This window comes from Pleurodeles waltl, chromosome 9 (genome assembly GCF_031143425.1).
Source record: "Pleurodeles waltl isolate 20211129_DDA chromosome 9, aPleWal1.hap1.20221129, whole genome shotgun sequence".
Taxonomy (NCBI): domain Eukaryota; kingdom Metazoa; phylum Chordata; class Amphibia; order Caudata; family Salamandridae; genus Pleurodeles; species Pleurodeles waltl.
The window spans coordinates 755,676,688-755,965,045 of record NC_090448.1 but is presented as its reverse complement, the minus strand read 5'-3'; the positions used below and the strand labels follow the sequence as shown (position 1 = coordinate 755,965,045).

Here is a 288,358-nt window from a genome sequence, read left to right as displayed (position 1 = left end):
TATTTCAATCCTACTGTGTTGTATGGTTCTGGTTATTGCAGCTCACGCCTTAATATCTAAAATACAGTCGTTTTATTAAAACATTATATAAAACTTATACTGTCTTTGTCATTTGTATATGAGATCATATTGGAAATAAGAGAGTTGGTTTGGATCTGAGTAACCACGACTTCCCTGAGAAGTTCTAGAGATGTCATGCGCTCGGCTGCCGAATCATTCCTTCCACATGGGAGAAATGAGGCACTGCTAGTTAGCCGTAGCAAAAACCGGATTTAGGGTGACAGAGTTCTTTACACGTGGGTCAGACTCAGTCCCCCACACCGTTATAGATCCTGCTGCCTAGAAATCCAGTAGTCTCATTTAGAATAATGAGAGCCCACGCGACATGGCGCCCCCAACGTTTGGTCTGGCTCTAATGATTAGGTCCGACTGACTCTCTTGGTCTCATATATATTTTGACTCCTCGGTTCCGTATACGGAGACGTCCGTTGGGCTGAGGCTTTCCGCCGCCACGGCATAGGTGCTTCCTATTGCTTAGTGGTTGGTTGTTCAAGCTTGAACTTTGAAAGGAAAACCCCGATTTTGGTGTGCCTTCTCTGACCTGGAGCTATTTTTTGTAAATGGCGAATCCTAATGTAGTGAATATAGCAATTAATATGTGTCACCGGCTAACAGGACATCTGTTGGCACATGGACTGACGGTCCAGGGGGGTCCAGTCACTTTTGTGGTGGACGCCCATACAGCCTATAGAACGGAACTTTTTTATTCTTGGGTCGGATTTCCAGCAGTGGATGGGGGAACAAATACTTTTCACGAATACACTGTTGCGAATGTCCCTGGACAATACAGGGCTTACGCTTATTTAGAAATACCTCTATCTTATCAAGAACACCATAATTGGCTTGATGGCGCCCTCCCACACACAGTAGCACAAGTTAGGTTAGGTCCACTGAGTAATGATGGTCCTACCTGGCCTTTATTGGCTACATTTACACCTCATCCTGCGGTTGCTCAATTGGCAGTGGTTGAAGTTCGTCGTTTATATACAGACTGAACGGCTGCATATAGACGATTATTTCAGTTTGTCATGCAGACACTAAATACGAATGCAGCGCATGCTGCTCCAGCGCACCCACAGGCTGTGGTTCCGGGTATTAATCCGGCCACTGTGCACTCAGTTATGGGTAAAGTTCCGGCTAAACGAGAGGAGACTCCATTTTGGCTGGCGCAAAAAATTAACACGCTGGAAGCAGTATTTCCCCATACGGGACCTCAGGATAAACATAGAATTTTGATGATGTGTTTGCCGTATGGGATGGTTCCTCCGGTGGACCTTTGTAATACCTGGGGCACGGTGTTTGCCGCGCTCTACACTACGGCACACCGACATTAGCTAATTTACCGGACGTGCTTAAACAGATTCAAGATGAATATGGAGCTGCCCCTGCCTTAGATTTGGGCATGCAGTTGCTGGGCAATTTTGCCACGGTTTCTTCTATTATTTTGAGTAATCTCAAAGGAGATGCAGTAGCACTAGCAGTGCGAATGCGTCTTTGGGATGTTCCGCTGCTTAATCAGGAGCGGGAGCTTCCGAGAATAATAGCGGAAACATATTCTAGTATTGGTCGTGATAGCCTAGGGGCTAGACCACAAAAACCCCAGTTACAGGGTAAAAATAATAAAGATAATGCTAAACAGCAACAACCTGAGGGTTTGAAAAAGCACTGGGAAAATAAACAGCTAACACCTAAGAAGGATGGTGGGCAGTCTCCGCAACCGGAGACCCCACAGAATAAGTATAATCTCAGGAATAGGGATACTTTGAAGACGCCTGATAGATATCAATATACTGATACACGCCAATCTCGTTCCTTTCAGGACTCCTCGGAAAAGAGAAGTGAGAGAGGTGGGCGGTCAGAGCGGAGGACGGAGTACGTGAAACCGAGACAGGATTCACAACGCTCGGCGGAGGTTTCTATTAAACAAGAAGAGAAACCGCTGCAACAAAAACAGCAATTTAAAAAGAAGAAAGTGGCAGCGGTCTCAGTTAGACATGCCGCTCAAGAAGAGAGTTCTCTTGACGAACAAGACATGGGCGTTAGCACTGTTAGACAGCGCGGCAGAGGTCACATTAGTTCGCCGGAGTCTTCTAGAGCATCTGGAGGTGAAAGCAACTGATGACTTCATACAAGTCGAGACGGCGGATATGCGAGTCTCTGATCCTGATAGAGTATATAAAGTGACTCTGCGATTGGAAGGGGACATTGACCGTATTATAAACGCCATTTTTTGGGACCATGTGGTAAAATCATATGATGTTCTGCTGGCCGAACAGGATTGTCCACCTGACTTTGTTCGCGACTGTCCAGTTGGGGAGGAGGTTATTGCACCTTCCTTCTCACCACTTGTTCCGAGAGAACTAGCGGAGTCCTATAGTAAATCATGGGCTCTAGCACAGGCTCCCGCCTTGTATAGAAATAACGTGGGGTGGGACAGACAATCACCTTATCATGTAATTCCGATAAAGGGCGAACCTCAGCCACAACCGCAGTATCCTATCAAATTTGAAGCAAGGGCTTCGGTTAGGAAAATTCTTACACAATTGGAGTATCAGGGTGTAATTGAGCCCTGTGTCTCGCCGATGAATAATCCCTTGTTTCCGGTTGCTAAACCGGACCATTCATATAGGATAGTGGTGGATTACCGACATTTGAATAGTCATACACACACATATGCAATACAGAATTCACACAGCGCAGCGCTTATGAATAATATAGTGCGTAAAAAATACAAGACAACATTAGATATCTCGAATGGATTTTTCTGCCAGAATATAGCGCCCGAGAGTCGGGACTATACCAGTTTCAGTGCGTTTGGCTCTCAGAAAAAGTTTTGTCGTTTGCCTCAGGGGTATAAGAATAGCCCAGGACTATTTTCGGCTCGTGTAACTGAAATGCTGCATGAGTTCGACCCTGAAGCGTTATCATATGTTGATGACATATATCTGACTGACTATGAGATTCTGCAACATCTAAGGCGTGTATCGCGCATTGTTGTGGGGTTTGCTGATATTGGCTGTAAGTTTAATTTTAAGAAATCAAAGATTGCCTTCCTCAGCGTCATTTTCCTGGGATATGAGTTGTCGAGTGAGGGCAAGAGCTTAGCGCCACATTTTTTGGAGAAATGTGCTTTATTGCAGCCTCCTAATATGGTTCGGAAGCTCCAGTCATTGTTGGGGTTTCTGAATTTTGGCAGAACTTACATTCCTGATTATGCGACGCATATAAAACCCTTATACGAGTTGATTCGCCCGAATTTTTCGAGTAGATTTTGGACGATTGAACATACACACATACTACGAGAGTTACAGAGTGATCTCTTAGCAGTTAAACACTTACACACACGGGACAATAAGACACATTTAGTCATCAGGGTGATACCTGGGGCTGTTGGGTTTACTTATGTCACCTTTAATGAGGGGGAGACAGTCCCGATTGCATACAAATCTCATTTGTATTCTGCTGCAGAACAACGATTTGCACAGACTGAGAAAATTCTCACTGCAGTACAGATGGCTGTTATTAAAGAAAGACCGCTAGCCCAGGGCCAACGCATTATTGTCGTTTCCCCAATTCCGGCCTTTGAGGCAGTTACAAAAGCGAGTGTTCCAAATTTGAAAGCTTTGCACCCGCGATGGATACAATGGGCTACATCTTTGACAGCCACTGATGTAGATTACGTATTTGACCCTAAACTGCAGACTCAAGAATTTCTTCAATATGAAATGGAATATCATGTTCCTGCTGGTACGTTGCCTATTGACCAATATCAAGTGGTCATGTATACCGATGGCTCAGCGCAACCAGCGGTTGGGACTAAACAACAGTATTCTGCTGCATGTGCGGTGGTGAGCGGCACTATGGAGGGGGAAGTGTTCTGCCCCCGACATACTTATACTAAAACCTTGGGAGATTGCACAGCACAGCTGGCTGAGCTCAAAGCTCTATTGTTAGCATTGGAGCACGCGGATCCGGCGACTTTAACCTTGCTGGTCTGTGACTCCTACTACTGTGTTCAGTCTTTCAATGAATATCTACACTATTGGAAGATGAATGGGTTCAGAGATTCTAAAGGCAACACCATTAAACATAAAATGTTGTGGGGTAAGGTTGCGGATCTGAAGGAAACGCTTCCTAACGTCCATGTTGTGCATACACTTGGACACCAGCGCTTTGGAATACACGTTGCTGGGAATACTTTGGCTGATGAAGCCGCAAAATCGGCAGTGGCTTTCGCCACTGTGGCCGCAGTGACTCGTTCGAGTTCCAAACCAGACACAGACATTTCGGCTGCCATAAAGGCTACGGTTGATGGCACGCCCTTTCCTAAAGGATTTCCTTCAAAATATAGTTACTGCTTGAATGGTGCGCTGAATGCTACTGTTACAATTCCAGGCATTGGTGTACGTGAAATTCCCAATAAAATTGAGAGACCTTGATTAATTTCTGCAGCACATGAGGGGGTGGCTTCTGCACATGCTGGTGTGGCTGCTAAGATTTCACTTTTACAGACTCGTTACTGGTGGCCTGGTCTCTATAAAGAGACGAAGCAATATGTCCTTTGTTGTGATGTTTGTCAACAAATTAAAGCATCGTCGGCTAGACGCCCGCAGCAGACGCCCCTTCTGATTTCAAATAGACCATTACAGTGTGTGTACTTGGATCATTGTGGTCCGCTGACACCAGATAGTGCATACAAATATATATTGGTTGCTGTAGATTCGTGCTCCAGATTTGTGTGGGTATGGCCACAACGCTCGGCTGACGCTCGAACTGTTATTAAAGATTTGCGCATCTTTGTGGATATATTTGCAGTTGCGGCTTTTCATTCGGACCAGGGCCCTGCTTTTGCCTCTAAGGCATTCAGGGACACCATGGCTTAGTTGGGGGTCCATCTCCAACTCTCGTCTCCATTTCATCCCGAGGGAAATTCTGTCGTGGAGCGTTTAAATCGTGATTTAAAGCAGTCCTTAACGGCCAGAGTTATAGGTACGGGTCGTGGTTGGCTAGCCCACCTATATGGAGTACAGAGAGCACTTAATAACTTGCCTAGAAGGTCACTGGGGGGTCGTACTTCATATGAGTGCCTGTTTGGAACACGAATGTATGTTCCTGATCTAGATGGTCCTGGTGTGGAGGCGGCAGATACGCCCTTTGACATAAATGATCGTGTCACTGTTTTGCAGGATTTACAACAATTCCGTGAAGATAACTCTTCTGCCAGTGCTGCCTCCTCAGGAATTAAGGATGAGCCAGTAACACCTACTGGTTGGATACCCAGGATTGGGGATCTAGTGCGTGAAAAGGTCGCAGTTAGAAAATAATTTGGTCCTTCTTGTCGAGAACCTGTCCCTGTGTTGGGGGTGAGCGGCACGAGAACTGTGATTTTACCGCCGCTGCGAGGGGCCAAAGGAAATCGCTTTGTTTCCATTGATAATGTCAAGTTACAACATGTGGCCAATTCTGCACAGCAGACCAAGAGGGACACCCAGTAGTTCCGGAATCCCTCTCACTACTGGGGAAGAAGTCCCGCTGCAGGTGCTTTTCACCGACACTGTTTCCTCTCCGAGCTTGGGGAGGGTGGATGCTGATCTTGCGATTGTTCCACCGACGGCGATTGATATGGAATCTTTTGATCAAATTGCTGTACGTTCTACTGATGTTTCTGAACATGTGGTTTATAGCGTGCCACGGCGAGAGCCTCCATCTGCTTCTTTGTTCACAGTTGCACCTTTTGCTAGAACTGCTTCTGGCTGCTTCAACGACGCTGATAATGATGTGTCCGGCTCCTCGTCCTCGATGTCTTCTGTCCACGGTCCACGACGGCTGCTGGGTTGGCTTAAACGCACATATTTTGTTTTTCCTTGGAACTATTTTTGGCTGTTTTTGGCCGTGATGACTCTTTTATTATGGTTGGGATTTGTGGTTACTTTTTTTCTGATAATACATGGTCATTTTCTTCCTGATCGATCTGACATTGAGCAAGTGGAGACTGTGTTAAAACCGCATTTTTCGTCTCATATGGTTCGAAGAGACTTGTTCACTGCAAACATTTCTGCGATACCAATTCCGGATGGGATTGTGTGGGATAAAGTAATGTTTGATATATATGGTCCCACTGAATTGATTCAAATACCGTATGTCCTCAAGTTATCAATGAATTATATTGTTATACCTGGCATTGTTTCTGATGATTGGGATGTGAAGACAGTAGATTCTATGCTAACGGATTTGCAATATTATACTGTCTATTACGATGAAGATGCTTACCAGTTTAGAGATAATCATGGTGACATAAAGCTAGTAGCCCTAAGTCCATGTTTAATTATGTGCAATGGGAACATTGCTCGACTCCTCCACAAGGGAGTTCGAAAACGTATTATGATAAATTTGCATATTTTTCTGGGCATGATCACCGAAATGCTAAGTCCTACTATTTTAAAGTTGCACCGTATTCTAAGAAGCAAATGTTATTGACCGATACTAAATTACTGTATTCAAATTTGTTTATATCTAAACTTTCGGTCGAGAGGTATGAATACTGGTTTAAAACTGTTGACTTGAAAAGTGTTTGGGGTTCGAAAAAGTGGCAAATGCAAGGCAGGGACACGTTATTTAGAGCATGTATTATCCCTGTGCAGATGATTTTCCTCAATGACACAGTACAACAGACTAGCTGTTTGGGCTTAGCGACAATTAGGGAGTTGACTTTGCCTAGTATACCTGTCCCTTCTAAATTAAAAAATTGGCAGCACTATGTGAATGCTACTTTTAGTGACTTTACACATTGGGTCCAGAATGGTATGCTTAACACTTCATCGTTACATCCAGGCGGGTGGTTATTATGGCCTGTAGACACTAATGTGTGTCATCAACGTTTTGTCACCTCTTCAGGGGGGTTCAGGACTAGTAGGGCAGACCCTCGTTACGTATCACCAGAACATGCTGATATTATAACTACATACAGTGTGGGGAAGCTTTGTCAGCAACAGTTGAAGTCATCCACGCTGGATGCAGTTAAGTCACATCTCAAGTTACTGTCTAATGATACTGATTTGCAAGATTTTTTGTCAGGTCCCAAAGTACCACGGAAGAAAAGGTTCTTATACGAAGTTTATACTCCACTTTGCAATTTACTTCTTGTTTGAAGCACATTCCGGTGGGTAGATATGAACTATTGGGAGACAGTTACATACACGAGGTGTGGGAGCTTCCCTTTCAGTACAGATGTGTTAATGGTTTGAAGGAGGTTTTTCTTAGCGGCAGCGAATGCGAAGCTTCTGTCAGCCATTCAATGGTTTGTAAACAGCTGTCCTTGCACGGGGCGTGTAACGCTTCGATTGCTAACTTAGCTTGTTATCTGAAGGGAGTTCCAGTCCCGGTTATTAAAAACACTTTCCAGGTGCTTTCTAAGGGCAGTTACATTGTTCTTAACAGCGAACGCTGCTGTGGCATGCGTGCCGGAATAGTTTACATCGTCGTTGTCAACAAGGCCGTTACGTGCTGCGGGAATGTGTTGTTTCCCCCCACTCAATTTAGGGAGGTAGCGGACATCTGGCCTCATATTGCTACTTCCAAGGTTGATTTCGACAATTTGAGTCGGATAAAAGCTTTATTGTTTCAAAAGCATGTGGCCCTTACATCTGCTAGCGAGACCTACGCACTTCAGGTGGCAAGGTCATCGGCGGAGATACAGTCCCTTTTGAATACTAACTTTCCAACTCACTTCGGTGAACTTGTGGGACGTATATTTAATGCATCCAGCACTGCTGGTATTGCACATTTTTTCAAAGCCGTTGGTGTTGGTTTTGCTCATACCTTCTCTTCCATATTCGGTTTGATACCTTTGGCTATACATTCTATTTTCGGAAGCATTTTTGGGGGTTTCCCGATTACTTTGGCTTTATTGGCTGGAGTCTTGCTGTTGTTGCTATTTTTTCGCAATGGCTGTCCCGTCACGATGAGATCCTGTATTGCTGCTCCCGTCAGCGCATCTGTGTCGTGAACGCATGATGCAGCATTTTGGAGCAACACTCCTTGGACATTTGGAGTGTGACTGGTCTCTGTCATTCAGACCGGTTTTGGATTGTGTGCAACCCGTGTTTCGATGCCTTTGGTGCTCATTTGAACATGCACTGGCTCTCTGTCTCTCACTGCAGCGCCCTCCAATGGTCGATACTGATCTGTTGATGTTCCCGATTAGGGCTCATTCCCAGACTTGTGCACTACGGATGCGCTTGCTTCGTGAGGCGGTTTATGAGATTCCCTTCCTGGAGGAAGATGGTATTGTCTCTTTCATAGGCCCTGCACGGGATGCCGCCCTCAATGGCTTTGGGGCTTTGGATCACACCTGCTCCATGGTACTTTTTGGCGTGGATCTTCCGATATTGACGTATATCGAAGTGGAGGAACTCCTGCATTCTATTGCTTCTGTCTGACGATTGGAAATTTTACGAAATTGACACTATATTGAATTTGGCTTTATGATCACATGTTACCTAAATTTATGACTTTGTTGTCTTCTCACCTTGTCGAAATAATTGTTTTAGATATTGTTTATATTTGGGGCATCCTTTTATATTATTGGAACTACTTGCTACCGACAAGGGGAGGGTGTAGTGTGGTTAGTTTTACGTATTCATTGCGCTTTAGCTTCAGGCTTTAGGCCTTTGTGCACTTTGCCCTGAATATATTTTATTCATTTGCTGACAGCTTAGAGCCTCTGTGCACTTTGCTCTACATGCTTTTTATTAGGCTTCGTACTGTTATTTTTTAAATAGCCAGTTCTACGGTGTTGTTTTTTATTCATATCACACTGTTTTGCCTACTTCAGCACTGGAGTTCTCCATAACATATTTACTCTGTACTTCAGTCAAGGATACAGTCTGGTACATTGCCGATAGACTAGGTAGGAGTTTAGACTTGGCATTCCTGCGTAGGGACATTTTGTGATCACGATGACATGTTAGCTATAAAATCACTTCCTTGTCCCAATACACGCAAGAGGGAGATTCCGACCAGGGAACCACAACTAGACGCTGACTGCCTCGTTGCAGATGCTGAACCAAGATCACAGTTCTATGCTCAGGTATGAGGGCTGATGTCTCCACAGTGATTCTAATAGGCAAGCTAGACGCTTAACATGCTGTGCTCTAAATAGAACAAGCAGAGGGAGAGTAGAAACTGTTAGACAATATGATAGCTTTGTTCTTATGTTTTACTCTCCTGGTGACTATTTCAATCCTACTGTGTTGTATGGTTCTGGTTATTGCGGCTCACGCCTTAATATCTAAAATACAGTCGTTTTATTAAAACATTATATAAAACTTATACTGTCTTTGTCATTTGTATATGAGATCATATTGGAAATAAGAGAGTTGGTTTGGATCTGAGTAACCACGACTTCCCTGAGAAGTTCCAGAGATGTCATGCGCTCGGCTGCCGAATCATTCCTTCCACATGGGAGAAATGAGGCACTGCTAGTTAGCCGGAGCAAAAAACGGATTTAGGGTGACAGAGTTCTTTACACGTGGGTCAGACTCAGTCCCCCACACCATTATAGATCCTGCTGCCTAGAAATCCAGTAGTCTCATTTAGAATAATGAGAGCCCACGCGACAGGGTGTGTGGTTCTGAAGCCTGGCATGCCACTGAGGGCCAGGGCTGATGAAAGTTAAGCTCAGCAAATAATGCAAACTTAGGCACATGAGCAATATTGCCCGTGTCTGCAAAAATATTGCCTGTCTGCTGCTTCTGAGAATTATGAAAAACAAAATTAAAAAGCATTTGCAATGCAATAGGTCTTGCATTTGTGAGAGGTTGAGCTATTTGCATTGTAAAAGATAATGTTGTTTACTTATGTGTTTTGTTTTGTAGTGTAGCAGATGTATGTGGTGTGTAGTGGAATTATGTGTGCTGTAGTGGAATATTAGTGAGGCGGGATAGTGAATGAGACAGTGAGATAGATGGAACGAGAAAGAGATAAAGGGAGACGTGGAAGGGGCACATGGTGGGAGGGGGTTAGGGGAAAGGTGGACCAATGCACAGCGTGAGGAGGTACAGTTAGGTAGCATGTGTCAGAAGCAGTATGGAGAGGAGATAGGTAATGTAAGGGAGGGATGAGAGAGGGCAGTGGTATTGCGAGATGAGAGGTGGTAGTGGCAGTGTGAAAGAGAGAGAGATAAGAGGGACAGTTGGTGTGTGGAGGGAAGAGGGCAGGGATTAATAATAAGTGGGGAAGTGAGCAGTCCAGTAGCAATGTGAAGCTGCTGGGTTATTGTGCAAAGTATTAAAATAAAAAACAATGAATCAGGAGGAAAGAGGGAGCAAAGGATAAACAGCGCGGGTTGAATAATTTTATCACTTTATGCTGCAGTACCTGGACATTTCCTGGTTATTACAGCACTTGGAGCTCACTGAGACAGCTCAGGCAGCAGAGGTGCTTCAAAGAGAGAAACACTACAGTGAAAAATGAGAGAGAATGAAAGGGGGTGGAAAGATAAAGGGAATAAATGTGAGATACAGGGAAGCTGAGCAGAGATTCTAAAGACATGCAAGAAAGACTTGAGAACTGCATGGGGATCAAGTGAAATGGCCGGAAGATAGAGGGACTGAGGAAAAGGGGAGGATAGAAACATACAAAGACTGGAATGGTATAGTGAACGCAAGGAGGGGATAGAAAGTAAGGACGTTTAGTAAAAAAAATAAAGGAAATAATGGAGAGTAGTACGTGAAGAGGGACAATAGAAAGAGAGAGAAGAGAATGTAAGTGGAAAAAACAGAAATACAGGGGAGAGTAGAGAGGTGGAGGGATTAACGAAGTAAGAAGGATGAGAAATGTACATGGAGGGATGTAGAGGTGGCCAGAGACTGATAAAAGGGAAACACGAAGGTTCAGATTCATGGGACAGTGAAAGTGGAAAAGTTTGTGCATGGTAAGTAGTTAGAGGATGCAGAGATACAGGGTTGGATGTCTCAGAGTAGGAAAGCGTGAAGCAGGGGGCAAAAGGGCTACAGAGGAGAAGGACATAAAAGAGAGAATGTGAGGGCTAGTTCCACTGCAGAATGGAATCCTCAGTGGAGAAAGGAGAGAGGGAAGAGGTAGCGGGTAGATAAATGTGGGAAAAGGGGGTAATGAAAGGTAGAAGTAGTGAGGTACAGAGGAAGGGAGAAAAAGGAAGGATGGAGGGATACAGGAAGACTGGAAGAGTGAAGAGGTAGGGTGGAACAAGAGACATGTCCTTGTTGGGGGGGGGGGGGAGTCTGGAGATATTCCCTTTTATATGTTGAGAAGTGTTATCTGTGGGAATTGTTTGGAGGGATTTGTAGATCTGTTGAGGTCATGTTGCAATCAAACTTTGATTGCGCTGTGTGAAAGTAGTTATAGGTCAGATATGGGTACTGCTTCGGTGTGCTGTGGTTCATGTAATTTGGGCACTAGTGTAAGGACGCAGCATGGTCCTGAGAGATGTTAATTCATTTTATGTGGGAATTTACCATTATGAAGTGCTTTTCTGCTGTCTGTCCGTGGCTGTTGTCTCGTTCAATTGAAATGCTGCCGAGCACTGCCCACCACGTCCCAATGCCTTCAACACAGTTCATCCAACTAAGCTTTTAACAATCCCTGGTACGTGGTCCCTTCACAGGAGGCTTTAATTCTTGTCCAAACATGGAACAGATGCCAAACGTCTACTCCAGGGAACTAACAAGCAAATATTTATGTAGATCGTCATGATAGCTGCCAAGGTTTCAGATTATTTTGTGTGACATCTGCATTCTTTCAGAGTAATTACGAGTAACATTTGAACAACTATGAGTAACAGTACCTTGCAAGCAAAAATAAAGCAAGGAAGAGGACGGAAACATACAGCTATCAGGAAGTGACACCCCTTTGAGCAACGAGAAGGGCTAAGAAAAATGTAAAGGTGCGGCACAGCACCAGAGATGCAGGGACACTTCACTAACCTAGTGCCCCTGTTACCTGATCCCACCACCGCATCTTCAATCTCCCTCCCTGCCTGCGGCGACGATCATATAGCGGCTACCCTGAAAGAGATGTCATAAGGAAAGGAAACGAGATAAGGGGGATGGGGGAGAAGTATATTGGCAAAGGGGAAAAAAAGTTTTTTTTTAAAGGAAGGATGTGAACTGGAACGAGAGAAAGAGTGACTTGGTAGCTGCGATGGGCCTTTCTATTCAGTGTGGAAGCTGCAATTAATATCCGCTTGTGGCTCAACGCTGAAGTCTCGTGGCAATAAATCAAACACAAGTGTGTTTTTTTACAGCACACATTGTGAACTCGATGGAGAAGCAGCCAGTAGGAGGGGAAGACGGAAGAAATAGTACCTCAATCACGTGGGGAGCAGCGGACGGGCACCAATTAAGTTAAATCAATCAGTGCATGATCCTTCCTCCACGGACAGGACTGGAAATGATGCCAGTCTGAAGTAGACGAATAACGAGGCTGTAAAGAAGAATGCCACGAAAGCCAACAAATGGTGAGCGACAGACGGGCTCCAAGACTTTTTCTAACTACAGCAGCATCTTGCAAGCGATACACATGCACTAGTGCATGCTATCGCAAGCTTGACACTAAAAAGGGATCAGAAAATAAGGAGGGTGGGCCCCGTTGTCTATTGAAAGAAACCACTGTTGCAGTTAAGGCTGAAATCAACTCAGCGATCCACACATTCCAAGTCCTGAATGATGCCCCAGACATGCATAGGGCAGGGCTCTGGAGCACGTTGAAGGCAGTGATCAGGGTAACATTTGTAGCTATATCCACATAGCACAATAAGGACAGAAAGGATAAGATACTCCTGTTGGAGAGCCTAGTGAAGGCCCTTGAGGGGGAGCATAGGCAAACGGTCTCCCGTCAGGTGAGTCGCCGACTCATCGCCACGCGCAAGGAGCTTAAAGCACTAGATGTTGATAAACCAGAATATGCATCCCTATCCATTAAACACAAGTTTTAGACTGGGCGCAACAAAACTGGATGCATACTAGTCCATAGGCTGTGGGCCCAGGCCATTCTGCAATGGATAGCAGAGATAGCATGTCACAGGGTACCACCGTGAGTCACGACTCACAAATTGCTCAGGAATTCAAGCACTTTTACACCTCACTATAAACAGTTAAAACAGTGGAGGCAGAAATGCCCAGAAACTATCTTGAACTCATTGTGGTAGTGAGAGAGCGTAATCTACATAACCTATATTAAAATGAAATGTTTATATACTAATGTGTGATAATGCTGCATAGAAAACTATAATAATAGTGATTTGCTTAAACGTGCACTCAAACTATGACCACAGAGAAGTGGCCACCAATGTATACGCAAGCTAACAATGACAAATAAAATGTTTATGTTATGATCAGTTAAACCTATATTAATATCTATATTGTTGAATCTGTATGAAAACTCTTTATAGGCCTTAAGTTAGCGTGAGCTGCGGGATTTAGCTACCCAGCTCTCATATTAAATGCATTTTCTGCTTTTTCAGTGTGCTGACTCGTAAAGGGCCATGACCCTGCAAATGTTCTTTTTCTTCCGAACTTGGAAGATGAATGTAACCATACAAAACCCGTTCCCAAGCTCATATTCGGTGCCTTGGTCTAAAAGTTATGAATAAATTGAAACAAATGTAGATTAAAGAAATGTACAAGGTCACTTAGACCAATGGACAATGAATCTGCTGACCTAAAGGACGTGCCAAGGAATGAAGTAACGCCGGATGTGCCACCTCCGAAGACGTCAATTATGAAGACCAATCAAAACTTATGAATTAATGTGGGGTGACAATTGGGATTACCAAATGTTAAATTTGGTAGGTTAAAGATAGTAGGGTATAGTAAGTGTCCAATAGAATTCAGGGGGAATGTACCACGAAAAAGGGATAAAAACCCATGTAACAGAGGGGTCATTAGAATTAGGTAGGGAATGCTATTGATTTTAGCCAGAAACTCTGTCACTCTGTTTGGTGACTTGAGACTTATTAAGAAACTATCCCCATCCATAGACCGCCCTTTTCCACCTTCCTCCTATGAGGGAAGCGTTCCTTTTCGCCCATAGTTAGAGTCCTGACTAAGGAAGATTTGACTGATGTCCAGAAGACGAAGACTGAACCTGTGTGCTGACCTAATCTTTGGAGGGTAATTATGACAATGCAATTTGTAATTTGTCTGTTTGCTTTTCCTTTCTAGGTACCAACTGCTTTTTTTTTTACAGGGACTATAGCTAGATGTTTTCAAAATTTGTGTTCTAAATTGTTTTGCATGAAGCCCAACATGCCAATGCTAATAAGTGGTTAGGACAGGTGATCATCAAATTGACATAATCAGACAAACGACCAAGATAATGCTTTGTTGAACTGACGTGATATTGATACTCTGCTATATTCTGACCTATGTTTATGCCGTGCTATATTCTAATGTTTATGATTTTTGCTTTATTGAAATCGTATCAAAGTTGCCATATCGTAACTATGCTGTTGTGTTTCTTGGCTTTGAGATTGACGCACTTAATCCTAGATTGTAACTAATAGGGAATTAAACTCACAAAAATTCCATTAACTGGTGTGGTTATTCATGGCTGAAAGGTCATGGTTGCGTCGTCAATTTGATTAATGACTTTGACTAAAGTAAAATATATTGTTGTGGTGAATATTGATGACATTATTGATATATTGATCGGCATATTGATTAGCTATCTCGTCCTATGGTGTCTCTCAACTGGGTCAAAAGATTCATTGGCCTAAAACGAGTCCTAATGTGTAATAAATTAAAATAAAGGGATGCGTTAACAGTTCATCACATACCAAACAAAGAACCTCAGCTCATGGACAGAGATATCCAAATGGCAGAGGTCCTCACACCTATAGTACGACTTCAACCTGGCAATGGCTATCCCTCAGAATTTTACAAGTTCTTTACCCTAACACTGGCCCCTATTTTGGCCCAGTTATGTAACTCCTGTAGTGAAAGACAGACCCTTACAGACACCATGAGAGACGCCACAATACCTGTGATCCCCAAACCAGGGAACAACCAAAAGCACTATGCCTCATATCGCCCTGTCTCCCTACTGAATGCAGACACCAAACTCTTCACTAGTATGTTGGCAGCACGTCTAGCCCCCTATATGCATGATCTGGTTGACCCCGACCACTCTGGCTTTGTACTGGAGACGGCTGTAGTGATAACAAGCGCCTCTAATATCTCATCAATAATAATGAACGATCTGGAGTGCAGGTGCTCCTCCTATCAACCGATGCGGGAAATTAATTTTACCATGTTCACTGGCCGTACTTACGCTCGGACTAGCCAAAGTTGGCCTTGGATCCAAATTTCATAAATGGGTCTGGTGCAGCTATGCCAACTCAAGAGTGCAGGTTAGGGTAAATGGGAAATTGTCAAAACCTTTTCCAATTGGCCATGGAACCAGACAGGGCTGCCCTCTATCCCCCTTCCTTTTAGCCTTATATATGGAGTAGCTGGTGGGGAGGATACAGGACAATACTTTGATAAAGCGTGTCCCTGTAGGATGTAGGGAACATATGCGGACAATGTATGTAAATGATGTGATAATATCGCTCACTCAGCCGCTCAAGTCACTCCTGTCTACAATAGTGGTGCTGGAAGCCTTTGGCAGGGTTTCGGGATTTAATGTCAGTCTGCACACAACACAAGTACTAGGCCTTACAGCTTGACAAGTAGATTGTTTGCAGATCAACCGCAGTTTCCCATCCACATGGGCTACTCAGGCAGATCCCCTATCTCAGCCTGCAGATACACCCCACCCTTGAGAAGATGGTGTAGTGCATTTACAGAGTGCTTCTTTTGGCAACCCAAACCGATTTGAGATCCTGGCCAGGAGGTATGCTCTCCTGGCTAGGAAGACTGACAGAAATAAAATTGATTTTCCTCCCCAGAATACTGTACGGGATGCAGACCTTGCCTCTCCAGTCCTCCCTGTAAATACCAGGGAAACTACAGCAGTTAATTGAGCATTATGTCTGGGACAGGAAAAAGGCTTGCACGGCACAAACCAGACTTATTGGCCCCTAAAGGAGGGTGTTTTGGGAATCCCTAATTTGATACATTAGTACCAAGCAGAGCAACTCAGATATAGGGTAGAGTGGTCTAGACCCGTGACTGAGAAGCATTGGTGCTTTATCAACCAAGCAATAGTTGGGGTCCACATCTGGAAAATACCCTGGGTTCCCAAGACACACTGCTCAGCAAGAGTTTACATCTCTCCCATTCTCTGGGCTACAGTGGGTGTATGGGACAACAACCAGTTAACAAAGGGGCTGTCCTCACGCATCTCACCCCTAACACTGATTCTCGGGAATCCAGACTTCCCCTGTCTCCCCATGACAAATCTTTCACAAAATGTCAGGTTGCTGACTGCAAGAGGGTGGGAGACCTCTTTGACTCAGAAGGCCTCATGGCCTTCACCCAACTTCAGGCAGATTATGGCCTCCCCTTTGCCACACAATGCCAATATCTAGCTCTCAGACACTGGGTTACTCAACCACATATTAAGCCACATGCTGGTCACCTCCTCACACCTTTCGAACGTTGGCTTCTCACATGCACCGCAGACAAGAGACTCCTTTCAGACATATACACATTTCTCAACACTCTGACACATAAGACACTATATTCTGCACATATGCAATGGGAATTAGAATGCGAACGTACCATCACCTCCAAGGAGTGGGCAGACATCTTGCACAGAGTGTGCACCTCAACTTGCAGCGCCAATGGAAATTAGAAACACTAATGAAAATCGTATATGGTTGGAATTATACCTCAGCATGGTTGGCGAAGTGGATGAGGGGCATGGGAGATGGTTGTTGATGACACTGTGGTCAATCAGGTACCCTTACACACATTCTGTGGCAATGCTCCAAACTACAGACTTTCTGATCGGAGATCCTGACGGATATCAATGACATGTTCGGTACAGACATGCCACACTTCCCATGCTACATCCTACTGGGCCTCCCTAATGCACTAACTACCCCCTGAGATCGATAAAAAGTAGAGCCATTACCCTCACCTTCTATCCTAGAAAAATGGGAAACGTATGCGGTCCCGACGAGAGTGGACTAGCTCTTCAGGCTGTGGGGCCTTCTGGGTATGGAGAAACTGACGACAGTAATTGACCGCAGACTACCCCAATTTGATAAGACATGGTGGTCATGTATACACTTTCTATCCCAAGATTTCCAGGAGCTGCCCTGCCCACATATCTGGGAATGCTAGGCCTCACACAGGAGGATGGAGGTCCCCGTTAGAAAGACCATAGCTACTCCCTGTCTGCTGAGCCATACTTAATGACACAACACAATCTCCCAATAGCCTAAGGCACTAATATTCAGAGTACCACCCCCTTTTTCCACCATGTTTCCTCCTGCTACCCCCCTCCCCCACATATTCTCTCCTCCTTTCCACTGATGTAACAAAACCTGATACCCTACCCTCATCCCCCTGCAAAGTACATCTGGATTCACTCAGGAGCTCTCAGGCCAGGGTACAGTACAGAGGGAACCCTCTCGGGCGCGGGGGTCCCCCGCACCACATGGGCTGCAGGGACCTTTGTTATGCTACTGTCCCTTTCCCTGCCTCATCTCTCTGCACTATATTTGCTTCTGATTGCTTTGCCTCACTGGCCTGTGGATGGAGGTGAGAGATGTTGTATGTTTATATGCCCAAAATCTGCTAATAAAACAGACTTAAATCCACATTACAAAAACAATGACCTCTAAATAAATACAGTTCTAAGTTTTTTGCCAAATGTGACGTAATTCCATGCAGCTGTTTTTGCTATATTGGAGAGAAAAGTTTTCTATGGGAAATAGCACAAGGAATAACACTTTTAACCCCCATTTCTTCTCCCCCATTTGACGGATCAGTGCAAATCTTTCCATGATGTGTAGATTCGGCAAATGGTGCCAAAGCTATTAAAAATGCCTTTCCTATGGAAACTCTGACCTTTACTATGACCACACAGTTGCAACTGCAATATATATTTACTACCACTGTTGTGCCTTACTCGGGGCCATGACTCATGGGAAGTGAAAACTCTAATAGACCTGCTGCCTCTCCCTCAATAGTGTTAATAAATAGTATATCACGGTCTGTACATGTGCATATCTGTTTGATGCAGTCATGATTTTTGTTGTGCAAAAGGTATTTAACTTTAAACAGGATAAAATGGATTAATTTTGTGCAGAGAGGTAAAATCTTACTGAAGAGGCAAAAGATGCACTGTCCAACAGAGGGACTTGGCTGTCCCACTTCCTAAGGCAAAGCACATTTCACAAGATGAGGGACTACGCTTAAGCCCTCCTTTCCGGAGCTCAGCTTCACTGCAGTAGGATGAAACCAATCTATCAGTGTGAAATATGAGCCTAAGACAATCAATACTATACCACATGATGCCTTTCCTAGAAACTAATAGTTTGACAGTTCCAAACAATTGATCATCTTAGAAAGTCATCTTCCACTGCTCTAACTCAGAGAGGTTGGGTTGTGGACTAGAAGACATCAAACCTTGTAGTGCTATAACCAAACAGAAGGCTTAGGATGTGTAGCTAAAAGTTGCAGTGTTAGTAAAAAGCCATCCTGAAATGTCACTGCCCTGGGCCACATTGCAAAGAATGTGTAACCAAAATTTCATCAGACTGGCTCTGTCACTGACCAAGCAGTTTTGCATACCACCTTGGGCTGAGCTCCATCAAGCAAATGAAAAGCATAATGCTATAGCACTTGCAGAGGTCTTCTTCCTGCCTCGGGTTCAGAAACCAGAAGCGCTCTGGTGAGACCACATCACTATCCTCAACTTCAGAGGTCTTTGGACTTGGTGAAGGATGTAGTAGTCAGATTCATACAATCACAAATCATTAACATCAAACCATAAACAATTTTAAACAACATGAACAATTTAGACTCCTCCAATCTGAATAAGTTTCAAAGCTTTATGGCAATCCCAAAATCAATGTTACATAAATGGTGCACAAAATTAAGTTATAAACATACATAAAAACCATTAGTTAACCATACCGTCTAAAAAGATTTAGGCCCTCGTTATGACTTTGGCGGTCAGCCATGCCGGCGATGGCAGTAGTACCGCCGCCAGGCTGGCGGGTAAGACTGCCATATAATCACCACAGCCTTGATCCCTCCCATATACACCCAATGCACCACCTGAACCGCCAGTGCGGTCCGTCCACCGACCACGGCGCTCGCCATCTTCAGCCCGGAGCAACACCAATTACCGCCCACCATATTATGACATGGCAGACTGCCAAGATTTCCGGGACCGGACGACCGCCACAAAAAGCCTGGCAGAAACGACCCACATAAAAGGAGACACTCACCTCCAGGGATACAGAGGAGTCCGCGACCGCCATGGTACCCGAACTGGAAGTCCTGCCGATGCTGTACCATGCAATGGGTGTCCAGGAGTTGCAATGCGATGAATACGGCGATGGTGAGTACAGCTGCCTAGAACAGAAGGGAGGGAGGGGAGATGACACCCACATGCACACTACACACCATACACACATACCACACACAGAGAACAACCCACTGAAAAGTACAACAGTAGCATAAGCTAGGAGAAAAGAAAGCCAGGACAAATACTTGTGAGTCAACCACTGTATTCCGGTGGGAATAACGCCCACAACAAAACAGAAACTATATAGAAATGGCCATTGGCCAGTTGAATTGTCCATGGCAACCCACAGGGCAACGAAATAGGCCCAACTTGACTCCTGACAACTCAAGTGACTCCACTGGGCAGGGACATCAATGTGGAAAGCAGGCACCTCAGGGGCCGGAGGGAGGTAGGGCGGTGGTTTCCTCTCAGAAGGGGGCTCTTTGGACTTTGGTTTGGGAGGGGTGGGCTTTTGCTCCTCTGTTTAGGGGGAGTGGGCCTAGGGCGGGGTGGGAGTGGCTGCCCTGTGCCCCGTAGTGGGAGTTTTTTTAGTGGGGAGGGGCATTTGCAGCACTGGGGGGACTAGGGGGCCCTGGAAGGACTGGGAGTGGGAGAGACTGGGCTGGGGGAGCGGGACCTTATGTTTTGGGACAACCCGGGGTGGGTCAGGAGGAGGGAAGAGGTCAAGGTGGGAAAGGAAAAGTTTTTTAGGTACAGTGGGGCGGAGTGTGGGAGGAGGTTTGGGAGTTGGTGTAGAGGAAGTGGTTGTAGGAGGTGGAGGTGTGCTGGACTGTGTTGTAGGTGCATGTAAAGTGTGCATGTGTGAGGTGGATGTTTGTTGAGTGTGTGAGTGGTAGTGTTAATGTGTTTTGGGAGGGGGCTGAGAGGGAGGGAGAGGACAAACAGGTTGTGTGAATGTATGTTGGGGTAGTGTCTGCAAGTAAGGCGGGTTTGCTGCATGTGGATGTGATGGTGGTGGTGGAGTTGACTGCGCATGTGGTGAATGGGGTGCTAATCTGTGTGTCTACTATTGTGGTGACTGTGAGCAAGGCTGAACAGGTGGCAGGATCTGTCACTGAGGATGCAGTACTTGCAGGTGTGAGTGCTGAGGTGACTGTGAGGGAGGAGGTGGAGGGGGAGACAGTGGAGGCAGTGGCTGTTGTTGTGTGTGCTTCTGTGTGTTGGCTGTGTGTATGCTTGTGCTTGTCTTTGCGAGTCCTGTTTCTTGTCTTGGGTGCATGCTCGTCTGATTGTGTGCTTGGGATGGGTGGGGGGAGAGGGCTCTGGGACTGGGTACAGGTAGTTGGAGGAGGGACGGAAGAACTAGGGGCACTGTCTGCCGTCAAAGAGGAGGACAGAGCCTGAAATGATCTCTGCAGGCCAGCCAAGCCACCGTGAATGCCCTCCAGGTAGGCATTGCATTCCTGCATCTGGGATGCCAGCCCCTGGATGGCATTCACTATGGTTGACTGTCCTACAGAGATGGATCTCAGGAGTTCAATAGCCTCCTCAGTGAGGGCAGCATGGCTGACTGGGGCAGGGGCTGAGGTGCCTGTGGCGAAGGAGACGCCCACCCTCCTAAGTGAGCGAGCATGGGCAACTGGGTGGGGGGCTTTTGGGAGGGCAGTGCTGGAACAGGGGTGGCAGAAGATGACGATGCTGGGGTGGTCCCAGAGGGGTCCACCACCACCACCAGGGAGCTCCCATCGGAGGAGGAATTAGAGTCAGTTGTTGTAGCTCCTATCTCTCCGGTGGTGCTCTCCTCGCCCTCCGACCCACTGGTCCCCTCAGCGTCGGTGGACACTGCCTCCTGGGTCCTGTGGGCTGCAGCTTCTCCACTCACCGGTTCCTCTGCTCCTTTTCCAGATGATGCTAATGCACACAAGGAAAGGAGAAGAAAAGGAGGGAAGGTGGGAGAAAAAGTAAGGGAGCACAGTGTCAATAACAGCAATAACAGCAAATATGGCATAGACATCACAATGACTCACTGGTAATTACACCATACAGTAACAACCACAATACCACACCATTGCCTGGGACCAACAGCTGAAATGACCTCTGCAGACACAACCATCTGCATACCTACTGAGACTCACTAATCCATGTCTACCTGTTGACAAAGGCACAGCTACACTACTCTGACAAAGTGACTGCACAACGTACATTTGCCAGGTCACACCACCTAGGCAGTGGACATCAGAGCATCACTCCAACACTGGTGAGTCAGGATGTAGGTCCTTGCTGAAGCTGGGATACCAGCAAATGACTAATACCAACTGTACAAACCACTCACCATAGCTATGCAGAACTTGAGAACATAACCTACAGGGGCATACTGAGGCCATGCCAGGCATCAAGAAAGAAATATACACAATGCCCACTCCCCCCCTTGTGGCTGCTCTGCTGCCCTCAAGCACCCATCAAACTCTGAGTTGGTCACCACCAGTATGCTGACCATTAGGTGGGTCAAGGTCCAACGGGCACCCCACCCTCGTTGGGAGGACGTCCCCAGCTGGACCTCCCCGGTCTTCCAGGCCCAGCGTCACAGGTCCTCCCACCTCTTTCTGCAATGGGTGCTCCACCGGCTATGGACCCCCGGGGTCTGCATGTCCTTGGCGATGGCATGCCATAACCCTTTCTTCTGATGGACACTGACCTGCATAGGATACAAAGACAGAAGGACACCATTAACTATTCACGGCATTCTGTTACAGCAATGGACTGTATACTGCATTAATCCCACATTCATTTTACACATCACTTGTACCTCTGTGTACACATAGCATGCAACAAACAACACTCCCTAAAGGACACACTGCATGCACTCACATACATCTACATACAGCCATGTTGCATCCAAAATTCCTAAAAGGTGCTCACCTGTTGATTTGGAGGCCCATACAACTGTCCATAAAAGTGTAGGACCCCATCCACAAGCTTCTCAAGTTCTTCGGACGCGAAGGATGGGGCCATATCCCCTGTAGAACGGGCCACTGTGGATTCCAGACACAGCACACAGCAGCTCACGCAGTGGAGGTCTTCATAGGGTGAAGTCAGGAGACAAGTGACATGGGCATCTGAAATTGGTGGTCATGTCCGCGCCAGTAATCACCGTCACCGCCGGCGTTGATCAGCATTTGCCCCTGAGCTCCATAGACTGCAATGTTAATTAATGAGGAGTTGCATGTGGTTCAGACCGCCCTCCGCCATAATGACAATCGCCTGCGGAGTGAGGTCACTTCCAACTGTCCTCTGCATGCAGGGCAGACACGTGCCATTTGCCTGATGATAGTACTCATGGTAGTCAATTAAATGTGCGTGATAGGTACAGATGGTGCACACCAAGGCAATACCAAAACGTCTAGGTTTTAGGTTTGGTGGGACACTCTGGCTCTTCAATGAGAGCTCATACCAGTACACTGGTTGCAGAAGAGTAGTTGAAAAAACATGTAAAATGTGATGGTACAAATCACATCTCACGACTTCGACTACATCTGTGAGGCAGTATGACGAATGAGAATGTATGGTCTCAGAAGTCCGTTTGCATGTAGAGTACACCAGAGCAGATTCCAATCATTGGTTGCCTGAAATGTATGAGATAGCTCTGTTTACTGTGATGTTGTGTATCTATCCTTCCTGCAATCACACACTTGTGATGTTTGGTTTGTTTAGATACCAACCACTGCAGAGGAGGCAGAGGAATGCACCTGTGTACAGACCCCTAGTCGAGTTGGCTACACTGGAGGAACGCCATATAATTCTCACCTATCGTTTGGACAGGGCCACAATCATTGAACTGTGTGCACAATTGGAGCCAGATCTCATTCCTGCTCTTCGTAGTCCTACCGCAATACCTCCTACAATACAGGTGCTGTCAGTGCTCCACTTTCTGGCCAGTGGATCATTTCAGGTGACTGTGGGCTTGGCTGCAGATATGTCACAGCCAATGTTCTCTAATGTGCTGAGTAGAGTTTTGACTGCCTGGCTGAAACACAACATCTATATCTCATTCCCGCAAAGTGATGATTTGCCCACTGTTAAGGCTGCTTTCTACACAATGGGACACATTCCACATGTGTTTAGGGCCATTGATGAGACCCATATTGCTTTGGTCCCTTCCAGGATAAATTAGTAGGTGTACTGAAATAGGAAGAATTACCATTCTATAAATGTGCAGATGGTTTGCCTTGATGATCAGTATATTTCCCACGTTACTGCCAAGTTTCCAGGATCTGTGCATGATGCCCATGTAATGAGGAACAGCAGTGTCCCACAGATGATGGCACCACTACAGAGAGACAGAGTCTCGCTCATTGGTGAGCATGATGTTTCACACAATGTATGTCACTGTATGTCACCTGGAGTTGTCCTATGTGATATGGTACACAAGTAATGTGTGTTTTTCACTATTTCCAGGTGAATCCAGCTATCCAAACCTATCCTGACTTTTGGCTTAGTGAGGAATCCGAGGACAGGGGCAGAGAATCAATACAATCAGGCACATGGACGGACCAGAAGAATCATCGAAAGAAGTTTTAGGCTACTGAAAGCCAGGTTCAGGTGCCTCCATATTTCTGGTGGATCCTTACTTTACTCCCCTGGAAAGGTCTACCAGATAGTGGTGGCCTGCTGCAAGCTACACAATTCGGCCCTCAGATGGCATGTGCCATTCCTGCAGGAGGAGGGGGGAGACAATGCACCTGTTGCAGCAGAGGACACTCAAGACAGTGATGAAGATGGAGAGGAGGAGAATGATGAAAAAAGGACACATCTGATACACCAGTACTTCCAATGACACTCAGGTAAGACTGTAGTTCTGTTCACACCATAATTTAAATGAAGAGCTGTGTGGCAGCCATGATGTACCAAGCACAAATGTGTGCATTCTGTAACCTGACACTGTTCCATCTGTGGTCAGTTGTGCCAGTGGTATGATGATTGTGAAAAAGCTTATTCTGCCTATACATTGTATCAGCTGTTTTGCAGTTTCAAATTCATGCCCACGGCAAACTGTGTCCTCTTTCCATTCAGTACTTAGCATTTGTTGCTGGGAATGTTGTGTGAATTACAATGTGCTTACACAATTGCTCTGTGACTTCATTGTCCCTGACAGTTTGGCCTGAACTAGGTGTTCTACTGACAGTATGGCATAGCTAAAACTGTGGTATCTTGTTGAGGCCCTTACATAAGTTGTTTCTCTTCACTTCTGGTGTTTGGAGTTCATTGAAGTGCAAACTTTTTAGTTGATGTGACCAGATGTATGTAGGCTGTTATATTACAGGAGCTCATGTTGCTTTACTACCTTTAACTTCTCATTTGAATGTCACTAATGTTTTCCCTTTTTACAGATATTGGTGTGGCCACTTCTGTGAACTCATGTAATGCCTACAGACTGCTTTCACACAGTTTGGTGGATGGTGACTTGTGGCATGCTCTTACACTGGTAATGTGTACCCCAATCTGACTGTACATAGGATGGATTCACACTTTACATTACATTTGCACATGCTAATAAAGGTCTAGTCATTCCATATTGCTGAAATAAAAGCACAAATCCTTCTGTTGTGTTTAAGTGTGTTTATTGAAATGACAAAAAGGAAGGTATAGTGCAATAGAGTGGGGTGATGGTGGATAAAATCTTCAGTGTAGTGGCCCAGTTAGTTTGTAGCACAGGTCCAGTATCCATGGGGCCATAGGAAAAAGGAGCAACTGCAGTCCAAAGTAAACAAGCTGTCTCAGTGGCACACAAAGGAGACATGTAGGACAGGCTCACTTACTGGAAGTGGTTTCGGTTTTAGCTACAGTCTCTGGCGGATGCGGGCTCACAGGGAACGTTTGTGGGGTGGTTCTTCTGCTGCAGAGGGAGGGGTGTTGGTGGTCTGTGAGTCCTGTGACAGGTCCTCAAGTCCACTAGCTGCAGCAGATCTGGAGGGCTGTTCAGTACACTGGCTAGTGGAAGGGGCCCGCTGGTGTTTTGTGTACTCATGCATGATGGTAGCCATATCACTAAGCTCCCCTGCAATAGAGGCTATGGTGGCATTGAAGGCTTGCAACTGTTGCATGACCTCCTGGTGGTGTTCCCCCTCAGGCCTCTGGTTCTCCTGCAAGATAGTAAGTACCTGGCCCTTCCAGTCCTGGGATTTCTGGTATGCTTCCAGTACATGTGACAGTGCCTCCTGGGCAGTCAGTTCCCTGGTTTGGCCCACCTCTTGTCACACAGATATCCTCCCATTGGCCTTGGGCCCCTGTGCCTGTGTCCCCTGAACTGTGTGCCCACTCCCACTGATACCAGAACCTTCTTCGTCTTGCTGGTGAGATGTTGACTCAGGTCCTTGTACAGGTGGGCACACTATTGATTGTGTGTCCTGGGGCCCGAGGTTTGGGAACGTTGGGTGGCTGCTTTGTTAGTGGAGTCCAATGTGGGGTGCTCTTGGGTGGACTGGGTGTTGCCTGTGGTGTTTGACTGACCAGTGGTACCAGATGGGCCACGCTGATCTTCCAGATCCAGACATCCAGAGTTGCTGTCATCACTGGGGCCTTCTTGTGGTGGAGGTCTGGGTTGATGTGGCACATGCTGCCAGCTGACATTGGCTGGGGTACCCGTGGACATGTATGATATTTGTTAATTTCATTCTCAGATACATATTCAGCATTCATGGGTTTCCCTATGGGATGGGTGTGGTTTTTCCACCTTTGGTTTGTGTATGGTGATGCATTGTGGGATTGGTAGTGATTAATGCTGACTATGCATTACTCATGTGTGTGAATGATGACCTGGGAGAGGCGTGCTTGAAGTGGGTAGGGCATGCAGGGGAAACATGTTGAGGTTGGTTCTGGGAGTGGTTCTCAGTTTGTGATGGAGTAGTTTGCAGAGAGATAGAATGATGGGGAGACATGCCATGCACATGTACATAGTGGTGGAGAAGTATTGGTGACTTACCAGTGTCCAGCCCTCCAGTGATTCCAGTGAGGTCCTTGGGATGCAGGACAGCCAAGACTTTCGCCCCCCTTGTTGTCCACTGTGGGGTAGAAGGTGGGGGGTCCACTGCCAATCTTCATTATGGTAATGTGGTGCCTGGATGCCACTGCATGCACCTTCCCCCGTAGGTTGTTACACCATTTTCTAAAGTCATCCCTTGTGCGAAAATAGGTTCCCACGGAGTTCATCTTGTCCACGATTCTCAGCCATAGCTCCATCTTCCTGGCAATGGATATCTGCTGGACCTGTGCAATGAACAGCTGTGGCTCTACCCTTACGATTTCATCTACCATGACCCCCAATTCCTCGTCAGTGAAACAGGGGTTCTTTTGTTTGCGACATGCCAATTGTGTAATGGGTGTAGTGAGTGTGTTATGCAGATGGTGGAATGTTTAGTGGGGGTGCAGGTTGTGTGAGTATGTGGGATGCTGTGAAGTAGTGATTGAGTGCAGTGTTGTGTGAGTTTTGTGTAGAGGTAAGATGCGTGATGTGTGATGCATGGAGGGTGTATAGGTGATTTTGGTTTGTGTGTACAGTTCTGGAGATGTATGGGCTGGCAACGTGTAGCAGAATTTTCAAGTTTACAAAGAATTGTGGGTTGTGTGGTGGTGTGTTTTATCGTGGTGTTGTTGGGTGTGTATGGTGTGTGTATGTGTGTCAGGTGTGGGTTTTTCAATCTGGCCAATGTTGGCTTCTGTTGGGTTTGGGGTGGAAAATTCGACTGGGGTGGTCTGCACTGCCTATGGGTAACTGCCGTTTAGTGACTGCTGTGGTGATTCGTGGGTCATTATTTGGAGGGCGGGTTGTTGTAGGCGTGGCGGGGAGGGTGGTGGGACAAACTCTCTCCCACATTCGTTGGCTCTGGCGGGATTGTAATTTTGTCTGCTTCTGGAGGTTTTGTGTTTGTGACTCATGATATGGCAAATGGATTGGCGCCTTCATGGCGGTCTTTTGGCGCCCGTCAACACGGCGGTCTTCGGTAAAGACCGCCAAAGTAATAATGAGGGCCTTAGTCTATTAATCATCAATACTGTTAAACACTCCAGAGAAAGACATAAATCAGCAAAACCACAATATGCACATTAACTTCAGATTTCAAAGCAACAGATGGTGACATCAGCAAATCATCAAAATACAATTGTAACAATCAATTTTCAGGGCTGGACCATCCTTATCTCTAGCACGAATTGAGACTTGCATGTGTGGGAACAGGCTAACACATGCAGACCAAGACAAAAGAATGACAAAAATAATTTGGTAAAGTCATCAAAGTAGGGCAACTCACTATACAAATATGCTGGTGTAAGTGACTATACTGAAAAAGGAAACAAGAAATCACATTTAGTTATACCTCTCCTTATGGGACAGCATACAGAATAATTATTCAGCAGGAATGGTCACCTCTTCAGGCGTCAATTGACAGCAGCATCAGGGCATTGCAGAACGCAGGCTGCACATGGGGCATCTCAGCAGTTCAAAATTAGTTGGGCGTATTAGTACTAAACAGCATGAACACATGGGGCAATTAGGACTAAGAGAAAACTCATTAGAAAACTTGGAGAAACAAGGGTGACAGCAGCCACAAGATAGGAGTAAACAAAGTTCTGGACAGCTTCGAGGCTAGAGTGAATCTCTCTAAGTTTCCAAGTTCGTCACTAATTAAAACATGCTCAATCCTTGTGATTCATCCTTCAGGTGGGTACACTTTGTGTGTCAATTTCAGTGTCCAATGGCTGTCGATGGCACTACCATGTTTGCAACTATTCCAGATTTTCTCAGCCAAAGTGCATTGTCATGTTAATGATTTCATACAGTTCCACCAAAATATTACATTTTCTAATAATTTGTTACTTCAAAGCTCTTCTCACGACATACAATAAACTAAACTAATATTCTTTCACATTTCCTGTCTTGTTTGACAGCTCAAACAAATACTGCTTTCTTCCTCTTTGATATACAAATGTTATGTTCATTAGAAGTAAGGAAGCAGAAGGTTTTAAGGGAGTTGGTTACGGAGGATGAGACATCTATTCTGCCAACTTTCCTTCCTCTTCCACAGAAATATTCATCATGCAACTAATGCCTGGGGTGAAGAAAATTAATTAGGTGCTGCACATGGGCTAAGTGGGCACTGGGTTTGGGTTTTGGAGACATGGGCTTGGGTTTTGGAGAGCTTCCAAAATGATGTTTGATTTATCAAAGCAAAATGATGTTTGATTTATCAAAGCAAATCCATGATTATCTATTGCCTTTAAACTTTCTTGTGAGTGAACAACCACAAAGGCCCTCGTCATCAAAATTCAATTACATTTTTTGCTCACATAAAGAGGACTATCTCTAGAAGTATAAGGTGTGACATAACTGATTGAAAAAGGGGGCTTGTTCTCTCAAGCATACATCTACTCAGGTAGGGGTTCTACTCCCAGCAGGCACCAAAGGAGGAAATAACACTGAGAGATCAGCTAACACAAGACTGGATATCACCGACTTGTCAACTTCTGGAGCACAAGCATGTTGAACAGCGTCCTGACTTTGCTCCACCCTCTAGCTACGTAGACTTGGCAGTTGTACCAGCACATCCACCTGGAACATCCTTCATCCTTTCTTGTCAGTCTCATTTGTCCACTCATGGATGAGATGCTGAGTCAGGATACTTTTTCTGCTGTGGCCATAAGGCCATGGGACCTGCTCCTTTGAGACTGGGAATTTGATCACTTGTCCCACAGGGAGTAAAGGATTCATTTTCCTTTGAAAAACATTGACCATCAGAGATCTGGTATTATTATGGTTCTCATAGATGGGTTTTGTGGATAGAGGTCTGAGTCCCAGCCATACCTTAGTGGATTTTTCACTTGTGTCCAAGTCTGCAGATTCTGTGTCATGGCAGTAGCTGCTGTTCCCTGACTCACTGTTTGTAGCAAGTGTTGTTCCGTGTGGTGCTTTTGGTGGTGTTCACCTAAGTTGGTACTTTATGCATCAGCATGTCTTTGGGCCACTGTCAATACTAGTGACAGCAAAGTAAACGTCCACAGCTCGATTCACGTTGCCACTAAACAGCACCTTGTATGGAGCGAACCTAGTGGCATCATTCTAGGTACAGTTGTAACCATGCACAATGGTGCTTATGAGGATTGCGATAGCGGGAAACCGCTTACAACTTTTTCACCACTCCAATACAATATTCAGTCTTTTGTCACTTATCACACCAATGTTTTGAGCCTTTATGTTATAAAGTTCATTACAAAAACATCTTTATTTTATATATTCGTAAGAACAATAAGTTAATCAGCTTTCTACAATAAATCTCTTAGGGCGTTGCCAAAGCCGCACACCTTGTTTCAGAAGAAACTCTCCAGACGTCTAGGGTTAACTGGAGCATATTAGAGAAACAGAGCGTTTTGTTTTCCTTAGAGAAAGTTTGTTTCCTTACCAATCAATACTCTTTTTAAATACAATTTTTCATACGCACCTTCAGTCAGGGACTGTAGCTCAATGCCTGGATTTAACCACTTTTTCTTAGATTTGTTTCATTTTATGACCATTCAGGAGCATTACTTGAGGACCCAATATGCAGAGTATTGTTACCATAATTATGCTTCAGTTTACACGATCCATGAGTCAGCAGCCAAAGAAAAGCAATCTTTTACGTCGGAAATCCATAATCTCCTTACAATCATTATGAATAAACCCATTACTTACCAGTAATCTTCATTACTCTGAATCAGGAGCTCCACGTCCTTACCTGTGAGGCTCTGTCCCCCGCCCCTCCCCGCCAGTGCTCTCCCCAGGCACTTTCTAACTTCATAAGACAAATTTATCAGTGCATAATGTCAAAAAGGGCTGGGAATTGGACTGGGATCAGGAGCTCCCGATTTGCAGTAATGAAGATTACTGGTAAGCAATAGGTTCATTACCTCCTCATCGTCACGCCTTGTCCCAGTCCTCACCTGTGAGGATGTACTCAAGACTCTCAGGGACTGATATTATTTCATATATCTTTTATTCTGACATTTGCATTCAATGCATCTTTCAGAAATTGACAATGAAATCATTGTAGCTTTCAACACCCAGTAGCAAAGTTTAAAGAATACTCCTTATTCACTTCTAACCTATAATATGTTGTGAAATTAATAGGAATGGACCAAGAGGCTGCCCTATATATCTCCTGTAGCACCCCCCACTGCTGACTCAGCCCAAGATGTAGACAATGTCCTGGTAACGCCGTCTTGCAAATTCTCTGGACCAATGCAGGCGAAATATAAGCTTGAGTGATGGCCTGCTCTACCCATCTAGTCAAAGTCGCTGTTGCCACTTTGTGCCCTTTGCTTACCACCATAAAAGCCACCAATAAAACTCTCAAAGAATGAAATTAGTTTGTACTCTTCAAATAAAGCAATAAACCTCTCTTCACAAATGACTTAGAAATCCCTGAACCTCTGAAACATCTCTCACTACTGAGATTAATTTCCTGCAAACAGTGAAACTGTTTCTGGACTTTAGGCATGAACTTAGAATCAGGTCTCAGAATTGTTCTATTTGGAAATAACTTTACTAAGGGTAATTTATTACCGAAGCCACTTGCTACCCCAACCTCTTAGCTGACATTATTGTCAACAAAAAGGGCATGTTTTTCGGAAACCTGTTCTATGTCTGCTGTATCCAAAGAAACAAATTGTTTCTCTTGTAAACTTTTAAGAAGGAAGTTCCAGGTAGCTGCTGGTGTGTGCACTCTTAGGGCCTCATAGTGGCCAGTGGGGGCCATCTGCAAATCTCAAGGGGAGGGGCGGGGGAATAAATAAAAATATATAATTATTAAAAACACTTACCTTTTTTCCATCCTCCCTGCCGCCTGCCGCGTTGCTCCTCTGGTCTTCTTGTTGTGTCCCAGCATTCGCTTCGACACCAGCACAGGGTCCACAGCAATCCTGGTACTGCTGACATGCTAAACATAGCATGTAAGCAGCGTCAGGATTGGTCTGAGCGGCTCGGAGTGCAGCTCAGATACAATCCTGGAGTCTGTGCAGTTTCTCCAGCCTGACTGTAAACAACTGGACTGGAGAAACTTAAGTGTGCATGTGAGTTTAGCCAGCCATCTGAGACAGGCCAATCACACATGCGCTCTTAGGCCCATAGTTATACTTTTTTAGGGCCACATTTGCTGCATTTTTTTACGCAAAAGCAGCGCAAACATAAAAAATACACTTGTATTTTGTAAGTTTGCGCTGATTTTGCGTCAAAAAATGATGCAAATGCAGCGCTAAAAAGTTTCAATATGGGCCTTAGTGCACTCTCCCCTCTTCCCCCCTCCCACCTCCCGCAGCCCCGCCCCACCCTGAACACACTGCTGGCTGAGCCAGCAGATGAAAGATAAAATAATAATTAAATATCGTTTTATCTTTCATCTCCTGGATTAGCCAGGGGGGGCAGCACTCCTTCGCCATTGCGCAGAAGCCGCCCTTGCTAGCAGCACACAATGCCGCCAGAGCATCATTTTTTTTTTGCGCTCCGTTGGTGCAGTGTGCCAGCCCATATTTACAAGGCCATGTGTGGCTTTTCATGGCCTTGTAAATATGGACCCCATTCACGCATAGCGCTGCATGAAAAGGGCGTTCCATGGGTGTTGCTGGGGGTGTTCCCATGCACCACCCATGGAACCTGAAGGAGTCTGATGCATGTGTCAGATTCCTACCCCACCTCAGGGGTGGCGTAAGAGTGATGCAATGGGGAGAAATATCTTTATTTCTCCACTTTTTCTCTTTGTTCTATGTGTGCTGCAGAAGAAAGAGGAAAACACCTCTTGTCACCTCTTGTGATTGTTTATGTGCAGGAAGGTGTCCCTTCCAGCTCAAAAACAATCATCCCCACAACACAGGGAACCTTGTACCATGGTGCAAGGGCGCTTGAGTTTGGCGCTAGGCACCAATTCTATGCACCAGCGCAGGGAGAAAGGACAGAAATGCACTGCATGTTGAAGATACAGCACATTTCTGCCATTTTCCGGTGGCGCAGGGTCAGCACCAAGGAACTTGCTGTGCTGCCCTGCACCTCAGGCCTCATAAAGGAGGCCTTATGTCTCTTTAAGCTAAGACTCTTCAATAACGTGAAAGCCAAAAGAATAATCCTGGACACATTCCGAGCTGGATCTCTGAAACCTCTAATTACTGCCCACATGGCAGAAAGTGCCAAGGGAGATATCTATAAAAAAAAAAAACATTTAGGAAATGTAAAATACGGAACAGATCACAAGACCTTGCATCCATACCTTTACCTTAGCACCAACTCTCAAAATACTTCCAATGCCTTGATAGACTAAACGTTGAAAGCTTCATGCAAGCTTGTGTGTCTGCTACCATCTCCTTTGAAGAACCTAACCCTTGGCGGTCCAGCCATTCGATTTACCTGCCCTGAGGTGCAAGGCAGAGGGTGAAGAAGTAGCTGCAGATACTGACTGTTAGATAATAGGCTCAGCCATGGAACCCGCGCCTTCCAGGGCCAACATGAAGCCAGCAAGATCAATGGCACCTGCTTGCACCTGGGTGCTCTGAATCTTGTGCAAGGCACAGGGAAGAAGAGTATCAGAGGAATTGCAAACAGAATGACTGATGGCCATAAGAAGGACCTTGCATTCAATGCCCACACATCCTAATGTCTCTGAATTGTAGAAGAAGGGCATTGCTCAGAGAGGCAAACAAGTCCAGTCATGGATTGGCAAGCCTGTCCAAGATCAGTTGGATGGACTGCTATCTCGGATAATACAAGATTGAGGATATAAGAATGTGGCTCAATCTGTTCACATGAATGTTTTCCAATCAGTGAATATACTTTGCCTTTAACACCAACATTCTGGTCATGCAAAAATCCCCATGGCCACTTTTGCCAAGAACGTGTTCCTTTGATCACCTTGCCTGTTCAAGTAAGCTTTAGCTATTTGATTGTTGATCCTGACCAGAACCGAGGAATTCACTGGGTGGAGAGCAAATCTCTGAAGGGCATACCACAACTCCATTAACTCCATGCAATTCGAGGAGGGCACCTCCCCTGACAATCACAAATTTCGTTTTATGTCCAACCCCTCGAGAATAGCACCCCTTCCTCGTGTGCTTGCATCCGATGTTATCACATACGGGCCTGTGTGTTAAAAGAACATCCTTTTCCTCTGATTGTCCTCATTCAGCCACCACTACTTAGGGGCTTTCAACTCCTCTAAGATCACAATGAGCCTCTTACATTCCTCTACCAATGAGGACCGTTGTTCGTACAAATGCTGCACTACTGCTACAAATGATGCTGCACTTACGGGATCACTGCCGTGGTTGCTGACATCAAGTCCTGAATCTTCAACCAATGCCTAGCAGTTCACCCCTGCAGTGACACTATCTGAACCCCTGGTGCCTGCAAGGAATGAATGCTGCTTTCTGGGAGGATCCCCTGCCCAGTCTGTGTGTATGCAACTGCTCCAATTATTGTCTTTGTCTGTTCCGGTGTGAGAATGGTATGACCCCAGCAATTCAAAGCAGAACACCTTCGTCACGCTTGCCTCCATCTTCAAGGAAGAAAAGTCAAATATCAGCCGGCCACACAGAAATGAAAACAAATGAATACCTTTCCAAAACCTTTGTAAACACTCTTGGGGATTACGGTAGACCGAAGGGATATGCCTTTTATTGAAAACGTTGCTCCTGTATCGCAAAAATCACATACTGCTGGCTGTTCTCCCATATCTGGGCATAGAAATATGCTTCTTGCAAATCCAAGGGCGCTAGAAAGTCCTGTTTCAACAATACTGGGATCACCATTTGCAATGTTAGCATCCTGAAGGGTGTGTACCAAACAAACCTTTTGAGCCACTTCAAGTCTGTAACTTGCATCTGGCTTTGGCATCACAATATGACTGAATATGTACCACAGAATATGTGCAAATCTGATCCCTGAAATATGGCACCCTTCTGTCACAAGGCCTATATGCCCAATGACATTGCTTGTTAGTTGGCTGGGTCTTTCAGCACCGGAGTGCTTCCAAAGTAGCTTTGTGGTGGAAGACTTGAAAATCTACAGCATAACTCTCTCGCATTACTTCCATGACCCATTGATCAAATACTACTTAAACTCACACAAGATAAAAATCTTTCAGCCAGGCTCCTGGCACCCTGATGAGAAAGTCTGCATTTATTGGCTTACTGGACATCAGCCTGTGGCCGGACTTTTGAGAAGTGTGCAGGCCCCTCTGCCACCAAAGGGTTGTGTCTTCCAGGGCCAGACTGGAAACCAAAAGCAGCTCTGGCAAATGTTTGTCAGACCAGCCCCCATAGGGTGCATATGAGTGAGCCTGGCCACTACAATGTGGCTTGCAGTGCCCCCCCTGAAGAAAATTTGTGGAAAAATGATCTTACAATGCACCAGGAAATGGAAATCTTTATTGAGGCTCTTCAATGATTCCCTCACTATCTCCTTTTACCAGAGTCTCTCATCTCTCCAAAGCCCCTTTCTCACATGTATTTCACTTGTTTTATAGCGCCTCTCTTACCAGCTTGTTTGTTGGAGCACTTTACATCACACACACATACAGAGGCAATGAATCTTACAAGTGTAAATCTGTGTATAGAAAATGTTATATAAGACAAAAGGTATTACAAGGTATAGAATTCACGTCATCCATGCTGGCTGTCATTTTCTAAGAGTGCTTGGTCTGGGAAGCATAAACTCAGGATTCACAATATAAGACAGTGGTTAGGATTGACTTTACCAATAACAATGTATTTCTACCAAGAAAACCCGTTTTAGCAAAATTAGGATAATCAAAGACTACGAAAAAATATCACTTTTAAACCTGTTCCATGCAGTTTGCATGGGCTCTTTGATGGCAGTTCATTGCCTACTGTGCTAGATTATGATTGTAGCTTATGAACTGCACAGTAACAAAAGGATCTTTGTGACAAAAGCATATCCCACTAAGCATTGCACATAAAATACTGATCTGTGTCTGCATAGTACACGTTCTTTGCAGCAGGTTTATTAACCCTCTGCACTACCTTAGGTGAGTCAAAACTGCTACTAAACAGAACTCAGATCTCTCTCCAGCAGCTACATTAATCACCAGATTTAGCTCTGCACTTTTATTGCTGCCTGAAAACTGTTAGATATGCAAGGAAGTCTGCAGTGATTTTAAAACAGCTGCACTGCTGCAAACCCCGCACCCCCAGTACAAAAGTGGCCCCCACCCTTCAAGCCTCCTGGGAAACCACTCGACATCCACTCCGGCCTCGGTGTCTTCTCCAGAAACACATGACACTACTATTTGGTGATAAAAAGACTTCTTAGCATAAGAGCTCAACATGGAAAAAGTATCTTCCTCTCCTCAGTCGACTTTTCCACCATTTCCTCCAGTTGTATAACCAGGGGCGTAGCTTCAGCGGGGTGTTTGGGGTGTTACACCCCACTAATAAATGTATTTTCTGATAAATAGTTGGGTGCAGGTGCTTGCAGTCGGCTATGGTGAGATGACTGCCTGCTATCACCAGGGATGTTTGCACACACAGACAAAAACGCACACACGCTCGCTCCTTTTCTGTTTTGAAAGTCCTCAAAAATATGGGTTATTTTACAAGATATTGTTTTCTTGCATCTTATTCCTACCAATCTGAATTATTTGCCCACTGCCCCGTAAACCCCTCTCGTGATCTCAGTTTGTCGTTTAATGAATTTAGAAATGATATGCCAGATTGTCGGAAAATCTGAAGCTCCCAAACCCCATCTTACAGACCAAGCTACGCCCCTGTGTTTAACTTAGACTCCAGGAATGGAAATTGATGTATGAAAGACCTCTGTGCCTGCGAGGCGTATCCCGCATAGGTGATCGCTTTCAGTACAACATGCGATGCTGAATAGCTCCTTTAGAAGGCAATCTCCACCTTCCTGTCCACACTATCCAGAAGAGACGACTCTTCGGAGTTCAAAAATGAAGTGTGTGCCACAGTGGCAAAAATGGCATTTACCTTCAGAATCTGAGGAAAGTTCAAATCACGTTGATGCAAAGGATACCTTTTCGGTACGAGTACTGGTTAAGAGGATTGTCCAAATCCTTTGACTCTTTCAAGACCATAGACTTAGCTATTTCATGGGAAGGTAAAGCCTACTGTCCGTATACTGCACAAAAAAACCTTTATAGTATAAACAGTCACATCCGCCAATTGACGCCGCTTTCGACTGTGCTTTCCTTCAGGGAGGTCTTCGTCTATGTCCTTGTCAGAGTCCAGCATCTGACTTTTGCCACGGGGCTCCCACAAAGCAGTGTTTACCGTGGGCTTCATCAGAGACTAATCCTGATCTTGTAATGGACAACACCTCCTCTAGCTCCGCTTTGTTAACCGGTGCCGGTGGTTTCCTTTCTGCACACTTTTCTAAGGATCCATAGTGACCTTTGCACCATGCGCACTGCATTCCAGTGCTTAATTTGGAGGAAAAAAACATAAGTGCCAGTGCCCTTGTCAGAGGCCACTGCAGCTTGCACCACCCACTGTCCCCACTAGCACTGCCAATGACAGTACCATCACAACTAACCATCACACGCATACAAGTGTGACAATTCAGACTTTGAATGTACATTAAAAGTGACTAATACATGCCGTACAAGGTATTCATATACCTTTTGGAGGCAGGTATTAGTGATTTTAATGTATTTTTAAATATTAAACAACTGTTCTTGTGCTCCTCACAAAATTAGACAGACAGGGCCACCTCGTTGCAGGCTGTCATAAGAGCGTTGTTGTGACGAAGTGCTGGTGCTGAGCTCATGTTAAGCACTGCTGCCCTCCCATAACAAGGCCCAAGCAGAAAGTGCCTAGAGAGGGGAGGAGCATTGTGCAAGTACTTGAAATAAAGAAAGGACTATTTTTTCAACGCGAAAACAATATTTGAAGGTGCTGGTTGGGCAGTGCTTTACAGGTAAGGACAGGGACGAGGAGCGACGAAGAGGCAGTAATGAGAAATTTCTGCCCTAACTAACCAAAACATAGAGGGCGAAAAACAAAAATTATGAGGATTTTTAAAGAAACTACTGGTAAGTGTGCAAGTAGGTGGATTTAGATGCAACAGTTTTATCAAAACACAAATGAACGAAATTGCTATATATTGCAGTTCGCCCATAATTAGATTCTGAATCGTTGATGCAAGTTATCCTCCAAAAAAAAATAGGTGTATCCATTGCATGTATTACTACACCTGATCACAACTACAAATCGTTTTCAACTTATAGCTGAAATTGTCGGTTTTACTTTGCACACTGCGGTTTTTTGTCTACCCAAAGCCGAAGCCAAAATCCGACCATGTGATACAATATTGACTACTAGCTGTCGCCACCCAGTGGGATTTGGTAGAATTACAGGTCTTTATATTTTTTCCGCTGTCATTCTCAAACATTGTTCTTCATTTTACTTATGTATGCATTACTAAAGTATCACACTATTCGAAAAAAACGTGGGAAATGCTTTTTGTCACACAAAGGCAATGAGCATTTCTGCATCGTTCAGGATTTCGCTGAGTTTTTGTTCCTCGGTAGCCGAATCCGCGAGTCCAAAAGAAAAGTGGTATTACGCATGCGAATGACTTACCTACAGGCAGGGTCGATATAAGAGCAGTGCTGTGCTGTGCTGCCGCACTGGGCGCTGAACTGGAGCGGGTTGGGGGGAGGCGCTTTGGGGGGGTTAGTGACCTCAAAAGGGGACGGGGGACGTTGTGTTTAGCAATAACTTACTGTCCATCCTTCAGGCAGCAATAAAATATGTGAAAATAACTGTTGCGATTAATGTTCCTGTTAGAGGGATAGGAGTTTTGTCTAGTGGCAGTTGTGATCGCCATAAAGCAGCACAGAGGGTTAATATGCCTGCTGCGAGAACAGATCTGTACTCTTCGTGGATAGCTGAGTGAATTCACAAAGCCAGCCTTTACCAGCACTTTAAAACACATTAAATGGTTGTGTGAGAGGGGCTATGGAGAGATGATGATCGCCTTTGCTAGTTTGCAGCGAGGGAGTCTGAGGAGGAGGTCATGTGGGTGGTCCAATAAAGATTGTCACACTTGGTGCCACCAGCGCTTAAGCCGGCCTTGCTTGCAGCACACTCTATCTACTCTGCTGGCCTGCAGATAGGCCCCACTTATACCAGTTATTCTTAAACAGGTGGCATACTCCTTCGTTGCCAGGCTACCAGAAATTACTTAATTTTAGTGGAATTAGATTGTATTTTAAAGCAGAGCACAATTACTTTGGTGTGTGCAGATTGTGGGCATTGGAACTTATTTTTGGGGACTTGAACTTAGGGCCAGATGTAGGTACAAAAAAATTAGCGACTCGCAATTTGCGAGCATGTGCGACTCGCAAATTGCGTGTCGCTAATAGAAATGCAGGTACAATATCCGGGGACAAATTGCGACTCGCACCTGGAGTCGCAACGCAGATAGCGAGTCCGCTGTCTGCGAGGTCGCTTTTTGCGACTGCGCAAAAAACGGACATGCAATTTGCGAGTGGGTGTCGCAAATTGCGATTATCATGTAAATTGAAATTTTCTGAGAAGGAGCTGGAGGTGCTGACAGAGGAATGCTGTCAGCACTATGATGATCTTTTTGGGAAGGCAGCCCTCAATGTGCCAGACTCAACTAAAAAACAAATTTGGCTGGATATTAAGGAAAAGGAGAACTCCCTGGGGGTCAGCCACAGGAGTGTGGATGAAATAAAGAAGAGGTGGTATGACCTCCGCTCCCGGACCAAGGAGAGGGTGGCAGAAAGGCTCCGGGAGATGAGAGGCACAGGAGGGGGACCATCATCCATACCACCCACACCCCTGGAGGAAAGGGTGGAGGAGACCCTGGAGCAGGAGGCTGTTACAGGATTCGGAGATCTGGACACCTCTGAGCCCACAACATCAACCGGTGAGTACCATGTGATATGCCTGTATTCCCATCAATGCCATACCCCCACCCACCATGTACACAGGGGCATGCACAACCAAGATAGCTCCATTTCAGGGTAGCAAACACCAGAATGATGCATTATGGGCAATGTAGTCAAGTAGGCAGTCAATAGGCAAATGTTTATTAGGAAGTGTGCAACAGATAGTAGACACTGACAGTCTGTTCCCCATGTCCCACAGGTCTCCCACAAGACCCCACCACCAGCCACAGCAGCCAGGTGCCAACAGTCAGCCAGCTCCATGAGGAAAGCACAGGAGCTGCCACCACTCCCACCTGCACCACCAACACCATCCCCTTGATGACAACACCTGCTGCAACAGTGGTTCCGGAGGCTGCACCAGCAACAGCCAGGAGTGCCACGGTACATCTCACAGGGCATCCACTGCTGTGCAGGTGACGCAGGTTGAGGAGAGCAGGGCTGCAGGCAGAGTCCGGGCGTCCATCCACCACCATGACCGAGGCACAACTGCTACGTGGTCAGCGCCTGCAGAACCAAATGTTAGGGAGGATTAGTGGGGTTCTGCACCGCTTTGTAAGGAGCAATGAGAACAGCATGCAGCAGCTCCATGCACAATTGGACGTCATAGGCAACAACATTGGGGACCTAGCCCTGTCCATGGGGGAACTGGTGGCTGGACTGCTGTCACAGAGCGAGGGTGGGCGGCGCAGGGACCGCCAGCTGCTCCAGAGGCTGGACAGGATGGCCTCATCAATTAGCAGACTGGCAGTCAACACCACTGGGCTGTCAAGAAGGACAGTCGTCCTCCAAGTGGAAATGGGCCACTTTGCAGGGGATTTGGCAAGAGGCCTGGGCCGGATCACCCATGTGAACGATCTAATGGAGGCACGGCATGTGTCCAGGGGTACAGGGGACACCCCACAGGACAGCGAGGAGGGCTCCACTGTGAGCAGTGTCTCTGCTGGTGACACCAGGGTGCTCCGGAGTGGGAGTACGAGGCAGAGCACTGCTGAACAACCTGGGACCAGCCAGGCTGGCAGAGGCCGCCGTAGGTCATAAACTAAACACTGTCCCTGATGTTGGGGCACATGACGGCAATGTGCCCCATGCATGGTTGGCTTTCTGAACTCCCTTCACAGTTTGTCATTGTAAATAGTTCAATTTCTGCACATATTAAATAGTTTTTTTGTTCCATTTAACAAATGGAGTTTTTGGTCAATAGGTGAGTATGGTTGAAGTTGACACGTACCTTCCAAAGTATTGGGTTGCGATGTGTTGCCGTCTCAGTCTGCCTTGATTTGCGATGCTCCGATCCCCATGATGGCGATGTGGTTGCTCTTGCTCTTCATCCTCAGAATCTGGGTCTGCAGGGGTGAGAGGTAGCCCACGTCGGGTGGCAAAATTGTGCAGGATAGCGCATGCGACAACAATTTTGAATGCCGTAATGGGGGTATACTGGAGGGCACCTCAACTTCGGTGGAGGCATCTGAACCGTGCTTTCAGCAATCCGAAGGTGCGTTCAATCAGGTTCCTGGTCCTCTTATGTGCACTGTTGTATCGTCTCTCACATTCATTGCTGGGTGTTAAGTACGGAGTCATTATCCATGGCCGTAGTGCATATGCAATGTCAACTGTTGGGCACAAACAGTACACTGTTAGAAAGTCCTGGTTGGTGTGCACATTGATCTGTGTGTATGTCTACAAGGTGTATGCAGCTCTACCTAGGAGGTATCCGTCTCCAGACTCCCCACGTTCCAGGCTTTGGTGTATCCCACTGTGCCTAAAAATGTATGAGTAATGAGTACTGCCTAGAAATTTCGCTACAATGTCAGTGATGACATAATGGGCGTCACAAATAACCTGAATATTGAGTGAGTGGGTACACTTTCTGTTGCAGAACAGATATTCCAGGTTTGAAGGAGGGCATATTTGAATATGTGTCCCATCTACACACCCTAGGACATGGGGAAAGTTGGCAATCCGGTAAAAGTCCAACTTGGTGCTGTTAATTTCTGCCTCATTCCTGGGTAGGTATATGTAGTGAGACATGTGTGTGAGTATGGCATCTAGGAATGCCCTGAGGAACCTTGATAGTGCTCTTTGAGATACCCCACCTGCCACAGCAATGACCCCCTGATAGCTCCCCGAGGCCAAGAGGTGCAGTGAGCATAGCACTTGCACATGCGTAGGGATGGCGCAGCCGCGCAGACTCTGGCGTTCTAGCTGTGGTTTGAGTAATTCAATTAATTCTAGTATAGCTGCGCTGCTAAGTCTGTATTTGTTGTAGATCTCTTCCTTTGCTGAAAAAGAGTCTGCCTTGTTCTGTAAATCTTCTCCTGTCTCTGGCTCCTCCTCCTCCTCTGCTGGGCTGCGTGGACTCTCCTCCTCACTTCTATCAGGTATATCTCCGCCATCTTGAGTAACCCAGATGCCTTCTGGGTCTCCTTTTATACTTTGGTAATGATTACCACCTGCTCTGAGTTAGTGGTAAATGGGACATGCAAACTGGGCTTTTTGCGACTAGTCGCAATTTGCGAGTTGCAATTGCATATGGTTTGCGACTCGCAAACTGCGACTTCCTATTTGCGGGTCGCAAAATGGGGTCGCACATTTTGCGAGTCGGTAGCAGCTCGCATCGCTTTTTGCGAGTCGGAAATGGGATTTTTGCATCCCATTTCCGATTTTGCGCATTCGCAAATAGCGATTCGGGCCATTTGTGACTCGCAAACCTTTGCTACATCTGGCCCTAAGTCTTTCATCAGACTTTTACCTAAATCAAGAGAGAAAGGCAGAAAAGGAATAAAGGAGGAAGAGAAAGAAAAGAAAACAGCGACAAAGCATAACTACCAAGTTTCCAATGTTGTTATGTATGTCATTTCCATGGTTAGAATGTGCTTGTGTGACATTTCATTGCCTTATGTGTGACACTTTGAGTGACTCTGTATCATAAGTCTAACAAAGTAGATGTGGCCTTGTAATAAAGTTAATTTAGGAATAACCCTTTTATGTGCAAGGTAAGGCCTAGAAAGGGTCATAAACTCTTGCAATACAACAATGCACCTAGGTAGGTTTCTATTCTTCATCCTTCACTTCACTCACCCTCGGAACAACCTTGAGGTAACATAATAAAAATTACTTGTCATTTGTTTACATTACTTTAGTTCGATAATGTTGCACGCACTGAGCAATACTAATTATAAATAAATACACATTGACTGTTAGCTGTAAGCTTTGTCTATTTGTCATGTTAACGCTCCGGTCCTTGATAAGTAAACTTACAAGGGGACGCGTATAGGTCGATGAACCTTTTGAGTCGTTTAAGATGATCTTAGCATAGCTCCAGTATAGGAAACAATCATCAACACACAATAATCAATAATCATTAGTCAGATAAATATTCAGTGATCAATTGAGTCAGTAATTGTCACACACCATGACTTTTCAGCCACAAATAACTACACCTTTAGTAAAAGTTTAGTAATTTTATTTCCCTTATAATAACAATAATAAAGTCATGTGGATTAAACTCAAAATCAATTCAAAATGCATGTGAAAACAGTATTAATTAGCCAAAAGACACCAGAAACACAATCTAATCAAAGCTTGAATCACTACACATTCCAAAGCATTAGTGCAGATCATTAATAAAGTCAGCTTCAGTATTTCAACACAATCCATAAAGTTTAGCAAAATAGTCCATCAAACATTTGACTCTGTAATCTGTCAGTCATCAAGAAGAAAACCTCATCTAACCTAGATTAGCATCAGCATGTGGGGCTTCATGCAAAACAAATTAGAATGTGAATTTAGGAAAATCTAGCTAGGCAAAACTAAGACAGCGCAGTTGGTACCTAGAAAGAAAAGGCACAAAAATACATTTCGTCATATAGTCATATCTACCTATCCACAGTATGGGTCACAAACAGAATCAGTCTTCGGGTCATCAATCGATCAGCGTCACATCAAGCTCTCAGTCAGAGAGTACGAGCCCAATGACAGAATCTTCAATCTCTTCTTCTCAATATCACATCTCATAACGGGGTAAGATCTGCCTCCTAACATCTCTGAAGTCTTTTCCTTCTGTCATGTTGCTATATCAAAGTTACCCAAACTATCCCCTAATTTCCAATTGGTCAATTAATCGTATGTTAATACTCTATCCAATGATTTAACTGTCTCAAATCTATGAATTCTAATATTTCTTCTTTCTCATGTCGTTGATTGGTTCGCCTTACGATGTTCTCATCATCCGGCTCGTCAGGTATCAAGTTTGTTGCATCTTCCTCTCCAGTCAGTGGTGCCTTCATTGCTCGCTTCCAGGGAAAGTACATCTAGCAAACATTACATACAGTATGATACATTTTAAGAATACTGTCTCCTGTTAGTTGGTTCTCATGGAAAGCTTCTGCTAAGCATTTTATTAAACAATGAGCATTTCACAGCTAGTTCACTCTGTCAGCATTTTCTATTAAACGCTAAGAAATAGAGCTTCTGCATGAGGTCTGGCAAAACTAGGCCAAGACACTCGCTAAGTTAAGGCCTACAATTAATAAACAGGAACACATTTTATAACTCTCATTGTGACATATTACTACATTAATCTGATACACTTTCAATATTTCATACTTATAGTTAATTTATTTAGTACATTTTGTGAATACTGGTGGCCATTCTTCGAGGTCACAATTTCAAACATGCACATTATTTTTCTATGTTATTCATTTTCTATAAAATTCATTATTCAAAATACATAAAAACTCATTAGTAATTTCAAATCAAGCCATCTGCGTCAGCAGTCACATAGGATGAGAGCAACCAACAAGAATACTCCCTCTGTATCTGTATATACAATTGCATAGTACTGAATACACCATGCTTCAGTTACGCATTCATGGTTCAGCTAAATATGATCTTATTGTTGTGGTGAGGAGTCTATTTTTGCCATTGTGCTCTCAAGGCATGTACTGCATAAACATCTGTTGTCTTTCAGTGCTACAGATTATTAACAAACTTAGGTAAGAAAGCAGAGGTTAATACAACGGAAAGGGCATTAGAGTAGAAAAGCTGTTAATAGAGTTGCAGGGAGTGCCGATCACAAGATGTGTTTAGGTTTCACATTTTCTCCCTCAAAATTATTTCGAGGAAGAAAGGCCTAAGAAAGACCAGGCTTAAACTATGGTCTGGACAAAGTAGCCCTTTTCCGTAATTGTCTACAACATCTGTTTAGCGCAGCAGCCTGGCCATAAGCCTCTCTGTAATCATTTGTTTGCTGGAAACAGGCTGAAACAGCTGTGCTGCAGAAGGACTTCAGCCGAAGCAGCCTTCCCGGTGCACCCTCTGTCTTGGGATGGCCACTGTGACACATTAGCATTGCAAGAAAAATGTAAGTAGAGATAAATGCTGCATCTGACACAGAGACAATTAAAGGAGCAGCTGGTGCAGTGGTTCTCGACCCTATGTGTGTGGGGAGATCATTCCATACAACTATGGCCGCTTTGTATTGCCAAATCAGAGGGGCCCATTTAAGTTATCTGTTTGAATGTACATGGCACCCTTAAAATACGTCTAGCTAGGATCCAATAGTGTATAACAAGGGGAGACATGGTTTACGCTCATGCACATATAAAAAGAAAAATCCATCCTTCATGAGATCAACTTATAAAGTGTGCAGTGACCCTCAAAAGTAATGATTGCAGTGGTGCAACATTGGCTGAAGAAAACTGCCAAAGCCTTAATGTAACATAAGTACAGTGTTTCCAACTTTTGGCAGATTAATCATTTAAACATTAAGGCCCACATTTATGGGGATTTGGCACAAGCAATGCAGCAAGTCAGCTTGCTAAAGTGAAAGGGCAGGAATTCACTGTATCTATGGCATACAGCGCATCCCTGTCCTTCCCCCCGCACGGGCACTGATTTGGAAGCCTAGCACCAACACAGACATCCTTGCACTATGGTGCAAGGGTGTCTGCATTGTCGGCAGGATTGTTTTTGTGGGGGAAGGACCACCTTCCTGCACAAAAAGAATCCTGGGAGCCTTTTTCCTCTTTCCTTGTGTGCTAGGGAGGCATAGGGTTTTGCCGCATACCCAGGTTTACAGGCTCTCGTTAATATCTGATGATGCATCAAAATCCATAGGTCTTGCGTGGGAAAACCCACAGCAACACCCATGGGACACCTGGCACAGAGGAAGGCAACACAGTGATTTGCGCTGCTTTGCCTTACTCCACATCTATGATGCCTTTCAAAGTCAGATAAAGATGCTTTGTGTGGCCTCATGGATATAGTTGAGAGGTCTGTGCCACTGCTTTGTCCCTAAAAATGATGCAATAGCAGCGCAAGCCTCTCATACATATGTGCCTCAGTAATATAGGTTGTAAACAGGGACAAATATGGTGTAACAATAGTGATATGCACATTTTCACTTTTTTGCAGTTTTACATAGCACAAAGTCGACCTAAAGTCATTAGATAACTTTACATGAGCACTAGTTTACATTACAGAGGACCCATTCATATTTTAAGCACAGGGAGAGGGCTGTGTCCAGAATCGCAGGATTTTAAGCCGGCTATGAGTCTCGAACGTGGTTCTCCGGTTCCAAGGTCGGCAGCTCTGGCCCTAAAGCTCCTTGTCAAAACCTGTTCCACTAGCGTGTGGCTGCCTCTCCTGGCATGTTAATTCAAATTACCACGCCAAAGATTATGTCTGCACTAGAAACTGGATTCTCCTTCCTTTCATGCCCAATATTGAACCCTCTTCACCCATCTGGGTAAAGCAGCCTGAACAATAATTTCATTGTATTTTCTGTTGTGTTGTGATGCTGCTAACCGTAAACCTGACCTTTCCTATGCTGACTGTGCTTGCTTTACAGAGTGCTGCCGGTGCCAGTAAACCACCTCGATCCGACGACAGTGAAGTGCAGACAGGCTGCAGCAGATAGGCAGGCAGGCATATAAAGCTGAGTGGGCCTCTCGTAGCCTTTACAGTATCTCTCGACAAGGGCTTTTTCAAATCCAGAAGCCGAATGCAGTGACTGTCAACAACAGAGAGGCGGTCTACTGACTCCGCGCTGGCAAATAGCATGGACTGGCCCTTCGCCAATGACGGGATATGAGCTCGAAGGGCTCCGAATATGAGTGACATAATACTCCAGGGCGGGAATGCGTAGGTTAAACTAAAAATGCGTTAGTTTAACCCGTGATGTGTGGCACTTGGCAGGGCTGACAAATGGAGAACGCACAGATGAGAGAGTCCCCGCAGGAGAGATATGTAGCTACAGCAAGAATAGAGTGGATTAAAAAAGAGGCATAATACAGCATCATGTCAGCCTTGGTATTTGGCAAGTCGAGCATTCTGCAACATCAACTAAGCAAAACTTTGTACCACATGCACTGTTAGCATGATGATGTCTTAAAAAATTATAGTGCCTGTCTCTGGGAACCCCCTTCCCAATGCTGTCTCTAGTTACTGAACTGTGGAGTCCCTGTTGAAGGGGGAGGTCTTCCTCCAGCGGCCTCCCAGGCTTTCTTGGTGCAGCTCCCAGTGGCATCTGCCCAGCAATGGCCACTGGGAGCTGCACCAAGAAACTACTTAGAGGTGTCTTGCCTAGAATGCCCAGTACGCACACCACTAGACATTTGGTGCCAATTCACAAGACATTTTTGGCCATTGACCTACATTGATTAATGGAAATGGCTCTATTTATGCCTGCAAGCAACTGGGAAATGTAAATGAATCCTGCCAAGCTTTAATGGTTTTACTACTGTGGATTTCTCCATGATTGTAGAGAAATGCGCAGACGTCAATTCCGCTCAGTAGTGGGAAGTGGGCAGAACAAGATGTAGTTAACCTTGTAAATTTCTGAATACATGAGAACTTGCATGTTTGTTAGAATTCATAATCTTCTATCCGACTATTCCTGTGTTCAGTTCCCTCCTCCATGTGGTACCAGGAGTCAGAAGGCTCCAGTACCCTAGTTACCAACCTTTCTATTTCCTCAACAGAGCCACTTTGTCAACCAGAGGTGTTGCACTAGAATAGAGGTCAGTGGGAACAACAGCAAATATTAGATGCCTGGAAACGTGTTACAGTTCTTGTCCAGCCTTTCATTCAGTTGCAGACCATATTTCCCTCAGTGTGCCCTATTTTTTAAGGGCTGAGAGGATCCACATATCTGTGAGCCTTCACTTTTGCCATTCTGTTGCGTAATACACAAGATGTGGACTGAATAGTTTGTTTAATGCCAGCTTTCATAGATGTGATTGAACATGTTAAGTATAACATCTTGGGTATCTAAAAGTATAGGATCTTAGGGTTTGTTTTGTTCTTCATTAGTGGTAATCCTTTCATAAATGCACAGTGTTTTTTTATAGTGATTGTGTTGTACCGGGAAATTACACACACACACCTTAGACCATCACCTTGACCAGATTACACTGGAAGGTCAAAGTCCTGTGATTAATTGATTCATTAATTGTTGGCCTAAGTATAATGCACTCAAGACTGAGAAAAACGTCCAAATAGACCCAGCTAATGTCTCCGTTTCAGTCTTAGAAGCCACATTCTTTTGGCATTTATCTGGAGGCTAGCACCATAAACAGGCTGTTATCGATAATGTATAGAACAGCACCCATAAAGGTAGAAGTAGAAAACATGTTTAAGTCTGGTGCTATCCAAGGCATTTTTACTTTACTAAAAGTGCACGCATAACATGCTCATGTGGGCTTTCAGCGAAACCTCCTCATTCATTGGTCAGTGTTGGACCTGTCCCTTTTTGCAGGGTTATCCCCAAACGTTTTGCCTTCCTCCTCCTGTTTATCTGACCCTCTTTCGGACGGCTTTAGGACTCTGGGCACCTTATCACTGCTGATCAGTGCTAAAGTGCATGTTCCCTCTCCTTTAAACTTGGTATGATTGGCTTAGACCTGTTTAGCTTATTTAATTTACCTGTAAGTCCCTTGCACAGTGGTATCCCCTACACCCAGGGCCTGTAAATTAAATGCTACCACTGGGCCTGCAGCACAGCTAGCATCACCCACAGAAGTAGCATTTCAAACCTGTCACAGGCCTGCCACTGCAGGGTCTGCGTGCACGGTTTACTGCCACATTGATTTGGCAATTAAAGTTACTTGCCAACCCTGAATCTCCCCTTTTACTACATATAGGTCACCCCTAAGCTAAGCCTTAGGTAGTCCGATGGGCACATTAAATATAGCTCTGTTCTTTGCAGCAGGCATATTAACCCTCTATGCTTTTTTATGGAGAGTCAAAGCTGCTGCTAGACCAAACTCCTATTGCTCTCCCTAGCAGGAACATTAATCACAAGAGGTGTCTTGACATTTTAATTGACTCCTGAAGGATGGATGCACAAGGAACTTCTTAGCAGATGCTTTTAAATCGCAAGTTTTGTAAGTTATTGCTAAACACAGCACCCCCCTGAGGGCAGCACCCACTAATCCAGGTCAACACCCGGTGCAGCCGCACCGCTCGCACCACCCTAAAGCCGGCCCTGAAGTTAGAACATGTGCCTTCATCGTATGGCATGTCCTGGTAGTGACAAACAGCCGATTTGGTTTCTCACTGCTATGAGGCCTACTCCTCTCAAAGGCTAGTATTGAGAATTCCCTGATCTGTGAAGAGTAGCATGGGCATGTTATGTTTGGTATGTTTGGAACGGTAGTGAGAAATCCTGCTTATTGGTTCGGGTCAATTTTTCATTACTATTTTAGCAATGCCACTTTCAGAAAGTTATATCACAAAATAAAATGATTGACGGAGTGTTGAAACTTTTCAAACACTCACCCCCAGTCACAGATCTGGGTTTAATCCATCCTTATTTTGCTTGCCACATCACCCCAGTTCAGACCCAGCAATATGTCCCAATGGGAGCAGTCCAGCCCGAACTGTCATGTCAGGTCCTCCCTGGACAGGATTAAAGCATCCTGGGACTGGTTTCAGGGTATCACCCTTCATCAGCCAGGCTAGCTTGAATCCAGTGGCGCAGCCTGGCTAATGAAGGGTGATACCCTGAAACAAGGTCACAGGATGCTTGTTTCTGGTCCAGGGAGTGTAGGAGGCTGGCCTGGTTTGTAGTGAGTACCAAGGGATACTTACACTCTGCACCAGGTCCAGTTATCCCTTATTTGTGTAGAAGAGGTGTCTAGCAGCTTAGGCTGATAGAAAAGGTAGCTTAGCAGAGCAGCTTAGGCTGAACTAGGAGACATGCAAAGTTCCCACTATACCACTGGTGTCATATGCACAATATCATAAGAAAACACAATACACAGATATACTAAAAATAAAGGTACTTTATTTTTATGACAATTTGCCAAAAGTATCTCAGTGAGTACCCTCAGTATGAGGATAGCAAATATACACAAGATATATGTACACAATACCAAAAATATGCAGTAATAGCAATAGAAATCAATGCAAGCAATGTACAGTCACAATAGATTGCAATGAGAGCACATAGGTATAGGGGCAACACAAACCATATACTCCAAAAGTGGAATGCGAACCACGAATGGACCCCAAACCTATGTGAGCTTGTAGAGGGTCGCTGGGACTGTAAGAAAACAGCGAGGGTTAGAAAAATAGCCCACCCCAAGACCCTGAAAAGTAGGTATAAAGTGCACCTAAGTTCCCCAGAGAGCATAGAAGTCGTGATAGGGGAATTCTGCAAGGAAGACCAACACCAGCAATGCAACAACGGTGGATTTCCAGACGAGAGTACCTGTGGAACAAGGGGACCAAGTCCAAGAGTCACACTCAAGTCGTGAGTGGGCAGATGCCCAAGAAATGCCAGCTGAGAGTGCAAAGAAGCTGCCACTGTATGGCAGAAGCTGTGGATTCTGCAAGAACGAAGAGGACTAGGAACTTCCCCTTTGGAGGATGGATGTCCCACGTCGTGAAGAAGCTTGCAGAGGTGTTCCCACGCAGAAAGACCGCAAACAAGCCTTGCTAGCAGCAAGGGTCGCAGTTAGGGTTTTTGGATGCTGCTGTGGCCCAGGAGGGACCAGGATGTAGCCAATTGCGTGAGGAGACAGAGGGGGCACCCAGCAAGACAAGGAGCCCTCTTAGAAGCAGGCAGCTCCCGCAGAAGTGCCGGAACAGGCACTACTAAGAGGAGTGAACCGGAGCTCACCCGAAGTCACAAAAGAAGGTCCCACGACGCCGGAGGACAACTCAGGAGGTCGTGCACTGCAGGTTAGAGTGTCGGGGACCCAGGCTTGGCTGTGCACAAAGGAAATCCTGGAAGAGTGCACAGGAGCCGGAGCAGCTGCAAATCACGCAGTACCCAGCAATGCAGTCTAGCGTGGGGAGGCAAGGACTTACCTCCACCAAACTTGGACTGAAGAGTCACTGGACTGTGGGAGTCACTTGGAGAGAGTTGCTGAGTTCCAGGGACCACGCTTGTCATGCTGAGAGGGGACCCAGAGAACCGGTGATGCAGTCTTTTGTTGCCTGCGGTTGCAGGGGGAAGATTCCGTCGACCCACGGGAGATTTCTTCGGAGCTTCTAGTGCAGAGAGGAGGCAGACTACCCCCACAGCATGCACCACCAGGAAAACAGTCGAGAAGGCGGCAGGATCAGCGATACAAGGTTGCAGTAGTCGTCTTTGCTACTTTGTTGCAGTTTTGCAGGAGTCCTGAGCAGTCAGCGGTCGATTCCGTGGCAGAAGGTGAAGAGAGAGATGCAGAGGAACTCTGATGAGCTCTTGAATTCGTTATCTAAAGTATTCCCCAAAGCAGAGACCCTAAATAGCCAGAAAAGGAGGTTTGGCTACTTAGGCAGGAGGATAGGCTAGCAAGACAGGTAAGAGCCTATCAGAAGGAGTCTCTGACGTCACCTGCTGGCACTGGCCACTCAGAGCAGTCCAGTGTGCCAGCAGCACCTCTGTTTCCAAGATGGCAGAGGTCTGGAGCACACTGGAGGAGCTCTGGGCACCTCACAGGGGAGGTGCAGGTCAGGGGAGTGGTCACTCCCCTTTCCTTTGTCCAGTTTCGCGCCAGAGCAGGGCTGGGGGATCCCTGAACCGGTGTAGACTGGCTTATGCAGAGATGGGCTCCATCTGTGCCCATCAAAGCATTTCCAGAGGCTGGGGGAGGCTACTCCTCCCCAGCCCTGACACCTTTTTCCAAAGGGAGAGGGTGTAACACCCTCTCTCTGAGGAAGTCCTTTGTTCTGCCTTCCTGGGCCAAGCCTGGCTGGACCCCAGGAGGGCAGAAACCTGTCTGAGGGGTTGGCAGCAGCAGCAGCTGCAGTGAAACCCCGGGAAAGGTAGTTTGGCAGTACCCTGGTCTGTGCTAGAGACTCGGGGGATCATGGAATTGTCTCCCCAATGCCAGAATGGCATTGGGGTGACAATTCCATGATCTTAGACATGTTACATGGCCATGTTCGGAGTTACCATTGTGACGCTATACATAGGTAGTGACCCATGTATAGTGCACGCGTGTAATGGTGTCCCCGCACTCACAAAGTCCGGGGGAATTTGCCCTGAACAATGTGGGGGCATCTTGGCTAGTGCCAGGGTGCCCACACACTAAGTAACTTAGCACCCAACCTTTACCAGATAAAGGTTAGACATATAGGTGACTTATAATTTACTTAAGTGCAGTGGTAAATGGCTGTGAAATAACGTGGACGTTATTTCACTCAGGCTGCAGTGGCAGGCCTGTGTAAGAATTGTCAGAGCTCCCTATGGGTGGCAAAAGAAATGCTGCAGCCCATAGGGATCTCCTGGAACCCCAATACCCTGGGTACCTCAGTACCATATACTAGGGAATTATAAGGGTGTTCCAGTATGCCAATGTGAATTGGTAAAATTGGTCACTAGCCTGTTAGTGACAATTTGTAAAGAGAGATCATAACCACTGAGGTTCTGGTTAGCAGAGCCTCAGTGAGACAGTTAGGCATCACACAGGGAACACATACATATAGGCCACAAACTTATGAGCACTGGGGTCCTGGCTAGCAGGGTCCCAGTGACACATAACAAACATACTGAAAACATAGGGTTTTCACTATGAGCACTGGGCCCTGGCTAGCAGGATCCCAGTGAGACAGTGAAAACACCCTGACATATACTCACAAACAGGCCAAAAGTGGGGGTAACAAGGCTAGAAAGAGGCTACTTTCTCACAGGGAGGACCTGGCCTGGCAGTTCGGGCTGGACTGTTCCCATGGGGAACAGGGCCGAGACTGATTTGCATATGGCTGGGTCCAAACTGGAATGGCATGGCAGGCAAAAAACTGATGGATTAAACCCAGATCTGTGACTGGGGGTGAATGTTTTTTTTTTTTCTGCATTCCATCCATCATCTGTTGTTTTTGCAGTTTTAGAAAGTGGGCATTTCACTGTGCTTATGACTCTTGTGCTTTGCAGCCGGACTCCAATCCACGTCTAGGGTAGAGGGACAGCTGGGCTTTGTGTATACTTTCCAGACAGCCATCACGCAGGGAGTGTGGAGGTGTAACAGGATTACATCTACATACTGAATGGTCTTCCTGGGCTGGGAGAGAGAGAGGCGGGGCGCACTTACATTTGTATAGGCTGCGTCCTGTCTTCACACCAAGGGCTTCTTTACTCCCTCCTGATCTCTGGAGCCAGGGCTGGGGTTGAAAGAGGGTGTTGTGCACTTCTAAGGGCCTTTTTGACCTTTAGATCAAAGGACGTTTGAGTATAAGTACAGGGGCTGTGGCCCCATCTTTTTTAGACACTGTTTGGACTTGTAACCAGACGCTGCTGGCTCTACAGCCTCCACACTGCCAGAAGAAACAGTTATGCTGCCAGGACGAACTGCCATTGGACTGACATGCTTGTTGTCCTGACCTGTGGCCTGCTAGGCTAGAAGGATTGCCACTCTTCTTAAGGACCTTAATGTGCCGGCCTGCTGTCCCCTGCATCTTTGTGCTCCCCAGTTGTTCTCCTGGGACGGGTGGTGTGTTCCCTTCCCTGTTTTGCTGTGAGTTCTACACCCAGCGTGAGGTGAGCGCTGTGCCAAGGGAGAAATGTGTGGTGAGTATTTCAGTGTTCTGCTGCCTCGCCTGGGTCATGGAGAAGTACTGCAAGGTGATCTCTATTATCGATCTGCAGGGAGTGCGTGGTGAGCGCTCCTGTTGTTCCCGTGGCTGCGTGTCCCTTTTAACACAGATACAGAGTGCCGCGCTGTTCCCTCATTCAGGAGGGCTGGGGAGCAGGAGGAGTTCGGCGGTGACCGCCGGTAGTGCCCGGGGACGCATGGACGAAGCACGGACTACTTAGTGCCCAGGGGCATTAGCAGGCATTCACTTTGGAAGCTGAGGCAGCGAGGAATGCGGCGCTCCTCTCAGGTGTTATTCACAGCCGCGACCCGAGCCACAGTGTGAGCACGAGCTAAGGAGCCAGCTCCACTGCCGAGGAAGGCGTGAGGGCTGCCGACATAATTTAGTGGGTGTGCTGCCGAGAGGAGGCGTGCAGCTGCCCCCTTACCGTCTTGTACACGGGGGACCGAGTAAGGTCTCCCCCGCTACCCTTTACAGTGTGTGCTCGAGTTCTGAGACATAGTTGGGGTGTTGGATCCGAGAAAGTGTTGCCGGGCAGAACTTCTATGAAGGGCCTCAAATAAGAACCGATCTGAAGGAACTGGGATTACCATATTTTCTATAGCAGGTACACAGCTGTTTATGTTCCCTATGGGGTGGACAAGAATTACTGTAACCCTGCTAGTGGGGGGCAGATGTATCTGGAGTTATGGTCATACTGTTACTGATGTGCTTATGGTGTACAGTATTAGTGATCCAAGGGCTTTATTCATTACATGCTGCATTATATGCCCTCATGGTGATATGTCCCTGATGCCTTGCATTGTCAGGATAGCAGGGAAATATGAGGTGACTGTATATTGTGCACAGTAATGGGGTTTTAATGATGCACAACATAGAAATACTTATTTTATTGCACTCAGTGTGATGTTTGACAATTGCCTAGTTGGCAACGTAATCACTGTTTTTATGAGATTTGTTCAGTGGTTTATGAATAATATTTTTTATATTTGTACATAATATTGTATGGAGTCTCTTTAGTGGTGTATTAATTATGTCACTGGAAGGTTGTGTGTTGTGCAAAGGTTTTACACATTGCCTCTGACATCAGCCTCACTGCTCTTGATAAGCTACCAAGGGAGTGAGCATAAGTTATCTTGGGTGTGTAGCTCCCTTACCCTGATTAGAATGGTAGGGTCTGTCTGGCTTAGGTGCATATCCTAGCCAACCAGAAACCCCATTTCTAACAGTCAGGTATTGCATCATTCACACTTTTCCTCGATGCCATACAGCATGGGGCAATAGGAAAGCCCACTTCAGCCACTGGCTAGCTTTGCTGGTAGTATCAGTGTTCCGCTCTTTCACAAGGGGCACACCCACACACAAATTAGTTCCCTTTAGTGTCAGGGTATGTAATGCAATGTGTGCTTTTTTTGGATCAAATTATTTTTACTTTGAGTCAATGTTTTTTTTTAATTGACAAAGGCACAGCAGTTTTCCTAACAAAAAAAATTGCAAAAATCATGGCACAAGAAAACAGGCTTTGACAACCTTAAAAGTATGGCAGCTAGCACTAGACCTATGACCTCTGTTAATGCTTGTTAATATTACTGCAATGTTTTGGACTGATTTGTCACCTGATAGCCAGTAGGCAACTGAAATACAATCTGATAACATTTTAGGAGAAGAATTTTACACAGTGTACTGGAGAAAATGTTTATAACTTTAAGTATGGACACACAATAGATTTCCTTCCCACCAACTAACCCACGCAACCAGTAAAAAAAGGAAGGTGGCAAAATCTGGTCATACTTTAGTAAAAAACCCACGGGGGCACATTTACTAACCTTTCATGCAATACAGAGTAGCAAGCAAATTAACTTGAGCTCTATTGCGTGAAAGGAAGAGAGCAGAAATTATATATATTTACAAAGACATAGAGCATTTCTGCTCTCTACTTCTGCTGGTGCATTGTCTGCTGCCTAGTGTCACTACAGTCACCATTGCACCATAGCGGAAAGGTGCCTGCATTATGGGCAGGATTGTTTTTGTGCAGGAGGGTACACCCTACTGCACAAAACAATCCTTAGAGGTATTTTCCTCTTTCTATGTGTGATGTGAAAGGCATCACACAAAGTAGGAGGAAGTAACGAAGAGAACTAAAGATACTTACACCTCACTGCGGAAGGCATAGCAGTTTGATGCTTTCCCAGGTTTACTAGCTTTAGTACATTTGGGAATGTGCCACATTCAATGGATGTGTGGCACCACACAAGCCCCACCCATGGAATGTGGATCAGCTTGAAATGTAACGTAATGCTGCATCGTGTTATATTTCTTTCCAAAGCCGAGCAAGGCAGTGCAAGTGCAAATTACACCTTGTGTGACTCTGTAAATATTAATGAAACATTTGCGTTGTCCTTCAGGCTCTATGCGTGATGCAAGGACAACACAAAGGGTTGATAAATATTGGCCACAATGTGCATATAGAAGGTCAAAACTAGCACACTTTAGCAAACTAAAAAGTAGCATATTTACAGTACACCTTTAATTTAGACTATATTTGGAAAGTGCAGTTTAAGTCAGAAAAAGTTTTAATTCATCCATTTCATGTATAATAATTTCACTCACAATTAAAAATCAGACTAGCAGTTTATTACAGTCGATTCTACAGTGAGGGCCTCGGGCGTTCAGCTTGCAGAGGTGCATACAGGTCCTCTGATGCAAAAATCTATTTGGTCTCTATAACTGAAATCCTCGAAGTGTGAGAAGAGGGCTGATGCAGGGCTGGCTGGAATCTCCAACTAGGACTCTCCACTGCCCAGCAACAACTCTTTGCCAGGAAGCCCCTTATGCATTTGATAGATATTTGGCCAGTGATGGCTAATACACAGTGATTGTATTGTTGGGTGGTTTGGGGGGCCAAGACTTATCTTTTATCATCCAAGTTTGACCCGGAGCAAGACAATGAAAGGCAGAAAAGGGAGAAAGAAGGAAGAAGAGAAAGGAAAAAATGAACTGATAAAAAAGAGAAAGCTGGGATTAAAAAGAACCTGCAAGTGTTAGATAAAGAGACAGAAACAGTACAGAGGTATGAGATGGAATCAAGACCACACACTCAGAGCTGACAGCAGGGCACCAAGAGAAATTCTGGGGTTTTGTTACTACATACACACTCCTAGTAGACAGATTGAAAAAATAAGCTGACTCTAGTTCAATTGGCACCAAAAAGCAGGTAGTATGGGGTGGTGGTAGTGTGAAAGCTTTCATTAAAAACAAAATGAAGTGTTCTATTAACCCGAATGAGTGAAGCTAGGCCTAATCATAAGCTGCCTTTTTCAAATCATGCACTTGTTTTAAACTCCGCATGACCTATGTTGCCTGACTGCTAATGTTAACACATTTTTCCAAACTTAATAAATGTTTCTGTTCTAATCTTTGCATGGGATATGTGTGACAGAAAACGTCTTTCCTAACATAGGGGGCTCACTGACCTGCATTGGATATGACGACCAAAAGTTCATATAAGTTTTATTTTACAGAAGCAAACCATGCATAGGAACAACAGCCCATGTTACCACTCTAGTATTCAATTCGAGATGTTATGCTTTGAGAAAAAGTTACAACGTGTTGATTTCCTACTTTCCCAAAAGATTGTGCTACAATTTATGAAACATTGTGTAAAAAGTTTTATTTACTGGAAGGATTGCATTATAAAAGTGTCTCTAGAAAATGAGCGCGCAAGAGTTCCTAGACTTCGAAGCAATAGAGGGAAAGAAGGTGTGCTGGTGGGTCCGACCGGGCTGAACTTAGCAGCTGTGATAGTCAGAAGTTTATGAGCTGATAGTCTGTGAGGCAGAGTGAGAGGAAAATAGCATAACAAATTACTTTTGCGACTTGCTTGAGCAACAGTATTTTTCTCAGACTTTCTGCAGCCGGCTAGACAATTCTTACAAAAACTGTAACTGTATTCTTTAAGAGTATTGAAATCATTTGCTGACTAGACTGAAGCGATTAGAGTAGGGACAGATTTCAGCACCCACTTTATGCAATGTTATGAAAACTTATAAATTAATCAATAAAACCATTACAATTATTCTAAAAAAACATTTTAAACTACTTTAAAGTCTCATCATTGACTCCTATAGAAATAAAATGCATGACTATTAATGTCTTGTATGGCAGCCATATTTTTTCTATATGCCACTTCCAAGATTCATTCCCCTAAGGTGGCGAGGGCAGTGTAAAGTATTTCTGAAGTTCGTGTTGTTGGCGCTGCCCCAGTAGCAAGCAGCATGAGCTGGAATCAAGACTACCCCAAGCAAAACACAGCATTCAGCAGGGCCAGTGTTCAGCTCCTTGGAAAACTTTGGAATATTCCACTTGTTTATTTTTTTTACTACAAATTTAGCATTGCTGTCAGTAACCCACTGCCCACCTATTGTTCTCTTCTTTACCTCCCTTACTCCTTAAGGAAAGAAGCCTGCGCTAGAACCCACTTCATTTGTTGGTTAAATGCGCCAACTTTGGCTAAGCTTGACTCTCCACAGAGCACAGACTGACTTAAATCACTCCCATATTCGGACAGTGACCGCTCTATTGCTCTGGACTTTGGAAACATATTCACCCTCTGGGTCCAGTGTTCGGTAACATTCTGAACTTCGAAAATAGGTGTTCTTCAGTGAACAACTTAAAATCAATGCTAGTCTGGACCACAACTTCCACTGATCTTCCAAAGCCTGGGGCCACTCAGGAAGGACCAGAGGAACTGCTGAAGGTGATGGGTGCCTGAGGAAGAAGAAGAAATGGCCTGCTGCAAACACTGCTGCCCCTGACTGCACATCAAGTGCCAAGGCGAAGCTACCACTGTAGGGTACAGTTGGTACAGCCATTCGAGTAAAGCTGCTGTGCCTCCAGCTTCAAATGACATGATTTGAGGTGAGCTGTTCAACAAATCGCCATGAGTAGTAATGGAAAGCAACCGGGGGCACACCGAAACACTCAAAATGAGGTTCTGAGATAAGCAGTTTTATCTAGGTTGTATTTGTTTCTCTTGGTACATATGTGGCGATGCCATAGTCAACATGTTTTGTGGTTTCATATAGTTTACCAAGGCATATTAACACAACTCCAGATTCGTCCTGTCTCCCCTTGATCCATGGATACAACGATTCCAAATGTGATTTCAGTCACTTTAAGCGTTGATAAAGCACGCAGAAGCTTGAGATAAGAGAGAGAGTTTATCATAACTTCCAATATATAAAGACCAAATCGCATATATAAAAAAGTTGGAAAACTAGGTGGAAAATAATCTACGGCAAACAATGGTCTGCGAGGATTGCCAGCCATGCAGACCAACAGAGACATTCATGCCCCGTCTCCAGTCTGTCTCAGGTCCTTGGAGAAAGTACAAAAGACACCAAAACTTGCAACTTCATTATTCCAACGCTATTCTTTCTTTAATCTCTTCCGTACTTACAAATACTTTGAAAGTGTTAAATGTACTAACATCGCATTTCAAGTAATCCCAGAGACCTTTGTATCTGTCGTGCTTAGAGGCTGCATGTTAGTGAGCTGCCAACACCTTCTCACCCTTGACTCAACCGGTGTCGTGCTGGTTTGATCACAATATTCTATTATTTATGCAATCTTTTTATCCAAAGCACCTTACATAGAATATTGTATACAATTATTATTACTCAATCAAAAATACACTTAGTTTATAGATGTCGAGAGGATGAAAGTTTGATTTGACTGAAGCGGTTTAAGCCTGTGCCCTGCAGATCACACAAGGATCTCACTAGTGAAAACTTAACCCACAGAGAGATCTTACTGGCTTCTGCAGAGAGGTAGTGAGGCACTCAATAGGGCTACTTGGGTGGGAACTAGAGGTCTCGGCTAAATGCACCATGAAGTTTGCAGATCTTCCCATACATAGTAGGAGAGAGAAGCCTGCAGTGCTGCCCCTCCTCTCTGTGACATGTGTGAGTTCGGTGACAGCTTGCCCTTCTATCGCTGAGCGCGCAAAACGCCTTCTGCGCGAAAGCTTGCTAAGCTACTGTCCGTTTCTAACTGGTTCTTTCTGTTAGGGAGGCTTGCACTGCTGAGGTTCATGCTGTCGCTTGTAAGTGTGAGGAAGTCACGGTCACTGCTACGCATGCTCTGTGTGTGCTGTGAGTAAATCACGTGCATTACTGCACCATTTCTGGGTATGGAAGACGCTTGCACTGCTGTATCGTGAGGGAAGTTTGTATTGCTTCTGCCTGTGCAGCATCATTTTTATACAAGAGATGGTTGCACTTCTGATGCTGCTGCTTGCGTACACTTGCTCTGTGTGATCATGGTGAAGGCTTGCACACTTGATGCGAAAGCTGGATGTCACTAGTGTTCTTTTTTCGTTGGAGACATAGGTGCCTGTGATATAACGCACTAGTGCACAAGAGCTTGCACTGGTGGGTATGTTGTGTATCTGTGGTGGAAGCCTTCATTGCAGTGCCTGCCATGTACTATCTCTGTCTATGAAAGAAGCTTGCACTGCTGCTCCAGATGTGTTCCACGTGACTGTGGTGAAAGCTTGCCCAGCTCTTCTCCATGCTTTGTCTTTTCTGGGTGTAAGGAAAGTTTACACTGCTGAGGGTCATCTTCTGCCAGTTTGTCTGAGCTCTCTGAGGCCTGTGCTCTGCCTGGTGTGTGTGTCAGGAAAGTGTGCACTGTGTCTCCCGGTGCTGATCCATTTTTTATGTGAGAGAAGCTTGCACTGCTTTTGCCTGTGCTGTACCTGTTCCGGATAAAGAAAGGTAGCTCTGCTGTTGCCTGGTCTGTGCCTGTTGTGTGTATGTAGGGGAGCTTGCAGTGTTGCTTAGGCCGTACTGTTCAATGTAGTAAGTATGCAGACTTTACGTCTTTTCTCAATCTACACTATTGGAGTACGGACTCCTAATTCAAAGGCTTTCTAGTGCACATCCTTCATTGGAGCATTATTCCACATATAAAACGATATTAGTAAAAGCAGAAAATGAGGCAGCTTGATTTGGCATTTGGAACTATGTCCTCAGAGATGTCAGTCACATTGCTCATCACTTCAGGAATAAGGTGGTTGATGTCATCACGTCGGCGCTGGGAAATAAACATTAACTTGGCGGCCGCCATCATCAGATGCTTCTGTGGATCCACAGGCCCCCAACTGCAAGAGGCTGCCATTAATGTACAGGCTGTTGTCATCGCAGCCGCCCACGACACCCAATGGCAGGGAGGTTTCAAGATTTTGGAGGGCTCCATGAAGCGCAGAAAAGGGGGGGCGGTGCTCTGGACACTCCTGCCAGCAGCGGCACATGGCATCATACCTGGATCAGGCATAGGCCGGACACAACACAGAAAAAGAAGAAAAACTGACAGTAAGTTCTGGCACATAACACTTTTGCAAAATGCACCACACTATGCAAACATAGCAGTTAAGATTTTTTTAAAACATTTTAACAAGTGCAACTGAATAGCCTTACTGAATAACACCAGGGCAAGCATGAATACGTTCAACACATTTGAGGTGTTGATAGTGATTGCATAATGGTAAATCAGAATGCAGAAAGGGAATTGGACACCTCCTTTTGAATATGGAGAAACCGGAAAAACATTTTCTAGTGTTACATACACTTTGGTTTCTTTCAGTTCTGGTACAGCCTTGTCACCCTGATACTTACTTGCCTCTTCCCCAGCCCTCCCTACCTTTTCAGAGGTGATGGTCTCTCCCCACAGTCTGGTCGTCTTTGAATATAATATATGTTTATTTTGTACGCAACTTTCACTCCATGGAAAAAAAGATATTGCATTGAAACCATAATTACATTTCTCTCCCAACTAGTCGATTTAATTTTAGCTCTGGCTATAGGCCTGCCTTGACAACACATCTTACACCTCTTTAGTCATTCTCTCACTTGAAATGGAAAGTTAATTAAAAAAGCACACAGCCATAGCCTATAATTAGAAAAGTAGAAAAGCTAAGGTCCAATAAACGTTAACATGCACCCTTGTACTTTTATCAAAGATTTGAACTCCAAAAGAAGGCGGATGCTGTGAATATGCAAGTGTTAGAGTTAACAACTACTTTTTGGATTCCAAGCAAAACATCAGAAGCTTCATTCCCAAAAGACCCGGCTTTAGCAAATTAAGTACAACTGACTTTGTCAAAGACCTAATTTCGAACACTTTGCAAATGCCGTGACAAAGGGGTTTTGTGATTCGTAATCACCATTACAGCACGCTGGATCTGGATCCTTGTGTTGCTGTTGCGATTGTGGCTCACGAATGCAAACATAGCTCTCTTGTTTATCAAAAGCTTTCCTTTTGCGAGCTGTGGTACTGCTCGTCCCACTGGAAGAATTTGTTTTTCTTACTCTTGAGAATTGAAACTGCTGAAAAACTGGTTTGGGGTGGTTCTCCTTTCAAGTGTCCTATCCAGGCTGCTCTTCAGACACAGGCATTGTGTGGTGATACCCCTCACTGCCTGGAACCCTCACAACACTAACAAAGAGGTGTGAGGTTGCACTGGCTGACATCCGCCCAACTGAAAATGTGATCAGGTAGGAGAAAAGGTTGGACCTCATCTAAAAACCTGCTCTTCACCTTGCACAATAGACTCAGCAGTTCCACTGCTTGCCCAGGCCATCTACGAAAGGGCAGTACTTCAGGAATTCTAATCCCCTTGTTACTAACGTCTTCATTGAATTTCAGTGACTGGATCCTCACCCTCCAGCCACAGGAATGTAGGTACTCACTCTCCAGCTTGTGCCATATCAAACCACAGGCATCCAAAATGGATCTCACTTTGCTTTACAATTAATACTGTGAGCCAACATTTGAGAAGACATCTGATTCAGCATATGCTAAATCTCCTTTGGAGTTTGCACCCAGCTGTTATTTTGAGTTTCCAACCCATGAACCAGTCAGAATTCCTTGCTGAAACAGTAGGCTAAAGATAACCTAGTATTACAGAGACTGTTCACCTGAATCTAGAGGCTATCAAAAGTACCGGATTTAGCACAATCTTCACATGCAAATAATGTTGTTCTCATTGCTTCTGTCTAGTCTTGCACCCTCAAATTGCATGCTGTCTCAAAAAAAGCCCTCTTTATTCATTAAATCAAGATAAAAAAACTGATCTGTTTACAAAACAATTCTGACTGTCACCTCTTCTTTTTCCTTCAAATGGCCATCTTCTTTTTTTCAATCCTCTGCTCGCCTTTTCTCTCTAGGCACACACTCCTCTTAGCCACTTGCATTTTTGCCTTAATTTCTTTAAAAATATTTCAGCAATCTGCAAACAACTCATTTTAAAGATCATATCCTCTGCTATTATAAAAGTCATACGTTTGGAACTGAACACCGAACCTCCTCTAGCTCATCTCTTAACCCTATCAAACTTCTGCCCTCCCACCCACCAAAGAGAACACCTCTCCTTACTTTAATCTACCACAAAGAAACTGAAGAGAATGCATGGAATGGTTTGATTGAGTGTACAAGACTAATAAAAAAACAACAGTAACAAATAACACTAGACCAAACAATAATCTTGGCTTCCAGAACAGCATGTTGGCCAGAGTAACACATCTCAATGCCTCTTCAGGGGTAGTAAGCACTATATAAATTCAATCATAATTACAATGCATGCATTGTGATCCATTGAGAGCTGGGAATGGGCAATGTTTCAGCCCATGGCTGGACTGGCCATACCGGTCACCAGGCTTTCTCCTGACGGACTGGTATGATATGGGACACGTTTACTGCTGATGGGGCCAGTTCTGTTGTTGGGTCAGGCTCTCTATTTTCCAGTAAGCAGCTTTTCAGTGCTTTCCAAACAAAGCAAAACAAATGCTTTCAAAGTATGCCAGTCAGACATTGTTTACTTCAAAACTATTTGTTTTTGCATTTATTTGATTCCTGTATTCTGTAGAATTGCCACAAGTAGCACTGATATTCACATGATTAAGACACCTAAAAGTTCAAAACAGTGTATTTTTTATAATGTGTCCATTGCAAACCCATTTCACTTTAGTATAGTAAATAATACAATTTCATTGAGTGACTATTGTTAAAAGTGATTACAGTCATGAACTTAGGAACACGGATACCCCTCCGCCACTGCCCTGAAAAGGATGCTATTAGCGAACCTAGAGGGAAGCCAGTTATCTTTTGCCCCCAATCTGTGGCCTAAGGTGTTAATATAAATGTAGTAGAGTAACATTATATTATTTTATTTTTGTTCAGTGCACACCCTGAACTGATAATTATAAATGTGTGCTCGTGTGATGATGAAGGAAAAGGTAACACTGTGAAAAAAAGTAATTGCTGAGGATCACACAATATGGTCAAGTGGAAGCCGGGACTGATGCAACGTTTCAGGTATCACATTGTGTAATGCGTCTTCTATATGATAATTTCTTTAGTTCTTCCATTTTATACCAAAGCTTAATGCTTTGTCATTATTCTCTGATGCACTAAATTAGTGCACTGTGTTAAATACATCTGTGCTATGCATGTTTTATAACGGCGGGTGTTGTTAGTCTTTGGGGAGGCTGATATTTTAATGAGGAACCTGAAATAAAAACAAGAACACCCACCCTTGGACCCTTTGTTCCATGTAGCTAAATTTATTTATTGTAATCCATTCTTGAATTAACTCATTCACCCACACATCACCTATCCAACTACTAATGCATTCATCAAGCCTTGCACCCATGTCTCGAAACTCCATACATCAATTCAGTGACTGGACAAGTGTAGGAAGGTAGCCTCTTTTTAGCATGGTTACCCCCACTTTTTGCCTGTTTATCAGTGTGTTTGACTGTGTTCACTGGGATCCTGCTAACCAGGACCACAGTGATTATGCTCTCTCTCCCTTCTAACTTGATAACTTGGTTACTCACACCCCACACTTGGCGTGCTGCTGCCCCCAAATAAGTCCCTAGTGTATGGTACCAAGGTACCCAGGGCATTGGGGTGCCAGGGGATCCTCATGGGCTGCAGCATGCAGTATGCCACCCATGGGGAGCACATTCAAAGTGTATCTACAGGCCTGCCATTGCAGCCTGTGTGAAAGGGTTCATGTAACCTTTTTATTACAAGTCACTGCACCAGGTCACTGTAAGTCACCCCTATGCCACGCCCTCCAAGCCCAGAGGGCAGGGTGCAAGTATGTGTGTGTGAGGGCACCCCTGCACTAGCAGAGGTGCCCCCACGAACACCAGTTCAATTTTCCTGGACTTCATGAGTGTGGGGATGCCATTATATGCGTGTACTGGTCATAGGTCACTACCTATGTCCTGCTACATAATGGTAACTCCGAACTTAGGCATGTTTGGTATCAAACATATCGGAATCATACCTCTATACGGTTGCCAGTATTGGAAGTACAATTCCATGCACTCTGGGAGCTCCTTAGAGGGCCCCCAGCATTGTTCCTACCAGCCTTCTGGGGTTTTCTGGGCTGCCCAAGCTGCTGCCACCCCTCAGACAGGTTTCTGCCCTCCTGCTGCTTGAACAGCTCAAGCCCAGGAAGGCAGAACAAAGGTGTTACCCCTCCTCTCCCTTTGAAAATAGGTGTTACATGGCTTGGGAGTGGTAGCCTCCCCAAGCCACTGGTATGCTTTGAAGGACACATTTGGTGCCTCCGTGCATAAACTAGTCAACACCGGTTCAGGGACCTCCAGTCCCTGCTCAGGTGTGAAACTGGACAATGGAAAGGGGGAGTGACCACTCCCCTGTCCATCACCACCCCAGGGGTGGTGCCCAGAGCTGATCCAGAGGGTTCCCAGGTTCTGCCATCTTGAATCCAAGGTTGGCAGGGTCCTCTGGGAACAATTGAGTGCCAGGTCAGGCAGGTGATGTCAGGGCCCCCTCCTGATAGGTGGTCACCTGGCTAGGTGACCAATTCCCCTTTCAAGGCTATTTAGGGTCTCTGTTGTGGGTGGGTCTTCAGATTCTGCTTGCAAGTTTCCAGCAGGACTCCTCGGCAACCTCTACTTCGACTTCTAGCCATTGGAACTCTGACTGGACCTTCCAGGAACCGACAGTCTGCATCCACTATGAAGACTCTGCTTGCAGCATTGTTTCCACGGCTCCTTCTAGCTTCTGCAACATTTTCCCTTGCTGTGCATCCTCTGAGGGTGACAAGACTTCAGTCTGAACTAGAAGGAAGAAGGAAGAAGGAATCTCCCTTTGGGTGAAGGAAACACTCCCCTGCATCCGCAGGCACCAACTGCAACGACAACCAGCCTCGTGGATCTCCTCTCATTCTGAGCTGTGTGGATCCTGCATCACAGGTGGTGGTCTGTAGTAGCCCTCTTGGTCCTCACTGCCAGCTATCCAACTTTGGTGGAGGTAAGCCCTTGCCTTCCTATGCAGGATAGTACCTCCTTGCACAGCGTCTCTTGCAGGTACCAAGGCTTGTTTGCATCTCCTCCATGGAATCTTCAGGCTCTGTGTGTACCAGCCCCAAGCACTCCTCCCTGCTCCCTGCAACACACAGTCCTCTGCGTGCTTCTCCTGCGTCGTGGGACCCTTATTCAGTTGTGCTGCGTGGGCTCCTCTGCAACTCCTGGTTCCTCGTCCAGTGGGTCTCTTGTGGGGGCTGCCTCTTCTTCCTTGTACTCCCTGCCTTGCTGAGGGTCCCTTTAGGACTCCCCTGTGGGTTGAGTCCTTCTGTACCTTGCTGGTCCCTGGCAGCTCCACTTTTGCTTCACTGCGATTTCTGCCTTTATCAAGGCTTTTTGGTGGCTTTTCCATGCCACTGACTGACTGTAATCCTCCATCCGAGGTCGAACATCGACTGCATCCTCCAGGAACTCTTCACTTGCTCCAGGGCTGCATTCTTGACAGTCTTCGTCGACCAACTCCTGCATCCACAGCTGGGTGGGTAGTAGCTCCTGCTCCCCCAGGACTCTTCTGTGACTTCTGGACTTGGTCCCCTTCTTCCACAGGTCTTCCTCTCAAGGAATTCACCCCTGGTTTCTTGCAGTCTTGTCTGGGTGTTGCATTTTCTTATTTTTCTTACTTTTGGGATGACACAGTAAGTAGGTAAGTAAGTAAGGTCATTCAATAGTAAAATGAACAGGATGAAGGGTAAACCCTGCTGACCAAGACCGTGGTAAGTCTCGTTCCTGGTCTATTGTTAGAAATGGGGTTTTTGGTTGGCAGTCAGGTTACCTCCTGTCCAAGCAAAAGCCCTCACTCTAGTCAGGGTAAGTCACACACTATCCAAGATTATCCTGTGCCCACCCTCTGGTAGCTTGGCACGAGCAGTCAGGCTTAACTTAGAAGGCAATGTGTAAAGTATTTGTGCAATAAATCATACAATACCACCATATAGCACCACAAAACTACACCACACAGTGTTTAGAAAAATATATAATATTTATCAGGATAATTGTAGGTCAAAAAGAATAAAGTTGCAATGGAAAATTGTAGAAATATCACAGGGAAGTGATATAAAGTGTCTTAAGTCTTTAGAATGCAATACAGTGTCTTTCAAGCACAAAGTACCTGGTTTCTGGTGGAAAATCTCCTCAGAGGGCCACAGGAGAAGAGATGCGTGGAAAAAGGGGTGTGTGCGTCGATTTCTCCTCAGCACACACAGACTTGCGTCGGTCTTTTCCACGCGGGGAAGTCGGGCGTCGTTTTCCGGCGCGCAGACAGTCTCTTTTTGTGGATCGCGGGGATTACCAGATGTCCCGGGTCTGTGCGTGGATTCTCCTGCTTGTTTTCCGGCTGCGCGTCGTTCTGCGGGGCTGCGCGTCGAAGTTTCGATCTCACGGTAGGCGTCGCGTCGATTTCTCCTTGGAAGTCGGGCGGCGTTGTCCTTGCGAGGCCGTGCGTCGAAAGTTTGGTCTCACGGCAGGCGTCGCGTCGATTTCTCCTTGGAAGTCGGGCGGCGTTGTCCTTGCGAGGCCGTGCGTCAAAGTTTCGCACTCACGGTGGGCGTCGCGTCGATTTCTCCTGGAAAGTCGAGCGGCTTTGTCCTTGCGAGGTTGTGCGTCGAAGTCTCGATCGTCCCGAGGGCGTCGCGTCGATCAGCGTCGGTGTGCGGCGTTTTTCTCGCCGCGAAACAAGCTGTGCGTCGAAATTTTCGGCGCACGGAGCGTCCAAGTGAAAGGAAGAAGTCTTTTTGGTCCTGAGACTTCAAGGAACAGGAGGCAAGCTCTATCCAAGCCCTTGGAGAGCACTTTCACAGCCAGACAAGAGTTCAGCAAGGCAGCAGGGCAACAGCAAGACAGCAGTCCTTTGTAGAAAGCAGACAGGTGAGTCCTTTGAGCAGCCAGGCAGTTCTTCTTGGCAGGATGTAGTTTCTGGTTCCGGTTTCTTCTCCAGCAAGTGTCTGATGAGGTAGGGCAGAGGCCCTGTTTTATACCCAAATGTGCCTTTGAAGTGGGGGAGACTTCAAAGAGAGGCTAAGAAGTGCACCAGGTCCCCTTTCAGTTCAATCCTGTCTGCCAGGGTCCCAGTAGGGGGTGTGGCAGTCCTTTGTGTGAGGGCAGGCCCTCCACCCTCCCAGCCCAGGAAGACCCATTCAAAATGCAGATGTATGCAAGTGAGGCTGAGTACCCTGTGTTTGGGGTGTGTCTGAGTGAATGCACAAGGAGCTGTCAACTAAACCTAGCCAGACGTGGATTGTAAGGCACAGAAGGATTTAAGTGCAAAGAAATGCTCACTTTCTAAAAGTGGCATTTCTAGAATAGTAATATTAAATCCGACTTCACCAGTCAGTAGGATTTTGTATTACCATTCTGGCCATACTAAATATGACCTCCCTGCTCCTTTCAGATCAGCAGCTGCCACTTCAACAGTGTATGAGGGCAGCCCCAATGTTAGCCTATGAAGGGAGCAGGTCTCCCAGTAGTGCAAAAACGAATTTAGGAGTTTTACACTACCAGGACATATAACTACACAGGTACATGTCCTGCCTTTTACCTACACAGCACCCTGCTCTAGGGGATACCCAGGGCACACATTAAGGGTGACTTATATGCAGAAAAAGGGGAGTTCTAGGCTTGGCAAGTACTTTTAAATGCCAAGTCGAGGTGGCAGTGAAACTGCACACCCAGGCCTAGCAATGGTAGGCCTGAGACAAGGAAAAGGGGCTACTTAAGTGGGTGGCACAATCCGTGCTGCAGGTCCACTAGTAGCATTTAATCTATATGCCCTAGGCACCTGGAGTGCACATGACTGGGGACTTATAAGTAGATTAAACAGTTCAATCAGGTATGATCCAAAGTTACCATGTTTACAGAGAGAGAGCATATACACTTTATCACTGGTTAGCAGTGGTAAAGTGCGCAGAGTCTAAAAACCAGCAAAACAGTATCCAAAACGAGGAGGGAGGCAGGCAAAACGTTAGGGGTGACTACCCTAAGGCTGTCAGGTCTAACATGTGTCCCCCCCAGCTGAAAGTGGGGAGAGCTACCCGACCTCCTGGGAGCTCTCATCGCTAAGGCGGAAGTACCTGGAGAGACCATCAGCATTGGCGTGGTCAACCCCTGGGCGATGTTCCACCGTAAAGTCCATCCCCTGTAGGGAAATGGACCACCTCAGAAGTTTTGGATTCTCACCCCTCATTTGCATGAGCCATCTGAGGGGTCTGTGGTCTGTCTGAACTAGGAAGTGAGTCCCAAACAGGTAGGGCCTCAGCTTCTTCAGGGCCCAGACCACAGCAAAAGCTTCTCTCTCAATAGCACTCCACCTCTGTTCCCGTGGTAATAGCCTTCTGCTAATAAAGACTACCGGTTGATCTTGGCCCTCCTCATTTAGCTGTGCTAGGACTGCCCCTATGCCATGCTCTGAAGCGTCTGTCTGCACGATAAATTCCTGGGAGTAGTCAGGGGCCTTGAGCACGGGGGCCGTGCACATGGCTTCCTTTAGGGCGTCAAAGGCTTTCTGACAAGCCTCGGTCCAGTTCACCAACCTAGGTTGCTTCTTGGACGTGAGTTCTGTCAAGGGGGACACAATGGTACCATAGCCCTTGACAAACCTGCGGTAGTATCCGGTGAGGCCTAAAAAGGCTCTCACCTCAGTCTGGGTTCGAGGTGGTTGCCAGGCCTTGATAGTTTCGATCTTGGCCTGGAGTGGCTGCACCTTGCCACCACCTACTAGGTGTCCCAAGTACACCACGGAACCCTGCCCAATCTGGCACTTACTAGCCTTGATGGTCAGGCCTGCCTGTTGCAGGGCCTGAAGCACCTCCTTGAGGTGGAGCAGGTGTTCCTCCCAGCTGGAACTGTAGACAGCTATGTCATCCAGGTAGGCTGCACAGAAGGCATCCTTGCCAGCCAGGACCCCGTTAACCAACCGTTGGAAGGTAGCGGGGGCATTTTTTAATCCAAACGGCATCACTCGGAACTGGTAATGGCCGTCAGGGGTGGAAAAGGCGGACCTTTCCTTAGCCCCCTCAGTCAGGGCGATCTGCCAGTACCCTGAAGTAAGATCAAACGTACTCAGGAACTTGGCAGCGCCTAGCCTGTCCACGAGCTCATCAGCTCGGGGGATGGGGTGAGCATCAGTCCGGGTGACTGAGTTGAGACCCCGGTAGTCCACACAGAACCGGAGCTCTGGCTTCGCACCTGGGGCAGTAGCCTTAGGGACCAATACCACTGGGCTGGCCCAGGGACTACTGGATTTCTCAATGACCCCTAGAGTCAACATCTTGGAGACCTCCTCCTTGATGCTGGCCTTCACCTTATCCGACAACCTGTAAATTTTGTTTTTCACAGGGAGACTGTCACCGGTGTCAATATCATGAACACAGAGGTGGGTCAGCCCAGGAGTAAGGGAGAACAGGGGGGAGAACTGCTCCAACAGCTCATAACAGTCTCCTTTCTGATTTAGAGTCAGGGTGCCAGACAGAATGACCCCGCTTACTGACCCATCACCTTCTTGGGCAGAGAGGAGGTCGGGGAGAGGTTCACTCTCCTCTTCCGTTCCTTCATCTGTGACCAGAAGCATGTTGATCTCCGACCTCTCACAATGAGCTTATAGTCGGTTCACATGGAGCACCCTTAGGGGATTCCTAGGGGTTTTGAGGTCCACTAGGTAAGTGGCCTCCCCTTTCCGCTCCTTTATTTCAAATGGGCCAGACCAGCGGTCCTGGAGAGCTCTGGGCTCTACTGGCTCCATTACCCACACTTTGTCTCCAGGTTGAAACTCTACCAGGGTGGCCTTCTGGTCATACCATTGTTTCATCACCTCTTGACTGGCCTCAAGGTTATCTTGGGCTTCTTTCCAGAAGCGGGTCATCTGGTTGCGGAGGGCCAACATATAGCTGACCACATCCTGAGGGGGTGCCTTTGGAGCTTTCTCCAATCCCTCCTGGACAATGCTTAAGGGTCCCCTGACAGGGTACCCATAGAGAAGTTCAAAGGGACTGAACCCTACCCCTCTCTGGGGGACCTCTCTGTAAGCAAAGAGAAGGCATGGTAAGAGGACGTCCCACTTACGCCTCATGGCCTCAGGAAGGCCACCAATCATGCCTTTCAGGGTCTTGTTGAATCTCTCCACAAGACCGTTCGTCTGGGGGTGATAGGGTGTGGTGAACTTGTAAGTTACACCACACGCATCCCACAGCGACTTCATGTATGCGGACATGAAGTTAGTGCCTCTGTCAGACACTATTTCCTTGGGGAACCCCACCCGGGTAAATATCCCCATCAGGGTTCTGGCCACCACCGGTGCAGTTACTGTCCTTAGAGGGATTGCCTCTGGGTAACGGGTGGCATGGTCCACCAAAACCAGGATGAACCTGTTGCCTAAGGCAGTTTTGGGGTCCAAGGGGCCAACAATGTCGATGCCCACCCTTTCAAAGGGGGTGCCAACGACAGGAAGTGGAATCAGGGGGGTTTTAACCCTTTTTCCTGCTTTACCACTGGCCTGGCAGGTAGGACAGGATCTGCAGAACTTGTCTGAGTGTGTCCTCATTTTGGGCCAATAAAAGTGGGTGACAAGCCTGTTAAAGGTCTTGCCCTGCCCCAAATGTCCTGCCAGGGGAATGTCGTGAGCCAGACCCAGTAGGAAGGTTCGGTAACATTGGGGGACCACCAGCACACGTGCTGCCCCAAAGCCCGGAACCTTAGGCTCACTGTAAAGGAGATCATTCTCCCAATATAGGTGGTGATCGCCAGAGGCGTCGCCGGCTGCCTGGTTTGAGGCTTGTTTCCTCAAACCTTCTAGAGTGGGACATTCTTTCTGCGCCTTGCAGAAGTCCTCCCTGGTGGGTCCACCCTCAACTTGCCAACCAGCAAGCTCAGGTAAGTCACCTAGGGCGGCGATGTCTTCCCCAGTTGGCTCGGAAGCCTCCTCCTCAGGAGCCCCGTCAGCCACTGTGGGAACATCGGGGGCCGGTTTCCCGCACCCCTGGTCCCTCCTCCTGGCAGCTCTCTGGGCCATCGTTCCAGGCTCCAGATGCCCTTGACTTCCCTCTCGGTCAGCCATGGACCGTGTGGTCATGCAGACCCACTCAGGTAACCCTAACATCTCCAGGTGAGACCTGAGCTCCACTTCTTTCCAAGCAGTGTGCTCAAGGTCATTGCCTAACAGACAATCTACAGGCATGGCAGGACTCACAGCTACTTTCAGAGTACCAGAGACCCCCCCCCACTCAAAGGGAACCAGAGCCACCGGTAGGTGACTCTCGCGATTGTCAGCTACTCTGACCTGGTGGAATGTATTAGGCATTATCTGCTCTGCTGACACCAGCTGACTCTTGATAGTAGTCATACTGGCTCCTGTGTCACGCAGAGCCTCCACCCTCTGCCCATCAATGGTGACCCACTGCCGGTACTTGGAAGTATTTCTAGGCATGTGGGCCTTGGGCACCATTTCTCCTTCTCCCAGGGACACTAGGGAAATCTCTACCTGTTCCCCAAAGCTAGTTGGGTCCATCTCCCCCCCGAGTGCTACACTAGTCAACCCAGGTGCCTGTCCGGTAGTGGACGGTGCCCTCTTGGGGCACTGAGGATCGCCTTTGTAGTGACCATATTGGTAACATTCCATGCATTTGGGGCTAGATTTTCCTGACTTGTCAAATGTCCCTGGCTTTCTCCCAAATTTGGAAAAGGAAGGGTTGCCACCCCCTCCCTGGGAATTCTTTTGGGGGCCTTTAGAGAGTTCCTTATCTGTAAGTTTATCTCCCCCCTCTTTCTTCTGTTGGGAACCCTGACCACCTTTGTGGGAGTCCCCCCCAGGTACCTTTTTGGACACTCTGGTGCTAACCCAGAGGTCCGCCTCCTCAGCAAGCTTCCTGGGATCAGTCAGCTTACTATCCACTAGGTGCTGGCGCAAATCTGTATAAGTAACATTAAGCATATGCTCTCTCAGGATCAAATCATATAAACTTTTATAATCTGCTACTTTGTTGCCCCGCACCCATCCATTCAGTGCCTTACTAGAGAAATCAAAGAAATCTACCCATGTTTGTGTGGTTTGTTTGGTGCTGTCCCTGAACCTCTGACGGTATCCCTCAGGGGTCAGCCCAAACTTGGCAAGTAAAGTGGCTTTCTGGAGTGGGTATGTGTTTTGATCCGGTGGATCCAATGTGAGAAGTGTGTCCCTCCCCAATGGCGGCACATAACCCCACATAGCTACCCCCCATTGCCCTTCAGGAACCTCATGAGCCCTTAGTGCAACTTCATAAGCAGCTAACCATTTATCTATGTCATCTCCCACCACAAAACTGGGCACCACATTTTTGGGTATACGAACCTTCTTTTCTCCAGCAGGTCCTGTCTGTATGCTGCCACCATTATTGCTGGATTCAGACTGTCTTGCCTTGATCTCCAGCTCCTTGAGACTCAGTTCATGAGCCAACAATAGTTTCTTTTCAGCCAAAGCTCTTTCAGCTTCCACTTGTTTGGCTGCTCTTTCAGCTTCTGCTTGTTTGGCTGCCCTTTCAGCTTCTGCTTGAATCTGTTTGGCTGTCCTTTCAGCTTCAATCTGTTTGGCTGCTCTTTCAGCCTCAGCTTGTTTGGCTTCTCTTTCTGCCCTCCTCTCCTCCTGTTGCGCCTCAATTTTCAGTTTTGCCATTTGCAATTGGAACTCCCTTTCCTCTCTCCTTTCCTCTGCGGTCAGGCTTTGCATGGAGACACTGCTCCCTGGTCTGGAAGGGTGCACAATTGCAGTGGTAACACCATCCATAGATAGTGAAAATCCTTCTGAGGGGCCATTTTCTGGCTCCCCTTCCTCATCATCCTCTAAATGGGCTTCTGCCCAGGCCCTCAGCGCCACTTGAAAGTCCTCCTTTCTGGAGGCCCCTTGGGTGGGTACCCTCAATGCCCTGCAGAATCCTCTTAGTTGTTTGACCGTGTATGTATCCAACTGGACTAGGTCAAAGTCCCCTGTCTGAGACCCAGTCAGAGACATGTTGAGTGAGGATTTAGTTTTTGAAAATTGTCAGGAAAAAACGGATTTTCAAAAAGAGATAAGAACCAAGTTGACCTTCAACTGTGGGTAGGTAGTGAGATACTTAGCTACTGTATGTCACTGCACAAATACAAGTCCTATCCTCACCGCTGATCACCAATGTTAGAAATGGGGTTTTTGGTTGGCAGTCAGGTTACCTCCTGTCCAAGCAAAAGCCCTCACTCTAGTCAGGGTAAGTCACACACTATGCAAGATTATCCTGTGCCCACCCTCTGGTAGCTTGGCACGAGCAGTCAGGCTTAACTTAGAAGGCAATGTGTAAAGTATTTGTGCAATAAATCATACAATACCACCATATAGCACCACAAAACTACACCACACAGTGTTTAGAAAAATATATAATATTTATCAGGATAATTGTAGGTCAAAAAGAATAAAGTTGCAATGGAAAATTGTAGAAATATCACAGGGAAGTGATATAAAGTGTCTTAAGTCTTTAGAATGCAATACAGTGTCTTTCAAGCACAAAGTACCTGGTTTCTGGTGGAAAATCTCCTCAGAGGGCCACAGGAGAAGAGATGCGTGGAAAAAGGGGTGTGTGCGTCGATTTCTCCTCAGCACACACAGACTTGCGTCGGTCTTTTCCACGCGGGGAAGTCGGGCGTCGTTTTCCGGCGCGCAGACAGTCTCTTTTTGTGGATCGCGGGGATTACCAGATGTCCCGGGTCTGTGCGTGGATTCTCCTGCTTGTTTTCCGGCTGCGCGTCGTTCTGCGGGGCTGCGCGTCGAAGTTTCGATCTCACGGTAGGCGTCGCGTCGATTTCTCCTTGGAAGTCGGGCGGCGTTGTCCTTGCGAGGCCGTGCGTCGAAAGTTTGGTCTCACGGCAGGCGTCGCGTCGATTTCTCCTTGGAAGTCGGGCGGCGTTGTCCTTGCGAGGCCGTGCGTCAAAGTTTCGCACTCACGGTGGGCGTCGCGTCGATTTCTCCTGGAAAGTCGAGCGGCTTTGTCCTTGCGAGGTTGTGCGTCGAAGTCTCGATCGTCCCGAGGGCGTCGCGTCGATCAGCGTCGGTGTGCGGCGTTTTTCTCGCCGCGAAACAAGCTGTGCGTCGAAATTTTCGGCGCACGGAGCGTCCAAGTGAAAGGAAGAAGTCTTTTTGGTCCTGAGACTTCAAGGAACAGGAGGCAAGCTCTATCCAAGCCCTTGGAGAGCACTTTCACAGCCAGACAAGAGTTCAGCAAGGCAGCAGGGCAACAGCAAGACAGCAGTCCTTTGTAGAAAGCAGACAGGTGAGTCCTTTGAGCAGCCAGGCAGTTCTTCTTGGCAGGATGTAGTTTCTGGTTCCGGTTTCTTCTCCAGCAAGTGTCTGATGAGGTAGGGCAGAGGCCCTGTTTTATACCCAAATGTGCCTTTGAAGTGGGGGAGACTTCAAAGAGAGGCTAAGAAGTGCACCAGGTCCCCTTTCAGTTCAATCCTGTCTGCCAGGGTCCCAGTAGGGGGTGTAGCAGTCCTTTGTGTGAGGGCAGGCCCTCCACCCTCCCAGCCCAGGAAGACCCATTCAAAATGCAGATGTATGCAAGTGAGGCTGAGTACCCTGTGTTTGGGGTGTGTCTGAGTGAATGCACAAGGAGCTGTCAACTAAACCTAGCCAGACGTGGATTGTAAGTCACAGAAGGATTTAAGTGCAAAGAAATGCTCACTTTCTAAAAGTGGCATTTCTAGAATAGTAATATTAAATCCGACTTCACCAGTCAGTAGGATTTTGTATTACCATTCTGGCCATACTAAATATGACCTCCCTGCTCCTTTCAGATCAGCAGCTGCCACTTCAACAGTGTATGAGGGCAGCCCCAATGTTAGCCTATGAAGGGAGCAGGTCTCCCAGTAGTGCAAAAACGAATTTAGGAGTTTTACACTACCAGGACATATAACTACACAGGTACATGTCCTGCCTTTTACCTACACAGCACCCTGCTCTAGGGGATACCCAGGGCACACATTAAGGGTGACTTATATGCAGAAAAAGGGGAGTTCTAGGCTTGGCAAGTACTTTTAAATGCCAAGTCGAGGTGGCAGTGAAACTGCACACCCAGGCCTAGCAATGGTAGGCCTGAGACAAGGAAAAGGGGCTACTTAAGTGGGTGGCACAATCCGTGCTGCAGGTCCACTAGTAGCATTTAATCTATATGCCCTAGGCACCTGGAGTGCACATGACTGGGGACTTATAAGTAGATTAAACAGTGCAATCAGGTATGATCCAAAGTTACCATGTTTACAGAGAGAGAGCATATACACTTTATCACTGGTTAGCAGTGGTAAAGTGCGCAGAGTCTAAAAACCAGCAAAACAGTATCCAAAACGAGGAGGGAGGCAGGCAAAAAGTTAGGGGTGACTACCCTAAGGCTGTCAGGTCTAACATCTATGTCGACCACATCTATGCAGGAAATGTAGTCCGACCTTAGTTGAATGACCTTACTTACTTCCCTACTTACTGTGTTGTCTCATAGCCGTGAAAAAGTCACCTGTTGTGACGAAACACATGTTGGCTGTGTACGTGGAACTATGCTCAACTGACTACTTGGCTGTATTTATGGATCAATGCTCAACCGATCTCTTTTGATGCCCTGGCTACTAATTAAAGGAATACACTACAACCAACTCAACTGGAGGACATCTTTATTATGAACATTGTTTTGAGTGCTGCGGCTTCTGTGCTAAATTTCATGTTTAGTGTTTCTTTGAAGCACTACCGTATGCTCTTGGGTAGTGGAACATCTTACCGCATAGCACCATAACCCACCCCATGTTTGCACTATTGACTATGCTTGCTCAAAGTGTGGGAAGTGGACCCCTTTCTACCACCACTACCCACCCCTTCTCTAGTCTGAATTTTACAGCAAATAAAGGTAAATCATGCTGCATAATGTGGCACATTTTGTGATAGCATTACTTCATTATTTTGACATGTTTACAAATGTTAACACTAGATGAGATAAGATCCAGCCAAAAACAACTGAAAGGCAACCAGTCAACCCTTGCAAAGGGTCTTCCACTGCAAGGACAAACGTGACACTCCATTTTTAATAACGTTTGATCCATATGAGCTTGTACCAGCATCTTCTTCTTTTAAAATCTGCATTTTATGTAGCACATGATGGATTGGATACCAACTGTGACAAATCCATAGTTATTTAAAAATGATGAACATAACATAATTTCAGTGACCCTATGACGTAGAATACCTTTCCTGGCTAACCTTGTAACCTTGCCTCTCTGTGGTTGTTAAGGATGCCACAGCATATTATCACATATAAAGTCATGCGTAGGCTAGTGCAGAAATTTAATAGGTCATGAATATTCCATGGACATATTAAAGTAGCAAAATGTCCTGGAGCGTGTCTCTCAGGCTGTCTAGACACCACCAAAACCAGACCTCACTGAGCAACATGCACTTTGCCCAAAACCGGAAGCATTGATCTGTATGTGCGAGTGGGTGGTAAAGAAGGCCTAACACCCAGACCTGTGTGTCAGTCTGTCTTCTTCCTGATCCAATGGCATATTAGAAAGATGGGGTGTTGTAGGTCAGGGTGTCATTGAGCATGCAGGCCCTCATCAGAACAGAGATATAAGCTCTGATATGTTCTTGCAATAGGGAGAACATGCAAGTACATTAGATTGCTGTTGGCAGGCACATACGGAACACAAGGTAAAAGAGAGCGGCACAATGTGCAGCTTCATCTATTTTTACCCTTGGACTAAAACTGTGTGTGAGTGATTGCCATGCTCAGTGGCAGAGGACATCAGTGGGATGCAGATCTGTGAACTCACACGCCACCATGTGACACATGATATCAGTTTCCTTCACATGGTCTCCTCCAATTATACCCAATGGACCAAAAGATGAGCTGGAAAACTCCTTAAAGAGGGACAACTCATGCAGATTGCCATGCACTGCTGGTGTCCATTACAGAGTGTGAAACCTCCCCAAGACATCTTAAAAGCTTTTATGTTTTTTTTGTGATGGGATGATTGGGGGCGGGTAGAAGTGCTGCAGGTTGTGCTTGACACAAAGCCCCACCCTTTCAAGGCCCCACCTCCACCTGGCATACAGTCACATTATTTTAGAAGTTGGCTGGCCTATGGATGTGGACAGGCAGATCAAAAACAGCCCTAGACAATTAATGTGACAAGGAGTGAGAAATGGGGAATGGCTTATTTGTCTGCCTTCACCTCAGTCTCTACATTTGAACAGCACAAAGTCCAACAGGGCCTGGGCTTAAGTAACAGTTAATGAAAGTGAAAAGCCTAAAGTCATGAGACACACACACACAGTACTGGGTCCAATGATATGGTTCGCTGGTGTGCCACCCATACTAGAATCATGCTATGTGAATGTTTTTTCCACCTATTAATTGCACCATTCTTTCCCGCTATTCAGCACTTGTGTACAACTGCTTTAATATTTCTCATTTGTCCCTTAAGTTCCTGGCCCAGTATATGAGAACAACTGAAGAACTGGACCGGGATAGGATGTATCAAACAGCTACAGATCTACAGAATATGCAGTAATCCATTTATCAGTAGAGGATTTCCTTTCTGGGATACTTCAAATACTTACAACTCATCTGGACACATTGGGGGCTTCTCCATGCGATGCCCCCCTTGCAAGTGCAGGTACATTTCATGGTTCGCAACGCCTGGGTATGGGGTCTTCCCACAGGACAAGACTTCCCACATAGTGACTCCAAATGACCACTAAGGAAAACAAAAACAGATAGACTGAAAGTGTTGCAGCGATAAACATACAAAAAAGAAGGCAGCAGCATGAGGGTTTCAGAACTGTAAAAGGGCTTGAGTTTGTGCAGCTCACTCACGCCAAACTAGGAAGGCACAGGGATAGAGGGTGGAAGGAGATAGACATTAGAACTGAACATTTATTTTTAATGAAGATCACCACCTATGGAGAGACATTGACAATTAAGGAAATACATGCGAGCCCTGGGGAAGCCCAGGACCAGCATGAGTGCTGAACAGTCTGCACACTCGATGCAACAAGGAGAGATAGACAAAGGCCAAGAGCTTTGTGCTCTTACCAGAAGCAGCCCTAGTACAGCATTATCAGAACAAAGAAGGAGATCCAGGCACAGAGGCAGGAAGGATGAATAGGGCTAACAGTGTAACCAACCAGGCATTAGTGACACTCATTAATAAAAAGAGCAGTTTACCACATCCGTTTTGGTTGTGTAGATATACTCTGTGATGCTTTCAATTGCCATCCACTTCACTGGCATCCGCGACACCACACCCTGCCGGTAATAATCTTTGCTGTAAACTTTTCTGGAGAGTCCAAAGTCAGCCACACATACCCGCAGGTCTTCCTGCAACCTTTTAGGAGGAGAGTAGAAATTAACAAAAATGTAAACATATGCCTCTCATCCCCTACCTACATCTGTGGCACAGAGATCTAATTTCTCTGTCTTTGGCAGTTCCCATCCCAATTTCACCACTGAGGAAAGATGTTTATAAATACTAATTAGTGAAGGCTTCCACAACCAACCAACCCAACATGAAAATATAGACGCTTTTCAGAATGACCAACAAATTTCCAAGTATTTGCATAATGTTGTATAATAAATGTCCTGTGAGATGCAACTTGTACGTTCAACTCATACATATTCATAATGAATATCTTAAAAAGCTGACTGGATTTCCCACTTCTACTTTATAAAACCCATCCTAATACCAGAATAGAGCCCATTGCGAACCGTGCACTGCAATTGCTTCAAGTTGGCCCCACAGAAGAAGTAACTGAGCTACAAATTCTGGAGGATCACCCAAAGGCACAGGTAGGAGCTGTGGCTCATTTCAGAGTTTCACTTAGTAACACATTCAAGCTTTTGGTGTTTGCACCCAAAACATTAAACTGTATAGGTAATAATTCACACAGTAGAATTGCCTTTGGAGAAAGAGAAAGGGTTTAGTAGAGATAAAGAAGGTAGAAAATACGGGTGAGAAAGGAAAACGTATCCTTGGACAAGTTCCTGGAGCAGTATCTGAATATATTTAGAAAACTGCATCCAAATTTGTTTCCATCATAGTTCTGTCACCTCCCATTTAGACTCATTTGACAGTGGTTACTGTCTATTTTCAGTTGCTTTCTGAAGGTCCTGAATATGAGTTATCAGTCCTATTGGGCCTTTTTCGTTGCCGAGTAGGAACATTTCTGGTCTTAGGGATAAGATAATAAATCCGGCCTGGCTCGATTTTATTGCTAAATATGATTTAGCAGCATTACAGGAAACCTGGGCTACTACTCCTATTTTGTGCGCTGGTTTTGCATGTTATTCCTGTCCTGCAGCCCCTTCTACTTCTGGCAGGGCTAAGGGTGGTCTATCTATTTGGATCCAATTGAATATTAATGTTGAAGTTTTGGTCTTAGACCAAAGAGTCCTGTAATTCAAGCGCTGCTTATTAAACATACCCTGAGTTCTTTTTAGCTCTATTCGGTCAATTTTTATAATAATGATTTTACCAATTTTGTATGTGTTTATGTTAAGAATCGGCTTTCCTTTTTAGCCCTCTTGAAGTCAATTGAGGAGGTGGTTCGTTCGCAACTAAATTACCTTCTGTGTGAGGATTTTAATGCTAAACTAGCAGCCAATCCTGAGGAGCAAGAGATTGAGGATCAAGTTGTTTATTATGGTCAGCCTGACTTTAGAAGGAAAGAGTTATGCTCTTACCTTGCCACACATGATCTCCTTGATATAGTTTGTATGTTTATTAGAAATGGCCCACACTGGGCCCCTTTCAGAGGGTGGGGAGGCGCTTCAGTCATTGATTCTTTATTTGCAACTAAGGCTTTTTCATCATCGTTCTCACAGGGCTACATAAAGGAGACAGAGTGGGGAATCGTAATGCTTTAATAGTTTGATTGTCGTAGGTCATTTCCCACTGCCTAGGGCTAACATTCCAGCTGCCTGTATAGCGCTCACCCATCATTATAATGATGGCCTCAGACTAGTTTGGTTATTAAAGGAACCCATGACCACTCTTAATTTACTTTTAAGGAGACTTCAGTCGACATTCCAGGGCTGCCTGGGGGAAGAGAATGGTGATGTTCTGTTAGCCCAGTATGAATATCTATGTTCAAGTATTAGATTTAAGTAAAGTGTCGGGTGTGTAAAACATGTCAGACAAACCTAGTTCACAAAATGATTGTGAAACTTATCTCAAACAAGGTTACTTGAAGCCAGTTTTAAAGGACCTTGAAATTCTGAAGCTGATGGTTTATGGGCCTTTCCCACGCATTTAGTGCCGGTCTGTGCAGTTTTGGACCTTATATAGTTCATGGAATCTTCATGAGCTATTATTGTATAACTGCTTTTGTAGATGTTTTTGCTCAGTGTAACTAACAGCCAGATGTACGAAGCCTGTTTGCTTTTCCTGATGGTCCGAATCGCTGTTTTGGGCCGTTAAGAAAAATGAAAACTGGACTTTTCTTATGTACAAAGCCCTTTAAGGCAGCACAAATTGTGATTTCTACCCTGTAGAAATCGGAATTTGCGATTCCCAGAATAGGAAATCGCAACAAGGAATATCCTATTTGCAATTCCTATTCTGATGTACCATGTATTTCCTAAATGCGACTTGGGCATTTAGGAAATGCAATTACCATGATGTGAAGTCGATGGTAACCAGGTGTAATTTCAAAATAGTACCCCAAATTGTTTTCTTTTTTAATTGCAATAGAGCATGCACATGCCCCTTAGGCATATGTGTGTTCTACAGGTGCATCCCTATTTTTGGGGTGCACCAAGGGGGCCTTTTTTCTCATTGCCATGCTTGGTTTTGCATTTCCTTAATAGCGATGTCCTAATAAGAATTGCTATTTAGGAAATGCAAAACCGTCCCATTGACTCAAATGCAACAGGAAATCAGTGTCTACATTGCATTTTGCATTTCTTAAATAGCGATTTCTATGAAGTGCTATTTAGGAAATGCAAAATTGCATTTTCGTACATCTGGCTCACAATCCCTCGCTGTGTACCTAGGGCCTGAATCAATGATATTGTGGGTTCCCCCTTTTTGATTGTGAGAAATGAACACTTGTAACCTTTTATAATAATTAAATTGACTGGTTTTACTTTGGTATTGTAAGCATTTTTATTTGCCATCTATGTTCATGGATAGCATTTCTATGGAGTTTTTGGTGGTGTTAACATTTAAACTTTGTTCTTGATATTGTTTTACTATGAGTTTGAAGTGATCGAATTGTATTGTATTTTTTTTCTACAAATCGAATAAAGATGAATGGAAATTGAACTGAGGTATCAATTAAAGTCCAAATTCCTGCACAAAGAGGATTTTGATTTTCCAGACAAATTTCACCAGAAAAAAGTGGTAAAACTTGTAGGTGAAAAATGTGCAGAAACGATGTGATAGATTTGGTCTCTGGTGCAGTATACACCGATTTTGTATGCAAACCCTAATTTCCCAAAGAAGACTCAGAATACGAAGTATTTATTCTACCCGGTTAAATAACCCCCACAACAATATCCGTATTTACATGGTATGGTAAATATTTTTCTTTTTATTGAGAATCGGTGGCCTACGTTTTCACAACATTTTCCTTGAGGGGATTTATTCCCTCTCTAAGGCCCCTTTCTCAAAGACTGTAACCGCTGCCTTTATCTCTGCTGTGAACGTGCGAGAGCTGTAGTCATAGGTTATTTTTCGGAATCCTGCCATGTGAGGCCATCGTTAGCTACATGCAGTCATTTTCATAAGTGTCTTGTGGAACTGATATTTCAGATTCATAGTAATTCCAAACCTGCCCTCAATGCGTTAGTTTCTTGGGATGTCACCTTCTCAACGTTTCCACAGCACTATAACGGATCCCATTTCCATACAAGATGGCATTCCACAGGAACCTATGTTTTTACAGTAGGTTCTCCCTTCTGCTTCTCGTTTAGTGAGGTCACTATGGGTCTCAGTAAATGTATTCTGAGAAATAGGTTGTACTTTCCCCATCTCCATAGTTACCAATAATCGGGGTACTGATAACTCAATGTGGATCAATGTGATTGAAAATCTGGCACATTACGAGGTGCACCTTGAGAATCCACTAAAAATTAGAAATTACCAGGGGATTCATTGAATGTCCGATCCCACCGGTATCTCCTCATTCTGGCCTGGACTTTCACCTGGAGCTTATAACAGCTTTCAGCATCTGAATACTCCAGATTAAAAACAATGGGGCTGTTAACTACTGTTATTACCAGAATTTGGAGTTATGAGGCCCCGTGTAACAAGTTATTTAGTGCCTTTTAAGTGCCTTCTAAGGCTGTGGCTCCCATGGTCCTATGCTGATTGTGGCAATCACACCAAGCGACACTGTATATGAGGACATGAGTGCTTATTAAGTATCCATAAAATACTAAAAAATATATGGAGGCCAGTTTTGCTGGTTTCACTCATTACTTTGTGCTTTAGCGAGTGGTCACAGTCTTTGCCAGCATATTCTGCCCAGCAAATGTCTATTAAGTAGTGCTTCTTTTGAGGAAGTATATGGTCTATTGCTTGGTGACACCTAGGGGAACTTACATTTTTAAAATGTCTCGAGTTGCCCTTAATAAAGCCGGGTATCTAGCTTCCAAAGTGCAAAAGTTCCAAACAATTAAGCATGAAGCTGCTATCAAAATCAGATATTTGGTACAGATTGGTAGGCATTTGGGTGCTATATTTGAATGCAAATGTCAAGATTTCTCTTGATGTAACCAGTTCCGGTCGTCCGTGATCAGTGAGAGAACGGTTCCTGTCTGTTTAATAGTTTCACTCATCTCTCTTGATCAGGATGGGCAATTCCCCATTGGATTAAAGAAGATTCCTTCTGAAAAAACCTTAGATTTCCCACCTGTCCTTTGATGTGTGAGTTGCAGATTGACATTGACGACAACACGATGTCTAAGTAAATGACCTGTCCTTTTGGCATGATGAATAAAGCTTGTGCTGCTGTATCAACTTTATATGTGTATGAGTAGCATTTACAGTGCTGCCTGTGCTGTACCATTTGTAATGTAAAAGAGATGCATGCAGGTCTGCTGACGGTTCTGTGTGAGTATGGTGAAAGTCTGCACAACTGATGCAGAAGGTCGATCTGTTGTGTGTGTGGTGATTGCCACTTGCTACCCTAGTGGGACCTTTGTGAGTGGGGACGTGTGCATGGTTCGTGCCTGTATTATACCATTAAAGCACATGAGAACTTACTCAGGTGCATCTGTTTTGTATCTGTGAATGAAACCTTCATTACTGGTGTCTGGGATGCTCTTCTTTTGAGCACTTCACATTCTGGTTTTGATTGCGGTTTCTCATTTTGATTTGAACTTATTGCAGTATTTTATCACACACTCCAAGAGTGGCACTCGTATTTTCATTCCTGACTAAAAGAACTGAGTTGTCTACATAAAGTAGCTTTGTGATGGCTGCGCTTCACAGTTGCATGTTATTATGTTCACATCGTGTAATATGAACAGGATGCCATATATCTAAAGGTTGGCAGTGGGCGACACACCAGCTTCAGACTGATTTTTTTTTTTAATTCCCTATTAGTCAATATTCATAATGGTCAAGTAAGGGAATGTCATTTTTCTTGGACATATGGGCATGATTTAGAGCTTGCAGGCAAAGTAAAAACGTGAACAGGGGTCTGATTTAGAGTTTGGCACAGGGCTTACTCTACCACAACGGTGAAGGATATCCCGCCTGCCCAAAAATAAATCCTATTATATTCTATGGGATTTATATTTCGGAGGACAGTATACCCATCACCGTGGTAACAGAATAACCCTTCTGCCAAACTCTAAATCAGGCCCTGAATTCCCTGTCCCCCAAATCCCGGTCAGCCCACCCTACTGTAATTCAGGCCGACTGTTAGCTTTCCGCCAGTAGTGCCTCCTTTGGCTCCATCTATGACCTCATGAAGATCTGGCTGTCGGAGTAAGGGCATCACACACCCGCCCTATTTCAGACAGATAGTCTGAGAGCTTTTTTTCTGTCCAGCGTGACCAGAGCAAACCTAGCAGTGATATACAGAAACATTAAAATTATGGCAACCCCTTCCACATCAATAAAAAAAATCATTGGGTGTGGGTGTCATTATTTATTTGTTTTCCTAAAACAAACAACTTTTTTGAGACTTCGGTTTTTGAAAAACAAAAAGATTGATGGCGAGCCATCAAAATGGATGACAGCTGCCCACCAAACACTTGATACCTTCAGAGGAGCTGATGTGATGGCGTTCCTCTGAAGGTCGAGAGATCATCACTGGGTTGGTCACCAATCTGACGGACAGAGATAAAATTGTCACACCCTAAATCAAGTCCATAATTATAATACACAATAAGAGAGATGATGCTGAGGACAAAGAATGGTGCCTCAGGATAGGAGGTGTGGTGGGGCATGGAGAAGCATTTATTCTCCATCCTAGCAACAAGGTTCTCTTAGCTCTTACTTTGCGGTATAGTAGTAGCTGTCCATAGGCACATGGCAAAATAACTGTTCTAAAGGATGGCTGTGCATCAAGTAAGAAACTAGTTGACTTGCAATTGCTTCTTGAGTGTGCCTACAATAAGAGCTGCTAGTGTGAAGACTGCCAGATTTAACTGCATAACTTTCAAAGATGTAGCATGTTAGGGAGTCCTCCTACTAGATGAACTGTTTGAAGATTGTATATGAGCAGACTGTTGTGTACCTTGAGAAGTCTTACATCTAGCTTATGATCTATGTAAAGGACCAAGGTTGTTAACTCAACAGCAAAAATGTCTTGCCAGCCGCAGAAATGCTCCTGATGAAGTCCCCTGATGCTGTGCCATAGGTTGCAAAGCCATCAAGATACTGTTGTAATTCTAAGACGCTCACATCCCGTACAACCAGTTCCCCCTTGAATAAGTATTTGCCCAAGTGAACTTCTGGCTTTACTTTAGAGTGAGATCTTCAGATGCCATGACAGTGGGGAGTTCCTAAACTGCTTTGATAGTAATAACAAATGAGCCGATTTCACACAGTTGATCAAAAGGTGGTCTGGAAACTCTTTATAGAGTGGGTTTCCAGCTCGTTTTTGGACCCTTCACATAGCAGTTGTCCATTAAAGGGTGTGTATAAACTTCATGACATCAGCAACAAACTAAGAATATTTTGGATTTTTTTAAGTGGTTATGGGGAGGAAAAATGCCTCGCAAATGGAGTATGGCACAAAACCACGCTCCTCCAAGGCCAGGCCCCTTCCTCTCTGTGTTTACAAGTTGGCAGGTCTGAATTCAACATGTCACTATTTCACCTTTTTTGCTTTGTCATCTTTTCTGACTACTACATCTTTGTAGTTATTACATTGAGCTACAAATATATCGCTTTAACGTAGATATAACCTTCAATTTATATATTGTGCCTGTGTTGCTTTCTACATTAAGAGATATGCTCATAAATGCACTCTGTTTCTTATGCATCTAATGCTGTAATGTAGAATGTTTAATTTGGGAGCTTCTGCTGCACACATTCAAAAATGCTAATACAGGAAACCTGGGCGATTACCCTAGACTCTGGGTACAGAATGATATTTTTTACACTTTGAGGTCAGCTCCTGGGGTTTCAAGGCAGGCATTTCCAACATTCTTAGCAACCTCTGAGAGGATCCATACCTTTTGATCAGGGTCGGATTGGCAAACAGGGAAATCTGACAGTGGCAGAAGCGCTGGTCAGTGTGCGGGTTGGCTTTTTGGCTGCTTGTGGGCTCATTTTATGATGTGATGGGCCAGGCTTTACTGTTGACTTCCCTAACAGAACCATAAATGTTAAGTGGAGACTACACTAATTCTTTTCAGTCCCCCATACCTAGCAAAACACCTATATATTATGTCTTTCTACGTTTAGAAATACCCCTATGTGCTATGTGGGTCAATATTTGAGCTATCGATTTCACTAACAGGGGCACTTTTTTGGGTGCCTGTGCCTATTACCTGTCCCAGCCGACCCTGCTTTTGATTTGAGAGAGAGGGAGGGTTCTGGTGGCAGATTCCAATCCTGCTCTCCCTCAGGCGACCTTGCTCTTCTTTTGGTGGAGTTCATGGTCCCTCTTCACCCAGGAGGTTCTCGTGTATCTCCCTTCTAGAGGGTGTAGTGGAATTGCACCGTCCCCCTTTTTCTCGCTCCCAGGAGCAGACTCTGCCTTCCTTGCACTAGGTGAGTCTGTGTCTCACTCTTTTTAGGACTTAATGAGGAGGAGGGAGCGGGTGGCAGGGAGTGGATTGAGTTCCTATGGTCCCCTCTATGACAAATTTTCATCACTTGCCCACTGTGGGGAAAAAAACTTTTAAATTTGCTCTCTCTTTCTGGTACAATTTTTTATGCAGTCCCACTTCCTGCCACAGTTACCTACTCACATGCAGTTTCGCGCTGCCAGGTCCCGGTGGATAAGACCCCTGCTGCTGAGGTATTCCATTCCTGCGGCAATGTCCACAAGGAAGCCCACCAGGATGCGGAGTGGCACAGTCTTGGGGATAAAAGCAGAGGAATCAAGCATGAGACCATTATACACAATCAATGACCAAGGCATATCAAAATATCATGAAGACATTGCTACAGAACAGGAGGACCTTCAATGGAGAGGGTATCAGAAGGAGGATGTTCAGATCCAATCAGCGTGGACAACGAAAAGGTACAGGCAGCCATCGAATAAATGTGGGCCCTCCCAATCCAACATTTGATTTATCTTAGACTGTGATTCTATTTCAAAATTCTACCACTCTGAGCTTTTGAATTAAAAAAATAGTTTTATGAGCGCTCTACAAAAATGCTAATCAAACTGTGACATAGAAGGCATAATGCCGGAAGCATTGTATATGACTACCAGGCGTAGGATGTTCCCTCATCTTGTCGAAATGCATGTGTTCAAAATTTATCTGTTCTAAGTTTTCTAGGTGAAAACGTAAATGGTCCCAAATGTATGTGTATGAACTTCAGCAATAAATCACATATGCGATAATAAACCAAATCTACATCCAGTTATTCTCTTGCTGCTGGCATCTTATATGAAAAATACCTCACAAGTTTAAAGTCGCACAACATCCATATCTTCTTCCATGGTTTACAAAATGAGTACCACGAAAGATGGTAATGGTGATGCCTTCTAATTAGAGTGCTTAGAAACATCAAATATTGTAATACGAAGCACTATGTACAAATGAAGAAAACAAGGACCATTTTGAAATGTTCTGCAACTTGTATAGTAAATATTCGAAAATGTATATTTTCTATTGAAAACAAAACAAGGGTTTTTGTACAAAGGTATTTTGAAATAGGATACGGTAAATAAGAGGACACATATGCTGTCATTAAGAGGAACGGATTGAGACAGGGCTTATTCCCCCACTTTGGTATGCTAATTTCAGAAAGGTTCAATTTTTTAATAAACCAATATATTTCTACTAAAAGATACTACATAAACTTTGTTGTGTTTTCTATAATTCTAAATGAATATGTTTCGAATATTTAAATGAAAGTGACAAAAGCCATTAAAGGTAATTCTGGTCGGACCTTTGTCACTTTATTTTTCCTGCGGACCAATGGCAAGGCTCAAAACCATTCGAGATTGAGGAAGCCTGCTATATTACAGCTTGCAGAGGATTATGGAAATGTGCTCTGAAAAAGGGACTTCATGCTAAATATCTGAGACTTACATTTTCAATAACATAATTAAGCCAGAACACAAGAAGGATTGAATGAATAAAGGTTAGAACAAAACAGGTAAAATTTAAAGACCTGCATCAGCAAATGGTAAGCCTCCAGTGCTTAATTTGTGCTTGTTGTTTCCGGTGCTGAGCACCAGCACATATTTTAGAGGGCCGGGGTTTATTAGTCTGCCTCACTCATTTGCTGCGAGCAAAAGGCACATGTTGGAAAGACCGAGGAAGTAAAAAACGTAAAAAGGGTCACAAAGGGAGAAATTAGAAAGCTGTAAGAGTGAGCTGAAGGGGCAGGGAGTGGCTTTATATGGATTGAAGAGGCCTGAGATGACTTCAGAATTTCGTGTATCGACATTTAATTGCAGCAGCCGCGTGTTTAAGAGGAGAACTTTGAGCACCGGCACCTTTTTATTTACAAATTAAGCACTGTAAGGCTCCCTACAGGAAATAGAGGATGTTAGTGGCAAGTCCAGACTTTGGGCCCACGGATAAACTTTCCGTTATCAGGGACTCTGTTGTGTTATAGTGTTTTGTGAGTGAGCTATGTAAGGATTCAACTTCCATCAGCGTGGAATACATGGAATGGATGTTTGGTGAGGGTGCTATGGCCAGGAGAAGTCTAGCTGTTTGACTGTCTCAGAAGGAGGGATTAGCTGGTAGCTCCTGCTGCTTCCGGCGGATCTTGCTGCATGAAACCTATGTGCTGGGCAGGATTTGCCATTCAGTCACTCTGGCATTTCCGTGGGAGGCTCCAGGCCTTTTAGAGTACAATGGGGCACCATTAATCAAGCATGAACGCAATACTGCCCCATTAGCTCCAATCGAGTCAGAGACACCCACAGTGTGGGATTGTTGTCACATTTATGCCATTGATGACTTTGGTTTAAGCTCTAAGTACCTGACACCTGCAACCTGAAACACAAACAATAAAAAACTGTATTTGTACCTGTATGCAAGAATTTTCAGCATTTTGACATCTGTGATGATTGGAAATGGTAGAAAATATATGATGGGGAAATGAATCTGAAGCGAGTGAGAAGAAAAGTGTTCCACTAGAAGCTCCTTTGTAGAGTTGGTTTGAGTTCTAGAGCAATACAGAGTTGCCTGCAGTCCTGTGGCCAACAACCGCTTTGCGCGCAGCTCAACTGCTGTGTTTGGTGTAAGAGTGTTATCAGCCTGCCAGCCGGCTTGGACAGCAAAGTGTCTAGAAGCCAGAGAGCCACCCAGGAAAAATGTTCAGAGTCCAATCTTCTGTGGTGTATGTGGGGACATGGATGATGATGAGGTGTGCCCGAGAAGGAAAAATATAAAACCAAGCTGAAGCCATCGAGAGGTTTGCTATAGCAGTTCAAAAAGGAGCAGTAATCGTCCTTAGGGGACAGTGGCCCTTTTGAGTGGAGTCTGTGAATATTTCTTTCTGCACCAGTTCTACCTATACTTTTTGTGGTGCAGCTTGTTTTTTGACACGCTTGCACTACATCCCTTGCATTAAACAGACTGCGTGAGGTGGAATTTTGTTGTCAGTGGCATGACATGTTGTATGGACATTCTGGTGACTCCAGAAACTGTATGCATGTGCTTCATTTGTGCATGTATGTGGTGCTAGTGTGCTTACGGTATGCCCAGCGGTATCTTTGTGCTCTTTGGGTACCCATTTTAAGGAGCGCAGTCGCGTGTGTGTGTGTGTTTTTAGGGTTATTCTCTGTCTGGCTTATACAAGGATGTTTCCAATGACTGCATGACATTCAAGAATGAGACAACAGATTTACCAAGAGTCTTTTGGCGAGGCATAGCTTAGTCAGTGAGATTTGGGGGATGTGAATATCAAATTTCCCAACTAACATTGCACTGGTTGGTAAGGTGGAGGGGTGATATCACAAAGGGCATTCACCACCAATAAGAGATCGGAAAACTGTGAGTGCAGCTCTCTGACTGCTTTTCAATCAGACATAAGTTGTTTTTTAATTGTTACAGTCCACCTCTGTTTCAGATTTTGTTGGTGCAACAACCCAAATCTTAATGCTTAATTTGTAGAAGAATAAGTCCTGGTGCCCAAAGCTTGCTCATAAGTCCGCAGCCGGCACAGAGGCGCCAAATTCCAAGGCTGTGTAGCCTGGAACTCATTGCATGTCTTTTTAATTGACTACCAGACACCCCCCGCCCCTTTGTCTCACTCTTGCAGCTTCCTGCTTACCCTCTTTGTCAAGTAATTCTGTCTTTCTCTTTCTCCTTTGTGCGTTTTTTCTTTCTTTCTCTGGTACAATGTCAGATGAGGAAAAATAAGTGCCAGTCCCCAAAAAAGGGTGCCGGTGGTTCCCACCAGCACCCAAATGCCTAAATAGGCACTGCTTTAAGTCAGATGAGGATGATGAGACACACATACATAGACATGGCAAACTTGGCTTACGGCCCTCTGACCCAACTACCAAGTCAAGAATGCACTTATTTGTGGGGTGTCACAATTCAAACACCCACACCCCTGAAACTACGCCCCTAACTTTAGGTGGCCCTAACAATGCAAAAAGGACTTTGTATGCAAACACCACACCATGCCCCTATGTTGACCCTGACTTGCTGGGGAAGTTTAATCCCAAAAAGAATGTTTAGAGTGGAAGTTTGTGGTTAGTCACATCAGATTATACTAGTTCTGCAGTCTCTAAGAGGTGCATCTGCCCAGCTTATCCCAACGAGTTCTCTTTGCAAAACACATATTTGAGAGATTTTTGTTTGGCCAATTACAAGGATAATCAGTTGCCACATTTTGCTTGTTTGTATGGCACTAAGTTGGATACTTTAAGGAATTGGAGATTTCAGCTAACGTTTGGTTAAAGGTCTGTTACTGAAGCACCTTACATATTTTAGGAGTTCCCTTATTATGGGTGTAAAGACGTTTTTGTTAAGTGATTTCTTGCCTTGTGTTTTCGCTGACTGATCTGAAGTTGGTGGGTTCAACTGAGAAGATGCAATAATGCATGTTGTGGTGTACTGTTTAGCTCTGCATGTGGGTTGGCTTAGGGCTGGGGATCACTTTGCTAAAGGAGATTACATGATAAGTGGGTCGGTCTATTGCGGGATTAGTTATTCTGTGAATACATTGTGTTGTTTTTTATATGAGTACATTGAAGACATAGAGACAGAACATCGAGACCTTCTGTGCTGGACGAGGTTGAATTGCAACTGGGCCTTGACTCGTTGTGGAGCAACGGAATTCAGTGACTACATTGACATGGTCATTACTCACATTTATCAAAGAGTGATTTTGCCTGTTATGAGCAAAATATCTTTTATGATCGGAGTGTGGCGGTGCACTGCCATGCAATATTTTATGTGGTTCTGTGGATTTACTGGGATGTTTGGTAGTGTGTATCAGTGTACAGTATTTTAGCCTGCTTGTGATTTTTTGGGAAAGGGAGAAGTATTGCTTCACATTCTGCTGTGTGTGCAGGATGTCTAAGCTGTGGCATGATGTTTTATCCTTTGGAATGGAATATAGGGAAATGATGTGCTGCATATTTTTCAAGTCTTGGAGTTTGGTGGCTTAGCCAACTGGCTTGTGTCTGATGCATGGTAGAGGTGATAAGACCTGTAGTTCTTAGTGATATGAATTACTAAGAAGTAATAGATTTTATACTCATGCATGTGAATTTCATTTGTCATAGCAGACTCCTCTACCAACAAACGGCTGCAGACCACCAATATTCCTTACATAGCACAGATTCTGGGATGTGGTGTACATGTCCAATGCATGTGGATTTCCTTTATCGTAGCAGACTCCTAACCCGACAAAAGGCTGCAGACCACCAACATTCCTTATGTAAGATTCTGGGATGTGGTGTACAGGTCTAAATAGGACTTGTCTGCTTGGTCCACCTGTGGCAAACCACATCTTACTTGAGGATATCCACTTCGAGATATTGGCATAAATATGAACTAAGTTAAAGTAAGTGGTACTCTTGATAATATTTTAAAAATTTCTCCCACACAGACTCACATCTGACACACCTAGGCTAAAGGGGCAGTTATGTAGATGCTGTATTATGCAGGCTACAGTCAGAGTAAATATGAAGAACAAAAGTCTATATAATGAGAATTTTGGGGTTGGATAGGCTGGATCTTTGGGCAAAAACATTAAGAACTAAGTGAAAAATGGTGTGTAAAATAGTGGTTGATAGTATGCCTTACCATTGGCATCTCCTGGTGCTGTGTCACCAACAGGAAGGAGCGCAGATCTCCATGTCTCATGAAGGGGAGGACAAGCATTGGCATCGGAAACCTCTGCTCACAGGCGTCCCTGAAGGAAACCCCTAGACAAAAATAACACATGTACCTTAGTGTAAAGCATCACTCCGTCGCGCCCCATCATTTCGTCTTACTTAATCATGTTCTCCACAATTCTGCTGAGACTCTAGCTCACCTACTGCTCACCACATATCTCTTTCCTACTTTTCTTTTCAAGTCCATCCTTTTCATTTCATCCTTTCCACTATTTCACATTTCTTATCTCTCTTTAACTCCATCTCACATACTTTCCTTTCTCCTTCTAGTATCTTTTCTATGCATCAATCAATTGACTTCTGAATTCCTCACCTACTCTGTGTCTCTTTTCCACTTGGATTTTTCACAACATCACAATCTCCTTTTCAAAGCCAACCATGTTGCTGTTTTTGAACCTTAATCAAATAAAGTTGGGCTTACCCAAGAGTTGGAGAACATTTTGGTGATCAAAGCTCTTCATGAGTGCTGCTTCGCTCAAGAAGGACCCCATTTCTTCTGTTGTGCACATCCCATCTTGAAGCAAAACACAAGAAATTTTAAGTTGCAATGCCTAGATCTAGCATATAGTCATCATATGCTGCTATAGGCCCTTAAAGCAAACTACCTGTGGAAGTATGTGGGTGAAAACAGCAAATCTGAGCTAAAGTTACCCACAAAGTATTCTCAGTTGAGTTTGGTGGGATACAAACTGAAGGTCAGCATTAACTAAGGCCAACAATTTAACAGCTGGAAGGGTGGACAGGTGTAAGGAGGACACAAATATAAAAAATAGCTCTAGACTGATACATATGTAGACGTTTTTTGGCCATGGCTGTGAATTGTTCTAATATTAAACAATTCCAGCCACCCAGCTCAACAAGAGATACTCCAAGTAATGGACATACATAAGATGAACACCATAAGAAATGTATACCTGGATAAGAGGGAGACATTCAGAATGTCACATTGCCCCAGCCACTGACTATTGCATGAAGTTCTTTTAAGTGGCCTTAACTCTAACTGTGAGCTCTAAAGTTGGGGGTCTTTTTCCATTGTATTTTTACAGTTTTGCGACTTTCATCCTTGTATATCCATATCTAAATGTTCTCATTTGATTAGTGTTATCCCTATATTTGGATAGTAAAAAACAAAGTTGCACGCAGAATATTTCTACATTTATATAACTGCATAATGTACACTCACATTTCACTGCATGTAAGGTTTAAGGACCTGAGTTAGATCTCAGCAGAGGGGTTACTCCGTAACAACAGTGACTAATATCCTGTCTGCCGAAATCTAAATCCTATTGAAAATTTTGTGACAGAGTAACCCCACCAACGAGATGTAAATCAGGACACACTTGCAAACATCAGTAATGTTAATATCAGCACAGTAATCATCGGTTCCTAGCTTTTATGAGGAAATATTCTTTTGTTAAATTCCTAGGCAATCAATACACACAGTTTCTGGTCTGCCAGTCATGAGTGATAGCTTGTGCAGACAGCAAAATATGATAACATTTCTGTATTTTCCAGTTTTGAAAAATAAAGACTGCCACAGGAATCGATTGCTTCATTCTGTATATATGTGGCTATCAGCAAATACAGAAATCTGGGAGCCTTATGACACTGCCTTCTGAGTTTCTTCACCAACAGACTTGCTCAGCATGAAACATGTTATACCTGAGATATAACCATCCTGAACTTTAGATTGCTGCTGTTTTGAGTGCAAGTGAACCCGAAAAAAATGTTTGACTCTTATTTTTCCTTGAGACAAGAGTGAGTGCACTCATAAAACTCTGCCAGTCAAGATATGGAATGGGTATCTAGACAGCACTTACTACCTCTGATGAAGTGCTGAACAGCTTTGTGGATTGGTAGCATGCTACTCTGTTGGTACCAAATACTAATGCTAGGGTCATGAATAATGGTTAGTGTTTGTCATGTTTATCATGATGTTGTCAGGCAGTTTGATAGGCTTCTTACCCTTATCAGCCAACACTGCTCCTTATATAAGCTGTATATAAACCGTTCTCACTGGCTGGTACTGACAATATATAGATTTCCCATGAGTTGTTCTCTACAGAAAACCAGGGCCATAAATTGCAATATACCTTTGATATTTAAGTATGTTAACATGTTACTTCATGAGGAACTTTTAATACCTCCTCCTTTACCATAACGCTCAGCAGTAAGAAAGTTGATTGAAGTTGATAAAGGCTGCTTAATAATTCCCTTTATTGCTTGACACCCCCATAAGACAAAACTGCTAAGTGTCATATCCATCACCCAGAACTGTACTAGTCCATAGTAATACATTACCAACTGTATGAGGTGGAGAATAATTGAAGAGCTCTGCCAAAGGCCACTGGCCAATGGAGGACTCTAATTTAGTCCACCTCTGCCAGTCCTGACTAGCTACATACTACAGCCACTTCTTGACATCTCACAGTGACAATGAGATATTGGATGAGATTAACAAAGTCCATCCCAGCAGATCTCGCCAGCATTTCTCCCTTTAACCTGTGCCTGCTAAGGACCATAAATAAAATATCTCAGAATGGACAGCCCAGTGCAGTTACCAACTACGTGTACTAGGAACATAAGAAATACCAACAAGTATTGGCAAAACCAATAGGTCTTGCCTATGCAAAATCTGTTGGTTTTGGCAATGTTTTTTAGCCGTGTTGTAAATGGCTAAAAGTAAAGATACGCTTTATAACACAGCCAGTGCTGACTGCTTTAAAGCATTTTTTTTTTTACTTGCAGCCATACTACACTTAAGCCAGTTCTGTTGTATAATCTATACTATAACGTCTCTGTAGATCTATAGTCTGGCGGCCACAAGCTCACTCCTGAAATTTGCATGCAGTCTCCTGTTCAAAATGTGCAAGTATTTATCTACAAGTTAATCAACATGAAAGAAAGCAACTAGCTAGGTTGTCCTGCACAGTTATCTTTTGGGCCACCTTCATTTTTAAAGATATTCTGCAACAAATGTGTAAAATATGGAAAAGTCTCTTAAAAAATACCAAAAATGTATTTTATTTACATGCATAACTGTTGCATCTTATTAGTTATTTATGGAATAGTTTTCAAACTTGAATTTTGAAACGTTCATGTTTCCACTCAACCTGACAATGCCAATAGTGAACTAAGAGGCAAGTGAGTTATATGCACCCTTTGGTTGGCATGGGTCACTATTGTACAAGGACAACATTTTTGTAAAATCAGAGACGTTTTTGTGAAGCGCACATCCTGAAGGTATGTATTTCAAGTTTCTATTGTATGTAATTATAAAGAACAAGCATTGGCAAAGCCAATAGGTGTCGCCTATGCGAAAGCTATTGTCTTTAACAATGTTTTTTGTACATGTTGAAGATGACTATAATAAAGATGTGAAGTAACAGAAAGAGTGGCCCACTTGAAGAACCAGGTTTGAGTCTCTGCATCGGCTCCACTTCATGTGATCGTGGCCAAATTATGCAATCTCCCAAGTGCATAAAAAAGTGTCTTTGTGCAATGTAACCTCTGCTCTAATAAAGCACTGAAATACTTTATGAAACTTTTAAAAGCTTTTTATAAAAGCTGCCCGCAGAGTGAAAAAAGGTGATCCGTACACTTTTAAGGTCTGCCAGTGTCCTAGGTGAGAAGAAGAGAAAGCCTGAGGGGGAAAAGGCCTGTGAGGGGTGAAAGGAAAGATGAGGAAGCGTGGCAGCCGAGGAGGCTGAACTCGCACCGTGCCACAGGGAGTACTGGGACGGCAGACACTCGCTAGGGAGTGGGGAGATATCAGCCATAGCTGGTTTTGAGTTGGGGTAGTAGTAAAATATAGCAATAATTGGTGTCCATGGGCTTCCCAGAGCTTTTGGACTCTGTGCCACTGCACCTGGTGAATCATTCACATCATGAACTTAGTGCCTGCAAGGTAACTGCACTTGTGACTGCTTGTTTGTAGTAAACCACCTGCTTGTTTATAGTAAACCATAGCAATAATCGGTGTTCCGTGGGTTTCCTAGTGCTTTTGGCTTCTATGCCATTGCACCTGCTGCCCTATTGCCTGCAAGGTAACTGCGCTTGTGACTGCTTGTTTAGTAGTAATATATTTCAACAACTGGTGTTCAGAGATTTGTCTAGAGCTTTTGGCCCCTGTGCCACTGAACCTGCTGCACCATTCAAATCATGGCCCTAGTGCCTGCAAGGTAGCTGAACTTGTGACTGCTTGTTTAGTAGTAAAATATAGCAATGACCAGTGTTCAGTGGTTTTCCTAGAGCTTTTGGCCCCTGTACCACTGCACCTGCTGCTCAATTCAAATCATAGCCCTAGTGCCTGCAAGGTAACAGAAGGAAATTGTGGGTATCCAGTAATATATGTGTTCTGAGAAAGGCACAGTTGCAGATAAAATACATAATTAATGTGGAGCTAAACAAACAAAAGCTTTCATAAAAAGTGCCTTTAAACGTATCCAACTTTCCAAAACGAGATACCCCAGAAGTCATAAATAAAGCATATGCTTTACACATCAAAGTGAAAACCAAGCAATGTTAAATTGTGTTACAATGTCACTGGCTCTTTCCTGTGAAAAGATCTTATCTTGTGCTTGACAGTGAATGAGCCATAAAGAGTGTAAATTGCCCAAGATCACCATGTGTTAGGCTGAAGCTGAGACTGAAATGCTGTTTTGTACTTTGTTCCTAAAAGACAGTTTCAGAAATCAAATGGCATCACCAAAGAAGAGGAATTATGCAAAAAAATCTTAAACATGAAAAAATCTCTTCAACAATTTCATAAAGTATTTAATTTACATGTAGAACTATTTCATCTTAGTAGCTAGTATTGTATTGCACTGTATGTGTAGCTTTTATAAAGCACATAAGACCAAAACGTATCAAAGCGCTAAAAAGAAGGAAGAGAAATCAGGCAAAACAAAATCCGGCTAGTCAATCCTGACCCCAAGTGGAACCCCTACCCACTCCTAAAGAGTAAACAGTCATGTTTTCAAATGTTTATGAAACACTAAATAAGCGTCAATACTACAGATAGATTTATGGATGGAATTCCACAGCCTTACGGCAGGTACTGAGAAAGCCCGTTCCCCCACCTGGCTTTCTTGGCCCATGGTACCACCCTGTATCGTCCAGCTGATCTCAAATGTCTCCGGGGCACATACCAGTTCAGAGAAGCATTCAGGTAGCCCGAGCCCCGAGAATGTAGGGCTTTATATATCAAACACAGGGCCTTAAAGGACACACATTTCTTAATGGGCAGCAAGGGTAGATGAAGCAGCCCTCCTGAGATCGAGGAATGTTTGGGTAGTCCCAGGACTAAGCATGCGGCCGCATTCTGGATGATTTGCAATTTATCCAGAGAGAGCTGATTGATATTCAAATACAGGGTGTTGGACCTGGCCAAACGTTTTGCCTCCTTCCTCCTATTTTGTCTGACCTGTTGTTGTTGGCTTTTGAACTCTGGGCACTTTACCACTGCTAACCAGTGCTAAAGTGCATATGCTGTCTGTGTAAATTGTACTGTTGATTGGTTTATCCATGATTGGCTATTTGATCTACTTGTAAGACCCTAGTAGAGTGCACTATGTGTGCCTAGGGCCTGTAGATTAAATGCTACTAGTGGGCCTGCAGCACTGGTTGTGCCACCCACTTAAGTAGCCCCTTTACCTTGTCTCAGGCCTGCCATTGCAAGGCCTGTGTGTGCAGTTTCACTGCCACTTCGACTTGGCATTTAAAAGTACTTGCCAAGCCTAAAACTCCCCTTTTTCTACATATAAGTCAAATATAACCCCTAATGTGTGCCCAAGGTAACCCCTAGAGCAGGGTGCTGTGTGGGTAAAAGGCAGGACATGTACCTGTGTAGTTTATATGTCCTTTGAAGGAGACGGTCCGCGTGCTGGAAAACGACGCACGTCTTCCTCGAGTGAAAAATAACGACGCAAGTCCGTGTGTGAAGGGGCGAAACCGCCGCACACACCATTTTACCTCCCATAGAATGACGCATGTTCCCCGCATGAAAAATAACTATGCAAGTCCGTGTGTGAAGGGGCGAAACCGACGCACACACCATTTTTCCACGCATCTCCTCCTCTGCGGCCCTCTGCGGAGATTTTCCACTCCAAACCAGGTACTTTGTGCTTGAAAGAGACTTTGTTTGCTTTTTAAAGACTTAAGACACTTCAAATCTCTTTTTAGTGATATCTCTACAAATTCATATTGCATCTCTGATCGTTTTGACCTGCAAATATCCAGATAAATATTATTTATTTTTCTAAACACTGTGTGGTGTATTTTTGTGGTGCTATATTGTGTTATTGTATGATTTATTGCACAAACGCTTTACACATTGCCTTCTAAGTTAAACCTGACTGCTCGTGCCAAGCTACCAGAGGGTGGGCATAGGGTAATTTGGATTGTGTGTGACTTACCCTGACTAGAGTGAGGGTTCTTGCTTGGACAGAGGGTAACCTGACTGCCAACCAAAAAACCCATTTCTAACACATGGCATTACAGTAATCCACTGAAACCCTTAGTTCTTTAAGCAACTGAGGTAGGATTGTCTTCAAAAGTCGAATCATCCAGAAACATGAGCTAACCATTCTGTTCACCTGGGTGTCAAATGTCAAATGTCAAGGCAATATCAAACATCATACCCAGGTTTTTGGCCAACGCTAATGGCACGGGAGATGTGGCGAAATTGTCTGCCCACCACTGTTCAGTCCAAATGGAGCTATCCCTTCAAAACACAACAATCTCAGTTTATTTCCCCATTTAATTTCAATCAGTTCATTTTTATCCATCCACTGACTTCCTGCACACAGACCGAAATTTGTCCTGTCCGAGCCTCATCCCTGCCATCCGACCTGGAAATGATGATCTGGGTATAGTTCACATAGGACGACACCAGGAAACTGAAAGAACATACTTGTTTCGCTAAGGATGCACACATATAGGTTGATTAAGTCTGGGTTCAGAGATGGCCCTAGGGGAACTCCACAGGGAAGCTGAAAAATGAGCAGCCCTGAAATCGCTGCAACACACTGCAAGCAATCTTTTGAGGAAAGATTCCAGCAGCTTTAATGCCCATCTCTCATCTCTGCCGTTGGTGCATCCTTTGCGCTATCAGAGCTGGAGAAATAGTGTCAAAGGCTGCAGATACATCTAGCAGTAACAGGATAGCCGCTCCTTCCTGATCCACTTGCATGTGCATAAAGTCGGCCACGGTGATGAGTGCCGATTCTGTGCTGTGATTCTTCCTGAACCCAGGAGATCATAATCAAGGAGAAATTTTGCTAAATCCTGGTTTACATGCTTCTCCAAGACCTTAGCAAGAGCAAGTAACAGAGAGATTGGACGAAGATTTTTCACGTCGCCGGGGCCCCTCTCTGGTTTCTTTTCCAGCTGAATCACCACCACTTCCTTCTAGACGTGGAGATAGACCCTTGCCTCCAGTACCGCTACAAAGATCCTTTCTAAGGCCTCCGCTTTGAGGTCTGGAGTTTCCTGCAGAACACTAGGTAGATAAGGGTTGTCCAGAGAGCCAGATGTAATACCTGAGAGCAGGGTCTTGCTCTTAGAAGCAGGCAGCGGAGAGAATCTGGTCAAACCTGTGGGAACAAATGTTCCATGGCTGCCCTACCTTCCCTCTGACATTGCTGAGGGGCAGAGTCAGGTGGGTCCTCCAAAGGAGCAGGGAACTCCACATGAATCTTCAAATTTTCCTCTTAAAAGTACTGAGCAATTTTGTTTCTGAATCCTTGAGAATTCTCCCCATCTTGCTGCCACCAGGGAGACATAAGGGAGCGGACCGTATTAAAAAGCTCCCTAGAAACATTCAGAGATGCTCTAACCTTCTGGGCAAAAAAGCCTGGTTTGACCTCCTTAATTGCAGTTTTATATTTAGTGGTCAGCTCTTTGAGTTCAAGTTTCCCTACCAGTTCTGAGGTCAGCTTCCATTTCCTCTCCTGCCTCCTGCACTGCCTTTGCAGCTCCTTCAGCTCCTCTGACCACCACGGAGCAAAGAGTTTCCTCTTACCTTTTGCATTGACTATTGTCATGGGGACTGCTTCCTCCACCACCAACCTAACCCAGTTATTGAAGTTCTTCCCCAGTAAGCCTCGTTCTAACATGCCCATCATCCTAAATTTCTCTATTTTAATTTTACCCCAATTGCCTCTACTCTTTAGAGGACTTTGAAGATGTTTCGTTGACTGGGTCCTCAGGACATTAAAGGATACTAGCCTATGATCTGTCCATCCTAACTGGGAGCACTTCAAAGTAACAGAGAACTCTTGACTGTCAAAAATCCCGTTGAGTATATGACCAGCTTCATGAATGGCTGAGCTAACTCGTTGGGTCAAACCAAAGCTGGTCGTCAGATCTAATGATGCTCTGGTGTCTCGGTCCTGCTCTTCCTCTAGGTGCAGATTAGAATCCCCCAGAAAAATTAGGCTATGGCCTGCAATGAATGGCTCCAGTTCCTGGTGCCACTTAGGGATAAATTGTTTTTAGAACCTGGTGCGCAATAATTCAAGGCAACCAACCTGATAACATTCTTACTTTTAATTATAATATTTCCAGCTTCACGTCCTTTATTACCAGTACTGATAGAATCAAGTGTGCAGCTCCACCGCTCCCTAAGAATCATTGTTAGGCCACCACCCCAAACCCCTACTCCTGGTCCTGTCCAGTCTTACCACACAATCACCTGGTGGAGTAGCAATGACAAAGTTGGGCCCTGAGTACTCCTTAGCCCAAGTTTCAGTGACAAACAAACAATCCAGGTATGCTGAGGCAATCAACACATCTAATTAAATCAGTGCAATCAGTGCAAGTTTTTTTGTAAGTAATAGTTTTCAAACATGATTTTTGAAACATTTATGGTTTCACCCACCCTGACAGTCCCAATAGTCAGCTTCATGCCCCTCGAATGAAAGGCAAATGTTTTGTGCAGCTGAAGAACAAGATACCGTTTGAGATGGCGATATCTAAAATAAGATTTAAAAAAAGGAAACAAGCAGGCTCCATTTAGAAAGTATATTGCATCCCTCTTTCCTGTAAACGCTATCACTTTGAAGTCAGCTGAAAGCAAAATGACAAAGCTTGACATTAGATCTCAGTGTCTGAATGCCCTCCAAATGTGATGTGATAACAAGATTTATAGGCCTGTTTATTACAGAAAACAAGTTCGTAGAAGAATACTGTAAAAACAACTTTGGCACAGGGCGTACAAAATCGAGCTGGGGAGACTAAAGCAAAAAAGCCAGCAAATGGAAACCCAGAAAATGTAAATTACAAACCACAAGGCCAATGGCAAGCATTGGGCAGAATGCATTCCCATGTCAACTTTCTGAAACTCCACAAGATGTCTTTCACATCTGCACATTTGGGTCGGCTGTAATGTCTTTTGCATACCACACAGCTGCGCTGTCTGGTAGGCTGCGACCTAAAAAGGACCCTGTAGAGTTGCTCATAGCTTACTAAAAAACATACTATGTTCCTGTCTCTAACACTTCTTCATCCATCACAGTGCTGAGTGCTTCATCCCATAACAACATAACTGCACCTTGGTGGTCCTCACTCACGACGTGGAAACATTTCCCACACAGGATTAAAACAAGACACTTACAACAAACACCCTACACAGTGTAGCGTGCTACCCAGCTAGACAAGCACTTCAACACAATGTCCCACCTAGAGGTAGTAAGTGCTGTATAAATGTTACAATACAATACAATGTATTATAATACTACTTGTCCAATTTGCCCCAAAGCTGCAGAGACCACCTCTCACACGCAGTTTACACAGGACCTGAGAAGGCTATATCGATTTAAATAACTCTAAGAAATTAATCAGTGGTGTACCTCAACAGGGGTTTCAAGGTGCATACCTGCTACCTGTGAGGTGCCACATAATGCCCTGAGCCGCAGCCCACTCACTGCTAATTATTTAACTTAGCAGTGTTCATGAAAATATGATTTTTGTGTTTTCACAAATGCAGCCAATCCAGCAGGTCAGCCCTCTCATCCTATATCCGGGCTCCTAATGAGCCTACCTAAATCTGTTTATTAAAGCAGGGCAAGTTTACCGTAGGCGTTCCAATCAGAGATCCTCTTTACCAGTAGTTGTGAGTGAGGTTGCGTAAGTGTGTTTGTGAGTGAGAATCAGTGAGTGTAAGTGTGTGGATACCTTTGTGTGCAAGTGAGCGGGAGTGAGTATGAGTCAAAATTAGTATGTGAGCTAGTGAGTTAGTGAGTATGTGTGACAGTGAGTGAATGTAAGTGATTAACTGTGGCTTCTTAGCGTGATTTAAGTTTGCGTGTTTGCTGCTGGCCACACAGTACTGAGATAATTCTTGGTTTATGAAGCCAACCACATGCTGTTGGCAAACTGGAGGTCATTCTTGGCATAAGGGAGGGCATCAGTTGAAAAAATGCAGGCTCTGACATACCGGATATAATTCTTGCATACCTGGTACTCCTATGGAAAAATGTTGGTGCCGGATGCTGGAAATAATACTTGACAATCATGGCATATTGGGATGGAAGGTCTGGTTTGGGGAAGCAAACAATTAGAAAATGCTGGTGCCGACATACTGCAGGTAATTTTTGAGATATGGGATATCCATGGTATTTGGTCAGTATCAAAGATAAAATCTTGGTCCCAAGAAATTGTATGTAATTCTTGGTATAAGGGTGATAAGCAGACACAATTCTAGCAATGGCACATTAGAGATAATTCTTAACATCTAGAAGGTGCCCAAAGCAACAAAAAAAACAGAGATGAACCTGTGTCAAGTATTACACCCACCCCTTTCAGAGATCACCAGCCACCGCCCTCTGGGAACTGTTAACAAGTATCATCATTCTGTCTTCACTGGCACTCACAATGTAGCAGGCCAGACATACTGCTAACACATCAGCAGCATTATGAATTTTGCCTCGTTCTTGAGTAGAACAAATATGCAAACAACTCCAATGGTATCAGGCTATGAACAGGTGCCCATATCAATGGAAACAGCAGCAATTTTAAATAAACTTCATTTTCCCCCAAACGTAATTGTGAATTAAACATAAAAATGCCTTGCAGAGTCATTTTGACAGATAGTACTGGGGCTTGGGCGCGGGCATATTACACCGAGCTAGACACTCGAACTAATCTAGCCAACCCTTTCTGCCCTTCAGAGGAACCAGCCTGTTGAGAAACCTCTAAACTTCCCTTTAAAACGTATCTATAAAACAAGACAGGTTCTGTAACTTTGTTTCATACTCCACTAAAATGTTCGCCTGTGCATGTATTTCAGGGATACCCTATATAGTGTTTTAAAGCAATGAACCTGGCAGTACAAAGCACTAGTACATTTAATAAAATGTAAATAAGCAATCGTAAGTAGAAAGGACAATTGCTCTCGCAAATGAGGAAAGCGAAGAAATCCCCATCTGAGATGTCATTAATAACCACAAAAACTTTTGTCCCCAGAGGTTAACAATGGTGGCAGGATAATTGTTGGCACACGTGTAGCTTTTGTGGTTATATACGCTGATAAGTCAGTTCAGATGTTAATTGCATTGATTTTTAAACCTTTTTTTGTTTAGTTTACAGAAAAACAATGAATCCGGATTTGCTTTTTGATTTTACAAATAGCTAGAGTTAGCAGGAGGTTGTGGAGTGGAAAACTGGATCAGTGGATTATGTGTGAGAGATTATGTGAAGTGGAGAGCGGGCGTGAGGTCAGAGAAGATGTGGTTAAAAATATGTGGGGGTGGATTAGGTGACTATGGATGGCGAGAGAGTCGGCTGGATGAGCAAGGTGAAAAAAGAACACAGGTTGCGAATGGATGGGGTTTTGAGAGCGTGGATGAAGAAGGTCAGATTGTGGTTATGTTTGAGTGTTCATAAAGGGTGTAAGAGCAACAGATGAGTGGATGGGGGCACAGTTTGGATGAAAGAGAACGTGGGTAAAAGAGCAAGTGTATATGGAGGGGTGACACTTGATCTGCACTGAGAGAGGACAGAATCGAGAAGAAGTGATGAAAGAAATGTGGCTAGAACTGAAAGTTACAGTTTCTGTCCTCTGCTGTCAGGCTTCCACTCATCTGAAACTAGTGACACCTAAAAATGTATATTGGACATGCAACATATGGCTTGAAAAACATTAGCTCCTTTGACAACAACTTAATTTGGAGCCATAACCATTAAATCCAAGGACCAGTCCAGGACCATTAGAAAGATACACTATCCCAGGAACGAAGTAGCAGCAACGTGAAAAGTAACAAGACTACACTGAATAAGTGGGACAAATCATTACTGAGTGGAAAATTGTGCTTTTAACATTTTATTTCAGCTTCGCGCTAGTAGTAAATATTTTCCATTCACATATACCCCAGATGTCTGGGTATCACCATGTACCCACCTTTCATGGTCTTAACTGCCACCATGACCTCTTGTGAACCTGGCTGCGTCAGAACACCCTCGTAGACTGAGCCAAACTCTCCTGCAACATAAACGCGTATTGGTCAGTTGAGTGTGATGCACAAACATACACTCCTTTCTGGGTTGCCTCCCTAGGTCTGAATTAAAAAATATGGTACATCTACGATTATACTACTGAATATCTACAACAGAGATCTTGTGATACAAGAACATTGAGGACAAAATATCGAAGACCAGAATATCAAAAGGTAAGTGCATATACAGGAAGTGTAAATTTATTATTCCGAACTCCACATATACATGCATTTAAGATTTTAAGATATAAATAGTCATGGTACATGTAAGGTAGAGATAAAAGAATAATTTTCAAGGTATGTTCCCTGACTCACAAGTCCTTGCATGGAAAAGGGCCAAGTTACCTTTGTGCAAAGCTTGTCCATTATTGCCCAAGCAGATCTTTAAGATCCAGCGATAAAGCCTGGCTCGCAGTAACACGGCTCAGCAAGTCTCGTTCAAGAGGTAGATCCTTTTCCTTCTTGCCCCACTGCTTTAAAATAAGCTCCCATTTCATTTACGTCAATGCTTGGACTACTACAAATTCAGAAAACTTCTAAAAACGTAATCATTTTTGGCTTAACTCAGTCTGATTATCGGTTTATGAGCTGTGCTGTGCAGACGTACCACTTCCGGGGTGATTTGTGTGCATTACAAATTAAATTAACATAACATAACAACATATGTAGAGTTAGGTATTGAAAATCTACTCTCATTTACATTTCGATATTTCAGTTTCACTGTTTTGTCCTCGATATTTCCATACAAAATATTCTGGGGCTGATTCATAAAGGGCCTCTGGTCTCGTGGTAGAGCCTCAGCAGTTGTGACAGGAGCCCCACACTTGTTGTAGGACACACACAATGGGCAAATGCAGTATGGATATCCCAGCACAAGTGCGGGACCCCCACCATGGCTGAGAGCCTCCACCACGAGTGTGGAAGCCCTTTTGTGCACCGGCACTTCTACATCTGCACAAAGCAGTTTCACAAGCATGTCCAATTAGCAAGTCAAAATGTCTGTGCTGTTCACCATGACTAAAACAATGTGTTAAGCCGGATTCAAGGATAAAGGTTTCTATCACTCTGGTCTATGAGAAGCAGGACTGTTGGCAAGTGGGGAGACCTTGCTTAACAGGTGGATTATGGAAATATCCAGTTACATCACACATCACACTTAAAGTGAGCATACACTTTTTGTATGTTGTGTGTCAGAACATCGAGGTCACATATATCAACCTACAAAAATATCAGCTGCCTTATCCCAACTACTGCTGTATTTATATACACACACACATATATACACAGATAGATAGATGTTTAGATGTACTGTTCTTAACTCCACTTTAATGTAAAGTGGTGACTATCATCAATGTATGTAGATGTGAAGTAAAGCTAATTTGCAATATAATAGGATATAACTTATTTTACTTTCTACAGTTCTGACGTCATACCATGACAGACCGCAGATAGCACCTGCACACTGAACTCAAAGGACCTTTTTAACCAATCGGGTTGTTACCATTACAAGCATTTTGTAATTTTAACAAAACATCATTCTTAAAGAGACCTTCTGCCCACAGTAGAGGTTGCACGTATTTTACAACACAGATATGTAGGAAGGTAGAGTCGTATTTGCCGCATAAGTGTTACCTGGTAGAACTACAAGCACCTAAAAGTCTATAGTGTTTGCTAATTTAAAACGATATAGATTAAATAAAAGAGAATATTGTGATTGTTTAAAATATACAGCTTATTTACAAACTGCATTTTCTAGTGCATTTAGTAGTACTACAACAGTGCTACTAATATAGTTAAAATGCATTTCACAAACCTGTGTCCGGAGGGCTCCACCAAGTGCGTGAGAAGTCAAATACGGTCATAAAGCAATTACTGTTAATAACGTTGCGATCATATTTGATGTTTTTACTGACTCAACACCCTATTTCTGGGGTTTTGGACATGTAAGTAGTTTGGTCATGTAAGTATACATATTTCCATAACTTTACACTCGTAAATTGTAGCTAGCCAAAAGTAGTAAGAAGTGTAAGAGAAAACTTGCTTGTATACATCTACTCACATATAAGTTTACCAGTAATTAGGCCTCACAGTATTAAACCAGATGCTGTTTTAACCTTCCCACAACTTGACTACTCTAACATATTTCTCCACCTTTGAGAATATTCTATAGTCTCATTACAATCGACATGTTTGCAGTGAAAAGTACCCACCAAATGTACACAATAAAAATATACTATTTAGTATATTGCAAATTATTCCAATTTTATTGAGAATCCAACTAAATGAACACAGTTCTCCCCAGCATTCACAAATTTCCAGACATCATGTTTTTTCATGAGGAGAAACACATGTTCATCCAAGCTCAAAAAAAGTAAACAATAATGTGAAACACATAACCCCTTCGCAAGTTAGAAATCATTGTTAATACATATCTGTAACATGCCTTATGGTCATTTTTCAATAATTGAACAGCAAGACACAAGTGACAGCTGGTCCTGTAACTTTGTGTGCCTTTCTGCTACCGTTCACTGTACCAGTTTCAGAAAGACTGGATTCAGAAGTCAGTCCAAGCTCAGCAGAGCCAAAAGGTGTCTTGATCCGATCCTATCAAAGCAGAATGATTATCAGGAGTGGTGCATCAACTCCTTTATGTCCTTCTGTAATACAGAGCCTCATAGACAAACAGGAAGTCTGAAAATGGGGAAACGGATGAAAGGTGTGCTAATAGTGAAAGGTTTAGGAGTCTGCATCTCGTGTACTGAACTGATACAAAAGGTACATTTTCAACACTTCCCCATCACATTCTACATTACAATGACCCTTGTCCCACCTCAGTTACTTACCTGTTCCAAGTTTTCTGCCCAGAGTCAGTTGGCTTCGGTCCAGTACCAGATCCTTAAGGGACTGCTTCAGACAGCTGGCAATCGGCAGAAGCTGGACTGTGGGAAGAGTGGAGAAATGTTTGCGTTTCATTTTTTTATTCTGTTGTCATACTCTAGGGTATCATGCTGATGAGATAGAAAAGGCCCTGTGAGTGACAGAGGTTGATTGGTCCAGTGGGGAACTGGAGTGGGACACTTTCTTTTCAGGCTTTCTTTAAAGACTGAAAGAGCTGTGGAATTATCAGTTACTTGGGAGGCAGTGCTTAGTGGTGTCTTGGTCTGCGAAATATTTTATTCAAATGTCTATTTGCATGCCCACAACAATGCAATTATAGGAATAATGTGCTCTAAAACTGGTAGTAAGAATGTTGCCTCACGTTATCGTCCATTACCCGTTGGGCAAAGCAGAATCCTGACCAGATCCTGTAATAGTATTTCCCCACTTCATTTTTTGTGCCTGATTTTCCCACCATCCTTGTAATGATGATGAGTTTATTTACTAAGTCCTTGTTATATCATCAACGTACGTGTTTCTTCCACAGTTCTTCTGCGGTACGTCACTGCATGCTCAACCTGTAGTTCGGCGCTGTAGGGCTTGTTTTTTTTCATGCGCCACAGTATGACAACTCCCATGATCCCCAATGCCAAGAGACATCCGGCCACCACAGGCTCCAGCACCCCCGAGAACCTTTCTTGTGGACGATCCGGGTGACCCACGAGTTGCACTGTAGTATGTTCTGGAAAAAGTTAAAAGAGAAAGGGGCATTAGGAGGAGTGGCAGAACTGCCCATTCTTAAAGAGCAAAGTAATATCCACCATTGAGGGAACATGTCCATACAAGTAAGCACTAATATTTAAAAAGAATGCGAGTGAACAACGTTGCATGGACAATATGCAATTGCATGAAAGGAAATGACGTCATAAACCTGACATGTATCTTACTTCAAGGGTATTGGTCTCTTTGAAATCTAAAGATCTGTGAACTGACTTTGTGAGTACTCTATATACTTACATAGACAGAAAAAGAGGCTAAAGTAAAGTAAATATGTAGTTTATCGATTTTTTTTCAAATCGTTTTTATTGAGTTAAAAAAAAAATCTTTTTGTAGGTGAGAGTAACAGAAAAGGTGTAACGGTACAAATGAGTGTAATTGATCCAATTTTAATATCACTTTAACATATTTTTTAACCAGAACTGAACACTTAAGTAAACATTTTGACTTTTGAGAGGGCACAGTCAGTCTGACCAGTTTAGGATTTTCTATTTTCTTTGAAAAAATGCATATTTTAGAAGTGATGCCCTGTGCTATCAACTGGATCATTTACAAGCAGGCCTGTGATGTTGTAATATTCAAATGAATCAAATTTTCCCATGTGAGGCATTAGTACCTAATCGAGCCTGCTTTTTTTCTTTGCGTCTGGGATTTGAAGTCCTTTAGTTGTAAAGCAAGTACCAGACTACAACAAATAAAATATTTTTTTGAAAAGCTACTTTTATAGGTGTGATCCCCTCAGCCAGTGCTGACCTTTTTGCCAAGAACACTTTCCAAGCCGGTCATTCCAAGACCATATTTCGAATAGGCGCAACATAACCGACAGCCCCAGAATGCAAACTACTATGTGGCCTACATTTTGGGGTACGTTATTAGAACTCACGTTGAATCATTTGCATTAGAAATATCAAACTCTATTTTTTTTAAACTTTTGTTTGATTCAGACAGCAGTCATATTTATTCAAGTGTATGCTTTTTAATCTTAAGTTTTTATGTGGCACCAAGAGACATACCTGCCTATGAGTCCGCTTTTTATTAGCCCTTTGTATGCTTGGTTTTTAAGATCGCACTTATAATGTGAAATACAAAGTCGAATCCTCAGGCCGGACACAAAACATTTTTGACTGCAGCAATTAAGTTAATACTTGCTTTAAACACCCTTTAGCTCTGTGTACGTAGCAATTTGCGACCAGAACGTTTGTGCATATTTGTAGCATGGCAATTTGTTTTGAGGGTGATGTGTTCTGTTGTTTTTGTGCTGCTTTCTTTATAAGCGCCATTACTGCGATGTGAGCTTGTTTTGTTCTACTGCAGATTAGTATTGTGTTCAGTTCTGACTACTTGGTTGGGACGTACCTTGTAATCTTTCAACTATAGTGTTATGTTGCTTTGTGTACGTCATTGTGTTATGTTCAGTTTTTTCCCTCTAGCTGTATAAACAAAGGTTGCTGTATTTACTGCCAAAAGCAGCCCATGTCTTGAAAGTTTCAGTGACAAGCAACCACTGACCACTCTCTCAGGTGGTAAAATAGCACTGCTCCAACTCTTCAACCACTCAAGACACAAGTCAGCTCAAAACTGTGGCTGCTGCCCGTGCCCACATAATGTGATACAGCCCCTGTGTGCAAAGTGCTGTTAGGCAAGAAAACATCAGGACATGCTGATAAAGTCACAGAACACTGGGTAACTGTAGTACAGTGCCCAGTGGGGGTATTTAGACACGCATGGAGGCAATACCTTGGCTCGAGTCTAAGCAGTGGCCTCAGTGTATTCACCGAATCTGTAGTACTGTGAACGTAGAGACCGTTTAAAAATATCTCTGTAAGCTTTTTTTCTTGTCATGGAACATGCTTTGCTATGAAGAGGCATTCCATCCATCAATCAACTGTAACAAACAGAGAACACTGGATTCCCATTGCTACTGCTCTATAACCCTCTCGTATCTCCTTAGAGTGTCCAGAGATATTACAGGCTCAAGAATATATACGGAATTGCCGATATCCCTGAGAGATCCGTGGGACCCTTTAAATCACTCAGATTTCATCTGGAGATTTGATGGTTCCCATGACCAGCAAACTAAATATTTGGCCATAGACTGTTCTCTGCACAACATATGTTGGCATCCGAGTCGAAGTGAAATAACAATAGTCAATACAAACTTCATGGAAATTTTGGAGCTTTGCATTCTCAACTAAGCTATTCTCCCAGTCAAGCTCAATGAAATTAGTACTAGATAAAATAAATAAGAAATATGCGTAACAATGCTCTTTTCTCTAGCAAACATCAGATAAACAGGACATCTAAAGAATGTGTATTGAGTGTAAAAGAATGGACCGTCCCTCCGTCGACTAAGAAAGTTTCTTGTGGGCATTTTTTAACCAGGTTCAAAAATTCAAAGCACACTTTTCTCGTTCCTTTCAACACCCTTGCATTTGGTGGGTGTCACCTGCTTTTTGCTTCTATTTAACTGCCAAACAAAATGTCCCTATAGACTTTAGTGGAGCCACCCCTTTTTCAAACCTGTATCACACTCCATAAAAGGGTTCATTCCCGTTGACCTTAATTGGACCGCCCTCTTAAACATGTGACTTCGACTGCTTTTTTGAGGCAAAAGGTTGACTGGCATGCCTGCCACCCATTGGACACATCCCCAACTCTTTGAGGATGAATGAGGGAATCAAAGCATAAATTGTGGCCAACTTTAAAAAGTCCAACGGTTCTAAGTCCTGTGCTCCAGTATCCTATAAGAAACCTGCCATCTGTTGACTTGACAACCAAAGTGTACATTGCTGCCAAGTTTCTCAGATCCATGCGCAACTAAGTAGTCCAGTCCCTTTTTTCTTTGAATTCTAGAACTTGTAGCCCTGACTCTATTTTGGGTTAAATAAGACTACAAGTCCCAGAATTCTAAGAACTAAACAGGACTGGTCTAATTAGTCATACATGGACCTGGGAAACTTGGCAGCTATGCGGGTACATCGTAATATTATACAATAGCTGCCACTGCCTTTGGATGCAAGATCAGAGCTTGGCTGACAGTAGAGCTTCTCTCCCAGCCTCTCATGGTAAATAGGACTGCACCCCTCTCTAAAGTAGAGGAAGGACATCTCATCCTTAACTCAGGTCCTCCATATATTGTTTGCCAACTATGGACTCCTCAATTGTCTGCCATGTGCAGCAGTGGCAGAAGGTTTGCAGCACTGGCTGTCCCAGCTTTAGTTTCAGAAGTTTAGGAAGCAGTTTATAGACGAGTTGCCAAATGGTGGTTTATTCCCTCCCAAGGAATAGGAAAGTACGGCCAAATATGAATTTTTAATACAGACCTAAAAATAGAGTTTGTTTCCAAATGACTATTAGGTCTGACAAATACTCAGCAGCCTAAAGAACAGATGACATTTTTACTGCACTAGGGGCCAAATGTAGCAAAGTGTTTGCGCCTCGCAAACGGCGAAAATCGCCGTTTGCGAGGCGCAAAAGCCACTTTGCCATTCAGAAATGCATTTTGCGAGTCGGCTCCGACTCGCAAAATGCATTTCCGACTCGCAAATAGGAAGGGGTGTTCCCTTCCTATTTGCGACTCGCAGTGGGATGCAATTCCATTTGCGACCACTGCAAGGGACCACTCCCTGCCCTGAAAAAAAACCGAAACTAAAGGTTTCGTTTTTTTTGAAGTGCAGCTCGTTTTCCTGTTAGGAAAACGGGCTACACTTAAAAAAAAAAAAAAAACTGCTTTATTGAAAAGCAGGTCGCGAACATGGAGGTCTGCTGACGACAGCAGGCCTCCATGTTAGCGAGTGCCTATACTCGCAATGGGGCCGCAATTTGCGACCCACCTCATGAATATTCATGAGGTGGGTCATTGCGACCCCATTGCGAGTCGCAATCGGTGTCTGAGACACCGTACTGCAAAGCAATTTGCGACTTGCAAATTGCGAGTCGCACGGACTCGCAATTTGCAAGTCGCAAATTGCCGACTTGCTACACCTTGCTTTTTAAACCCAACATTAGATACATTACCCGCTGACAGAACTCATGATAGCAATTTTTCAAAAAAATCTAATTAAAAGTACAGAGAGAGATGTGGTTTTCAGTCATCCATCTTCAACTATTCGCTTTCTTTCACCATTGCTTGGATGGGTTGCCATTTGAGAACAAGGAACTTTGGGAAAAGTTACTGGAGTATGCCAATGTAAAGAAGAGGAGGGTCATAGTTCAAGAGAATTAGTAAATATATTTCCTTCGGAGCTATGTCTCCCATTAGGAACCATCTCACAAAGACAATCTGAGGTGCTTTCTAAATGTCCACTACAGCAGAATGTTTACCGAGATACCCCACATCTCTTTCCAACAGAAGCAAACAAAACTACAGGGTGAACAATAACGTTCTGTAATAGAAAGGTTACCAACACACAGACAAATTAGAAGGGAAAAACAAGAACTTTAAAACCACTATGCATCAGGGAAGCACATAGACTTTCAGGTAGTTAGGACTTATGCATGTTCTCTCAAAAACGTTTTCCCTTCTTCATGGTCATTTTATTTGTACACGAATCCTGAATCTCCAACATCAATTTCCGATCTTTCAGTACTGTCAGAAAGCAAACTAATTAAACGAATCCACTCTGACAATAGCATGGGACACCAGTTTATGAGTGTCAACACGGATTTCTCTGCCTGCTTGCTTTTTAACTCTCTACCTCTCTGTTCAAGCTGCCACAAAAAACACATTTTTAACAATACTACTTGTTTCGGTACCCCAATCAGGGCACACATCTGTACAGGTCTTTGTCCTACCAAATATTTCAAAGAATATTTCTTCAGTGGAGACATTAAGAGAAAACCTCTATGCACCTACTTTACATTTAATTTCCTCCTTCAATTTCCTCTCAGAGTTCCTAGCTATCTGTTTTTTTCAACATCCTGTAGAACTGTTCTATCACGCCATTGGTTTTGGGTAATCAAGTGAACCATTTTTGTGCGTTTTACCTTTCCTGGTTAAAAATAAAACCCTCAATTTCTTTGTATGTAAGTTGAACCTCATTGCTAGCCAAGGTAGCTTTTAGTTTCCCTTCTTTTTGAAACACTTGATCGAAAAACGTAATGACAGAATGGGTGCTAATTTCATTGATAATTTATATTTTTGGCACCTGGGAGAGGATGTCCGTTTAAACCAAGACTAGCTAAGGAATTTTTCTTCCCTCAATGTGACCCACAGAATATCAACTGAAATTTACTCCTGAGGCCAAGCGTGAATTTCTCTGTGTGCAATGTGAGGTCTCTCATTTTGCTTATTTCATCATTGAGGCCACTGTCTACACAATCTGTTACAGATATGTCCATGTGTAAGTCCAAGGTGGGCCACCAACAGTCACTGTATTGCCATTCTTTCTTTTCTAAGATTCCAAGATGACCAGAATGTCCCAGCCCACTCAACCTTTTCCTGACACTGGTGGGTGAACTAGACACAAATAATAAGAAACCATAATGCAAAACAGTTCCTCCTTGATGGCCCAAAATAATGTGCTCTCTCTCTCCTCCAGATCTTTCCTCATCTCCCACACACTCCTAACACGTTCACATATATCCAATAATTTCTACTCCTTGATGATCTTCTCATGCCACTCTTCTTCGATTATACAACCCTCAGCGACATCACAAGCTTTGACACGATCATATGACCACAAATCATCGTACTCCTGTTCCACGTCTCTACTGATACCTATGAAACCACTTGAAAGAAAACAGCAAAATGCAAACAGGAAAATAAACTTAAAAACTTAAAATGAAGAGACAAATCTGTGAACTATTTCAGCAGATACAGATAGAATGGCAAAACTAATCCAAGTAATGAACCATTAGGAATGAGCATCACAGACAAAAAACCTAAAATGTACAAAAATGAGCCAAAAAAAGACCTAATGTTCAAGTCCAGAGATGTTGTCTTCCAGTGAAACAGTATTTCATGGTTTATGTAGAATCCAATGGAAAAAGTATCCAGAATTAAGTTTTACATGAAAGGTAAATTATATCTACCACCAGGATCACAGTAAATGTTAATTAATGACACTTGGAAAAAGCTTTGTAGAGTTTTTCTCAGTTACAATACAGCTGAATCACCACCATTTCAGCTGTACAGAACCAGATGAAAACTCAGTGGTGTGCTGTTCTACGCACTGTGTAGGCGATGTATGGACTGACAAGAGACATCTTGCGTCATGAGGGGCACAGTACTTTAAGTTGAGAAAAGTTTATGCAAAATATGGATTTTGTTAACAGCCAATACAGATCCAAGATGCATGATGAAGGTACGGTGTTGAAGCTGAGTAAACGCAGAAAATGTGACAGGCCTGCTCATCACCGCATGTAGCATATTAATATAATGATGAGAAGTATCCATAATTACAATTATTAATATTTTTATTTCCTAGATAGCTCCATCCACACATCTCCCACTACTAATTGTTCTCTGTCTCTGGAACCCTAAGTAGCGCACACAATAATTACACTGGAACTGGGCACTGGGACTGTGGATTCTTAACTCCCACTACAATAGACCTCTAACCAAGATACCACAGTTACATTGTTCCTTATGCGAAGTAGTCCTAAATGACATGTAGCCTGAGACTGAGTGTGTGTTTTTTTTGCATACTTTGTTGTCAGGACAACATTATATTTTATTATTCGTGGCTTTTTTTGCTCAGGAAGTGCTTGCTGTTTGGAAGCATTAGCTTCTCTTTAAGGTACAGTGCTTTTCGCTAATTACCCTTATGCATTCATGTGCTTTGAACTGCTGAGATGATAACATGTTGTATTTATGGCTTTTTTGATCACAAAGTAAAGATGTGCAGTTATATACACAATATGTAAAGATGCAGCATACGTACTGGCCTTTGTCAAAAGTATTCATGGTGAAACATTTTGCTGTGTATGCCGTTTAAGTTCACAATTTATCTAGTAAACACCATTTTCTGATTCCAGTTCCTTACATTCTTCTGTGAAGATACAGTTTAACTTGACTGAGGAAGTCCGTTTAGCAGTGTCGCCCAACCATTACCAACACTTACCCTAAGAAAAGCCTTTGAAGATGTATTTTAGTATTTATTTTATTCTGGATTCAGTCTAGTTTGTAGATTTATTTCATGTTTGTCTGACGTCAGTCCGTGACACAAGTCCAGGGCTTGATATAAGACTGTGACATCAATACAGGAACTTGGTCCTGAACTTTGGTATCAACTCCAGAAATTCATGGTCACACTGTAACATGACTCCAAGAACCTGACTGACAGCTGACGCTCAGAGAACCCATCTCTACTTGTAAAGTAGAAAATTATTTTCTATGCTTAAACAGTTTTATATTAAGCAAAACGCAGTACAGGAATCGCTTTAGCCTCTTCTGCTACAGAAGAGCTCCAGGTAGACATCTTGCTGATTCTTGGTATGAGTTCCACCCTCGGGGCAGCAGTAGGTTTGGCGGACACTGGGAGGTCAAGTTTACTAACTCCAGTCCCTGAGGCGTAATTAGTACTCTAATTCCAATCATTGAATAGTTATAGAAAAGGTTTGGGAAAATGTAAAATGTATTTAATGAAATGATTGAAAAAGTGAAATTTTGCTTTGCAGAAAGGCTGCCCTGAGTGTGCGGTTCAATGGAAAAATCGAGGAATACCCTAGGAGATGCAGCCATCAGTATATGGGAGCTAGGATGCCATCGTGTTGCTTTGATAAATTATTAACAAAGATGTGGTCTGGAGACTTTTCTTGATGCTTTATGTATACAGTACAAGTTTTTAATGAATCAATTGCAATAACAACATTGCTCTATTGAGGTACAATAGGGACTAAAAATCGAGCGCAACACTGCCCTTTAAACTCATAAGCAGCCCAGGCCGCCCTTTTATGACATCATAACCCCACTCCAGAAAGTGAACCTATATGCCTTTCTGCTACTCACCGTTTTCAGGGAGCAGCACTGTCAGGTCAGCCGACGACTTGTCTGTGGGGTATTTGTGATGAGACACCCTGTTCACGGCTTCTATGCTGAAGCGATACTCTATGCCAGGCTTCAGGCTCCCCACTGACACTGGGGCCCCTGACAGCCCGCTCCAGCCAGGACGGTAGGTGAGGTTGGCACAGGGATGCCAGGTTGTGGTGTTGCCCCTCTCGTGGCAGGAACAGTCAATCTGGAAGGTCCCGCCCTGCCACTGATCCCAACACCGGGGTGGATCCCAGGCAAGGATTGCCCACGTACCATTGATCGTGAAAGCAGCATTTTCGGGTGCCGAAGGAGGTTCTAAAAGAAAGAGAACATACCAGTAATGTAAATTTAGAAATGCCTGTTGCACTTTGATGGCATCACAGCTGAGCAAGAGTACTGTTCCATAATGGTGACATTACAGATAGAGCAAAGCACAATAATACATCTTAGCAGACTGTCGCACAAAGATAACATCACTGATAAACCACAGCAAACTGACCCACATTGATTACGTCACTGCTAACCCTGAACAGACAATCCCAAACAGATGAAATAACTGTTAAGCCAGAGCATACTATTCCACAGTGGTGACGTGGTTGTTAAACCACAGCAGACGGTCCCACAGTAATGCCTCCACTGTTAAACCAGAGCAGACTGTTCCACAGTGGAATCATTACTGTTATACCAGAGCTGACTGACCCTCAATGGTCACATCATTGTTAAACCAAGGGAGGACTGTCCCACGGTGATGATATCAACGTCAAATTAGAGTGGACTGCCACAAAGATAAAATCACTTAAACCAGAGTAGATAGTACCTCAGCTATTTAATCAGTGATAAACTGGAGCACACTGAGAAAGCGAGGCTCAGCGATGACATTGCTGCTGGACAAGAACACACACTCTCACAATAATGGAACCATCAAGACACTAGAGAACACCATCTCATAGTGATAAAATCAATGCTGGACCAGAGCCCGGATCAACCAGCGATACTGACAGTGTTAAATGAGATCACTGCGAACCCGAGTGCAGCATCTCATCATGACGCGGCACAACATAGCCAGTGTACATTAGGCTACAGCGAAGTCATCCATGTTGAATGAAGCACTATGCCCCAGCGCAATGGAGTCCCACATAAATTAAAGCAACAGTTCCACTACGTAGCAAAACCAGAACACATCATCCTATAGTGATGACATCACTGCTAAGCCAGAGCGTGATGTGCTCCAAAGAGAATATCACAAACAAAAACAGAGCCCACAATAGAGCACACCTCAGTAGAAAATATACACAGAACCACGAAGATAATATGTCACCCGACCAAACATAGGGCCTCATTATGACCCTGGCGGGCGGCGGAGGCCGCCCGCCAGGATGCCGCCCTCCATAATACCGCTCCGCGGTCAGAAGACCGCGGAGGGTATTATGAGTTTTTCCCTGGGCTGGCGGGCGGTCTCCAAAAGACCGCCCGCCAGCCCAGGGAAAAACTCCCTTCCCACGAGGATGCCGGCTCGTAATCGAGCCGGCGGAGTGGGAAGGTGCGACGGGTGCTACTGCACCCGTCGCGTATTTCACTGTCTGCTATGCAGACAGTGAAATACTAGCGGGGCCCTCTTACGGGGGCCCCTGCAGTGCCCATGCCATTGGCATGGGCACTGCAGGGGCCCCCAGGGGCCCCACGACAATCCTTACCGCCATCCTGTTCCTGGCGGGCGAGCTGCCAGGAACAGGATGGCGGTAAGGATTGTCAGAATCCCCTCGGCGGCGCAGCGAGCTGCGCCGCCTTGGAGGATTCTTAGGGGCAGTGGAAAACCGGCGGGAGACCGCCGGTTTTCCCGTTCTGACCGCGGCCAAAGCGCTGCGGTCAGAATGCCCAAGGGAGCACCGCCGGCCTGTCGGCGGTGCTCCCGCCCCCGTTGGCCCTGGCGGTTCTCTACCGCCAGGGTCATAATGAGGCCCATAGTGTACTACATAGATTAAATTACAACTAATGCAATGATGACATCTCTGCTGAACCTTTGACCTTGGAGTGGTGACATTCTTGTCTCACAACATCACACCGTCCAACAACGATGGCATCACAGCAGAATCAGAGGTCTGTTTCTCAGAGATTATACCTCCAGAGATAAACCTGAAGTCAGTTATTACAATGAAGTACTGCTGAACTGGACCACAATGTCTCATACCACTGACATTACCTGTGAGCCATGTAAGTGTATTTTCACATAATATCTCTTTTTATTTACATGACCTGACTCATGGGAAATGTTTCTATGACACTTCATTTTCCTTCTTTATCGTCTGTCATACACCTTTGGTGCCATACCACAAAATTAAAAGTACATTCACCAGCATCCCATGATTTCATTATTATCCAGGTTTAAAGGCAACTGGACTGATATCTAAAAAAGCTGGAGGGAGAGTAGCTCTGATAACAATGACAATCTTGCCCATGCTTAGTTTTTATTTTTCTGCCCCCCACTATGTTTACTATGCCTCTCAGTTTCAACAAGATTTGAGCCCAAAGTTAGCACTTAGCACTTCAGAATGGCCTATAGGGGAAGAATGGTTAGCCCCGCCTAATTTTATCATGTATTATTTTGCCTTTTTTGACCAGTTCTTGTCAAGATTTTTAAAAGGACATCAACTTACTTCTTACTTTGATAACAAATTAATGGAACGTATGCTGCAGGATAACGATATCATCAATATGCTGCACATAACTAAATCTCAAAAAAAGGTCCTGTATAAGGTGCTAAACTGGTTCTTAGCTAGGGAAACAACATTTTTCAAACATTTTGGGATACCACAGTCAAATGTCTTAACTACTCTTGCAGATTTGGTTTTGCTAACCTTATGAGAACTAGACAACACAACATTAACTAGAAGGAAAATCTGGGTGTTGTAAGATTCAGATTTCTTATTCAATAATGTATGGAGAACATGGGATGATATAGCTGGGGCAACAAAAATTGATAAAAAAATAGATGCAGTGGTTGTACAATGAGATCTATTTGTTTCTTAAAAAGATCCTCCTTCACTGATATACGTGCAGGAAAAACTGATGTATACATTTTTAGAGCATCCTATTTATGTAAAAGCAGGGAGCTAGAAGCACCTGCTGACAAGTGTAAAACCATGTAATACATTTGTTAATTTTTCGAACAGATGGTTGAAGGAAGAAAATATAAATTCCAAAGAAATGAACTTGGAAAAAAGTTAATAAGTTTAACTGCTTCACACTTAGAGGTGAGAACTTCCTCAAAAAGCAATTTTATGATACATGGTTAATATATTACACTTCTGGTCATTTTAATAAGATATTTCCAAGTAACTCAGCTTCCTACTTCAGATGTAAAAACTTGGTCAAAGCTAATTGGTCACATTTTATATGGTCCTGTGAAAGACTAAATAACTTTTGGAATTTAGTCTATGAATATCTCTAGAAATGATTTGCTGTACAAATTCTGAGTAATCCACTCATACTTCTGATTCTTTCCTATGCAAGGGGCAGTGCATAGATTCCAAAACATATACTGCAATACTGCAATGCTGGTAGCTAATTCATTAATATTGTTTTTACAGAAAGACTTGATAAAATGATCAGAATGTGACAGTGCAAAAAACTCTACGCGAAACCAGCTGGACCAAGGCATTTCAGAAAATTTGGAGCTTATTGTTTATCTCATAGCCAATTATTGCATTTTGTACTGTGATATTATATGCACTATGTTTATCTTATTGTAGCCAATTATTGCACTTTGCACTGTGGTATTTTATGCACTGTGTGCACTATTTATTTACATACTTTAGTAAGCTCAGCACTTTCAGAGTTCTCAGCTTCATTGCATCAATTAGGCTTTTCAGCTTGAAATTATGGGGCAGATTTAAGAGCTCCTTGCGCCATCTAACAACACATTAGTGTAATTTTTTAATGGTAATGTGGCTAAAAACTCTGTGCCAGATTTATAAAATGGCACAAAGCATGCATTGTGCCACTTGTAATCCTTTGCGTTACATCACGCATGCGCCATGCATAATGTATGCAAAGAGGGCGTTCCCCCATAGGGGGGGCTGAAAAAATGGCTCAAAGGAATTTATGAGATTTCTTTGCATCATGTTTTTCAGCACCTCTAATGCCTGCTTGGAGCAGGCATTAAAAGGCAGCACAATATTATTCGTAACAGGCCTCAATGGGCTTTGCAGGATTAGCGCAACTTTTTTATACTAATCCTGAAAAGCTCAAAACTAGCATCAAAAAAGTTTGACGCTAGTTCCCTAACTATTGCCATGGTGCACTGTATCTTAGATACGGCCCACACAAGGTGGAGTTAGGGAGGCACTAAGGGGTGCAAACCTGGCTCTATGTGTTCCGATATATTGTCAAGGTGTAGCTTTTGGGGGGTGTGGCCAACTGCCACGGCCGTGTGGACGTAATCCAAAGCAGCGCCTCCCCGCACAGCGAAACACCCAATCAAAGGCATTTTTTTTTATCTACCAACCTGTCCAGACGAATGGATCCTTTGATCAGAGGGCCAGGGGTGGGCCGGACCGGTCACGAGAAGGAATCACCTGTGACCCTGAGGATGATGCAGTAGTATGGTGGTCGTGGGGCCGACTCAGGTACACCAGGCCAGGCGGAGATGCAGAGATTAGCGCTAATAAAGGAGAACATACCTCAATGGCGCCGGTAAGCACTCTGGGCCAGATCTATGGCTGCTGGGACCGGGACGCTGCGGCAGAGATCGGCCCGAGCACGACTGCCTGAACTCAACATGGCACCAGACAAGAGGTGCTCATAGAGACTTGCAGAGGCGGCAGAGCTCAGCAGGGGCTGCCACTCTGATCAGCAGCAAGGTGAACGCAGACTGAGTGCCCCTTTAACAGGATTCCATGCTGGGGGCCACGTCGCTGCCTGTACTGAGAGTCGGTCGCGGGTAGGATTAGGCCCAGCCCGGGCCACTGAAGACCTGGCACCCAGCCCCTTGATTATGATGACTGCTCCTGCTGGGCCTGCTTGTCCGTGAAGACGGGCGCCACTGGCACCACTGACCTTCACTGCCTTTAGCATGGTGCCTTCTCTCAGTGGCCCCTCTGACAGCTCTCTCCATCGTTAAACACCGCACATGAGACCTCAGCTCTTGCTCCACACTCTAGGTGTTAACTCTGAACCTAGCAACATAATGGCCTGCTGTGACCTTCACTGATGCACTCCTCTGCACCCTGGGGTTTTGGGAGCCATAAGTGATGTAGTGGAGTGTGAGTGGATTCCCGACTGGGCTGGTTTCTCTGGCTGACAGTGTCCATGGGGACCAGGGTGCCTGTACCCACTCAACTGTCTGTCTGTTATGAACCCCACATGAGGAGTACCACACTAGCCCACGAGCCCCTCTTTCCTTACAGTGAGCCTGTAGGGAGCTGTACCCACCATTGGTCCTAAGGGAACCAGGCTGGACATTTGTGGACCACTCACGGTCAATAGTCTCTGTGCCACCAAAGAAGGCCTAGTCTAATACAGTCACCAGCTACTTTACTCAGGCTGCAGGGCCTAGCTGGGAAAACGCAGGGGGGGAGATGGCATTGACAAAGGACGATCTCCTGACCTTGCTAAGAGACTTACAAAAGAGCTCGGGGAGGAACTCCGAACAGACTTGACCTCATCACTGGGCACCCTGATCAGAGTCATTAACACCTAGCTGAACTCCCTTCAAGCTGGTGTAGACTCTTTGGGGGCTAGAGCTCTGGAAGCTAAATGCCTCGACCTCAATCAGCTGGTGGCCCCACTAGAAACGGACACAGAACATATGCACTCCCAACTACAGATGGCACTGCACAAGTGCAAAGATTAGGAAAATCTCTCCAGGCACGATAACATTTGCATAAGTGGGCTGGAGGAGGGGGGCACAGGGCCTTGATTTAGAAGCCTTTGTGTTGGGCATGTTTTTGAGCCTCCTGGGCAACAACCACCCTGAGTTGTGACTAGAGAGGGTCCACTGAGTGGGGCCTTAGACGACGGGAGATGGTAATCATGCTAGAGACATTTTAGCCACGCTACACTCCTTCAAGACAAAGGAGAAGATGCTCCTGAAGGCCCAATGACGAGATCCAATCTCATTTCAGGAACCTGCCTGTTGGCCACCACTACCCTCGGGAGAAGAATGAACTTAAACAGGTCACAGATCATCTACAAAAGGAACATGTGAACTACAGATGGGCATATCCATTTGACATAACCTTTGAATTTAAAAACAAATCGCATCACTTCACCGAGTTGGAGGGAGCGGCGGTGCTGCTGCTGCTGGGTCTGAAAGACTCTATCCTACAGGAGGAGAATGGAGCACGGAGTGAGTCCTCCTCGGACCAGCCCTGTGCCAAGGCAGTGGACATTGGCAACAGCAGCACAGATGATGGCGCTCAGGCAAATGTGGAGACAATGACAACCACCCTTGGAGTCTCCTGGTGAGGGTTTGGAGGCGTGATTCTCACTGGCCTTGATATGGATGGGGGATCTTGTATTGCCCAGATGCACAATCTAGGTTGGGTGGCCACCTCAGTCTGGAGGACTGATTGAGTCGTTTTCTCCCTGGGGTGGACATCCATTGTTGATGCTGGACGCTCACAGTTTTCTCTGGAGCCTGCGATCTTCAGGTAACTACCTGGTTATGGCAGGGCATATGTGGAAATGGACCAAAGTCCCCAGTTATATGTATCAACAGATAACTTTTTCCAATAGTGAGGAGCTTTGGCTCCTGAGTTCTATAGTATTAAGGAGTTATGTTTTGTTTTTGAATGCATGTCCAGAGCCATTCGGTGCGGTTGGGGGCGTAGGGGTTAGGGGGCTAAAACTCACATATTAGGGGAACCTGCCAGCATAGAGCTGTGCCTAGCAGTGTAAACGCATGGCGGTCAACCCAGGAACCTCGAATCTTAGAGGACTTAATTCTGCACACAATTGGTGAACATTCTAGAAATATATCATAGGCCAAAGCTTTGAGATAGTGGCCCTGTACGAAAATTGTAAATGTACAATAGCCATGATCTATGCCCCAAACAATGAATCAGACAGATTTCCTCCTGTCCTTTTGCAGCCAGACATATAATGGTACTGGAATTTTTTATCCCATTTGGGACCAGGACTTGGACAGTACTCACCCTCAGAGATTACACACAGGCACCTTCTCCCAAACCACAAAGCATGGCTTTCATTCCACCCCACCTCGACAATGTCTTTGTGAGCCAAACATTACAGCAGGCCATTAGGGCTGCTAATAACCAATACATAACAATCCCCGACCATGCTATGGTGGACGGTTCTTTAGACAGGCCAGGCCCAAACTCCTCCTTCCGCAAATATTTTTTTCTGAACTCCCTGACATGGGACCGTCTCCTCCGGGATGAGCTTAGGACAACCATTAGGGAGTACTTCCAGACAAACAACCCCCAAGACACTAATTATGCCACGATCTGGGATGGTTTCAAAGAGTTTTTAAGGGGGAAGTGCATATCGCTTATAACTACTCTCAAGAGACCAAGGAGCACTTGGCACTAGAGGAAGAACTTCTCCAAGTGGAAAGAGCTCACAAGGGATAAAATTGTAGCCATATATGCCAACAAAGCAGAACTCAACCTTTTGCGCCTCAGACTACGTATGAGAGGGGGCACAAGGTGGGTACCCATCTGGCCAGTAGTTAAGGACAAAATAGGAAAAAGACTATAGAGGCCCAATTTAGGAATCAAATGGGGATTTGACTTATATGGAGGAGTGGAAGGCAGGGACCTTTCGAAATTTTTATAAGACCTTATTGCAAGAGATCCAGTGAACACCCACTCGCAACTCGAATATTTGGCTGACAACACGCTTCTTAAAATATCACCAGCCCAACAGGAATTCCTAGACAAGGCCATTCAAGCAGATGAGGTCCAGGAAGTGACTGACTCCCTAAAACTACACAAATCCCCAGGAACGGATTGGTTTATGGCCCAGTTCTATAAATCCTGTGCTTCTGATCTTACTCCTCACCTTACCACTCTCTTTCACTCCTTTGCAGAGATGCGAGCTGTAATCCCTTTCATGAGGGAAGCCCTCATGATGGTAATTCCAAAGCCGGGGAAAGACCCTAGTAAATGTCCGTCATATTGGCCAATCGCACTGTTAAATCTCGATGCAAAGCTGTACACTAAAATAGCTAGTTAATAGACTGGAAGATGGCATGCTAGATCTGATCCACTCAGACCAGTCTGGTTTCATTGAAGGGCGACAGACACATGATAAGTAGTTGAGTTGTCCATTTAATAAAAAAACGCCACCAAGAAAAAGATACCTGTAGTCCGATTGACATTTGACACTGAGGAGGCATTTGATCGGGTGGAATGGCCCTTCCTTTTTCACACACTGCAACAATTTGGTTTAGGGGATACATCCATTACACAGATTCATGCCAATTATGCCACCCTCTCTTGGGAGTCCTCATTAATGGTACAGTCTCTAACTACTTCTTGCTGGAATGGGGCACACAACAGGGGTGCCTCCTTCCTCCCTTTTATTTGCCCTAAGGATCGATCCCTTGGCAGACAGAATACAGGCTTCTCCTCGCTTCCAGGGAATTCCCCTAGGGTTGGTCAATCACAAAATGTCATTACTTGCAGACATCGTCCTCCGAACCTTAACCTCCCCTCAAACATTGCTAACGGCCCTGCCGACAGAGCTCCGGGAATAATAACTGGTGGCAACATTTACGGTTAATCGTAATAAATCTTTCCCACTCAATCCGATTCCGATTGGTGAGATGGAGGGATTTCAGATAGTTTGTGCTTAGGCCCCATACTTTTTTGTCCACGTAAGCTATCCAAGCAAAATTTGCATCCTTTTTTTCCAACATCCTGGGGATTCTAAAGGTATGCAGGGTTTGTAAATTCCCCTGGAGGGGACCGAGAAATGAGCCAAAATAAAGCTACATTTGATGTTTTTTGACAAAAAGGGGAAAAAGTGCTGCAGAAGAAAGCATCTGGATTTTTCTCTGCAAATACCACCAACAAAGGGTTTGAGGTGCTAAAATCACCATCATCCCAGCTTTCAGGAACATGAGGACTAGGATCAGAAAACAATTTTATTTTAACACAGTTTTGGCATTTTACTGGGACATATCCTATTTTCCCTACCTTTTGTGCTTTCAACTTCCTTCTCCTTAGTGACAAAAATGGGTGTGAAACTGATAAAGGTTCCTGGAAAGCTATACATTTCTGAAAGTAGACTTAATTTTGAATTCAGTTCAGCAAGGGGACATTTGTGTAGATTCTTCAAGGTTTTCCAATAGAAAATAACACTGTAAATAAAAAAAAACAGCCATTTGTGTGTAAGCTTTCACCTGTAACTTTTTCTAAGTTTAGCACATTTTTTAAAGCAATAATGGACCCTTCAGGTTGCAGAGATATTAGGGCTTTTAGGTTCTCCAAGAACCCATGATACCCAGAACCAATAATTGATCTGCACCTTCCAATGGTTTTTCATTGTGTATTGGGTATACATCAATTTATTTGGTAAAATATCAAGAGTGAAATATAGGTATCAAGGAACCCTATGTATTTCCAAAATGGGCACAGGATTTGGAGTTTAGGAGCAGTGGTTATTTGCACATCTCTGAATTTGGGGGTACCCATGCGAGCATGTGAATTAGAGGGCATTTCTCAAAATGACGTTTTTCTTACACACTGTCTTACATTTGGAAGTCGTAAATTCTGAGGACAATTGGTAATAACACTTGTTCTACTATTCTGTATCCCCCAAGTCCCCAGATAAAAATGGTACCTCACTTGTGTGGGTATGCCGAGTGCCCACAACAGGAAATGGCCCAAAACGCAACATGGACCCAGCACATTATTCCACTTTTAACTGACCCTTTTTTTGCAATGTGCCTAGCTGTGGATTTTGGCCCCTAGCTCAACTAGCACCTAGAAAAACCTAGCTGACCCATACAGTTTTGAACACCAGACACCCAGATTCTCCCCTTTCCAATGATACCCCTCCCATCTGGATTGGTGATCGGGTGGCTGAGATAGCCCCACAAACACCAATGTAGAGAAAGTGAAATAAGCCCATCAGCTCAATTCACTTTTGTTTTCAGAAAAATGATGCCAGTGGCCCGCACGCACTGATTGGCATTTCACTGAAAACCAAAAAAAGCATTGGGAGGTGGGAAAGCTGTTCCCCACCTCCTGAGGGTGTTTTTTGCAGTAGGAAATACCTCCGGTGCCTGCACCAGAGGGATTTCTTGGCTCGTTAATGAGTATGGCTGGGAGCTGTCCGACGCACACGAGCACTGCAGAGCTGGACGGCTCCCAGTTGTCCAACGCATGCAAGAGGCTAAGAAACTGGCCCCACTTAACCCTCTAAAAGTTATGGTTCTGCCATAAATGTTATATCTCTTTCAGGAACTTCCTGTAGAAGTCGAAGGGCAGTTCTTTATTTCCCTGGGTTCCATGTTCACTACCTTCATATGGCAAAAGCACAGAGCCCGCCTCTCTAATGAAATCCTGACCCTCCCCTAAACGGAAGGAGGTTTGGCAAGTCCTAATGTCCCCCTCTATTTTGAAGCGGCTCAACTCTGAGTAATCACATGATGGTTGACATGTACTCCTGTAATGGTTTCTCGCCGCAGCGCCCAGGCTAGGTGAGATTGTTGTTCACATTTTGTTATAGTGGTAATAAGCTGTTCAATGAAAAACATTTCAACAAATACAGAAGCAACAAAGGTTAGATTGAAGTTATGTTTAGCTTTGGTTACACCTCAACGTGTGTTTAAAAGCATCAGCAATTCATCTAAAAACCACAGATGAAGTGCATTTATTGTGATGAATTAAAATCAAAAAGATACTGAGATGCACACGTTAAATTTAGAACCACAATCCATAACCCGCACAAAAACCATGCAATCAATAGGTCATACACTTAATGCAATATTTATACTTATAAATAACAACATCTATAAGTAAAACATAGTTAAACAAGTAGGCAATATGTTAAGGAGCAAAACATGTGTTTTCTATTTCTTACCTATGATTTTTACTTACTGATGCAGTTTACATAAGAGTCATTGGAATCAGGCCGATAAAAGCCTTCGAGACAGGGACAATGCAGTGAGCCCTCACTTTCGCTGTGACTGTTAGATGGGCACTTCTTGCAGGGTGCATTTCCTGGCTCAGGCTTAAAGAAGCCAATTTTGCAGGCTGCAAAAGAGCATTAAACACATAGGATGCAGGTTTGTTCAGTCAGAGGCCTGCATAACATTTCCCCTCAGTGGATCTTTAGCAATCAGCTCTCCTAAAACATTCTGTACAGAGACTTTTACTGGGACGGCTAGGACTGCGTGCGCAGTGGTCACTTGAAAGACTAGTGCAGCAGTTGTCTTGTGTGGACCTCACTAAATAACAACTGCGAGCCGGGGACCCCATCTAAGCAATTTCTATTTTTTGAACCTCAAAATGCTACACAGAAAACAGAAACAATGATGTGTCAAGCAAGTACACAAATTATTACATGTTTTTATTTAACAAAAATAAAACATATGCAAAAATCGTCCTTTTAGTTTTACTTGTAAGTTAAGAGCGTTTCAAAAGTTGGTTTGATTTCTAGAAAATGAAGCGATATGCTGGATGCGAGCTAGTTATTTTGTCTTTTTTGCTCCAAACACATGCTCTCTTTTTGTTGGTGTATACCAGTGCTTCAAATGAGGCCACCAGTCCTCCACAGTAGATTCCTTTTGCTGTACTTGTGATGCCCCCATGCAGGGCCGGCTTTAGGGCAGTGTGAGCAGTGCGGCTGGGGATCGTTGTTTTTAGCAATAACTTAGAAACTTGCGATTTAAAAGCACTTGATGAAAAATTCCTTGTGCATTCAAATTTCAGGAACCACTTAAAATGACAAGATAATCCTTGTGATTAATGTTCCTGCTGGGGACAGAGATGGGTGTTTTGTTTAGGGGCAGCTTTGTCTCGCCATAAAGTAGCGTTGAGGGTTATTATGCCTGCTGCAAAGAACAGAACTTTATTTTATGTGGATAGCTGAATGGATTAGAAAAGCCAGCCTTTACAAGCCCTTTAAAACAAATGAATGTGTGTGAAAGGGAGGCTATGGAGAGATGAGGGGCACATTCTTCAGGTGGTAGTGAGTGAATCCGAGGAGGTGGTCATGGGGTGGGGAGGGCGCCAAAATAGACTGTCGCAGAGGGCGCCATCAGCGCTAAAGCCGGCCCTGCTCCCATGAATCAAGATAAGGATACCAACTACATTTTTGCCTCCATTTTCAAATTCCAAAACATTTAACAGCATGATATTAAAACGTGTTTATTTTAAGATTTGCTTTTTCATGCTTGTAGGACTTACTAATTTTCTAATATTATTTAATTTTCTAAACACCCCCCGAGTAGGTGTCGTGGACCACAGGTTAAGATTCACTGGACTAGTGCTTCTACAACATTTCAAGCAGCCCCTTCTGCAGTGAAATTCACAAACAATGATCAGTTCCCACATACACTATTAGTGGCAGCACCTCCTGAAGCGAGTAGTTTTCTATCAGATAAATATCAAACTTTTAATATGGACCTGCCATAATATAAATTACCACAGTATCATGAAGGTAAGTGTAGGTTGGAGTATAGATAGTTAAGTATAGATTTACCATTCCTAACTCCACATCTATGTGCCTTGGTGATACACACATATACAGAATTGAGTTTTGTAAGTCTATATTTAACCTTTATATCCTTACCTATACCATTTAGTGTTAGCAGATAGTTTGGCTACAATATTTTGGCAGGTCAGTATCTTTGTCCCTGATATTCTGCATACAACTGGGTACAGACTGTTAAAAGGATGAATAAGTAGGGTTAAAAAAGTAAATCAACATTGACTGTAATGCTTACCTGCACAGGTCTCCTCCCGATGTTCGAATCCCTCCAGGCACATGCACATCTTTTGTGGGGCCTCCCACTGTCCATCTTCTCTGCACAGGCGCCCTAGCTTCCCCGCAGTTGCTGAATTCTCCACGCAACTCCCGATCACTTCCTCAGAGCCACCAGGTGCCAGTGGGTAGTATGCCAGTCCAGCCACCTCAGGTCGGCACTGGCGGTAATATATGCGAGCAGAAGCCAGAAAAAAACAAGGCCCAGTATATGTGAAACCCAGGTAAAAGTGTGGTTTTGTCACCAGTCCCAGAGGCAGCTGGGTCACAGAATTTAGCCAGTCCCGTATCTTAGGCCAATCAATGTTCTTACACAAATATTCCCCAGGGAAGCGTCTTGTGAGTGTAATGGATACTGTTTGGTCTGGGGCTTTCCGCTTAATTCTCAGTAGCTTAGGCTGTGTTTCGGTAAGGTGGATGCTAAGGCTCGGCTCTGATGCCTGACCATGAACACCGACTTCACACCCTCCTTCCTTTTCCACAGCAAAAGAGAGATCCAGGAAGAGATGCTGTGCGGCCTTCCGGTCAACAGGATGGCTCCACAGTTCGATGGTGGTGTTACGGTACTTTGAGGTGCAGGCCTGGTACGTTTGATGCGTGGACTCAATTGCCAGGGGAATGCGGGTCTCCTGCCACTGAAATAGAAAGTAAGAGAACAGCCAACATGCATGAAAATCTTTTGTCAGAGTGCTGCAAACATATAGACAACCAATGTAAAAAAGAAGAAAATAGAACAGGTTAGGAGATGCACAAACAACAAATAAAGGGATTTGTCCATGGATGACCCAGAAATGCATTCCGCTTGAGGAGTACTTTATGCTTTGTGGTTTGTAACTCACACTTTCTAGTTTTCCATTTGCTGGCTTTATTTGGTTTAGGCTCTCCAGGTTCAATTTTTCCCTCCTATTGCCCAAATCTTGTTTCTGTATTTTTCCACTAACTCACTTTCTGTTAACAGTATTTAAATCCTGTTATTATCTCATCACATTTGCTGTGCATTCAAATGTAAGACGCTGTCTTCCAAGGGCGCTTATTTACTTTTCTTTCTCGACTTCAAAGTGAGAGGTTTTATGTGACAATCTTGCTGGATAATGGGGTTAGGAAAGAGTTTTTTCTAGCAGCTGACAACATTTAAATGGTCTGTGTAACTATCCAGGATATATAATAATTAGGATTGCACAAATGAAGCACATTTTTGTTATTTCTGAAGTGTGTTGGAAACACATACCATAATATGATAAAAACGTATCAGTAAACTAGGTGCACTGTATAGTTGTATTAGTAAGGCTGTATGTCTCTGCAAATGTAATAGTCATTTTAATTTAAAATATGTTGTCTGTAATGGCAGTGTGCTACCACACCATGAATACTCCACTCTACGCCACTGCACTCTAGTCTGCATACTCCCCAACACTGTACTCTACTCTGCACCACTTCACATTACACCACTCCACACCACTGCAGTCTGCACCACTCCACTATATGCCACAACACTCCACGCCTCTCTACTCTACCCTGTACCACCCTATTCTATGCCAATGCACCCTTTGCCACTCTACTGTGCACCACTGCACTCTTCACAACTACACTCTATACCACTTCAGTATAGGGCATACCAATATGCGCTACACAACTTCACTCTATGCTACTGTACTCTATGCCACTCCGCAACACTGCACTCTATGCCAATATACTCTATGCCAATGCACTTTACTCTGTAACACCCAACTGTATGCCCCTGCACTGTACGCCAATACATTGTACGCCACTCTAATCTACCCTGTACCAATGTACTCTATGCCACTGCACTACACACCACTATATTCTACACCATTACGCTCTATGCCACTATATGCTACTGCACTACCCTGCACCACTCCACTCTATGCCACTTCACTCTAGTCTACAACAATCTTCTCTATGCCACTGCACTCTACACCACTCTCATCCCCCCTGCGCCAGTCCACCCTATGCCACTGCACTCTACACCACTCTACTCTTTATCACTGCACTCTACACCAATGCACTCTACACAACTGCACTCTGACAATGCATTCTATTCCACTGAACTCTACTCTGCATCACTGTACTCTTTGTCAATCCTCTTTATGCCACTCTACTCCACTCTACACCACTGCCCTTTGACACTTCACTCTGCAACACTGCACTCTCTGCCACTGAACTCTGCACTACTCCACTCTAAACCACTGCACTCTATACCACTGCACTCCACAGCACTACACACTACTCTGCACCACTCTGTGCTACTCTACTCTGCACCACTCTAGGCCACTGCACTCTGTCACTCGACTCTTCTCTGCACTATATACCACTGCACTCTATGTTACTCGACTCTACTCTGCACCATTGCCCTCTGCATCACTCAACTCTATGCCACTTCACTCTGCCACTTCACTCTACACCACTCTATGCCACTTTACTCTACTCTATGCCACTGCACTCTACACCACTCTAATCTACTCTGCGGCACTCTACTCTATGCCACTCCACTGTGCCACCCCACTCTTCACTGCTCCACTCTTTACCACTCCACTCTGCACCAATGTGCATTACATGCACCACTCTAATCTATGTCACTGTATTCTACGATCCTGCATTGTAAGCCTCTGAATACAATGCCACTGCACTCTATGCCACTATACTGTGCAACATTCTACGCCAATAACTTTTATCCATGCTGGTCAACAGCCAAGCTGGTGAACAACATGGCTAAAACACATTGGCGAGGCCAACAGCTCTTGGATAAGCGAGACCTATTGGTTTTGCCAATGCTTTTTATGTTTCTGTCAGTGTTCCAGCACTTTTGGAGGGGGTAAGTGTCCAGTTCACATGTGTCTAATATATGCATACTATTATAAATGTTCACAAAAGTAGTAACTGTAATTTCCGGTGATCATGAACATTTATAGCACAGCTGCAGATGCACTGGATACATTTCTTTTGCTTAATAAATCAAAAAATAGCTAAACCGAAATCAGAAAACCGAGAAAAGACATAGAATACAACCACTCACTAAATTCCGTCAAAATCTAGTAAAATTTCACTTGACCTTTTTTAGTTCATCATGCAGGAAGTTGCCTATTTTAGCCCTTTTTAATTTACGACCCTTTTGACTAAGGTGCACGTAACCTGGTGTGCTGAAAATGTAAAATTTGGGGGCCGTAATGGCCAAGTGATTTCCTAAGTGAACCTTAACTACAAAGGCATTATTTACATAAATATAAGCAGCACCATCGATGTAGCAATACAGTAGGTATGGTTAAGTCAAACTGCATTGAAAAGGCATTTATTGATTTATTGATAACTTGGGCGCCGTTTAAAGTATCTGCATAAAACTTTACAAGAAGTAGTACATCTACTTTTGATTCAGCATAACAGGTTTCATGCTGACCTGTCAAGTGGGGGCAAATAAAATGAGGGGGGAAGAGGGGTCGTCTCAGAAGTGCTGTTTCTTGTTTTAATTCCAATAGGATTCTTTGCTGCTTGGCACAAAACAAATGCTGAACGACATGACATCAGATTTGGCATGATGATGGAGCATTACTCAAGGAAGTTTCTTTGCTTAGTTTGATGTAAATTCATTCAGTAGTTTGAGGAATTCGTATTTAAAAGATTAGGCTTTAGAGATATCTGAACAGTTAGTAGACTGAGTTCCTTGAAGTCAGTTCCGCGGATATCTGTGAACACATATTCGCAGAATTCCACAAATCCAAAAATGTTTCAAATACTTAAATCTGACTGGCCAAGGGAGTTTTTCTCCTGCTGGCAATTTCAGGTTCACATATCCAGAGTGGGAGCGGTCAAACAAACAATACAATTGGCTTCTGCCACATAAGAAAACAAATATCACAGGGTAATGATAGGATGAGTGGATTTGGTAGCTGCATCCTGAAGAAAATGTGGAAGAGAACATTAGGGAGTGGAGTGAGTACACGCTGATCCACAGGCTCATGTGCTGCAGTGTGGCCAAATGGACCCCCCTTTTTAAAAATTATGATTTGGCTGTTGAGTTCATGGACCCATTTGCAGTTTGGTGGTTCCTAGCGAGGCCCCTGTTTAGAGATTCCCAGGAGGAAATCACCAATCTAGTGCAAGCTTCATGGGGATATGACCATCATATGGTATATGATGCAAAATAAAACAGCATTTACTGAAAAGAACAAAGGCAGAGTCACCTTGTGGCTAGCTTTAGTTATAAAACCTCAACATTTGTTGAAAAAATATCAGGAAAAAACATTGGAAATACATCTAAAAAACACACATAACTTACAGTTATTGTTACGAATTAAAAAAAAAAAACACTAAAGTTTGCAGTTAGAGCCACAATCCATCTCTACCACAATAACTATGCAAAGAATAGCTCACACACCAAATGCAATGCTCATGACCTCAAACTATTAATATTTGTAAATGGCAACATCTAAAAGCAAATGATAATAAACAACACATAAACCAATAAATGCTATTAAATTTACATTTTTTTCACTCTGGTAAGGGTAATCGGTTATGTAATCTCATCTGTAAGATGATTTACAACATTTATAACTCGACCTGTGTGTTAGTGTCAGATCATCAGCATTGTTTTTGGTATGCTACTACCACTGCACGTGTGATTTATTCCTGTGAAGTAGGTGAGACTCATCAGTAAGCTTATTACTGTGCACACATTATATTCTCCAATCCCCTGTTAGTGTTCGCAATTGTTTACTTGTGTGACGCCACTTAATAACTTGAGTTCAGGTTTTCAGTAATTGACAGAATGTTTTCCTCGCCTGCTGTTGCACGTCCTGCCCATAATAGAACCCTGACATGCAGCTCACAATTTAGTTTCTTTCCTTCTGTGTGATATTCTTGATGTCGTCCTTTGATGACCTGAGGTCCGGCTCAGTCTCTTATACAATGTATTTTCAGTGCAAGGAGGTGGGCCCACCCTTTCATAAAGAGTGGACTGGAATCACACACTCTGTAATGCTTTTCTGCATTCAGATTGCAATGTGGTAAAGTAGAATGTACAAAAATAACTTCACGAAATGTATGTGACCATGTTTTCACTTTTAGAGGATTCAATGCTTTAAGTATGTTTGAATTACAGCAGTTAATTAATATTTTAAGTGACAAGGATTATACATAACCTTCAACAAATTTTGACTTCTCATCACTTGCTTCCTCCGCAGAAATACCATTACTGCCTCTTTCTTTTTTGTTTCAGAGTGGGGGACCAATGTCTCTCTTGAAAGTGGGAAAAGCTGTTTGAAACGTATCTAACTGCCACAGGAGCCTTCAAGGAAGCAATGTGTTATTTCTTAATAAATGCTTCTCACAGAGTAAGGTTTATGATAGTTTACCTGATTTTTTTGTCTGGAAGGTGGAAGTGAACAAGGAGATGTTTTTGAAGGCACATTTAAAAAACGTGAGGACCACTTTTGAGAACAAAGGGCCAGATGTATCAAAGAGTTTTACCCATTCTGTGTCAATGGGAAAATGCTTTGGTACATATGGCCCAAAATGTATTAGAGAGAGGCCGGCAAATTTCTTGGTCAGCCTTAAGGGAAAAATGAGGACATTACAAATTAGGCAGCTGGTCTTGGAGGTCTTTACTGCACAGTTTGGTGATCTCTGTCCTACAAATACCTGTGACCACACAGTTAGATGAAGGAACAATGTATGAATTCAGGAAAAAATGCTTCCATTTAATCCTGGTCTCAAATAAGCAATCATCATAGCTAAAGGCACTGAGAGCACAGCCACTGTCTTAACGAAAATTAAAGCAAGAAGGTGGCAGCCTACCTGTGAAGAGAAAGACCATGATAAAACAGATTAATCTGGTAAATCCAAAGACTTAAATGCAGAACATTAGAAAAATTCAAGTGGAAACTCAAAAGTGAATTACATCAGATGTGGACATTTTAGCCTCTTAGCAGAACGAATTCAGACTATGCTAAAGTCTCCATTTGTAGAAAATGTAGGAGGAGAGGTCATTGTGAATGGGTCTGCAGAGAGCATACTAATAAGCAAATAAATATATTACATGAATTAGATGCTGGTGTTTTTTGTCACAAGTTGTAATGAACAGCTGCAAGTATCTGAATGTGAGATAACTGGATGGCCATGCTGTGAATGTTTAGGAACACTCGCGTTCACTATGTATACTGTTATCAACAACATTTTAAAGAAGGTTTTACATAAAAGAATGAGTGCACTCTATAAGCACCTGTTATTACCCAGCAGGGAGGCGTTTCAAGAAAGGCCCCATACTATTCATAGGGATATTGGTGATGTGTACCACCTAGGAGCTGGAACAACTGTTGGGAACGTTTCTATGACTGAACATGGGTTAAACCTGCTTGGATGGAGAAACCAAAAATAGCTTGGCATTATAGTTGAGCCCACTGCCAAAGATAGTGTACTACTAGCAAAGAAAAGTTTAGGGAATGATGATGTGTGCAAGAAATTTGCAGGTGCTTTTTCTGATTACCCATATTAGCTCAAAAAAATTTCAGCATGTCATCAAATTAAAGAGGAATGTCATTCTCAGTATACATATAATACACTATGGGGGTCATTCTAACCCTGGCGGTCCAAGACCGCCAGGGCTAAAATGACGGGGGCACCGCCAACAGGCTGGCGGTGCCCCGCTGGGCATTCTGACCGCGGCGGTTCGGCCGCGGTCAGAAGTGGAAAACCGGCGGTCTCCCGCCAGTTTTCCACTGCCCAAATGAATCCTCCATGGCGGCGCAGCAAGCTGCGCCGCCATGGAGGATTCTGACACCCTATACCGCCATCCTGTTCCTGGCGGTTCTCCCGCCAGGAACAGGATGGCGGTATGGGGTGTCGCGGGGCCCCTGGGGGCCCCTGCAGTGCCCATGCCAATGGCATGGGCACTGCAGGGGCCCCCGTAAGAGGGCCCAAATAAGAATTTCAGTGTCTGCTTTGCAGACACTGAAATTTGCGACGGGTGCAACTGCACCCGTCGCACCTTCCCACTCCGCCGGCTCAATTCTGAGCCGGCGTCCTCGTGGGAAGGGTGTTTTGCACTGGGCTGGCGGGCGGCCTTTTGGCGGTCGCCCGCCAGCCCAGTGCAAAACCCAAAATACCCTCAGCGGTCTTTCGACCGCGGAGCGGTATTTTGGAGGGGGGAACTCTGGCGGGCGGCCTCCGCCGCCCGCCAGGGTGAGAATCACCCCCTATATATTTTTAGTCATGATGAAACCATAGAGGAGGGGTTGAACAAACAGGATTGCGAAGGTGTCATCAAGCCAATTGAATCCTCTCAATGGCTTGCCCCAAATGTCTTTACTAATAAAGGTGGAAAGTGCAGAATACATGTATGTGTAGACCTTTGTGGTTTCAAATCTAACATATGGGTGAATTGGCACCCTCTCTCTAAATTACTAAATTCTCAATTTGGTAAGCACCACAATCTGTTTCATTGTAACTGACCTGTCCTCAGCTTAATTCTAGGGTGCACATAATTGAGATTCCAGGCCTGTCACCTCATTCATTACACCCCTGTTCAATTGTATGCTGTTGGGCTTGAAATTGTCACCTTCTACCTACCAGCAGGAGTAGCTCCTTCGCCCCACTCGCTGTGCCAGAAGCAAACAAATAAAACAATAGAAAGTTTTATTTGTCTGTTTCTGGCTCAGCCAGCAGGTGCAGGGAGAGTTGGGGATGGGCCAGGGGAGGTTGGAGGGTGGAGGAGGTGAGAGTGCACCTAAGTGTGCATGTGTGTTGGGCCAGCCGTCTGAGGCCGGACAAACACATATGTACACTTAGGGTTCTCTAGCCTGGCTGTCTACACAGCCAGGCTGGAGAAACTGCACAGACCTCAGGGCTGTGTCTGAGTGACAGTCACTCCCTCTAAGACCAATCGTGGTGCTGCTTTCATGCAAAGTTTTGCATAAAAGCAGCTCCTGGATTGCTGGGGAGCCTGTGCTGGTGTCCCAGCAGTGCATGCTGGGATACCAGAAAAAGAGGAGTGCGAGGTGGCAGGAGGCAGCAGGGACAGAGGTGAGGTAAATTATTTTTCTTTATTTTTTTCATTTTTACCTCGCCTCCGTTCTCCCCGCCCCTCCACTTGCGTTATGCGGTGGCCGCCACTGGCTACCAGTGCATCATCGCACACATTTTAAAGGGTGTGGTTAATGTACCATGTGTCCAAGAGGATATCCTAATATATGAGGAGGATTTAATCAGACACAATGTGGTATTTAGGCAGTTTCCGCAAAGGCTGAGTGAGGTAGGGATGACAGTTAAAAGCAATAAGTGTCAAGCTGGGGTTAAACTGGTTACCTATTTGAGTAATAACATTTCAAAAGAGGTTGTCAATTTTAAGTATTACCTCGTAAAGTAAGTATGAAAAGTTTCAAACCAAAGGGCTAAAAATTAGCTCAAGGCCATTTTTAGGAAGAGCAGAATTCTATTGTAACATCTTTCCAGTGTTCGTCCCTTTATCTCACTTCATAATAAAAATGTCAAGTTTTTTTAAACAATCAGTGTCAAAATATTGTGCAGAGATAAAAAAAACAAATGTACTACTGTTTCTCCCCTATTTGGCTGTTTTAAAGTAGGCAGTAAAAACATTCTGTATGCTGGCATGAGGGGTTTTGAGGCCAAACGTACTTGAAAAAAGAATAGGACGGAACATGCAGTCACATTTGCCTCCCAATTATTGAATGGCTCAGAATCTAATTACTCTCAGAGGCCTTAGCATGTTTCTGAGAAATCAGTCATTTAGATTCTTCTTATGAGGCAGTCCTTTAATTTTATATTCTAACCATAAGCCTCTGATCAGGGCCTTTACCTACCAACAGCAAACTGAGTGTTCTTCAACCAGAATTTACACGTGGTGGTTGGGCTAAAAAAAAAATAGGCCCGATTTATGGAAAGTGGCACTGCACCTAGTGCAGCGCCAATTTTCTTGCTCCCCTTAGCACCCCCTAACGCCACCATGTGTGCGCCGTATTTAAAATACAAGCATTGCGCCACTTTGTAAATATGGCACAGCGTTTTTGCCCTTCCAACACCACATTAGCATAAAAAAATGATGCTAATGTGGCACTGGAACGGCGCTCGGCCACCATAAATCTGGGCCATTATTTTTTCTGTTGACTACCTTTTGAGTGTGTGGCTCTTAACCTGTGGTTCAGGATCACCTTATGGACTCCGAATCCTATGCAGGTGGTCTGCGACTGCTTAGAAAAGTTAATAATATTAATAGATTAATAAAGTGTGTATAAATTAAGAAGCAAGATTTAATGTTGAAAATATTAAACCGTTCAGTTAATGTAAAGGAATCTGAAAGTGGAAGTTAAAAATTAAGCTAATATTCTTAGATAGAGTAGTGGGAGCAGCGCAAGCGCATCAAACAGAATATAGTATATATGATGAGTGGGCCTGAATTGAATGTAGGAATGCCCTATCCTTCTTAATAAAATTAAAAAAATTATGTATTTAAAATTCGTTTGTGAACCAAATAAAATATTTTACCATATATGTGTTTGATGAATGCTTGTTTCAAATATGAAAAAAGCTTATGCTCTAGCCCCTGGCCACCAATAATGGCAGTGGGAGCCCTCGGATTCCAATAATGATTCAGTGGAGGGGCCAGAGTTGCAGCATTGAGTAAGTGGGGGTCCACAGAATTCAAAAGATTAAGAATCAATGTTCTAGGTTAAGCAACGTATTTGCTGACTGTTTATCTCGACTACCTCTCAGTAAAGTACAGCAATCAGTTAAGCCAAGAACTTCTGCGTGACTTGATCGTAAACGTATCTAACTGTATTATCAACAGGGAAATGATAAAACTCATTAAAACTTGAAGGAGTATTTGACGAAAGGGTGGCCTAAACCGTGTACACTTGATGAAGAGGTGATTAGTGAGTTGAGAGTTCTGAATGACGATTGTTGAAAGAAGATAAAAATTATACCTCTATAATCTCTAAGGGACAGTTTAGTGGAATTGACCATGGAGGACCCTTGAGTAGGAGCATTACCAATAATTGGATTTGGGCCACCTACTGATGACCTGGGTGAGACATGATGGTTGAAAAGTAAGTTTTGGATTCTCTTAATTGCGCCAACGTTAACAAAGTTGGAGATATATATATTGTAATCTGTCTATGTGTTCTGCTGAAGTGCAAAATAAAGCTTGGTAAACATTGACTCTGGATATTGTGGACCAGCCAGTGGGTTGGGTTCTGAATGGAAATGTATTCTTGTGTTGGCAGACTATCACTCCAAGTCAGTGAAGGTTAAAATAGTAAGTCATATTTGCACACATGCTCGTAGAGTTTTTGGGAGCTACTTTTATGGAAGGAGATACTCCAGAGATCTTTGCACCTGATAATGGGCCTAATTTATATCTGATAATATGAAAGAGTTTTTATGTAAGTTGAATCGTTAACATCCAAATATTATGCTTTACTGTCCTGGGACTAACAAGTTGTTTGAGTTAACATAACGATAAAGGAAAGTTTATAAATGTCTCATTCGCATGGAATGCCCTGTAAAGAAGCTCCATAGAAGATGATTACAGTATACTGTATCACCCCCAATGCTGTTACTGGAGTGGCACAGTGTGTTTCTTTAAAGAAAACCAGACTATCTCGTTACAAAATGGCACAGCCCTTATTGTGTGTTGAAAATCATGTTCAGGTACACAGGGATCTGATTCAAAGCAGTGCATGTGAGCATCAACAAAAATGCAAGCAGCACTTTGAACAAAGGCATGGAGTAAAAAAACAACTGATGCAGGGGAGACCTGGTTCAAGAACAAATGCCTGAATTTTGCAGAGAAATGAAGTCCATGCTCACCCAGTGAAAAAAGATAAAGGACGTTTCTCGTAGTTAGCTGAGCTAGAAAACGAACAGCAGTGCAACATGCACAAAGAGTAGAACTATTTGTTCTCCCAAATGCAGTATGAAGTCAAAGAAGAGCAATGTTGAGCTTCACCAATCCAAGGCTAACAACAAATCCTACCTTGTTTCAGGAGCATCTTCCTGGTACAAAAACGTTGTCAGGTGATGTTCCTGGTATATACAATGTATGTATATCACTAACCTGGTCATGCAATTTGCAATATGGGAAGTTAAAAATGTTATATTCTGAATTGTGTACTTTTCATTCCCCATAAACATCACCCTTCCTTCCCCTCTGTGTCCATTTACCGCCCCCCATCTCCCTGGACTCACCTTTGGTGGTTCCATCATTTACTCTTTATTCTAACTTAAACTGTTGAGCGCAGGTGTGAAGTGGTGACAGTGATGATCCCAGGCTGACTGGTGTTTCTCTGACAATCAAATGAACTTCTTGATCCAATCCAAGGTGTCTTTATTTGTTAAAAAGACCACAATTCTTAGCCATTGAGACCAGCAACGAATCCAAATTCAAGTATAAATTTGCCCATGCTAACATTTATCTCGTTTTCCTCCAAGGTTAAATATGTTTCCCAATGGGTGATCTTTTACCCCAGAACTCCAACTAATTGTGGCAGTGTTCCCACTCCACTCCCATCTAAGATAAAGATTTTTCCCAGGTGGGAATATGATTTGGAAAGGTTTGTGAATATGTGCAAGTTAACAAGTTTTACGATTTGCAAGTCTACCCACTCTGAAATGCCCACTGTCTGTCCCATTCCCCTGTAAAATTCCCCCCTGCAAGAGTTCTGTGAACATGCAAACAGAATGTACATGCACAGCAGGACCATTTGGGCACCTAAGTTAAATATATGTGTTCCAACCTCTTTGTAAATACGGCTCTTAGATATTTTGGGCTTGATTTGGAGTTTAGTGGATGGATACCCCTTCGGAAACATGGAGGGTATCCTTTCTACCTTATTGCAAGTGCATTATAAGTGCATTGTGCCGGTATCCTTTCCACTTGTAATAAGGTGGATGGGATTTCCGCCACGTTTGTAATGAAGGACGCATTCGTCGAACTCCAAAGCAGGCCCTTTGTTTCTCTTAATTTGTTGCTCTTAGAACTTTCACAACGTTCAAAGCTTATCATACTTGCTGCGTTTTGCCAGCTATGTTATTGTAGGCTATACTTTATCTGCTATATATATTTATTTTAGCTGGTACGCTATTCTGGCATTCTATATTATGTAATGCTTTTCTGTATTATCTCATGTTCTATTATTTTATTGTATAGCAGAAGGCTGTGGGGTTTTCGTTTAACGCTGAGCTATTGTCAAGTTTTGCGCTGCAGGCACTTGTACAAACAAAATAGCCATGCCACAAATTAAGACTAAACTCTTAGGTAGGAGCGCTTGCTGATTGTCTGGGTCACTGAATGGCTGCATTTGTATAGTGAGTGCTATCATAATTGATTTCTTAACTTGGTCTAGACGATCTGAGTTGGGAATATAGGGCCATATGTACGAACACTGTTTCCCATAGACAAAGAATGGGTAAAAACCTTTGCTACATCTGGCCCATAGTGCTCACGAAGCTCAAAAATAGCATGCGTAAGCGCTACAAAATATAAAACATATCAGTACCTCTGCTTTAATATTAATTTGGAGATTCAGTAGATTTAATATTTCCCTTTTTCTGTAGCATAGGAGTCTGCTTCTGGTACCTCCATCCTGACTGGTCGACAAGTGACTCTCAACAGTTTAAACTGGTGCAACACGAAGAACTGCGTGAGTGAGCGACTAAAGGAAAGATATTTCATGAAGGGTCTCAGACGCATGTATTTTGAAAATATAGCCAAATGGAATATATTAAAGAACCTGATAGTGAAGAATGGGGGTTAGATTTAATGCAGTGTTTGGGAGTCAGGGGGTGCTAGACTGCTTAAGTCTTTAGGGCCCAGGTGAGAACGGCCATTGGGTCTGTCTGTGCCAAAGAGAGGGCTAATAGTGGCTAGTGGCAACTACCAACAATATCTGTGGTACTGGAGGCCTATGGCCATCAGCAGTAAACCCCAAAGGAATTGTAGCTACTATTATAGGCTCTAAGCCTGTTTAATGCATAAAGTTTCACACAAACTTTTTGTATGTAATGAAAACAATTCACATAGAACAATCTTGGAGAAAATAGGTACACACACACAAGAGCAGTTCACACATACAAACCATATTTTGTCGAAATATTTTACATATGACCTTATGCTGTAAACGTGGCTACTCATAGAAAGAGCTAAATTCCCAAAGGAGAGCAGTAAATATGCACACCTACTAGTAGTCCTAGGAACAGGTGCAGATTGTTTTCAAAATATACCAAGTAGTATGCAGGGAAAGCTGCACATCTCTCCACACAATCTGTTGGGAATGTCATGTGATATTCCCTGAGCTCCGATTTCCCCATGCCTAACTGTACAGAGTGAACAGCTGCACACTGTGGACATGTGGCCCCTGCCAAGCAGCCCACAGCTTTAATCTTTGCCCTCTGGGATTCTTGGCAGATGTGATCAAGCTGTAAACTGTTCACTTTGGACCACAGAGACTAGATTCCCTAAATCCACATGTCCATCACATATTTCAATCAGAGCCACAAACACCCTATTCAAGATGCCTTGGTACGATAAAATAGTTATTTCTCTGAAGTTTGCAGTTTATACTTGGAATTGGGATGTACGTATGCCATATACCTTGAAAAAGGCAAAGTCTTTACTGACAGGAGCTGAGAGACTGGTGTAAACAAAAGCAGATCTCTGTGTGAAACTGCTATTATCAAGAGCTCATCACCAAGTTATATAAAGTGTTAGCATGGCATAGCTCTGGGTGATATGACTCTGGCCATTAACAAGCACATGCCTCTTAAGGTTTATAAAAATGGTTACAAACATGCCTCTTATTGAGTGTATTATGAAGATCCCAGCTCAGAATCAATCTTAGCTGAGCTCTGAGTAAATGAGTATTAATACTCGTTCGTATAATTGGGAGCCAACTCTGTGTGAGTCTGTTTTGCTGCTAAAGCTCGTGGATCACCGGCAGCACAGTCTGAGAAAGCCTGTGTACAGTCATGTGTACAGAGTGAGCATAACCACTAGCTGGCACGGAGCCCTGAAGCCTGTATATAGTCATGTGTACAGAGTGAGCGTAACCACTCGCTGGCACAGAGCCCCGAAGCCTGTGTGTAGTCATGTGTACAGAGTGAGCGTAACCACTTGCTGGCACGGAGCCCCGAAGCCTGTGTACAGTCATGTGTACAGAGTGAGCGTAACCACTAGCTGGCACGGAGCCCTGAAGCCTGTGTTTATAGTCATGAGTACAGAGTGAGCGTAACCACTCGCTGGCACGGAGCCCCGAAGCCTGTGTGTATAGTCATGTGTACAGAGTGAGCGTAACCACTAGCTAGCACGGAGCCCTGAAGCCTGTGTATAGTCATGTGTACAGAGTGAGCGTAACCACTCGCTGGCACGGATCCCCGAAGCCTGTGTGTAGTCATGTGTACAGAGTGAGCGTAACCACTCGCTGGCACGGAGCCCCGAAGCCTGTGTACAGTCATGTGTACAGAGTGAGCGTAACCACTCGCTGGCACGGAGCCCCGAAGCCTGTGTACAGTCATGTGTACAGAGTGAGCGTAACCACTCGCTGGCACGGAGCCCCGAAGCCTGTGTGTATAGTCGTGTGTACAGAGTGAGCGTAACCACTCGCTGGCACGGAGCCCCGAAGCCTGTGTGTATAGTCGTGTGTACAGAGTGAGCGTAACCACTCGCTGGCACAGAGCCCTGAAGCCTGTGTATAGTCATGTGTACAGAGTGAGCGTAACCACTCGCTGGCACGGAGCCCCGAAGCCTGTGTGTAGTCATGTGTACAGAGTGAGCGTAACCACTCGCTGGCACGGAGCCCCGAAGCCTGTGTGTATAGTCATGTGTACAGAGTGAGCGTAACCACTAGCTGGCACGGAGCCCTGAAGCCTGTGTATAGTCATGTGTACAGAGTGAGCGTAACCACTCGCTGGCACGGAGCCCTGAAGCCTTTGTACAGTCATGTGTACAGAGTGAGCGTAACCACTAGCTGGCACGGAGCCCTGAAGCCTGTGTGTATAGTCATGTGTACAGAGTGAGCGTAACCACTCGCTGGCACGGAGCCCTGAAGCCTGTGTATAGTCATGTGTACAGAGTGAGCGTAACCACTCGCTGGCACGGAGCCCTGAAGCCTGTGTATAGTCATGTGTACAGAGTGAGCGTAACCACTCGCTGGCACAGAGCCCTGAAGCCTGTGTACAGTCATGTGTACAGAGTGAGCGTAACCACTAGCTGGCACGGAGCCCTGAAGCCTGTGTGTATAGTCATGTGCACAGAGTGAGCGTAACCACTCGCTGGCACGGAGCCCTGAAGCCTGTGTATAGTCATGTGTACAGAGTGAGCGTAACCACTCGCTGGCACGGAGCCCCGAAGCCTGTGTGTATAGTCATGTGTACAGAGTGAGCGTAACCACTAGCTAGCACGGAGCCCTGAAGCCTGTGTATAGTCATGTGTACAGAGTGAGCGTAACCACTCGCTGGCACGGATCCCCGAAGCCTGTGTGTAGTCATGTGTACAGAGTGAGCGTAACCACTCGCTGGCACGGAGCCCAGAAGCCTGTGTACAGTCATGTGTACAGAGTGAGCGTAACCACTCGCTGGCACGGAGCCCCGAAGCCTGTGTACAGTCATGTGTACAGAGTGAGCGTAACCACTCGCTGGCACGGAGCCCCGAAGCCTGTGTGTATAGTCGTGTGTACAGAGTGAGCGTAACCACTCGCTGGCACGGAGCCCCGAAGCCTGTGTGTATAGTCGTGTGTACAGAGTGAGCGTAACCACTCGCTGGCACAGAGCCCTGAAGCCTGTGTATAGTCATGTGTACAGAGTGAGCGTAACCACTCGCTGGCACGGAGCCCCGAAGCCTGTGTGTAGTCATGTGTACAGAGTGAGCGTAACCACTCGCTGGCACGGAGCCCCGAAGCCTGTGTGTATAGTCATGTGTACAGAGTGAGCGTAACCACTAGCTGGCACGGAGCCCTGAAGCCTGTGTATAGTCATGTTTACAGAGTGAGCGTAACCACTCGCTGGCACGGAGCCCTGAAGCCTTTGTACAGTCATGTGTACAGAGTGAGCGTAACCACTAGCTGGCACGGAGCCCTGAAGCCTGTGTGTATAGTCATGTGTACAGAGTGAGCGTAACCACTCGCTGGCACGGAGCCCTGAAGCCTGTGTATAGTCATGTGTACAGAGTGAGCGTAACCACTCGCTGGCACGGAGCCCTGAAGCCTGTGTATAGTCATGTGTACAGAGTGAGCGTAACCACTCGCTGGCACAGAGCCCTGAAGCCTGTGTACAGTCATGTGTACAGAGTGAGCGTAACCACTAGCTGGCACGGAGCCCTGAAGCCTGTGTGTATAGTCATGTGCACAGAGTGAGCGTAACCACTCGCTGGCACGGAGCCCTGAAGCCTGTGTATAGTCATGTGTACAGAGTGAGCGTAACCACTCGCTGGCACGGAGCCCCGAAGCCTGTGTGTAGTCATGTGTACAGAGTGAGCGTAACCACTCGCTGGCACGGAGCCCCGAAGCCTGTGTGTATAGTCATGTGTACAGAGTGAGCGTAACCACTAGCTGGCACGGAGCCCTGAAGCCTGTGTATAGTCATGTGTACAGAGTGAGCGTAACCACTCGCTGGCACGGAGTCCTGAAGCCTGTGTATAGTCATGTGTACAGAGTGAGCCTAACCAGTCGCTGGCAAGGAGCCCCGAAGCCTGTGTGTAGTCATGTGTAAAGAGTGTGCGTAACCACTCGCTGGCACGGAGCCCTGAAGCCTGTGTACAGTCATGTGTGCAGAGTGAGTGTAACCACTCGCTGGCACGGAGCCCTGAAGCCTGTGTGTATAGTCATGTGTACAGCGTGAGCGTAACCACTAGCTGGCACAGAGCCCTGAAGCCTGTGTATAGTCATGTGTACAGAGTGAGCGTAACCACTCGCTGGCACGGAGCCCCGAAGCCTGTGTGTAGTCATGTGTACAGAGTGAGCGTAACCACTCGCTGGCACGGAGCCCCAAAGCCTGTGTGTAGTCATGTGTACAGAGTGAGCGTAACCACTCGCTGGCACGGGGCCCTGAAGCCTGTGTACAGTCATGTGTACAGAGTGAGCGTAACCACTAGCTGGCACGGAGCCCTGAAGCCTGTGTATAGTCATGTGTACAGAGTGAGCGTAACCACTCGCTGGCACGGAGCCCTGAAGCCTGTGTGTATAGTCATGTGTACAGAGTGAGCGTAACCACTAGCTGGCACGGAGCCCTGAAGGCTGTGTATAGTCATGTGTACAGAGTGAGCGTAACCACTAGCTGGCACGGAGCCCTGAAGCCTGTGTATAGTTATGTGTACAGAGTGAGCGTAACCACTAGCTGGCACGGAGCCCTGAAGCCCTGAAGCCTGTGTATATAGTCATGTGCACAGAGTGAGCGTAACCACTAGCTGGCACGGAGCCCTGAAGCCTGTGTGTAGTCATGTGTACAGAGTGAGCGTAACCACTCGCTGGCACGGAGCCCTGAAGCCTGTGTACAGTCATGTGTACAGAGTGAGCGTAACCACTCGCTGGCACGGAGCCCTGAAGCCTGTGTATAGTCATGTGTACAGAGTGAGCGTAACCACTCGCTGGCACGGAGCCCTGAAGCCTGTGTATAGTCATGTGTACAGAGTGAGCGTAACCACTCGCTGGCACGGAGCCCTGAAGCCTGTGTGTATAGTCATGTGTACAGAGTGAGCGTAACCACTAGCTGGCACGGAGCCCTGAAGCCTGTGTATAGTCATGTGTACAGAGTGAGCGTAACCACTAGCTGGCACGGAGCCCTGAAGCCTGTGTATAGTTATGTGTACAGAGTGAGCGTAACCACTAGTTGGCACGGAGCCCTGAAGCCTGAATCCTGTGTGTATAGTCATGTGTACAGAGTGAGCATAACCACTTGCTGGCACGGACCCCTGAAGCCTGTGTATAGTCATGTGTACAGAGTGAGCGTAACCACTCGCTGGCACGGAGCCCTGAAGCCTGTGTATAGTCATGTGTACAGAGTGAGCGTAACCACTCGCTGGCACGGAGCCCTGAAGCCTGTGTATAGTCATGTGTACAGAGTGAGCGTAACCACTAGCTGGCACGGAGCCCTGAAGGCTGTGTATAGTCATGTGTACAGAGTGAGCGTAACCACTAGCTGGCACGGAGCCCTGAAGCCTGTGTATAGTTATGTGTACAGAGTGAGCGTAACCACTAGCTGGCACGGAGCCCTGAAGCCCTGAAGCCTGTGTGTATAGTCATGTGCACAGAGTGAGCTTAACCACTAGCTGGCACGGAGCCCTGAAGCCTGTGTGTAGTCATGTGTACAGAGTGAGCGTAACCACTCGCTGGCACGGAGCCCTGAAGCCTGTGTACAGTCATGTGTACAGAGTGAGCGTAACCACTCGCTGGCACGGAGCCCTGAAGCCTGTGTATAGTCATGTGTACAGAGTGAGCGTAACCACTCGCTGGCACGGAGCCCTGAAGCCTGTGTATAGTCATGTGTACAGAGTGAGCGTAACCACTCGCTGGCACGGAGCCCTGAAGCCTGTGTGTATAGTCATGTGTACAGAGTGAGCGTAACCACTAGCTGGCACGGAGCCCTGAAGCCTGTGTATAGTCATGTGTACAGAGTGAGCGTAACCACTAGCTGGCACGGAGCCCTGAAGCCTGTGTATAGTTATGTGTACAGAGTGAGCGTAACCACTAGTTGGCACGGAGCCCTGAAGCCTGAAGCCTGTGTGTATAGTCATGTGTACAGAGTGAGCATAACCACTCGCTGGCACGGAGCCCTGAAGCCTGTGTATAGTCATGTGTACAGAGTGAGCGTAACCACTCGCTGGCACGGAGCCCTGAAGCCTGTGTATAGTCATGTGTACAGAGTGAGCGTAACCACTCGCTGGCACGGAGCCCTGAAGCCTGTGTACAGTCATGTGTACAGAGTGAGCGTAACCACTCGCTGGCACGGAGCCCTGAAGCCTGTGTGTATAGTCATGTGCACAGAGTGAGCGTAACCACTAGCTGGCACGGAGCCCTGAAGCCTGTGTGTAGTCATGTGTACAGAGTGAGCGTAACCACTCGCTGGCACGGAGCCCTGAAGCCTGTGTACAGTCATGTGTACAGAGTGAGCGTAACCACTCGCTGGCACGGAGCCCTGAAGCCTGTGTACAGTCATGTGTACAGAGTGAGCGTAACCACTCGCTGGCACGGAGCCCTGAAGCCTGTGTATAGTCATGTGTACAGAGTGAGCGTAACCACTCGCTGGCACGGAGCCCTGAAGCCTGTGTGTATAGTCATGTGTACAGAGTGAGCGTAACCACTAGCTGGCACGGAGCCCTGAAGCCTGTGTATAGTTATGTGTACAGAGTGAGCGTAACCACTAGCTGGCACGGAGCCCTGAAGCCTGTGTGTACAGTCATGTGTACAGAGTGAGCGTAACCACTAGCTGGCACGGAGCCCTGAAGCCTCTGTGTATAGTCATGTGTACAGAGTGAGCGTAACCACTCGCTGGCACGGAGCCCTGAAGCCTGTGTATAGTCATGTGTACAGAGTGAGCGTAACCACTCGCTGGCACGGAGCCCCGAAGCCTGTGTGTATAGTCATGTGTACAGAGTGAGCGTAACCACTCGCTGGCACGGAGCCCTGAAGCCTGTGTACAGTCATGTGTACAGAGTGAGCGTAACCACTCGCTGGCACGGAGCCCTGAAGCCTGTGTGTATAGTCATGTGCACAGAGTGAGCGTAACCACTCGCTGGCACGGAGCCCTGAAGCCTGTGTATAGTCATGTGTACAGAGTGAGCGTAACCACTCGCTGGCACGGAGCCCTGAAGCCTGTGTGTATAGTCATGTGTACAGAGTGAGCGTAACCACTTGCTGGCACGGAGCCCTGAAGCCTGTATGTATAATCATGTGTACAGAGTGAGCGTAACCACTCGCTGGCACGGAGCCCCGAAGCCTGTGTGTAGTCATGTGTACAGAGTGAGCGTAACCACTCGCTGGCACGGAGCCCCGAAGCCTGTGTGTATAGTCATGTGTACAGAGTGAGCGTAACCACTAGCTGGCACGGAGCCCTGGGTGGGCAGCAGCGGTGTGAGGAGCTTCGACTGAGCCACCGTGCTATCAAGAGCAGTGCTCTGGGTCTTGCTCTGAGCATGAACAGTGTTCTTATGCCTTCTAGCGTGTAAGGTGCAGACATCTCAGTACCTGTGGGTATTCAAACAGAGGTCCGAGTGCGCCTGGATATTATCAAGCGGCGAGTGACATTGGCTATCAGCAAACTGAAAGTAACTTTACTGAGCTGTGGTAACAACACATTTCAGTTTCGCAGTGAAGAACCTTTCAGAATAACTATTTTATTTGAGGATCAGTAGAGCAAAGGGGAACAAGAGCAAAAATGTTTACTGAACGTCTTGACCGAGTATGCCCCTCTTCACTATTACTATTGGCATTCATGACAAAGAAGGGCCATCGAGCTGCAGAAAACTTCACTGCTCCCGAGTATTCGGTGCCCGTGTTATGTACCCACGTAATCTGCGGATGTGCCCGCGTGCTCTGTGGGTGTGGTTCGGCCTCGGTATTCTGTGGCCATTGTTCCACAGCACACAGTGATTATGGAGTTGGAACCGACTAAGCACACAGCAATTCTTATGGCAGAACATTCCCTAGTAAAGTAATACTTGTTGTGTTTGTTAATCATAAATATTTCTGAAGGGTTTTATGTGTCCTGGCATGGTACTTGTAATGGGCACTGCCTAATCTGCCGAAGAGTGTTTCTGGCGGAGAACACTCCACGGTATACATCTTTTTCAGAACATCGAGGATGCCGGCTGGGTGCTGTGGTTTCTTTGGAATGCACAGGTGTTTGGTGCTTCGAGACACTGTTGAAGACGCGATTATTCGTCCACAACACTTTTCTGGAAACCGCAGTGATTTTAGTTAAATGCTTTATGTTTCCATTTGTAAATTATGGGCTAATATGTTTTCAAACATATTGCTCTGACTTCTCTGTGATCACTGTGGGATGCAGTGTCTTAGTTTCAAAGCAATCATGCCCTGGAGTAAAATGCAGGAGTTAGCTACTACTAAAGACTGAAGTGTGCAAAGGCAGTAACGTGAATAGCAACAGAAGGTGACCCAATGGTAAACAACAATGCCCACCACGGAGGTTGCCTATTTACGCAGGGGTTTACGCAAGCAAGTGACTGATTGCTAGAAAAGTGTTTGTGTATCCCGTGCTTGCCCAGTAGAGGGTGAGTGATATGTTTTTGCGATATTGTGTGTGTGTGTGCTTTGCTGATGGTATGTGGGTGGCCTTGTGTTTGCATATCCATGTGCTGGTTGTGGTTGGTGGGTGTCTTTGCGAGTGTATTTGTGTGTGTTGTAAGTTTGTCTTTCGTTGCTGTGTGCGGTGTCTCACACGAGCATGTTGGTTTGAATTAGGACGTGCTTGGCTTGTGGTGTTTCTCACACGTTTACCACCCCCCAACATCAAACTGAAAACTCTGGTAGATTCAGTGTGTATATCACTGAGCCACTGACATTTAGGAAGGTGAATGACTTGTGTGTGTGTCACGTTGGCTACTTTAGTTGGCAGTGCCACGCACCACCTAAGGGAAAGTGATAACTGCGGGGCTCCCCTAGCAACAAGAAGGTGGCATGATAGGCCTGCGAGGGCACAGGCTGACCCCAGTACGCAGAGGGTTTGTGTGACTACCCTGATGACTGATGGACTTACTTGAAGGCTACCTTCCATAGAATGTTCTGGTGATAGCAAGTCAAAGTATAAGTGTGTCTGACAGCCAGGATCTGTGCTGAGATTCTGTTGCTTATCACTTTGCAGGGTGTTTTTCCAAAAGGAACTGCTTAGGAAACATCCTCCTGCAGATGGCACTAGAGTTGGACAGGTTAAGACTAGGTCTACCCTAAACCACTATTGGCTGTTCCCTTGAGGCAGCCACGTTTCACACACTTCTCAAAAAAGCATTGGCAAAGCCAGTAGGTTTCGTCTCTGCAAAATCTATTGGTTTTGGGAATGTTTTTACACATGTTTCACAGCAGCGTGGCTGAAAATAAAAAATGTTAAAACGTGGTCAAAGCTGTCTGCATCATAGCATTTGTTTAACTTTAAGCCACGTTGTACAACAGCTTGTGCCGCTGTACAACGTGTCTTAAAAAAAAGCAGAGGTGAAACCTATTAGTTTTTCCATTGCTTGTTGTCTGGTGTTATCGCCTTACTGAGCCTCTCACGCTGCAGGGATCTTTGCCAATCATAGGTCCATGTTAGACACAAAGCTCTTACAGGTGTTCGGACTGCGCTTATGATGTGTGTGATCATCTTACACTGCTGTAACTTGTGGAGGGGAGGGGGTAACGCGCCATTGACACATAAAAAATAATAAAAACAGTACAGATATATCTGCCGTTGCACACTCAGGAGTGGTCTAGCAGAGTCACATGAAGTGTCTCACCTGAGAAATCCCCTACATGAATACAGTTAAAAACGAATTAAAGAATGGTTGCCTTGGACATCTTTCACACAGCCCGTTCTAGGAAAACCGTGAGGCAGTGCCTTCCCTGCAAACACTGTGCTAAACACTTTAAAGGAGTTTCTTTTTGAGGGTGTGCGTGGTGAGTTGTGCCAAACTCCTGGGCACCCTGCAAGGCCGGGCGGCAGGAGGAGGGGGAGTAGGGGTCGTGAGAAACGGACGACGGGAGCAGGAGGCGGGGGTGCCCAGAAACAGAATATGGACCGAAGCATAGGGAAATAGTAAGGCACAGCGCAAAAGCAAATGTTGGAAAAAGGGGGTGTGCGCCAGCAGAGTCGCCGAGGACAGCCTATTCCACCTCCACAGTGACTCCTGGGCACGGACAAAAACAGACGGTGGAGGGGGCAGGGGTATTGTGAAACAAATGGTGGGAGGGAAGGTGCGGGTGCTGGGAAACAGGCTATGGACCCAAGAGGACACAAACCATGTCATAGGAAGAGGGCGGTCAAACAACTGTCATGGGAGGCGAGTGGGGAGACAACGGATAGCGAAGGGGAGGGGATGAGGTAAACAAGAAGGAAAAATACTTTTAAAAATAATCAAAAAATAGTACCTGCAGATGTCTGTGCCAGTGTAGGGACACTTGCCACTCGAAGCAGTGCTTGATCTAGTCTCCTCAGCATGGCAACGGAGGCAGGGAGGAGACACACTGACCGGCAAGGAGCCAGGTGAGAGCCAGCCAATGGTAAGTAAGGGAACGTAGTAGCCATGTGAGAGCCAGCCAATGGTAAGTAGGGCAATGTGGAGCCATGTGGGAGCCAGCTAATGGTAAATAAGGTGACATAGGAGCCATGTGGGAGGAACCTAATAGTAAATCAAGGTTAGTAATGGGTGGGCTCTAAGCCCCTTTTACATTTTTTGTTTGTTTGTTTAAATACAAGAATTTTCACAAGCACAGCGCAAGTACTGTGCAGGCAAAACTTAAAATTGGAATGGCCTGGCTCCAGGTGGTGGCATGTTCACCATGAAGGCCAGATGCACAATATTAAGTAAGCAGGCATGCCTGGTAAACACAATAGGACCATCAACCCTGTAGGTGAGTGTTGGACATGGCCGTTCTTAGGGGATTTCCATGAAACTTTTTTCCCTCCCAGTTTTTGCTGACTCTTTGTGCATGGCTTTTAGATTTGTACCACAGGGGGAAAGTGGGTGCGCCCTTCGTACGCATGCCTGGAAGAGGCCCACAGAGGAGTGGTTTAGTTTGGGGGACCAATCCCATGCATTCTGGGGGCTCCACCATGGACCCCCAGTACTGCCAAACGAGCTCTCTGAGGCTTGCACTACAGCTACAGCTGCTGCCACCTCACATACAGGGTTCTGTCCTCCTGGGGCTTGAGCAGCTCAGTCCCAGGAAGGCAGAACAAAGCATTTCCTTTGGGAGGAGGGTGTTACACCCTCTCCCTTTGGAAATCGGTGTTACAGGCTTGGGAGGGGTAGACTCCCAGAGCCTCTGGAAATGATTTGAAGGGCACAGAGGGTGCCCTCCTTTCATAAGCCAGTCTACACTGGTTCAGGGACCCCCAGTCCCTGCTCTGGCACGAAACTGGACAAAGGATAGGGGAGTGACCACTCCCCTGTCCATCACCACCCCAGGGGTGGTGCCCAGAGCTCCTCCAGAGTGTCCCTGGCGTTAGCCATCTTGTTTTCCAAAGTGTGGGGAGACTCTGGAGATCTCTGCGTGGCCAGTGCCAGCAGGTGGCGTCAGAGACCCCGCCTGATAGGTGCACACCTGGGTAGGTAGCCAATCCCCCTCCCAGAGCTATTTAGGGTGTCTCCTGTGGGTTTCTCTTCAGATTCAGCTTGCAAGACTCCTCCAGGAATCCTCTGCTTCAGCTTCTGACCGTCAGATCAACTGCAGACTGCTCCAGGAACCGATGTAACTGCAACAAAGTATGCAGGTCGACTCCTGTGACCTGCAACCTCAACTCCAGCCAGGATTTGCAACAGTTTTCAAGGTGTGCATGCTCTGAGGACTCCTTGTCTTCACCCTGCACCAGAAGAACCAAAGGAATCTCCTGTGGAGTGACAGAGTCAATTCCCTGCTCCTGCAGGCACCTTCAAAGACGATGTCCAGTTCTCTGGGACTCCTCTCCTGATGACGAGCACGCTCCCTAGAACACAGGTGGTGGACCCATCCGACCCAGACCGTCCTAAGGTCCAACTGTCCAAATTCGGAGGAGGTAAGAGCTTGCCTTCCCGGTTTGCGACAGTACCCCTGTGCACCGCATATCTCCAGCTCTTTGGGCTTCTGTGCACTTCTTCAAAGAATCCTTCATGCACAGTGTAGCCCAGGTACCCAGCACTCCATCCTGTGACGCAAAACTCGCTTAGTTGTTTTCCGGCGGCGTGAGACTTTCTTTTGTGTGCTGCACCAACCGCAATTTGCACCTTCTTTGTCCCCGTGTCCTGGGACTCCCGTGGGCACTGCCTGGTTATCTGTGGGCTTTCTCCGGTGTTGGGAGCCCCTTCTGCCCCCTCTGCCTCCTCAGTCTGAGTTGAGGCCCCCAGGTCCCTCCTGGGTCCAGGCAGCGCCATTTTGATGCAAATTGTGACCTTGCTTGAACCAAGGCTTGTTGGACGAATCCAGTGACGCAAACAGCCTGCATCCAACATCTCGACGTGGGACATCTCCTCCATCATGCAGGAATCCGTTGCCATCTTCTTTGGTGCTCTTTTGCAGACTACTTCTAACCAGAGAATCCTCTTTTGCACCATCTTCTAGGTTGGCAGGGGCTCCTGTCCTTCCTGGAATCTTCTCTGACTTCTGGACTTGGTCTTCTCTCTTCACAGGTCTTCAGGTCTAGGAATCCACCATTTGTTGCTTGCAGTCTTGCTTGGTTCCTGCAATAACTCTAATCACGACTTGTAGTGTGTCCTGAGGAAACTTGCAGTACTTCACTCCTGCTTTTCTGGGCTCTCATGTGGGGTATTTTACTTACCTTTGGTGTTTTCTTACAATCCCAGCGCCCCTCTACACACTACCCTTGCCTAGGGGGGTATTCGAGATTCACATTCCACTTTCTTAGTGCATGGTTTGTGTTGCCCCTAGGCCTATTGCATTCTATTGTATTTTCTACTGTTTGCACTATTCTATGACTATTTACTTACCTGATTTTGGTCTCTAGTGTATATATTGTATATATTACTCACCTCCAGAAGGAGTATTGCATCTAAGATATTTTTGGCCCTGTGTCACTAAAATAAAGTACCTTTATTTTTGGTAACACTGAGTATTGACTTTTTTTGTGTATAAGTACTGTGTAACTATAGTGGCATTGCAGGAGCTTTGCATGTCTCCTAGTTCAACCTAGGCTGCTCTGCTACAGCTACCTCTTGACAGCCTAAGATGCTAGGACACTGTCTACATTTCACTAATAAGGGATAACTGGACCTGATATAAGGTATAAGTACCTAGGGTACCCACTACAAACCAGGCCAGCCTCCTACATTAATGGTGCAGCGGTAGGATAAGTAATTACAATTGCTTTACCACTTTGTTACTAGTGCTTTTCACAAGAAAAGCTTACTCCAATATTTAGAGCTATACATAATTGTACCTAGAAGTCACTTATAACTTTCTAAAAAGTTCTTTAAAACTTTCTAAAAGTTTCAAAAGTTTCTGAAAACTTTTTCTTTTCTCTAAAAAGTTAGGCCTAATAGTTTACTAACTTTTTACTCTTTTCCCTAACCTCTTTCTGTCACTATGGGGGTGATTCCAACTCTAGCGGGCGGCTACTGCCGCCCGCCAGGCGGAAACCGCCACGCGGCCAAAATTCTGCGGCCCCCATTCTGACATTCCCGCTGGGCCGGTGGGCGCTAACCAAGTTAGCGCCCGCCGGCCCAGCGGGAATGAGGCCGCAACACAGGAGCCGGCTCCGAATGGAGCCGGCAGTGTTGCGGCGGTGCGACGGGTGCAGTTGCGGTGAAAACCGCCAGAAACAGGCTGGCAGTACGGCGGTCAGAATCCCCAGGGCAGCGCTGCTTGCAGCGCTGCCCTGGCGGATTCTCCCAGCCGGGGCAAAAACGGCGGATGACCGCCGGCCCCGGCAATCCGACCGCGGCTTTACCGCCACGGTCGGAATGGGGATTGAAGCACCGCCAGCATGTTGGCGGTGCTTCCGTCATTCATGGCCCTGGCGGTCCAAGACCGCCAGGGTCAGAATGACCCCCTATGTCTGGTGTAGAGGCTACCCCCAGAGTTGTAAAGACAACTTATAAAATTTTGAATTTTAAACGTTTGAGGGTCTCTGCATTGAAAGAAGATTAGGGATTGGGAAGAACCCCAATAAGGAATTCCTCTTAAATCGCCCCCTGCAGCATGACCAGGGACTTAGCACTGGTGAAGTACAGTCAGAGGGGGAAGTAGAGGAAGATTCCAACCAAGCAGACTGAGGAATGCATTCTGAAGATCCTAGGGAGGGTCCTTCCACAAATCTTTCCATCAACAAACCCCTTAGTGTAGCTGGGAGTGGGAAGGGGTTACACACAAGTAGGGCTCCCTTCACACCAAGAGGCCAGGCAACTAGGGTTACTCAATTTAGGGAAAGATCTGCCTATGCCAATTCCCATGTTACTTCTGTCTCAGAGGTGTCACACACATCCAACCCTGAGGACCAGGCCCTAGAGAGGGAACTCAGAAATCTGCAGTTGGAGAAGGCCAGACTGAGGCTAAAGCAGCAACAGTTGGCCTTAGACAGGGAATCCCTGGCTGTGGAAAGGCAAAGGCAGGTGTGGGGTTAGGTCCCCATGGTGGCAGCAGAAGTAATTTCAGGAATTCCAGTGTTAGGGAACCTACATTTGATTCCAGGAATCTGCACAAGGTTATTCCCCCTTACAAGGATGGGGATGACATCTATAAGTGGTTTGCTGCACTTGAGAGGGCCTGTAAAGTTCAGAGGGTCTCTCAAGCACAGTGGGCTGCTATCCTGTGGTTGTCTTTCACTGGCAAGGGGAGAAACAATACTACCACATTCTGAAAAATGCACTCTTGGATGGTCTAGGCTTAACCACTGAACAATATAGAATCAGGTTCAGAGAGACCAGAAAGGAGTCTTGACAGGATTGGATAGACTTTATAGACTGTTCAGTGAAGGCCCTAGAAGGTTGGTTAAATTTCAGTAAGGTGACTGACTATGAAAGCCTGTAGAAGGTAATTCTAAGAGAGCATATATTGAACAATTTTATGTCTGATTTGTTGCACCAGTATCTTGTGGACTCAGATCTGACCTCTCCCCAAGAATTGGGATAGAAGGCAGACAAATGGGTTAGAACAAGGATGAGCAGAAAAGCTCATACATGGGGTGACAAGGACAGCAAAAAGAAAGATGGTGAAAAGTCTCAGGACAAACATAGGGATAAAAGTAAGCATAAAGATCCTTCTTCAGGTCCAAAACACTCCTCTGGGGCTGGGGATAGATCATCTTCTTCTCACTCTAGACACAATAAAAAGCCTTGGTGCTATGTGTGCAGAGATAAGGGCCATTGGCCAGGGGATAAGTCCTGCCCAGGTAAAGCCCCTTAGGCTACCACCATTAATACATCAAACTCTAGTGCCCCTAGCAATAGTGGTAATAGTGGTGGGACTACTGGCAATAGTCAAACCAAGGTTGTAGTTGGGTTCACTTTTGGGTCCATCACAGAAACTGGGGTAGACAGTCTGTCACACCTGGTGCCACCTTGGCTGCTTGTCTCCCTAACATGGATAAGTACAGGCAGTCAATTTTAATAAATGGTGTTGAGGCCCAGGCCTACAGGGACACAGGTACCAGTATCACTTTGGTGACTGAAAACTTGGTGTCACCTGCACAACACCTTCTTGGACAGAAGTGCCAAGTTACTGATGTCAACAACTCCACTCAGTCTCTCCCCTTAGCTGTAGTTCACCTTAGTTTGGGTGGAGTTACTGGGCCAAAGCAGGTGGTGGTATCACTTAGCTTACCTGTAGATTGTCTCTTAGGGAATGACCTAGAGGCCTCAGGATGGGATGAGGTAGAGTTTAGGACCCATGCATCCATGCTGGGTATCCCTGAGGAATTGCTTCCTCTCATTTCTGGTGAAATGAAAAAAAAGCAAAAGAGAGTAAAAGGCCTGAAATCTCAGGATCTCTCTCCACCAACAGGTAAAAAGGATATCAAAGTATCCCTTCCCTACCCTGCCACTAAGGATACCATTCCTGTGGTGGGAGAAACCTCTCATGGGGTGGAACCTGTACCAAAGGAGCCCTTAGCTACCACAGCTGGACTTCCAGAGGTAAAAGTACCTCTCTGTGGAACCACTAAAGCAGATGTGCAAAATTGCACCATTTTAGCAAATAAATATGGAGAAACCCTCCAGCCCTCCCAGAGAAACTTTAGAGCAGCAGCCCTGCACTACCTCTGAACACTTAGGACAGCAGCCCTGTCCTAGTGTGGAGCTTATAGGACAGCAGCCCTGCCCTGCTCCAACTCAAGAGAAACCGCAATCCTGTTCTCTCTTACAGCCATATGAACAACACTTTTGCCCAGCTATGGCTTTATTGAGACAGCATCCCTGTCTAGCATTCTCTTAATTTAACACAGGCCCAGTGGACCGATTCCACTGCCCAACTTCAAAACATACTAATACTAATAGAAACTCTGAGAATATTACAATCATGATGTTGGTTAGGTAAAGATCTCCAAACAGGGTGGTTTACATCCCCACAGAGAACTAACCATACAGTGGATGATAAAGGGAGTAACCACTCTATTGCAGATCTACTCTCCACTTATCACCATAACCACTCTATTGCAGATCTACTCTCCACTTATCACCACTTAGACAATAAAGTCTCAACTGGCCAAGGTTAGCATTATTGTCGTTAGTGTGGCGGGGGGGGTTATGTGAGAAAGTAGCCTCTTTCTAGCATGGTTACCCCCTATTTTGGCCTGTTTTGCCTGTCTCGCTGGGATCCTGCTAGCCAGGACCCCAGTGCTCATAGTTTGTGGCCTAATGTGTGTGTTGTCAGTAGTGCTTAACTGTGTCACTGAACTTCTACTAACCAGAACTTCAGTGCTTATGCTCTCTCTGCTTCCAAATTAGTCACTATAGTTTAGTGACTTCATATTCCAATTCCAATTGGCACACTGGACCCCACTTATAAGTCCCTAGTATATGGTACCTAGGTACCCAGGTCATTGGGGTTACAGGAGATCCGTATGGGCTGCAGCATTTTCTTTCACCACCCATAAAGAGCTCAGACAAACCCTTCTTCAGGACTGCCACTGCAGCCTGCGTGAAATAGTGCACACACTATTTCACAGCCATTTTCACTGCACTTAAGTAACTTATAAGTCACCTATATGTATTACTTCCATTTATTGAAGGCTAGGTGCAAAGTTACTAAGTGTGAGGGGACCTTTGCACCAGCAAAGGTGCCCCAAAGCTGTCCAGGGCCAATTCCCCGGACCTTGTGAGTGCGGGGATACCATTACACATGTCTAAGATCATGGAATTGACCCCCATTCCAAATCTGGTATTGGGGGGCAAATCCCTGCATTCTGGGGGCTCCACCATGGACCCCCAGTACTGCCAAACCAGCTCTCTGAGGCTTGTCCTGCAGCTACAGCTGCTGCCACCTCACAGACAGCATTCTGCCCTCCTGTGGTCTAAGCAGCTCAGTACCAGGAAGGCAGAACAAAGCATTTCCTTTGGGAGGAGGGTGTTACACCCTCTACCTTTGGGAATAGGTGTTACAGGCTTCGGGGGGTAACCTCCCAGAGCCTCTGGAAATTCTTTCATTGCATAAGCCAGTCTATACCAGTTTAGGGACCCCCAGTACCTGCTCTGGTGCGAAACTGGACAAAGAAAAGGGGAGTGACCACTCCCCTGTCCATCACCACCTCCAGTGTGTCTCTGGTGTTAGCAATCTTGTTTTCCAAAGTGTGGAGACACTCTGGAGATCTCTAAATGGTCAGTACCAGCAGGTGACGCCAGAGACCCCTCCTGATAGGGGCATACTTGGGTAGGTAGCCAATCCCCCTCTCAGGGATATTTAGGGTCTCTCCTGTGGGTTCCTCTTCAGATTCAGCTTGCAAGACAACTCCTGGAATCCTCTGCATCCTCTGCTTCAGCTTCTGACCGTCGGATCAACCGCAGACTACTCCAGGAACCGCTGTAACTCCAACAAAGTATCCAGGACGTCTCCTGTGACCTGCACCTTCAGCTCCAGCCAGTATTTGCAACAGTTTCCAAGGTGTGCACACTCTGAGGACTCCCTGTCTTCACCCTGCACCAGTAGAACCGAAGGAATCTCCCATGGAGTGAAGGAGTCACTTCCCTGCTCCTGCAGGCACCTTCCAAGACAACGACCAGTTCTCTGGGATTCCTCTCCTGACAACGAGCGTGCTCCCTGGAACCTACATGAATACATTTAAAAACAATTTAAAAGCATGGTTGCCTTGCACATCTTTAACCCAGCCAGTTCTTGTAAAACTATGAGGTAGTGCCTTCCCTACAAACACTGTGCTAAACACTTTAAAGGAGTTTCTTTTTACGGGTGTGGGAGATGAGTTGTGCCAAACTCCTGGGCCCCCTGCAAGAGCAGACAGCAGGACAAGGGGGAGCTGGGGTTTGATTTCAGCTGGCAGCAGCGTTGCCATACACATTGTTTTTCAATAGCAGTTGACATTTACTGGTGCAGCCTAGGTAGCGGAGCAATTTCAAAAGTGCTAAGGTTTTCTGTATATATTCATTGCTGCTATCAGTGGGAACAGGGATGCATCCTACAATTACTTTAAATTGAATTGGGGTGATCGCTAGGGTGGGTCTTGGGAGGGAGATTATTGTTTTTCTCATGTGTACGTACTGCTGATGTCGTATTAACACTGCTGTCCTCGTGCAACTCGTGATCTTTCTGAATGTGATTTATGCCCAGATTTACATGATGCTCATGTGGTGTTAATTCATGTGTATGTTGAATACAAATGTTATTTGCATACACCACACCTCATGTGAAGACTTGTTTGTGATGCTAAGTGTACTTATTGTGTGGATGTGCTATGCCAATGCTTTACACACTGCCTCTTTGATGAGCCCGACTGCTCTGTGTCAAGCTACACAAGGGTGAGCCCAGGTTATACAGTGAGTGTAATCACCTACCCCGACAGGAATGTTAGGTTCTGCCTGGCTAGGGCATTGCCTCAGTCGACCAGAACGTGCAGCCTCCAACAATTAGTCTGTACACTGGGCAGCACCCTACTCTATCTTGGGGAGGCTGAAAGTTTAGCGCAAATAGGATCTCAGTCAAGAAGTCAGAACAGACTATTTCAGAATTGCTGTCCTCATTTCTGTGAATGGAAGGACAGCTCACACCATAATAAATACTCAGTTCATCTAATGATATTGCTTTCATTTCCCCATAGGTCAGGCATGGTCCTCCTAAGAGAAATTGGTAGGATTTAGGCCCCAATTGCGTGAGCACTCTGGGGTGTGAAGAGTACAGGGACCCAGAGGGTACTGTCTACTCCAACTATCTATATCATTGAGTGTGTATACGTCTTGTGTCTATAAGGGGTGCATGTCATCATTACTATAGAGACTTGTCAAGCATGAGGATGTTGTAAAAAGCAATCTATGCATGAGTCAACCATGACGACCATAGGCACATTGCTTTTACAGCCTTTCCTTACTTAAAGGACAGTTTTTCATCAAGGATTTAATACAGGAAGATTTTGTTTGTTCTAGTTGTTGTAACCTTTCTGGTTAGAATGGTAAATTAACTCTTATTGGAAGGAAGTGGCAGGACCCCCAGTGATGTGTACCCAAGGGTAGGTTGGGGGTCTCTTCTGCCATAAAGTGATTCCAGATTTTCCACTACTGGAGTCATTAATGTGTGTATATATTATCCCTGCTAAACTGCTGGGTCTGTTAAACACTGCTGATATTTGTTGTGATATGCAGGTCACATTTTTGAAAACCCAAACTGAGCCTTCCACCCACCTAAGGTCAGTAAACTGAGTACCATTAACCTGGGTGTTATTAGTATCTTTTTATCGTAAAAATGTAAGTCCTTACTATTATTAGGAAAGGAGACTGGAATGCAGAATTGTAACTTCTACAGGGATGGTACATGATTCCGCAGTTCCTGGAATGCAAAATGTGCACTAAGGCCGATATTTACTTAGATTTTGCGCTGGTGAGGTTTGAGCTAAAGTGTTGTTTTGGGGTTTACTTTCCAATGCAAACTTGATTTTCACTCATCAAGTAGTCATAAAGTAATGCAAAGTTGCATTTTGCTGTACTTTGCATCAAGGGGGCGTGGTGTCTTAGAGGTGGTACATGAGCATTCCTATGCAACCACACATGGATTTTGAGGTAAATCCCTATTTTATAACGTTGTTTGGTGAGGATCTGTGCCAACAAAATGCCTCCTTGAGAAAGGAGTAAAGTTATGACATTGTCTCAAACTTTGGATGAGTTCTTCTTTGTACACCACAAGTAGAAAGTGGAAAAAGGTGTTACGATTGTCAAACCCTATTATTTTGTTCTGGATTGGCATTCTCCCAGTACAAAACCTATTCCAGACATCACACATACCTCCTGCACTACAGGGCAGGGCCTTGTGCATGCTACAAAGCAGCCTAAAGTGTGCCGGTGCTAGGGGAAACAGCAATAGTGACATATGTTAGCACTATCCTGCTTTCTTCCTTTCACTCAGCACAGCAACTTTGGTTTCTGTGCTGTGTGACGTCTTAGCAAATTTGCCTAGAAGCGTATTTAGTATGGGATCGGGGACATGCACACACTGCTCATCAATGATCATCCACACTACAGCCCAAATTTAACCTTTCCTGATTAGTAGCAAGTATCACCTTGTGTCCAATTATTGGAAGAGAAAGAAACAGTCTATCCTTTATATCTGGTTACACCTGGGTGAAAAATAGGGTTCTACTTGGGCACCTACCCATGCACACTTAAATATGGCACAAACATGCACACAACAATGTAAGCGCTTACTTATACAGGTATTCGCTTAGTCACCACTAGGCAGTGAGTAGGTGTGCACGTGTAAGTATGTGCTTATTTTGTGATGTGGGTGCAGTATGTACTTACTTACACACCTACTTAAACACCATGTGGTGGTGAGTAAGTGTGTCCCATTGAGGTACTCGCTTAGCTAGTAGTGGTTTCTGCCATACTGAAGTGTGTTTGCTTGAGTGTGCTTGCTTATGTTTGTGTTTTCCTATGGTGTATAAAAGTGCCACGTTCAATCTTGTCTGTAAGCATGTACCAGGGAAGTGGTGCGTTGGCCCGTGAGCCATGTGTGTGCATGCGCAGGGCTGTGACTCACGGGTCGTATGTGCTCCCTCTTCTGTGTCTGTGGAAGCCTGTGCTTGGCGAGCTCACTGTAGACACTGATTCCACTTCCCCTCTGCCCCAGAAGAGGCCTGCAGGGCTTGTACGGATGTCAGTAAACACCAGTACAGGCAGCGGAGAAGTAGGCTTTGAGGAATGCTGTCCTTGCACATGTGGTTAGAGATTTCTCTCCATCTCGAGGCCCATTCAGGGGAAGTAAACTAAACTGGTATTTTCGGGGAAAAAACAGAAGTTTACTCAGAGAGCACAGACCACTCACCCTCTGCAGCTGGCCAAATCACGCACATCTTATTTTTGCTGATGAGGGCGTGGGGTTATTTAGCATGCTCCAAAAAACAAATCTGCGTTGTCTGTTCCTTCTTTTAAATTTTTTTCAATTATGGAATATGCAGTGTCTAGAAGGAGCGCTGCCTACATAGGTTACATCACTTCTGACGGAGGGTGAAGGAGATTGAAAAAAGTGGCGAGACATGCTGTGCCTAGACATCTAAGCTGTCTGTGTAGTCACGAGTTCAAACTCCAGATTGGCCAACACAGTCTTACATCCTCCGGATGCATTTAACTTGTTTACCATTAAATGGGGAAATTAGGACGTCTTGTATTGACCTTGATAGAAGCGAGAGTAACAGTTCAGATTTACTGACACTTCACAGAAATGTAAAGTGCCAGAAGAGTATCTACCATCCAGTACAAACGGTGTTTAGCGCCGGAAAGGTTCTGCATCGAGGCATGACGGGGATGGATCAGAGCAACTGCCCATTGGTTGTGATGCAAAACCCAACGTACTAAGAAAGGCAAGCTGGGCTTTGCATCAAAAACTAACACCTCCTTTAAGCACGCATTGCCAAGGGCAAATGTGTTTATTTCTCACAAAAACTCAACAATTGTACCTGTTGTGCAGTGCACAGCATAAATTGACTCATTAGAACCCTTCTGAGTTCGTCGAAACACAGCAATGTGTATGGAAAGGGTATGTTCACAGTACAAAACCCACACTGGCTAACGGGCACCCTCCTTTGCATCACGGAGTGCAGCTGTTTTAAGTGTAAGCACAGCGGATGGCAGCAGGCGAATATTAGATAAGGCTCTGCCCTGTGTTTTCTCCCTTATGCACTGCAGAGAGCAAAATTGGTTGCTTTACTGCAGTGCACGAAAAACTGTAAATCTTGCCCACGGCGTTGTTTCAAAATAAGTAATTTCCCAGCTTTGCACAAAGCTAATTGTTTTTGTAGTTGCTGCTTCACAAGCTAAAAGGGCACTGTGGTTGGTTTTTCGGCCAGGTCTCTAATATGCTGATTTTGGTCTGGGTGAGCTTTCGTCAGGCCCAGCCTCAAGCACTTTGCAAACAGTAGAGCAAGTCCAGGAAAATCCTTTTTTTACCAGAAGCAATCTCAGTTTACATTTAAGTACACTATCCAGTTCTTTATTTTCTAGTCAGTAATCGTTTTCATTAAAATGACAGTTTATTGGGTGAGTTTTAAAATTAAATCTATTTTAAGTTAATTCACATTCACTTCATTATTTAAGATATGTTCTGAAGCCATGGCGGATATTGATCGTCCCTGTGAAGCTTTCCGGCAATGTATATAGGGAGAAACAGAAACCCTGATTTAGACCTTCTCCGTGAAACTGAGGTTCCGCCGATCTCATTTAGTGTTGCTCTGAACTTCTGTATGTCAGCAGTACAGACCAGACCACTATGTTTCTGCCGCTGACATACATCTCCGAGAGTCAGACCGGGTAAAGGATGTCAGAGGTTTGGCCATTTTATAGCCCTCCTTATTTCGAGTGGCGGTCAAATGGCCAGTTTTTACTGTGCGTCACTGCCAGGTAACATCTGGTGGGAAGGAGCGGTCAAAACGTTTATTAACCACCACACCATGGCAGACAACTTCCATGGAATGGGGTGTCATTCATTTTTTTTTTTTTTTTCAAAAACAAAATCCTGCTTTGTGATTTTTTATTTCAAAGTTTAAAAAAATGACCACTGCCTGCTCTGAAAAAATTATTCCATGCCATTCACAAAGGGAAAGGGGTCCCAAGGGGACCCTTTCCCTTTTGCGAATGGGTTACCACCAGTGTGACACTGGTGGTAACTGCAATAGCTTTGCGACCGCGTTCGCGGTCACAAAGCAATACAGCATTGCGCTGCGACTCACAATTAGGAAGAGGAACACCCCTTCCTAATTACGACTCGCAGTCCCATTTTGCGAGTCGGTAACCAGGTTACCGATTAGCAAAACGGGGATTGGGCATTGCAATGTGCTTTTTGCACATCGCAAACAGCGAAATTCGCTTTTGCGACGTGCAAAAAAGTTTGGTACATCTGGCCCCATATCACGAAGCCATTTAAGGCCACAAACCAACATTTACATGAGGCTTCATTTACACCTGACAACTACTCACTAAAGGATATCTGCAACACAAAAATGGTTTTGCTACTCTGTTATTCTCCACCACAAAAACATAGAATTATGCAATAAATCCAACAAATGGTGGGGAGGGAAGGTTCAACGTGTGGATTGGCTACAAAGTTTGTGAACCCCCCCTTCAAATTGAGTTCATTGATATTCATGAACACCTCCCCTCCCACTGCCCAATGGTCAGAGATCTACTACAGAAAAGGACTGGATCGACTTCTCTTATTTAAGGGAATGGATTTCTCAATAGGGAGAAAAAAAAAAATCCGTAGGCGAAATACAGAAGAGAAAAATGTGCATTTGCACATTGGCCTACCTTTCTACAATGTGTAATTGTGCAATATGTTCAGTTCCACATCAAGGAAAGAGCAGCCTTTAGAACAAATCAGTGCTCACTCAGTAGTACATCTGGAAAGCTGCAACTGGCTCAGTTTTTCAGGCATAGATCTGCACCAGTGAGGAATAGTTATATGTTTTTATTATGATTTATTATGAATATGGCGTCTGGAGACAAATAGGCTTGTACTGACTTATGAATAAGTGTGCAAAATAAATAAGTAGATGTTGATATAGCTTTGAAAGTGGTTTTGCATGCAAAGCAGGGATGCAGACTGGCAATATGGCAATGCAAGATAATTTTGTTGCAGATGTTTTATGTAATTCTCAGTCATTAGTGAATACGGGCAATCAACACTAGGAGCCTAACATGTCACCACTGCCTAGTAGATATACTTGGTTGGCTGGTAAACCGGTGCATCCAAGTTTTAATCCTGGCTTCCATGGTTTTCAAATTATGTGTTTGTTATGATTTGCAATTCGTATAGTACACATTTAGCCTTTGTAGTGAATTTGGTAGCCCAGGAACCACTTTTGGAACATTACTGAGATTTCCATCACAGACCAGGGTCTAAAAGCCTGATTCTGACATGCATGGTACAGGGGGTCTCAGGAACATAGCTGAAGGAATTACTATTTTTCATCTCCCATCTATGTACAGTGCAATTGCAAGTTTCCGAGAACAAATGGGAAATAACAGGGGGCGTCTGAAAATACCAGCTGCATTGCCATATGCCAATTTACAATTCTGGACCAATTTTTCAGCATACATTTTCCACCTGCTTTCAGAAGCTGGAAATGTGCATGGATAAATATTTGGTTTTACAGGGTGTTTACTCGTATTCAGTAAATCTCAGTCATTCAGTGAGTACCTCCTGTGGTGGTACCAATCTGCACAACTTGCTATCAACTCTTCAGTACATTGGGGCGATGTGCTGTCACAAGGGATAGTAATGTCAAACTTACTTGCGTGTGGTTTTACATGGAGAGGCCCGAGGGCTGTAGCAAGGTAATTTACCTATCTTCATGTTCTGGACGTACGCCAGTTGCACCACAGATGTATACGCATGGCAGGTCGCTAACTGATAAACCTTGTTGTTGGGTGCCCCACTAGCAGGTTAGTTGCATATTTGTGCTGTCTTGCACGTGTGATCGGAGTTCTGACTTTATCTGTTTTGTTGCAGGACAGGTGTGTGCATAGCGTTGTATGATGGGGTGTGCTTGATTATTTGATAACTATCAGCTGTGTTGGAGATGCATTTAGTATTCTATTTAATGGATTCTGTGGCAGGTTCTGCTAATATTCATTTAATTACGAATACGTGCTGTTGTGAGCATTTTGGTACCGATCTAAGCAGGAAATCTGTCATGTGTTGGATGTGCGTGCGATGTTCGGTCTAATCCATATTCAAGAAAACATAATTTTGTTCACAAATTTTCCTTTCTTGTCCAAACATTCGTATGTGTGGTTTATGCCATGCTGCTACTGAATGCAAAAGTTATCAACAGAGGTATTTAACTATCCCCATAAGATAAGGGGATAAATCCGTGCAGCGAGATACAATCACAATAAGTAGGCCTACTGTCTGTGGGCCCAGTTGCTTTTGTACGTAAAGTGACACAAGTGGATTCTGTGCGTCCTTATGCAGTGTTTCCCATACATTTCTTCTAGGATACTGTGTTTAATGAATGAAGGATCAATTGTTGCAAAATTAGACGTTTCTATGTTCAGTGAACCCTGTTTATCCATCTGTCTGGTAAAATAGGAGACATGGTAAGCATTAGGTCAAAACCTTAATTTGTTTTAAAAAAACAAGTCCGCGGCCCTAATTTTTTGGGGCTGCTCACTCGAATTGCTGATCAATGCTGGTGCTGCCAAAACCCAAAGCTGCTAATCTTGAATTCACATCATGTCTCTTTCTTCCATCACCTGAAACTTCCAGTTAGTTCAATCTTGTTGGTTCATACTCATCTCTGCTTTTTCTTTTTATAACTGTTTTGCTACGTTTCTCTTCCTTCTTCTTTCTCCCTTTTCTGCCTCCCTGTCTTCCTCTGCCCCAAATCTGATGATGAAAGGTAAGTGCCAGTCGGCACAAAGGAGTGCAGTTGCCCACAACCTTTAACCAGCGGTTCAAATAAATCACTGGTTGCACCCTCAGAATGCTGGAGAATGGAGAGCAGCTGCCCCGTCACTTCCAACCTTCCAATCCTGTATCTGGGCTTTTCCAACATCTCTTTTACTAGCATTCATCTTGCGGTGGAGCTGGAACGTCACTGGTTTGTTCCCTCCCATGTCAGAACAAGCACTACTTTTCCTATCACAAACAACCCGGATATTCTTTTCTTTTGTCATAAAATGGCTCTCAATTGTGTTGAAAATCCGATTTTCTGGCTGCTAAGCACCACCATATGTGAAGGAGGGACTTGCTTTTAAATAATGTGTAAGTACACAAGTATTTCAGGTCAAGTGTACCTAAGACGACCACAGGGGGTCCCTGCTATCACCGCACATAATTAGCCAGTTTACCTCTACAGTTTCCATTTTGTCCTTTCTTAGGAATCGCCAGGAGGCTCGAGCCACATGCAGACAGGTACGTCGATTCACATACAGAGGTAGTTTTGAAGCACAGACACCTCTTCACAGGTGGAGGAATACTACTTATAAATACGGAGAATTTGACACATGGAATTGCCTGCGAAACATTCCAAGGGGTGGGAATGACTCCCACACAACCCCATCATCCTTCCAAATGCGCGGCTACTCACGTCATGTTATGTCATGGTATTTACCTGCATGAGAAACCGGTACAGACTTGCATACTTACAGCAGATGGAGGATTCGAGTGCCAGCCCAGCTTGTTTGACATCATGGTGTTCATCAAATCTTCTGAAAAAGAAATAAAAAGGGGAAAAACTTAGTATGACATATTGTCTTGTACATCTCAGAGAGAGAAGGCGTCTAGCTCTAACCTTCCTAACGACAATTCCTTGCTGGTGTACAGGATAGAGGTTATTTGAAGTTTGACAACATCTTGACTATTTTTGTTTTGCAGCTTGAGTTTTAGGAGGCTGAGGGCCAGATGTAGCAAAATACCAAATTGCGATTTGCAATTTGCGAGTCCCTGCGACTCGCAAATTGCAAGTTGCAATTTGGTATGCAGAAAGGTGTCTCAGACACCTTCTGCAACTCGCATTGTGAGCATGGGCACTCACGGGGATGGTGGCCTGCTGGAAACAGCAGACCACCATGTCCGTGACTGCTTTTTAATAAAGCAGTTTTTTTTTTCTAAGTGCAGCCCGTTTTCCTTAAAGGAAAACTAGCTGCACTTTGAAAAAAAACAAAAAACCTTTTGTTTCGGATTTTTTCAGGGCAGGTAGTGGACCACTGTCTGCTCTGAAAAAATATTTTTTATTCCAGTCACAAAGGGCGACTGGGTTACCATCCACTTCAAGTGGATGGTAACTGCGATTCCATTTGCGAATGGAATTGAATCACCCCTTCCTATTTGCGAGTCGGAAATGCATTTTGCGAGTCGGATCCGACTCGCAAAATGCATTTCTGCATACCGGTGAGGCTTTGCTACATCTGGCCCTGAATTCCTAAACCTACCTTTCAAGCTTTGCACATAACAAACATAAATTACATTTTTGTTGCATACTCCATCAAAAAGGAAGACTTATGGATCAGCCCACCTCAAATGTATTTTTACACTGTGGAAATTATTAGTGAAGTTGGAAGCAAGTATCTTGCTATTGATCGCTGATACTCTTATAATAGATCCTTTCCCAGTGGCCAAAGACAGAAGTGTGACAGATCAGTGCCCTAGCATTCCTCCTGTTTAATATATTTATCCTCTAGCGTTCTTGAGAATATCTGAGAAGGCACCTGGGTGTGCAGGAGTTAATGTTGTTCTCCAAATGATTGTTGGAAAAAAGCCACCCTACACACTATATAAAGCAGACCTGCCTACTTTTAAGGTGCTATCGTGTGTTGCACGATATCGGATTCCTTCACATAGTTACAAGTGAGAAGCTGATATCAGACGGGCAGGCAAGGCGAACTGGAACCCACTACAAAGAAATAGAGTGAGTTTCCAGCTCATCTTTTGAGACTAAAAGCAGAAGATGTCCATTAAGGGGTGTGAAAACATCCCAGAATATTGGCAGCAGCCTCTACAACATTTTGTTTTTGCCTTTTCTTGGCAGGGGGTGATGTCAGTGGGTGCTAGGAACAGAGGCAGGTGGGCTTCTCAGATAGTTCTCGGCATAAAGCTAAACCATGCCCCCTTTTTGGAAAGTGGATTATTGGTAGTGGTAAGCATGAACCTACCACTGGCACTACGGCCACTAACCAAATATAGGTTCAGTAAAGGTCTCAGTAAATTAGCCCCTTGCTCGACCCTTGGTAGCGGTAACCGAGCAGGCAGGCCTAACTAAAGAGACAAGGGTGTAAAGCATTCAAAAACACCAATACAGTAAATACATGAGACACAACATACAATAAAAATCCCACACCAATTTATAAAAATAGGTTATAATTTTATAAGTAAATAGACACCAAAATGTCAAAAATCCAATGTAGGGAACCAGAGATATGAATCTTAAAATAATAAACACTTTCTAGTGGTTAGACACATAAAGTGCCAACTTTACCAAGATTCTCCAAACTTCAGGAGGTGTTTCCTGAAGTCCTCCTTGCAAGTACAAAAGGTCCAAAACACAAATCCCAGGGTCTGGAATCTCCTGGTTGGTCTTTGGAACCAGAGATATTAATTTTCTAAAGAATAAACACTTCCTAGTGCTTAGAAACACAAAACGCCAACTTTACCAAAATTCTCCAAACTTCTCCAATCTTCAGGAGGCATTTCCTGAAGTCCTCCTCACAGGTGCAGAGGTTCCAAAACACAAATCCAAGGGTCTGGAATCTCCTGGATGTTCCTTGCAAAGTAGGACCACAATACCCACAATGCACCTGGCCAAATCCTTAAAAATCCACTGGATGCACTCCAGGCTGGGGACTTTTGCTGGGGATGATGCAAGTGAAGCTCTGTTAACCTGTAGCTGCGGGGAGTACACTACTGAGTCCTTCTTGAAGCAAGGCACCGTTCCCAGGGCTGTAGTACCAAATTATGCAGCAGGCAGAGTTCACTCAGAAGTGTAGCCAGGGGTGCAGATACAGATTCCAGCAGGGCAGTCCTTCTTTCTCTTGTAGTTTCAGGCAGCAGATCTGAGAGGCTATGCACCTCTTACATATTTATTCCCAGCTCCTGGGCATCGGGAAGGGGGACACCCAACCAATAGAAAGCAGAGTGATGCCCAGATGCATGACCACTTCCTCCAAAGTGTGGCATATTCCTGTCCCAGAAAGCACCATTCTTCCAAAATCCATGATGTCCGAAATTAAGAGTTGACTATACCATCCTCCAGTGTGTGTCATTTCCATAGCTCTCCTCCTCCTAACATCTGCAAATTCCTTCCTTGAGCGTGGTAACCGGCTGAGGGGTCCAGAAGGTGAGGTTAGATGATCTGACATTCCCTCCTGTCTTGCTCTCCTTTGAGGCTGTATGTTTTATTACCCCTCCCTCTGCTCTGGCATTCCTGTGTAGCCCCTGAGCTGCCCTTCACCAGATAGGATCTCCCCTGGACAGCCACTTATCACTTAATCAAGCAGCTCTGCTAATCCTGTTTGCACTGACCAATCAGAGGGGACCTTCAGAAGGCTGGAGTTTGACTTACAAAAGAAAAGCCTTAAAACTTATTTTCTGTACAAGTTGTGATAAATTCAGCGATGCCAAATTGCTGGATTTATCAAAACAAACCTTTTAAGTCCATGAATGACTTATCTGCTCTTTTCCTTGCTATTATTACCATGAAATACAATATAGCAATGATAGCCTATGAAGGCCTGTATCTATAATGGGGGAAACATGAAATGACTAGTTTTTCCCTAACTAGGGTTTATAAAACATATTTTATAAGGCCCCTGCTTACAGTTACATGACCCCTGCCCCTGGGGCACCTAGGGGAGACCCTGGGGGTACAGAATATGTGAAAATAAGGTAGATCATCACATTTAAAGTGCTCACAGCACAAAACCCGAATTGGGACACTATTTCCATTAAAATGCAGTAAGGCTGTGTTAGAAATGGGGTTTTTGGTTGGCAGTTAGGTTGCCCTCTGTCCAAGCAAGAACCCTCACTCTAGTCAGGGTAAGTCACACACAATCCAAAATCAGCCTGTGCTCACCCTCCGGTAGCTTGGCACGAGCAGTCAGGCTTAACTTAGAAGGCAATGTGTAAAACATTTGTGCAATAAATCATACAACACCATAGTATAACACCACAAAAATACACCACACAGTGTTTAGAAAAATATAGAATATTTATCTGGGTACTTGTAGGTCAAAACGATCAAAGTTGCAATACGAATTTGTAAAGATATCACTGAAAAGTGATACTAAGTGTCTTTAAGTCTTTTAAAAAGCAATAAAGTGTCTTTCAAGCACAGAGTACCTGGTTTCTGGTGGGAAATCTCCTCAGAGGGCCACAGGAGAAGAGATGCGTGGAAAAAGGGGTGTGTGCGTCGATTTCTCCTCAGCACACACAGACTTGCGTCGTTCTTTTCCACGCGGGGAAGTCGGGCGTCATTTTCCGGCGCGCAGACAGTCTCTTTTTGTGGATCGCGGGGATTACCAGATGTCCCGGGTCTGTGCGTGGATTCTCCTGCTTATTTTCCGGCTGCGCGTCGTTCTGCGGGGCTGCGCGTCGAAGTTTCGATCTCACGGTAGGCGTCGCGTCGATTTCTCCTTGGAAGTCGGGCGGCGTTGTCCTTGCGAGGCCGTGCGTCGAAATTTTGGTCTCACGGCAGGCGTCGCGTCGATTTCTCCTTGGAAGTCGGGCGGCGTTGTCCTTGCGAGGCCGTGCGTCAAAGTTTCGCACTCACGGTAGGCGTCGCGTCGATTTCTCCTTGGAAGTCGGGCGGCTTTGTCCTTGCGAGGTTGTGCGTCGAAGTCTCGATCGTCCCGAGGGCGTCGCGTTGATCAGTGTCGGTGTGCGGCGTTTTTCTCGCCGCGAAACAAGCTGTGCGTCGAAATTTTCAGCGCACGGAGCGTCCACGTGAAAGGCAGAAGTCTTTTTGGTCCTGAGACTTCAAGAAACAGGAGGCAAGCTCTATCCAAGCCCTTGGAGAGCACTTTCACAGCCAGACAAGAGTTCAGCAAGGCAGCAGGGCAACAGCAAGACAGCAGTCCTTTGGAGAAAGCAGACAGGTGAGTCCTTTGAGCAGCCAGGCAGTTCTTCTTGGCAGGATGTAGTTTCTGGTTCCGGTTTCTTCTCCAGCAAGTGTCTGATGAGGTAGGGCAGAGGCCCTGTTTTATACTAAGTTGTGCCTTTGAAGTGGGGGTGATTTCAAAGAGTCTCTAAGAAATGCACCAAGTTCCCTTTCAGCTCAATCCTGTCTGCCAGAGTCCCAGTAGGGGGTGTGGCAGTCCTTTGTGTGAGGGCAGGCCCTCCACCCTCCCAGCCCAGGAAGACCCATTCAAAATGCAGATGTATGCAAGTGAGGCTGAGTACCCTGTGTTTGGGGTGTGTCTGAGTGAATGCACAAGGAGCTGTCAACTAAACCTAGCCAGACGTGGATTGAAGGGCACAACAAGATTTTAGTGCAAAGAAATGCTCACTTTCTAAAAGTGGCATTTCTAGAATAGTAATATTAAATCCGACTTCACCAGTCAGCAGGATTTTGTATTACCATTCTGGCCATACTAAATATGACCTTCCTGCTCCTTTCAGATCAGCAGCTGCCACTTCAACAGTGTATGAGGGCAGCCCCAATGTTAGCCTATGAAGGGAGCAGGCCTCACAGTAGTGTAAAAACGAATTTAGGAGTTTTACACTACCAGGACATATAACTACACAGGTACATGTCCTGCCTTTTACCTACACAGCACCCTGCTCTAGGGGTTACCTAGGGCACACATTAGGGATGACTTATATGTAGAAAAAAAGGGGAGTTCTAGGCTTGGCAAGTACTTTTAAATGCCAAGTCGAAGTGGCAGTGAAACTGCACACACAGGCCTTGCAATGGCAGGCCTGAGACAAGGTTAAGGGGCTACTGAGGTGGGTGGCACAACCAGTGCTGCAGGCCCACTAGTAGCATTTAATCTACATGCCCCAGGCACATGTAGTGCACTCTACTAGGGACTTACAGGTAAATTAAATAGTCAATCATGGATAAACCAATCAATAGTACAATTTACACAGAGAGCATATGCACTTTAGCACTGGTTAGCAGTGGTAAAGTGCTCAGAGGTCAAAAGCCAACAACAACAGGTCAGAAAAAATAGGAGGAAGGAGGCAAAAAAAAGTTTGGGGATGTCCCTGTCAAAAAGCCAGGTCCAACATGACCCCCCACCAGCCTAAAGCCAGGGGAGAACAATCACTATCCTGATGTACTTCCCTGTTTGAGGCGACAGAACAAGGACCCAGGCCCACAACAGCAGGGGCATGCTCCAGTTCTTCGCCTTCCTGACTCCCATTGGATCCCTCTGTCCATACTCTCAGGGCCCACTAAGCCCATCCATGGGGAACCTTTCTCCTTTCCTGCGGATCCCATCTGTGTAGCACCTAACCTTACTTTGCTCACAGATGTATCCCAGGAGCAGGATAGTACCACCATGACCAACATAGTGGTGTTGCCCACTCTACCCCTGGGGTGTGACACTTGTCCCCTCCCCAGGGATAACTCTGTCCACCCGGACAGCAAGCCACAGTGATTACTGACAGCTGCCAGGGATGAGAGCCAGGCCCCAGGCCTCTCAAAGCTCTCCAACCACTGTGGCTGTGGAGAGTGGGGGGCGGTAGCCCCAGGTGCTGGGCATCCTTTAACCACTCTCCCTTCCACCAGGTCAGGGATGACAGCCTGAACCTGGTCCTCCCCTCTGGGGCTTTGTACCCTCCCTCCTGGAGCGGTACCCCCAGGGTCCAACATGGTCAGGGTGCTTACAGAAGTCACCCTGTACCATTCCTCCACCAGTGCAGGGCTGTTAACCTGCCACTGGCCCTCCAACCTGGGGCCTGTACCTTCAGGTTGGACTAGGGCCCGGGGTGAGGCTTCCCTCCCCCTGCCCTCCCTTCTGGGGTCCAGCACCCTCCAACTAGGAGTGGCCTCCTCAGAAGACAACATGGTAGGGGCACTGTTATCAGTAGCCCCTCCCTCCAGGTCCGGGGGGACACCCTGAACCTGGTCTTCCAGCCCAGGGTCTGTACCCTCAGACTGGATCACAGCCTGGCAAACCAGGACTTCCTGGGAGGCACACCTACCCCCCACCAGGTCAGAGTTTAACCTCTGCACCTGCCCATTCAACTCAGAGTCACCACCCTGAAGTTGAACAAGTGCCTGGCACGCCAGGACTTCCTGGAGGGCACCCTGACCCTCCACCAGGTCAGAGTTTAACCTCTGCACCTGACCATTCAACTCAGAGTCACCACCCTGAAGTTGAACAATTGCCTGGCACACCAGGACTTCCTGGAGGGCACACTGACCCTCCACCAGGTCAGAGTTTAACCTCTGCACCTGACCATTCAACTCAGAGTCACCACCCTGAAGTTGAACAATTGCCTGGCGCACCAGGACTTTCTGGGAGGCACACCTACCTCCCACCAGGTCAGAGTTTAACCTCTGAGCCTGGTTCCCCAACCCAGGGTCACCACCCTGAGGTTGGGCAATTGCCTGGCACGCCAGGACTTTCTGGGGGGCACACCTACCCCCTACCAGGTCAGAGTTTAACCTCTGAACCTGGTCATCCAACCCAGAATCAACACCCTGAGGTTGGACAATTGCCTGGCACAGCAGGGCTTCTTGGGAGGCACACCTACCTCCCACCAGGTCAGAGTTTAACCTCTGAACCTGGGTATCCAACCCAGAGTCACCGCCCTGAGGTTGAACAATTGCCTGGCACGCCAGGACTTTCTGGGGGGCACACCTACCCCCCACCAGGTCAGAGTTTAACCTCTGAACCCGGTTATCCAACCCAGAGTCAGCACTCTGAGGTTGAACAATTGCCTGGCACGCCAGGACTTTCTGGAGGGCACACTGACCCTCCACCAGGTCAGAGTTTAACCTCTGAACTGGGCCATTCAACTCAGAGTCACCACCCTGAAGTTGAACAATCGCCTGGCATGCCAGGACTTCCTGGAGGGCACACTGACCCTCCACCAGGTCAGAGTTTAACCTCTGAACCTGGTTCTCCAACCTAGGGTCACCATCCTGAGGTTGGACAACTGCCTGGTACACCAGGGCTTTCTGGGGGGCACACCTACCCCCCACCAGGTCAGAGGTTAACCTCTGAACCGGGATATCCAACCCAGAGTCACCACCCTGAGGTTGAACCATTGCCTGGCAGGCCAGGACTTTCAGGGAGGCACACCTACCTCCCACCAGGTCAGAGTTTAACCTCTGAGCCTGGTTCTCCAACCCAGGGTCACCACCCTGAGGTTGAACCATTGCCTGGTATACCAGGACTTTCTGGGGGGCACACCTACCCCCCACCAGGTCAGAGTTTGACCTCTGAACCTGGTTAGCCAACCCACAGTCACCACCCTGAGGTTGGGCAATTGCCTGGCACCCCAGGACTTTCTGGGAGGCACACCTACCTCCCACCAGGTCAGAGTTTAACCTCTGAACCTGGCCATCCAACCCAGAGTCGACACCCTGAGGTTGGACAACTGCCTGGCACGCCAGGACTTTCTGGGGGGCACACCTACCCCCCACCAGGTCAGAGTTTAACCTCTGAACCTGACCATCCAACCCAGAGTCAACACCCTGAGGTTGGACAATTGCCTGGCACAGCAGGACTTCTTGGGAGGCACACCTACCTCCCACCCGGTCAGAGTTTGACCTCTTCACCTGGTAAGCCAACCCAGAGTCACCACCCTGAGGTTGAACCATTGCCTGGCATTCCAGGACTTTCTGGGGGGCACATCTACCCCCCACCAGGTCAAAGTTTAACCTCTGAACCCGGTTATCCAACCCAGAGTCACCACCCTGAGGTTGAATCTTTGCCTGGCATGCCAGGACTTCCTGGGGGGCACTCTCACCCCCGACAAGGGACACGCCGTCCCCAAGGGCCACACAAGAGTCTGGTTGGCGCAGGTCTCCCGACCTCTGCCCATCCGGCAGAGTCTGGGTTTCCCCAAAACCAGAAACGGTTTCACCTGGGTCATTCCTGGGGGGCTCTGCTCTCAGAGCTGACCCCTGACTTTCAAGATCCTCCACTGGGGTCGGCCACCCCCTCTCAACCCTATGTCTGGACTTCTGCACCCCCTCACTAGGAGTGGTACTGCCAGACACCAGAACTGTTGGGATGCTGTCTACAGTCATCCCCCCAAGTTCTTCTGACACTGCGGGGCTTCCCTCAAAAGGTAGCCCTACGGTACAGGTTAGGCTCTGAGACCTACCTGGGACACTACAATCCTCTCCCACCTCACTTGGTCGGGAACCACCTAGACCACTCCCTTCAGGAGCACCCCCAAATGCCTCTTCAGACTCTCTGGTACTCACCCAAAAGTCTGCCTCCACTGTAAGTTCCCTGGGGTCAGAGAACTCACACTCCACCTGGTGTTGGCGTAGCTCTGGAAAATAAGGACCAGACATATGCTCTCCAGCAATTACATCACTCTGCCCTTCACATGTATTAACCACAGTACCCTTCACCCAACCACCCAGTAACTCAACCTTGGAAAAGCACTCTACTTCACCCTCCTGAGACTGGTGAGACAGTATCTGTCTGTCCCTGACACTCAACCCAAACTCTTCTGGGATGTCTCTACACTCTATATCCAGGACGTCCACCAGGGGGGAACCCTTTTCTCTGTCACTCTCTGCTAGAGTCAGTAAAGTGTCCCTCCCCCCAGTAGGAATATGACTCCCTGTGCCAGTTCCCCAATCCTTCTCAGGGACCCTGTGCATAACGGGAACTACCTCATACCCTTGAACCGCCTGGGGTGTGTCAACTCTCTTCTTCAAGTTGGGTACCACATCTCTGGGCTTGTGCCCTTCTTCAGCAGTACTAGATGCAAGATTTTTGCTGCCACCATCTGAACTGGACTCAGCCCTTCCGGCCTCCAGTTTCAGCTCTTTACAGCTCAGCTCTTGAGCTGCAATCTTTTCTTCTTCCAGGGCTAAGAGACTTGCTGCCTCAGCCCTTTCAATAAACTCATCTAGCTCTTCCATCCACCGTGCTTGAGCCATGAGCCATTCTTTTTTCACTGGGTCTCTTTCCTCATCTGAGTCGTCCTCCTCCTCCTCTGAGGGGTACTTTGTCATTTGGTTTCTTGCTGCCTCTCTCTCTGCCCATCTGTCTTCCTCCCAGACTATGTAGGCATGTAGCATCTCTGCTTTAGTAGATCTCTTTGCTACAGGAAGGCCACATTCTCTGCAAAGCTTCCTTAGGTCAGCCTTAGTGAGGTGGTCAGTAGGCAAAAAGAATAAGTAGGTAAGCGATCCCATTCTGATAGGATCTTACCAGCAAAAACCAAAATCCAAAGTCCAAAATATCAATAGTATATCCAGGAGGACATCAGAGACCAAAAGTCAAAAAAGAGATAAAAAATCAAGTTGACCTTCAACTGTGGGTAGGTAGTGAAATACTTAGCTACTGTATGTCACTGCACAAACACAAGTCCTATCCTCACCGCTGATCACCAATGTTAGAAATGGGGTTTTTGGTTGGCAGTTAGGTTGCCCTCTGTCCAAGCAAGAACCCTCACTCTAGTCAGGGTAAGTCACACACAATCCAAAATCAGCCTGTGCTCACCCTCCGGTAGCTTGGCACGAGCAGTCAGGCTTAACTTAGAAGGCAATGTGTAAAACATTTGTGCAATAAATCATACAACACCATAGTATAACACCACAAAAATACACCACACAGTGTTTAGAAAAATATAGAATATTTATCTGGGTACTTGTAGGTCAAAACGATCAAAGTTGCAATACGAATTTGTAAAGATATCACTGAAAAGTGATACTAAGTGTCTTTAAGTCTTTTAAAAAGCAATAAAGTGTCTTTCAAGCACAGAGTACCTGGTTTCTGGTGGGAAATCTCCTCAGAGGGCCACAGGAGAAGAGATGCGTGGAAAAAGGGGTGTGTGCGTCGATTTCTCCTCAGCACACACAGACTTGCGTCGTTCTTTTCCACGCGGGGAAGTCGGGCGTCATTTTTCGGCGCGCAGACAGTCTCTTTTTGTGGATCGCGGGGATTACCAGATGTCCCGGGTCTGTGCGTGGATTCTCCTGCTTATTTTCCGGCTGCGCGTCGTTCTGCGGGGCTGCGCGTCGAAGTTTCGATCTCACGGTAGGCGTCGCGTCGATTTCTCCTTGGAAGTCGGGCGGCGTTGTCCTTGCGAGGCCGTGCGTCGAAATTTTGGTCTCACGGCAGGCGTCGCGTCGATTTCTCCTTGGAAGTCGGGCGGCGTTGTCCTTGCGAGGCCGTGCGTCAAAGTTTCGCACTCACGGTAGGCGTCGCGTCGATTTCTCCTTGGAAGTCGGGCGGCTTTGTCCTTGCGAGGTTGTGCGTCGAAGTCTCGATCGTCCCGAGGGCGTCGCGTTGATCAGCGTCGGTGTGCAGCGTTTTTCTCGCCGCGAAACAAGCTGTGCGTCGAAATTTTCAGCGCACGGAGCGTCCACGTGAAAGGCAGAAGTCTTTTTGGTCCTGAGACTTCAAGGAACAGGAGGCAAGCTCTATCCAAGCCCTTGGAGAGCACTTTCACAGCCAGACAAGAGTTCAGCAAGGCAGCAGGGCAACAGCAAGACAGCAGTCCTTTGGAGAAAGCAGACAGGTGAGTCCTTTGAGCAGCCAGGCAGTTCTTCTTGGCAGGATGTAGTTTCTGGTTCCGGTTTCTTCTCCAGCAAGTGTCTGATGAGGTAGGGCAGAGGCCCTGTTTTATACTAAGTTGTGCCTTTGAAGTGGGGGTGATTTCAAAGAGTCTCTAAGAAATGCACCAAGTTCCCTTTCAGCTCAATCCTGTCTGCCAGAGTCCCAGTAGGGGGTGTGGCAGTCCTTTGTGTGAGGGCAGGCCCTCCACCCTCCCAGCCCAGGAAGACCCATTCAAAATGCAGATGTATGCAAGTGAGGCTGAGTACCCTGTGTTTGGGGTGTGTCTGAGTGAATGCACAAGGAGCTGTCAACTAAACCTAGCCAGACGTGGATTGAAGGGCACAACAAGATTTTAGTGCAAAGAAATGCTCACTTTCTAAAAGTGGCATTTCTAGAATAGTAATATTAAATCCGACTTCACCAGTCAGCAGGATTTTGTATTACCATTCTGGCCATACTAAATATGACCTTCCTGCTCCTTTCAGATCAGCAGCTGCCACTTCAACAGTGTATGAGGGCAGCCCCAATGTTAGCCTATGAAGGGAGCAGGCCTCACAGTAGTGTAAAAACGAATTTAGGAGTTTTACACTACCAGGACATATAACTACACAGGTACATGTCCTGCCTTTTACCTACACAGCACCCTGCTCTAGGGGTTACCTAGGGCACACATTAGGGATGACTTATATGTAGAAAAAAAGGGGAGTTCTAGGCTTGGCAAGTACTTTTAAATGCCAAGTCGAAGTGGCAGTGAAACTGCACACACAGGCCTTGCAATGGCAGGCCTGAGACAAGGTTAAGGGGCTACTGAGGTGGGTGGCACAACCAGTGCTGCAGGCCCACTAGTAGCATTTAATCTACATGCCCCAGGCACATGTAGTGCACTCTACTAGGGACTTACAGGTAAATTAAATAGTCAATCATGGATAAACCAATCAATAGTACAATTTACACAGAGAGCATATGCACTTTAGCACTGGTTAGCAGTGGTAAAGTGCTCAGAGGTCAAACGCCAACAACAACAGGTCAGAAAAAATAGGAGGAAGGAGGCAAAAAAAAGTTTGGGGATGTCCCTGTCAAAAAGCCAGGTCCAACATGACCCCCCACCAGCCTAAAGCCAGGGGAGAACAATCACTATCCTGATGTACTTCCCTGTTTGAGGCGACAGAACAAGGACCCAGGCCCACAACAGCAGGGGCATGCTCCAGTTCTTCGCCTTCCTGACTCCCATTGGATCCCTCTGTCCATACTCTCAGGGCCCACTAAGCCCATCCATGGGGAACCTTTCTCCTTTCCTGCGGATCCCATCTGTGTAGCACCTAACCTTACTTTGCTCACAGATGTATCCCAGGAGCAGGATAGTACCACCATGACCAACATAGTGGTGTTGCCCACTCTACCCCTGGGGTGTGACACTTGTCCCCTCCCCAGGGATAACTCTGTCCACCCGGACAGCAAGCCACAGTGATTACTGACAGCTGCCAGGGATGAGAGCCAGGCCCCAGGCCTCTCAAAGCTCTCCAACCACTGTGGCTGTGGAGAGTGGGGGGCGGTAGCCCCAGGTGCTGGGCATCCTTTAACCACTCTCCCTTCCACCAGGTCAGGGATGACAGCCTGAACCTGGTCCTCCCCTCTGGGGCTTTGTACCCTCCCTCCTGGAGCGGTACCCCCAGGGTCCAACATGGTCAGGGTGCTTACAGAAGTCACCCTGTACCATTCCTCCACCAGTGCAGGGCTGTTAACCTGCCACTGGCCCTCCAACCTGGGGCCTGTACCTTCAGGTTGGACTAGGGCCCGGGGTGAGGCTTCCCTCCCCCTGCCCTCCCTTCTGGGGTCCAGCACCCTCCAACTAGGAGTGGCCTCCTCAGAAGACAACATGGTAGGGGCACTGTTATCAGTAGCCCCTCCCTCCAGGTCCGGGGGGACACCCTGAACCTGGTCTTCCAGCCCAGGGTCTGTACCCTCAGACTGGATCACAGCCTGGCAAACCAGGACTTCCTGGGAGGCACACCTACCCCCCACCAGGTCAGAGTTTAACCTCTGCACCTGCCCATTCAACTCAGAGTCACCACCCTGAAGTTGAACAAGTGCCTGGCACGCCAGGACTTCCTGGAGGGCACCCTGACCCTCCACCAGGTCAGAGTTTAACCTCTGCACCTGACCATTCAACTCAGAGTCACCACCCTGAAGTTGAACAATTGCCTGGCACACCAGGACTTCCTGGAGGGCACACTGACCCTCCACCAGGTCAGAGTTTAACCTCTGCACCTGACCATTCAACTCAGAGTCACCACCCTGAAGTTGAACAATTGCCTGGCGCACCAGGACTTTCTGGGAGGCACACCTACCTCCCACCAGGTCAGAGTTTAACCTCTGAGCCTGGTTCCCCAACCCAGGGTCACCACCCTGAGGTTGGGCAATTGCCTGGCACGCCAGGACTTTCTGGGGGGCACACCTACCCCCTACCAGGTCAGAGTTTAACCTCTGAACCTGGTCATCCAACCCAGAATCAACACCCTGAGGTTGGACAATTGCCTGGCACAGCAGGGCTTCTTGGGAGGCACACCTACCTCCCACCAGGTCAGAGTTTAACCTCTGAACCTGGGTATCCAACCCAGAGTCACCGCCCTGAGGTTGAACAATTGCCTGGCACGCCAGGACTTTCTGGGGGGCACACCTACCCCCCACCAGGTCAGAGTTTAACCTCTGAACCCGGTTATCCAACCCAGAGTCAGCACTCTGAGGTTGAACAATTGCCTGGCACGCCAGGACTTTCTGGAGGGCACACTGACCCTCCACCAGGTCAGAGTTTAACCTCTGAACTGGGCCATTCAACTCAGAGTCACCACCCTGAAGTTGAACAATCGCCTGGCATGCCAGGACTTCCTGGAGGGCACACTGACCCTCCACCAGGTCAGAGTTTAACCTCTGAACCTGGTTCTCCAACCTAGGGTCACCATCCTGAGGTTGGACAACTGCCTGGTACACCAGGGCTTTCTGGGGGGCACACCTACCCCCCACCAGGTCAGAGGTTAACCTCTGAACCGGGATATCCAACCCAGAGTCACCACCCTGAGGTTGAACCATTGCCTGGCAGGCCAGGACTTTCAGGGAGGCACACCTACCTCCCACCAGGTCAGAGTTTAACCTCTGAGCCTGGTTCTCCAACCCAGGGTCACCACCCTGAGGTTGAACCATTGCCTGGTATACCAGGACTTTCTGGGGGGCACACCTACCCCCCACCAGGTCAGAGTTTGACCTCTGAACCTGGTTAGCCAACCCACAGTCACCACCCTGAGGTTGGGCAATTGCCTGGCACCCCAGGACTTTCTGGGAGGCACACCTACCTCCCACCAGGTCAGAGTTTAACCTCTGAACCTGGCCATCCAACCCAGAGTCGACACCCTGAGGTTGGACAACTGCCTGGCACGCCAGGACTTTCTGGGGGGCACACCTACCCCCCACCAGGTCAGAGTTTAACCTCTGAACCTGACCATCCAACCCAGAGTCAACACCCTGAGGTTGGACAATTGCCTGGCACAGCAGGACTTCTTGGGAGGCACACCTACCTCCCACCCGGTCAGAGTTTGACCTCTTCACCTGGTAAGCCAACCCAGAGTCACCACCCTGAGGTTGAACCATTGCCTGGCATTCCAGGACTTTCTGGGGGGCACATCTACCCCCCACCAGGTCAAAGTTTAACCTCTGAACCCGGTTATTCAACCCAGAGTCACCACCCTGAGGTTGAATCTTTGCCTGGCATGCCAGGACTTCCTGGGGGGCACTCTCACCCCCGACAAGGGACACGCCGACCCCAAGGGCCACACAAGAGTCTGGTTGGCGCAGGTCTCCCGACCTCTGCCCATCCGGCAGAGTCTGGGTTTCCCCAAAACCAGAAACGGTTTCACCTGGGTCATTCCTGGGGGGCTCTGCTCTCAGAGCTGACCCCTGACTTTCAAGATCCTCCACTGGGGTCGGCCACCCCCTCTCAACCCTATGTCTGGACTTCTGCACCCCCTCACTAGGAGTGGTACTGCCAGACACCAGAACTGTTGGGATGCTGTCTACAGTCATCCCCCCAAGTTCTTCTGACACTGCGGGGCTTCCCTCAAAAGGTAGCCCTACGGTACAGGTTAGGCTCTGAGACCTACCTGGGACACTACAATCCTCTCCCACCTCACTTGGTCGGGAACCACCTAGACCACTCCCTTCAGGAGCACCCCCAAATGCCTCTTCAGACTCTCTGGTACTCACCCAAAAGTCTGCCTCCACTGTAAGTTCCCTGGGGTCAGAGAACTCACACTCCACCTGGTGTTGGCGTAGCTCTGGAAAATAAGGACCAGACATATGCTCTCCAGCAATTACATCACTCTGCCCTTCACATGTATTAACCACAGTACCCTTCACCCAACCACCCAGTAACTCAACCTTGGAAAAGCACTCTACTTCACCCTCCTGAGACTGGTGAGACAGTATCTGTCTGTCCCTGACACTCAACCCAAACTCTTCTGGGATGTCTCTACACTCTATATCCAGGACGTCCACCAGGGGGGAACCCTTTTCTCTGTCACTCTCTGCTAGAGTCAGTAAAGTGTCCCTCCCCCCAGTAGGAATATGACTCCCTGTGCCAGTTCCCCAATCCTTCTCAGGGACCCTGTGCATAACGGGAACTACCTCATACCCTTGAACCGCCTGGGGTGTGTCAACTCTCTTCTTCAAGTTGGGTACCACATCTCTGGGCTTGTGCCCTTCTTCAGCAGTACTAGATGCAAGATTTTTGCTGCCACCATCTGAACTGGACTCAGCCCTTCCGGCCTCCAGTTTCAGCTCTTTACAGCTCAGCTCTTGAGCTGCAATCTTTTCTTCTTCCAGGGCTAAGAGACTTGCTGCCTCAGCCCTTTCAATAAACTCATCTAGCTCTTCCATCCACCGTGCTTGAGCCATGAGCCATTCTTTTTTCACTGGGTCTCTTTCCTCATCTGAGTCGTCCTCCTCCTCCTCTGAGGGGTACTTAGTCATTTGGTTTCTTGCTGCCTCTCTCTCTGCCCATCTGTCTTCCTCCCAGACTATGTAGGCATGTAGCATCTCTGCTTTAGTAGATCTCTTTGCTACAGGAAGGCCACATTCTCTGCAAAGCTTCCTTAGGTCAGCCTTAGTGAGGTGGTCAGTAGGCAAAAAGAATAAGTAGGTAAGCGATCCCATTCTGATAGGATCTTACCAGCAAAAACCAAAATCCAAAGTCCAAAATATCAATAGTATATCCAGGAGGACATCAGAGACCAAAAGTCAAAAAAGAGATAAAAAATCAAGTTGACCTTCAACTGTGGGTAGGTAGTGAAATACTTAGCTACTGTATGTCACTGCACAAACACAAGTCCTATCCTCACCGCTGATCACCAATGTTAGAAATGGGGTTTTTGGTTGGCAGTTAGGTTGCCCTCTGTCCAAGCAAGAACCCTCACTCTAGTCAGGGTAAGTCACACACAATCCAAAATCAGCCTGTGCTCACCCTCCGGTAGCTTGGCACGAGCAGTCAGGCTTAACTTAGAAGGCAATGTGTAAAACATTTGTGCAATAAATCATACAACACCATAGTATAACACCACAAAAATACACCACACAGTGTTTAGAAAAATATAGAATATTTATCTGGGTACTTGTAGGTCAAAACGATCAAAGTTGCAATACGAATTTGTAAAGATATCACTGAAAAGTGATACTAAGTGTCTTTAAGTCTTTTAAAAAGCAATAAAGTGTCTTTCAAGCACAGAGTACCTGGTTTCTGGTGGGAAATCTCCTCAGAGGGCCACAGGAGAAGAGATGCGTGGAAAAAGGGGTGTGTGCGTCGATTTCTCCTCAGCACACACAGACTTGCGTCGTTCTTTTCCACGCGGGGAAGTCGGGCGTCATTTTTCGGCGCGCAGACAGTCTCTTTTTGTGGATCGCGGGGATTACCAGATGTCCCGGGTCTGTGCGTGGATTCTCCTGCTTATTTTCCGGCTGCGCGTCGTTCTGCGGGGCTGCGCGTCGAAGTTTCGATCTCACGGTAGGCGTTGCGTCGATTTCTCCTTGGAAGTCGGGCGGCGTTGTCCTTGCGAGGCCGTGCGTCGAAATTTTGGTCTCACGGCAGGCGTCGCGTCGATTTCTCCTTGGAAGTCGGGCGGCGTTGTCCTTGCGAGGCCGTGCGTCAAAGTTTCGCACTCACGGTAGGCGTCGCGTCGATTTCTCCTTGGAAGTCGGGCGGCTTTGTCCTTGCGAGGTTGTGCGTCGAAGTCTCGATCGTCCCGAGGGCGTCGCGTTGATCAGCGTCGGTGTGCAGCGTTTTTCTCGCCGCGAAACAAGCTGTGCGTCGAAATTTTCAGCGCACGGAGCGTCCACGTGAAAGGCAGAAGTCTTTTTGGTCCTGAGACTTCAAGGAACAGGAGGCAAGCTCTATCCAAGCCCTTGGAGAGCACTTTCACAGCCAGACAAGAGTTCAGCAAGGCAGCAGGGCAACAGCAAGACAGCAGTCCTTTGGAGAAAGCAGACAGGTGAGTCCTTTGAGCAGCCAGGCAGTTCTTCTTGGCAGGATGTAGTTTCTGGTTCCGGTTTCTTCTCCAGCAAGTGTCTGATGAGGTAGGGCAGAGGCCCTGTTTTATACTAAGTTGTGCCTTTGAAGTGGGGGTGATTTCAAAGAGTCTCTAAGAAATGCACCAAGTTCCCTTTCAGCTCAATCCTGTCTGCCAGAGTCCCAGTAGGGGGTGTGGCAGTCCTTTGTGTGAGGGCATGCCCTCCACCCTCCCAGCCCAGGAAGACCCATTCAAAATGCAGATGTATGCAAGTGAGGCTGAGTACCCTGTGTTTGGGGTGTGTCTGAGTGAATGCACAAGGAGCTGTCAACTAAACCTAGCCAGACGTGGATTGAAGGGCACAACAAGATTTTAGTGCAAAGAAATGCTCACTTTCTAAAAGTGGCATTTCTAGAATAGTAATATTAAATCCGACTTCACCAGTCAGCAGGATTTTGTATTACCATTCTGGCCATACTAAATATGACCTTCCTGCTCCTTTCAGATCAGCAGCTGCCACTTCAACAGTGTATGAGGGCAGCCCCAATGTTAGCCTATGAAGGGAGCAGGCCTCACAGTAGTGTAAAAACGAATTTAGGAGTTTTACACTACCAGGACATATAACTACACAGGTACATGTCCTGCCTTTTACCTACACAGCACCCTGCTCTAGGGGTTACCTAGGGCACACATTAGGGATGACTTATATGTAGAAAAAAAGGGGAGTTCTAGGCTTGGCAAGTACTTTTAAATGCCAAGTCGAAGTGGCAGTGAAACTGCACACACAGGCCTTGCAATGGCAGGCCTGAGACAAGGTTAAGGGGCTACTGAGGTGGGTGGCACAACCAGTGCTGCAGGCCCACTAGTAGCATTTAATCTACATGCCCCAGGCACATGTAGTGCACTCTACTAGGGACTTACAGGTAAATTAAATAGTCAATCATGGATAAACCAATCAATAGTACAATTTACACAGAGAGCATATGCACTTTAGCACTGGTTAGCAGTGGTAAAGTGCTCAGAGGTCAAAAGCCAACAACAACAGGTCAGAAAAAATAGGAGGAAGGAGGCAAAAAAAAGTTTGGGGATGTCCCTGTCAAAAAGCCAGGTCCAACATGACCCCCCACCAGCCTAAAGCCAGGGGAGAACAATCACTATCCTGATGTACTTCCCTGTTTGAGGCGACAGAACAAGGACCCAGGCCCACAACAGCAGGGGCATGCTCCAGTTCTTCGCCTTCCTGACTCCCATTGGATCCCTCTGTCCATACTCTCAGGGCCCACTAAGCCCATCCATGGGGAACCTTTCTCCTTTCCTGCGGATCCCATCTGTGTAGCACCTAACCTTACTTTGCTCACAGATGTATCCCAGGAGCAGGATAGTACCACCATGACCAACATAGTGGTGTTGCCCACTCTACCCCTGGGGTGTGACACTTGTCCCCTCCCCAGGGATAACTCTGTCCACCCGGACAGCAAGCCACAGTGATTACTGACAGCTGCCAGGGATGAGAGCCAGGCCCCAGGCCTCTCAAAGCTCTCCAACCACTGTGGCTGTGGAGAGTGGGGGGCGGTAGCCCCAGGTGCTGGGCATCCTTTAACCACTCTCCCTTCCACCAGGTCAGGGATGACAGCCTGAACCTGGTCCTCCCCTCTGGGGCTTTGTACCCTCCCTCCTGGAGCGGTACCCCCAGGGTCCAACATGGTCAGGGTGCTTACAGAAGTCACCCTGTACCATTCCTCCACCAGTGCAGGGCTGTTAACCTGCCACTGGCCCTCCAACCTGGGGCCTGTACCTTCAGGTTGGACTAGGGCCCGGGGTGAGGCTTCCCTCCCCCTGCCCTCCCTTCTGGGGTCCAGCACCCTCCAACTAGGAGTGGCCTCCTCAGAAGACAACATGGTAGGGGCACTGTTATCAGTAGCCCCTCCCTCCAGGTCCGGGGGGACACCCTGAACCTGGTCTTCCAGCCCAGGGTCTGTACCCTCAGACTGGATCACAGCCTGGCAAACCAGGACTTCCTGGGAGGCACACCTACCCCCCACCAGGTCAGAGTTTAACCTCTGCACCTGCCCATTCAACTCAGAGTCACCACCCTGAAGTTGAACAAGTGCCTGGCACGCCAGGACTTCCTGGAGGGCACCCTGACCCTCCACCAGGTCAGAGTTTAACCTCTGCACCTGACCATTCAACTCAGAGTCACCACCCTGAAGTTGAACAATTGCCTGGCACACCAGGACTTCCTGGAGGGCACACTGACCCTCCACCAGGTCAGAGTTTAACCTCTGCACCTGACCATTCAACTCAGAGTCACCACCCTGAAGTTGAACAATTGCCTGGCGCACCAGGACTTTCTGGGAGGCACACCTACCTCCCACCAGGTCAGAGTTTAACCTCTGAGCCTGGTTCCCCAACCCAGGGTCACCACCCTGAGGTTGGGCAATTGCCTGGCACGCCAGGACTTTCTGGGGGGCACACCTACCCCCTACCAGGTCAGAGTTTAACCTCTGAACCTGGTCATCCAACCCAGAATCAACACCCTGAGGTTGGACAATTGCCTGGCACAGCAGGGCTTCTTGGGAGGCACACCTACCTCCCACCAGGTCAGAGTTTAACCTCTGAACCTGGGTATCCAACCCAGAGTCACCGCCCTGAGGTTGAACAATTGCCTGGCACGCCAGGACTTTCTGGGGGGCACACCTACCCCCCACCAGGTCAGAGTTTAACCTCTGAACCCGGTTATCCAACCCAGAGTCAGCACTCTGAGGTTGAACAATTGCCTGGCACGCCAGGACTTTCTGGAGGGCACACTGACCCTCCACCAGGTCAGAGTTTAACCTCTGAACTGGGCCATTCAACTCAGAGTCACCACCCTGAAGTTGAACAATCGCCTGGCATGCCAGGACTTCCTGGAGGGCACACTGACCCTCCACCAGGTCAGAGTTTAACCTCTGAACCTGGTTCTCCAACCTAGGGTCACCATCCTGAGGTTGGACAACTGCCTGGTACACCAGGGCTTTCTGGGGGGCACACCTACCCCCCACCAGGTCAGAGGTTAACCTCTGAACCGGGATATCCAACCCAGAGTCACCACCCTGAGGTTGAACCATTGCCTGGCAGGCCAGGACTTTCAGGGAGGCACACCTACCTCCCACCAGGTCAGAGTTTAACCTCTGAGCCTGGTTCTCCAACCCAGGGTCACCACCCTGAGGTTGAACCATTGCCTGGTATACCAGGACTTTCTGGGGGGCACACCTACCCCCCACCAGGTCAGAGTTTGACCTCTGAACCTGGTTAGCCAACCCACAGTCACCACCCTGAGGTTGGGCAATTGCCTGGCACCCCAGGACTTTCTGGGAGGCACACCTACCTCCCACCAGGTCAGAGTTTAACCTCTGAACCTGGCCATCCAACCCAGAGTCGACACCCTGAGGTTGGACAACTGCCTGGCACGCCAGGACTTTCTGGGGGGCACACCTACCCCCCACCAGGTCAGAGTTTAACCTCTGAACCTGACCATCCAACCCAGAGTCAACACCCTGAGGTTGGACAATTGCCTGGCACAGCAGGACTTCTTGGGAGGCACACCTACCTCCCACCCGGTCAGAGTTTGACCTCTTCACCTGGTAAGCCAACCCAGAGTCACCACCCTGAGGTTGAACCATTGCCTGGCATTCCAGGACTTTCTGGGGGGCACATCTACCCCCCACCAGGTCAAAGTTTAACCTCTGAACCCGGTTATCCAACCCAGAGTCACCACCCTGAGGTTGAATCTTTGCCTGGCATGCCAGGACTTCCTGGGGGGCACTCTCACCCCCGACAAGGGACACGCCGTCCCCAAGGGCCACACAAGAGTCTGGTTGGCGCAGGTCTCCCGACCTCTGCCCATCCGGCAGAGTCTGGGTTTCCCCAAAACCAGAAACGGTTTCACCTGGGTCATTCCTGGGGGGCTCTGCTCTCAGAGCTGACCCCTGACTTTCAAGATCCTCCACTGGGGTCGGCCACCCCCTCTCAACCCTATGTCTGGACTTCTGCACCCCCTCACTAGGAGTGGTACTGCCAGACACCAGAACTGTTGGGATGCTGTCTACAGTCATCCCCCCAAGTTCTTCTGACACTGCGGGGCTTCCCTCAAAAGGTAGCCCTACGGTACAGGTTAGGCTCTGAGACCTACCTGGGACACTACAATCCTCTCCCACCTCACTTGGTCGGGAACCACCTAGACCACTCCCTTCAGGAGCACCCCCAAATGCCTCTTCAGACTCTCTGGTACTCACCCAAAAGTCTGCCTCCACTGTAAGTTCCCTGGGGTCAGAGAACTCACACTCCACCTGGTGTTGGCGTAGCTCTGGAAAATAAGGACCAGACATATGCTCTCCAGCAATTACATCACTCTGCCCTTCACATGTATTAACCACAGTACCCTTCACCCAACCACCCAGTAACTCAACCTTGGAAAAGCACTCTACTTCACCCTCCTGAGACTGGTGAGACAGTATCTGTCTGTCCCTGACACTCAACCCAAACTCTTCTGGGATGTCTCTACACTCTATATCCAGGACGTCCACCAGGGGGGAACCCTTTTCTCTGTCACTCTCTGCTAGAGTCAGTAAAGTGTCCCTCCCCCCAGTAGGAATATGACTCCCTGTGCCAGTTCCCCAATCCTTCTCAGGGACCCTGTGCATAACGGGAACTACCTCATACCCTTGAACCGCCTGGGGTGTGTCAACTCTCTTCTTCAAGTTGGGTACCACATCTCTGGGCTTGTGCCCTTCTTCAGCAGTACTAGATGCAAGATTTTTGCTGCCACCATCTGAACTGGACTCAGCCCTTCCGGCCTCCAGTTTCAGCTCTTTACAGCTCAGCTCTTGAGCTGCAATCTTTTCTTCTTCCAGGGCTAAGAGACTTGCTGCCTCAGCCCTTTCAATAAACTCATCTAGCTCTTCCATCCACCGTGCTTGAGCCATGAGCCATTCTTTTTTCACTGGGTCTCTTTCCTCATCTGAGTCGTCCTCCTCCTCCTCTGAGGGGTACTTAGTCATTTGGTTTCTTGCTGCCTCTCTCTCTGCCCATCTGTCTTCCTCCCAGACTATGTAGGCATGTAGCATCTCTGCTTTAGTAGATCTCTTTGCTACAGGAAGGCCACATTCTCTGCAAAGCTTCCTTAGGTCAGCCTTAGTGAGGTGGTCAGTAGGCAAAAAGAATAAGTAGGTAAGCGATCCCATTCTGATAGGATCTTACCAGCAAAAACCAAAATCCAAAGTCCAAAATATCAATAGTATATCCAGGAGGACATCAGAGACCAAAAGTCAAAAAAGAGATAAAAAATCAAGTTGACCTTCAACTGTGGGTAGGTAGTGAAATACTTAGCTACTGTATGTCACTGCACAAACACAAGTCCTATCCTCACCGCTGATCACCAATGTTAGAAATGGGGTTTTTGGTTGGCAGTTAGGTTGCCCTCTGTCCAAGCAAGAACCCTCACTCTAGTCAGGGTAAGTCACACACAATCCAAAATCAGCCTGTGCTCACCCTCCGGTAGCTTGGCACGAGCAGTCAGGCTTAACTTAGAAGGCAATGTGTAAAACATTTGTGCAATAAATCATACAACACCATAGTATAACACCACAAAAATACACCACACAGTGTTTAGAAAAATATAGAATATTTATCTGGGTACTTGTAGGTCAAAACGATCAAAGTTGCAATACGAATTTGTAAAGATATCACTGAAAAGTGATACTAAGTGTCTTTAAGTCTTTTAAAAAGCAATAAAGTGTCTTTCAAGCACAGAGTACCTGGTTTCTGGTGGGAAATCTCCTCAGAGGGCCACAGGAGAAGAGATGCGTGGAAAAAGGGGTGTGTGCGTCGATTTCTCCTCAGCACACACAGACTTGCGTCGTTCTTTTCCACGCGGGGAAGTCGGGCGTCATTTTTCGGCGCGCAGACAGTCTCTTTTTGTGGATCGCGGGGATTACCAGATGTCCCGGGTCTGTGCGTGGATTCTCCTGCTTATTTTCCGGCTGCGCGTCGTTCTGCGGGGCTGCGCGTCGAAGTTTCGATCTCACGGTAGGCGTCGCGTCGATTTCTCCTTGGAAGTCGGGCGGCGTTGTCCTTGCGAGGCCGTGCGTCGAAATTTTGGTCTCACGGCAGGCGTCGCGTCGATTTCTCCTTGGAAGTCGGGCGGCGTTGTCCTTGCGAGGCCGTGCGTCAAAGTTTCGCACTCACGGTAGGCGTCGCGTCGATTTCTCCTTGGAAGTCGGGCGGCTTTGTCCTTGCGAGGTTGTGCGTCGAAGTCTCGATCGTCCCGAGGGCGTCGCGTTGATCAGCGTCGGTGTGCAGCGTTTTTCTCGCCGCGAAACAAGCTGTGCGTCGAAATTTTCAGCGCACGGAGCGTCCACGTGAAAGGCAGAAGTCTTTTTGGTCCTGAGACTTCAAGGAACAGGAGGCAAGCTCTATCCAAGCCCTTGGAGAGCACTTTCACAGCCAGACAAGAGTTCAGCAAGGCAGCAGGGCAACAGCAAGACAGCAGTCCTTTGGAGAAAGCAGACAGGTGAGTCCTTTGAGCAGCCAGGCAGTTCTTCTTGGCAGGATGTAGTTTCTGGTTCCGGTTTCTTCTCCAGCAAGTGTCTGATGAGGTAGGGCAGAGGCCCTGTTTTATACTAAGTTGTGCCTTTGAAGTGGGGGTGATTTCAAAGAGTCTCTAAGAAATGCACCAAGTTCCCTTTCAGCTCAATCCTGTCTGCCAGAGTCCCAGTAGGGGGTGTGGCAGTCCTTTGTGTGAGGGCAGGCCCTCCACCCTCCCAGCCCAGGAAGACCCATTCAAAATGCAGATGTATGCAAGTGAGGCTGAGTACCCTGTGTTTGGGGTGTGTCTGAGTGAATGCACAAGGAGCTGTCAACTAAACCTAGCCAGACGTGGATTGAAGGGCACAACAAGATTTTAGTGCAAAGAAATGCTCACTTTCTAAAAGTGGCATTTCTAGAATAGTAATATTAAATCCGACTTCACCAGTCAGCAGGATTTTGTATTACCATTCTGGCCATACTAAATATGACCTTCCTGCTCCTTTCAGATCAGCAGCTGCCACTTCAACAGTGTATGAGGGCAGCCCCAATGTTAGCCTATGAAGGGAGCAGGCCTCACAGTAGTGTAAAAACGAATTTAGGAGTTTTACACTACCAGGACATATAACTACACAGGTACATGTCCTGCCTTTTACCTACACAGCACCCTGCTCTAGGGGTTACCTAGGGCACACATTAGGGATGACTTATATGTAGAAAAAAAGGGGAGTTCTAGGCTTGGCAAGTACTTTTAAATGCCAAGTCGAAGTGGCAGTGAAACTGCACACACAGGCCTTGCAATGGCAGGCCTGAGACAAGGTTAAGGGGCTACTGAGGTGGGTGGCACAACCAGTGCTGCAGGCCCACTAGTAGCATTTAATCTACATGCCCCAGGCACATGTAGTGCACTCTACTAGGGACTTACAGGTAAATTAAATAGTCAATCATGGATAAACCAATCAATAGTACAATTTACACAGAGAGCATATGCACTTTAGCACTGGTTAGCAGTGGTAAAGTGCTCAGAGGTCAAAAGCCAACAACAACAGGTCAGAAAAAATAGGAGGAAGGAGGCAAAAAAAAGTTTGGGGATGTCCCTGTCAAAAAGCCAGGTCCAACAGGCTGCATTTAAAAATGACAGAAAACCTTCAGCAGTGACCACGTGCAAAGGGCAGCAGTCCTGCTGGGCCTCTATTTCCATGTCCTATTATGTACTAGGGTCTTATAGGTAGTTGGCACCCCCTTGCCACATTTTTTACTAGGGACCTATACGGGCTGTCAGGCAAATGGTAGAAATTTAACTTTTAAAGACAGGCTGCACAGCAGGTCTGCATTAAAAGGACAGTGCACACATACAAGTGCAGAAATTCTGCTGGGCCTCTAATCTCCATGCCCTTTAATATACTAGGGGCTTATAGGCAGATTGTACACCCTTGCCCTATTATATACTAGGGACTTACAGGGTCTGTCAGGACAATTTGAAAGGTACCCTAATACCTAGTATACTCTACTACGTATGTGTGTTTTAACTTAGCACTGACCTGGGTCAGGCTAACAGAGCCCAGGGCACAGTCAGAGTCAGTTATCATTAGCACCAGAAACAAAAAAATGGGGATGAACAGAGCAAAAAGATGACTTTGCAACACCCTTATCATATGAAACACTTTCTTTTCAAGTTGGAAGGTCTGAAATAGCCTTCATTACCAAGGTAAGACGTTTCATGTATTTTTGTTAAAATGTTGACATCATTGTTAATTTTGCTAGTTTCAAACGAAAGGTGGCTAGAGGCCTGTAGGTCATAATGAGGCAATTTAAAATACTACTGGAAGTTCCAGGTTGCAAGGCCAATTTTAGCATTTGGCCACAGGCAGCTTTAGATGTAAGTTACAAGCATTATTGAGAGGCTGTATGACAGAACCACGCATAGCAGAACAATCCCCACCACCCTGATCCCTAAAAAAAACGATCCCAACACCCCACCCTCGCCCCAAAAAACTAAACTAACCCCCACCCGCCCTGAGCCCTAAAAAAAAAAAAACTTCAAACCCCCACCCCTGCCCCATAAAACTAAACTATCCAACACCCCCACCCACCCTGAGACCTAAAACCTTCTCCCAATAAGTAAACTACCACGGACGGCTCCTCCATAAGGGCGGAGGAGCATCAGGACTGGCGCAGGGCAGGCTGGGCAGGCCTGTGCCTGCAGGAAGAGGTGAGGAGTAGCGCGGTTCTTGTAGCGGCCCAGGAAATATTTTTAATATTTTTATTTTTTATTGAATTCCTCCCTCCCTCCCCTTGCACTGCCCTGCCCCTTCACCATCGCGCGAGCCTCGACTGTAAACTACCCTGACCCCCACCAACCCTAAGCCCTAAAAAAAAAAACTATCACAACCCACCACCCCGCCCATAAAAACTAAACTACCCCAACTCCCCCAATGACCCTGAGCCCTAAAAATCAAACTACCTCGGCCCCCTCATCCATGCCCCTAAAACGAATCTACCTGACACCCCCACCTACCTGAGCCCTAAAACCTCCCCCTAATAAGTAAACTACCACAACCCCTCCACCCACCCTAACCCCTAAAAACAAAACCCCCCACCGGCCTGGGGCTCTAAAAAAAAAAGTATCCCAACTCCCCACCCCTGCCCTTAAAAACTAAACTACCCTGATGAGCCCTGAAAAAACTACCCTGTCTCACCCACCCCCGCCCCTAAAAACTAAACTAACCCCACCCACCCTAAGCTCCAAATCCACCCCACCACTAAAAACTACCCACCAACCTTGCCCTTACCTCACTGCGTCCTCTCCTTCCTCCTCCCCACCCCAAAAAATAAACTACCCACCCCAGCCTAAGCCCTAAATTAAAAAAAAATCCCCAAATCCCCCAACCCTGCCCCCAAAATATATAAACAGCCCGACCCCCCAAGTCCTAAAAAAATAACCCCCTAACCCCCCACCTCTTAAAACAAATATAGCCCGACCCACCACCCACCCCAAGCCCTTAATCCACCCGCACCCCTAAAAACTATCCCCCAATCCTCTCCCGATCCACTCTGCCTTTTCTGTGCCTTAACCACGCATATGCGTAGTTTGGCACATGTGTGGTTAAGGCACAAAAAAAAGACAGTAATTGTTCTGGCATGTGTAGTTATGCTTGCATGGTAAACATTCACCTTATTCACAACGTGTTGTTTAGGACGTTTCCCCTAATGAGAACAACCAAAGACCATGACATATCAAGGTTATACCATGCCAATGACTTTGCATAAAGCGACTGGTAAAGTGGCAACAGTTATTCTGTAATATACAATTTTATATATATGACTTACTGTATCAGCCAGTGTCTTCAGTGTATTACAGGCATATATTCCCATTGATCTAACATGACATCTTTATAATGCAATGCAGGAGAGACACATTAGCTATACCAATGCTTGTTTTTATTTAGGTCTTTCTTTTACGGAATCCCCTAGTTGGACCAGCCAGAAAGGGATGGTGGTGTCGAGGCTACTGCAACCAGCACAAGGTGCCAAGAGATGGTACAATAATTTTGATCTGAAAGCCTCTCAGCCAGATTTGGCGGCGTGCCTGGCCAAGAGTTCTGCCAACTATGCCACCGTGATATATTGCTATCAGGTGGCTAAAAAGCTGCAAGATAAGAAAAAATATATATGCCCCAATGCAGTAATGATATGATCTGCTTGAAGCTGGATTGGATCCCTGATATAGTTATAGTGAAGCTTGTCCAAGTCTTTTATTGGTCAAGGGACTGATCAATCCACATGGGGACTTTCACTTGATCCACCCCAAGGACTGTACTTCAGTAGGCCACTGACCTTCCTTCCAATGAAGAATTTAAAATTGGTTAACTCAATGGTTTGCCCTGCACACAGAACACACCTTGAACATGGGATTCTAAGGGGTAAAGAGATAGCCAAATGCCACTCCCTTTGACTAGTACTTACAAGGGGTATATAACATCCCCGTACATCAAGCTCGTGAGTTGCGGGGCACCACTAAGGGGTGCTGAAGAGCCATTCCAGTGGTGGTGAAGGGCCATTCCAGTAGTGTTGAAGGGCCATTCCATTGCGCTTACTGCAATCTATCAAAGATGTCATACAACATGTCATGAATGATGTAATGTGTGAGGTCATATACTGTGCATGGTGGTAGAGCAAGCTATAGTTAGCTCTGGTATCTATAACGCATGAATTTCTATTTATGTTGGCAGATTGGAATTAAAAAGGAAGTCTGCTACATGAGCTCACAATCAAGTTATCGGGAACACTTATATGACCAGAATTATTTATTTTGTTCTCTCTCGCAGAGATTGAAACCCCCATGTTGGTATTATCTTAATATGGAAGCGCAGACCAGCCAGCGATGAAGCATGACACAATAATTTGGATGAGACATTTCAGTACAAGTCCCAGGGGAGAAATTATCTTATTCCATGGAGGATAAGGAACAGACTAGCCGACAAACTATCTTGCGGATTTCCTCAAAGCTTTTAGCCCCGCACACTACCGCAAGTTACTAGCAACACTAACCGTTACCTGGTCTGGCAACTTGAAGGATCTCTATTTGTGGTCTGGGTTCCTATTTCATGGTTCTGTGACTGTATTTTGATGTTATTGTTGCAGCAATGGCCTAACTCCAAAGAAGTACACTCCCTGAACTCCACGCTACAGGGAAATGTAGGACAAAAGGCAGACGTTTCAATTGCATCTTACATATGGTTGCAACCCACTGGCTGGATAAGTCTGGAGCAGTCCCCAGAGTTATTGAGGAAAGAACAGTGACTACCAAACCTCTCCATTGATCATAATCACTGTGCAAAGCCACATTTTATTTACTGATTTGTGTTTTTTATAGAGTGGGCAAGGATAAAGTGAAACAGAGCACTTCAAATAGCAAAAAAGAGAGAATTGAGGATTAGGAGAGACGTTAAGGGAAAGAAGTAACAAATTGTCAGACAGCATCACACGGTTGCAGAAAATTCAACATATAATACAATTAGGAGGATTAATTAAAACAACTGTAACGACATTGTATGTGTATAAAGTGTTTACAAACAATTCTTCAAGAAGAAGCCTTGGTATTTGGGGAATAGAAACATAAAAGAAAGCAATGAAAGGTTGAAATAACAGCTTGAGGTAGTGTAAACTGTTTTAAGACTAGGGCAGAGCAGTTAGGATAGAGAGAATGGCCCAGTAAAGAGGGAAAAGGATGATAGGTGGCGAGGGAGTGGGCTTGTGACTAGTAGAAAGAATAACGTAAACACACTGAGCATAGTTGTAGGACCCAAAGTTTCACACTTAATATGTAACTGATCCACAGTCAACAGGCTCATCTGCCAAGACAAACCAATTAGTTGCCAGCAATATAGACAACTGTGGCATTTGCCCGACGTCTAGCACTAAAATGGTGTTAAAAGACATTTTGAACATATAACGATAAAGCAATTTTTTTTTGTGTTTGGAGCTAGATGTTATTTTTTTCTTGCAACAACAAAATTTTATATGGCATTCTACTCCCATTGTACGTGCAACCTAGTAAGGGTGAATACTTCATAATATTAAAAGAAGAATTATGCATGTAGCACTTGAAATCGTAGTATGAATTGCAGTGCTTAATTTGAGCTGGTGGTTTCCGGTGCGGACACCAGCACTTATTTTTGAGGGCCGACTCTTAGTTTTCTGCTACAGGCATTTAGTGCGAGCTAAAGTCACACATGGGAAAGACGAGGAAAGAAAAAGGCGTCAGAAAGAAAGAAAGGATTAGAGAGGCCCGAAATGGCTTTCAGATTACCTGTCCTCAGTATTCTGTGCTCGCACATTCAAATTCAGCAGCCGCGTGGTTCAAAGGAGAGATTTGGGCACCGGTACCTTTTTATTTACAAATTAAGCACTGATTAGCTGAGGTATATTTGTAATAAATAACGCCACCTTCACAGCAGCATTCTAATTGCAATAGTGAAACCTAGACCAGTGGTTCCCAACCTGTGGTCCGGGGACCCCTGGGGGTCCGCAAAGCCTTCTCAAGGGGTCCGCGACTGCTTAGAAAATAAAAAAAAATTAACAAATATAGACAAATTAGGTCCCCAGCTTCCAGTAATGACTCAGGCGGGGGTCCCCGGATTCCAATGATGATTCAGTGGGGGTCCCTGGGATCCAGTAATGTTAAAGTGGGGGTCCACATAAATCAAAAGGTTGGGAACCACTGACCTAGACCACTTCTCCAACAAATGTAACCATTCTTTGCTCTAATCCTCTTCCTCTGCCTTGTCCCTCCTCTTCTCTTCCTATGTGTATGCTTCACTGGCTGAACAGTGACGTCTGACTCTGACAAATAAGAGAAATGGGAGGGGTGTGGTGAGTTAGAGTTTAGGGCAGAGAGAGCAAGCAGTAGCCATATAGGGGAGTGAAGCAGTGCAAAAGTACAGAAATATGCAAGCCAGAGGGATAAATTGGTGAGGAAGAGAAATTGAAACAAAATGTGATGAGGTGTTCAAAGCAGTCCACACGCCATTGGCCGAGGCCTCAAATTTGTAACTACAAGATATCCTTCACAAGATCACACAAATGTGAATACAACATACCCCAAAGATCATCTTATACTTGGAAGATTCACCTTCATTGACCAATTTCTACACCACAAAGGCCACTAAGCTGGGCCTAGCCATATCAAAATCAATTTCATCAATACCAGGCACCCTCAATGTGCAGTGCTCACACCACTGCTAAACTTTTACCAACAATGTGTACCACAGAAAATCATACTAACACCATCTAGGTGGGCAACCTGCCAAATGATTTACAGCCTGGAGTTTCCCCTCACCACAGAGACTGCCCTTCAGAATATAAAGGACATTCCTTTTCCCAAGTCAAAGTTCAAATTTCCATTTTTTGATTCTATTTGGGCCTATCTGGACATTTGATATCATCAAACTGTCAACCCTTGTGACAGTAAATATGGCAGGGCCTCATTTACTTGTTGAATATTCTTGTGAGCACATATGTTAAAAACAATACATATAATTCCGCATTTTCTCACAAAGGACTGCATTTTCCTGTCACAGGGGCGGCAATAATTGAGTTTTGCACATGCAAGGTAATCCTTGTTCCTCAATTATTTCAGTCTGCAATGTGACCTGTCCATTTAGGTGTATACAATGTAACTGGGCACCCCCGCAAAATTAATAGAGTAGGAATTAAATCATCAAACGTTTGCACTTTATGAATTATGTTTAAAAGATTAAAACATGTAGTCCAAAACCCTGCTTTCAAATGTTCGGAATACAACATCTGATTTCATAATGAAAATCAGCAGTTTTCTTTTCAAAAAGCCTAGTCTTGGTTTCATTCCCCTGAGAACGAATGCCTAATTGATATTTTAAAAAATTAATGCCAGGTCACAGAGCATTTCTGGGGAGTCCACTGCAGCTGGCACTGCACACATCTTCTTCCATTGCTGCCAAATGTCTACGTGCTAGCTTTAAGAGTTTTTAAAAAGTACCTCAAATTGTTAAACACTCCACTGATGAATTCTAGTAGAAACATGGACGTACAGCGCAATCGCGTGGTGCATAAAGGGTGTTCAAAAAACCCGACACACATTAAGCACTGAATTGCAAGTCACTCATTTCCAGTTACAAGGAATAAATCCAAATGGGAGAGTCCAGCTATGCAAGGAACATCATTCTAATTAGGCATTATCTAGCCTGTGCACGGGTGTCAATAGTGCCTCGCGTTCATTATTAGGCAGCCACACAGGATGCAGGCATGATACTTATTTTTATATATCAAACATGATGAGAATGGCATGGGTATTATAAGGAGGTCACTTAATGTAATTCCCAGACACAGAAACGGTGTGGGAGTTTATAGTGTCCTTAGATGAAACTCCATATGTAGGGCTTGTTCTGAGTCAAGGTAAGTTTCAATTAAGGTGACATGTAACAATATCAGTAGAACAGTGTAACGGGGTGGAGGGAAGGATATTCAGGCCAATTATTATTGGATTTCAATATCTGCATAACCCTGTCATAAAGTGAAATGTATAAAAAAGGGGGGAGCTCAAGCACCCATCATCATCATCAGAAGAGACTCAAACATCAGACATCTTAAGATAGAAATCATTCAGAGCACAACATTAAGCAGAAATCAGCTGAAGGAAACGCATTACACAGTGCAGTGCACAGTGGCATGAACGCAAAATGATTCCCCCTCCCGCCCCACCGGCAGAATTAGTGAGGAGCCAGTGAGACTCCCATATCCCACAGACGTTAATAGACCTTATGCTGAATGGGCACCCCCCCTACCCCACCCCGAATGGATGGGCCCGCCTCTGCCCATATGAACATATGCAACTGTCCCTTTCTGCGCTCTGCAGAGTGGGCGAGGACTGGATGTGCGGGTACCTGCACTCCTTAAAGACCCGCAGATAGTCATTATGTGGAACTCGCAATGACTTCACCTTCAACATCCGAGCTCTCAGTCTTCTGCCGTCATAAATACCCAGCTGCAATTTGAACTCACTCAGGAACCTGGAGGACACTCAGTTCAAAGTGTGCGCTTCACAAGCGTCATATAGTGCATCAATAAAACTACAGAAACACAGCATTCTAAAAAAAAGTAAATACACTTAGGAAAAGCAAGAATAAGCAAAACGTGAAATCAAAACAGGGATTACATCGCTGACGTAGACACCGTGTTTACAATCACTATTGAGGAACAGCTCCTCCGCTATGGCAGCATGGCAGCAGCAGCTACAAAACTTTTACAGTAAATCCATAATAAACTACTTTTATTATGGCTTTACTGTAAAAGGGGCCGAGCCACGGGCGTTGACAGGGACGGAGGGTAGGTGCACAGCACTCCCCCTCGGTGCGCAGCTATTTTTAGCTAGCCGTCTCGGGCCGGCCAAACACACCTGTGCACTAGGCACTCTCCAGCCCGGCACTGCGTGGCCGGGTTGGAGACAACAGGCAGAGACTTTCATTCTGCTTCAGAGCGCCCTGGCTGGGCGCTCCGTCCAATCCTAATGCAGCTTTCATGCTGCCAGCAGCATGAAAGTAGCGTTAGGATTGGATGTAGGGCAGGCTGGGAGCCTTTGGCTGCAGTGGAGGACCGAGGATCGGAGAGGCGCGGCGAGAAAGGTAAATTTTTTTTATTATTATTTTGTTGTTGTTCCCCCACACGCTATGCCGCCCCGCCCCTTTTCCTCCCACGAGCCACGACTTAAGGAATTGATCGCTGTTTTTGCCAGTAAAGTTAAAAACAAGACAATAGAGCCCAATAGGTACCCGCTATAAGGTAAATTTTTAATTTGTGTCTGGTCTGAGACCCTGCAGGACCCACCCCAGCAAAAGCCCAGTCACCAGGCTCATATTTTGACATCTGGAATACGTCATGCCAGCTGTGATCTCCTTCTACTCGCTCCCCATTTCAAGATGATATGTTGAAATGATAAATCATTAAATTACTATTGCCTTCCTGACTCATCCTGGTGTTCCTGCCCTCCTAAACTCTCGGGTAGCTCGAGGTTACCTACCGAGAACCATCTTTCCATCTGTCAAGCCAAATACAAAAACTTGATTTAAGAAACATGCCAGTCCACAAATTAAAACATTGGGCTGCTCGACTCTCACACCTCGGTCTCAAGACTTACTAAACATCTACTTCCAAGTAGGAAACTCATATGTCCTCCCTAAGCTTCTTCCTCATCCCCCCAAAGCTGCTCTGTTCACTTTTGTATATCGAGGGCCACTCCAATTATGTAATTGTATGGCTACTGCGTATTCCGCATTAACTATCAACGCCAGGGCAGTGCGCACTCTATTGGCGACTAGAATGCAAAAACCCAGCACTCTCAAAACAACGTAATTTATGCATTGTGCTGATATGTTGTTGTTTAACCTTTTGCATTGCAGAGTTCAATCCTGAAGACTTAATTTTAATGTGCTTACAAATGCTGTTCATTTTTAATGTATTGCTGCAGGCTTTCAGAGTGAGTTAGGGTGTGGTCCCTTTCCAGGGCCTTCTAGAGACTTTCCCTGCAACATGCCTGGGTGTGGTTGTGGGCTGGGCCAAGACTCTATAAAAAGGAGCCAGACCAGCTCCAAGTGCTCACTATTCAGAGGTCCCGGTGCAGAGCAGCAGCTACTTCCTGAGCTCCTGTCCCGGTGGCCTATTTGATCTTCCAGACATTTGACTTTCATTCTTCATTTGGAGATCCTTGTTCTGGGCCGTAAGACAGTGGTTGGGCTGGCCTCCCGATGCCGTTATCGAGAACTCTCATGTTCTTAAGCCTAATTCTTTTATGATTTGACAGAGTACTTTGCGCGTGTGAAATATGCGCTTGAGTGTTTGTGACATTTGCAGGGTGACTTGCAAATCGGCAAGACGCGCGATTCGTTTCATGATACTTTAATCTTGTTATTCATTGCACGCTACCATTTCTTGACATTTGCATGATGGCTTAAGAATCGGCAAGACGAGCAATTCGTTTTATGGTGTTTTAACTTTGTTGTTCATTGCGCGCTACCATTTCTTGACATTTACATGGTGGCTTAAGAATCGGCAAAAGACGCGCGATTCGTTTCATTGTACTTTGATCTTGTTATTCATTGTGAGCTGTGATTTCTTGGCATTTACATCGTGGTTTACGAATCAGCAAGACGCGTGATTCGTTTAATGATGATTTGACTTTGATATTCATTGCGTGCTACCATTTCTTGGCATTTTACATGGTGACACTCGAATCGGCAAGACGCACGATTCTCTCCTCGAGTTTAATTCATGCTGTTTATTGTATGCTACTATTCTAAGATATTTATCATGTAATATTCGAGTTGACAAGTTATGTGATTTGTTTTCCTGAATCCATATTGTGTTATTCATAGTGCACAATCCTTTTATGGTGTTTACTATATATATATATATATATAAAGCTACAATATGCGCAATATGTGTTGAAACATTATAGGAGTACACAAAAGATCAGAGTTTCTAGGTTTAAAATTTAGTCAGAATGATTTTCTGATTCTCATGTAAAGGAAAGTACTTGAATAAGAAAGTTTTCATTTAATCTATCTTGATTCCCTTACAGGTATCCGGCCATCTTGAAACTTAGTCATTTTAAAACTTAATTCTTAGATTGTTCATGTTTTCAGAATGACTATGCTTAGCATCATAGTCTAGTGTTGATTTCAGGAGATATAATTTTCATATTGTGTGTTCTAACCTTTTTCTTACTACAGGTCTCCTTCCCAGCTGTTTCCCTTCCTAATCCCCTCTTCGTCTCTTGAACTCTCTTAGCCTCTGTGATTTACCTATCAGAGTCTTGGAGCTGTTCAGCGGTGGACGTGTTGGGAACGTGCGCAGACCCCGAGGATCTGGTGACTCTGACATTAACTAAGAATTTGCTGAGTTTGGCATATAATCCATCATCTACTGTATAATTTACATGTTTTAGTAAAAAACGTTTTCTAGCTTAAATGGATCAAATGTTACTAAGAATGCAGGGGTAGGTGTTGCTGTGCAGTGAAGGCCCTTCGCACAGGTTGACTGGTCACCTTTCTGTGGCAATTTCTGTATTCGGATGATAAACTGGTATTAATAAGGTGATCAGACAGTTAATGAGTAACAATAAATCCAGGATTTGGAAAGCGCTGCAAATCTCCCATGAGGGTCTCAAGGTGCTGAACTGTAGGCAAGGGGAGATTATGGGCCTGATTCAGATTTTGGCGGACCAGTTAATGGGGTTTAGATTTCGGCGGATGGGATATCTGTCACCGTTGTGATGAAGTAAGACTTCCACCAATATCTATATCCGGCCCTATGTGATTTGCTCTGAATCACAGGATGTTGAGCTGACACCAAGACACAAACCTGGCTCCCCCCGCTCTGAAGTCTTCAGCTCAGGTCACATCCTCTCCTTCTCCCAATGACAAAAAAGCAAAATAAAGCTATCACAAAATGTTCCGCATAATGCTATCTAATTTACTTTTGTTGCTGCATCATTTAGTCTACCTTGCTGCATATTTTAGTCTTTCCTATTGCACAATTCTAGTGGCCGTGCCCATGCACTTTCTCTCCTAGCAGAATGCTTAATGTTAGCATTGCTACTTGTGAGCTCCAGAGTCCCACTAATTGTCATCAAGTATTTCCATCTGTCTAATTCAGCCATGTCCATTTAGAAAGTATAGTATTTTGTATTCCATTTGATTTGAATGCAAACCTTCGATCTAAAAATACTATTATTTTCTAAATCATTGGGATCCACTTTGTATCAATGCGTACATTTGTTTAAGATATCAAAATACCTACATTAAATGGTGTCATCCAAATTGAACTAAATATTCCACATAATTCCAGTAGTCTTGCTTGTCAATAATATGTGTTCAATGGTAATCTAAGCTGCAAAGCCAAATCTAGTGATAACACGTAATACAATGGTTACGTAAGTCTAAACCAAGACAGGTAGTAAACATTGCATAATTTATTTATATAATGTACATGGTTCAAACAGATTTACTGGATGTTTATACACATGCATTTTTAGGTCTTTGCCTTACCCAAGACCTTTTGATGGTAATACTATTATATATATGATGTACTTACTTATGTGTTTTTTAGCCAGCCCTTTTCATCATTGGTCTGTAAGTATGACATTCACATTTTTGTTTCGCTCTTCCACAGCATACAGCAAGTGGCACAAAGTCAGCCCACCCCAGTGATTGGCTAACCTCTCTGTGAGTGACAGCATTCTACTCTTGTTCAATGAGCACTTACAATAAGTAGAAACCAAGTAGTTTAATAAAAACATAATCAGTGGCAAAGTCAAATGTTGTCAGCCAACAACAGTATTATTGGCTTTATCAGTGCTTGTTTTAATTAGGGTTTTTAATGAGTACTGTGTACTGCTTTGCATTGTTTCAGTAATCCAATTGGCCAGGGGTAAGGCAGGAGTACCAGTTGAAAATATAATTGTGCATATTTCCTGGTAGGTGGGCGTGTCTTAGCAAGTGTTGGCTGGAGGCATGGAAGTGCAAGTATTGCTCACCAACATGTAAGTGTCATGTCCTCCCCAGCCCGGCTGCAAGCATAAGAACACGCCATACACAGAGCTCATATCTAACGTCCTTATTCCTCAGCGTACAACATTCAGCTAACTTTTTAACATCCTGTAGCCATTAAAGACCACACCTTAACACCTCCCAGATTGATTGTGTAATCCCTTTCCTTGAGTGCATCCCTTAGCCGCAGGGTCTTAAAGCTCACAGTTCCAAGACTCTACATCTCCCCCACGTTAAACAAAAAGACACACAAAGAAACATTGCTTCAGTTTGTGAGATCTTTCTTATTAATTCTTTCACTCCATCACCTGCAAGATCTTAAGTATCTAATGATTTTCTCATCATTTACTCCTTCCAGGGCGTCTATGAAATCATCATAAGTCTCCATCCATGTGGTCCATCTGGTGTCAAAATTCAGCTTTTTGGCAGCATCAAATGGCGGCGGAGGTCTTAGAAATACAGCTGCTGTGTACTTCACCGCTCTTTCTCCTGACGTTGAAAGTATGTGCTGTTCAGGCAGCACTCATTGTACACCTGCAACCGTGCCTTCTGGAAGTACTGTCTTCGAGTCTGAGCTTGGGTCGCCAGAGTGAATCAAGGATTTTGTGGCACCTTCTTCATTTTTAACAGTGAGTAGGTTTTCTGTTTCTTGTCTGTTCTGGTCTCTGTTTTCATCTTTCTGTTTCATTCAAGTCATTTCTTCCTGCTATTTGGCCAGCTTTCACTACGACAAGCCCAGTTTGTGACTTTGATCATGGTGGGCCATGTGTTCGAGCCGCCTCGCTTGAGACGAGATTCAGAATGTAATGGATGATATTTGCTACTTTGGGCGAATCGGCCTCTCCAGCAGGTCTCAGCCATTGCGGCTGGCTGAAGCTGTGACCGTTTGCTTCTATGGTGAGTACGTGTTTATTTCTCGTACTTGGTTGGTGCTGCCTTCTAGTGTTATATTTGGTTGTCACTGCCTGTCTTGTATTTGGTTGTCACTGCTTTTAGTATTTTCTTTGTATGATTGATGACTCGGTGTTGTGGAACATCACCTTCTTTTTTTTTTTTTTTAAGCCCGGCTGGCAAGTCTTGGCAGGTTTTTCGATTGGTGCTTTTCTGCTACGCCTTCAACTTCTCCACAAGCCCTCGTACGGCTGGAGGGGAGCTTGCACTCCACATACGCCAACTGCAGGTTCCTTTATACCCGCTTGGGGCACCCTCGGCACGCACAAGCAGCTTGTTATTTCTTTGCAAACTCTCAGGGAGAGCAGTTCTGTTTTTTCGGGGCACATATCCCCTACTTCTCACCAGCTGTCACGTCTTCCCCAGCCCAGGAGCATGCACAAGAACATGCCGCACACGGATCTTGTATCTAACATTTTTATTCCTCAGTATACAACATTCAATAAACTTCTCAATATCCAGTCACCATTAAAACACCTTCCAGATTGATTGCGTAAACCCTTTCCTTTAGTCCGCTACTTAGCCACGGAGTCTTGATACTCACAGTCCCAAGACACTACAATATGGACTTCTTGCAAAACAACGTGCACTGTTTTACTGCAGCCATGCACCTATAACATGTCAGAATGTAAGGATGCTTGTAATATATATTCCTCGTAAGAAAACTTCCTCTGGTATGCTAGATAACTTAAATTGTTTCTTTCATTCAAATATGAAACTATTTAAATGAAACTACAGAAACTTTAATTTAAAAATTAATATATCACACACTATGAAACAGATGTAAAATGTTTGGAGCTCTTCTACTTTCTGACAGCCTACTTTAACATATATGTCTATATCTATATCTGATTGATGGTTCTTCACAAAATTTTCCCCCAAAAATACTCACTTCAGCTTCTGTATGTAATGTTTTGGGGTGATCTGTCAAGCAAGGGCTGAGAAGCAGGGGGGGTCCCAAAACACGTTTTCCCCATATTCATTTCCATAGGTATTTTGAACGCGACTACAGCCCTAACCGCTGTAAGGATTTTCACCAAATTTGGCAGAAAGCTAGCTTTTGGTCCAGAACGCGTCCCTTTTTGTGATTTGGTGTAAATCTGTTCAGTAGTTTTCTAGTTATTAAAGGAATACCACATTTGTATATATAGGGACGCAGATCCCCTTCTGATCCACTGTGGATTTGGAGGAAAAGCAAGGCCCTGACTGGCTGGCCGCAACCCGATAGAAAAGTTGCGGCGCCATTTAGTTTCTCGCATTACCTAGGGCTGAGATCAAAACAGTGTAATAACATATAGGCAGTCAGGAAACAGGTATCTTGATGCCATAGGACATATGGGGGGTCTCTTAGGGACCCCTCATGGACCAAAAAACATTGTCCTGTTCTTTCAAATGATCCATGGATCCTCAAATCTTCCTCCAGCCTTCCTCGAATCCAAGGGAAAAGCAATGTCCTGATTGGCTGGCTGCAGCCTTGCAGAAATATTAACATGTGCATCAAAAAAACCATAGTAATTCACTGAAAAAACTAAGGTTACAGGGACGTTATAGTTAGGTTGACGTTTTACCCATACAAAACCATAGAAATTCAGCAGTTATAGTTATACTTATACTTATCTGATAAAATATACCTTGTGCCAAAAAATAACTTTGGATAACGAGTTATAGTTTCTTAACATAAGTATAACTATAAGTCTTACTATAACTGCTGTATTACAATGGTTTTGTATGGGTAAAACGTCAATCTATTACGTCCCTGTTACCTTTGTTTTTTTCAATTAATATATATATATATATATATATATATATATATATATATATATATATATATATATATACATATATATCTCTACATCTACATATATATATATTACATACTGGCGGGTGTCAGTAGGTAGTTATAGTTGGGACCTACTTTCCATAGAAAGAGCATTTTGTGTTTTGGGAATAACTTTGGTGCCGCTTGACAAGTCTTCACAAATTTTTTGAAACTTATACTTTAGTTGGTTCAGCTGCTGTCTTAAACATTTTGGGTGATCTGTCAAGTAGGGATTGGGAAAAAGGCAGGGTCCCCAAATGCTTTTTCCCCATTAATTTTTCCATAGGGTCTTTAGACACGCCTACAGCTCAAACTGTTGAATGCAATTACACCAAATGGGCAGGAAGCTAGATCCTAATCCGCAGATTGTGCTTTTTTGTGATTTGGTATAAATCTGTTCAGTAGTTTTTAAGATATTAAAGGTTAAGAAATATAGATATCTTAGGACGTCGATTCTCAGTGGACCCAACTGTCTCTGTACTGATATCTGATTAGCTGCCAACACTTCAACAAGGAAGTGTTGGCAATCGTTTTGGGGCTCAGCTTCAGCTGAATCCCACACAAAAATTATTTTTTAAAAAGAAAAGGGGCCAGGGTACGGACATCCTGAGCCCCTAGCCTTCGTGCATTAGGGCTAAAAAGCATTTTATTTTTAAATATCGGGAGAAATCCACTGATGGTTCTACTGATTTTTCTGAGATTCTTTTTTAAATGGCAGTACCTCTCCCTTTTAATTTATCCCCCTCACCCCTGGCAGGCCAGGTCCCAGGGGTATTGGGGGCTTATAAAAGGAGTGGGACGCAAAGGGCCATCAAAAATATGTGGGTTGCACAGCCCCCGTGCCCTGGGATCACCACCTCCCTAGGGCCAGATACATTTATAATAGTAAGGTTGATCCTGCAGACCCCTCCCCCAATGCCCCAGGGACCACCACCTCCATGGGGCAATTCTCTCAAATTAAGGAGGGGCCGCCTGCCTCCCCTTTGTAGTCCGGGGACCACCACCTCCCCAGGGCTAAAATAAAATAAGGAAGGGGTCCATTGCGGGCCCCTGGCCCCGGCAAACACCACCTCCCCAGGGCTAAATTAAATGTTGGAATGGGGCCACATGGCCCCCCTCGTGGAGCCATACATGGCTCTTGGGACCACCAACCCCCAAGGCCGGCTCCTGCTATGTCCTGCCATGTCAAAGCAAACAATCCGCTTCCAGCAGGCAAGAGCTGTCAAAGTGCTGTCACCTGCTGGAAGCAGAGATTTTATCTCTTTCCATGCCTGCAGAGATGTGGTCAGAGAAAGAGATGAAACAATTGCTCTTGCACACCGGGAGCTGCATGTTTAGCAGCTCCCTTTGTGCAATAGTAATGCCGGTTCCCGCAGGAGGGGGCCTTGAGGCTCCCCCTGTGGTCCCATTGCACACAGGGTGCCCTGGGGGACACCCAGGAGACATGGCTAGGCCCCAGGGGATTAGGTCCCCGGGTCCAAAATCAGCACATGGAGAGGGGATGCCCGGACCCCCCTACCTTATTGAATGAAGGTCAATCCCTGTGTGATGGAGTCCCTAGGTACCGAAATCAGCCCAGGGTGGGGGGGCATGCAGCCCCCCAGGCCAAAATCATCCTGGGGATGGGAGCGCACAGCCCTCTCCTACGTTTGTTTATGGGGATTGGGTCCCCAGGTCTGATATCGGAATGGGGAGGGGGTCCGCATTGCCCCCCTCTTCTATTAAGTGTGTGAGATTTCATATTTAAAAACAAATCTGAACTCTTTTATGGTGGTGAATGCATCAATTTGATCTATTAAAGCGCAATCTGTAAGTGACTATAACAAGTTTGTTCTTTCTTGTCCTCTCCTAGTGAGACGAGATCCTATGGTCCTTCTTTAAATTGCTACAAGTATGAAAATGTACAAATCACCTGGAAGCTCCGCCCGCTTGTCCCCGCACCATCCCCTTTAGTACTATGCAAAGATCTTCCCACCTTTTGCCAGGATGATGGACAGTTTTACCAAGCCCCCAAGTGAATTTGCCACTGATTTTAGTGCTGCGTTCTTGATGCTGAGAAATACAAGGACATCTCCACAAAACACAGAAGCACTTACATCATCTAGATAACAGGAAGGGCCCTGGTTTGATGGAGATTTACGTCTTTTGAGTCTCTTTGCCCTCCATATAGGAGGACTCAAGTTATCACATATTTCTAGATAAAGACGCATCAGAAACAATCAGATTGCCAAAACGCACACAAGGTCACTGGTGACATTACCTTGTGCTCCATTACACAACTGAAGGGTAGAATACGTACTGGACATTTATCTAAGGCGGCAGAAAGAACTCCACTTGGGTAGATATTTTGTGCAAAACTGTGGACTCTTGTTGGATAAAAGGGCAGGTGAGATTCCTTTGTGGCTGAATTCTCACACAGCTGCAGACACACCCACCCAGACACTCACCCACGCAGTCAGACACTCACTTATATACTCATGCACCAACTCACAGACTCACTCAGAAATTCACACACCCACTCACAGATGCACTTAGACACTCCGGCACGCACTCGCAGACCCACTCAGAGACTAACACCCCCTCCCCCTTTTCTTTTTTAGCCATTTTTTTATAGTCCACCAGCAACCACAATAATAAAGTTTTAGAAAGACCATGACAAACCAATCATTGACAAAGAGTAGAGAGCAAGGTTTGATATAAAAATGCGGTCATAGCCTCTCTCACATTCTGGCTTGAGGACTAAGGCGAGAAGGCTGAGCTTAGTGGTTCCAGTTAGAAAAAAAAATCCCTCCTGCATGGGATGTCCCACTGGTAATGTACGCAGCTTTGGTGATTGAGCTCTATCAAGTCAGACCCATAGAACAATATCTCAACAGAGAACCCAATTTACTTAATGACAAAGATGAGTTCTAATGAGTACAAGTGCAACATGAACTTTTTCTGTGTACCATATTCTGCGGAGTTCCATCATTGGTTCCATGGTTTTGTTTTTAAATGTACCAGAAGGGTTAGACTAACTCTGCTCCAGAAATATTTACCTGTTCCTTGATTTAATAGGAGGTTGCCACATGGCTCTCTCCTAATGGTATAGCAAGGTTTCCATGGCCCCAATTGCAAGATTGTCAACGATAATCTTAATTCAATGCACCCATTCAATCAGTAAGAGAGAGAGAGAGAGAGAGAGTCCTCATTAAAAAAGTTACGCTGTAACCACAAAAAATGTATTATATAAATGGTGGAACTTGTCCTCATGAGAGAGAGAGAGGTGTGTCTGCGTGCGTGCGCCCGCCTGGGTCTGTCTTCTGTCTAAAATGCCTGTATGGATTAGTTAATGTTCTGACCATACTGGCCTAAAAGAGGCTACAGAGTTATCTCCGTGTTTCCAGGTGAACCCCCTCCTTTTTTGCTGGTAATATTGTTACAGTTATTAAAAAATACTTCTAGGAGCGATAAGAAAAAAATAATTTCCAAGTCTGACAGAAAAAAAAGCAAAAAACCCTAGAGGCAGGAAAATAAGAGCTCATAGTGCACCCGGAAATACGGAAATACCAAAGGCGGCTGGTCACACTTTCCTCTAGTTTCATAAATAAAGTTAAAAAAACTGAACAGTTCTCAAATATCAGGCAGCAAGGGCCCATCACATAGAAAACGTGTATTTACACATGAATGTATACGTATGTGTATGAATAGATAAATAGGGAAGCAGATAGATAGATAGATAGATAGATAGATAGATAGATAGATAGATAGATAGATAGATAGATAGACGCACGCCATCGTAGTGAAAATAGAAGGGGTCCCTCTACCACATTATTTAGAGAAACTGTACTAGTACCTGCAAATACACACATTTATCGCTGCAGTGTGAAGGTCAAATTCAAGTTTATCACCACATTATTGTACAACTTCACATTAGCAAAACACTTTTTACTGCATCACAATTTGCAGGTAATAATTTACCACATGTTATACAGGGAAACAACTCCCATACTAGTCATGAGGACTTCTTAATTTGAAATTACCATACAGCACAAATGTACCCCCTGCTTTCCATATTCAGGTAAATACCATTAACAGAAATGCACATGAAAAATTACCACAGCAAATATATAATAATATATGCAGATGGGCAAAGTACAGAATTTTGTCACCAAGAAAGGGAGTGATATCATTACTCTATAAAGGCTCTGCCTCTCCTATGTTATGGTCCCCCACCAACACTCAGCAATCTATCTATCTATCTATCTATCTATCTATCTACACACGCATACACACATACATATAGGTAGATAAACATATGTAGATATTTCGATAGATATAGAGAGATTTAAATACATTTTTAGAGTGCATTCTATGAAATGAGTACATGTGATTTATAGAACGCATCTGCAACAGTGCAAGGTCACATTTCGTACCTTAGAAACTGCTTAGACTTAATATCATTAATTATCGTGTAACATTAACTTGAGTAAGATTAAATCCTGTCATTTACAGGAGTACGGTCTGAAGTTCTACATAAATAATGAGCTATTATTGCCAGATCACTGTCCCCCAAAGCCCTGAACCACAGCAGAGCCGCTGGGCCAGCTTCAGTTGCCTGTACGTCCTAAAGCTTCCATACTGTTCAAAAAGTTGGGACGGAGGTGCAATACTTGTGCCCATGCAGTACTCGCCCCCTATGCTGAGAGTGGTCACTTGAGAAGGCAAGTGTTTAAAGTACCACAGAGGTGGCTTTAGTACTCAAAAGAAAGCACAGTAAGTAACAAGAAGAGTGTGCTGGAGGATCGTGTGCGTATCTTTTTTTACATCTAAACAGTTTTGCTTACTAAGCAGACTTTCAAAATTCGTAATGTCTCCCAGTTTCAATTTGCCTTTGCCTACGCAAAGATTTTTTATTTATTTAATACTTTAGTAAATTTTTGTGCAAGCGCATAAAAACCAGCAAAGCCTGATATGCCCCACGGAGAGCAATTGAGAACATGTATACTTTTTAACTTATTTATTATAATAATAATGTATGCACTATTAATTGGTTCATACACCTTACAACAATGAAGTAGCCAATGGCAATGCCAGTCCATGCAGCTGTTAGCAACTTCACAAATAACTAAACCCATATAGATAGATAGATACAGGCAAAACATATTGTTGAATAAAGGGGAACAGTGGGAAAAAAGCACAGGAAACGTTCTTATCACTGTCAACTTGTAGTGTTAAATATACTTTTTAAGAATTTCAAAAAGCAAATACTAATAAAATGGTAAGGCCGGCCAGGGTGCCCATTTGTATGGAAAACTCTTACGACAATTAAGGTTAAAAGTTTGTTCCTGTGGCTCACTGTCTACATTGACAAAGAGGCGACTGTGAGGTTGGAATGGGGTTTCAGGGAAGGTTTTCGGGTTTGTGGCATAAATGGGCTGACAACTTGTGGTCAGCCAAAGCAGTTCCAGAGGTAGTGTCAGCAAAATTGCAGAAAGAAGTTAAGGAAGGATCTTAGCAGATTTGATCATATCCCCGCTGGAGGTAATACCTTAGAAGGTAGATGGAGAGTTCAGGATGACACACCACTTGTCATAGCGGGAGTGAATCTCTGTGAATGTCTTTATTGCCACGGAAGACTTGAAAGTGGTGTATACGTTGGTTGATGACACCATTTGGTTGGTTAGACAATGAAGGCAGGGGGCTGAGATGGTGAGGTGCGACACAAAATCTGCTTTTCAACTGTTGGCCATACACTTGGAGGACTTTTCATTGCTGTTGTGACTGGTTTGAAGTGCTTTTCAGGTTGTGCATGAAATTTATGTTCTTTGGTGCGTTTAGGGTGTCTGAGTTGTTGGGATCAGCACAGGTCTCAAGTTTATTGCATGTTGAGATCAGTTTGGAGCAGGACCAATTAGGGATATGGCTGATAAAATGCAAGACAGATCAGAGTGGATGTGTGCCCAGTAAATGAGTGGTGTAGGATTCTGGCATGGCCTGGGTGCAGGCAGGTGGTGATATTCTGTCATGAGGGGGTACAAAGGTTACAGCTTTTCAACTACTGGAAGTGTTGCACACGGCCTTGCATAAAATAAAGAGGAATCTAGACAAATTTGGAACGCAGTCCTTTAGGATTGTGGCAGTGAGGGCTCCAGCGCAATTGGGTTGGAACTGGAATCAGAAAAGGAGGCTAGGCAGGTGGAGATCAAGGTGTTGTGAGCGCTATATGTGAAAGTAAGGGGTTTTGCTTTATGCATGGATAAGGGACGAGCCCCTGATACAAATGGCTTTTTTCACCATAGGAAGCGTGAGCGGTCCTGAAAGGAGTAAACTGGTGACATGGATTGTTGGGACACTCAATTGTGCATTGGAAGGAAAATATGCAGACCAGCAGATTTGTGGCCAGAACCTGGGATTGCCTAGCAGCAGACATGAGATGCTATGGTGGAGTAGGAGTGGGATGCGCTGGAGCAATTTTTTTCCATTTTTGGTAAAGCTGGTTTTACAGAGGGGTTGTCCGGATATGCTCCTCGTGCACTTGGGGGAGAATGATTTGGCACACTTGTCGGGGTTGACTTTACTGCAACACATGCAGCAGGATTTACTGTTGATCAAACAGAAGTTGGCAGGTACATGCTTAGTATGGACTGAATATGTGCCAGTGGAGAGGTGCAAGTAAACATGCGCCCAGTGACAAGTCCAGAAAGAAGCTCATGGAGGGACCTGGGGGAAGTGAAAGGCACAGCCTAGTCTTCCCCCAGGGAACTTTGTGGAAAAGAGAGTGCCGGACAGGGGATAGATGGTGACAGAGGAACAGGTGGGTGTTAGGGATAGCTCACAAGCAGTCAGGAGAGGCAGCCTCTTCCTGACTGCTCTGCACCAGGGGAAAGAGGGTTTAGAGAGCTGTGACCACCCACCCACCCTACACAATTTGGGTACACGGTGGTGGAAATGAATTTGTGCAGCAAATGCCATAATAGGACAGGTTGCAGAGGTTTTGGTGATAGTTGGTGGAGTGGTGAGTGAGATGCTGACTTATCCACCCCTCGGGGGATGAAGGCTGCACAGATGAAGGAAGGCAGTGTGTGGGATTCTTGGAACAGGATAAGGAGGCTTCGTTGGAGGATGTTTGGTAGGGGAAGTGAGAGAGAGTTTGGGAAATGGAAGGAGGTCAGTGAGTGAAAGGGGAAATAATGAAGAAAGGTTTGGGATGCTGGGGGTAAATATTTGGTGAGAAGTGAGAATTGTTGGGAAGGGGATGTAATAGGTCTCAAGAAAATGAAAGAATGCCTATTCTGGTCAACACATGACTTAGAAGGGAAACATGAAGAAGTGTAGATTGTACGAGAGAAATACAGTCTTCAATCTGGGTACGATGTTAGACTGGAGTGCGAGGACAGGAAGGAGAACGAAGGAAGAGGCCAGGTGCAGGGCAAAGCAGTTAAAGTCGAACTCTGCATCCCACAGATAATTTAGAAGGACACATACACAGAGGAGAGTATGAGCCACTTTCTGATACCAGTGCTTGGAGAAGGGGTAAATCATGACAGGCCTGAAAGGGAGACACAGCACTAGAGGTTTGTGTTTCAAGGTTGGCAGGGAGTAGGAGACAGACCGTAAAACTTCAAAGCCTGGTAGAAATGTAGGGAGGACAGATTGATAGAGTTCAGAGGGTAAGATCGAAGGACACTGTGCATGTTAGAAGATGTATATGTATAATATATGTTACAGCTGCATTTTTGTAACAAGCAGTCATATTTTTGTTGAAGAATTATTGTCTTTGTTAATTGTAAGTACTATGAAGGAGGTGGAACTTAAATGTCGACTAAGACTATAAAAGACGCTGTTTGTAAGAGCTGAGTTGAGTGTGGTTTCAGTTGCAGAACTGGACTGTATTCCCGGCCGTATTGCTTATAAATATACTAAATTGTTATCAGATTTGTGTCACTTTGTTATTTTTGAGACTTCGACTACAGGGATTACTTATCAAAGATGTCAGACATTATGTTTATGTTGCCTCTGGTTGATAACTGTTATGCAACACTGTCCTAATAAATAGCTTTTTGAACTTCATCGTAGTGTGGTGTATGATTATTTAGTGAAGTGGGATTGTGACCTCTGCAACCAGTTACCTCCTCAGAGTCTGTTTACCAGGTGACTGATGGTTGGCTTGTGACGGTTACTACTACTATTTTCTATTTTTTATATTGCTATATTGGTGTTTCTATGTGTTTTTTTCAGTTGTACCTGAAATACACATTTTGTGGTATAATGTTTTAGTGCAGAACTAGACTGCATTGAAAAAGATAGTGGAATGAGAACAGCAGGCACAAGATTAGTTTGCCCACTACTGAGTTTTAGGTTGTTCTTTTATGTATAATCTGCAACAAGACTGATTGCAATAGATTGCAAGGGACCCTTCCCCTTTTGTGAATGTTGACAAAAGCAATTTCTTAAGAGTAGGCAATGTTCCCAGCGGCCTAAAAAATGTTTGTAAAGCTTTTCTTTTTTTTAAATGCATCCTGGTTTCCTTCATGGGAAACTGCCCACATAAAAAAAAAATGTATTATTTAAAATCAACCACAGACACAGTGGTCTGCTGACCCCAGCAGGACACCATCCCCATGATGGCAGCAAATCAAAAGGGGTCACAATTTGCAATCTATCACATGTGGTAAGTCGAATTGCAGATAACTATGATTCTGTATTTTGCAAACTGACCTATTCGTACATAGGTCAGTTCACAAAATAACACATGGATCGCAAAAATACTGGTCGCAAATTGCAACCAGTATTTTGCGACCCATGTTTAGTACATCTGGTGAATAGTCTCTTTGTGGTGACTACTTTTTTAGATATTTTGCAGTAATTGTTAGCATCCTTTAATGAGCAATGAGTAAGAATTGTTCATGGTATCTGTAGTGCAACAGGCCCTCCACTCAGGTCTATTTATTGTTGTTTTAAATTAGATGTAAAATAATGGTGTGTTATAATGAATTAGGACCATTATAAATGTTGTTACGGATTTCTAATAAAATTGATTGATATTACATTTATAGTAAAAGTTTTCTTTCGAATAATGCCTTGCATGATTCTCTAACCAAGAAGGAGACCTCCAACTAGCTATTTTTAATTTGAGTTCCAGTTTATCAAATTTAGGTTTTTTGCCAACACTATTATTTTTATACTATGCATTCGTTAACTTCGAGATCCCTTCATTTAGACATTCTGTTCACTACGCTTCTGCGCATCTGTCGTATTTCCATGCTGAAAAATTCATGCATAATTTATGTTCGCTAGTTTACGATTTGCAGAACTTTTTTACGTCAATGGCATTGCAGAAGAGTAGAATTCTAACTATAATATGAATTAAACATTCTGCAGAATCATTTTTAGCCTTGAACTAATGGAATGTTCAACAAAACTGCCGCAAAAGGCTCGATGTTCAGTCTGATGCACACGAGCGAAAATATGAAGCGCATGTGTGACTGCAAAACATACATCTTCGCAACAGTTACACACAAAAAACATTGAAACCCCCTACACCCCTACTAGAAATCATTAAACTGTAGTGCTTAGAGTGCAGCAAGGGCGTCACGAAACTTAAAGGGGCCCCCTGCAAAGTCCCTGGAGGGGACATCCTTCCCCCTGGAACCAGGAGCCTGCCGCCAGTGCACAGTGTACTGTGCTGAGGGCCTCACTGGAGATCCCCCCACCCCACCCGGCACCGCACCGCGGTTTTTACGCCCCTGGAGTGTGTCTTTTGCTCTGTGTCACCCTGAATTTGGAAGTACAACGCTTCCGACAACTCAGATGCGCGGCTCAATCAAGCTGCTGAGCTGGCACATTCCTCTCAGCCCCGCTGTCAGCCCTTTTCATACTTCTCATTTCTGGAGCTCGTCCCATTTAGTCCACCCCCACGTCACACCCCTTCTGCTCTCTAATTCCAGAATCTCGTCATCTTTCTCTGTCACAGTTTCTCTTGTTTTTCTTGAAAAACACTTCCCACATTGTCTCTCACTTCCCCACACTGCAACTGTGTAAACTGTTTCCAGAGCATTTTACGTGCAATGGCCAGGATTCTAAATTTTGCATATTCTGTCCAGTCGGCCCAGCACAAATGCAATGTGCACTTATGGCGATAATCAGTGCTTTAAAGACATTTAAGACAGACTCTATTTCAGGTCTTTATTAGCAAGAAAGTGATGTTTTTTTTTTTTTTTTTTTTAAAGTGGGTAACCTTGAGACAAGCCGGAAATGATGGTAATTTTAGATTCAGGAATGAATGGAGTGTGCAAGCACGTTCCCTGTTACGGAAGTTTCAAACTCTCCTGTTCATTTTTGATTAACCAGTTCAGTTATGGACAGTTATAGGAAATGCTCTACAATGCCCCACTTTCACAACTGTTTTTTTTGTTTAAATTAACTTTTTTTAAATGTTGTTAATGACCCCGGTACCTTGAGAGGATGGCTGCGCACCTTTGCTTTTGCAACTGGTTTTCTACTACTCCATGAGCAACCCCATTTAATGTTATTACATCTGAGGGAACCAACCTGTGATCACTACATGAACTTACACCCTCTTGTGTCTGGTCTCCATGGGCATATTTACAACAAAGTGGAGCAAAGCAGCGCTACAGGGGAAGGGCAGAAATGCACCCTATTTACAAAAAACGTGCATTTCTGTCCTCTCCCCCTGCACCGGTGCCCCTTTGGCTGCCTAGCACCAACACAGGCACCCTTGCACCATGGTGCAAGGGTGCCTTTGTTGTCACCAGGATTGTTTTTGTGCACGTAAGGACAAAGCAATCCATGGAGGTGTTTTCTTCTTTTTATGTGTGCTTCAAAATGCAGCACACATAGAGGAAGTAACTAGAAGAAATAAAGATATTTCTCCCTGCTATGCCTCCCCTGGGGAGGTGTACAGTCTTGATGCATTTCCATATTTGCAGAGTCTTTTGAATCTGGGAATGTGTAAAAACCCATGGGTGTTGCATGGGAAATCTCAACGCAACGCCCATGGAACAACTCCTAATGCAGTAGGGCCTTACTTCATATCTACGAGGCCATGAAAAGCCAGTCGAAGTGCCTTTGCGCGGCCTCGTAGATATGGGCCGGCACACTGCCCCAATGAAGCATTAAAAAAGTGACATTCAGGCAGCGCATGGGCCTTGTAAATATGCTGCTGTGTGTGTAGAGAATCCCAGACTGCACATGCTCTCTGGTAGCCTCCAGTGCGTTCTATGGACTTAATAATGAATGCTGAGGTCACGGTGCACCTCCACTTGCTTATTACTAGGCAGTTTCCAAGTGTACTCCCCTGCCACATCTGTAGAAACTTCAAGCTCACACCTTCATAAAGCCTCTTCAGGCCGCTGATTGGCTTGTTCTCGACAACACACTCTCACATTGGGTGAACTGAGCACAGGAGTTTAAAAATAAAGTGGCGGAGCAAGAAAGTAATTCCACGCCTGATTCGAGGGAAAAACAGTTCCTGTTACAACAAAGTCACATTAGTCACAAGGAACTACGGCAAGGGCTTGCTATCTGAGGCCATCCCAAAACAGAGACTCATTCCCATTAAGTGGAAGACAGCTGACAATTACTAATTCAGTTGTGCAAAATAGGTGTTTTTATAACATATTTCAGTACTACTGCAATAATATTGCTGTTTTATTGACAAACATCAATTCAAAGTTAATATTTCAAATTTTCAGTTCTTTGGGGGCTCTATAATCTCGACATTAGATTTAGCTAATAAACTTGCGTTTTGTGATAAAAGTACAATATACAGATCTAATAATTACCTTACCAGTGCTCCACTGATATGACCCTCTGCAATGCAGGTGTTACATCACATCTAGTACCTCACTCTAGCCACTACATCGCAAAGTAAGTCAAGGTATGTAGTAAAAATAAGAATTACCACTCTGTATAGAACATGGGACTGACCAGCTAATGAAATGCTCCCTTTACAGGTTACAGCCATTCATACAGGCCCACAAAGGGACTTTTCTGTGCTATCAACTCCCAGCGTCCTTCCATTATGCTGTCAGTCCTGGAAGAAAAGCAGGATCAGCAGCTGCCCCTTACCTGCTGACAAGCATTGGCAATGCCAAAAGGTGCTGCTTAAACCTGAAAGTGCGCTTCAGGTAAATTGTGAGCAGTATTTTTGCGATCACTGTGGTATTTCATAACCAATCAAAGTACTAAAGGGGTCGGTTGACAAAATACGAAGCCTAGTGAGTAGAAGTCGACCTACCACATGAATATTAATGAGGTAGGTCACAAATTGTGAACCACTATGGTTCACAGCCCTCACAGGGATGCTGGCTTGCTGTGGTCAGCAAACTGTCATGTCTGACTGCTTTCAAATAAAGCCATATTTTTTAAGCAGCATGTTTAGCTTAAAGGAAAACAAGATTTAAGTAACATTTTTTTAAAGTAGGCAGTGGTCCATGGAATCTCTACCCACTCTTAAAACATGCTTTTGTCAACATTCTGAAAGGAGAAGCATCCCTCGAGGACCCCTTCCCATTTGCAAATGGTTTACTACTACACTTTTGTAGTTGGTAAAACATTAATCTTTTGCAACCAGATTTCGGTCGCAAAACATTCATAATTCATTCTGAATCACCCGTTCCAAATACTGGTTCGGTATTTAGATGCAAACTCAAACTGTGATAAGGTAATGTGTTACTGAATTGCAGTTTGGGTGTGTGACATACCAAAAAGCCATTCTGCTGTTGCAAACAGCACACTTTTGCAGCGCACACCTTTTACAAACACAAAATGTCTTTGTACATCTGGCACGTAATCCTTTAGTAACTGTGCAAATGCAAACCATTTCACCTGACACACTAACTCTACTTGTAATAAATTAAACATTACTCAATTGCATGTTAGTAAACTTATTGTCAGCACAATCAAACGTTTTGCCCTCACTATATTGTATGCATTAGATCACGTAATATTGCATATACTACATTGTCTCAACCACTACATCATATCTTTATTCTAGGTAAGTAGATGTGGGCTTAAGAATAGCAAATATATATATATATACTTACATTGATGAAGTAGTCGATGTAATAATACTAGAGGTCAACTGTACGTCAATATTTATTAAGATATAATGCATACAACCAATTAGACTACATTGAAATTGCAGATGTCATCACTTTCTTATGGCGTTACCCTTCAATTATAATAAGGTTGTGGGTAAGTGACACATCTATACCGTAATTGGGCTCATTTAGGCCTAAAAAACATATGATCATCCAAGAATGCAGACTGAAAAAAACATAGGGGGGCTTTGCAATCAAGGATCCCCTTTATTTCACTATTCAGTGGGAACTGGCTTTGTTGCTGTTGTTTTTTTCTGCTTGAACCAATTGTTTCAATGGGCCTAATGATGCTTTTCTAAAACAATCACCAGCCTCCATTAGGATCTCTAAATAGAAACCACATTATTTTTCAGTATCCCTATGAGTTCAGATATGTAACATTATTGGCAGCACTACCAATCTGACCACTATTAGGTACCACTGCCTACTAGAGCTATAGGAGCCCTTACAGCACTGGGTGGTTGATGTTACCTCCGTCCAATTCCCTCAGCTGCAGGAGTCACAGTCTGAGCAGCAGAGTCCAGTATAGCACCTCTGGGACACTGCAAAAGCCTCATTGCACAAACACTCGGTGACCGAGCAGTATACATGCTCACTTTTGTAAATGCAGTGTGAATCATTTTGCTCTGGCTGCCTGCTGCCAGCAGGGGTCAGAGTACAAGTTATGCTCATGCTGCTGAGTGGCTGCTGAAGACAGTCATAGTTATCACTGCGTTCAGCCCGACAGCTAGAGGGAAGACAGTGGTGGTTGGTAAAACAACACAGGCTTACTTAGGACAGAGTGCTGGGAACTTGGAAAATCAATTTCTTGAACATTGTTTGTTTCAGTTTTTGCTAAACAAATGCACAGGTAACTTTAAAACAGCTTCTTTGGGTCACTAATGAACAATTCTTCCTTATTAAAACCAAACATAAAACAAGTTAAAAGAAGAGGGGCTTGCTACCGGCCATATGGGTTGGATGGTAGGGTAGGGGAGGTTTCACTGCCATGGGGGCTGGTTTTGTTACTGGGGACCTGCAAACCATGTTCCTGCTTGCATCACTTCTAAATAAACAGTTCAAAAACAAATGGTTTTAAAGCATGTTTTAGGCAAACTTGAAAACTGTTTTTTTATTAATGTTTATTTGAAATCACTGCAAGATGGACTGTGGCCGGCAGACCTGCAGCAGCAAAACTTCCCCCCACTAAAAGCCCACCTAAACACCTGGTGCCCGCTATTGCAGCTCAGCATTGTGGCTATCTTTCTGAGACAAACAGGAAGCAGTCAGAATTTCAGAAAAGATGTTGCTTTTCAGAGTGGGATACTGAGAGTGGGGTCATTCGAAAAACTGTTATACATTGTAGTAGAAATGCGTGAGCCAATAAATTAACTGGGAGAGCCGAGCCAAGGGTTTGTCTTGGCTCTAAGAGCCCAGGCACTGGCTAAGCCATGGAAAAATGTTGCAATTAAATTCTATATCAAATAGTAGGAGCGTCTTAAAATATGATAAAGTGTCTTCAACATTCAAAATACTTCTTCCACAAGTTTTTCACCTCAGCACATCAGATTATATGACCACATTGAGAGCCATTTATTAGAAATTAAACATGAACTTAGAAACATTCATGCACCCAACCCCTAAGCCAACAAAAATACTATTAGTGACCTAAGACGCACTTCAGTTGTCATATGCACCCTATATGTGGGCTACAATCATATTTTACACATACCAAATTTCTAGTGTGTTTTTTAGGATGTCAGGTAGTCTTAGTAAAAGTTTATCGCCTGCTTACTCTGTCACTCGGCATCCAAAGGAGTCAAACCTCAGGAGATATTACCTTTAGTTCTTCCCTTAGCAGCACAACTGCAACGGCAAACTAGTACTAATTGAGTAATGAGAGTGCCAGCAGCTCCTCTTCCATTCCCACAGGGCCACAACTATCCTATGCCTACTGTGAAACATCTGCAAGCTTCAAAACCATGCCACCATCTTCTCAATGCGCCATTATTTTTTTCTGTCCTAAGATGATCACCTGTGAGAATCTTTACTTTCTTTTGTTTATTGAAGATCATGCCCTCAACATTTATTTGGCAGATTTTTTTTCCCTTTGTATGTCCTTTAGTTTTCTTTATTTATTTTAGATTATGCTTGGACTGCAAAGAAAACCACCACCTTGTTTTTAAAAGGCAAGTGGGGCTCTTTGATGCTATGACTCTTCTCTACAAAGGTCCACAAACATCACATAGTCTGCAATCCTGGCTGATGGGAGATGGATAGCCTCAGTGAACATTCAGGCTTCAGTGTAGCCCATCTCAAAAGCTTTGAATTGCACTAGTGGACCAATGGTGCAGATACTCAACCTGTGCCTCCAATGCCACCATCTATTCCAACTCTATTCCTTCTTAGTGAGCAGTGTACCCAGGTTTGAGCAGTGAGTTTAAGTGTGTGCAGGCTAGCTGCCATGTTTTGTGAGTGTAGAATGAGACCTGTGCCTGTGTGAATGCAGGATTAACATATTTTATGAGTGCAGGGTAACTGGTCTACAGGCTGAAAGATGTGCTGTGAGAGTGCAGAGTGAGGCATATGGCTGCATGAGAGCAGCATGAGGGGTGTGTCTATGTAAGGGCAGTGTCCCTGCATGTAATGTCTCTGTGTGCATGCACTTATTATTTGGTAATACTATTTAGGGTTATGGCTTTGACTTGCAGAAATGCAGTTCAGGGAGTGGAAATACAATACTGTGTGTATGAGAACAGTAGTGATGTTTTGATAAGGCAGATGCAGACTATGTCAAAGTAGGTTCAAGATTGCTGGGGCAGCTAAAATACAAAGATGTTGCCCTAGTAAGGTGGCCGAGTTACTCTGATAGGGCCCACAGAAACCTGGTTACACCACTGATTGGACCGCTATTTAAATAAGCTGTGGAATAGTGACCACTGATGAAGTTCTGGGTACACAATAAATTGGAACCAAATGTGCTGACAAAAAGGTTTTAGGGCCAGATGTAGGTAGGAAAAAATTAGCGAGTCGGAAATTGCAAGTAGTTGCGACTCGCAATTTCCGACTCGCTAAATGGTATCCAAGAAGAAAAAGCGACTTCAAGTTGCGACTCGCAAATGAAGTCGCACCGCAGATTGCGAGTCCGCTGTTTGCGAGGTCGCTTTTTGCGACGCGCTAAAAACGAACACGCAAATTGTGAGTGGGTGTCGCAAATTGCGACTGTGCTGCAAATTGAATGCAGGTGCAGCAGAACACTCTGGAAAACACTTCCTGGCTCCTGATGATGACATCACAGCCAGGAAGTTTACAAATACACCTGGGAGGAGGGAGGACCACACCCATTTTAAACTGCTGAACTACAAACAGGAGGAACAGCAGCTACCATGGCAGAGACACCTAGAAAGCGCAAATTGAAATTTGCAGAAAAAGAGCTGGAGGTGCTGACTGAGGAATGCTGCCAGCACCATGAACAACTTTTTGGGAGGGCAGCCCTCAGTGTGCCAGAGGTGGAGAAGAAAAGAATCTGGACCGAAATACAGGACAAGGTGAACTCCATGGGTGTCAGCCACCGGAGTATAGAAGAGTTGAAGAAACGGTGGTATGACCTGCGCTCCCGGACCAAGGAGAGGGTGGCAGAGCGGCTCTGGGAGATGAGGGGCACTGGAGGGGGACCATCCACAATACCACCACCCACCGCCCTGGAGGAAAGAGTGGAGGAGACCTTGGAGCCAGTGGCAGTGTGCGGGATGGAAGAGATGGACACTTCAGAGCCAGGACCATCAACCGGTGAGTACCATGAGACATGAATGTACACCCATATATGCCATACCCCCACCCACCTTGTACACAGCATCATGCACAACCACAATAGCTCCATTTCAGAGTAGCGACCACCTGCATGGTGCATTATGGGCAATGTAGTCAAGTAGGCAGTTGATAGGCAACAGTTTATTAGGAAGCAGATAACAGATGGTAGATACTGACAGTGTGTTCCCTATGTCCCACAGGTCTCCCACACGACACGAGCTCCACCCAAAGCGTCCAGGGGGCACAGGTCAGCCACCAGCCTGCAGAGGACTCAGGACCAGCCACCACAGGGACCTGCACCACCCAAACACAGTCCCCTCATGATACACCAGTTGCCATACTGGTTAGTGAGCCAGCCCCAGGTCCCAGCCACAGTGCCGGTGTAGAGGACACGGAGCCTCCACTGCGTCGCAGGCGACGTCTAAATGTCCATCCAGTGCCGCAGGCTGAGTCAGGGGATGCCTCCATGTCGGCCACCGAGGCTGCACTCCTACGTGGTCAGCGCCTGCAGACACGGGAGATAAGGAAAATATCGGGGGCCATGCGGCGCATGGAACAGAACCAGAACAGTGGGCTGCAACTGGTACACACAGAGCTGCAACAACTTAATACCCATGTAGGCGACCTTGCACTCTCAATGAGACAACTGGTGGCAGAACTCACCACTGAGAGAGAGGGTGCAAGGTGCCGTGACAGGCAGCTAATGCACTGGCTGGACCGCATGTCTGCCTCCATCGTCAGGCTGGCAGTGAACACCACTGGCCTGTCACAGCGCACGGTCAGCCTCCAGGTAGACATGGGTCACTTTGCCAGTGATGTGGCACGTGGACTGGGCCGTTTCAGCCACGCCGTAGATCTCTTGGAGGCACAACAGGTGGATAGGGGCGCGGCAGACACGCCGCAGGACAGCGAGGAGGGCTCCACCGTTAGCAGTGTCTCTGCCAGTGACACCAGGGTGTTGCGCAGTGGTAGCGCAAGGCAGGGCACTGCTGACACACCAGGGACCAGCCATGCTGGGCGAGGCCGGCATAGAGTGTGAGCTCCGCACTGTCCTGGAGTAGAGGCACATGAGGTTAATGTGTCCTCATGCCAGGTGGACTATTACAGCCCCTGAACTGTAGTTTATGTATATAGTTTTTTTGCTGCACATTATTAAATTCCTTGTTTGTTCCACTTCACACCTGGACTCTTTGTGTGTGACATTAGTGAGTGTGGTGACAGTTAGCACGTACCTTCCAAAGTATTGGTTTGCAATGTGGTCCCGTCTCAGTCTGCCTTGATTTGCAATGCTTCTATCCCCATGATGGCGATGTGGTAGCTCTTGCTCGTCATCCTCCGAATCTGGGTCTTCTGGGGTGAGAGGTAGCCCACGTCTGGTGGCAATGTTGTGCAGGATAGCGCCTGCGCCAACGATCTTGAAAGCTGTTATTGGGGTATACTGGAGGGCACCTCCACTTCTGTGGAGGCATCTGCATCTGGCCTTCAGCAGTCCAAAGGTCCTCTCTATGATATTGCGGGACCTCCTATGTGCACTGTTGTATCGCCTCTCTGTCTCATTGCTGGGTGTTAAGTACGGGGTAAGTATCCATGGTCGTAGCGCATATGCACTGTCACCTGTTTGGCACAAAATGTACAATGTTAACTGGGCATAGATGGGTTCCACATTGACCTGTGTGTATGTCTGCAAGGTGTATTCAGCTATACCTAGGAGGTATCCGTCTCCAAACTCCCCACGTTCTAGGCGTTGGTGTATCCCCCTGTGCCTGAAAATGTAGGGGTCATGTGTGCTCCCTGGAAATTTGGCAACCATGTCAGTGATGACATAATGTGCATCACATACCACCTGGATGTTCAATGAGTGGGTACACTTCCTGTTGCGGAACAGATATTCCAGATTTGCAGGCGGGCATATTTGTATATGTGTCCCGTCTACACACCCTATGACATGGGGGAAGTTGGCAATCCTGTAGAATTCCAACTTGGTGCTGTTGATTTCTGCCTCATTCCTGGGTAGGTATATGTATCTGGACATGTGTGTGAGTAAGGCTCTAGGAATGCTCTGAAGAACCGTGACAGTGCACTTTGGGATACCCCACCTGCCACAGCAATGACCCCCTGATAGCTACCCGAAGCCAAGAGGTGCAGTGAGCATAGCACTTGCACATGTGTAGGGATGGCGAGCCGCGCACAGTCTGGCGTTGAAGCTGCGGATTGAGTAACTCTATTAAATCTAGTATTGCTGCACTGCTAAGTCTGTATTTATCATAAATCTCCTCCTCAGTTTGTTGGAAAAGTGTCTGTCTGGTTCTGTATATCTTCTCCTGTCTCTGGCTCCTCCTCCTCATCTGCTGTGCGGCGTGGGCTCTCCTCCTCATTGCTATCACATATATCTCCGCCATCTTGAGTAACCCAGGTGCCTTCTGGGTCTCCTTTTATACTTTGGTTCTGGTTACCACCTGCTCCGAGTTAGTGGTAAATTTGAAGTGCAAAATGGGCTTTTTGCGACTAGTCGCAATTTGCAAGTGGCTATTGCATTTGGCTTGCGACTCACAAATTGCGACTTCCTATTTGCAGGTCGCAAAATGGAGTCGCTATTTATGCGAGTCGGTAATGTCTTGCGTCGCATTTCGCGAGTCGGAAATGGGATTTTTGCATCCTGTTTCCGATTTTGCGGGGTCGCAAATTGCGATTCAGGCCATTTGCGACTCGCAAAAGTTTGCTACATCTGGCCCTTACTTTCTTATGGGTAAATGCAGTATAATAAAGACAAAGGCATGGATTACGAGATAGTTGGAATTTTCCAACATTGGTTAAACCCCTGTTCGATCAAGGATTAGAATTGGAAGTTGAGTGGTATTAACTGCATTCTGTAATTACTGGGATGTATTATATAACTTACCCTTTGTTCAATTTTGGCTGGTCAGTGCTGCTGTATTTCAAATGGGGTAAAATGTTCGGATTACGCTGTGGTAAGCACCAAAATCTGCATGTTAGGCCCCAAAACCTAGTAAAAGGTGATATTTATCACACCCTATAAAAAGATACCTCAGGGTATTGTTAGCTATTACAGGGAGTGCAGAATTATTAGGCAAGTTGTATTTTTGAGGATTAATTTTATTATTGAACAACAACCATGTTCTCAATGAACCCAAAAAACTCATAAATATCAAAGCTGAATATTTTTGGAAGTAGTTTTTAGTTTGTTTTTAGTTTTAGCTATGTTAGGGGGATATCTGTGTGTGCAGGTGACTATTACTGTGCATAATTATTAGGCAACTTAACAAAAAACAAATATATACCCATTTCAATTATTTATTATTACCAGTGAAACCAATATAACATCTCAACATTCACAAATATACATTTCTGACATTCAAAAACAAAACAAAAACAAATCAGTGACCAATATAGCCACCTTTCTTTGCAAGGACATTCAAAAGCATGCCATCCGTGGATTCTGTCAGTGTTTTGATCTGTTCACCATCAACATTGCGTGCAGCAGCAACCACAGCCTCCCAGACACTGTTCAGAGAGGTGTACTGTTTTCCCTCCTTGTAAATCTCACATTTGATGATGGACCACAGGTTCTCAATGGGGTTCAGATCAGGTGAACAAGGAGGCCATGTCATTAGATTTCCTTCTTTTATACCCTTTCTTGCCAGCCACGCTGTGGAGTACTTGGACGCGTGTGATGGAGCATTGTCCTGCATGAAAATCATGTTTTTCTTGAAGGATGCAGACTTCTTCCTGTACCACTGCTTGAAGAAGGTGTCTTCCAGGAACTGGCAGTAGGACTGGGAGTTGAGCTTGACTCCATCCTCAACCCGAAAAGGCCCCACAAGCTCATCTTTGATGATACCAGCCCAAACCAGTACTCCACCTCCACCTTGCTGGCGTCTGAGTCGGACTGGAGCTCTCTGCCCTTTACCAATCCAGCCACGGGCCCATCCATCTGGCCCATCAAGACTCACTCTCATTTCATCAGTCCATAAAACCTTAGAAAAATCAGTCTTGGGATATTTCTTGGCCCAGTCTTGACGTTTCAGCTTGTGTGTCTTGTTCAGTGGTGGTCGTCTTTCAGCCTTTCTTACCTTGGCCATGTCTCTGAGTATTGCACACCTTGTGCTTTTGGGCACTCCAGTGATGTTGCAGCTCTGAAATATGGCCAAACTGGTGGCAAGTGGCATCGTGGCAGCTGCACGCTTGACTTTTCTCAGTACATGGGCAGTTATTTTGCGCCTTGGTTTTTCCACACGCTTCTTGCGACCCTGTTGACTATTTTGAATGAAACGCTTGATTGTTCGATGATCACGCTTCAGAAGCTTTGCAATTTTAAGAGTGCTGCATCCCTCTGCAAGATATCTCTCTATTTTTGACTTTTCTGAGCCTGTCAAGTCCTTCTTTTGACCCATTTTGCCAAAGGAAAGGAAGTTGCCTAATAATTATGCACACCTGATATAGGGTGTTGATGTCATTAGACCACACCCCTTCTCATTACAGAGATGCACATCACCTAATATGCTTAATTGGTAGTAGGCTTTCGAGCCTATACAGCTTGGAGTAAGACAACATGCATGAAGAGGATGATGTGGTCAAAATACTCATTTGCCTAATAATTCTGCACTCCCTGTATATGCAATAAACAACACATCCACTCTGACAGGCACGGAATCGTGGCACTGGAAGAATTAATGATATTTTGAAGATTTATGTATATTGTTATTTCAGGATCCAATTAAAAATACTGAATACATGACTTCACCGGGAATCTCCATTACCTGAAACATTAGTCCTCCCCGTCCCAGTCTATACTATATGAGAACCACCTCACGTAATATGGACTGGGACTGGGGTATTGGTTCTGGGGTAATGACTTGTCAACGGTGATGTTAGTGTGCTGATGGTCAGTACAGATCCCACCCTTTATTGCTTGTATACCAGCTCTGAACCCTTTGGACATCCTAAGAATGATAATTTCAAAAGCTAAATTTACTTCAGGTTTTGCACGGGGCAAACGCTTCCCCGTTGATATTGAAGTACTGTAAACACAGCGAGACTCCAGAAAAGATTTTCAACATGCTTCAAATTATTAACAGTGACTGTGGCGCCCATCTTTGTAGTATCGCTATGCATTTCAGTAGCTAAAAGGAACATATTTTACTCAGCAATGCGTCCTTTTAACGTTAACATTTACTGGATTTGATGTTTACACAAGGATCTTCTGTACATTAATGGTAAATTACCAGTCAAACTGATACTTTTCAAAATAAGCGCCATTTATCAGAGGACTGAAATCTTAGAAAGAAAATCCGACAAACTGATAAAATTAACTGTTGCATGGATCATTTAAATGAAATGCTAAGTGATCTGTAGATGTCACGTCATATGGCAAGACAATGGTCACCTCGTGCGCGCTTATGGGCACAGTTGCGATTTCCAAAGAAAAATAGACTAATCTTCGAACCTTCTGCGGTTCTGTGCTTCCGGTCGGCCGGGCCAGCGTTAATAAAGTGTGTTATTCCTGGTCTGCCACGCTAGGCCGATTAATGTAAAATAGTACTGGGCTAGTTTTTACCAACACATGCACGTTTAGCTTTAAGAGGTCTACTGCTGCTGGCATAAACAAGACTCCCAGCGCCCTAAACAACGCTATTTCTACTGTAATTATCTTCTGCCCTCTAGTTAGCGGTCTCTCAGAGACAGTGGCGTATCAAGGGTGTCAGGGGTAATATTGCAAGAAAGGAAAATGAGCCAACTAGCCGCAACTGCTCTTCACTCGTGATAGCTACTCCCCTCCCCAGACCTCTCTTCGTCGGTCCATCTACAGTCGCTTCTTATATCGTATTTTTCCATGTAGTCTTTCTTTGTTTATCTATTTGTAAGTATTCTTTGTTCCTTGTCGCTTTTAATCGCGACCCCCGTTCCTCTGAAATGCACACCTTGCACACCCCTCCTCGATCTCTTGTCCCTTCTGATCGTGCTGCAGCCTCGCCTTTTCGCTTGCACTCTAATGCCATTCACGTCTCATTATCGTGTATGACACATGACAAGACTGCATTCCTAGGTCCAACGTTCCTGAGCCTCAAAAGCAACACCTGGTGACGAATACAGCTGGCTTCCGGAAATTACTCCCTGCCAAAGGACACTTCAAGTCACGCGAGAACCACAACCTATGCCCTGCACTACAAAGCCTACGAAAGGACCGCTGGCACCTCAAGTTCTTAAATGAACCACAGTCAATGCACGGGCACCTCAAACTCACACGAGAACCGCAGCCCAAGCTCAGACAGATCACGCCCACAAGAGAACCACAGCTTATGCGCAGGCCTTCAAACTTACATGAGAACTGCAGCCTAAGCAAGCTCACCTACAGCTTGCAAAAAAAAGAACCGCCTATTCCCCGGAAATAACTCCAAGTCCTAAAAAAGAACCACAGTCTATAAATTGGCTCCTCAAGCTCTCCAGGGAACCACAGCATATGCATGAGCACTTCAAATCCATACAGAAACAAAGTCAATGCATGGGCACTTCAAGCCTACACAAGAACCTCAGGCTATACACAGGACATTCAAACTCACACGAAAACCACACCATATGCAGGGCACTTTTTTTAAGCCCACAAGAGATCCACAGCATATCTATGGGAACTTCATGCCCACAAAATATGCACAGTCTATGCATGGGCACTTTAATCTCACAAAAGAACGCCTGCCTAGCATGGGCACTTTAACCACAGACTATGCAGAGGCACCTCATGCTTTCAAAAGAATCACACAAACATAAATGATGGATGGAATGTGGAACCAATCAAATATTCACCCCCAGTCCCAGGGGGAACAGGGTCAAGACTGATTTTCATATGGCTGGGTCTAAACTGGGATGGCGTGGTGGGCAAAAAAATGATGGATTAAACCCAGATCTTTGTGACTGGTGGTGAATGTTTACCTTGTTCAGCATTCCGTCCATCATCTATTCTTTTGCTTCAAAAGAATCAAAGCTATTATACACAGCCACTTCAAACTCCCACAAGAACCACAGCCTATGCATGAGCGTTTCAAAATCACAAAAGAACAACCTATACATTGGCTCTTCAAGCACACAAAGGGGGTCATTCTGACCTCGGCGGTAAAAGGCGCTTACCGCCGGTCAGAAGACCGCCATAACACCGCCGCGGTCGCAGTAAACCGCCACGGTCATTCTGACCTGCAACAGGCAAACCGCCAAAAACCCGACATCAACAAAAGTCCGCCACACCAAAGGTCAGCGGGAAACTGGCGATGACCAAACCTCCACCGTCACGCCAACAGAAATACGCCCATACCATTCCGACCCACAAATCCCCGCAGCGCTCTTTCAACCGCGGTATTCCATTGGCGGTACACACTTCCGCGCTCAAAATACACACACCTTTACAAAACACATCCACATTGGATAATTCAAAATACACACACCTGAGACACATACACACACCACTCCCACACACCCAATTAAATATAAAACACACACCCACATCACCCACAAACCCCTACGACCACAATTGCGACTGAAGGACAGAGAGAGGGGAAACATCCTTTATGCCGACTTTTTTATAACGAAGTCCTGGTTAACGAAAGCGGAACAACGCTTTCTTTAACCACGACTTTGTTATTTTGTGCCTTAACCACGCATGTCCTGAACAACAAACATGCATGGTTAAGGTACAAACAAGGGAGTCGGCTGAGGAGGATGATGCAGATGAGGCGACGACTCAGGTAAGTGGGGGGTTTTAGGTTTTGGGGAGGGGGTGGGGGGTCGGGGGTTTTAGGTTTTGGGGTGGGGTGGGGGGGTGGGGCGTTTTTGGTTTTGGGGAGGGGGTGGGGGGGTCGGGGTTTTAGGTTTTGGGGTGGGGTTGTGGGGCGTTTTTGGTTTTGGGGAGGGGGTGGGGCGTTTTAGGTTTTGGGGAGGGGGTTGGGGGTCGGGGTTTTAGGTTTTGGGGTGGGGTTGGGGCGTTTTTGGTTTTGGGGAGGGGGTGGGGGGTCGGGGGTTTTATGTTTTGGGGTGGGGCGTTTTTGGTTTTGGGGAGGGGGTGGGCGGTCGGGGTTTTAGGTTTTGGGGAGGGGGTGGGGGGTCGGTGGTTTTAGGTTTTGTGGTAGGGTTGGGGGTGGGGCGTTTTTGGTTTTGGGGAGGGGGCGGGGGGTCGGGGTTTTAGGTTTTGGGGTGGGGTTGGGGGGGTGGGGCGTTTTTGGTTTTGGGGAGGGGGTGTGGGGTGGGGGTTTTAGGTTTTGGGGTGGGGTTGGGGCGTTTTAGGTTTTGGGGAGGGGGTGGGGGGTCGGGGTTTTAGGTTTTGGGGTGGGGTTGGGGGGGTGGGGCGTTTTTGGTTTTGGGGAGGGGGTGGGGGGTCGGGGGTTTTAGGTTTTGGGGTTGGGGTTGGGGCGTTTTTGGTTTTGGGGAGGGGGTGGGGGGTCGGGGTTTTAGGTTTTGGGTTGGGGTTGGGGGGGTGGGGTGAGGCATGCAGGATCAATGGGTGCCTGTTACTAATGACTTTACCAGGAATGCCTTTACAACAAAATATCGTTGTTAAGGCATTCGTGGTAAAGGCATTAGTAATAACAACGAGGTCGGTGTTCCGACCTCGTTGTTTAGGCACCCGTTGTTTTGTCAGTCGGCATTCCGTCGTACAACCCAGAGAGAGACAGCACAGAATAGAGTACACCATCTCACAGAGGCACATCACAACATCACCTACACAATATCCACGCACAAAACACCACACACCACCACACTCACCACACTCTACAACACATACACCACCCCTCACCTCATCCACACCACCCCATGGCACCCCAAAGACACCCCAGGTTCACTGACGCAGAACTCAGGGTCATGGTGGAGGAAATAGTTTGGGTAGAGCCCCAGCTCTTCGGGACACAGGTGCAGCACACCACCATTGCCAGGAAGATGGAGCTATGACAAAGAATAGTAGACAGGGTCAACGCTGTGGGACAGCATCCACGGAATCGGGACGACATCAGGAAGCGGTGGAACTACCTACGGGGGAAGGTGCGTTCCATGGTATCAAGGCACAACATTGCGGTGCAGAAGACTGGCGGCGGACCCCCACCTACTCCCCCAGAAATCACAGCATGGGAGGAGGAAGTCTTGCACATCCTGCATCCTGAGGGCCTCGCAGGAGTAGGCGGAGGAATGGACTCTGGTAAGTCAAATCTTCACTACTTCATTCCCCCCACCCCACCTGCATGCCAAATCATACCCCCACCCTCACCCCCACCCCCATCACACCAACTCCTTGCTAATGGCTCACCATCACAACCCACCCATCCCAAAACCTAGCCCTGCATGCGTCCCCAAAGCATGGACACCCATCACCAAAGCATGCCCACTGCACACATCCATCAACTCCACAAGCCACCGTCACAAAAGCCTCCACCAGGGAATGCTAGCACTGGGGGACACCGCCACCCACCCATTACACGAAATGACACACACAGAAGCAATAACCATACTTTTATACCCCTGCAGGACCCGAACGCCACCACACCGCCACGGAGGGTCCAGAGATGTCCATCCCACCCCCAGAAGAGGCCCCCAGTGATGACAGCAGCTCTGTCTCCCTGGACCCAGATGACCAGCCCGGCCCATCCGGGACCTCGGACAGTCGGTTCCCCACAGACAGCCACAGGCTACAGCAGACCTAACCCCCTCTGGGAACACCAGCACAGCTCCCACCCAGCGGGCCCATGCCTCTGTCTCCAGGACACGTCAATCAGCGGTGTGTCCACCACTACAGGGCACCCAGGTTGACCCACCACCCCAAAAACAACAGGGACCTGGGGGCAGTGGTAGTGGGCACACGGTCCAGGGGACAGAGGCCCAGGGAAACAGGGGAACTGGGAGGGCTGCTGTGCGACAGGGGGGGACAGGCCCAGGGAACCGACTCTCCAAGAGGCCCTCTCCTCCATCATGGGAGCATACCACCGCTCCCAGGAGACGATGGCTACGGTACTGGCCAGGTTCCAGGAGATCCAGGTACTGCAGGAGGAACAGTACATGGGGTTCAGAGAGGAACTGCAAAACATTAGTTCCATGTGGCACCACAAAGGGCCCCTGTCACTAGCATGGACCAGGAACAGCCTACCACCTCGGCCGGCGCTAGTGGACAGGAAGCCCCCACACAATGACAGGCCACCAGAACCCCACCTCCTGCAGAAGAAGAACCACCCCGCAAGCGGTCCCTGAGATCTCACAAGAAGACAGAGTAGGATGCCAAGACCCCCGCCAGCAAAGGATACCCCCTGATGTCATCCCACTGTCCCACATTGTCATCCTGTCCAAACTTAAACTGCCCCTGCTCCATCCTTCCACAGGCATATGGACCTGTGAGACTGAAAACTGGACTCTGTCATGGACATTACTCCACCATCACCCATCACCGTTTTACAATCATGTTCCTAAATTTAGCACTTTAAAAAAATCACTTATTGCACTTAAAAAATCTGGAGTCTGCTTGTATTTTGAACAAATGTATTAGACATAACGGTGCCAAAATGTTCAGTTACATTGTGATGACAACATACCACTGTCACACAGCTGTAGTCCATGGGAAAACAAAGCAGAGGTCACGCAGTGGGGCCCACAGCTCTGAAAACGGAAGGGAAAGTCACAACTCAGTGAACAGGAACTGGCGGGAAACACAGACAGTAGAGAGGCAGGAGACTTTAAGTAAATGTAAAATGGCGTGGTTGATTCGTACCTGTGTGCTACTGAAAATACTGTTGTATCACTGTATCCCTGTTGTCTGTGTCGTCCCCGTCGTCTTCCTCCTCTTCACTCTCCACAGGCTCCACAGCTGCTACAACACCACCATCTGGACCATCCTCCTGCAGGAAAGGCACCTGGCGTCGCAAAGCCAGGTTGTGAAGCATACAGCAGGCCACGATGATATGGCACACCTTCTTTGGTGAGTACATTAGGGATCCACCTGTCATATGCAGGCACCTAAACCTGGCCTTCAGGAGGCCGAAGGTTCGCTCTATAATCCTCCTAGTTCGTCCATGGGCCTCATTGTAGCGTTCCTCTGCCCTTGTCCTGGGATTCCTCACTGGGGTCAGTAACCACGACAGGTTGGGGTAACCAGAGTCACCTATTAGCCACACACGGTGTCTCTGTAGCTGTTCCATCACATAAGGGATGCTGCTATTTCGCATGATGTACGCGTCATGCACTGACCCAGGGAACATGGCATTTACATGGGAGATGTACTGGTCAGCCAAACAGACCACCTGGACATTCATCGAATGATAACTTTTTCTGTTCCTGTACACCTGCTCACTTTCACTGGGGGGAACCAAAGCCACATGAGTCCCATCAATGGCACCAATGATGTTGGGGATATGGCCAAGGGCATAGAAATCACCCTTCACTGTAGCCAAATCGCCCACCTCAGGGAAAACAATGTAGCTCCGCATGTATTTCATCAGGGCAGACAACACTCTGGACAAAACCTTAGAAAACATAGGCTGAGACATCCCTGATGATATGGCCACTGTTGTTTGGAATGATCCACTTGCCAAAAAATGGAGTACTGACAGAACCTGCACCAGAGGGGGAATCCCTGTGGGTTGGCGAATGGGGGACATCAGGTCTGGCTCCAGCTGGGCACACAGTTCCTGTATAGTGGCTCGGTCAAGTCTGTATGTCAGTATGACATGTCTTTCTTCCATTGTCGACAGGTCCACCAGCGGTCTGTTCACGGGAGGATTCCTCCATCTCCTCGCAAGTCCCAGCGGACGGTGCCTACGAAGGACAACATGGAGCACAGAGTCAAGCAACCCACAGGTACGTAACCACAGCTTGCACAGTACACGATTCGCTATGCATTGAATGGCTGGTATGATTGGCAATGCAAGGCATAGGCCTGTGTGACGCAGTAGAAATTAAGCCATGTGGGCCCTTGAAATGGCGGCTGCCTGACCTGTGAAGTGTGACAATGGGATGTGAGGTCAATGCGCTGGCGTGGCACACCGTGGCGGTAGGCGGTCGAAGAACGCGGCGCAAAGCAGCATTGGTTAACATTGAACCCTATGGGTCTCATGAGCCAATGACGATGTGCGCCGGCGGTCACGGTACGCACTGCCGCGGTACGCACCGCCGCAGGCGTGACCGCCATTTTATATCTGCTTAATCACTCGAGACCTGATCATCCACAGGAGAGGACCTATACTGCAAGTGCTGCTGTGACCTCGGTCTGGAAGAGACAATGGCTGCTGTGACTGGGGAAAGGGCCCCTGCCTTCACATCTGAGGAATTGGAGAAACTTGTTGATGGGGTCCTCCCAAAGTATGCGCTACTCTACGGTCCTCCAGACCAACAGGTAAGTACACAGGGAGCACGTTGTATGGGCTATGCCTGTGTTGAGTGGGGTGGATGTAAGATGGTGGGGAGGGGAGCGAATGAGGAATGCAACGCACAACAGATGAGAGCATGTGCCACATGGCAAGGTTGGGGAGGGGGGGCCACTCACATCGACCATGCAGAAAAGTGATGATATTTCTTTTCCCACCCTGTACATGTCACACAGTTCAGCGCCCATCAGAAGATCGACATTTGGCGTGCCATCGCCAAGGACGTCCGGGCCCTGGGGGGCCACAACAGACGGGGCACCCACTGCCGCAAGAGGTGGGAGGACATCCGCCGCGGGAGCAGCAAGACCGCCGAGGCTCTGCTGGGGATGGCCTCCCAACCTAGGAGGGGTGCCACACGGCAATTGACCCCCCTGATGTCCCGGATCCTGGCGGTGGCCTACCCCGATTTGGATGGGCGCGTGAGGACATCACAGCAGACACAAGGGGGTGAGTATCAGCACATTCTGCTATATTAGCGCACAGTGGAGGTGTCTGGGTGGGGGAGAAGGGCTGTGGCTATCTCTAGGCCAGGGCGGTTTCTGTAGGCTAGGCCCCTCCGTAAGGCATGGCCCTGTGCCCCCACCCCCCCACCTCTGTAGGGTGCTAAGTACAGCTATCCATGGCCGGGGCTCACCTATGTGTGCATTTGTCGTCCATACACTTGTAGGCCAAGTCACAATTATTGAGTAGTGTACCCCGAATGCGCGGCGTAGTGCAGGGGGCTTCTGTGTCTGTCCTCTCCGCCAACTGTGTCGCCAATGCATGCACTCAACATGTCTTTCTTTCTTCTCCCCCCCCTTTTTTTTGGTTTTCCTGTTCATGTGTGCATTAGCATCATCAGGCGGAGGAGAAGTGGCATCGGCGCATGAGGGAGCTGCATCTCACATGGCCCCGGAGGGCCATGCAACCGACTCCGAGTACACCAGTGAGACGGAGGGCGAGGGGAGCTCCACAACGGGGACCCGTGGAGACGTCAGCGACACGACACGTCCTCGGAAGGGAGCTCCCTTGTGGTGGCGGCAACATCCATGTCCACCGCAACAACAGGTACAGCCGCCACCCAGTGCACCAGCTCCGCCCTCCCAGCAGCCCCTCACCGTTCGCCCCGTGCCCGCTCGGCCAGGAAGCCGGGCATCTCCTTCGCCCCAGGCACCTCAGGCCCTGCCCCAGTTACCCCTGCTGCCCTGAGTGCGGAGATCATTGACCTCCTCCAGACGCTCATTGTTGGGCAGTCTACCCTTTTGAATGCCATCCAGGGGGTAGAAAGGGAGGTGCATCGAAGCAATGCATACCTGGAGGGCATTCATTCGGGTCAGGCTGCCCATCAGCGATCGTTCAACGCTCTGGCCTCAGCACTGACGGCAGCCATTGTCCCTGTCTCCAGCCTCCCTCCTCCAACTCCCTCCACCCAGTCCCACTCCCCTGTTCCTCTGCCTATCCCAGACACACCTACAGACCAGCCTGCACACACATCAACACCCAAGGGCAGCTCATCCAGACATAAGCACCACAGATCACACAAGCATTCACCCAAGCAACATCCACATGCAGACATGCCAACAGTCACTGCCTCCTCTGTGTCCCACTCCTCCTCGTCTCCCTCCTCCCTCCCTGTGACGTCTCCACTCACACCTGCATGCACACCACCATCAGCCAGTACGTCCATCACCAGCACACCCACCAGAACACTCCGCACACGTGCAGTCACCACCCCCACTGCCATTTACACGTCCCCTGTGTCCTCTCCCAGTGTGTCTGTCACCCCCTCTTCCAAACCACACAAACGCAGGCAGCCACCCACCCAACAGCCATCCACCTCACAACAGCCTCCAGCACAAGCACCTGCACCCAAAGACAGCACACTTGACTCTCCTACAACCACATCCTCTTCCTCCACTCCCATACCCACTGCACCTACCCTTCCCATTGCTCCTAAAAAGTTTTTCCTTTCCAAAATTAACCTCTTTGCATCACCTGACCCACCCCCTCCATCTCATAAGAGTCCAAACAGCACCTCAGCCACCACAAGCCCTGCACCTACTAGGACCATAGTTCAGGGCTATTGGAGTCCACCAGCTCCTAGGGCAGGAACATCGGCCAGCAGCAAGGGGACATCCAGCCCACCCCCTGGGAAAAGAACTAAAAAAGGGAAGGGCCGGCGCAAGAGGCCAGAGACGGCAGCCCCCAAGAACACTACCCTTGCACCGCCACCTGGCACATCCACAAAGGGAGGCAAGGGCCCCAGAGATTCGGCAAAGGAGGGCAAGGGCAGCAGGGCGGACAAGTCCGGCAGCAGGCGAGCTGCCCAGGAGGGCCCCACCAGCCCCATCATTTCAGGTGTGACGGAGGACACCCACGGGCCCAGGACTCCAGCACAGGAGGGCCCCGCAAGCGAAAGGTCGGATGGCGACTGAGCGGGAATTATTGGCCAGATCTGGTTCCCTAGGAACACAAGACAAGCACCGCTGAACAGGGCCCCGCCGTGAGAAGCACCGCTGAACAGGGCCCCGCCGTGACAAGCACCGCTGAACAGGGCCCCGCCGTGACAAGCACCGCTGAACAGGGCCCGCCGTGAGAAGCACCGCTGAACAGGGCCCTTCCTGTCAAGCACCGCTCCGCTGGGCCCTTCATCTCAGGCACCGCTCCGCTGGGCCCTTCCTGTCAAGCACCGCTCCGCTAGGCACCGCCGTCTCTGAACTGCTCCGCTGGGCCCTTCCTGTCAAGCACCGCTCCGCTGGGCCCTTCCTGTCAAGCACCGCTCCGCTGGGCCCTTCATCTCAAGCACCGCTCCGCTGGGCCCTTCATCTCAAGCACCGCTCCGCTGGGCGCTTCCTGTCAAGCACCGCTCAGCTGGGCACCGCCATATCTGAACTGCTCCGCTGGGCCCTTCCTGTCAAGCACCGCTCCGCTGGGCCCTTCCTGTCAAGCACCGCTCCGCTGGGCCCTTCATCTCAAGCACCGCTCCGCTGGGCCCTTCATCTCAAGCACCGCTCCGCTGGGCCCTTCATCTCAAGCACCGCTCCGCTGGGCACCGCCGTCTCTGAACTGCTCCGCTGGGCCCTTCCTGTCAAGCACCGCTCCGCTGGGCACTGCCGTCTCTGAACTGCTCCGCTGGGCCCTTCCTGTCAAGCACTGCTCCGCTGGGCCCTTCATCTCAAGCACCGCTCCGCCCTTCCTGTCAAGCACCGCTCCGCTGGGCACCGCCGTCTCTGAACTGCTCCGCTGGGCCCTTCATCTCAAGCACCGCTCCGCTGGGCACCGCCGTCTCTGAACTGCTCCGCTGGGCCCTTCCTGTCAAGCACCGCTCCGCTGGGCCCTTCATCTCAAGCACCGCTCCGCTGGGCCCTTCATCCCAAGCACCGCTCCGCTGGGCCCTTCATCTCAAGCACCGCTCCGCTGGGCACCGCCGTCTCTGAACTGCTCCGCTGGGCCCTTCCTGTCAAGCACCGCTCCGCTGGGCACCGCCGTCTCTGAACTGCTCCGCTGGGCCCTTCCTGTCAAGCACCGCTCCTCTGGGCCCTTCATCTCAAGCACCGCTCCGCTGGGCCCTTCATCTCAAGCACCGCTCCGCTGGGCACCGCCGTCTCTGAACTGCTCCGCTGGGCCCCTCCTGTCAAGCACTGCTCCGCTGGGCACCGCCGTCTCTGAACTGCTCCGCTGGGCCCTTCCTGTCAAGCACCGCTCCGCTGGGCCCTTCATCTTAAGCACCGCTCCGCTGGGCCCTTCATCTCAAGCACCGCTGGCCCATTGGCAGGGACGGATCTGTGTCGGGCAGGGCTTCACGAAGCACTCTGGCTAACATGCCTCCTCCATAACCAGTGGAGTCTGTAATCCACCTGATGGACTGTGGCTTTGCACTCCCCAGGATGGTACAGTGGGCAATCCACCCACTGTAGAGACTTGAGAGACTGTGGCTTTGCACTCCCCAGGATGGTACAGTGGGCATGGAGGCCCCTCGTGGATCTGGCAGCGTGGACTCATGTGGCTGAGGTGCCCCCCTTCCCTTCCCCCTGAGGTGCCTGTGGTTTTATTATCTGATGCCCCGGCAGTGTTCTCTCCAATGGAATCGGGTCTCGTGTGTGGGCTTTGCCCATGTGTTTATGCACATTGGCCCACGAACAACGGAAGGTAGCCAATATGTGCCGGACTTTTGGGCTATGTATATATTGTTCATGTTGTAATATATTTTATTTATATATTTCATATTTCACTTAACTTCAAATATGCTATAATATACTTCAATTTTAATGATCATTTTATTTTGTCTTTGCATTATTCTGGGGGGTTTGGGGGGGTGTCACTCTGACTTGTTGCTCTGCATTGGTGTGTAGGGATTTGGGGGGGGGGGGTTGGGTGTGTCGCGTATGTGTGTGCCCGTAACCTTTTCTCCTCCCCCCTCCCCTGTGTCGTAGGTGCAGTACTCACCGTTGTCATCTGCGCCGGCGTTCGTGCTCCTGGTAGAGGAGCAGGTAGACAATAGCTGGTAGGATGTTTAATTCGGGTTCCATGCTGTCCAGATTCCTCGTGGAGTGTATAGAGGTGAGCGTTTTCCCGTTCGTAGTCTGTTTCCGCCGTGTTTTTATCGTCGGGGCTCCCGCTCCAGAAAAGGTGGCGGATTGGTGGGTCGTGATAGTGTGGGCGGTACATTGTCTGCCGCCTGTCTGTTGGCGGTGACCGCCGCGCTGTTTGTTTGTCCCGCCGTGGCGGTCGGAGTGTTAAAGTGGCGGGCTGTGTTGGCGGTTCCCGCCAGGGTCAGAATTCCATTTTTTTTACCGCCTGCCTGTTGGCGGGTTGGCCGCCGCTTTAACACCGACCGCCAGAGTTGGAATGACCCCCAAAATAACCACAAAGTATGCATAGGCATTTCAAACCCACAAAAGAACCACAGCATGTGCACAAGCACCTCAATATCTCAAAAGAACCACAACGTATCCATTAGCGCTTCAAACCCACATGAGAAAAACAACCTATGTATAGGCACTTCAAGCCCACAAAAGACAACCACGATAGATCTATGGCTCTTCATGCCCACAAAGGAATCATAGGGCCTGATTACAACTTTGGAGGACGGTGTTAATCCGTCCCAAATGTGACGGATATACCACCTACCGTATTACGAGTCCATTATATCCTATGGAACTCGTAATACGGTAGGTGGTATATCCGTCACATTTGGGACGGATTAACACCGTCCTCCAAAGTTGTAATCAGGCCCATTGTCTCTGCATGGGCTCTTCAAGCTCACAAAAGAACAACAGGCTATGCAGAGGCACCTCATGTTTTCAAAAGAATCACAGCTATTCACATCCATTTCAAACCCCCATGAGACCCACACCCTATGCATGAGCATTTCAAACCCACAGGATAAACACATCCTATGCCTGGGCTCTTCAAGCCCATGAAAGAACCACAGCTATGCACAGGCACTTCAAGTACACAAAATAACCCCAAAGTATGTATAGGCATTTCAAACGACAAAAGAACCACAGTATGCGCATGGCCAACTCAAGATCTTGAAAGAACCTGGCCTGTGTACAGGCACTTCAACCCCACATTAGAACATAAACAAGTACCACTGCCTATTCCTGGACACGTAAAGCACACAAAACAATCACAATCTACACATAGGCATTTCAAACTCACCAGAGGACAATTGCCTGTGTACTGACACATCAAGATCTCAAAGGAACCACAACTTATGCACTCGTGTTGCAAAACCACATAAGAACAATAACCTATGCAAAAGCAATTCGAACCACAGCCCATGCATGGGCAATTCTAGCCCACAAAAGAACCACAGCCTTGTCACAGGCCCTGCAACCACACAAAAGAACACAACGTATGCATGTGAATGCGAATCCCATAAAAGAGCCTAGGCATCTGAAGCCCATAAAATAGCTACAAACAATCACAGGTATTTTCAGCCCCCCCCCCCAAAAAAAAAACAGTTTATGCATGGGCACTTCAAACTCACAGAGAACCACACCACATGCACAAGGACTCTCAACCTTCAAAAGAACCACAGCATCTGCATGGACAACTCAAGTCCTAAAAAGAACCACAGACTTTGCACAGGTACTTCAAACCCACATGTGAGCCAAGGCACAGGCACTTAAGATCTACAGGAGATCCACAGCCTGTGTGTACGGGCATTTCAGGCCCACAAGAGAACCACAGCCTGTGCACACCCACTAAAAGTCCACACAAGAATCACAGTATATGGACAGGTATTTAACCCACCACTTCACCGCCAGGCCTTTTCCACTTCAGGTAGCAGGCCTTTTTTGTGGCTATTTGGGGCAGTTCTCACTTAGGCCCTCATAACTTTTTGTCCACATAACCTACACACGCCAAATTTGCGTCCTTTTTTTCCAACATCCTAGGAATTCTACAGGTACCCAGAGTTTGTGGGTTTCCCTGGGGGAGACCAAGAACTTAGCCAAAATACAGCAAAAAGTTCATTTTTTAAAAATAAAATGGGGAAAATGGCTGCAGAAGAAAGCTTGTGTTTTTTTCCCTGAAAATGGCATCAACAGATGGTTTGCGGTGCTAAAATCACCATCTTCCCAGCTTTCAGGAACAGGCAGACTTGAATTAGAAAACCACATTTTTCAACATAATTTTGGCATTTTACTGGGACATAACCCATTTTTACTATTTTATGTGCTTTGAGGAGCCAGTGGGGCCCACGGAGTCGGGGGAAACTCGATGGTGAGCAGCTGAAGCATCCTCTCCCAGTGGCTTGTTAAGAGATCGGAGCTAGGGGCTGAAGCGTGGTCTGGGGTGGTGATTTGCAGCTGCGAAAGGAGCGGCATCCCGGGAGTTGGGGCCTAAAGCCCAGGAGCCCTGAAACAGTAGCGGCGAGGACCAAAGTGCTGCAAAGCCCCTTGGAGGTCAGTGATTGAGCAGGGGCCAGTGGCTCACAATTTCCACAGGCTCGTAAGGGCCAAAAACAGGCCCCACAAGACTTTTCCACCAGGCCGGGCCAGTTGGTGAAGAGGGTGGTGGCCGAAGGGGAATTACCTTGTCTGCTTTGCCTGGGCTGCAAGGGGTTCATGTTACTCATTTTCGTGCTTCTCAGAGAGAGTAAACTCAACGATGACCAGGAAGAAGCTACTTTCAGGTCATCTGCTCCTAGGAAGAACGAGCTTAAAAACTAAATCTAATCCCCCACGGAACAAGGCAAATCCTGCAGTCCTGCTGAAGGGTCAGACGCAGAAGCAATTATTTACCTTCTGGGGAACAGAGAAAGCTCATTACAGGAAACAAACCCCCCTCCAATACAACTTCTGACATATAGCCACCTAAGTGGCCTCTAAGGGAGTCCTCAAGTGAGTTTTCAAGGGAATCGCATCAGGCAGAAGAAAGCCAGAAAAGAGGAGTCAAGGATTTGGAACAGGGTTGCTCGGTGCCCTCTGTGCAGATCCCAGAAAATGTCTGGCATGCTCAGATTTCTCAGAGTTTGTCCAGTCCACAGCTTCTTTCCTCCCCACCCTCCATATCTGCCCGGTCAGTCAGCCCATTTCCACTACCTGACATGGCACTTAAAATCCCCCAGAACACTGGTGCCCCCCTATCAACAGCGTCTGCAGCCATTGGGCTTCAAAACTTCACGCTGCCGGATCTGGATCCAGATCTATACCAGAGATATGGATTCCAGGCTAATGACCTTTCTCCTCCCCCTGAGGACTCCAGGTCCAACTGTATACCACTGTCCACTGGCTTGCAGCGTATTTAATAGTGCCCTCTCTCTACAAGATTCGTTATACCCCCATTCTCATCTGTTAGCGACACCTGCAGAAGTAAGTGGTATCCAGCTCATTCAACCTCCTGAACCAGAGGTTAGGCTCTCAGCCTCACTGTTTAGTCTGGAAAACCTTCTCACATCAATCTTAAAGTTCCTGGAGAAATTTGTAGGTGGCTCAGATTGTGTCCTTGACTCTGTGACAGCAATTTTTATGGAGTTGACTAAAGACGAAAAGGGGGGGCTTGATCTTAGACCCTCTATGGAACAGTGCTGCCCCCTCGCAGCTACTTAAAGATCAGTGGTCCTCTAGCGTGACCCCTAGGGAGCCCTCGAAGGTGTGCCCGAGTGAGGATGCGAGTACGCAAGCTGGTAAACCTCAATGCAATTGCCCCAGCGAGGCAAAAACACTGCTGGACAGCCCAATTAGCAAAGTCCAGTCAGCCCACACTGAAGGTATTCTCAATCTCTGAAAAAACCTTCAACCAAAAGAGTGGTCCCACGGAATCTCCTTCTGCATCATCCACAGGAGAACGGAATTAAGAAGGGAGATAATGTTAAAGGTGGGAAAAGAACTAAAAGATCGAAAAAATCAAATCGACGGATTAATAAGAAAAATAGAAGGAAAGTACTCTTTCCTGAGGTGACAACGTCCCCTCAAATACGCAGAGAGCTACACATGAAGTCCTCTTATTCGCTCCCACCGCTATGGCCTAGTGTTTCCAGCAGGGAGTTTGGAAGGGTGCATAAAACTGACTCTTCTCCCACTCACCCCTTGAGAATCCCTCCAGCCTTGAATCCAACAGCTATGCCTTTCTTGCCTCCTAGGCTGGTGTTCGACCCTAATGACATAAATATCTCTTCTACTGGGAAAGGAGCACCTTCAATAGGTCATAACGTGGATACCCATATAATAGACTTGCTGCCTATCTTTGATGCAGACCTAATCCTAAACAGATCCACTCTGCTAAGATGTTTCTCACAATCTAGTTAACTGAAACATATTTCAAGCCATGACATTGACCTGGTTTCCCTATTGGCGTCTAACGCAGGACTTAGGGCTAAGATCACCTTCCTCTCCATGCATTTGGTGACCCTGGTCCTTTCACACGCAGACTTTTTGCAGTGTTATGGGATTGATGTTGTTCCTTTTTTGTCTCACAATGTTTTCCGTGGGGATAAGGTAGCGATTCGGGCCGTTAATAGTCCCTTATCTCCTGAGCATTTTAAATGTACTGAACATACAGTGTTTATATCTAGAATAGATCTACAGGCTCTTAAAGTTTCCCTAGTAGGGAATGATAGGCAGGTGCTACTGCGGGAATTACGGTCTGCACCCAAGCAATTAGCCACTAATGTTCCGGATTAGTGGGGTTGGCTTCCGGGAGCCATTTCTCAAGAGCGTGGGTCCAGGCTCCCGCCCCAACCCTCTTCCTAACAGAGGTTTGAAAATTATTTCCTGGAGTGCAGCAGAGGTCAAATTTAGCAGGGAAAATTATCCTACCTTAGCTTGTTAAATCCTGATTTAAGTTGCCTTCAGGAAACTTGGTCAAATACAGACTTATTATGGGATGACTAATTTGTTATTGATTGTAAGGCCTCCACGTATCGAAGGGGGCATGCCAAAGAGGGGGGGGGGGTAGCCTGCCTACTGTCCAGTACACTTAAATGGGATTATACCTGTTATAAAGACCCCAGTAATCTTTTTATGTCCTTAACCGTTTAATTGCATAATACTGCGTGAGACTCCACACCACTGCTATTAATTAATGATTATGTTCCTCCTGAGGCAGCCTATGATTCTTTGTTATAGGAGGCTTTTGCCTATCTTGAGGATGCCTTAGACCGTGAGTTAGCCCCATCTATAGCACTAGTGGGGGATCTAAATCGCAAAATTTCCAACCATGCCTTATGCCAAATGCGTGAAGCGGAGAGAGAAACCGCGCTTCAAATTCCAGCTTGCGTTTCCCCCCTCAATAAAAAACAATAAAAGAGGGAAACTTCTCCTCAGCCTTCTTAAGCCAAAATATTGCATTATTGTCAATGATAGGCCGCCTTCTAATTCTCCTGCTTTTACACATATATCTGAAAAAGTATTGCTGAGCACTTTTATAGAACTTTTTATTGTATAAATTTTAAACATTTTTCTCCAAATGGCCCCTATCAAAGCGCGCTCGATTAAGTCGGTGCTCGTGTCAGGGACTGTAAATACTTTCTCCACTAAATGACACAGGGTCAAATACGGCACACACAGGAACCTTGTGTTTGAAGAATGTATTCTTCCAATAGAGATGAAAAACCCAAACTCCACCAACGCGTTTCAACCACCAAAGGTCTTGATCACGGTAAATGAGTGATCCATTTACCACTCCATTTATACTGTCTCCTATTATCTGCCATTATGGGGCATTTTGGGAAATGTAGTTATGAACACTTTTTATCATTATATACATATAACACTGTGACAATCCCAATAAAAAAATTCTTTCCATCCCACATACCAAAATAACAAATCAAAACAAAAGTGAATTTTGCAAATGTTAAACCCAAAAGAATATTAACGTTAACTAATGAACTTTTCTTTTTTGCATACAAAAAATGCAACCTTTTTTTTGGATTATATATGTTTTCTCTGAAGTTTTTTATGTGTCTCAGGATTTGGAAAAAGGGGGGGGGGCAGCATCCCATCAACAACAAATTTTGCGTCACGAGAAAAAAGAGCAAGTAGGAAAGGATATTTACATATATTCATCCTATTCTCAATACAGTGTATTGTCCACTTTTGGGGTTTAATTTTCTATTATTTGGAATTCTTCAGTTCTATCTCATAGCGGCAAGTCCCATAATTTGCTGCTCAACTAGTACTGGGAGGATTTTTCCTTTACATGCTATCCCTATCTAGTTTTCAACTCTGGACAGCTCTTAGCATTCCATATGATGTAAAGCATATTCGTCTCAATGCGTATCAATATCTATATATTCATGTATTGGCTAATCCTGGTTACACACAAAGTAATATACATGGATCATTATATTTCTTCATGAATTTGTAATTCTTACACGACTTAAAGATGGCAGTAAAGCTCTTCATCCCCATTGATCCCATATGGGGTCTTAGTTCATAGTCTGATTATAAGCCTTGATTCTAGGCGTCTCAGCTTTAGAACTCTGTCCCCTCCTCTCTCATGTTTTTTTACCACTGCTATACCAAAGAAACTCATGTGTAGCCAATCTGCTCCCACATGATTTCTCAAATGTTTGGTCATTCCGTAATTGCTGTCACCATTTTGAACTGCTCTTATGTGTTCTAAAATTCGTTTTTTCAAGGGACAAATAGTACTGCCCACATACCTCATGCCACGTAGACATGCTATCACATATACTACGAATGTAGTGTCACATGTGATTCTTTCATCAATTGTGAAAACTCTACCATGAGGATCTTCTATTTGCTTTCTGTTGCTACCAATTCTACACGCTTTACATTTATTGCAACAGAAAAAACCCTTTTGTGAGGCTGACAGCCAGTTAGATGTCAATGATAATTCAAAATGACTTTTCACTAACGTGTCTTGCAACAATGGTGCTTTCCTGTACGTTATATTAGGATGTTCGTCTACTTTGTGACCAATGTCTATGTCTTTTTTGATCAGGTGCCAATGCCTATTCAGAATGTAAAAAATTTGTGTATTCTCCTTGCTATAATCCAGGATCAAGCATATCTTATTATCTTGTTCTTTTCTCTTCTGATTACCTGCTTGTACCAAGATTTCCTTTCTAGATTTCTGTCTTGATTTTTGTTTTACTTGCTTTATATCTCTGATCTTATATCCTCTGGATAAGAACCTAAGATCCATTTCCTGATACTTCAACTCCATATCCTCTACATTGGAACAATTTCTTTCTATCCTAATAAACTCTCCATACGGAATGCTCTTAAGGAGTGACCTAGGATGGAAACTTGAACCGTGTAGGATGCTATTTGTGGCTGTTGGTTTTCCATACAAAGTTGTTTGCAATGAGTTGTCTTCAATATACACCTTAACATCCAGAAATTCTATAGAGACCTTACTCATTTTGTATGTAAATTGGAGTCCTATGTCGTTACTATTTAATTTATCAAAGAACTCCACAAACAAGTCCTCAGTACCACTCCAAATTATGAATAGGTCATCTATATACCTCAACCAAACTGGGACATGTTCTTCTCCCCAAGCTATGGATTTTTCCCACCATCCCATGGTTAAGTTCGCATAACTTGGAGAAATGACACTCCCATAGCTGTCCCACAAGTTTGTTGATAAATGTCATGGTTAAAAATGATAACATTGTCATGCAGACATATTTCTATCATTTCTGCTAACATTTCCGAATATTTCAAAAAGTGAATATTTCTCTGTTGTAAAAAATATTTCACCGCTTTCATACCTACATCATGTGATATTGAGGTGTATAAAGAAACAACATCAATGGTGATTAATATATAGTTATCCTGCCATGTTATACCTTCCAAACATCTTATAAAGTCACCTGAGTCTTTAATGTATGAGTTGAGGTATGTTACCATTGGGGCCAAAAAATGATCCACATATTCAGATACTTTCTCATATAATGAACCACAACTAGAGATAATCGATCTTCCTGGAGGTTTGTTCAAGGTCTTATGGATTTTTGGTAAAAAATACAAAGTAGGCAACGTTGGATTATCATTCCTCATAAAGTTTAGTTCATCTCTACTGATCAAACCCTCTGCACACCACTTCTACAACCTTTTGTTTAGTTCCAAGACTAAAGTGTTCATATTTTGTCAATCTTCGATAATTAGTTTCTTCTCCAAGTTGTTTATAAGCCTCCTCTAAATAGTCAATTTTGTCCCAAATCACAATATTTTTTCCTTTGTCCACCGGTTTTATCACTATGTCTTGATTTGCCATCAAATCCTTCAAAGCATTTCCATCATATTGTATTTTTTCCCAAATCCATCACAACCAAATCATGAAACAGCAATCTCATTTCCCGGTGCTAATACTGGACAAAATTTGGATCTGGGTTTGAAATTTGTATTCTCCTGTTGTTCATAATCGATTCCCAGTGTCGAAAGTACTTGTATTTCCGACATCATATCATCCTCCAGATTGTGCAATAGATCATAGGCAGTTTTCAAATCAGATTTTTGCTCAATTATCATATTTGATTTCCAACTCACTTCCATTGGTTCCATTGTCACATTCCGTTCACCATTCTATTCCATTTGTCCTGTTCCGTTAATATTATTCATTTTTGTAAAGTATTTGGTCAATTTTAATTTATGCATACATTTGTATAAATCAATCCTTGTTTGTACACAATCATAATGTTTTTCTGGACAAAAACGTAGACCTTTCTGTAGCACACTTTTCTCAGTGTTCGTTAGTTGGTAACTTGACAAATTTACAGTCAAATGTTCTTCCTTTCCTTCCTTCATTTACTCATGCTGCGTAACATATATTATTTTCCTCTTTCTTGTACTCCTTCTCGTTTTCCGGTATCTTTTGTTACTTTTGTTTTTACTCCTCCTCGGCCTCTGCCTCTTCCTCTGGTCCTTGGTGTTTTCTGGTCCAGATACACCAATTTCATTTCGTCTAAAAAAGTGGTCTTTTTTACACTCATGCTTGGGCCTTCCCCTTCACTCTTCTCCGTCTCTGATCCACTATTTTCCGTACCTTCCACCTCCTCCAGATTAAATGCATCTATATGTACCTGTTGCTTCAAGATATCAAACCTTTTAGCGAAAGTCAAAATGCGGCCTGTTGCATAATCTCTTTCCTCTCTCAAGAACTTGTTCCTCTTTTGCTCTTCTATTTGGGTTTTATACTTATCCAGAGTCGTATAAAGTGTTTTTTTAAGCCTTTCATGTTCTTCGTCCTGATCAAATGTCTGTAGTTTCAGCTCCAGGTCTTTAATATTATCTCTCAGGTTCAAAATATCCTTTTTGCATACTTGATGATAATTTCCATCATATGTTTCGAACATTGCAATGCTGTTTGCTCCCCATTCCTCTAACATCTCCGGACTAGTATATGGATGATTTGGAAGCGTGAAAATTCATACCCCCCTCGGTACTCTTTCCATTTGTATATATTTTTCTAAAGTAATGATTTCCCAACTTTTCGGAATCTCTTTTTTCATCAGTCGTTCCAACTGTGTGTAAAGTTGTTTAATATTTTGCTTTGGTAATGGCACTTCTTCTCCTCGAGGCATTGTGGCCATATGTGATCCATTTGGCCTACTAAAAGTAAGTTCAGCACATTGTATTCTTTTAACTGCCCTTTCTTCCATGATGTTTTGCAGTTGCCTTTCCAAAGCTGAGATATTTCAAATGCAAAATAAGTAAAAGGTCACAAAAGCTCATTAATAGGGTATATTCTCTCTAATGTTTTTTACAAATTAATATATTTTACTTTTTATTGCCAAGCACAAGGATACCTGGGTTTTATTAGCGCAACCCTATTCAGTTGCATCTATGAACCACTGTGAAGGATATATTTATAAGTCAAACCAAATGTGTAAAACGCACGCCTACAGATCCAACCAAAATTATATTGTAGTGATCCCCAAATTACCACTCCATTTGGTTATTGATAGGCAGCTTCGACCATATTAATGGTTTACTTTAGTATTTCTCTCCCTAGGACACCCACATAGGTATGTACTCTATCATCATGAGGCATCCACCACACAAAGTACTATTCATTTGTTCTATTTAGCCCATTTGTTTCCATCTCTCCAAAATAAGTTGTGTTTCTGTAGTCATTTAAAGATTTATTGCTCCCATAAAGTCCAAAAAGGTATATTTATGCCCGTGCTTAGACACAGTTCGTAAACAACAAAATCAAAGAACCCAATAACTGTATGCTACTTTTGTGCATACAAAGAAATTCACTATTGTTCCATTTAACTCTTCTGTGTTGCTTGGGAGCAGAACAAAACTCTTTGTTTCCAGTTTGAAGCCGTTACCATAATTTTGCGGAAAGTCGTTTGTTATATTTTTTTGTATTCTTTTGTTTTGCCACACGGTTACGGGATTCCTCTTATGATAACAAATACGAAAGAAGTGGAAACAAAACTGAAACCGGGTTCAGCAGGAGATCTTACAAAGCATCAGCGTTTCCAAATCAAATCAATGGAGTTCCCCTTGTTGCCAAGATTCGATATGACAAACGAGTTCATGTTTTTAACTCCAGCTGTTTTCAAGACATACTTCCTTGTCCCTTATTGTCCATTCGCAAATATTACAAGTAATAACCAACAGTTGCTTTGCCTCATAGACGACACTCCGATGTCGACTTTATTTTCGGTGTACAAGGTACCAAAAAGAAAACCAGTTTTCTGGCAGCAAATACGCGTGTTGGTCTCTCTTGATAAATTGTTTTGTTTAACAACACGGGCATCAAATTTAATGACTTGACAGTTCTGTAATTACTCAAATGGTATTTAAAATGCTCTAGAACTTCACCTTAACTCTTCTAGAGACGGTAATTTCCAAACCTCTCTGAAAAAAGATGTCCCAGGGGCACACTTCACGGCGCTGCTTTGAACATATTCATTTTTCTCCAAATGGCCCCTATCAAAGCGCGCTCCATTAAGTCGGTGCTCGTGTCAGGGACGGGCCAGCCCTGTAAATACTTTCTCCACCATATGACACAGGGTCAAACACGGCACACACAGGAACCTTGTGTTTGAAGAATTTATTCTTCCAATAGATGTGAAAAACCCAAACTCCACCAACACGTTTCAACCACCAAAGGTCTTGATCACGGTGAATGAGTGATCTATTTACCACTCCATTTATACTTCCTCCTATTATCTGCCATTATGGGGCATTTTGGGAAATGTAGTTATGAACCCTTCTTATCATTATATACATATCACACTGTGACAATCCCAATAAAAAACTTTTTTCCATCCCACATACCACAATAACAAATCAAAACAAATGTGAATTTTGCAAATGTTAAAACCAAAAGAATATTAACGTTAACTGATGACATTTTCTTTTTTGCATCCAAAAAATCCAATCTTTTTTTTGGATTATATATGTTTTCTCTGAAGTTTTTTATGTCTCTCAGAATTTGGAAAAAGGGGGGTGGGTACAGCATCCCATCAACAACAAATTTTGCATCAATAGAGAAAAGAGTAAGTAAGAAAATATATTTACATATATACATCCTATTCTCAATACAGTGTTCACTTTTGGGGTTTAATTTTCTATTATTTGGAATTCTTCAGTTCTATCTCATAGAGGCAAGTCCCATAATTTGCTGCTCAACTAGTACTGGGAGGATTTTTCCTTTACATGCTATCCCTATCTAGTTTTTTCCTCTAGACAGCTCTTTGCATTCCATATGATGTGAAGCATATTCGTCTCAATACGTATCAATATCTATATATTCATGTATTGGTTAATCCTGGTTACACACAAAGTAATATACATGGACCATTATATTTCTTCATGAATTTGTAATTCTAACACGACTTGAAGATGACAGTAAAGCTCTTCATCCCCATTGATCCCATATGGGGTCTTAGTTCATAGTCTGATTATAAACCTTGGTTCTAGGCGTCTCAGCTTTAGAACTCTGTCACCTCCTCTCTCATGTTTTTTTACCACTGCCGGAATAAAGAAACTCATGTGTAGCCAATCTGCTCCCACATGATTTCTCAAATGTTTGGTCATTGCGTAATTGCTGTCACCATTTTTAACTGCTCTTATGTGTTCTAAAATTCAAAATTACTTTTCACTAACTTGTCTTGCAACAAGGGTGTTCTCCTGTACATTATATTAGGACGTTCATCTACTTTGTGACCAATGTCTATGTCTTTTTTGATCAGGTGCCAATGCCTATTCAGAATGTTCAAAATTTGTTTATTCTCCTTGTTATAATCCAGGATCAACCGTATCTTATTATCTTGTTCTTTTCTCTTCTGATTACCTGCTTGTACCAAGATTTCCTTTCTAGATTTCTGTCTTGATTTTTGTTTTCCTTGCTTTATATCTCTGATCTTCTATCCTTTGGATAAGAACCTAAGTTCCATTTCCTGATACTTCAACTCCATATCCTCTACATTCCAACAACTGCATTTTATCCTAATAAACTCTCCATACGGAATGCTCTTAAGGAGTGACCTAGGATGGAAACTTGAACCGTGTAGGATGCTATTTGTGGCTGTTGGTTTTCGATACAAAGTTGTTTACAATGAGTTGTCCTCAATATACACCTTAATATCCAGAAATTCTATAGAGACCTTACTCATTTTGTATGCAAATTGGAGTCCTATGTCGTTACTATTTAATTTATCAAAGAACTCCACAAACAAGTCCTCAGTACCACTCCAAATTATGAATAGGTCATCTATATACCTCAACCAAACTGGGACATGTTCCATGTAACATTAGTTTTCCTCTCCCCAAGCTATGGATTTTTCCCACCATCCCATGGTTAAGTTCGCATAACTTGGAGAAAATAACACTCCCATAGCTGTCCCACAAGTTTGTTGATAAATGTCATGGTTAAAAATGAAAACAATATTATGCAGACATATTTCTATCATTTCTGCTAACATTTCCGAATGTTTCAAAATATGAATATTTCTCTGTTGTAAAAAATATTTCACAGCTTTCATACCTACATCATGTGATATTAAGGTGTATAAAGACACAATTTTGATTGGTGATTAATATATAGTTCCAAAGGAAAAAACTAGATAGGGATAGCATGTAAAGGAAAAATCCTCCCATTACTAGTTGAGCAGCAAATTATGGGACTTGCCGCTATGAGATAGAACTGAAGAATTCCAAATAATAGAAAATTAAACCCCAAAAGTGGACAATACACTGTATTGAGAATAGGATGAATATATGTAAATATCCTTTCCTACTTGCTCTTTTTTCTCGTGACGCAAAATTTGTTGTTGATGAGATGCTGTCCCCCCCCCCCCCTTTTTCCAAATCCTGAGACACATAAAAAACTTCAGAGAAAACATATATAATCCAAAAAAAAGGTTGCATTTTTTGTATGCAAAAAAGAAAAGTTCATTAGTTAACGTTAATATTCTTTTGGTTTTAACATTTGCAAAATTCACTTTTGTTTTGATTTGTTATTGTGGTATGTGGGATGGAAAGAAGTTTTTTATTGGGATTGTCACAGTGTGATATGTACATAATGATAAAAAGTGTTCATAACTACATTTCCCAAAATGCCCTATAATGGCAGATAATAGGAGAAAGTATAAATGGAGTGGTAAATGGATCACTCATTCACCGTGATCAAGACCTTTGGTGGTAGAAACGCGTTGGTGGCGGTTGGGTTTTTCATCTCTATTGGAAGAATAAATTCTTCAGACACAAGGTTCCTGTGTGTGCCCTGTTTGACCCTGTGTCGTTTGGTGAAGAACATTTTTTAAACATGTCCAACTTGATTTTAGGTGTAAAGAGTGGTAGAGACAAATGTATCACTTTATTGTTTATTCTTATGTGGACCTCAATCGAGTTCCAAAGTATAAATAAAATTGATTTTGATTTTTACAGAAAGTAACAACTTAAATAAAAAATATTGAAATTGAGGTAAAAAAAAGAGCCATTTCTGTCTACGTTTTTTTTCTATAACTTCTTCCAGCTATGACAGATGCTTGAAAGCAATATAGAGTTACGTCTGCTGGACTCTTCTGTTTGCAGGGATTTATTGGGCTTGTAGGTTCATCAAGAACCCTAGGTACCCAGAGCCAATAAGGAGCTGCATCCTGTTATGGGTTTTCATTGTATACCGGGTATACAGCAATTCATTCGGTGACATATAAAGAGAGAAAAATAGGTATCAAGGAAACCTTTGTATTTCCAAAATGGGCACAAGATAAGGTGTTGAGAAGCAGTGGATATTTGCACATCTCTGAATGCCAGGGTCCCTATACTAGCATGTGAATTACAGGGAATTTCTCATATAGATGACTTTTTTACACACTGTCTTACATTTGGAAGGAAAAAATTTAGAGAAAGTCAAAGGGCAATAAGACTTGTTCTTCGATTCTGTGTTTCCCCAATTCTCCCGATAAAAATGGTCTCTCACTTGTGTGGGTAGGCCTAATGCCCACGACAGGAAACGCAACATGGACATATCACATTTTTACATTGAAATCTGACGTGTTTTTTGGAAAGTGCCAAGCTGTGGATTTTGGCCTCTAGCTCAGCCAGCACCTAGGGAAATCTGCCAAACCTGTACATTTTTCAAAACTAGATACCTAGGGGAATCCAAGATGGGGTGACTTGTGGGGCTCTCCCCAGGTTCTGTAACCCAGAATCCTTTGCAAACCTCTAAATTTGTGGTGCCTAAGTGGTTTCTGCCCTCTCCCCCGGGGGTAGATCGGTCTAATAGAAATAGGCCAATCTGCCCCAAAGGGGGGCAGGAATGGACTAAAATAAATTTGCCCCCCAGGGCAGCGATCCTTGCCTAAGGGGTCGCTCCCCATCTGTAAAACATTAAAAGAAAAATCCCTGGTGCGTATTGGTTTCTGCCCCCCTTGGGGGCAGTCGGGATTAATTCAAATAGGCTGATATGTCCCCAAGGGGAACAAATGGCCTAAAATAAATATGCCCCCCAGGGAGCCACCCTTGCCTAATGGGTCACTCCCCTTGCCTGAAATTGGCACCAAACAAAACCCTGGTGTCACCTTTCACAGAGAAATGTACCGGCCCAAACATGATTATGTAGAACTTTATATGAACTTGTCTGCATTCATTCTTAACATGGCTTTTCTGGCTTTGTTTACTTTAATTATCAGTCGGAAGTCATTAGGACTGCATCAAAGCACACTTTAAAGTGCCTTCTTCTAAAGCTTTTGTTGAAATTATGTACTGATAGCAGTAAAAAATAATGGTTTGGGGCAATTTTTCTAACTTTTGTATGAGTCACTATAATACTGGAAATGTCAGCAACTATGATGATGAGCCTTGTGGTGGTGAGGTACAAGGCAAAGCTGAAAATAAAATATTCTAGAAGTATTTTGTTTTTTTCACCTTCACAGCAACTGCATATAAAATAATGCACATGCCTTAAAAGCACTTTCTTTGAAAATAAATGCAACTTAAACTAATTGGTGGGAAATGCATTCTTCATAGGATCACTGCAGATGTCTGTTTGAGAGACTAGAGAGTCAAAGAATTGAATCCTGCTTGGTGCTGTGCAGAATACTAACTTGTATAGAGCTGAGGGCCCAGCAAGTAACAGACGGCACTGAATATTTGAGTCATTCTTTTAAAACTGGATTTAACACAGTATAAGATAAGGTGCCACACAATGATTTAGAGTATCCTATAAAAACAAGTACTTTCAAAGAATACATATTAGTTTCAGCTAACCAGACTGTAGCTGGTGTAGACATTTATATAAGTCCATTAAATTACAATTTCCAGAACCCAGCATCCTTACATTATCTCGCTAAAATAATTACTGTTTGTCAACATGATACTTCAAGTGCCTCCTTTTATTGAAACATTTTAGATCCCTCCCTCCCCCTTCAGCACTGTCTAAGTACTCCAGGTCCCCATTAACAATTCGGGGATGGTTGTTTTTAACAAAATGTACAGGAATTGTTGATGTAAAATTAAATACACCTTGGGCCCTATTCACCTGGCCAACTTTGACCTCTATTTACATACAGATGTCCTCTCAGGTGAGTTGAAGAGGCTGGAGAAATAAGGCCTAAAGGGTCATATTCAGACCCAGGATCATCCTAATGCCTGGGAATGCAGAGTAATGGCTCAGGAGAAAGGGGAACACAGTACAATCCATGGCTAGCATCACAGAAATGTCCCTGAGAATGGAGCGCTATGTGGGTCTATTTTTTTAATTTACAAATGAACAGAAAGCTTAGCTACTTCCTCAAAGAGATGCCCTGTAGAAAGGTTTCGAGAAATCCAGGCTCAATTTTTAAGTGCCATCACTACCACCATTAGTGCAGCAGGTACATTGGCATTGGGGCAATGGTGTGACGGATTACTGTGCCCCCATTAAGGATATGTCAATAGCTAAAAAGGCAGTGGGGGAACATTTTTCCATGTTAGCTTTGGGGCTAAGTCCCCCTTGTTGAACAGTTAGGACTTTTCCCGTTCATTTTTTAACACAAAGTGACAGACAGCCTGCTTTGGGCCACAGGCCCAGGAGATATGGCCAAGTAGTGTGAGCACAGGAATAGGTATCATTGGTGCTGCAGGTGCAGTGTCACCAGGGCCCCAAGGGTGTGAGGGTCCACCTAAACACCTATTATGGCTGTTTTACCGTAATTCCTTTCTGGTATTAGGGCTCAGTGCGCCATTGCTGGGCCAGTGATGCTTTGGGCATTGCACCACGAGCCCAGGGGGTGGGGTTAAAACAGAGGAGGCACCTTAGCTAAGGCATCAGAGGGATAACAGAAAGGAGGATATGGACAGTTTAACAAGGGGCAGGAGACTGCCACTTTTACAAGGTATTCGCTCTCATTAGTGAGGCAGGTACAGTGGCACTGAGGCCCAGGAGTGTGAAGGGCCCACTGCATAACAATTATGCCTGTCTTTCAATAGAGGCATTGTGGACAGCAATAGAGCTGAGGGCATCCTTGCTGCAATGAGGCAGGCAACACATATGATGAGCTTATTTTTTTATGAAAGGGACAGAGTCTATTTCAAGATTGGAGTGATAGCCAGGCTTGGTAGGGAAGGGGTGAAAGAGGCAGAGGGGATAGCCTGGTAATCAGGGCTGCTGCTATAATTAGTGCAGAAGGTGCAGTTGCATCAGGGCCCAGGAGTGTGAGGGGTTCACAAGACCCCAAATAATAGGAGCAATTGTTGTCTAGTTCAGGTTTTTTAATGTATTTTCTTATTTATAAGAGTCTAACATTTAGTGTGGCTTATGAGAGACTGAAAAAGTACCCCTGAAATGATCTCATGTGCCCCACTCCTTGCGCTCAGCCCTGCATCTTCCCCTCATCTTTCCATAAGGTTTTGGAGGCGGGGACGACTTCAAAACATTTTGGGTTGGGTGGTTCAGAGTAAAAAAGAAGGCATAGTCACTTCAAGCACACAAAAACATATGCACAGGACAGTGCAGAATCCCAAAAGAACCACCGCCTATGCATGTGCACTTCAAACCCACACGGGAACCACAGCCTGTACACAGGCATTTCACACCCATAAAAGTAGTGCAGCCTATGCACGGCGCCTCATGCTGTCAAAAGAGCAATAGACTAACCATAGCACTTCATAAACACATGAGAACCGAGACCTATGCACAGGTAGGTACTTAAAGCCCACAAAAGAAACACAGCCTATGCATGTGCGCTTCAAAGCCACACAAGATCCACAGCCTGTACACAGGCACTTCAAACCCATAAAAGTACTGCAGCCTACGCACGGGCGGCTCATGCTGCCAAAAGAATCATAGCCTACCCATAGCACTCCATAAACACATGAGAACCATGTCCTATGCACTTAAAGCCCACAAAAGAAACACAGCCTATGTATGTGCACTTCAAACCCACACGAGAACCACAGCCTGTACACAGGCAATTCAAACCCATAAAAGTACCACAGCCTATGCGTGGACACCTCACGCTCTCAAAAAGAATCATAGCCTATCCATAGGCACTTCATAACCACACGAGAACCAAGACCTATGCACAGGTACTTAAAGCCCACAAAAGAATAGCAACCTATGCATGGGCACTTCAAGTGCACACAAGAGCCACAGGTTCTGCAAAAGGTGCTTCAAACTCACACAAGAGCTGCTGCCAATGCATAGGCTGTTCAAGCAAACGTACAAGATCACCGCAGCGAACGCACTGGCATTTTAAACCCAGATTAAATCCACAGCCTATGTACAAGGACGTCAAAACCACACGCCCACAACCTGGAGCGGAGGATGTCAGGACCACATCAGAACCTCGGCCTCTATGCAATAATCATACAGGCCAACCGCAGCGTGGGCACAGGCACCTAAAGTCAGCCGGGGGCTATCCACAATAGTGAGAGGGCAACCTGATAAAACAGTCCAGGCATAAACAGGACACGGCCTGGCAAACTGAGCTAAGAGTGAAGAACTGATGCATATGCACCGGCTGGTCAATATGTAAGAAAACATACCTAGAGACACGAATTTCTTTCACACCTACCGGGAAAAGCTAAAGTAGCCAAGCACATCAAACCCACACGAAAACCAGAGGTGAGATCCAGCTCGCAAGAAAACCACTAACTAAGGGCGAAGGCCCGCGACCACCGGGAGCTTAGAGGGGCCGGAGCGGAAACCCAACCGCGGCCCCGAGCACGATAATCGCGCCAAAACATGGCGTGCTAAACAAAGGGTTACGGGGGGGCCAAAGCCTCCCCCCCCTCCTTCCGGCCCCATCGTAGGGGCAACGTCGGGCGGAAACGGAAGGGAGGGGGGGGGACAGCAAGGAGCGACTAACCAATTGGGGGAGCGCATCTTTTAAACACAAACGGCAAGGGGGGGGGCCACGGGGGTTCGCCAAGGACGCAAAAGAGGGCTGCCCGGCACCTTGGACAACACAGGTGACCGGGCAGCCAAGAGGAGGGAAACACCCACCCACCCACACCAACAGAGCAACAGACACCCAGAGCGTCGCAGGCTGGGTTGTCGGATGAAAACAGCGAGAAGAAGGCGGAAAGAAAGGATAAAAGAACTACAAAGGCCACACCCAGCGCCGCGGGGTGGCAAGGCTACTTACCTTGGGATGCCTCACGGCAGGGTAAGGCAGTCAGGGGAGGTACTCGGTAACACGGCACTCGCAGCCCGGGTCCACTGGAGAGCGGGACACAAGGACCAAAACAAGGTAGCGAGCTAAGCCTAAAACCAAAATACGAGTACCCTCCTAGCTAAAGAATGACGGACAGCGTGGGAGAATGATTGAAACCAAAAAAGCAAACTGCATGTCATATTATCGTCTAATGAGAAAGCTGTTAAGGAAAGCAATTATAACACAAATGTATCAATGGTATAATGATTTATTGCCCTTAACAACTACACGTATGATTGATTTATGACCCTCATAAAAGAAGGGCTGACATGCTGTAATTAATTCCTCAATAAACTGCAGCCAATATGTTTCCAACAAACTACGGTCTGTTGTGTATCTTTGCGGTATTGGGCCGTCTGGAGGGGTTTTGGAGTAGCTCATTCAGCCCTTCACATTTACCGGTGGTGAAAACCGTAGGGAATAAAGAGTCAGAGGGTTTTATTGCATGCCAAAAACAAACTGAAGGCAAGTGCCTGATCTATGCTAAGAAATACACATCCAGGTAGGCACTTCTGATGACAAGAGCAATCACTTTCAGAAAACAGGCACTTCACCACTAAAATCACCATGGCCGAAAACATGTCGTATCGCGGATGAAGTAAACAGACACTACAAGCCACCGCGAAACTAACAGCAACCAGACTCGCTTCGAGCAATAGCAGAGCAAGAGACAGGCACTGCAAAACAGTAGGAAATTGCTTGTACTCACCTTCGAGTGGTTTCTGGATCATAGCACCGCAAACCCCGATCCAGAACCCTAGGACAGGCAAGTGCCCAGCCACTACAATCATGACGCTGCCCCAGTAAGCGCTGGATGCTGCGTCAAGGCGCTATATGCCAAGGTGTGTCTCTGGGTATCTTTCAGTCCACGTGGTTATCTATCAGCGCGAATCTGTATTTGCTATTTTATGAGTAGATCATTTTATAAACGAGCATGTGCGCTTTCTGACTGCGTCCCTGTGCCACGGTGTATAAGTCTATGTCACGGTATCTCCGCAGGCAAGAGTAACACCGGAGGTCAGGTAGGGTTTACATGTATGATGTCGGAAAGGATGGGCTGAACGGATTGACCTGGGTTCTTTTGCTTCAGTCAGATTGTTGCTGTGTGTCTGCTTGTATTCCTGGTCGCTTTTTGGTGGTGTCCGTGGATTCGCAGCAGGTGCCGATTTGCCGAAGTTTGCGCGTACCAGCGCCCACACTTGGGTCGCATTCAATTTGTGGCGTATATGTGCACCCGAACCACGGCGCCCAAGAGTCTGTCGTGGCTGTGCCCGTGCTGGGCTGGGTGAGGGTGGCCGGTGATGCAGAGGGACTGACGCCTGTGCCTCGGCGTCCGTAGATGTGGCCCGGCTCCCGGCGCTGACTCCTTCCAGGACTGCGGCCCTCTCCTCTGACTCACTCGTAGCTCCACTGGCAGAATAATAAACAAGAGGCTCGGCGCAGAGCAAGGTAGGAGGGGCCACGGGTGAAGCTATTTCTACATATACTGTCTGCTCTGCGTGGATGTAACATCTCGGGGGCGACCAAAGTACAGCCCTCGAGTCAGAAACACCGTCAAGGGCACCTGGAATGTTTGCCCGTTTCATGTTTTTCATTGTTTCTGACGTTCCGGAGAGCTGTTTCTTGAACATGAAGGTGAGGCAATGCTAGTAAATGTATATTATCGGGTCACAGAAAGAAGTAAGCCATCCATAATGTTTATAGTGAAAACCAATCCAAACCAAACGCCGACAAGAACTCAACTGAACATACGGTCAACTTCAGAGTATACACTGAGCACGAAAGAATGTAGCTCTAAATTCTGACTTGAAGATGTAACAAGCATTGGATATAGCAAATGCAAGTAAACATGCCTTTAAGTAAATACCTTTCATTGAATACAACACACCCTCCCTCATAAATAAAACAAAAAGAACATATAGAAAAACTTGCTAGCAATACAATATACAAGATCAATTTAAATGTGGCTCAGAATTATTTCATTAGTACACTTCATAATTATTCAAATGTGAACACATTTTAACAATTGTACCAGATCGAGAGTGAACAGGACACCCATATCCTCATTCCTGTCAGATCGTTACATACATCACCACTTCACCTAATGGTGGTGTCTCCTGTCACCACACTCTCAACTGCAATTTCATCACACGCTATCAGAACAGCAACCAACGCGGTCAGAATTCAAATATTCAGTTTCAACTCGACCTTTTGTTAAACAAGTTATTACAAAGAAATCACGTAGAACACCGGGCATCCAAATCCAGGGAACCATCTTTAACACATACCACTTTCAATGGTCCTGAATGTACAAAATCATTTTAGTCTTCCTAAAACCTTTCTTCTTAACCAATACATGGTCACCAGACACTCAATGAAAACTATTTACCTCAGTTTTTCTGGTAATAACATTTCTTCTTCGTCCTTGAGTGTCTCTCCTCACCATGTTTCTTACTACAGTAGGAGATTCAATGCAAGAAGGTACATGTTTTATTGTTAGATAACTAAAAATCATTATAATGTGTATTAATAAAACAATTACAACACTCTTCGCAACAAAGCATCAAACAACAGCAAAACAAAGTAAAAGTTTTGCAACCATTGAGTCACTTATTTGCCTTCTGTTCTTAAAACCAACAGTACTAACTGAGGCAGAATTAGTCGTAATCAACAATGCATACATCCAAAATATACAATAAAGCAGAGTAATCAGAAACTTAAGGAACTAGTGCAGGTTGAAGCTAATGCTCTTAGAGCACCAGCACCTTCTATTCTTAAAACCAACAATACTGCCTAAAGTAGCAATACTCTATTCAACAAAGAATACATTCACCCAAATTTGTTCAGAAAAACGGAATAAGCAGCAGTTTCGGGAATAATTGTAAACTGATGCTAATACACTTAACCCATCAGTGCAGGCTAGTCATTATTATTCTAAATAATACCACACAACTATACCACATTGGATCTAGTTCAAATATAAAATTAAAGTGCATTTAAGTTTATCAGTTTAATCTAAACATTGCCAAAAAACCTTCCTCAAACTATTTCAAGATTTAGGTGAGGAATAAAATCTAAACACTGTAGACAGCAGACTCAAATGTTGCTGCTTGAAAGTGCCTAAGCCATGCAGTCGGAGCAATGTTAAATATAAAAATATCCTATAAATCATGATAATCCTAATGTGCAAGCAATGGAAATTCATAAAGTGCATAAAGTCAGACAAATAAAGTGCGTAAAGTTAGACTAATCAGTCTAAGTATTATAAATAGTAACTTCGCCAGTCATTACACTAACCAAGAAAGACATTTTTCATAAAGCCAGTAGACTGCCACTGAATAATAATAACTGAAATAAAACAAATAAGTGCTAACAGTGATGGTTCAAACTCATTATACCAGTTTCCGCATCATTGTAGAGTCCCTTCAGAGGTAGCCAGAGATTAAGCGGATTTCAACATATTCTCTACCAGACTCAGAAACTTCACAAGCCAACAGATTGCCAGAAATTACCTGCTGGATAAACATATTTTAACAGCTTTGTGGCAGAGTCTCACTTCTGCAACTACAAACAGTGGTTTTAGCAGGATTCGTCATGCCTGCAATAATTGTGGGTGGGTACAAATTATGTGCAACAAGGATTTGTTATCATAGCCACGTAGTGTGCAACAAGATGTTGCCCATTGTTGAATCCACCTTGTTATACTGTCCTAATTAAAGTACCTGCCAGTTCTCAACCTGAGAAACTTAGCCTCCGTGTGAGCTGAGAAATAAGACCTCAGATAGGGCTGGACTTCCAGTTTTTTCATAGGAATTGATAACAGACCAGGCATGCTTTTTTCTGTTAGAACCACTTTATCTGCTGCAAAAGATAGTTGTTTTGTTGCTTGAATTAAAAATGTTCTAAGACTGATTTTTTCCGTTTTTTGAAATCCAGATGGTTAACAATCAAAGACGTGAAAGCACTCAGAAAGATGAGATCTCCAAACATTTGTACATTGGGAATTACTAAATTCCTCCCAACACAGATTTCCTAGTGAGTCAGGATCAGATAATGACAATGCATGGAGGCTTTTTACAAAGTCGGCATGCCTTACTAGAATTTGACTTGCAGTCCAAACTCAAGACGAATTTCAGCATGGCCTCTTTTCTTTGGTAACTTAAAGACAAATTTAAAAGCCTTTATTTGTAACCTATCCAATAATGTGTCATCTCGACCTCGAAAGATGACTGAGTTATAAGCCAGTTCAGGAACCAATTTCTCCTTCATGATTTTAACCAAATGCTCATAGCTTGGGCAAATTAGCTATCCTGCAAAGTCTTAAAGGCAAAGATGGAAGTGGCGGATTTAGCCCTAGGATCATTGAAATACTCTTTAATTGAGGCTCTATCGCCAAAGATGATGCCAAGATATTTGTAGGACCTGACAGACTCTATAGGTTTCCCCTTGACATGCCACATACGTGATTTCAAACTAGAACGTCATATTGTGATGATTTTAGTTTTCTTAGTGCTGAACTCCAGTCAATTCGCTGTAACATATCCATCAACTGACCCAATTAACTGCTGTAAGCCAATTGGTGTATGGCTGAGATTCAATGCATTAATTTCATTGTGAACTGAATAAGGCAATTGTATGATTCTACACATTGTGTTTTCTTACAAATCAAATCTAGCCTCTCAGAAATGAATTTGACACCATTATCTGATATCAGTTCATGAAGAGGACCTTGAACATTGAATACCCTTTTCAAAAATAGCATTGGAGTACTCAATTTAGCACTACTAACAAATTAGTAGTCAAGAAACACAATAAAATATTGCTTTTCTCCAGGCATCCCAGTGATAGGTCCTGCCAAACACATGACTACCATTTCCCATGGCCCGCTGGTAAAAGGAACAGTTAGTTGTCAAAGGTATTTTCCTCACAGTTCACAGCTTGTTAGAGCGAACACACTTACTAAACAAACACTGCATAAAGTAACATGTTCATCCACATGCCAATCCATAGCCAGCCACCAAATTGTTTTTTTTTTCTTTGCAGTAGTACACCTCAAATTACCAGAGTAATTAATTTTGCATGCAGAGCCCGTGCTGGAACAAATGTGTAACCTCTTAGTTAAAACCTCAGATACTGAACTCAACTCAGCTGAAATCTGAGCAAAACATTGCAGTTCCTTTTGGCCATCCTTCAATTCAAGCCAACTATTATACATATACTCACAAACGTTCTGTGATATGGAATCATTATCTATGTTTACCATCCATTGCTCCTTTGTCAGGATACCTATACACAACTGTAAAATATTAGCAGTTATCACATGACATTCTCTCTCAGCAGACTCATTAAATCATCTACCTTTTCAATAGGAAATATGGATAAACAATCTGCCCCTATATTTAGCTTTCCAACAATTGCTCCATTTCAATATTGTGTTATTGCAACTTAGAAAGTAGTCGCACTAAGGTTGCCCGACCAATGCCAACCAGAACCATGCTCACTCATCCTATAAATTAATGGCTTGTGATCTATTCTGAAAACAACATTGGTACCCCACAAGTAAGTTTTACAAATGTCAGCAGCCCATGAACAAGCTTCTGCATACAATGTTTTAGAAACAAACACAACATTTGTTCCTCACCATTCACCCACTGACTCAAAACTGTACCCACACTACTCAAATCAACTGTAACTGTACATTCGTGTACAGGAATAGAAAAGTATAAAAGACGGGTGCACATACAATCATCGATTTGGCTAAGTCGAAAGCTGTGTCTGAATCTCCATTCCATTAAACTGTGATAATTTTTTATTGCATTTTTTAAAGGCTGTATTTTTGTGCCATAACATTTAATAAAAAAACATAATAATCACATAGTCCGATGAAAGACCTCAATTATTCTTTGTCAAGGGGTCTTTAGCTTTCAAAACAGCATCACTCAAATCTTTTTTAGGCATTATCTCAGATGATGTAACTAAGTGTCCCAAAGATTCAACCTCTTGTGTTAAAAACTTGCATTTGTCTTTGGCCACTGCCTAAGAATTGTCAATACAGTTTACAAGGTTGCATTGTGTGTCTCAATATCCTTAGCATAGATTAAAATGCCATATTGGACTGCCAAGAGCCCTTGACGTCTTTAAATAAGGAACTCATCAACTCGTGGCACACACTTGCAGCAGATACTCGTCCAAATGGCATTCACACATATGTATATGCCCTGAAAAGTACAATAAAGGTCTTCAGATCCTGAGATTCTTTGGTCAGCAGCATCCACAGATTTGATAATTCCTAGTCTGCACAATTCATCAAGATCCATATTCAACTCATCTCTCACACTCAACTGAATATTCAAGACTTTATATGCAACTGGAACAGCGTTTAAAAAAAAAACTATTATGTGCTTGTAACTCTTTTCATTCGCAATCTTAGCTGAGAATACATCTCTAATTGTTTTTAAAACATCCACTAAATCATCATTCAGCTCTACCAACAACAAAACTGGTGTTTGGATGACTGGTGTAAGGGTGATGCCAAGCCTACCCTAATCAATCCATCCTATTATATCTATACCTTCCTTTGATGTGTACATTTTAATGATAATAGACAGCTCCGCGACTGAGTTGATATCAGATTTTTTCATGTTCATGGCAAAAAGGTTGCTATATGTAGCAGTGGTTACTACTCTACACACCAACCATCAAAACAAGATTCATCATGCTGTCCCAGTTACGCTCAACATTATCATTCACAGAATCCACCCTCACATTTTTCTCAACACTTTTAGCAACCCTATTAAAAAAAACATTTTTTTACACTTCATGCATTTCTTCCCAAAAGCTGGCCGCTAGGCACTGCTCTCAACATGTGCACATGAACCACTCCTACAACAGTTAGTATTCTATTTTGCCATAAATCTTCCAATGTCTTGTCTCTCTTTAAAAGGAGATGTTGATCCTTCAACGTTACTAGCTAAAACTGTAGAAGCTGCTAGTGATCTCTCTATACCTTTAGCAACATCAATGGGCACTTCCAAAGTTTCATTCTTACAGCATAAAAACGTTCATGAATCTTCTTTAAAAAACAGTTGGTAATAATTTTGATCCCTAACAGTTGGTAATAATTTTGATCCCTAACAGTTGCTAATAATTTTGGTCCCTTAATAGTGCTCAACTGAATTTTTGAATTCCCATGTCAATGACACAATTCCCAAATCATCAATATATTATTAATCTACGGTTTTATTGGAACCTTGCTTCCTTGAATAAAATGTGTGCCTTTCCACAACAAAACTTGTTTTATGCAGCAAATTGGTCTTATAATATCCTCACAGGCTCTTTACATGCATTTCATGGTCCATACTCTTTTCAGGTTTTCATTCCTATTTCAGGTACATGGTCAAAAAGATGTTTGTCCTTTTGACCCCCGATATATTGAACAGAAATGAAATTTTCCTTTAATAATTCATTCGTCATGTATCTCTTGCCACTAGATAGTTTTCAAAAGGCCTCAACCATTGCTTTCACCTAAATGTGGTTAGGCATGGTTTTGTAAAAACAGAGTGAGAGGCATAATACTGTGTGTTAATCCCATAAATGTAATACCTCAGTTTCCAAAACTTACAAAATTACCTAATATTTCTTGAGATATGTATTTGCTCAATGTCTGGGCGTGGCAATAGATTCCCAAAAAAATTGCAACTATTCCCTCAATTTTTTAAATACAAATCACGGTTATAGGAACTTAAGTGGCATCAGCTGTAATCACTTATATTTATTTAAAATAATATTTAAATGACACTTGCCACTCAACAATGTTGTTCAACAGCAGCAATTGTTTCTCAGATGGTTAAAGAAATCCACACAATAACTTTATAATATAATTTGTAAAGTATTTTCTCCATACATTTGGAAAAATCTCGAAACAGCTCATTACTCGAATGATTACGGCCTCATAAAAAATGGCCACCACTTTGTGTGCTAACATAAGACATCACACACAAGTAGGAGCCAAATCAATGGCGTTTCTGTCCAATAGCATGTGTGTCATGTCCTGACCTTGCTAGATCAACTTGTTTATCGACTCTTTGCATTGTGAAAGAGGAAAACAAATCTTATCCTTTCCCTTATATCTGATAGGGTTTCTTCAGTCCTTGTGCTGCTTTAGATATATTGCAACACCACTTCAGCATAGGCTTAAAATTCCACTCTCTGCGACAGTGCAATCCCATCAAGTTGTCATATATTTTGTAATATCAGGTCACAAAATCAAGGAAAACATCCAGGAAGTAAAACAATGTTTACTTTTGTCTAAAGAGAAATTGCCCATACAGAGCATATGCAGACAAGAGATCAACTGACCAAACGGTCAACTTCAAAATGTACATTGCGCACAAAAAACATAGCTAACATTCTAAATTTTGACATGAAGGAATAGCAATTATTGAATATAGCAAACGTAAGAATGGCTCAGAACAAATGCCTTTTTGTAAAATACTTCAATGTTTCAACCACTCCTCCCCATTGTAGTCCAGTTCATTGTGTTGCTGGCCACTGTGACACTCCAGGGAAGTACCAACCATGTGTATGTCAGTGTTCCCTATGCTCCAAAACAAACAACCCCTGCTGCACTTTGAGGTGATGGCCCTCTGAATGCACTTTTTTGGTTTGTTGGGCCTCCTTAGTGGGAACCTGAGTCCTCTAGGACAGCTGACATGGGATCCATGTCAGGGCATACTAATCCACGTAGCGTCTCAGACTGAGATGCTAATTCTTGCATAAATCTCAGCAAAATGGCAGTGACGCAGGGTCATGTTCCACCAACCTTACGGATCTCAAACCTGGAGTTGCACCAGTCCGAATAGTCAAGCCTGAAAAGCTAGGCGGGATCCTCTAATTCGAACACAAGCATCCAACGTAGTTTTTTGTTCTAGGAATAGGAAGATTAAGTGATTGGCCCAGAATCAAAGGATGTTGAGCCATCACGGGGACTCAAACCTTGTTTCCCAGTGACAAAGTCAGCACATCTCCACCCCAAGGTAGAATTTGGCTTTGTTAGGTCACGTCATTGAGGTGCTGTTTGAGTCCTATTTTACAGTATCCATAGTATTCCTTCATGGACATTCTTATCAGTCTTGTGATGTCACACTAATGTACAAAGGTGATGGGTGAATGCCTGCAAACCTCTCAGTAACTGACAGTTGTGCGTGACTACTATCAAATCCGTAATTTTTCTCCTGGTTTCCTATTTCATTCAGGGGCCACAAATATGCAAATCATACTCTGGTTCTGAAACTTCAATAGTGGGTATAAAAAGATATATCATTTTTAGGACTTTATCACATATTGTTCAAATTTATAATTGATATCATTGTTGAATCATTGTATCTGCTATCTGACTTTCCTTCTCCAAATATTTTACATTTCAACGGTAACCATACCTCATAAATCATATTTCAGCACCCATTTAACATTCTCTCCTTTTATTCCACATGGACGCGTTTTCAGTCTGAAAGCAAAACTTGCATCCATATTTGTGGCTGGAGAAAAATATCCGCTTCCATTTTCCTGATACGTATACAGCTGCAGTTCATTGTCTGTTTTCCTCTACAATGATAAGTCATGTATGCAACTCAAAAACCTGAAAATATTAGCAGTATACACCTAGGACATGTGCACATCTGCAATCATTGAAGCTCTTTAGGAAATCTAGTTTGTTATTAACTCTCATTATTGTCCCTATAGATTGTACAGCTATTGCCCCTTTGGTCATGCATGACATAATGAAAAGACACGCAAAAAAGATCAAGGGCCATATTTATACTTTTTGATGCAAAACTGCGCTAACGCAGTTTTGCGTCAAAAAAATTAGCGCCGGCTAACGCCATTCTGAAGCGCCATGCGGGCGCCGTATTTATTCAATGACGTTAGCTGGCGTTAGCCGCCGGCGCTGCCTGGTGTGCGTGAAAAAAAACGACGTACACCAGGCAGCGCCGGCGTAGGGGGATATGGAGCTTGGGCGCCAAAAAATGGGGCAAGTCAGGCTGAGGCAAATTTTTCGCCTCAACCCGATTTGCGCCATTTTTTCCGACTCCCAACCCCCATAGAAATGACTCCTGTCTTAGCAAAGACAGGAGTCATGCCCCCTTGCCCAATGGCCATGCCCAGGGGACTTCTGTCCCCTGGGCATGGTCATTGGGCATAGTGGCATGTAGGGTGGCACAAATCAGGCCCCCCTATGCCACAAGAAAAAAAAAAAACACTTACCTGAACTTACCTTAATGTCCCTGGGATGGGTCCCTCCATCCTTAGGCGTCCTCCTGGGGTGGGCAAGGGTGACAGGGGGTGTCCCTGGGGGCATGGGAGGGCACCTCTCGGCTCCTTCCGAGCCCACAGGTCCCTTAACGCCTGCCCTGACCAGGCGCTAAAAAACGGTGCAAAAGCGGGCGTACGTCATTTTTTTTTACCCGCCCACTCCCGGGCGTGAATTTTGCCCGGGAGTGTAAATACGGCGCACATGCCTCGGAGTCAATTTTTTAGACGGGAACGCCTACCTTGCATATCATTAACGCAAAGTAGGTGTCCACGCTAAAAAATGACGCAAACTCCATGGACTTTGGCGCTAGACGCGTCTAACGCCAAAGTATAAATATGGAGTTAGTTTTGCATCGGAATTGCGTAAAAAAAAAGACGCAATTCCGGCGCAGTGTATAAATATGCCCCCAAATATTTGTATTTTTCAGTTTGTTTAAAACCGAAGGCAAAATGACTGCTTGTTTATTGCTGAGTATCCCTCACCCTACCACCATATTTGCACACATTTGGAAAATGTATATGATAAAGGGTTTTATTATTCAGCAAATCTTGTGCCTAGAGAATGATATCTCCGTAAAACGTTTAAAAAAGAAAATCTCAACTTTGTGGATGTTTGTCTCTTTTTAGGTTATCAGACCAAATACAGAATAAAAGCCTGAGTCCACAAGAATCAGGTTGTTCGTGTACTTTTCATCCCTAAATGTTCGCTCCAACAGACAAGAGTAAGGGATCAGGTTTGTTAGGATCCGGAGGCCTCCAAAACGGCCCACACTCCCCCCGCCAGGAATACACGAGACGACAAGCTTTACTCGTTGGAAGAGGTATCTTTTATTTTCAAAAAGACATATTTCAAAATAACTCATAACTGCAACAAGCCAAACATCAAATAGCAAGTGTAGCAAGGTTAGTCAATAAAGAAAACATTTTTATTTACATGTAACTGAGAAATTCTTGTGACCATAACCAATCTGACAGGATCCCTTCCGGTCCTGAACCACCATTTGGACCACACAGGTGACCCATGTCTCACCTGTATCCGTAGGAGGGACAGTTACCCTGACTACACGGTACCTTGTCCTCCAGTTTCGGGTTCCGCCCCCCCTCCAAACACCAATCGGCCCTGGGGTGTAATGGTGGGAGCCAAGAGCTGGAACCCCATGTTCTCCCCCAGCGATCTGAGGTCTCTTACCCCCTGATCTGGTGTGTACATCTGCTGGTTGGCTCAGAACTTCAGGATCCTATCCCAGATGTCCTCCTGGGGGCCCCACCTTGGGGACCCCCTCCTATTGTTTCTAGTCACATTTTTTATCTCAATTTCCGCCACAAGGGCGACCAGGGCCCAAAAGGTCCTTCGCCCTCCCCACCCAAAAAGAGGCTGCAGGCAAAACCCCACATGTCCCGGATAAATTGGTCGGTTCCCTCGTCAGATAAATGAACCTGGTCGTTGTGAAACATGTGCGCGCCTTTCAGCAGTTTGTGAGGGATATTCCATAGGCGCCCAGGGCCCAGGCAGAGTTTTGCCATCTCGGTATTAAGCCGGCGAACTGACACATTGATGGTTCCAGATCTTATCCCTGCCCCCCACTTCCGACGTGGTACCATGTGTGACCAGGCGAATGCTGCCCCTGGGAATTGCTTTGCCACTCTTGTGATTTCGAGGAAAACCGTCTCCCTAAGGGTTTTTCGGCCTAAACGCACTAAATCGTTGCCACCCAAGTGAATGATGATTAAATCCGGAGACTGCAGTCCCCCTCGACCACTCGCCAATTCGACCAAATGTTGCAGCTGGGTGATGCGTCCTCCTCCAATGCCGCACCACCGAAATGCCACGCTGTGCATGTCTGCTGGCTTCGACCCACGGAGCTGTTGCAACCGGTATGCCGCCCGACGGACAAATGAATGCCCCAATACCCAGACTACTCACTGAGGCATTTGACTGAAAGAAAAGAAACATGCGCGTGAGACATCACCACCAAGCAACCCAGCCACTGCTACACCAAATCTGGCCTGATGTAACGCTTCTAACACTCTGAAGACCAACGACCTATGTTTTTTTACCACAGACGCTGGAAGGCCTGCTGCTGCCGCTACCGTGGCTGCGCCAATTCTAAAGGAATGAGATGAGTACCCTTTCTGATCCACCCCGATTGTTTTCAGGGTCAATTTAAAGACTTCCGCGAACTGGTAGTGTGATAGGCAGTCTCCGCTGGGGTGAATGAAAAAGGCCGGAGACTCTGACATAGGGCGGACTGCAAGATAACTGTTTGTAAGTAACACAGGGCATATGGGGGAACCAGGCGCCTCACAGAGTGTGATGCGTGTTCCTTTCTTCAGCTGGTCAGTCTTTGATTTACGCAACGTAATGGATAGTGACCCATTGCATACCAGCACGTCTCTCTGCTGTAAGCCCCCTAAGTGGTCACCCTTGGAAGAGCCTACCAACTCGCTGATGCGGAAAGCCCCGTAAAAAGCCAAAGTGAAAGCCGCGGCGAAAAGCGCCGCCTCGGCCGGGGAAGAGCAGACGGTGTGGAGCACCCTCAAAATCCTTTCGAGCAGAGGGGGGGTGACGGGACGCCTGGCATTAGAGCTACCTGGGGATCCCTTGGCCCACCCCAACAAGGCCTGTCTTATAATAAAAGTATTCAGAGGCCTCTCCAATTTAAGTATTTTTGCGAAAACACGTATCGCCGCCAAGTGGGCCTTCGCGCATGACACAGGACGACCTAGGCTTTGCAAATGTTGTAGAAACACCCCAACTGCAGGTTCAGAAAATGTATCTGCAATATGCCGTGAACGCAAAAATCGTCTGTAAAGGAAAAAACTGTTCTCATAAGCTGCTTTTGTGCGTGGAGCCAAGGATGACGCTACTAAGTCTAGGAGGGAGGGGCACCAATCTTCCACAGAGATTCTGGGAACTCCGTCATCTTCTCCTTCCCCTGGGGGTGATACCGCAAAAAATCCTGCATTAATGAACGAGACAATGCGTCAGCTGCGTTGTTATGCACCCCAGGCACGTGCTTCGCCTTGAACGTGATGTTGTGCTGAAGACAAGCCAGAATCAGGTGTTTCAAAAGGTGCAAGACCAAAGGGCAGGAAGCCCCTTGGCAGTTGATAACTTCTACCACCGCCATGTTATCAGACCAGAAAATTACCACCCTGTTCCTGAACTCCCTTGCCCAGATGTTTACAGCGACTACAATTGGGAATAATTCCAGGAAAGCTATATTCTTGGTCCATCCCCATCTGACCCAATCTCTAGGCCAGTCTGCCCTACACCACAGTGGGCCCAAAATTGCGCCGAAGCCTATGCTACCCGCGGAGTCAGTGTATAAGCCCAGCGTAGGGCTGGATATTGCTTTTTGCGGCCAAATGACCGACCCGTTGAATGTCCTTAGGAACAGATCCCACAACCTTAGGTCGTCTCTAACCTCTCTAGACAGCCGTGTGTGGTGGTGTTTTTCTTTCAGCCCCGCCATTGAGCGAGCTATTGACCTGGAAAAGGGGCGGCCCATGGGGATGATTCTCAGCGCAATATTCAGCTGGCCCACCAGTACCTGAAGCTGGTGCAGGGTCACCTTTTCTTGAGAGAATATAGCCCGAATGGACTCTTTGAAGGCCAACAGCTTATCCAAAGGCAAGCGGCACTCTCCAGCCATGGAGTCAATTTCAATCCCCAAGAAAGTGATGCAAGTAGAGGGGCCGACCATTTTTTCGGGCGCCAAAGGAACACCAAATTCTTCGAACAAAGTGATTAAAGCTTGAAGGGCCCACCTGCACCTGTCAGAATTAGGGAGTCCCAGAATCAGGAAGTCATCCAGGTAATGAATGACCTCTCGGTGTCCCGTACGCTGCGAGAACACCCACTGAAGAAAGGAGCTGAATTGCTCAAAATAACTGCGTGACATACTACAACCAATGGGCATGCATTGGTCGAAATAATACTCCCCCCTGAATTGAAAATCCAGCAGGTGGTAGTCCTCGGGGTGCACGGGAAGCAGACGGAAGGCCGACTCAATGTCGGTTTTTGCTAACATAGACCCCCGGCCCAGCGCCCTGACTTTATCTACCGCATTATCCACTGACGCATATCGGACCGAACAGAGCTGCGGATCGATTGCATCATTGGCTGATGACCCCCGAGGGGCCGAAAGATTGTGGATCAATCTGAACTGACCTGCTTCTTTTTTTTGGAACCCCCCCCAACGGGGAACACACAAAACCAGATAGCGGAGGGCACCTAAAAGGACCAGCAAGCCTGGCCAGGGACCTTTCTTTCTCCAGTTTCTTGGCAACTACTGCAGTGTTCTGTAAGGCGGATATTAGGTTCTTACAGTGATTTACAGAAGAAACATTAGGGGCGGGTATCCTGAAGCCAAAGGAGAAACCGTTAAGAAGTACTGAAGCTGAGTCCAAAGAGGGGTAAGCCTGCAACCAAGGGCGTAACGCTTCTAACCTGATCTGGGAGGGGAGAGGGGGGTCAATTTGATGGTTTACTGGGGTCCCGACCCCGCTCTTTAGATTTCTTAATACATTTGGATTCAGGATGGGAAGGGTGTCCGCAAAAGGAACAGTTATGCTTGAATTTGCATGTTCTAGCGAGACGTGAACATATCTTTCTGTTAAACGCCCAGCAAGACCCTTTCTTCTCACCGGACAACTGGGGCCGAAAGGGCTGCCTCCCTGGGACCTTGTTAACGCCTTCGAGCCACACATTTACCTCTGTTTGGTCCCACCCAATGGAGGGATCCTCTAATTTAGCCCAGCGAAAATCCCTATCGTATTCTAACCAGGCCAACCCCCCGTATGTGTGTTGAGCTTTCAATATCTTATTGGCATAATAAATCAAAGAGGTGCCCAACTCTGGTTTTTTCTCCAACAGGATTGACATAAAAACGTTAAAGCCAAACAACCAATTTGTGATGTTCTCCTCTATTTTTGGCTTTCTTTCAACATAGGAATACGATTTAGGTTCCTTCTCCTTCGCGTCAATCTCCCTTCTTTTTGCCCTTATTAATGAGAAAATGTCTACGAAGTCCCCCTTCCAAATTTTTTCCCTTGTTTCTGTGCTAACGTGGGCTGCCAGCTTACCTGGTCTGGATAATAATGAGTCTGTTGTCCCTTCCTTAGCCGGGATGTCCGGACCCGGGAGCTTGCTTGAGCTGGGCAGGATGTTCTGACTCGGTGGGGGTGATGAGAGAGAGATGCTCGGTGCCAGGGCGACACACGGGCTACTATTCGAGGTCTGAAGAGGGTTTGAGGAGTGCGCTGCAACTAGGGAATCTACCTGGCGCTTTAAGTCTGCTACTGTATTTTGCCAAGAGACATCCGCCCCCCATGGTGTTGTGGGTGGTGGCGCGGTGGTAGCAGGAGCGTTAATACCGGCCAACAACTTAGAAACTTCCATTAGAGCCAATCTGGATGGGTCTTGCTCCTGCTCCTGGGATTCGGGCAAGCCCACTGGCGGGGGACCCAATGGCGCGGGAACGGCTACACCCTGGAGAGGGATGGGTGATGGCCCGGGCTGAACTGTAGGCGCCAAGGCTGACAAGGATTTACGAATATCAGCCAGGACCCCTTCCATACCCATGCTGAGAGGAGCCGTGGAGCCCATGGTAATAACTTGAGGCGCGGGGTGGCACTGTGGGCGGGGCCGAGGTAGCGGGCACGAACAGCTGTGCTGGCAGGCTAGGTGCTGCCGGGGGCGACAGCACGATGGTGGCCGGGACTGCTGCGGGGGACGTTAGAACGATGGTGGCCGGCACCTGCGCTTTGCCATTCCTTCTGCGCTTAACCGGGGGGAAAGCCGCGCTGGGGGCCACATGGAACCGCTTGGGGCGGGAACCCCTCTCTCTGCCCCCATCTTTTCTAGGACCCTCTATGGCCACACTGGATTCCTCGCTCCCCAATTTTTCCAAGACTAATCTCAGCAGCTGGGATAACTCTGGGTCGCGCTCCTTCCCTTTTTGGGTGCCAGCCTTCTTAGGTGGCATGCTGACCTGCTCTTATGGCTACTAACAATTGTAAAGGACTGTCTAACTATTAGTATAACCCCACCCTATTTAACATATATATATATTTTTTTTTTGGGGGGGGGTACGACCTGAAAAGAATTCAAATACAAGACAGTCAAACACAAGGATCAATAAGACACTCTCCCAAATGTCCACAAATTGAACCCACCTTAGACATGTGTGCCACCCCACATAAATCAATGACCTGAAGAAGCCACCAATAGAGCCCCTTGATATAAATACAGGCAATATCTACTAAACACTGCCCCAGAATCAATGCGGCAGAGTCCCACACAAAGTCCTAATTAAAGGTGCAAATACTGCTGTATAAGTAACGCGCACTAACCGATTGCGCCACTGGGACTGACAACGCCACAATGCCCAACTTCAAAAAGAGGAATTTAAAACCAAAAGGGGCGCCACAATGCGACCCCGAAAGCCCCCCGGCGACCTGCCCCGCAAAGCGCTTATACTTTAATGGCGGTGGCTGAATTCGAACCCCTGTCCGGGGTTGCTTCCTGCGCCAAAGGCACTAAACTTTGCCACTGAGCTATAGACTCGATGAGGAAGGCAAACACTACTCACCTGCTACCGCGCGCCTGCTGAGACTCTGTTTCCAATAACCTTGGTTAGACCTCATTAGCTACGCTACTGCCACTGCGCACAGCTAACAATATAATTGCCGGAGCATTTACCAGAAGAATGCGACCCGTGACCGGCAGACAGTTGGAGAAATCCGGATTCGATTCCTCTATCTCTCGTATAGTAAAGGACCGCGCTATCACATGAGCTACTGGCACTTCCCTACACCCACAAACAACAGCGCGAGACTCACCCAAAATGGAGAAACTACCGACCCGGTCCGAACTGGAACAATCCCAGGCACGACCGAAGGACACTCCAATCTGGTACAAAAAACGGCTATGCCTGCGTGCCTCCTCGACCTCGGAATCCAGATGACGAACAGGAACCAACACAGGCACAATCGCGGGCCGCACGCAGGTCCGGCCGCCGCACACAGGAAAAGAAGGACTAGCCTTCTTGGGGGGGCCTTTAAATAGCCCCCCACCAGTATGCGGTGGCCGGAACCAGCGCACAGCAAACGTCGGCCCCACGCCATGCCCCCGCAGGATTGACTTCCGCCCTAACGCCTCGCGAGGCGTCAGGGCGGAAATCCGTCCGACCTCCAGCACCCCCGGCACAAGGAAAGGGGGGGGAGTGCCCCAGGGCCTTGGAGGCCCCATCTCCTAACGGGCTGCGCCCCCCCACTGCGGAGCAGGCGCTTTTCCTTTTGACGACCTAGGTGCTGTGTACTGATGAATGCTCCAGATCCAGGCATATTTAAGACATGAGCAGAAACGTGTCAAGATTTATACAGATATGAGGGGTTCTAATAGCTCCTTTTATTTTTATCTTGTGTTAGGGTGGAGCAAATAAATATTCTTTCACAGTTTTAACATATTTTGACTAGGCTTGCCCACACTACATCAGCAGGATGCAGGGAGCCGAGGGTCAAGAATGTCCCTTTGTAGCCCTATAATGTTAGATTACAGCTAACAAAGAGAACATCCTGGTTGGCTGGGCAGCTCAAAACGTTCCATTTCGTATGTTAATAGAAATGGGAGTAACACTCAGTTACAGGGTCGTAATAAAGGCCCCCGCAGCCCCCGGGGGCAGTACCCTGGCCTGAAAGCTCCTTAGTTCCGAGGGTGGGGATAGGGGACTTAGGGCAGTACCCTGGCCTGAGAGCTGCTGAGTGAGTTGGGGGGGGGGCGTGTACATTGCAGGGGCCCCCTCAGGTTTCGTTACGCCACTGTCAGTTAACTGAAAGCCTCCAGTGCTCCTTTGTAATTGTAGCAAACAGCTGCAGCCTCACCCAGGCAGCAATGCCAATAGTCACTGCACGGCTGTTTACCGACTCCAGCGGCTGGCGACACATCACATGTGATGCAGTCATCAGCCCTGGAATGCACACTTCTCTCTCGCAGCCAAGCTCTGAGTGGTCGTTTTCAGGAGGGAAAGCCTGGACGGCCCTTAGGCGTACAAGTATAGACAGTTGACAATGATACCACCCGCTACAGCTTGTCACTCTCAAACCATGTCTGTGTTGGCCTGGGGCATCAAGTTAACTTTACTGTTGTTGCTTTAAAAAAAGACTACAGCAGCTCCGGAGCTGCACTTCGTTTTGTATTGTGTTGTGGCGATATATATATTCGGCGTCATTCCTCACCTCACTGAACCGAAGCGTATTTTCGAACGAGCAGAGCGCTGCACTTTGAGGGAGTGAGTGTTTCACTTAGGCGCCAACCCGATCCCAAACCAGAGGACCGGAACAGCTCTGGGCAACACCTGTCGGAACGTATCTTGGTATCCAGCAGCCGCATTCAAAGATTGTATCTCTGACCAGTTTTGTGTAAAAAATTAAAGAACCGCCCCCCCCCCCCCCCCCCCAAAAAAAAAGACTGTGGCACCCTCGATAGCACAATGTTCATCTCCGCTTTAGAAAACAGACGTGGAACGTACATTTCTCCAGATGTTTCGAGTGGCTGGCTTTTTCGTGGTTTAATCCATGGCTCCGTGAGTATGTTACCAGTGAATTTTGAAGAGAGATGTTTTTCGGTTTTGAGTTGCCAAGAAACCCTGTTAGTAGCAACTGGACCAGTATTTCTGAGGAATGACTTACTAGTGTTGCTGTCTGCAGATATCGTAATCACAAACACGTTTTAAAACAGTATAGAGAGAAGATTTAGCCCTGACTCTTTGTTGAACTTTCTAACCGCATTTTGACTGGGCAGCAGTTTTTGCACTGCTCAGGACTGAAAGAGACATTGTTAATGCAGGCCATGTGCGAAATACACTAAGAAGGGACTTTCCACGGTGTCACTTTTTGACAAATAACATAGGAGTATGTTTTGCTCGGTGAACTCTCCAGCAAATGAAACATCAAGGGGCTTTAAATTGTGAATTATGGGTTTCTATTGTGAATTATCTCACAAAAGCAAATGGAAAATATTTTAAATTGTGAATCTCCACCAAACACCACAGGAGAAGCTTTGAATGGTTTAACATTTGTTTCTGCCGAGCTCTGTTTTAGGAGGTACCTGAGAGGTCTGGTTTTCATTATGAACATTTGTTATGTTATGTTTAGTATTTAGTTGTGTGTCTATTAAAGTGTGTTTTATTTTTAAAAATAAAAGCACTGACTTAATATTTATTTATTACGTAAAATTGTTTGCTTTGCGGTGTTCAGAGATTCTAACTCCAGCTTCGTTAGAAATTCTTACACTGGTCAGCTTCGCTGCCCTGAGGGTCATGTGCCAAAGGGTTTAGCTTCGTGCACAGTTTGGTTCTGTAGTAAGTGGTCCCAAGTTTCAGCCTCATCCCTTTGTTGTTGTTCTTTATGGGCATTTGATTCGTCATCAGTTGTATTCGCTCACCTATGAAGCAGGCCCATTAAGGATGACTCATTGAGACAATGTTAACACTGACCCTGTGTCAATACAGTAGGAAGAGTTGATGTGTGCTTTGCAGAGTTCACTTTTTCTACTCTACACCATTTGCTCTGATTAAACCTTGGACTGCTCATCTTCAGTGCCCTGAAGGTCAAAAGCAGCTTCTAGAAACTCTTCTGAAGCTGTTTTTAGGAGCCCAGAAGCAGAACCCCTGAGCACAAATATGTGTTACACTAGGAGCCATAACAATTGAACACATGATGTAGTGGAACTTTCATCCTTGGAGAGGTGGGTGGAAGTGGCCTAACAGCTGTCACTAAGCAAGTGTTCACCAAAGTAAATAAATGGGCAGCCAGAGTCCACAAAGCCCTCCAATCAATTTTTGGGCAGCCTTATTAGTGAATGTGATGTTCAGGACCCACAAGCAGAGAAAGAGGGCTCATTATAGGAATTATTGCTACCGCACTGATACAAAAGTAAGATTCACCACTGTTAAATATGTACACAGCATGTATTCATATTAAAACAAAGTGAACTGTTAAAGAGCTTATTGTGGAAAAACAAAACATCCTAAATCACAACAGCACTCTTACACCCCTGACAGAGTAGCAGATACAAATTTTCAGAGGCACTCTCAAACCTCTCACCAGAGCATGAGTTACACACTACTGGAAGCATTTTTAACTTCTCACACATTAGTAGTCCTGCTGTACCAACAGCACTCCCACACACTTCAGAGTAGCACTCACAAACTACCAGAAACTCTCACACACTCTTCAAGAATATTTCTCCAGTCAGACCTAAAACTGCGAAAAACAGTTCCAAGGAAACCATGATAAAGTGAGACTTCACCTCAATGGCAGCAAACTCCACCAGTGTAGCCCCCTCTCAAGCCCTCTGCACCCAGCTTTCAGTATTCTTCAACAAGATCACCAGCATCTACAAAAACTTTGAGCCCCAACCAGACCCTGCCATCCTTGCAGCCCTTCTGCCCATCTCTTTGAACACCATGAGGCCCACCCTGACAGCTAGCCCACCACCATGACTCAAGAAACCGCAACAGTTATGTAGTCCACACAACTCCATAGCTCCCTCGGACCACTGCCCTTGCCATGTCTTCATCAAAGGAAGGACCGTATCAGCGCAGCACCCACCCCAATTCTGAATGACACAATCATCACAGTCACCTTCCTAGATACTTGTAACCAAGCCACGGTACTCTCCCTGTACCATGGCTTGGTTACAAGAAAACCTCAGCAGGTCCCAGGCCATTAGCAAACTACTGGCCTATCCCCTGCCATCCTACTCTGCGTAGGTAATGGTAACGCAATTAACCTTGCCTAGAAACCCAGTTCAGTGACAACCACCCCCTTGACACCCTTCAATCTGGATTCAGCCCTGACCACAGTACAGAGACTGTTACTATCCCCACCACAGATGGCATCCGGATTATAATGGACAGAGGTGGAACGCAGCCGTCACCGTCCTGGATCTTTCCGCATCCATTGACACCGTCTCTCACCCCTTCCATATCCAAAGTCTGTATGAAGCTGAATCCAATGTACTAAACTTTGCTAGATTTGCTCCTTACTGACAGACCACACTGAGTCGGTCAGCCTGGCTCCCATCACCTTGGACGCCATCAACCTCATCTACAGAGTTCTACAAGGATCCTCACTCAGCCCCACTCAGTTTAACACCTACATGACCCCATTCACCAGCATAATCCGCACCCATGGAATCAACATCATATCCTATGCTGACGACACCCAGCTTATACTCTCCCTCTCTGACAAGATGCCAAACACTTGGATCATTTTTTACCCCTGCATGAGCAAAGCTGACAAATGGTTGAAAATCGACTGCCTGAAGCTCAACACAGACAAGACTGAAGTAGTAATTTTTGACAAAAAACCTCACTCTGGACTCCACCCTGTAGCCTGCTGAACTCGGACGCACGCATCTCTTGGCAACCCAAGCGAAGAACCTTGGAATAGTAATCAATAACCAACTCACCATGACCGGTCAAGAGAACACAGTCTCCATCTTCTGCTTCCACACACTCAAAATGCTCAAGATGATTTTCAAATGGTTACTCATCAACACACACACAACTGTCCTGTAAGCCCTCATCACCAGCAAGCTGGACTACACCAAGGCAGTCTATGCTGAACTCCCCTCTCAAACCCATCAGAAGACTTCAGACCATTGAAAGTGCAGCCGCCAGACTCACCCTCAACCTCCCACCTTACACTCACATCAAAGAGCTCCACTGGCTCATAATCCACAAAGGAGCACTCTTCAGACTCCTCACGCACACATACAAAGCCTTACCCAACACTGGCCCCACAAACCTCATCAACCACATATACTGCTACAAACCTACCAGACACCTCCACTCACATGCCCCACATACGCAGAACCAGATCCAGCTGTCATGCCTTCTCCTAAAGCCTGGAGTGACCTGCTGCTACACACATGAACCACCTCCTTAGTTTATGAATTTGGCACTTTACTCTTCACTTAGCCTTGACCGTTACTCTGCCCCTAGTGCTCTTGCTTCAGCCCTAGGATACAATATCGGTTGATTTCTGCTCCATACAAATACACATAACATAAAATAACATAACAGATTGACTATACACCATTGTAACAGGCTTGATTGATTTATATCTTACATACCAGTATGCAGTAGAGGTCCGAGAAAATTCCAGTTAAAGCAAGACAGAGCAAAATAATAGTGTAGAGGATAGATTAACAACAAAAGGTAAGGGGTCGGGGAGGGATACAAGTGGAAGAGGGAAGGAGAGGCATTTTAAGGCTTGAGAAAAGGTGGGATTCGCTGAGGGCCCCACTTTCTAAGGGGAGCCTTAGTTAAATGTCAGGGCAGTCAAGACTCTCTCTCTTTTATTTCTTATCCTTATCCACTCTCCTTTTCTGTACCTTCCTCTACGTCTGACTCTGTAAGCAAGATATAGATGAGGTACATAAATAGAGGTAGCTAGAAGGTAGAAAATAATAAGGTAGGAATAACCTTACCACGTTCTACCTTTGTATCTACCTCTAATTCTTTACTTCACTTATATCTTGCTCTATTATATCTCTCTCAATTATACTTTTATTGTATGGTTAATAAAACCATTAAAGAAGACACATATCTGTCATATCGAGACAGTATACAATCAATGATGCATTTTATAAAAGAGAATTAAAAATAGTTCTAAACAAGGTTATGAAGAGTCATAGAAAGGTGCACTTTTATCAGAAGGGCAGGTATAAAGCACTAATTCCTGCCTAGGGGGGTCATCATGACCCTGGCGGTAGGTGATAAAGTGGCAGCAGTACTGCCATCAGGCTGGCGGTACATACCGCCACATTATGACATTGGCGGGTTGGCTGCAGCCAACCCGCCAACTTACCATTCCTACAGCCATGGCGGTAGCAGGCGCCGAGCCAGAGATAACAATCTCCTGCCCAGTGGGCGATATTGTACCACCAGCGGCATTTTGAGCCTGCCTACCGCCATGGTTTTCATGGTGTTCGCAACGTCACGAAAACCATGGCGGTAGGCCCTACCAGTAACAGGGAATTCCATCCTTGTCACTAGTAGGAGGCTCACCCCCCCTCAAACACTTCTCAGACGCCCCCACACACACACACAACACCCCCTCCCCTGTCGGAAGCCCAACTTACCTGCATCCTGGGGGTCTTCCGGCAGGGAATGGGACAGGGCGCTGCTACTGCCAGCAGCACCCGCCAACAGAACACCGCCAGGATGTATCATGTGTCATGATACTGCTGGCGGCAGTCTACTGGCGTGGCGGTGCTGGTGGTAGCAGCGCCACCTTACCACCATCTGCCAGTATGGCCACAACCAGATTTCCGCCCTTCTTGTGGCGGAAGTCCGGCTGTGGTCATAATCTGGCGGACAGAGGGTAGCCGCGGTGACGGTCTTTTGGCAGCCATCGCCGCAGCGGTAGGCGGCTTATACCGCCATTGTCATAATGTGGGCCTAGGTGTTTATATGACCCAATACAAGACTTATTTTGTACAGCTTATTTGCGATAGCTTGGCCAGGACTGCAAGGAAGAATTTTATGAAACCACTTGCCAATTGCATATTCATCTGATTAGAATACTCCTTTAATGCCAGTGAGTAAGATCTAATGTTTAAGTGTCTAAAAGATGGAAATAGAAATTGTGTTCCTTCGAGCTTTTGATTCCTTCCAGAAAGGGCAGAAACAACAGTTCATAGAAAAGGCAATTGTATTTCCATCATTGTCTGATCTCTCCTACATCAAATAGGTTAAATCTCAGTCTTGTGAGGTCTTTTTTCATTCTGAGTGGAAGTGCTGCCAACAACTGGGGTTGTATTTCACTCTGGCCATAGACATTCAATAAAGAGACTATGGCCCTCATTACAACCCTGGCGGTAAATCCCGCCTTCCGCCGTGCAGAAGACTGCCAACATAATGCTGCAGCCGCAAAATTCCGCTACAGGTATTACGACCTTCAGCTCGGAATCCACCACAATATAGACACCCTCACAAGTCCGCCAAACTAAAGGTCAGGGATAAACTGGCGATACCAAAACCCACACCGCCACGTCAACAGGAATACGCCCACACTATCACGACCCACGAATCAATGCGGCGGTCATTCAACCGCGGAAATCCATTGGCGGTACACACTGCTGCGCTCAAAATGCACACACACTTACAAATCACAACCACATTGGACAATTCAAAATACACACACCTGATACACATACACACACCACACCCACACACCCAATCCAATATAAAGCACACACCCACATCACCCACAAACCCTTACAACCAAAAATTTGAAAGAAGGCCAGAGAGAGAGACTACCTAAAACAACACCAGCATCCACAGGCACACAACACCATCACTTACACAACATCCACGCACCTCAAACAACACACACCAACACATCTCCTCACACATCACAACAGACTCCACCTCACACATCACCCAGACCACATCATGGCACCTCAAAGACACCCCTGGTTCTCTGAGGAGGAGCTCAGGGTCATGGTGGAGGAAATCGTCCAGGTAGAGCCACAGGTATTCGGATCACAGGTGCAGCAGACGTCCATTGCAAGGAGGATGGAGCTACGGTGCAAAATTGTCGACAGGTTTAATGCAGTGGGACAGCATCCAAGAACACGGGATGACATCAGGAAGAGGTGGAACGACCTACGGGGGAAGGTATGCTCTGTGGTATCCAGACACCAGATTGCTGTAAGGAGGACTGGCGGTGGGCCCCCACCTCCCCCCCCCACAACTAACAACATGGGAGGAGCAAGTCTTGGCAATCATGCATCCTGAGGGCCTCGCAGGAGTAGCAGGAGGACTGGACTCTGGTAAGACATATCTTTATTACTTTATCCCCCACACCCCACCTGCATGCCATCACATACCACAACCCTTACCCTCACACCCATCACCCCAGCAACCCACAGATACCCCACTAACACAACCCACACATCCCAAAACCAAACCCTGCATGTAACACCAATGCATGGACACCCATCACCAAAGCATGTCCAGTACAGAGACTCACTCATGCCCCAAAATCACCAATCACACAAGGACCAAACCAATAATGCAAGCACAGGAGTAGAGGGTCACTCACCAATTGCACAAGATGGCACACACACATACAATAACTATGCATTTACACCCCAACAGGACCCATACCCAATGTCACCGGACAGGAGGTGCCAGGCATATCCAGTCCCTCCACAGAAGAGACCCACAGTGATGACAACAGCAGCTCTGCACGCCTGGATCAAGATGACCAGCCCGACCCATCAGGGACCTCGGACAGTCGGTTCCCCTGACACAGTCACAAACCACCACTAAACCTCCCCCTCAGGAAACACCACCACAGCACCCACCCAGCGGGCCCATTCCTCTGTCCCCAGGACACGTCAATCAGCAGTGTGTCCACCACTACAGGGAACCCAGGCAACCCTTACTAACACAGGACGATCAGGGACCTGGGGGCAGTGGCAGTGGGCACACGGTTCAGGGGACAGAGGCACAGGATAACAGGGAAGCTGGGAGGACTGCTGTGCGACAGGGGGAGGACAGGCCCAGGGAACATGGGAGCTTAGAACTTATCACCATCCCCAGGAGACCATGGGCACGGTATTGGCCATGTTTCAGGAGACCCAGCGGCTACAGAAGGAACACTACCTGGGGATCAGGGAGGACTTGAAGTCCATCAACACCACCCTGGTCACCATTGCAGGGGTGCTGGCAGACCTTCTCAACACCAGGAGGGACACAGTGGCACACCAACAGGCCCCTG

At 45.4% G+C, this 288,358-nt stretch overlaps 1 protein-coding gene across 1 annotated transcript; it reads right to left on the bottom strand.

Moving 5' to 3' along the window:
• Positions 1 to 58,656: 58,656 nt before the first annotated feature.
• LOC138259928 (ephrin type-A receptor 4-like) lies at positions 58,657 to 263,655 on the bottom strand. Its single transcript, XM_069207916.1, has 14 exons — positions 262,953 to 263,655; positions 169,373 to 169,434; positions 129,880 to 130,552; positions 128,030 to 128,185; positions 116,937 to 117,275; positions 108,741 to 108,950; positions 108,175 to 108,270; positions 105,238 to 105,318; positions 93,259 to 93,351; positions 92,746 to 92,867; positions 87,262 to 87,371; positions 79,054 to 79,213; positions 78,447 to 78,583; positions 58,657 to 60,778 (listed from the first exon to the last, which is right to left on the bottom strand). The coding sequence occupies exons 1-14, from the start codon at positions 263,032 to 263,034 to the stop codon at positions 60,541 to 60,543; spliced, it is 2,559 nt and encodes an 852-aa protein (XP_069064017.1). The 5' UTR covers positions 263,035 to 263,655; the 3' UTR covers positions 58,657 to 60,540.
• Positions 263,656 to 288,358: the final 24,703 nt, after the last annotated feature.

What these genes read in the sequence shown, in the direction of transcription:
- LOC138259928 (XM_069207916.1), bottom strand. Translation starts at nt 263,034, where the DNA reads ATGATTGTAGTGGCTGGGCACTTGCCTGTCCTAGGGTTCTGGATCGGG. An exon ending in ACTCGAATCCTCCATCTGCT is followed by an intron (nt 130,553 to 169,372) that starts GTAAGTATGCAA and finishes TTTCTATTTCAG; the next exon opens with TGGCAGGAGACCCGCATTCC. An exon ending in CTCTTATGTAAACTGCATCA is followed by an intron (nt 117,276 to 128,029) that starts GTAAGTAAAAAT and finishes TCTTTCTTTTAG; the next exon opens with AACCTCCTTCGGCACCCGAA.